This window comes from Molothrus aeneus, chromosome 1, assembly GCF_037042795.1.
Source record: "Molothrus aeneus isolate 106 chromosome 1, BPBGC_Maene_1.0, whole genome shotgun sequence".
Taxonomy (NCBI): domain Eukaryota; kingdom Metazoa; phylum Chordata; class Aves; order Passeriformes; family Icteridae; genus Molothrus; species Molothrus aeneus.
In genome coordinates this window covers 32,459,481-32,747,838 of record NC_089646.1, presented here as the reverse complement: position 1 = coordinate 32,747,838, position 288,358 = coordinate 32,459,481, and the positions used below count along the sequence as shown (strand labels likewise).

The window sequence follows — 288,358 nt, the reverse complement described above, 5'->3', positions numbered from 1 at the left end:
GCCCTGCCCCCAAAAAACCTTTTAATATTCATTTATTAATTTCCCACCCCAAATTCAGGTTCCAGCAGGCTGTTTTCTCCAAGGGGGCTGTAAAGGACACACTTTACTCACACCCCAGCAGCTGCTGCTCTGTACCAGCAGTTTCTCTGTGTGCCAGCCTGATACACAGGTAACCTGGACAAAAAGCATCTCCTGGGGTATTGCACATTTAATGAGCTGGGGACTCTTAACAAAACCAGGTTTGCAAATTTTATATTTAATAGAGCTTTCAGTATAAGTAACTAAATTGCACAGACCATTAATTAAGCTGCATGTTCTGGCTGACTGTATTTGCAGAACTCTCTGGTGGTCTGACTACATACACACTACCCTTTACTTAATGGCAGCAACTGTTGGTGTACCTGACTGACATTCATAGAGCTTTACAGTTCCTTTTCTAAGAATAAAACATCTCCAGAGAAAGTAATCCTGTGGTCCTTCCAATGAATGGTAAGACAAAGAGCATACTAAGCTCTTCTCAGCAACACCACTCTCCTCTGTTATTAACTTCCCACTCAGTCTACTTAATGCACACCCCACTGACACTGGACCCAGCAGCTTGTTTCTTGGAGGTGTTTAAACGAAGTCTTACCAATTCATTTCTGTTCCCATTGCTACTTTTTTTTTCCATTTCATTAACTGCTTAGGTCTGGGTTTTCCCCTCATTTATGTTATCACGGCAGCAGTTTCTATATACCTCAAGCCACCTTCTGTTCAATAATCACCAAATTCTCAGTGTTGCTCTCAGCTCTGTGCTGCCTCAGTCTTGCTGAGACAGCCCAAGATTAGCTGTGCTCACGCTGCAGCCTGCACACGTGTTTCCATCGACTCACAATGGGAAAAACATCCCTACAGAGGGCAAAAAACTTCAATCTCTATTTGGCACTTTTGAAATCAATAAGGGCTCTTGCTCAGATCTGACCTTCAATCAAGTACACAGGACAGCCACAAAAAAACCACCGAGCCTGAAGGCTACTAATGAACACTGCAAGTAAATCACAAACACCTAAGAGTCATCCTTTGGAAAACAGAAGAAAATGTGGAGGGCAGACCTAATCTGGGTGTTTGGCATTACTTGTGCCGCACATTCAGCAGAGCAGACTTTCTTATTTATGGATGATGTGTGAATCAGCTCCTTCTGCCATATAAGATTTACCCACTTCAAGAAACTGGCAAAAACATGAAAGCTAAAGGGCTCTTGGAAAAATATTTTTTATTTTCCTTGGAAAATAAAAATTATATTTGATTCTGTCTCAAAGTAGTTGCTTCTTCTGCACCTGGGAATAAATCCTGTTTTCCTGAATCATGCCAAGGCTTTTACTGACAAGCACCAAGATGGTGTTCACAGGTCTCTCTTCACACACATGCCTTATAGTCTGAGATTTCTCTTCCTCCTGTATTCTGCATTCAGTTCAGCTTCTTTTCACATGGAAAAAGTGACCACAACAGCTTCGACATCCCAGCAGTCTTGTGCTTGCACATGTAGTGTTCAGATGCAGTTCTCGTCAGATATTGTACAGGAATTATCTTGATTTCCCAAAGATTAACTTTCAAGCCTTTGTACCACTTCTCCCTTTGCCCACAGCACATCTCCACTCCTCTTTTACTCCTTCATATGATGTTAAGGAACTGCAGATCTTCAGCATCCTCTCTCTGCTGATTCTACCCATGCATGACCAGTGCCTGCTGCCCCCTCTTTCAGAACCTGGAGAAGTCATCCCGCTCAGAGAGTTTTCTTCAGCACCACAGTCCATCCAAACCTACCATCTCATGTTTGACCACCTGAATTCCTTCAAAACAACCTCTATACAGTTTTTTCTTACAGTCTACCATAAATGCTCTTCTTTCATTTAGCTCAGTTCCTTAAATACTTCCTACATGGGAATCCAAACAGATCTGCACTGGCCATCCAGCCTTTCTTACTGATTTAACTCACTCTCACTCTTCTGTGCATATCCTTCTTTCACAACTCATTTATCCCATTTCTCTGGTTTTGATCTCTCTTTCCAGCCATTATCAATCCCATTTTTTTTTCTCATCCTTTTAAAGATTTTAAGTATTCTTTGCTGATCAGTTCCACGTTGCTCAGTTGGTTTTGGCCAAAGACCCCAAATAACAGGTCAGAATCAGCACACTGTAACATCATAGCCTTCCCTCCATCCTCATTTGTTAACAGGACTTCTCACCAGCACTATTTCAGGGTACCAACTGCATTCCCCATGGTAATTAATGCCCATTTGTGAGGTTCCCCTGCTGCTTAAACTCCAAGAGGACTGTGTGTAAAATCAGTGCCTATGAGTTCTTAACTCCAACTGCACACAGCAGCCAGAAGGTGGATGGATAGTTGCATTAAATGCTCTCATAAGTGAACAGTTTTGACCTCTCTTTGTAAATCTCCCAGCTTCAGAAGAGATACCAAGCATACCTGTCACCTGGAAGAGGTAAACACATCATGACAATGGGTAACAGAAGGAGAAAACTAGCACAAGGGAGAAAACTGGCGAAGGGGAATAGAAGCAAAAATAAAACCCACTTTATCTGAAAGACTCTAAATCAAAAGCAAACCTTAATAGCAATGCCCAGAAATCACAATGTTCCTTCAATATAATGTCCATGGTGGCAATTAAACTGAAGGGGAAAACATGATACAACATTTGAGTTTGGAATTGTAACAAACCTTTGCCTTTAGGTCTATACTAAACCCCTTTGCCTGCATTCATACAGGAAAAGTAATCAAGGATTGGAATTACCTCTATTCATCTGTTTGGGTTATTCTTGCCTCACGGTGCTGTAAAGACACAGAACTCCCTCTTCATTTTTTCCCAACAAAACCAAATGATTGCCCATTTGTTTCCACGCTCAAATGTGAAATAAAAACAAGGATCCCACACACTCCTTGTGCAGCCTCTGCTAAGGGACTCTTTCTTGGAACAAATTACAGTAATATGGGTCTTCTAAGGCAGGGACTCAGCAAACAAAAAAAGCAAGGGTTATGATCTCCTTTTTTTTATGTACTGGAAAGGCAGAATAAATGGCTTGTTTTACTTGATATAAGTCTTCTTTTTGTTTAGCACTTTTGTTAAAAAAATTAGGTATGTCAAAAATGTTACATCTTTCCTCCAAAACAACCCAGAAATATCAGGTAGAAAATAGGGTTCTGCAAGTTTAGTATTGACAGCTTTTCTTCCACTTGCCAGGATTTTAAGATAAATCTATTTTATAGACAACCTACAAAAGAGAATTGTAAACAATCAAAACAATACAAAGAATCACCCTGCTTCAGTTAATCAAATTCATTTGTTTATAATGTATGAACCTTCTAGTACTCTATAGTTTTTCATAAAAATTGGGTAGGTAAGATAATCTCACACTGTGAAAAGAAACAAAGGCAAAAATTCTATATGTCATTTTAGCACATCTTAGAAGAGCAAAAAGAAGTCCTACTTTTTCGATTTTGCAAATAATTACATCAGTAATTTAGGAGCTGCACAATTCTTTCCAAATGCATTATCTACAACAGGAAGCCTCAATTAAATCAGTTATTAAACCTAATTAATTAAAGTTGGATGATTTCTAGGCAGGTGTACTTGTTTTTGTCCAGGGGAGTCTTACTTGCACTTTGTCCTTTTTCTAATCAGCCCAAACAAAATCAATACATGAGAGTTGATACTGCCTGTTGGTAGTAGTTGAAGGATGAATTCCAAGTCATTTAGTTACAATTAATTTGGAAACACTTTCTCTCCTACAGAAAGCCTACTAAAATTGCCTTTTTCTCTTATCTGAGAATCAATCATTCCACTTGGAGGGGCGGGGGGATACATCCCTTCACTCTGCAGTATTAAATGACTAATTAATATTTTCCAGGCAACATTTTAAGTTGAGAGGAAAAGGAGAACTTAGACGATAACAGCTTGTCAGAGCTTGAGGAAAAGCTCCTGTCACAGAAATGGCCATGGCTGTTTAGCCAACACCAAGAGCTCCCACGAGCTGCTCCACACAAGGCATAACACAGAGAGGTTTGCCGTAGTTTTGACTCATCTTCCCTCTCTTCCCACTCACATCCCACTAGCTTTTTTAAGTGTTTTTCATTTGGCTCTTCCATTCAACAGCTCCTTCAGGTTTTTCTCACGTCTCCTACATCACTCCTTGTCTCTTTCATATCCTCTCTTGTCCTGCTCTCCCTTTGTCTTCTGCCTTCTCCCACTTTTTCTTCTCCAAGACCATTCCCAGGCACTGTAAATGTGACTGCTCAGCAATCAAGCAGAAAGGGAAAACCCAGGCTCCAAGGGAACCTTACTGCCTAGGTCTAACTTGAAATAGACTGACATGGAAGCAATTAGAATGTAATTTTATGTAATAAAATGATTTATTCATTAGTACAAGGCAGGGATAAAAGCTTACAGCTGATGAGAGAAGCAGGTTTGTTACAGCTGTCAATTCCACCAGCAAAATGTATTAGTCATTTAATTTCCTTTTTTTTTTAAACTCCAAAAGCATCCTATAATTACATGTGTGTGCCCTTCCTTATAGCAGGAGATTTTTCACGGAGCTCTTTATTTTCATAATGAAAGGAGAACAATTAAAGTGTCATGAGATGATTGGTCTGTCAGTGAGTTTGATTGACCATCTACTACAAAAAAAACATGCTTTTTAAAATAAATAAAAATATATTGGAATCAAAATACCTATATACTTTGTCATAGAAGGAAGGTTAATAAGTATCAGGTACCTCAAGCATACTCTTAGCCAAGAGACTTACACGAAGATTCAGATGGTTTCTTTTCAAGGACAGCTGCTTTAGCAGGAGTCAGTTCTTATTCCTTTACAGCTTTCAGAGCAATTTCAGCCTAGAAGTCTGATTATCAACATCCAAAGCACTTCTAAAGCTGGCCTTCCAACCCATAATGATTAGCCCCAGTGCAAGATTGCCATGGAAAGCATCTCCAACACTGATGACATGTGGAAGAGAATGAGAACATGAAAGCTTTGATCACCTCACACACCAGCCACAAGGCCTAGGTAAAGAGCACTCTGTTTGCTGTATCCCTCAGTGGTCACAGCTGCAGAGCACACTTCCCACTTTGCATTACCTCCTCAGTAGAATTTATGATGGATAGGAGTACTCAAAGCTTGTCCCTTTCCTGTCTACTGGAGAACAGGAATACTTAATCCTCTTACCTCCAAGGTAAGACCTTGGCTGAATAAGGTTGGTTCAGTACTTAGTGGGACTTAGCTGGCAGCAGTACATGGCAGATAGGACCCTTGTCTAGTTCCAAGTTTCCCAGGTCCCAGGTCACTCCACCTCCCCCTACTTCCCATCTGCCCTCCAAGGACTTGGTATTCTTCAGAATATGAAATTACAGACTAGACACCAAAGCAAGGTGCTTATCACAGAAACGCTGGCGATGCTTCACTTTAGGCAAGATTCTCAACCTTTATTGGAAACTGCACACGAGCATCAATCAGACCCTGTTTCTGCTATTCCCCATCCAGCAGTGGAAAGCTGTCACGGGGGATTGGGTTGTTTTTAAGTGTCAGAATTCAGTGATTATATTAGCATGTATGGCTCTGTTAACATTTCAGACACCAAGATGAAAGTGCAAAGAGCCAGGGCTGTCCTTTCTGGAGTGGAGTGGTCATCCTTACTCCTGTTCCCCTTCATGACTTGCTAGCACAAGTTGCAAGCTCCTGGTGGGACCTTGAGCTTGCTTGGGGTTTTCCCAGTCCAGGAAACTGCCCCCCAATCACCATGATCCCCTAATTAGCTGCTGAATGTGCCTGCAACAGAGCTGATGACCTCAGCAGTCCTACATCATTCTAGTGAGAAAAGGTTTTCCTTCCAGTTAAACTACACCAAGTATTTTCAGATTCAAACTTTCCCCCATCAGCCACCAAGATCACAAACACATTCCAAGTACTTACACATCTGCTCAGCTCTGCAGGTACACAGCAATCCACCCAAACACCTCCTCCAAGAAATCTCAGGAGGGATCTTCCCTTTACTACAGCAGAGGAGAAGCACCTGCCTGTGCCAATCCCCAGCAGGTCAAGAGAGGTGATCCTTCCCTTTGACTCAGCACTGGTGACTTCTCTGGACCACAAGGTCCAGTTCTGGGCTCACAGCTACAAAAGGGACATGGACATACTGGAGAAAATGAAACAGAGATTCATGAAGATGCTACATGGATAGGGGGGATTTGCTACAGAGAGGTGGAGAGCTCACAGCCTGAAAACTGAAAATTGGAAGGTTCAGGGTGATCTTATCAAAGTGTATAAACATCAGATAAGGGTGTGTAAAACAAAGTAAAACAAACTCTTAATGAAAGGACACAGAAGGCACAAACTGAAATACAAGAACTTCCATTTAAATGTAAGAAAAATTGGTTTTTTTATTGTCAAGCTGATCAAATAATGGAACAAACAGCATGGAGATATTTGAAGTCTGCATCTTTGGAGATATTTACCTCTCAATTGATCATGGCCCAGGGCAGCCTGCTGTAGTTGATCCTGATTTTGACAGGAGATAGGACTAGACAATCTCTCTGCTGCCCCTTCCAACCTTGCAAAGAGTGACGTGGATTTCTTTACCTTCTCCTGGTTCAGGATTCCCCCTCAGCCTCTGATCTTCAGTTTTCCTGAGAAAGAGGCTGTTAGCAAAAATACAGTATGAGCTATTGGTCTGGAACACTTTGCTCCCTTTAAAAAACAAGTCTGCTTGCATCATACTTGAGTATTATTATTAATATTACTCCTACCAGGAACAGCTGAACAAAAGCAGGAGGTGTATTTCTCAGAAGTTCCACTCCTTCTGCTGCTTATTTCTCTGTCTGAAGGCAGCTGGGACTGGATCAACCTAAGTACTTCTGCAGCAGATATGCCAAACAAGCACAGTAAAGGGAAATCAACAGCAAATTATGGCGTGTAGAGAAAAATACATTATTTTTGTAGTCAGGTACTGTTTGTAAAAGAAGAAGAGGCATAAAAACAGCCTGTAAGATTCTGGTAAACTCTCTCAAGGGACAAAGTCAGTCCCATTTACAGCAGATATTTGGGAGGCAGTTGGGTCCCATACAAACACTGATGTAAATGCAGTTTCCTGCCTAGCCTGATGACAATTTACCAGAGGGCAGTGTGTTACCTGGCAGGTCTTCCCCTGTGAAAGACATATAGGCAGCATACTCTAAAGAGATTGTTGTCCAACAGGATGAGGCTCTTGTATCCAAACAAAGCTCAGTGTCTTGCTAATCATCTACCAGTAACATTCTGGCCACAAAAGAGTTGCTGCTTGCAGCAGTGGATTTCACTGGCAGCTACGGACAACAGGCCTTTGCATAAAATAGATTAAAAACTTTTAAAACTGATTTAGAGATGTACTGAACAAGACCTTATAATGGAGAAAGTCTTTGTTGAAGTCATCCTTGCAAGTAGAACCTATTAATTTGAGTGCTGCAGGTTTCTGCAAATGTCGTGTTGCCTTTGGTACAAAGCAACTCGTGTGCAGCTCCCAATAAAGGAAAAAATGTCAGTCACTTTTTAAGCTTCCTTGGGCTGACACATCTCAATTGCACGCAGTTATCCCAGGTGTCTGCTCCCTACTATCTGCATCAGAGAGTTTATGGCACAGGTTTCCTCTTTTTCATTTACCTACTTCAAGGTACTTCAAGTTCTCACAATTTTTCTTGCTGAAATCAACCTACCTGATAGCGATGGCTTAAGGCAAAGTGATACATTTAAAAAAAATTCAAAAGACAGAGCCAAGTAGAACAGAAAATAGTTCTCCAGCCCAGCCCCCATTCAATAGTAACTATATATATAGTTACCTAATAGTAACTATACATCTGTGACACTCTGCCAGACAGATACCCCATCTCATTGCAAAGCCATACATTCCAGAGTTTAATTATGGTGAATTAGAATGGGTTTTTTCCTGCTAATATCACAAAGTCATAGAGTGATTTGGGCTGGAAAGAACCTTAAAGATCATCTAGTTGAAACCCCAACCAGCTTTCACTAGATCAGGTTGCTCAGGGCCCCATCCAACCTGGCCTTGAACATTTCCAGGGATGGGACATCCACAATTTATCTGGGTAACCTCTTCCACCCTCAGAGTAAGGAATTTCTTCCTAATATCTGATCTAAACCCATTCTCAGTTTGAAACCACATCTAACTTAACTTCTTTTGCTGTAAAATTCAATCCATTTATCCCCAAAGGAAAGACATGGAAACAACTCTGTTTTGTTCAGCTCTGTTCTAGATTTCTGCCTCCTTGAAGAACTAAACCTTCTCTTTACCCAAGTCTTTTTTCTAGCCCATAGATCCAAGTTTGTAGACATCTGACTTTCTTATACTCCTCTCTAAACTGTCTCTGGTGAGTTTTTATTCTTCTTTAATGACTGATGTTGAAATCTGGAAAAGGTACCTTGGCCAAAAAGAGTTTCTCTGTTATTTTATTGAAATGAGAGAACATAGCATGGACATCATGAATGAATGAATATGAATCAAGTCATGAAGACAAGTTTTAAGTCTTAAAAAATTCTGTCTTCTCCAATTCTTTATGTTGAAGTTGTTGGCATTTAACTTGATAAAGCTAATTTAATCTAGTTTTTAGGCTACTAACATGACCGGTGCATGGTCAAAATACATGATTTTGCATATTCTTTAGAAGTGACATACCCTTGCACAGCAGCTTATGCAAATGAAAGTGAGTTATCATACTAAGATTTGTAAAAACAGTGAAAAAATTCAGAGGTATTATACAGTGGCAGATAATTCATGGACCATTCCAGAATTAACATATCTTTTCTAATGGCACAATTGAACTTGTTTTCATAGAGCCCCACAGAGCAAAGATGTAGGTGAATTAAATGAAAACCAGAAAGCAGCAGTCACAGAGGAATCTAAATACAGATACCAAAACGAGTACCTGTATGCCTGCCAGTGCAGGAGAGTTTCAGCTGCCCTAAACATGAACAGACACATGGCAGAAATGGACCCTGGCAAGCATTTTTAAAACCCAGGCTTTGGGTCAGTGAACAGTGCAGCCTCTTGGTGTCACACTATGATTGTGTCACACCATGATTGTGTCAGTAATTGGCCAAGACAGTGCCATGAGCCAATGTCCCAACACTTCCAGCTTGTGTAGCATTTACCTTAGCACAAGCTTATTTATACATCAATGTCTATCAGCATCTGAAAGGAGCATGGCAAGAAGATGGAGCCAGGCTCTTCTCAGTGTTACTGAAAACAGGACAAGAGGCAATGGGCAGAAACTAATGCACAGGAAGCTACACCTGAATATGAAGAACTTTTTTACTGTGCAGGTAATTGAGCACTGGAACAGGTTGCCCAGAGAGTTTCCCTCACTGGAGATATTCAAGAACAATCTGGACACAATCCTGTGCCCTGTGCTCTAGGAAGACCCTGCTTGAGCAGGGAGGTTGGACCAGATGTGGTCCCTTTCCAGCCTCATCAGTTCTGTGATTCTGTGAACTGAGGATACTGATTTTATAATGAATGACCATAGGTTCAAAGATGCTGGTAATATATACACATACTCACACACACACACACACATATATATATATATATAAATATATATATAAATATATACATATATAAAACACATTCATATGCCCATAATTTGTTTCTTCTCACCACTGGTTCCTAAAAAAGCAACATTACTAGAGCAAATTCACTCTCATGAAGTAAGGCAAGCTCTGATTTAATAATGTATCTCTACCTACCTATCTATCTAAAGATTGATCCTTTCTGTAGGGCTTTTCAAATTCAGGTTTAGTAGGTGGCAGGTACTGTGGCTGGCATGGCACCTAGAAAGAGGGGACATTCCAAAACACATCACACCACTTGAGGATTTTAAATTGTAAGTGAATCAACAGACAGTAACAGAAAAAGCACATTTTCTGTAATTAAATCAGAGCCATCAGCTATTTGAGGGCCTGACACTATTTCTGCAGCAGCACTGACTTAACATTAAGCAAATGCTGATGGCTTCCTGCTTAAGCCAGCCCAGGATCACTCTGCCAGTGTCTGTGCACTGATCCATAGTGGAAGGTCACCTTCAGCAAATGAACAAATGCATTTCTAAACAATTTGTACAAACTATAAATTTTAGGTAGAGGTAGTGGTCATTTGGTAATCTGAATGTCTTAATGAGCTAGTGCTGCACTCAAGCACAGGAAGCTGTTTTGCAGATTTAAGAGGTCAGAGGGACAGATTTACTATGCATACATAGGAGCAATCAGACCTGCCTTCTCTCCTGCAACTGGGGTGAGACAAGACAATTCTGCCACTTTACTGTTGAGCTGTTTATCTGATGACACACTAAAAAAAGAAATGAATAGATTTATGAATCATAAAATTATACTAACTGCAATAGATGATGAAACTCATGACTCAGGCTACTAAGATTACCATGTCCCAAATTATACTACTTGCATTTCTTCTATTTATTTCTTTGCAGTTAGTATAATTTGTAGTTATCATCAATTAAATGACAGTCATAAACTGAACTTTTAAAAGATAAAAAAATTGGTCGTGATGTTGAGCCAAAAAGCAAATAATAATGTCAAAAGATTAACTTTATAAATGCCCTGAGGTATTAAGATATTAACACAACTTGCCAGCCTGTCAGCATGCCCTGACTAGGAAATTTTCAATACACCAAGTATTCAGTAAATCAGATTCAGCATTTTGGCTCACCTAAGAGCACTAACAGGTTGTTTTCTGACACTGTGTTCTTGCACAGGACTAAAAGTGTAATTTCTGTTAGAGTTAGGAGCAGCAGGAGCTAATACTACCTACTACTTGTGTTTGAAATAGTGTATGGGTGGTATGTATAGGCACTATCAAGTACACCTCAGATGAACTATTTAGAGCAAGTTCCAGTGCATATTTATTAAGCTTCCCATCAAAACCTGACTTTTTTAAGAGAAACTTTCACTGTAACAAAAATAACAACCAAGGAAAAAGAGGCATTCAAAAACCAAGTCATTGGTATCCAGTATCTCCCCAAGCTCCCCACACCATTTCTGTCTGCAGTGTAGGAACAGAAGACTATAAATAAGAGTGAGATTTTTGATCCTGTCTTTAAAGAATAGCTCTTCCCTAGTGAAACAGTGGGAAAATCTGCAGCACACATGGCTGGAAGTCTATTATTAAGTTGGAGACTACAAAATACCCAAATGTTCAACCTCACAGTTTATGTACATTAGCAGTCATGCTACTTGCAAATGGCACCATGAAATAAATAACAGTTTCCAAGAGAACACTATCTACAATAGCAATGTTTGTAGAGGAAATGTAAGGAATTAATACTGAAATACAAAGTCTGTCAAGTCATGGTGACTGAACTATAAAGCCCCAACAGCAAAAGATGTCTCAAGAATGTAGCAGCTTTGAAGACATGTCACTGTAATATAATAAAGTCGGGCTCTGGCTAACAAAATGTTTCAAAAAAGTATTAGGAAAAAGGCATTAGTGTAAACATACTGTTGTGCAACCAGAACAACTTTGAAATATTTCTTTCTTTCATGTGATATGTTGGAAATTGGCCTTAACTGTGCCTGCCAGTCACAACCAGCCTTCAAGGAGAGCTAAGCTTGGCTTTTGTATAATCACCATTTTGACAAGTATCTTAAATAAGAAGGAAGAAAAGTTGCTGTGGAACAGAACTGCATTTCCCAACAGCAGATTTGAACTTTAAACAAAGCTCTATGAGGAAAAAAAAGGGTTTTCAAAATAACACAACTTCAACTTCCATCAGCTTTTACCTGCATCTCCTGAGCTAGAGGTCAGCAGGGGCTTTCCTTTGAACCCAGCCTTCATCCCAGTATTTGGACCAAACCAGGAGAAAAGAGTTCTCCTGGTTTCTCTCCTGAGGGAGTTTAATTGATCCTGGAAGCTGAAGCACTTGTACACAAAGAAACCCTCCGAGCTGTGCTGGCTATACAGATTCACGCTGCATGTGACTTTTACACTGCACGAGGCTTCTTGTGTGTTTATTCAGTGTTTCAGCTGGTAGGACTTGCACAGCTTGCAATTTACCACAGTTCATGCAAACACAGCATAAAAATTTGAAGTGTGTTAATTACCATTTAAAAATCCTTCTACAGAGCTTCAAAACACTGGAAACACTGTCTGCTTGGTACATAACTCTCATTCCCCTACAAGGATTGTCCTTGTGTCTACTCTACTGCTGCTTGGGCAGGGCAATAGCTTAACCCACTCCAGGGTACATCAGGCAGCACCACGAAGAACTTACATCTCACAGAACTTCAGATTCTGGTAACACCACAAGAGACTGTCTTTGAAAGCAGCAGAAAAACTTTATTGCCAAAGTAGGGAGGGAGAACAGAAGAGAAGTTCTCAAGAATCTGGTTAGAAAGAAAAGCTGCAGCAGTGCATGGAGGGCTCAGTAAGTGATGGAGAGGAGGATGTATGTGTCCCCTCAGCCCTTGCAACTAGCTGCATGCTCCCAGGGCTGTAACGTGGAACTTTTGCAGCACAGGCAGCCTGGGCCACATTTGGGAGAAGAGAAACCCAAGACACACCTGATAAGGACAAAACCTGCTGTTGAGGCATCCAAAGGAATATCATTTTGCATCTCAAAGCCTCAAGGCTCACATTCACCATCTTCTTTGACTTCCAGCAAGGACTCTCTCCAGAGCTGTCACGTCTGCCAGTATCCAGTGTAACAATGCCAGGTGGTACAGCTCCTGGCTTTGCTGAAACAGGCCATGGAGTTGGAAAAGGGGGTCAGAAAGAAGCCAGAGGGCTGCTAAGATGAAGATTAAACTTGCAGTACCATTTTAAGAATACCAGAAACTTCTGGTCCACACCAGGACTGCCAAGATGAGACAGAACAGATCCAGTCTGCTTGACTTGTACTAATGCTACCAATTGTTAAGGTTGCAGGGAAGCTGAACAGCTGAAAGTTCACAAGAGAAGAAAGGCATGTCAGGGAGTTCTGGCAAGCTTTCCCATCTCTGCACTGCAGGAAGTGCAAGGGGGTCTCACCCAGAGCCCTCAGGCAGCTGAATAGCTGCTGGCAACACAGCAGGTGACAAATACAAACCAGCATCACATCTTCACACAGCAGAGCAAACCCTGTTTCTCTCCACCTGTTGGTAACATAACTTACAGCATTAACACACAAATGCTAGGCATATATAACATACTAAAATATATCTACAAAAAGTCCAATTCAGCATTTAAACTCAGCCTTCTATGTGGTGTGGTCCTGGATGTATTGCAGTCCCTGAATCTAAAGCTGCCAAAACCTGACTCCAAGAGTAGATCCCATGTACCATCACTACATGTGCTAGCAGCAGATTTAGGATTATTTGAAAATTGTTTATCTAGCCATGGTGTGTCTGCTGTGAAAAACACACAGTCCAAGAGAACTGCTGCAGGAGCTGTGGCACAGCACATTGTCTTAGTGCCTGTCAGCACACACCCAGAAATCTGAGGAAAGTTTTCACCAGGGTTTTAAATTATGTGAATGAAGATCAGGCTCTCAAACATTCATCACAGTCTAGAAAGTCATCAACTTGCAAGCTATCAGACTCTTGATTTGAAATCAGGATAAATTCATGCCAGTTTCTTTGCAAATTGGGGAAATTAAGTGACTGCAGATGAAATCAATCTTTGCCCATTTAGGGGAAGTTCTTGAGGCAGTTACCTATGAAGCAATATAATTTAACCTGCAGGCTATACACACATGTAGGAAAAAACTGTTAAAATACCAGTGAGTGTTAGTTAGAAGGACCCTAATAAGCAGAAATCTATTTTGAAGTAGAAAATACTCACCCCATCCCTTCTCAAAACTACATAGGCACAAGTATTAAATACTGATGAAGTGAGCAGCAAACTGCCTGGCAAGATGTAGTAATGTTATTATGGATGTTAAGGTAGGCATGAAGAACAGGAGGTATTGAACAGGAGAGCAGGAGTCTCCAGAACTGAAATTGTTCCTCCTGCTTCACCTAAACCATGGAGATAAGAAATGCTGATGTTGTCCCAGTGTGCTGAAAGAACTCCTCTTCCCAAAGAAAAGCAGCCTCGTGGCAGGTCTGCAGGCTGGGTTGGGTAGAACCAGAGGAATTGGGTGCAGGCGCCTGAAGAGAGCATTTCCTCTGAGGTAATTTTGTCACCATTTCTACACCCTAGAAGGCAGCTGTAGTAGCAGACTTGGGTATGATGTACTGGGGAAAAGCCAAAACTGATTCCAAGGCACAGCTGGTGAGCATCAAGGTGAAGAGTGAGAAGAGAACACAACTCTGAACAAGTATTAAAGGTAACAGTGCTCTCCAAAGAAAGCTGTCAGTGCCAGGGCTGGCACTGCAGGGCTGGCACTGCAGGCTTACTGCTAAAGGCTGAACACCTTACTTCACAGCAAAGCAAAACCCAGCCCCTGACAGGCCCTCACCATCCTGGTCTGTGCAAGGACCCTGCTCAAAGCTGCAGATTGATGGCACCAAGGAAGAGTGATGCCAGTTTCCTTTGGGCTTCTTGGAAGAAGCAGCAAGTGAGCAAGGAGGCAGACAGATGGTTCCTGCAGGATCATTTCAGCCTCCCTTCCCTGTCCTGCAAGCACCCATTTCCAGCCAGAAGAGATGCAGCTGAAAGAGATGTCTCAGAGCACGCAGCCGGCAGTCCATTACCATACATTAGCATTCAGCTTTGGCAGGAGAGTTGTGCAACATCACCCTGAACCAACCATTTTCTTAAAGCCTCTGGCAAATAAGGAAGGAAAAGAAAGCCAGAGCTACAAAATTATCATAGAAAAATGTCAACATAGAAACAAACAGAACTGGTGACACTGAAACTTTAATCAGTGTTTAGCTCAAATAGAAAAGGCTCATGCATAACAAAAGGTTTCATAATACTTACAACTCCTAAAGAAATTTTGAATGATCTGCAATTCATTTTTCTTTACTCAAGCATAAATGATGACTTCTGGTTTCAGAAAAGCAAGAAGGTTAACAATTTGGGGATTTAAGTACACTTGAGTTTGCATGGACTCCAGAGCAGGCAAATATTTATTCTAACATTTGTTACACAGCATGATACAAACAATCAGGTTAGTCTAACCTCTCTTCAGTGTTTAACTTTCATTGAAATTAGAGTTAGAATTTTAATAATGAAATTATTAAGATGTTAGTTAATAGGGAAAGAGTGCAATCAGTATTTGGAAAGCATTCCACAAAACTTCTTAAATGTTAATTGACAAAATTGACAAGCTACTATTCTTCTGTGATTTCTGTAATGAAAATATTTATCACATTACCCAAAAATTCTACATAAAAATTCTTTGTATGTCATAAAAATACTTTCATATTTTACTGTCTTTGGTTAGGTACACTTTACAGAAATCAAAAAATCAACATCATATAATGAAAAGAGGATGAGCATCTTACACACTATTCCATATAAAAAAATCTAATTTTGGTTTAAGGATAAAAAACCTCTATTAAGAATAATGTCAAACATGAGTCTGCCAAGGGTATCTTCTACCCACTGTGGACTGTATTATTGTACCTGGGGGCTCCCCAATTCCCCTGGTGCTGCTGCTTGCCTGTTACATACTGCATTTTGACATTCTTCATCCAACAACAGCAGCTTCAGTAACTCTCCTGCAAAATAGCAGTCTGCCAACAGTGCTGTCCAAGAGCAACACCCAGAGGCTAAATATACTGCTACAGCAACACTGCACACTCTGACCCGCTCCTTCCTGAGAAGAAAGGAAAGCTTCATGAAGATAAACAACAATTTCCTGTACAGATAAAGGCCTGACAAAATTTTTCAATAGAAATACAACAGCCAAGTGTTGCAGCCAAACAAACCCATTCATGAAAATCACATCCTCATAGCTACTGCAAAAAAAAAATATTTTATAGCAGGTGATATACGCACACAGAGCAAGTAAACAGCAGGTTTTGCAAAGGTGTGTGTGTAGAATATTTTGGTTGGCAGTAGCACAGAAAGGAGCAAGTAGAAGAATGGCTGCTCTCTAGAAAACCAATTGCATTTTTCAAAGGCAAAAAGACAGAAAAGAGGAAGGGTGCTCACCGTTTTTTTACCAGTTTTCAAAGCAGAATATTGGGGAGTTTACTTAAATCCTGAAGGCAGTTACTGTAAGAACAACTGATCTGTGCAATAAAAACAAATTTTCAGCAAAAAATAATATCCTAGAACATCTTTAAGGGGAATATGTTATCTGGATTTAGAGCATGAAGAGGGATAGAAAATTCAATAAAAAAACAACTCACTAAAGTTTCATCTTAAAGATCTCTGGCATCTAACAGGACTGGTCTCAGTAAATGTAAAGCCTACAAATGGTAAAGAAAAAGGCTGACAAACCAAGAATACAACCAGTAAAATCACACTTATAACTCCAAATACTTAATCAAAATAAAACATACTGAAAAGAAAACACAGTAAAGACTGTACAATCTCAAAAACTCAATGCACCTACCAAACCTTTTATACTTTGATATTTGAGATCAGGTCAATGATTTCAAAACAGAAGTCTCAAACACCTGATGGCAAAGTTTTCATCTATTGAGTAGGGTTTGCTCCATTCTCCTTGGTTAATCACTTTTTTTTCAATCTGTTGTCTCAGAATTTTGTTTTTTGTGCAGCTCATACTCTTCACCTGGGTGCAGTGAAACTGGAATCACATCAACTGCGAGGAGGCAATCATTCCTCAGCACCTGCTCAGGCATCAGTCTGCTACAGCAGAGCCAATTTGGGAGAAGAGATTTAACTTTATCATCCTACAAACAGAAGGAGAAGGATTTCATCAGTAAGCAAAACAAACTCGATTAGAAATAACAACCAAGCATTTGATGAGCACATCTTGTAAGTTCTTAGAGCCTAAAGCCTTCAAAAGATGTGGTATAGCGTTCCCAATTAACAGCAACACTTAACATCATAGTGCTCATTAACAATGACATTCAAGCAAATGTTCAGCACCAGATCTGTGAACCCAGTGGCAGCCAGAAAAATGTGAGGTTTTGAAATTTTGAAATAAGAATTCGCTGAACTACTATAAATTACAGAAATACTCAAGTTGGTCTTTCTATTGAGAACAAATGAAACAGGTGCCATTCACCTTCTGTAACTTTTTCTGTTAACTTTTGTCATATTGTTTTATCTCTCTACAGGAGCAAAGGAGGAGAAGAACACAAAGTAATGGACTCTAAATCAACAGCAGCTATTTTGCCATCACTTACACTTGGGCTCTTTGGATTTATCAGAAGGGATTACATGCCTGAATACTTCACACATTAGCTGCACTAGACTCCATACACAAAACATAAATCCACAGCTCTACAAATATGCACAAATACCAGCTGTGAGCAGGAAGAGCACATGCTGGATTTGGGTAAGGGGACTACAAGAAAGACAATCTCAAATGCTGAACTAGAAATCTAGATTACCAAAACTCAACAAGGACAGAATTTTTACACAGGAAGGCTTGCTTGTTCACTGTCTCCAATCCAGGAATTCCTCTGACCTGGGTCAATATTAACAGCAAAATACAAGATAACTGTACATCTCTCACCTATCCCTATTTCACCCAGAGAGAAAGATATGGGATGTCAGGGATTGTACACAAGTAGTCAAAAACTTGAAGACAGAAACAAGACATTTCCAACTTTCACTAATTATCAGAGCAGCTCCAGAGGATTACTCACTTTCCAAGACACTTGAAATCTGGGTTAAAGGATGAGATCTGAAAACTGTGGATCTTGCAGGCATGAAGGATTGTTCAATATTTATAAAACATTGTAAATACTCAAAGGAAAATCTCTAGCTAAGAAGATCCAAATGCATGCAAAGAAATACAGGAGTGAACTATGATTACACACTTAAAATTAAAGTGAAGGAAATCTGAGCATTTGAAGAGCTTGAAAAGCTTCTTGAGTATTTGCATTTCAAGATGCTGTCAAATGTCTGTCAACAATAAATATCCCCTTCTCACACTAAGGAAACTGAAAATTGATTCTATGAGGAATATGGCTGTAGGACAACATTTCACCATGTTTACTCCATTTGCTTGTGTTTGATCTTACTTGCTTTTTTATTTTTTTAAATACACAAAACTGCATGTTGAGACAGACTGAACATTGAATCTTGGTGTGGCTAAATGAGTGGCTGCAAGATCTTTCTGCTAAACATTGCTCTTGCTACACAGTTACCTAACATTTATGTCCCTCTTTTAAAGCCTTACATTATTTTCCTGTGGCAATTTTACATTTGCTAAAAATAACAAAAATTTTACTGGTTACAAGTGTGCCATTCCTCTGGGCACGAGATTGAGATGGAAGGGAAATTACCAGTCTGTCAGGAGCCTGCAGATGGGCATGGAGATTAATTCTGACTAAGATGATTATAGATAAAGCACTTTGAAACAAAATAGATTTTCCCCAAGAACTGGGACAAGGATTAACAGCCAGAGGTCTAAAAGACTACCCAGGAAACAGCTGAAAGATATTTATTAGTATTACAGTTCTTAGTAAAACTCTCATCTGTATTTCTGTACTCTGCAGGCAGCACAGATTGCTTTCTGGTGAACTTCAGTGGTTGGGGTACATGTATGTGCACAAATCCAGAATGAATCTTTAAAAACTGCCAGCAGTGCTGTGTTGGTTTGGATTGTATCACTTACACAGTCAAAATCAAATGCTTCTTTTCATCACATAAAAGAAGTCAAAGAAATTTGCTCTTATTAATAGCTGTAAAACTTATTAATCCCTGCTAAAATCAATACCAGCTAAATTAATTAATTATGAGAATTAATTGGGAGATAAGAGCAGCTCTTTGCACTTCAGAGGGTACCTGTGACAGAGGAACACAGAAGCATAATACCTGGAAACTGGCCATTAAAATTTATATTTGTGTACTTCAGACCTTATTTAGAGAACATTATCACAGCAGAAATTTTATGGAAAGCAGAATGTGAAGCAACTAATATTAATGTCCCAAGTAATCTTTTCTACATCCTTCAAAGTAGAGTTCTCCTTGCACATGAGAGAAAGTTGGGGTATCTAAGGATTATTATGAGCAATCCTGAATGCTGCTCTGGGCAGATGTTCTGTACAAGTTTTGTGAAATACATTTAAAACCCCTAGCTGGCCCTAATGTTCAGTCATGAAGTACTGAATCTTCTTTCCTATAGTATTGTGTGTTCCATGAGATCCATTTAATTTTTAGTAAAAAAATAATCAACTACAATGAGCAATAAGATGCACTATTTACAGGATAACCTCCCTGCTCAAATGCTGCATGTTTTATTCTTCTATTTTCTGTGGTAGTGTCCCATTGGAAATAATTTTGCAGAAGGATTTGTTAGACAGTCCTGTGCATTATCAGTAATGTTTTCAGCACTGCAGAAAATGGTCAAAGTGAAACTATTAAAACATATACTGCACAAAAGTCATATACTGCACAAAAAGCTGGCAAATCATAAATACACAAGCATAACTCAGAAAGAGGGATTTATTATTTGGTCTTAACTCCTGGCCAGAAAACTGAAAGATTATAGAAAATAATGAAAAATGAACCGAAGAAAAGACAATTCAGGTAAAGAATGCACAGATATGAGGCTATAAAATTATGTGCTAATGATCGGCATCCAAGAGAAAGGTAAGTTAGTGAAGATTGACTTCAAAGTTGGAGAGCCAAATTGTGAAGCATGAAGGTACACAGATCTACTTCTTATCTCAAAGAGTCACTGAGACCCTGGGCAAGGATAAGCTTCAGAAAAGGGCCTGCAAATAGAGGTTATGGAGAACCAGTTGCTGTCCTAAGGCAGGCAGAGAATAACAGTTGAGAGTAGAAACAATGAAAACATCAACAATTTGTATCATGCAGGGTTCACTTATATCTGCAGATTTGTTTCAGAGGCACAGGAAAAATTGCTGCACAAAAAAGAAACACTAAACAAAGAATAAAAGGCACAGTACACATTTTCATCTGCATTTACATGATAAAAATTTAATTTGTCTGCTTTATTAATGCTCAAACACATTAGCGCAGTCATTGTGTAGTAAGAAGGATGAAAAAAGTCAACTTCCTGACTTCAGAAATAAATAGGTTTCTAATAAAAATACCTCCTTTGAGGCTGAATCTCCATGACTTATTCTCCAAATCTATAACACAATATCATACAATTATTAGTTGCTCCTTCTGAGATCTGAGTTAAATATTAAGAGAACTCTAGGGTTTCCTACCCTCTCAATTGTTATTTGTACAGGCTATCCAGAATTATGTAAATAGTCAATTAAGAACATTTTTTCAGCCCAGCACTTGAAATGAAATATTTCACTTTAAAATCCTACCAACAACCTCTATACAAGAACAGCCTTTCCTTCCTCATCTGACAACTGACATACCATGACAACCTCTACCTCATGTGTTCCATCTTCTTTTTATGCTAAATTCCTGGTTTTGAATGCAAAGCCGTAAATTAAAAGCTATATAATACATAACCCTGGTGGGTTATGTATTATATAGCTTTTAATTTACAGCTTTGTTTAACAAAACAACAAACATCAGTTTAGTTTAACAAAACCAAACATCAGCCAAGGCAATTCACCAGGTTCCAAATGAAAATGGATTGATATGAAAAATGGCAAGGAAAGATTTTATTTCTAATTTTACAGTAGGGTTAAACAGGCAAGGGCCTCAAGTTTCCCTTACACTGAAACAATTGGGAAAAAATAATGCCAGAAGAAACTCTAAGAGGTCAAAAGAAATAGACTTTTAAAAATATGACTGAAAAGTCCCTGCCCAAGTTTTCTATGCTAAAGGAATGTTGAGGGATAAGCACACTCTGTCTGACAAATGTGAACTTTGTACTCATAAACCAAGCAAAATCCCCCCAGTCCTCATTATTGCCTACAACCATGTATGAGTACAGCATTTTTCAGGCACTGCCTGCAGGTTAAGCTGAAAATGTCTCAGTCCTGAGAGATCACATAGACAGCAAAAGGAAACGTGTTTAGTCAGTGCTGGGTTCTTGGGACACAGATCAGCAGAGAACTTGAAAAATCACTGTCTGCATTTTTGAAGTGGCACTGCTATGAAATGAGAGAGAACAGAATCTCAGATGCCCAGTGTGAAACTGGGGAACTGCTAAATACAATACTAGGAATTTTCCATCAAATGCTCAATGCAACACCAAGTGTGAGCAGAACACTCGTTACAGGTGGAGCAATCTGAAATTCACCCAGCAAACTTGGATGAGGTTCCTGAATACCTATTGCAGATATTCCCTTCAAGAAGAATCAGACATTTGCAAAACTGTTTGGAACTCTTTGTTCCTTTTGGTTTTGGTGGGGGGTTTTTGTTGCTTTTTGGGGGAGTTTTTTTGTTTGGCTGGTTTCTTGTTTTGTTGAGTTTTTTTACATTTTCTTTTGTCCTCAATTCTATGTGAAAAACTCTCTAGAACAGAGCAAGATCTGAAAAATGGTAGCAAAAGTGTTCTAACTAAATTCTACCACATTAATAATTTATAAACATCTATGATATCAAGCTACACTTTAGCTAATCTATTCCATCACTCATTTATCCAAATAGAAAAATTACTTAATTTTAAGAAACTGCTCTCTAAATGGGGAATAAAACACAATGAAGAGTGACTTTTATATGAATCAGCATCATCTTCTAAGCCAATGGTGGTTACCCATCAACTTGCAGTTCACATCTCTGTTAGGAATTGTTCTTAAAATGCAGCAGCACAGGAGGCTTCGCTTAAGCCATCACTGTAGGGATGATGGAAGTGCCAGTCTTGCCCACAAAGACCTGCCCATATACCTGGGGCTCCAGCTGCTACTCAGAGAACCTGTTCAAATATATAAAATGCCCATGCAAAATCACTGCATGGGAACATGAGCACTTCCTGTGCAGCTTGTGGCTTTTCAAATTTGGGAGCTTTGCTGAGTTGGGGAGGCAGCAATTCAGTGCCAGAATACAACAAGGAGATGGAGGAGATGCTGTCCAACACATCACCTAATGCAGCAAAGTTGGCTGCTTTCTCCTTCCTGGCATACCATGCACTAAGAAACTATTAAAGCTCTCTAAATGGGGAATAAAACACAATGAAGAGTGACTTTTATATGAATCAGCATCATCTTCTAAGCCAATGGTGGTTACCCATCAACTTGCAGTTCACATCTCTGTTAGGAATTGTTCTTAAAATGCAGCAGCACAGGAGGCTTCGCTTAAGCCATCACTGTAGGGATGATGGAAGTGCCAGTCTTGCCCACAAAGACCTGCCCATATACCTGGGGCTCCAGCTGCTACTCAGAGAACCTGTTCAAATATATAAAATGCCCATGCAAAATCACTGCATGGGAACATGAGCACTTCCTGTGCAGCTTGTGGCTTTTCAAATTTGGGAGCTTTGCTGAGTTGGGGAGGCAGCAATTCAGTGCCAGAATACAACAAGGAGATGGAGGAGATGCTGTCCAACACATCACCTAATGCAGCAAAGTTGGCTGCTTTCTCCTTCCTGGCATACCATGCACTAAGAAACTATTAAAGCTCTCTAAATGGGGAATAAAACACAATGAAGAGTGACTTTTATATGAATCAGCATCATCTTCTAAGCCAATGGTGGTTACCCATCAACTTGCAGTTCACATCTCTGTTAGGAATTGTTCTTAAAATGCAGCAGCACAGGAGGCTTCGCTTAAGCCATCACTGTAGGGATGATGGAAGTGCCAGTCTTGCCCACAAAGACCTGCCCATATACCTGGGGCTCCAGCTGCTACTCAGAGAACCTGTTCAAATATATAAAATGCCCATGCAAAATCACTGCATGGGAACATGAGCACTTCCTGTGCAGCTTGTGGCTTTTCAAATTTGGGAGCTTTGCTGAGTTGGGGAGGCAGCAATTCAGTGCCAGAATACAACAAGGAGATGGAGGAGATGCTGTCCAACACATCACCTAATGCAGCAAAGTTGGCTGCTTTCTCCTTCCTGGCATACCATGCACTAAGAAACTATTAAAGCTCATAAGGTAGCAAAGAATACAAACTGCAAAATTTCTCAGAAAAAAAAAATACAAATACAAAAAGACATTCAGCACTATTTTGAAAAATTTCGTTCTGCCAGGTTGCCTATTTTTTCTTCTCTGCCTTCCTGTTACTGGTTGCCTTGCCCCTCCTTGTTTACAACATATTTGTGACTCTCTACTGTCAAAATAAAAGCCAGACCCTGAGTTTCTACCCCCTTCCATGATGGCAGCCAGTGGCAGCTCTGGCCAGACTGGAGGAGATTGGCAGGAGCCCTTGGTAACACGCCAGTTCCCAGCTCCATCCTTTTGTGACCACACTGAAAGCAGGAGCACTGAGCAGTACTGACACCCCTGCAGAGAAGGCACAAACCTGATCCAGGCTGTGAACCATGGGTGAAACTTTCCTGCTCTGTCCCATGAGCTGCTCATTTCAGCACAGCCCATACCTGTAAGTCTTCCTCAGCTCTTGCACTTTTCACTATTACACCATCTGTACCTAGAATGACCTTTCAGAAAACTCAGCTGTCAACAAGCAGTACAATTCCCTGGCTATGACAGTTGGAATTGATTTTTATGTTAAGTAAAAGAGAAATTTTATGATGCCATTTCAAAATCACTGTAATCATCAGACTGCATTAGGAATAACCAAGTCTGTGTATAATTCTCATTCTGCTATTATACCAAGCAACAGTAATCTGTAAACAGGATTTAAAAACAGCTTCCATGTAACAGTTCTGGAGTTGAAAGTATTCTCAAATGCATATTTTACTCAGTCTCCTTCCTGGAAACCCAAGAGAATCTCTGAAAACCTAATCACTGAGAAAGGTGTTCCCTTTATTTATGTGACAAGCCAAATATTCTAGCCTTTTTCCTACTTGTTTACTAAGACAAAGAGCTTTTTTTATTTATTTATTTTAATTAGCTGGTCACATATAAAAGTCACAGGAATGTCATTAATCTACCAGTAACACCAGGTTCCATAATTCATTCACTTTTTTCTCCACTAAGCAGGCATTTTCTTCATCTCACCTCATTACTCAAGAATCCTTTTCCCAATAGGTTTCCTTAGTGCATCTCATTTTAAAGCCCTCTGGGGAGCTTGCTGCCCCTTACAATGCTCAGAGGCAAAGTGCAGGTTCTTTTTCTCCTTAAGCATCATCATTAGAATAATTAATGTACAATCAAGCCAACAGCAGCAAAGCTGAAGTAGTATTTACCTTCTTTGAAGCTCTCTGGGGAATAATGGGAATCCTGAAAGCTGGAACACTGACTTCTGTCACCAAGGAGAAGATACACACATTATCAGCAAAGTTAAAAGTAACCAGCACTGTAAAAGGAGTTGGACAAAACAGCTCATGCAGTGAACAGCACCTGTCACCAGAGGGAATTAGTTAAAAGCACAGTGTCATGGCTAGAGACTGAAACAGAAAAGTCTATGTATTTTTTTTCCCTTGATGGTTGGTTAATGGAGTTTTTTTGGTTTTTAAACCATTCAAGCTTGGTCTCAGGGGCCTGTAAAGCTTCCACATTTAAAGGCAAAATTTAATTCAGAAGACACAAACTTTTTTACATAGTTACCTCTTGCTTGGAATAGACAAAATTAATGTTTCTTAAACCATCTGAACAACACGGACAAAAAATTCCAACACTATAAAATTTGCTCCTTTCAAACAGCTTCCACTTTAACTGGGCCTTTAGCTTTTCACAGTTTTCTTAACAGATAATAAGTAGTGAATAACATGTCTTCTCTTCAACAACTCCTCTGCATGGTTTTTTGAACTAGGAGGAAAAGAAAAAAATCAGAAATTGTTAAATCTTTCTATTTTAATGTTTTACTCAAATGCATGAAAGAAACAGCCTGGAGCCTCTTTGAATTCAGCTTTTCAGAGTCTATCCCCACCGAAGAGGGTTTTTATTGTGTTTAATTTTAATTACAATAAAAATCATCTGAAAAACCAGTGTTCTACTTAAAGCCCTTAAGCTACATACCACTGATTTTGTCACAAATCTAGAAATTCCAGCTTTCATTGCTTTATTTTTTAAGAAAGTATCTTTGTATTTAAATGTATGAAACTAAGTATTAACTAAGGCAATGTACCACTGGGATTCTGAAGCTTTAACCCAACTAACTAACCCATCACCAATATACTCCTAAAACTCTCTTCTGAAAAGATAAACGAACATTTACCAAAAAGAAATTGTATCAAAAAGGGTTAGAAATAAATAAGGCATAAACTCACCTCAACACTGGCCAAATATCTACTCTGTGGTTACACTTTGCTCATGTTGAACTTCATATATGGCTTTATTGTGAGTACTCGTAATTACTCCCTTCTGTGCTTCATCATGCTCCTGGACTGAGTTAGAGAGAGAATAAAGATGGAGAGTCATTCTTTATACACACCAACCTTTAAGATGTGAAATCTTGACTGAGAAATTCCATCGTTAACGGAAGAAATATTTTATCAGATTTTTCTCTCTCTTCTTATATTCAAAAAGGGAAGTTAGCAAGTCTAAGAGTTTGTCCAAGAGTTTCAACAGGATAAAACTGCCTGGTACTTCTATGCAGAAGTCCAATTTCATATTCCACATGCTACTGAAGAGTTTTTTAAGGCTAGCACAGTTAAATAGATGTGGAATATTAAAGTACACAAGGAGTGAGAGTTACTGTTTCTATCACCCAGCTAAACTCCTAGGTTTTTGTTAGTATGATGCCACATCAAAGGTCAGATGCAATATTTACTGAAATGGCCCCTTCTCTGGCACAGCAGGGACTCTCATTGCAGAGACAATGCAAGTACCTCAGAGTGAGCAAAGAGAATGGAGGAAATGCTTACTGGAAAATGTAAATAACTGAGAAAAAGGCTCACACCAGCACAGAAAAAGAGTACTGGTAAGCAAGAACACTTGTCCCATGCAAAATTAAAGTGATGAAAAGTTGTTAACCTCTTAGGACTGGAAAAAGTAAATCTATGCATACACATGGACCCAGAGAGGAAATCCCATTATTTCAAACAGAATTTTCATGTGTATTTTCAGCACATGCACAAAAACCTGGTAAAGCTCAAAGAAAGCTTCTCAGCACATAGAGGGAAGAACCAGCTTTCCCAATATTTCTTAGTTAAGCCAACTCAAGAATTTCATCCCCACTGAGAACCACTTCCCTTGAATCTGAAGATGCTTAAGGCGTCAGGTTACAACATTTCCAAGAGCAGAAAGGAAAAAAACTCCAAACCTACCCAGGCAATCATGCAATTGAAACCAACTCATGCAATTGAAAATAAGAAGTCAGCAATCAGACAGCAAAAACAAGCAAGAAATGCAGAGTTAGACCTCCTGGAAATATAACCAGGATTCGTGATCAGATCTCACCTCACACTTAAGTAATATAACAATTTCTAGAACTAACAGCTTTGAGATTCACCATGCAAAAATAAAGTTAATAATTCCCTTGATTGAGTTTTATTTTCCTAATCTCATTATGCTTTTTATCAAAATATGAAACAGTAGAAGAGTTAAAATCCCTCTCCTACTGAGTTTCATGTCAAAAATCAACATGTGCTGCCCTCACCGCGGTACACAAGATTTACATTCCTACATGGTACTGGCAGAGATGAAGACACATCCTGGGATCTATTTCACAGTTTATCACATGTGGCATGAGGTTAAAGATTTCACCAGGAAACCATAAGTATTTTCATAAAAGACAGAAATAACTTCAAGATATAAAATGCAGAAAGGAACAGAGAAAAATCGGTAGAGACCAGCTTATAATTACACTGAGCATTGTTTTTAGTAAAGTTTTGTTGCTCATATCTGCAGAAGAAAAGATATTAAACTGGCAACCAGAACTAAAATAGAAATATGGTGCTGTATTTAACAGGCAAGATACACATAAGAGAAACCTGCAAACCCCACCTTATTCATGTACCTTTCAAACTTGTGCATTCCACTAAATATTGTTAAAACCTTTTATTGTCTTAAGCTTAAAGGAACTAAAAAAAAAAAAGAAAACCCAAAAAACAAAACAAACAAACAAAAAACCCAAAACAAAACAATGAAAAAAAAAACCAACTTGAACAGTGAGTTAGAACAGTGAGTTCAAACAGTGTTGCTCCTGAAAGCCTGGAGATTCATACTGGAAGAGTCATACAGGCTCTGGAATTGTCCTTATCTGCCACTGACCCAAACCTATACATTACCTATTGCATAGATTCTCATAGATGTTACAGTAGATGACTTTCATTTCAGAAAAAGAGGGAGAGAAGTATGTATTTAAAATAAAGAGAAGAGAAACACTTCAAAGGAGCATGTCCTCTATACAATTGCTCACCCTTTTTTAAAGGAGGTAGAAGTTAAATTGCAACAGAAAAATTGCATAGCAAAAGTTGAAATGACACAGGAGGATAAATTAAAATTTCTTCCTTGATCTACCAACTGCTGCTATATCAATCCATACCAAATTTGTGTACATTTCCTGTACCTATGAAGGTTTTGCAGAAAAATTCAGATTTGAAATAAGTAAACCAAAGTTGTTACTATACTAACAAACTTCATCCATGCTTCTACATACAGAATACCCCTCAGAATTTCAATCACAGAAACCCACCTGTATGTTTGTTTGCCCTCTCTAATAACCAACATGATTATAAACAGCTGTAAGTAATTACATTCATTAACATTATACTCTACATGACATGCACCAAGTCTAAACTGCTGCATCAGGCTACAGTAAATGCTCTGGGTACAATGAAATGCAAGAGCAAAAAACTGATTCCCCATGAGAGGGCACAACCCTTGTGATTATGCACAACTCACACGGGCAGGAAGGCAGTGCAGACACAAATAGAATATTTATGGGTAATAGTGACAAGAAGGAGACTGAGGAATGGAGAAGGAAGGAATGGAGAAGGAATGGAGAAGGAGCAGCTGACAGTCTTTCCAGGAAGATTGAGTTCTAAACAGAGAAAAAACATAGATATTAAGCACAGGGGTGGGAAAGTCTCTAAGTTACCTCCCTACTTTATGCTTTCTTTACAAGCAGAACTCAATGAATGGTAATCCACTTGCACCATCCATCTCCTTTTAAGACAAACAACCTGCAGCCAATTTCATTGCTCCAAACCTCCTACAACTCAGACTGAGACAGAGCATCAGAATGCAGAATGGTGTGCACTTCATTTGTGGAAATTCTCCACGCTCAGTATTTCAATGAGAAAGAAAATCTATTATGTACTTGTCTGCAGCCTGTACCTACATCACTTCCAGTCAGACTGGCTGCTCTTTAAGTAATTCTTCATCAAGAAACATTTTTGAGCTAGAACCTTTTAAAATCTGAAATCTTCCTCTCCAAAGGCAGCTTGAAAGAACTAATTAAAGCATTTCAGTCACACAACCAAGGTGGAAGGGCACACGCAAAGTTATACATGCACAAAAACACTGGCATTTCTGTTTGCTTTTGAGAGGACGTATTTTTCATAAACTCCAGCTCACTGCACCAAGAATAAAGGAAAATTAACACTCTATTCCTCAATGCATTACCTTTCCCTCTGTATTGAGACACTGAGATTTAGAGCCATTGTTCATATGCACAATCTCCCTGCCACAAACAGTTGTCCCTACTAGTGCCTATGCCTCACAAGCGTGGATAGACAGTGTCACATTTCATCATTTTCACCAACAGGAAAGATTGATTGCTCTTCATACCTTTTAGATGTCACTGAACCAGTCAGCAAGAATTTGCAGAGTTGTGTCCATATTATTTCTGACACAAATTAATTTCTTTGTTTTAACACCCATCCACTCAAAGAACTGTTGAAATACCTCCTGAGTCATCTGCTTCAGAATCTTAACCATACATCATCTCCAGAGAAGCTGTCAGCTCCTGTGTGCCAAGTGAATCAAACAAAACCAGGTTTGCATACCTGATGAATTCTGTGACCACATATAACCTACTAAAATCAAGATTCATTTATCACAGAAAAAGTTAGCACTATCTACTGGTGTAAAACTGCTTTTACTACAAAAGTCTCTTCCTGTATCCAGCGAAGTATGTTTTACTTTATTTTACATTCCACTTTCTTATGTGATCAAGTGCCTGTATGTCTACTAGAAAATGCAATGCAGAAAAGAGTCTCACACAGAAAAGAATCTCACACAGATCATTGGCTCTAATTTTTAAACTGAAGGCATGGAAGAGAAATACACTACAAAAAGCTTGACAGTTCTTAAGAAGTTATTTGTATTCTTGTTACTTCTCCCCAGTGGACTTGATCCTGCTCATCAGGATAAAGAGCCAAATAGAGTTCAATTTATAATGAGTTTAAATAAACTACTCAAACTCAGTAAAAAAATCAGAAACAGAAAACAAAGTGAATTTGTATTAAGAGAGACAAGGTGAGCAGCCAAGGAATGCTTCTGAATGTAAAGCCTTTTGACCTTTGAAATGCAGAGGTAAGAGCAACCAGGTAGAACACCAAGTAAAATGGTTGACACCACCACCAGGGGCTGGAACAGCAGTGGCCTCCCCCTTTCTGAGGGCTGCAGGTATTGTGGAGGTGAGGAAGTGAATTTAACCAGTTCTGTAGAACCATGCATGATGATGCCACAACCTGAACTGGCACTACAGACACACCACAGCAAAAGTTCAGACTGGGGCCAAAATAATAAGAATTTCCTCACCTTGTGATTACTGAATACTGTGGCAAAAAACAAACAAACAAACAAACAAACAAAAACACCACCAAAAAAACCCAACCCAACAACACAGAACAAACAGCATTAACAGCATTTTATAAAAATTATAAACCTGCTTTCATAAGGAGAGCTGCTACAATGAGCAGTATTCATTCCATACAATCAGCTGTTTAAACAGCAATTTTCAACTGAGCCAAGTGGCATGAGCTTTGCACAAATATGCTTCCCTATAACTAAGTACCAGGAAGAGGTTTGTGCTGTATTTATGGAGAATATTTAAATAATTCCTTTGCACTTTCTTAATAGCTGGGATTCAATACACCAGGATACACATGGGTAGAAAATGGCAGGGCAAGGTAATAGCCAGGTTCAAATGGAACACTCTGAAGGAGAGAGAAAAAAATCAGCCCATTTAACAGCAGGCAAAGTGGGTAATAGAGCAGAGAAAAGTGATCAGTAACAGTTCAATATCCAATATCACACACTCTGTTTATAAAAATAATGTCACTAGTCATACCAGAGGAGTATCTGCATGTATTTCACCAGAATGTCCTTGAAGAAAGAATCCCGTAAGTCATGTCCTATTTCTTCCCATTTACTTTTCATACTATAAACACAGTTCTCTAAAACACTAGCAATTTCACCAGCAGGAAGAAAGAGCATGCAGAAGCAGGTTCCAGCTCCTAACAGAAGAGAGGACCATCAAACCCTATTAAGTCAAAATTCAATCAACAGACTTACTAGCAGTATTTCAGTACCCCTTCAAATATTTGCAAAACACAGTTAAAGTTTCTCTGCTGTACAATTAACTGGAAGATGCTTAATGCCTACCACCTAGTGGATTTGCACAGCATAACCTCTGAGCATTCACACAGAGAAAAATACCCAAACCAACTCCAAAACAAAAGAAAAAACTACAAAAAACACATCACAACTTTTCTCCATCTGAAGGAGCAGGATGCTCACAGAGCCTCCAGTAATAAAGAGCCATGGAATGCTACCTATCCACTATCTTTTCCAATTAGACACCAATCTGTATATCAGACCATTTAAAAAATATAAGTGTATCACACTTTTTTTTAATGGCATTGAAAAATGAATCCATTGGAAATTGAGTAATTCCATGAACATTTGAATGCTTCAATTCATTATTGCTGCTCCAACCTTACACAAACTTATGTGCAGACTGTAATCTTCGTGATTATTCATAGGAATGCAATCTCATATATGTGTGGATGAATAAATCTCTGGAATTTATACAGACAAGCTGCCCAACTACTGATAACATTTTCCCTCTCCACATACATTTGCACAGTCAAAATTAGGGGCAGTAATATTTCTGAAGTAAAAAAGAAGAAAATTCATTATTTCTAATAGTAAAGACCAGTAATTTTTTTATTGGCAAAGTCCACCGCAAAAGTTCTTAGTGCCACTATGGAGCCTACTTCCCTATCTATATCCCTACTTTCTGTTGTTGGGTTGGCTGGGAGGAAAAGAGACTCTTGGTAGGGAAGCATACAATCCAACAAACCAACCAACCCAGTGCCACAATTCACAGGATAACTGCATTGAATTTTTAATTGCATGTTCTGTCATTAACATTTGACTTAAAAATATTCTGCATTTGATGAAGTCTTGTCAGTCACCAAACACAGTACCATGAAAGAAAAGCTAATGCTCAAATCCAGGATCTAGATAATAATTCCCCTCTGGAAACAAAACATCTAGGAGACCAGGATCAAAAGTTCTGTTCAGAGCTACAGGTGCATAGCTTCACTTGGAAGTGTAACCTAGAGCTTCATCTGCTGCTGCCAGGTCTCCAACTATAAAATGTTCCACATTGAGCAAATACCCTCAACAGGTTCGCAGTGTTTCAAAATCAATACTGATCAGAGCAACTTCCCCACCTGTTTCTGAGCGCTCAGAGAGGGCCAGTTGATCCATGTCCAAAATTAATTCTGTCACTGCTGAATACAAATTCTGCTGCAGCTCATCTCACCTGATAATCAATTCATCTGTCCCTTCCTATGCAGAAGGAAAAGCAAGTCAGAAACTCTCACCCAAATAACCTAGAAACTGATACCAAAAAAGCATTAATCCTTGTGAATTACACATAACACAATACGCACCTGACGAGAAATTAGTGAAAAAGCAAATTTTTTTAACCTCTGCTCCTATGACTTGACTGCCTTGCTTCACAGAGTAAAAACATGACTACATGATCAGACAACTAAAGGAAGAGTTTCTGCATGACTGCTGATAGCAGTGTGAGTCTTAACTGCCACTGAAAGCTTAAAATGTCCTAGCTGTCCTCCAGTTTTTGATTCTATTACAGAATTTAGAATTTGGATTATTCACCTGTCCATACATCCAAAAAAACATCCACAAAGTCAGACTACAAAAGGTTTCTTGCTGAAAAAGAATTCTCTAGAATAAAAAGGAATTCTTGCCTTCTAGCAGGAAAAGCAGGTGACCTGTGAACTCCCTACTGATTGTCAGCAGAAAGGTCATTAAACTAAAGATAATTTTCTAGAAACAAAAACCAAAAAGCTTCCTTGAATGACTGGCAGGATTAGTTAGAAGAACCCCATATTTCATATCAGACAAGGTACCTATAAGACTCAGCAAAAATAAAACTTTTGAAAAGGATGAAGGAAGTTAAAAGTCTATACTCAGAAGCAGGCTTGCAACATTCTTCTCACTGTGACTTAACCCACCATGCCCACAGAAATAGGAAAATATATTTGAACATGGAAGACCTAGGTACAGCTTTACAGACTTGCTGTAAAGATTTGCTATTTCCTTCTACATTCATCTCCAAAAATAAAGAGTAAAATGATTGAAGTACCTCTAACAGTGTCCCGACACGTGTACTCTTCCCTGCCACACACACACACACACACACACACACACACTTGCCTCAAAATCTTGGAAAGTCTGGTGGGAAATTCTTGGAAAGTGGAGGGAAATTAGTGAGGCAAAAAGACACAACAGAGGAGTTACCAAGAGTTCCCAGTTCCACATGGAGCTGATGAGCAACCAAATTAACATCTCCTACCAACAAGCAATAGATAATATAAATACATCTGCAGATACATTTAAAATAAGTATGTTAAAACACAGGTTCAGAAGTGTTCTAAATTTAGTTTATCAAGTGAAATCTTAGGAATGGACTTCATCAGGAATTTTTAAGTATCCACAAAAGATTGACTAGAAATCTTTTACCTGTAACAAACCAGGGCAGAATGCGATCCAATGGTTGGAAATTGCAAGATGGACAAACTCCAACTAAAAGTAAATCCCCAAGTTGTAGCACATGCTGCTCTAAAAGCTTAGATTAGCAGTTGAACAGTTGCTCTAATACATCCAGACATTAATGGGCTGGATGAAAGCCACTGGATTAAGTTCTACTGTAGAAGGTGAACACAATTTATTCATTCAAGACTTAAAAATATGAAACAACAACAGAAAATATTTAATAGGCACTCCTGCACTTTTGGGCATCTCTGGTGACCAAAAACACACACTTTTGTTACAGGGTTCCTTCTGTTTTTCTTGTGTAAGACAAGAGCTACTTTGTAAAAAAATACTGTAGCACACTGCATAAAAAAGAATAAGGATCCCATCTCATGAAGAACACTTCCCAATGCAAGATTTCTGCAGGATATTACTTCAAAAACTAGAGGAATAGAAAGTTAATGTAGCAGAACATTCAACCAGGCAACCAAACTCCAGTTAATACCAGTTCAAGCACTAGAGAAAATTTAACAGTCTATACATGACTACATGAAAATCCAGGAGCTCAACAGATGGCTTGGGAGCCACAGGACAAATCTCCTTCCAACTTGTGTGCATGAGACCTTTAATGGCTGAGATAATGCCTATTAGATAACTTCACAGAGCATTAAGTACACAGGCATCATTTTAACAGTCTGCTTTACACTAGCAAACAGTAGAATTAAATTCCTTTAAAATCGCTAAAGGCTTTTCAAACTACAAAAATAAATTTATTTTTAAAAAAATAAACAAACATACAAAGCAAAAAAAAAAAAAAACCACCATGCAAACAACCTCACACAATCAACCACCAGACTCAGTCATATCACCTTCCAAGCCAGCTTCCCATCTTGTTTCTGATAACCATAGCAATGCTTATTAAAGTCCACAAGAGCAGGTCTTGGCTCCCTTCAGTGCAAGGGATACTTTGCAGTATATGGAATAGCTAAAGCTAGCTCTGGCATCAACTTGCATCCTTCAATGGTTCAAATTATCTCACCCTCCCCTACTTTTTTATTTTAATGAGCAACTGAATAGTTCCCCTTTTTTAAACATTAGCATGAATATTTTTTTATTCTTCCCACCACAAAAAAAAAAAATATATATATACACTACAATCTCCAATATGTTTCAAAATTAAAATCACAAATTAGCAGACACATCCACATTAAACAAGCCACAGTGTCTGAAAAGTCAGTATGTACATTACACTCTATTAGTATGAGTACCTACTGAGCTGCAATCAAGGGAACTTCTAATTACCCCTGTTATTTTATCTGTAAAGTTGCCATCCTCTCAGCAACATTTCCTAGGAGAGTTGGTAAATTGGTCAGCACCACTACATTCCTCTTTGGACACACTTTACATCAAGTTCTATTAGTTTTGAAATTATTTGTCAGCCCTTCCACTCGAGAAGAACTATCTTTGTTATTTTCATACACACCATGTCCGAGTGATATCCTAGCTCACTGATTATCTCCTTATGTTTCCAAGACATAAGTTTTACAAGTACTTGATTAAGAACAAATGTTCCAGTCACTCATCTTTGTTTTTGGGACAGTATCCAGGAGAGACACAATTAAACCACCATAAACTAACTAAGAAAGCACAGGCCGTGACAACTGAAATAATGCCATTTACTCTGCACTCCAACTTCATTTGGTTTACTCACACCTGTGATAGTTGTTTGACATGCACCAGGTTTCCCCAAGGCAAGACAAGATGTTCAGCTCCAAGAGCTTCCAAACAAGTGAGGCTTGTGGCAGTGAGAGAGGGCAGCAGCACCTCGGGGATCTTGAAGGAAGAGCACATTGCTCAGGCAACTGAACAGCAAGATCTAACTCAGTAAAGCCAATTTTGACAGTTAGGTTGACAGATTAGGCAGAATTAAACAGTCTGCTTCAGTTTAATAGCCAGCTATCTCATCCATCTGTTGGGGCTCACTGGGCTTCCTGTACAATGAATTTGCATGAACTTCATTTTAACTGAGCTGGAAACAGAATCAGTGACATCATCACACTTGGTTGCACTATCAAAAATATTAGCTCGCCTACCTACAGTCAGTATCATTTCAGTGGGTATGGCAGGCAGAGTACTTTTACTGTGTGCATCTTGGACATTTCTTCTGTTCTCTTCATTTCTTCATAGCCAAGATTCTGTGGAATGGTACAACACAGAAAATAGATCCTTAAAAATTAGTTTCAGCAAAATAAAAAGTTAAGTCACTACACTGTGCATTAAAACAGGACAACTCTATCATGATGCCAGCAAAACTTGTGTTCTGTATCCTTCACCTACCAAAGATTTCACAATACTTAGGACAAGTTCCACAAGAGCCTGAAGATGGGCTGCTTCCAGCTGCTGCTTAGTCATCTTGAAAACTGCATTAATTCTGCAGGGAGCTCTACACTTCCACACTCATTAGCACTTGCATGGCCTTTGCAGCACTCAGACCCTCTGGGGGATACCTGATTCAGCAGAACCCTACTCTTCTTCATTGTTCCCCATTTAGAATATTTGTGAGATTGCTATGATCACTTCCCCACTTCAGATAGCAGGATTTTTTCTTTTTTACAATGGCATGTTCTTGAAAAGTCATATTTCATATCATCATTCATTTGCACCTTAGCTTAGCTAACCAGGAATAATGTCAGAATGGATGAGGAGATGGGGTAGGGGCTGTGGTGTTCCTGAATAAAAAGAGTTTGCAAGCCACACATGAGGCCACACATTGTCAACATGAAACAAGAGGGCTACACAAATATATGTGGAGTTACCAGAAGCATTAAAGAGCTCTAAGCTCATTTCAGCAGCACTTCAAATATTCTGGCAGTGTAAGACATGATGCATCATGCAGACATGACTTCACTGTTATTCACAATTGAAACAGGTGTCAATGTCCAGACTGTCAAATATTTCAACAATTTAGTGCATCACTCAAATAGTCTTCAAGAACAAAAGCACTTTTCATTCTGTTTATCATGGAAGAATGCTACTTGTTGGGGTTGGGAACACAAAAAAAAAGAAAAACAAAAGAAAAATCCCAAAGCACCTCTCACACACTGTCATCAGAATGGCACCAAAGAAACATCTCCTCTGTGAAATGAATGCTTTTGGGACTCCCCAGTCACAACACTGAATCTGTTCCAACTCTGGTCCACATTAATAGTTTTCTTTCCCTTTATCTCCAACCCAAATCAAATCCAAACCAAACTGGAATCAAAACCAAACTGGACAATGGGGTGAAAACAAGTTCCAAGGCAGCTTTGCTTTGCTCAGGGACTGTTGTTGAACATGGCTTATGGACCCCACTGAGCTCATTCACCCCTGTGATCTCCAGAAAGCTGCAATTGCTGCTATTTCATGTGGGATGAGTAAAGTTTGTGAAAGTCAATCACTAAACAGCCCTGCCTCACAAGGCAGGTACTTCTGCACAATACTCCCCCACACAGGATGCAACACTAAAAATGCACCTGCTCATCAACACATACCTCAATGTTATCAAGTTAAACACTGAAATTGGGATTTAGCAAAAGAAATAATTTCTTTTCTCCAACAGCAATCAAATGTATGCCATGCTCTACATGTTTTCTGTGAAAAATGCATATTTTATGATTGGCTTTTCGCAAATATTAAAATGAATATTATATGTGTTATGTTAGAAAGTTGTGCTGTATTATTTTTTTTAAGTAGTGGTAAATATAGTTTAGGTTATAACATAATATTAAAATAGAAACTATGCATGTGAGATATTTTTTAAGAAAGGAATGAGGTACTCGCACCAGATAGCACCCACAGGACACCTAAATCTTTCAGAGAAAGAGAATTTATTGCTCTCTTATCAGGAGAAACAAACTTCTTCCAGCCTCACTCAGCCATGAAGATGCCGTCAGGATTATGAGGAAGAAGCTGACACTGCCCAGACAGAATCCTGTGTTTGAATGGAATTCATGCATCATGTATGAGCTGTATGAATATGCAACAGGCTGTTGCTTTTAAGGGTTAATCCTCTGTTAACGGGTGTCCTTTTTCAGGCTTATGTTGCCCAGAAAGAGGTACCCGGATATCCGTAACTCTTTGTTTCTATTGTCTCATATGTCTTAATTCAAATTGTTCAAATTATTATTACTCTAATTGTATTACTATTTTTATAACCATTTTATTACTATTAAACTTCTAAAATTTTAAAAACAAATGATAGGCGTTTTTCACATTTTCCCTTCACAAGCTGTTAAATTCGGTATAAAACAGCAAAGCTTCTTTAGCAAACACATTTAAAATGGTTTAGGCTATACTTGAAAACAGCCACAACGTATTTGCTGTCACTGTCCCAGATGCACAACTGCCATCCCATTCCTTTCCACGGCCCCTGCCGCACACCAGGGAATCAAAAGCTCCCAGAAACAGCGCAGCCCCATCCTTATCATAGCTTTATGGTGGCACAAAAGCGCAGGCGGGCTCCTTCAGTTCTGTGGCTCCAGAGAAGTTGCGCTAGGTGGCAGCTTCCCCCCATCCAAACCCATCCTCCCGCAGCTTCCCCCTGTGCAAACCCATCCTCCCGCAGCTTCCCCCATCCCAACCTGTTGTATTGCACTAAATAGTTTATTTAGTAGTTGTTCTGCCCTGGGTAACGGGAATTTTGTACTGAGTGTGGTATGTCATGTAGATTATTCCCCCTTCCTCACCACATGGTTTCTCCCCATGCTCTCCTTTCTACACCCCTGGTGGTCTGCCCCATGGATCCCCTCCCCTCGCCCCTCCCCAATGACATCCCATTGGCCACGGTCCTCTTTCCCTTTGGGGATAAAACCCCACTGCAGGTAAGGGTTTGGCCTCTTTTGCCACCTGGGCGGTCGCTGTGGCCGGCAGTGTCCCATCCCAGGCCAATAAACAGGATAAACTATCCCCACATGGCAGTGTCCCATCCCAGGCCAATAAACAGGATAAACTCGTCCCCACGCGGCAGTGTCCCATCCCAAGGCAATGAACAGGATACTCGTCCCCACATGGCAGTGTCCCATCACAAGCCAATAAACAGGATAAACTCGTCCCCACGTGGTGGAAGAGCGCTCCTCGTCTTTTATCTTCAGTCCATGCAGGTCCGTGTGGGCTTGGGTTCCTGTGGGATCTCAGCACATCATTCCCGATGTCCAGAGATGCCAGGAGAACCCTTGGAAGTCTCGGAAATCCTGGAATGTTGCCAAGAGTGTTTGGTGACTTGATTTTGATCCATCCACAGAAGTGACAGCAGTTTGAAGACATGAAAATCACTTTAGAGTGAAAGGTGTAAAAGAGAGTGAAATATAAACTTTAAAGTTTTTAGTACAGGGGGGTTATGGAGGCAAGATGGAGGGATCAGGTCGTGTCTCGTCCTTCTTCTTTCTTCTTCTTGTCTTCCATCTCCTGTGGTGATGTTGGCACTTAGAGGTTGGTTTATGGTGAAAGTGCACTTGCCAACATGGGTGAAAAGTATTGGAAAATAAAGGTAAATATCATGTACGTAGATTTTAGTATAAAAAGACATGACCACCTCGTGGGTGGTCAGAGTGCCCTTGGCTGCCTTGCAGATCAGACCTCTGTTGGGCAGACAGAAAATTTTGTAGATAAGAAACAATAAACAATCTGAAGACCGAAAAGCTGAAGAGTCCAGACTTGTCCTTTGAAACGCGTGCCACCCAAGAACCACCCTACCCGTGTCGGGACAGAGACAGACAGCCGGGCCCGACAGGTTCCAGCTAGCCGGATTGGACCCATACAAAGCCCAGAGAACCACGGATTATTGCACCAACCCATCCTCCCGCATCTTCCCCCCATCCCAACCCATCCTCCCGCATCTTCCCCTCATCCCAACCCATCCTCCCGCATCTTCCCCCCATCCCAACCCATCCTCCCGCATCTTCCCCCCATCCCAACCCATCCTCCCGCAGCAGCGCGCTCCCAGCCTGCCGGAGGGAGCGTGCACCGAGCGGTGACAATCCCGCTTTTGAAAACAGGGCACTGAAGCTGCACGGCTGAAGAGGTTTTTTACTATTTCAGGACAGAAACCTTTTAGCTACCGTGTTCTGATTTCCTTACATTTCTTTACAAAAGCAAAGGTGTCAAAAAGTTGAGATTTAACACGCACAAAAAGTAAAACTCCACAAATGCATCAATTGTGGTGAAAGTGGCAAAGCCTTTCATGCTATCCAGGGAAGGACAGATGTTTTCATGCAGTGCTGAAGCTGTCCAGCTACTCATATAAAACTAAAAAAGTATGTAAATAGCTGTTAAAGTCTGGTTTTTAAGACAAAAATAATTCCAATATACCACATTTTTGCATAATTGTATCCTTTTTTGAGTTAAGTCATTCTCTGTCCAATGTTTTAGAGTCAAGTCACTCTCTGTCCAATCTTTTTTTGAGTTAAGTCATTCTCTGTCCAAGTCTTCTGCAATTTTTCCAAGGAACACAGAACAGTGAGACAAACTCCTGCAACCACTTTTATGGCTTGTGAGACCTGCTCCCCAAAAGAACTGTACCTATGTGTGATGCCTAAGTTGTAAGGAGGAAACAACATTTTACCAGGATTTTTTTTTTCTACAACTCAAATAGTTTAAAAATTAACTTTATTCAGGCCCCTTGACCATACAGATTTTCAGATAACACCTGCTATGTTAATAATTTAGTTTCTCTCAAAAGGTGGCAGCAGCATTTTGTCTCATTCAGCTGTTAAATCATTTATTGGTTTTGTTTTCTTTTTTTTAAGGAATGTGGAAGGACCAGAAATACACTCATTACACCTCAGTATTGACCAGGCTGCACATGGCAATTCCCTCCTGCTCCTAATTTCCCTTTTGTCCTATTTCCTCTCTTGGTAGTTCTTTAACTCATCTTTCACACACACATATACCAATGTACACTTTCCTTCTTAAAGGAGCTGAAGCCACTTCTATATCAAATCTCTTCCCACTGCACTTTTGTCTTTTCTTTTAAAACTAGAGAAGTAATTTGGGCTACTCAAAGAGATACATCTCTTACAGCAGAACAAACACCCAAGGAACTACCCAGTTACCTCTAGCAGCTAGGTGCTTTTACTAATGGGCATCTTCCTTGGAGATGGAATTGAAATCTCTTCCAGTAAAGGGGCAGAAGGGAACCAAAGTCATCTGATAAGCACTGAGAGGCGGATAGTGCAAATTCCAAAAGGAGCTGCCAAAAGAAAACCGGGTTTCGGCCATGCTTTTGGGAAATACTCCCCTCTCCATACATGCAACACTGCATCTTTCTTAGAAAATTAAGAAAATGAAACTTTCGAGAAACAAAAAAGCAGGCATGGCTTCAAGAGATAAGCAAAGCAATGATTATAGTCCTATTTTAGAAAAAAAAATACCTGTTTTTTTTTTCAATGCTTTCACCCTAGTAGCCAGACTTCATATTTTTGTTTCAATATAAGTATGTAGAGTTTGTTCAAAGCTTTCAACAGTTTTCTTAGATGCTTCCTTCTCTATGAATTATTTATCATTTTTGGAACAGTGTTTCAACAAAGCCAGGGAAAGATACATCAAGAGTCACGACAGCCAGCTAGTGCTACTAACACACAGACCACAGTTTAGACTTCTGAAAACTTGAGATAAACACACACAGAGCTGGCCCTCTCAAAACACTAACAAAATGCCTAGAAAGACACACAAACCAATGAGAATAATTTTATTTTCTTTAATAGCTTTGAAAAGGTTAATGGTTAATTTCCTTCCTCTCATTTCAGTACTGCATTTCTCCAATTATTCCCCATTTGCTAGCAGGTCTCCAAAAAATATGGAATTTCTTCTTCCCTGGCTGAAAATTCCCTACCCATTAATTCAGGGAGACCAAGTCCAGGGTCTCATTAAACTCCTCACTCCCATCACTGCCCCACCTCAAAATGGTGCAGCAAAACTCTCACTCTATGTACAGCCAGCCTGATCTTCCTACTAGGAGTATTCTTAAGACAAAATAAGGAATATTCTTGACCCAAAAAAGCCCATACATCACATCAGGCTATATCCCTCAAGGGGCAACCTAAATTTTAAAACTCTTGCTCTCATTCCACAGAGATGTTTTTATAAAGTTCTCTTTAGGTATTGAAACAGTCTTTAAAAGTCATAGCCTTTCAGACTCACTTGTATGATAATAAGACAAAAAACCAAAACCAAGAATACCAACAGACAAACAAACAAAACAAAAAAATAGAAGTTTTTCAGTAACTCTGTATTTTCAGATGTGCACCTATAGTATTATGATGGTGCTTTTTTTAAGTACTCCTCAAAGCCACCACAAATCAGCCTTCTAAAATAAATCATTGCCTACCACAGTGTTTTTAGCAGTGAGCAAATAATTTCTCACTTTTAAGTGAATATCCACCTTTTCTTTCAAAGTCATTTACTTGCATTCAGCACAAAATAGTAACTAAAATTTGTAGAAAGCAGTCTTTTTAAAAAATCATCAGACTGCATGTTACATTTCCTTACTGCAAGTATTTTTTCTTAGCTGTGTTCTGTGGAAATTTCCTTTGCACAGAAGTGCACAAACATTGCATCTTCAGTGGATGGAGGATCCATGCAATGACAGTCTGGTTTATGTAGAAACAGATGTTCTAGGAAAAGCTAAGCAAGTAACTAAGCTGGTTATGACTAATTTTAGTCTGCAAGAAAAAGAAACAGCTGTATGCAAGTTCAGGTTTGGGGGTGTCAAAGGGATTTCCACACTGACAGATTTTCCTTCTGTATCTGTTGTTTGCACAACATTTTCCCGAATTCGTGCAAACATAACATGTTTTCACACAATCCCTTCATATTTCTACTGTTTATCACACTTAAAACCATTCACAGCCTTTTTATGCGTATCAGTAACTATTAATGGGTACTGTGTTTCTCAGATAATGCCAGAAAGAAACAAAAGCATCCTTTATATAAAGCAGCAGTTAAGGAAATACCCTAAAATTCCACAACTGCTGTGATTATGTGATGCTTAGGAGCTTTCAGCCAAACACACAGAAATCTGTTTTTTCCTCTGTGTAGGGGAAAAAAATTACAGAAAACTCCTTTTGTTTTCCCAGTCACTAACTCAAAACTCTTTTTCATTCAAAAACCATTTTACAATATCTTACAATGCAAGACCAATTCAATTGGTCTAATACAATTCAATGTCCATTGTAGCTCAGATCTCCCATCTACTAAATAAGCCAAAGCACGCTAGGGTTGGTGTTTGGGATCTCTACCCTAAAAGTTGTTTCTGTAACAAAAAGCAGTGATGTGAAGCAATCTGTCTCTGAGTACTGTGAAGATACTGCACACTACCAAAGCTGCACTACAGCCCACATCAACTCCATCCTCACCTGCATGGCTTTGGTGACATCCTAGCTTGTTTCCTTCCTGGGCATGCTACCCCAAAAATGCCTCTGATGTGCAAAACATACAGACATGGGACAGAAAATCTGCTGGCTGCTCCCTGCTCAGGCCAGTCAGGGCAGCTTTGTACATAAAAGTATCTCAACACTGTGTGCCAAAAACCCAAAAGCCCTCTTCCTTAAAAAAAAAACAGATTCACAACTCTAACTCAAAAAACGGGGCAGATCAAAGTATCAAAATAATCCAGTATGAGGCATTTTGCTATAAATTTAGACTGTTTTGAAGAGCACCTCGTTTCATATTAGTATTTGTTAAAAGCACAGACTTGCCTAAATGATCTGACTTCAAACCAGAACTGGATACTCTGCTGGTATGTGGAAGGCTGTGCCCTCAGGTGATTCATTAACATGTTGCAAAAGCTCAAATTATGGAACATTAGCAAATCCTAAACAAGTTTTTTTGGAGAACATTATACTCCTTACACCATCTCAACTTTCTGAATGCCAAGTACGGTTTTTTTCCCACCCACAAGCATTTTCCTCAGCAGCCTGTTGCCATGGCAATCCTAGCAACTGCAGGACAAGTCTCTTAAAAAAGATTTCTGTCAACAGCTGTATCTGCCAACTTAGCAGCACCTCTTGTCAATGTAATTCCAAGTTGCAGAGAAACCCGTTATCCCCTAACAGCTTGCTTCAAACTGTGATAGCTGGCTTTCTTTCATATAAGCACAACTACATCACCATAATATGTCTGTCCTGGTAGGCAAGTATGCTTTTGCAATCCATAGTTGTGTACAGTGAGTTTTTAATTGAGATAAATGAAGAGGGGATACCTACAAAAAGCCTCGAGGACAAGCCTATGGAAATTACATGGACGTTAAAGACACTGCGAAATCTGCTTAGAGGTCTCATGTCCTGCAACCTTCACTATCAACAAAGCTTTTTGGTATCTTCTCCTCTACTTACAAGCTGCTACCCCTTCCTTCTTTTCAAAATCTTGCACTAAGACACATAAGATCAATCTGTCCCTGGAAATCAAACAAGGAAGAGCAAGCTCTCCAAGCAGCAACACTACTAATGAACCATTTCCTATAGATTAATGTCCTAATTCCCACCACCACAGCTTGCACACATACCCACAAGTATTTTCTTTCCATTGAGTACCAGTACTGCCTGCTGCTGAAAACACAGGAATTAAAACTCATATTTTAGCTACTCACTCCCATCTTCTCATATACTCCCATCCCAGCAACTAAGCTGATCAGATCACTCATACCAAGTGTCCTATGACATTCCACTGCCTTACTTTGGGCCAAATACATGGTTTCCAGTAAAATTCTGAGCTGGCAGCTACTCACTCAGAGTGTTTACTGAAACTATTCATGTAGAAATTGAGAAAGGCCAGAATTGGCAGCTACCAGTTTCTTCATAATATCAAAGAAAAAAAAGTTTTGAAAGACTGAGGAATGCACCCAAGACCTTTGCAGGATATCTGTGAGAAATTATTCTTTTATTAACAGGCTCTTCTTCTTATTACCCTTCCACTTCTGAAAATGTAGCATTCACATTCTCTGAAAAAATCCCTTCGCCCAAGATTTTTCTCCTGGGAAGCTGAGAAGTCTCAGAAAAAAGGCAAAAAATTCTCATCTCATTTACTCCTCCTCTGTTTTGCTCATGTGGAATGTGTTTGGAGATTGTTTACCCAAAGGTGATTGTCTGATTGAATTCTGGTGTGAGTTGTTTTGACTCTTTGGCCAATCAGTGCCAAGCTGTGTCCAGACTCTTTCCAGAGTCACGAGCTTTCATTATTATCTTTTTAACATTGAGTAAGTAACCTTTATGTATTCCATAGTATAGTATAGTATTATAAAATAATAAATTAGCCTTCTGAAAACATGGAGTCAAATTCATCATTCCTACCTTCATCAGGACATTCCCAGCAAATACAATATGAAAACAAACTAGTTTTGCAGAAAACTAAGAGTGGAAGGTATCTGGTCTGGAAAGATACACAGGGAAAGCAAATAAAGATGTACCTCAAGCAATAAAAACTAATAAAGAATTCTTAAAATAAGTTTTAAAAAATAGAAAAAATAATCAAACACAACACTCCAGGAAACTGACAACAGATTTTCATCTGCTTCAAGTAATCACATTTAGCAATATCAATAGGACCACAGGGATGAGGCCTTGCACAAGGACTCTTGGAACCCCTTCTACATGATAGATGGATAGACAGAGCAACCTGGACAGAAGCTTCCTGCCTCCTCCTCTGGCAGCCTCTGCTCCCCAGCCACAGGCTAGTGCAGCATGGGCAGTGCCAGTGCCCATCCCTGAAGAGGCATTGAAAGGTGTCCCAGAAAGGGAGGGTGACACTAGCAGACCTTGTCCAAGTGTCACCAGTGTACCTCAGAAGGGCTCAAAGCTTTTTAAAGTCCCGTTGCCATCAGCTCCTGAGCCTTTCATGCTCAGTGCTGGCCAGGGGCAACAGGGCTCCTACTCCCACCTGCTATTCTCTCTTTGAAACCAAAAGTTTGCACAGCACCCAGGCATTCAAGAAGCTCACAGGTGCACCTGAATCTATCTCTTGGTTCTGTGACCAAGGGAGGTGTTTTTTCACTCAGAAGGGGAAGAAGTTGTTTCCTTGGCTGTTTCCTCAGCATCAGAAAGAACTTGGGTCAGACAGAAATAGACCTGAGGCAAATAATACTCTAAAAATCACTTCCCCAGCACAGCCTGAACCATTTTTGACAAAACAATTTAATTTCTAGAGTATGCCCATGGCAACAGATCAGACAGTCCTTCCCAGCCTGCCCTGCTTTCAGTTAAACAGACTCCTCTGGGGAACACTGTGCTGCTATTTGGAAGCATCTGTTACACATCCTATCATCTAAATGCTTTAAAATTTGTTACTCACCTGGTCACACATGTTTAAGTTCAGACCAGCTGAAATCTGCAGTGCCCAGAGCCTGTACTTCTCATCAACTCTTGGACATTGCAAGTTTGGTGGAATTTTAAACATGTTTGGTCTATTCAGAATTTGAAATTTTCCACAGTCACCTGATAGTGCTTAATGAGATAGCATAGAAATCAGTGGAGATGATGCAAACCTCCTGCAGAAATGTGCACTGACAATTAGTAGAATATAAGCATGCTGCAGAGGTCAGAATCTTCCATACTATGGCCAGATGCCCTTCAGAGAGAAATTTCTTACATAGGCATCTGTCTAAAAACTCAGTGACAAAACTTTAGGTAGCAGAATAGATCTCTGCTGGCAACTTTTTTTCTCTAAAGGCTGAAATTAAGAAGCAATATAGAAGGCTTTCTTCGTGACCAGCAATATAATCTAATGTTTCCATGCCAAAGGACCTCTCTAGACATTAACATTTTAAATAGGGACTACTAGCCCTGTGTATCAGTCTCCTAATGCTGATTAGCAGCTCTTTCAGGTCATTTCCATCAGTGCTGACATGTCACACAAAGCCTACCATTTTCATCAGACAGAAGTTTTGAAATTAAATTACATTTCTTACCAACATAAACTATCTCATGAATCTCTTTATCAAGAGATACAAACAGCACTTTGCAAATATGTCATGTTTGCCAGTCTTTTCACTACAATTTTTTCAAATTACAGGTCGCTTGAATGTGTGTCCCACATTATTCACTGTTTTAAAATGCATTCACGTTGCAGGTTTCAAAAAGAGAAAATTCATTTATGACTATCATTTTGTATGTAGAACTGACATACAATTAAAAACTTTAATAAAACAGTTCCTGCCTATTCACTGTTGATCTCTTGCTGTGCCAATATCTGTCTTCAGAAGAACAGCCACCATAAATTTGGAAATTAAGGAAATTAGGAATTTAGAAATTAGGAAATAAAAAGATAAAGAATGCCATTATGAAAATATAAGTATACCTCAAACTGGTTTTTGTGGAATGGAATACAGATCTTATTTCTACACTTTCCTGTAATTATCCTGACAGAATTATGGGAAAAAAAAAGAAAGTAATGCATTTGATATCTTATGTCTCATAAAATATATGCTAATGCTTCATAAACCTAATCCTCTAATCAAAAAACAATAGATCAAAGAAAGTTTTGTGACTAGAAAAACACCAGCACATTACACAGCAGCCTCACGTAGCTTTTCCCTTAATGTTTTGCTACAACATTTTATTGACAGTGACATCTTAATACACATGGCAAAGGAACAGGTCAGTCACAAAATAAATGTGCAGGTTTTGTTTCCTTCCTTTTCCAAGAAGAATGTAGAAAGTCCTTTACCCACACACACAAAAAGTTCAGACATATCTTTTGATTTTGACTTAGTTGCAATAGGCAAAACCACCAGTAGTTCACATACAAAACCAAAATCTGCCATCATCCTTTTTATGTTGTCATAGAACTATTAAATATGTCCTTGTTGTCTTCTCAAGAGTACTTTGTCCAGCACATTCAACATTACAGGTTTTTAAAAGATCTTTTTTTGCTTCTTGAGATGGAGCAAAGAACCAGTTTTCTTAAAAAAGCTTTGCTCTCTTGCTAAAGAAATCCCATCATGTATACTGGACGAAGAAAGAGAATTCAGCATTCTCTGTGTATATATATATATATATATATTCAGCATTATATATATTACTATATAAATCTTGTAATATTTCCTGAGTGTTAAAAAAACCCAAAACAGTGTTTCCATAATTTCAATGAAGTGTGAAGTGCAGCAAAACTGCTCACACAAAATAAGCATTTTCTTTAGGAGAGCCAACAGTTCTTAAAGAGAACTTAAGAGAATATAACCCACAATATATTCAAAGATCAAGCATCTTGAAAAGTGGTTGCATAGAATTAAAGCTTTTACATCCAGATAAAGAACAAACTCCACACATATACAAGCTACTCACCTTTCTAAAACCAGGTTTGCCAAAAATTGGTTTTAGTCTGCGTTAGTTTGAGGACAAGCTTTTGTCAACGCACAATTTGATTCCAAGAAGTCATTACATCTCCTGACATTCAAAATGTGGAGAGAGCATACAAGTTATTAGCTGCCATTTTTCATAGGTGTTTGATGGCTTATAACAGCCAAAAATTAAATCAAAACAGTCTCACTGCTGTTGAGACAAGTAATGCCCCACCTTAAGCTTTCAGTCTTCATAATTTAGGTGCATTTGCAAGCCGGCTCTCATTTTCTTCCAAGAGTTAATGAATCAGATCAGGTAATGTACTTCAGAGAAATAGTTTGCAATGAACATTTTTAACAGTTTAATTACCAGCTAGCATTACGCACATCTTACTTTTCAATCCTTCCTCACAAACGTTAGCATGTATCTGGCATCCTAAATTAGAGGAGACAGCAGTTTGGGCATACTCCTCATTCTCTTTACATGGAAGACTTGGGTTTTAGGTTGGCTGAGAGAAGCATAGTTTCCCCTCTTATAACTTAGTATCTGAACCATTGTAAAACAAGGTCAATTCCAGAAATATGGCTTTTGGTAGACAACATTCTACCTGTAATTCAAGGAAAAGATCCAGAGTTCGGAGCTGGAAAGAGAACACCCGTGCAACTGAATATTTTGTTAACCTTAGAAGCACACTCCTACGCTCTGTATCTTACAGTATTAAATAAAACACTCTGAGTGTCAATGCCAGAATAAGAACCCAAAGGAGAATTACTTATGATTATTAAATCTAAAACCCCCTTTATTAGAAAAAGTTATTCCATAAGCAGAATGAGTAAGGTTTGATCCACCTCCCCAAATTCCTACTGGGGACAAGACAAGCAGCATTGTCTCCTGCAGTTGGCTCAAAGCCACACAGATTCTGACCAACATGCACACACCAATTAGCCTGCAGAGCACAGAGGAAAGGCAGCCTGTGGTACTCCTTCTGGATTTTCCCCTCCCCCTGCTGCAACCCTCACATTAAAGAAAACTATTCATTGTTTGGGTATTTTTACTTTTTCTCACTCCCCTCTTTCAACATCCTCCTGCCCATCTACGTAAAAATGGATGCTTTTAGGGCAGGAGATACGCTCCCAGCAGGACTCCAGCTGCCTCCCACAGCATTCTTCAGTCAACAGCAAATATTTTAGCCCTCAATTTATTCATTTTTTGGCCTACCAAATATTCAGAAAAGCATAGCTATGAACTTATTTGTGCAACAGATTCTCACTCATCATGTATTCATTTGATGAACAATTCTTTTTGACATTACAGAAAAGAATAACTAATTTCAGTTTGAAGGGGAACAACAGTACTTGAAATTCTGAAATCTGAATTAGATTTTTTCTTTTTCCAAAACTAAATGCTATCTTTTGTTCTCACATATACAGAAACTTGCTGGGAGAGGGAGGATAAGATTAAGTATCTCAGGTAAAATCAAATAATTTTGAATGTGCTCAGCTGGTGTGTAACAGGACACTCTGCCTGGAATGGGGTAAACCAACTTGAACAACACCCTATTTGCAAAGCTATCTGTGCTGCTTTTGGTGTTGAATAATGCTGAAAGCAGACTGACTCATCAGCTCCAAAATTAAGCATCCTGAGAGTGAGGTGAAGATGTAGCTGGCCTGGTGAAGTGCCTGATAAAAGAAGGGAAAAGTGATACTGCTGATAACTTATCTAAAGCTGCTGAACTGACACAGCTGGCTGGAGACTTCTGACTGATCAGTCCCAATCTTTAATGGCAGGGTCTTCTGACATTCCCCTTCTTGGAGTGTGTGGAGATCCTCCCTTGGGTTGGGGATGCCCCTCAAGGTTATTCCTCAAGACTGAGCAAAAGAGATTTGCCTACAGTCATTGGTATGAGTCAGTAACATCAATCTCTACTTATTTAATGGTTTTTCCAGCTTCTTCATAATTGCTTCAATTTTGCTTAAAAATAGAGAATTAGACTATATTAATAATTATAGCTTCTGCCTGTGGAATAAATAATTCTGATTAAGATATTTTAGTCTAATTGTTACCATAATAAATATTTTATATATCTGTTTTGCCATCCTTAATTTCGCAGGACAAAGTTGTACAAAGGTTCAATTACACTTGGATAATCCTTTAGACCTAAAGTGTTGACTCAGTCTGGGGCTAAGATTGGATCCAACCACATCCAGGCTCCTCTGTGAGGAGTTCAGAAAGCAAGGGGGTCCTTTCTGCACTGCATGACTCAACTAATAAACTTTGTGTGAGGTTCCCATTCTGTTTGTCACACAGCATCACACAGGTGACAGGTTATGGCTGAGCCTGGGTCCTTCCCTAGGAGGTGACTAAAGCAGCCTGTGGGATCAGAGCCCAGCCATGCCAGACAGCATGGGTACAGTGAATGGAAAATCAGAGCTGAAATCAGTGTAAAGCAGCTCATGATTCCTTCTGCCAGAAGAGAGATTGCTAAAAGCTGCAAGGCAAGAGTAGGCTTCTAGACAAAAATAGTATATTTAGTTACAAAAAAAAAAAAACAAAACCATACACCTGTGGGGTCTTCCAAACTGGAAAACCTTTGTTGTTTTTTTCAATTATATTTGTGCTAAGAACAAATACTACCAGTACTTGCATGGCTATAAACTCCTTCTAGAGAGGCTCGGGGACATACAGCCATGAGACCTGCCAGTCATTTAATATGCACAACGTGCTACAAGGACACTGAAAACTTGACAAAGTCACTGCACGGATGCCATCCCTGTTGTGAATTCACACATTGCATTCCCCTTGCTCCCGGACCTCAGACAGACAGACGGGGTTTATATTTAGGATCAGAAACACAGGATCAGAATGGAGTGGAGCTCCTTTTTCTCCACGTAGGATCACTGACCACTGTCCACTATCCTAACAGCCAAGGAACATCTGAGCCTTTCCACAGGATGATCCAAACTAGGGGGAAAATGCTGTGGTGCACTCAAGGAATGTTATAATGCTGGCAAAATACTGATTTGAAAGCCAAGTATTTTAAAAATAAGACATACTTAAGCACTGCCCAGGGCCTATGCAATTATGCTTTAACAGCTTAGAGAGCTCATGTGCATGAGAAGAAACCCTTTTCCCTGTGCCTGACTCCTTGGATTAGGCTCAGAAACAGTTAATGCTTCCAGATGAACGACAGATATACAACCACCCAATAAATCACACAGATGAATTGGTAACTTATCTGTCCCATGATATTTTGTTCAAAGTTCATGGCTGCTCTCAGGAAAAGAAACCATCAGCAACTACCTCTTAAACCCAGCTCTTTATTTAATGAACACTGCTAATGGCACAGGTACTGGCATTTGCTCTCTGCTGCTATAATTTAAAAAAAAAACCTATTTTCTAACAGACATATAAAGAAATTTTTTTGAAAATAATTGGAGGTTGCAATATTGATCCTGCAAAACAATTCTTGGTTTTTTAGGATAAATTAAAATTTCACTTAAGATATGACATCAGTGTCCAGTTTTCACAGCCAGTAACGAGATATATTGTACCTGGTTTTTCATGTATAGATACCAATAAAGTTTCAGAAAAAAAAGTAGTATGCAAGTACTAAGAAGTCAAAAACATGCCTTCTAGTAAGGAAAGCAAGTTTCTTTTGCTTGGACATCATCAACATGAGTGAAAAGTGGTCAGAGCTCCTAAGCAGTATTTAATGGCATTGATATTTTTATGATCCAACCTCTTTTCCAACTAAAAAGAAATACCACTAAATAAATGTAGTAACTTTTTTATATCCTTAGAGTGGAAACAGTAAATAAGTTAAAGCACAGAATATTTTTTAAATTACTTTAATAAAACCAGTTTTTGATGATCAAAGTACAGTTTAGTAGATCTGAATTTGGCAGAGCTAACACTTAAAACAGACAAATATTGTCAACTCAAAATGTAAAACAGTAAATTATTTCTTAGAATGTATGCTCCCAGTATCAAAAGGAACACAAAATAAAAGTTTTTCTAACTATTTGTAACCTCTCTCTTGAACAATATTTTGCTGTGAGAAAGCTGACTTCTGCAACACACACAGACGTTTCCAGAACTGCATTCCCCAATGGGTACAGTAACAGGGATAAGTGGGAAACTAGAGTAAACTTCCACTATTGTTTGTAATAATGTCTTTGAAAAATGAAAAATTCTTTTTTTTTTTTTACTTTTCTTTATGAATGTTATTTGTATTTGTTGATTTCTTATGATTACATTTATTGAAAACCCCATTTATTTTCAAGACCAAGCAGAGGATGTGTAGAATGGATTGCTTGCCAGGGCCAGAAGAGGGAGCCCAAATTAGTACTTTCATTTATTAGGCTAAAGCAGCTTGTAACTGTAGAATTTAACAGCAAAGGTGTTTTTAAAACATTAATTAGAGACTTTGATGCATTACACATTTAAATTAAAATAACAGATTAGTCTCCCTGATTGGCATCTGTAGTAATGGCAGTATAGGTCAGAGTTAAAGGTAAAAAAGCACTCTTAAAACTGAACCTTCACACCACAGGTGATATCTGAACAAAACCCAAGTTGCCCTGCAGTAAATGCCTTCAAACTCACCTCTTTTCCTTTGCCCATCAGGCACATGGAGGCATTCTCTCCAATGGGAAAAAAAGCTTTGCAGGCTTTGTTCTTGCTGTAAAGTCTCAGTACACACACCTGTAAGGTCTCCTCTCCAGTCCAAGAGACACCTCCAGGTATTTTTAAGAACAAACTGACTTACACCTCTCTGTTCTCAAAGCACAATCTGTTAACTCAGGCTCTGCTTTTGCCTCCTAAGCTGCACTCTCTGCCAGTTACTCTGTACCAAGTTCTTGCTGTGCTGCTTTGCTGAATTAAACCACCACACATTCACTAAATTTTGTATTTTCCTGTGTACTACCTTTAATACAACATAAGTTGCCATAGCTGTGAATATGGACAAAGGAAACAAAAGCACATCTCCCTGAGGTGATTCAGTCTGTGCTGGATTAGACATGATGAATCTCTTGGATAAATAAGTTTGTACCAAACAGCATGCAATTATTGCTTTACATGCAATAAATAACATACCATTGCTACTTAAAGTTTTCAGGATTTTAGTGTAATAATTGTTATGGACAGCAACAGACAAATAGAATTGGGGGAATAGTACCAACAGAGAAATCTGGGATAAAGTATACAAGCAAGATCCCTTCAAGTAGCTCATAAGCATGGAAGTTGGTTTGCAAGTCTATAGAATATCATATTTAAAAAAAATATTTATATGATGGCAAGAACGGAGCCTACAGAAGTGTGAGAGAAGAAGGGTATGTTTCAATTTTATGTCAAGGAGATGAAATCAACAGAAAGGGGAAAAAGATTTAAAGAAAATATTAAAATGTCAATATTAACAGAACAAATCTCACCACATAAAATCCATAACCAAGATGAGTTTAAAGTACTCCACAAATAAAGAAAATGTATCATAAAAGTCTAAGATATATATTTTCTTTGCCCTCCTACAACCTAATACTTAAATACAAGGTTATTCTCTCAGAGCTTAAACCCTCTGACCTACAACTCTCTAAATATGCTTCTCCATTTTCAAAGAAATATCTTTGTAACAGTTCTGGAGATTAGAAACACATTGATTAAAGAACCAATTTTATTACAATGAGATAATTAAAAATTAATTTCAGCAAAGGAACAAAGCAACAGAATAAATAAATTAATAAATACAGATATGCAGGTAGGCACAGAGAAAAATAATCAATGCAATAATGACCAATGTACCAAATAATAAATATTTATTTATTAATCTCATTCCTTCTTTGATGGCACTGGATTCCTCTCTTTCCGTTTAGCAGCCTTCTCCATTTTCAGCTGTAACAAAAAAAGACACAAGCAGTGGTTCAAACACTGGTTTGCAAATCGGCTAACAATGCAGCATTAAATTCCTACATCCAGTCACAAATTTACCAGGGTGCTACATGCAGTGGAGAAAGGTACACAACATTATTATCCCAACCCAGCACTGCTCACGTTGCACCAGTAGACAAAGGAGCACTTCCATGGTGCTGCAGCTCCTCCCCTACTGAAAGCAGGCTGCCTTATCTCTGGTAATGGCAGCTCAGGTATTTGGGTATCCCTCAAGGCCAGTGTGTCTCAGGAACGTCCAGGGTTTATCTCCATGTCAATGAAAGGTGGAGCAGTTTTATTGCAGATGTCTAACAGACACAGTTAGATGAACCAGCACACATAACACCACACGGGAATGGCGCTGAACCTTCATCTCAGAGCCTCCCTGCTGACCCACAAGGCCATGACTTCCTCCTGTAAGATTTTTTCTACACAACAGGATCTTGCAGCATTGTAAAATTCATCAACACATACACATTTCACTCTGTCATTTCGTAGTAAGACTGTTTATCCAAACAAATACATCTGTTGGTTTTAGAAGCTACGATTTTTCTCAAATACTGCTACACTAGTGAATGAAATCATATTTAGAGCAATTATATAAAAGGGATATGGAGACTTTTGCATCCCATCTAACACATACACTGCTAGAAAGAAAGAATTAACATGTTTTTTCCCATCATAAAATAATACCAAAAGGAAACAAGACCTCATTGGGATGTCTACAAATTAACTTACTGCTAAGCAAATGTTGTTGGTCTACACAAAAATGCATTTTAAATCACCTTTCCCCCTTTGGAGGCTTGAGGTTTTTATCAAAAATTTCTACTAGTTTTTGCAAAGAAAATAAAATGTCGGGGGAAAAAAGAAACAAAGAAATTTGAATTCGATGTTTTCTATGAACCAATGTAATATTTGCAACATCTGTCCATATTTTCTGATGATTTCCAAAGCAATGAAAACTATTTTGGATTTCACAAGGCTAGAACAGCTTTCTCTCTAACAAAACCTTGTTGCAAGCCAGCAAGCAAAATAGCAAAACAGTTTCGATTTTACAAGTTAATTATGCAACATTGCTTTACAAAAGAATTCATAAACAGTCGAGACATACTTCAGCTGAGATGGTGGAGCAACAGGGCTAATGTGAATAACCTACACCACAGGGCATTTAAACTAAAAATAGTGTGGTGGAGGAGGCACCTCTAAGTGAGTGATACAGATCATCTAAGAAAGACAGACCAAATTTAGCCAAACTTACACAGACAGTCATTAAAAAAAACATATATATGAGCTTCTATAAGTGAGGTAGCAAACACCTAGTCCTAAATGTCAAAAGGAGTTTCTGTGACTCTGCGTTGTTGTTTCTTTCTGTCACATAGTAAAATGTTTTGGTTTTCTGTAATAGAGAGTTACCCTCAATTAAAATCTGCCTGGTTAAGGTAAATGCCATCCTACACATGACTGACCTCTGAAATCCTGTAGTAGCTCATAACTGTATTTTAAAATTTATGTTCAGAATTGAGAAGGAATTATATAACGCGTTTTTATGCCACCTAAATCCTACATTTATGGAGTTTAGATATCCTCTTGTGAAAGTGTATTTAAATTAAGCAATAAATGTAATAACTTGCCCGTTCTTGATAGCGTTTTTCAAAGTAAGCCATGTCATCAGCTTCTGATTGTTTTCCGTGAGAAACTTGCCCTGTGGCACTTGAACTACCTGAAAAACAAAACATAAACAGAAAACAAAACCCTTTTTTTATTAATGATACTTGCTGTTCCGTTAGTTATGTTTTACATTCGGCAAAACCAATTTAAAATGGGAACTCGCCTTTATAGGCAAGTACAAAACACAGCATTTGAGACCAAAGAGAAACTTTTTTAGTCTAGGCTTGCACCTACTATAAATTGTTTTAAAGGAGTTCAACTGTTATATTAATTGGTACATTTTTGTACTAAATAAGGGACATAAAATAAGTGTAAGTGATCCATAATCCCACATAAAAAAAGCTTTCTGGCACAAGGCAGTTTCACAGGATTGTGCTGAATATGTACAACACATTCAGATATGATGAGTTTCTAAGAGAAATTAAGAATTTTAAAAACTGATCCAATGAATACATGACACCATTGATGGGAAAGATAACAAGCACTAAGAAAAAAATAATTTCAGGTAAAACATACATCACAAGCAAAAATAACAAGTGTTAAATTATTCTAAGCATTTGAATAGTACATTGATATTATACTAACTTATCACACAACAAAGCTTCAATATTCATTTTAATGCCCTGAGCATCCTTCAATTAATTAATAAAATCAATTAATTATATATTAAGTTCTTTTTATATAACAGTATTATCCTATTTGTACATCACCTGCTATTTGTGGCATGGATTGAGCAGAACTCGAAGGTCCCTGAAATGCTTTTAGAAATGGATGATCCGTGCTAGTAATGGGGGCTTCTAAAAGTTCAGCAGAGGGAGCACCTGTCAGAAAATAAGGTGAATGGAAACAATAATTAACTCCAGGAGATACAGTCCTAATACACATGCTGGGGTCAGAACAAGGTTACAGATTCATATCTACAACTATCAGTGCAGACCCCATAAACTGGAGTTAACAAAAGCATTACAAGGATGGCTTCAAAGGCATTGAAAAGCTTTGTTTCTTCAATCACTACAGTAATGTTTTAGTTTCTAAACTTCAGAAAAATCCGGGAATCCAGTTCAGAATTTAAAAAATAAATAATGGGTACGTGGCAATAATAGATAAAACAGTATTTCAGGACAAAAGATGTGGATTACTAAATAACACAAAATTACAGAGCAGAAGTATCAAGACCGACTAACATGTCTGTTAAAAAGTTCTACCAATTCTACCTCTTATTTTTCATGCTGAACAGCTATTAACCTTTGAGTTTGGAAACAAAAATGTTGTGAATATATAACCAAAAAATACCTGGGCAGTATTAGGCTAAAGGACTAACATAAATAGAACATGGAAGTACTAGGTTACAGGAAGAATTAGAAGTTACAGGTTCTCTCTAAAGGATATGCTGCATTTCAAGAAGAAGCAACTGGATTGAACATCAGAATTGTTGAAAAAGAGTTTTTTTATCAACTCACTATAGTGAGTAGGACAATGTGATCCCTTAAAACCTTGAGGACAGCTGAAAGGAACAGTCTTTCTGCAGTTCTACTCCTATTCATCCAACTTGCCTTCAGACTTTGAAACTCTATTTTGATTTAGTACTTTTCAAAACTTAGGTGGAGAATTAAAATTTCAGCTGCACATACCTATTCCACTGTCATCAAGCCTCATGTAGCCTTCTGCTAGAGAGCTAAAACCAGTCAGTCCTCCCATGGCAGCGTAAGGAACATCCTGCCCCACGGGCTTTCCTTGGGCTAAGCGCTCCTCCTTGGTTTCCACAACTGTTTCGTGAGCGTATGCTGGCTGACCACAGGCACAGGTAAAGCAGCTATGAAAGCCTGAACACTTGGAACCTGAGAAACAAATAAATGAGTGAGATGGTGATGGGATTTAAGCATCCAGCTGTATGAAAAGGCGGTATAAAAGAGAAAGGATGACTCCTGGGATTAGATCATGAGGGCTATCCAGTCACAGGATCTTCCTGAGCCAAGTTTCAAGCACCTCTGAGGATGGAGATTCCAACTCTCTGAGCAGCCTGGACCAATACTGGATCAGAAATTTCTTTTCTGATATCTAACTGCATTTCCTATGTTGCAACTTGTGTTCATTGTCATTAGCAACATGCCTCTCCATCCACTTACAACAAATAAAAAGAAAAGTTCTGACACTGGGTAAAGCTGACAATCTGCCAGCATTTTGACAGCATTCCCTCCAAAGGTGTATAGCACATATCAATGTAGCAGGGTGAAGAAACTTTATATCACAATTTATTACACAAATCACAATTTAAATATCTTTTAAAATTAGCAAAATTTTCTCAGAGACTGTGGAATAGAGAAAATAGAGACTGTGGAAGCAACAAAATGGGTTCTACACAGGAGTATCATTAGACTGACTTTCAGGGTTTTTTTAAGCTTCCACAGCCACAGGATGGAATTGAAATAGTTATACAAATGTTATGTGACATTCTGAAACAGAGTAAAGTGACCTGTCTGCCCTAGCTACATCTAAAACTGTCATCAAAGCCCCTCTGGAGCAATGATGTGACCAAGAAAATGAGGAAGTGATGTTGCAAATGTTTCATTATACAAATCACCCTTGTCCCAGCTCACAGTTCATTCTGTGGAGCACCATGAAAAATTTCTTTAAGTCTTTCATAATATGTTGATCACATTCTTGAAAATGTTAAAGGTTTTTTAGTATTATTTTGGGCACTCCTCAGTAACAGAACTCTATGTTTAGACACAGAATACAGTATATGCAGCATATACAGAGCAACAAGCAGTTAAATTTTTCAATTATAACTTATCCTTCATCTTGGATTTATCAACACTGGACAAGACTAATACCATTACATTAAAACAAAAAAATTCCAAAATAGAAGCAATTCTTGGCATTTCACTGTGAAATCTGTGAAGCCCTCAGAAGTGTCTGGTATTTTTGAGAAACACTAAGCATAGGGCATTAGATATATTAATATGGAAAACACTGTGCTCTATGGATTCAGTCTGAATTATCCAGCTGCACATCTAAGATTTTCACATTACTTAGTGCAAATTCTTGAAAGGCTGTCATATAGACATTTTATGGTTTATTCTGTGGTATAGGATTCTCAACCAGCAAAATCTGTTTACACTTTTTTTCTGTACAAAATAGAGACATTCCATGAAAGAAATTTAATAACAGTGCACAACTCCAGCAAAAAAAAAAATCTTCATCTTACGTAATTTGAGGTTTCAAACTAAAAGATCTTTATGCATTATTTATTTCCTGTGGTTAATAATTACTGTTGTTTCAAAATATTAACCTCAAACAACTGCAGCAAAAAGCTTCTTCTTCATCCCTTCTCTAAGATCTTGCTGAAACTCCATTCCATTTGCATTTTTAGACCCACAATTTCTATGGCCATGAACCACTTCATTAGAGTGCTGGCAATAGAATTATTTGGGAACAGAATACTACTTCCTGTTGACTTGAGAAAAGACATAAAAATATATGAATGTTCTAGTCAGCTAGGCAATAGAGGAATAGAGACCAACACTTTTCTCTCCCAAACTACCAAGTTCAGGTAGAAAAGGCACGTGCATGCAGCTGGAAGTGACAAACTGCAAACAGGGTGCTTTCATACTGTCTAACTTCAGGCACCTGTCTCCATAAGGACCAGAAGCATTCAGAGATTTAAACTCCTTCACAGGACCTGGCAAAACTAAGGATGTTGTTCTAAACCCTCCTGTACAAAAGGGGATGTCTTCCTTCGCACTTTTCATCCTTTCTCGAGGATGAAAACACACATTGGTTATAAGAGGAATAGAGGATTTGTCTTTACAAACAAGCTGTGGATCTGCTGGTAGATAAAACTAGCACTGGGAGATAAAGAAACAATGGGAAGGATTCCACTGATTGATGAATGGAAAAAGATATTTGCTTTTACAAATAAACTTTATGTTTGCTGATAAAGGAAATTAGACATTGAAAGGTGAAAGAAACAATGGGGAAGAAAAACCTCTAAATTCCGTAAGAATTAAAAATTAAAAGGGAGGGGTTTACATTAGAGGGAAATCTTCGGTATCAGGTGTTCCAGGAAGTCTTTACCTCTCAAGTACCTCAGCCAATTGGGAAAGAGAGAAGGGAAATGCGGCCGGGAAATTAGGATTAAAAGGAGGTTGCGTCCTCCAAAAATCTGAGAGATCCCAGGGAAATGCCCCATGGCCTCTCCCTTTATTCGAATAAAGCCAAAAAAGGACTCCTCTGTCTCCTCTGTCTCCTTTTTGAACATAAACCTCTGGTGTTTGGATTAATTTTCCTAACAGAGACAAGGGCAGCGCACACCCAACACCCTGGGCAGAGCACAGGTCCCTCAGGCGCTGTTCCTGCTCAGTCTCCTGGCGAGGAATGCCGCAGCGGTGACTTACAGGAGTTGCAGGGAAAGCCGGGCGCTGCGCTGTGCTGGTCAGCGAAGTGTTTGCAGCGGCAGCGCACGGGCTGGGTGCCGTTCAGGGGCACAAACTGGTAGGACTGGCACGGGCAGCCCTTCACTCTGCAAGGCACACTGATGGGGGGCTCCTTGGGAAGCACCTCGTAGTCTGTTTTGTGTTGTTTATACCTAAAAAAGGAAAAGTAATTACTTTTATAGCTTTGTTAGTATTTATCAGAGAACAACCTGAAAAGCTTACTATTCACTTCACAAGTTTTGTTTTGAAGTAGCTTTAATTGTGCTTTTTACTCTTAATTGTGAGTATTTACTTTTTTTTTAATTTAAGAGTAATTTACTCTTAATTGTGAAAATTCAATTAAATGCATATTAGCAGGTGGTCTTACATCTATTCATTACATAAATATCACATATCCTTATGTTTCACTTTGAGAGCACTACCAGAATCAATCAGATCTACGTTAACTCATGCCTTGCAGCTGCATTTCTTGAGACTACAAAACCATTTTGGTCTCAAAAATATATTGACATTTGCATTTACAAACAGTTGTTACTATTTAAAACCTAGTTTTCTCAACCCTTAAACCCTAAATAAATTTGCCAATGTGTTACTTTAATGTGTCTGGGAATACTTCACATTTCCCTGATTTTTGAAAACACTAAAGTGTGAAAGGAGGGAAGCTACCCACCGGTGGGTGCAAAAGCACAGTGTCTCTGGTCCCACAAGCTTACAGTCCATGCCAGTTGGTGATCTCCAGCTCACATACAACCTGTTCTGCAGCCGAGCTGGTAATACTTTTCTTTTGTACTCTTCATATTGCTCAGGAGTAAAGAGCTTTCCTCCATCATCATCACCTACAAGTCTGTATACATGGCATAAAAAAAGCCATAAGAAAATGAAGACAATAAAAGTAGATTTCTCAATTTTTTTAAAGTATATAACAGAATTTTATCTGTAAATGCAAAACAAATCTTGTATTTCATATTACTCTTCTAATAATTTAAGAGAACTACAGCTGATTTTTAGAGAATATTTTTTGAATAATACTCTTTTCAAAAATTTGCTCTGATGGACTGAAAACCAGTTCTAAGAGAGAAGGAAAAAATTAACACAGCAAACTACCAGGGGTTCTTTTGGGAAAAAAAAATCAAGGGTCATGTAACCAGCCAGCTCTGCCTCACACTTCTTGACCTCTGGCAAGTCACTTCACCTATCTACACCTGACTGTACTGCAAATTTGTATCAGGAGATTAATCTTGGTCTAGTCTGAGTATTCAACTGCAAGCAGGTAACCCCACTGCCATCAAAGCAACAAACATCACATCCAAGTTGTCTTCTGATTTGCAAGAAGACTATGCCGTTTTCTGTAGCTGAAGTTAGTGGGGGCTGTAGCACTCAATTAAGCTATCACTATGGTCAAATTCAAGGTCACTGAATAGCTGGAACTCCTGAGCAGCATCCAAATTCTGCATTTATGGAATTAATTAAGGACAAAAAAATATGTAAAATATAATTGAGACTTAACTGCAGCACTTACCTATGCTAAAAGTGATTTTATTAATGTCTGTAAATATTTCAGTTATTATTTATTGGATATGCTAAAATATGCTAAACGAGTGATTCTTTGTCAAATATTCTGTGGATTTGTGCACTGCCAGCACTGTACAGCACCAGAATAATGTGCCAACACAACGCTATCATTCGCATGTCAACCCAGCCAACACCCACTGAATCACTGCACATCTTATGTAAGAAATACCACTGTGCCTTCCTCCGGTGTTTTACTCAAGGTTTTCCTAAACTAAATTAAGATCTCATCTCAGCACAACGACTGTGTTTATTTTTGTTCAGCCTTTCGAGAGAAGCCATGACAAGACTAGCAAAGACACGCAGCAGTGTAAGGGATTTATACAATGCAAAACTTGGAACTCACGATGCACAGAATTCCTTGTACTCTGAAAGAGCAGCACGGCTGGCAGATTATCAAATAATGGTTTGAATTGGACGGGACTTTAAAGACCACCTAATTCCAGCGCCCCTGCCGTGGGCAGGGATGCCACTGGTAGGCCAGATGGCCTCTCACAGCACATCTCACGCCGCCCTGGATGCGAGGGACGATGCGTGACTTCACCGCTGACAGCCACGGCTTGCAGCACGTCCTCACCGGGACACACCAGCCACGGCACCTCCGGCCGCGACAGCGAATGGCGGGCGGTGCATGCGGCTCCACGAAGCCGCCGCACACCCCGAAGCAGCCAATTCAGAGGCGGGCATGCCTCCGGGGGGAATGCCGGGCCGGCTGCAGGGGATGCGACACGGCTGGAAACGCCCGTCCCCCGCCCCAGCGACCCCAGCGCGCCGCCCCTGTGCGCTCACCGCCGGTACTCCGCGTATTCGTGCAGGGCCTGCGCATCCACCTGCAGCCGCTCCATGCCCGCCGGGCCGCCCGGGACACGGGGCTGGCAACGGGCAGGGCCCGGCCCGCGCACGGAGAGCGGCAGGCGGGAGGCAGCGGGGGCAGGCGGGGCAAAGGCGGGGTACACGCGGAGGAAAGGCGGGGGACAGGCAGGAGAGAGGTGGGGGACGGAAGGGGACAGGCGGGGGAAGGCGGGGGACAGGCGGGAGGCACCCGGAGGCAGCGGAGGGGAGGCGGGCGCAGGCGGGCGGCTGGCCGCAGCACGCTCCGCACGGGCGGCTGAGGAACGGGCGGATGCGGGAGGCGTGTGCGGGCCCGAGAGCACGGCCAGCCCCGAGGGCACGGCCAGCCCCACAGGCACAAGCCAGCCCCACAGGCACGGCCAGTCCAGAGAGCACGGCCAGCCCCACAGGCACGGCCAGTCCAGAGAGCACGGCCAGCCCCACAGGCACGGCCAGCCCCGAGGGCACGGCCAGCCCCGAGGACACGGCCAGCCCCACAGGCACGGCCAGCCCCACAGGCACGGCCAGCCCCGAGGACACGGCCAGCCCCACAGGCACGGCCAGCCCCACAGGCACGGCCAGCCCCGAGGACACGGCCAGCCCCACAGGCACGGCCAGCCCCACAGGCACGGCCAGCCCCGAGGACACGGCCAGCCCCACAGGTACGGCCAGTCCAGAGAGCACGGCCAGCCCCACAGGCACGGCCAGCCCCACAGGCACGGCCAGCCCCGCCCCGGGTGTTGTCCCGGCCGCGGTATTGTCCTTACCAGGCGCGCAGCGGGGCGAGGTGCGGCTTTGTTTCATGCGCAAAGCAGGTAGCTAGGTGGCAATCCACAAAAGGCTAGGCCATACAAAACTTTACACTGTTTATTACGTTTTTAACAAAGGCATCGGCATTCATTGGCTACAAATTGCGCAATTTTTCTACTAATTAGTATTCAGCCCCCTATTTGCTAGTCGTACCTCTCGCTTGTCATGCTAATTAGTACACGGGCACAGTTCTGCCCATTTGAGTCTGGGGTCTGTTTTGAGCTGGTGGTCGTGATTGCCCACAGCTGGAATTCCCTTTCCCGCAGTCACTGCTCAGTTCTGCTGGCTTCACTCCTGGTGGCTTTCATCCAGACAGTCCATTCATTTTGGAACTGTCTTCTCTTTTCCTTAAAACAAAAAATTAGCCAAGAAATTAGCCAAGCATACAACTTTCACAATGCAATTGCTCAACCATAACTGTCCAGCTATGGCTATTGATTAACAATGAAAAAAATTGCAAAGTTTGATTCAAATCTTGAGGCGCTCGATATCAAGCACAGGACACCGTGGTGTGCACAGACTCTCTGGGAAGGCAGTCGCTCCCTGTGCCCCTTGGGATAGACACACCCCCGGAGCAGCAGTGCCAGGGCACAGCTGCACACACCCACCAGTGCCGTGCCTCAGAAGGGCACCCACAGTCTTGGGTGCCACCCAGCACAGCACCCAAGCCCTCCCAGCACCTGCCCTGCACCCACGTTGCCTGCTGCCTCTGTTTAGACCCCACTTTTCTGGTGGGTAGGTGAGGGGTACTTTTGGCTGGTCACCAATTCCTCTTCCTTTACAAAATAAAATGTATGTTCCATTAGAAAATAAGTTTGGCTCGTAATTCAAGACTACAGGAGGCCAAATTTGGAAACATTCCTAACCAAAGATGGTTCTTAGACTGGCAACCTGCAAGTCCCAATTCCTCTCCATATGCCACAATCAATGTAACCATATTGGAACAACTCCTCCAATGTGTTTTTAGTGAATCCACCACAGGCTGCTATTTCTGACACTGCACTCTCTGTGTAAATTGACTGCTTCCCCTTGATACAAACAGACTGGCCACAAAGTGATCAAATATGTGAAAAAAAATATATAGTACGTTTTCCTTATCCAAGCTTTAGGAAATTGGTATTTAAATTGTGCTCTGCCTGCTAGCATAAGCTATGAGCCTTCAGACTGCCAAATTGAGATCCAAGAGGAAAGGCTTTTTCCATACCATACAATGATACTTCCCTGGAGGAAAAAAATTAAAAAAAAAAAAAAAGGAAAAAGAAAAGAAAAAAAAAGATACAGCAATTCAGGGATATCTCCACATAGTTTTGAACTGGGCAAGCCACCAGCAATGCAGCAGAAGGTGGTGAAGAGGAATGTCACAAGGACCACAAGGACCATGGCGATGTTTGGCTAAAACATCCCCCAGAAGGAGATGAAACAACAGGGACACTCTCAGTATCCAAATAAGGTGATAGGGCATATGGTCTGGGCATTTCTCCTGTGGCTATGCCACATGTATAAGAAATTTCAGCAGAGCAGGCAGCACTGCAACACAACATACACATTCTGTCCACTGAGATCTGAACACAAAGATCACCCTCAAAGGCAGGAAGATAAGGGAGCAAGTCCTCACTGCACTCAATATATCTTCAAGTAAGCTAGTGGAAGACAATAAAATCACACAAAAAAACCCTGTGTTGTCAGGGAAAATCAGGGAAGAGAAAATTTTTCCTGACCAAAACATCAAAAAAGAAACAGATGGGAGAAAGGGGACCTTGAAAGCAGGATTAGAAGCTCTGCAGACAGAGTTTGAACCTACTGAGGAACACATTGCTCCACAGGAGCTGCACAAAACAGAAGATCTCTGAGATACCTTATCTATATGCACATTTTGCTGGTGCCAGAGATCCCAGCACTGCCAATAAAGGGGGAGGTGTGGGGGTGGGGGCAAGAGCTCTGGCAAGCCTGGTTCACACAGAATGAGCAGAGCTCCTGTGTCATGGGTTGATGTGCCTCATCTGTGCAAGATCTTTGTTAAAAACAGTCCCCTGAAATACAGCTTGGGTTCAGAGAGAAGAACCAGGTTTCATACTAAGGCAGCTTTCAGTGAAGGGTACAAATGTTAGTCTATATGTCGCTCATGTCAGTGTTTATGCATGAACTGCCAGGGAGAACTTATTGAGAGTAGGAAATCAAGTCACTTTTTTGTGAGGCATCTGTCTTATGAACTACTTCCCATTAAAAAAATAGCAGATTTTGTCCCTGGATTTCATCACAGCAAGAGTTTTGCAATACAGACAGTGTTCAGTTTATTAGCACCCAGTGCTAATAAGACTCTCACAAGATCTGCTTGGATCCAAATCTAGATCAGTAGACTTATCAGTAGACTTGGGATATGAAAGGTACTTTGTAACCTTTTACAGATATAAAAGGTACTTTTGTAACCCAGAAATGGTGTTCTTAGCTAATAAAGGTATCTCAAACACTCTTTTTACTGTCATAGCATGAGTATTGGAATACATTTTGAATATAGAAAACCCATTCCTGTCTCTCATCCCTTTGGGAGATTGTTAATAGCCAAAATAAAATGCATTAAAGATTGCTCAAAACAGATTTTTTTTATTATTATTATTTTTTGGTAAACTACCAAATGATTTTGAATAGCAGGGAAAAAAAAAAAAGAAGAAGAAGGCTTTCTGCTACCATGAAGATGCCATGACACAAGGTAAGTAAAAGGACCAGGAATCCAGATGGCATGTTTTACCTCCTGGAGTTGTGATGTAGCATACGGATACTGCTGGCCCAAGATCTCTGAACACATCAAAGCGGGTTGAACATATGCACACATACTTACAGTACAGCTCTGTGAGACCTAAGGTGCTGCCTACACATCAAAGGCAACAGCTTAATGCTTCACAGGGTGTTCACAGTCTCTCTCAACACCCTCTGTTAACAATAAAACATGTGACCCTTTAAATTTTTTAAGCCCTTTCAAATTTGACAAGTGCTTAAAATTATTCTCAGTGAAACATCTATAAATTGAAGATAGCCACTTCACTAATGCAAAAATAATTAATTTAGGAAAAACCTGTTTTAATATTTTAAACCTCAAGTCATCATTCTGAAGTAGTAGTCAGTCATTCTATTTCTATGGATCTGGTCAATGACTATCTGACCAGCTCTTCTGAAAGCAAGAAGAATTTAAGAGGCATAAAGCATAACAGAAAGAGTTTCCATCAAATTGTTTCCTCCCTCCACATGTGTTATCAATATCCCAATATACTTAAAAGTAAATGCAAGCAGCACTCGCTTTTATAAACTTCTAACCATGACCATATACTATGCTACAATAAAAATTAGCTTGTGTATTATTAAACCTAGTTTACAGAACTTAAAAATGTTAACATATTTTCCTTCAGTTTTGCTTTTAGAAAACCAGAACGCAATTAGACACCAACTGACAATAAGTTGATGAATGCTACAGGGAATGTGGAAGCTCATGTGGAAACAAGGATCAATTAATAATGAAAGTTTTTGCTGGAGGTACTGACAAACACAGTTAGGAAAGTTGTAGTAATTAAGATCACTTAGAGATAAGATAATTCAGCAGCATGTGATGCCACTGGTGCTTAAGAGATGTGATTCCATGAATGTATGTAATGTGATTTTTTTTTTTAATTTGACTTCCTTTTAATAACCTAAAGGATATTTTCAAATGCCTGTGTGCATGATTCCTAACAAACTGAGATTTGTTAGTGAAATACCCATTCAGTACCAGTCACACATGAAAAACATAGCAGAAGTCCAATTCACTTTTTGGCTGCTGTAAAGGGAAGTCTCCCATTTTGTTCTTGCCTTTGAAGGTGGCATGCTATCAGATACACTAAATTGAACCCCAAAATAGCAGACTCTTTGTTTTGTAAAGTACAAAATTATAAAAGAGCACACTTGCTAGGTAAGGAGGATCATATTTGGATTAATTGTTAATTTACATATCACCTTTAAAAATACCACATGAATTTTACATAAGAATATTTTAGACATTCAGCTAATTCAATTAGTCAGTGTATTTTGGGGAACTAAAAGGTTTTCAAGAAAATATAATAAATTAGGATGTTAAATTTTATGCAATCATTTTTCTAAATAACTTCTTGATAGAGGTACCCAAACTTACTCTGCTTCTGCATTCCCATGAATAAAGGCTGAGAGCAGCAAACAGCCCCAAAACATGTACCTGCAAAGGAGGAGCTTGGTTGCTAAAGCAAGTTGCACACATCACAAACATGATGTGGTTTGGAAACCTCTGAATTAGCAAATATTTTAAATTAAAATTCAGATCTATCTAGTCAGCTTCTTTAAATGACTGTGTTATTAAAAAAGGATTTAGCAGTCACTTGGAAAAACAGACAACTGTGCAATATGTAATGCATAATACTGGCTGCCAAGGATACTGATGTTTCACAACACTAAACACAAGAACCTGTACATCCTCAGCCATGTTTCTGTATTTTTAAAATTATTTCATTTAAAACAGATCAGCAAACTTCTGTGATCTCAACAGTGCATAGGCAGCTTGTTAAGAGTTGTATCAGTGTGTTTCAGAGGAGTGTCTGTCCATCCATTCATCTCAAAAGTTCTTTAATGTGGAAATGCTCAGCACTTCTTCTTCTTCACATACAATTGTGAAAAAATGCTTGGATATCTTCATTACATTAAGATTACTATGCAGAGATTCAAAACTATTTATTTAGATGAGAAAAGCAACAGAAGCGAATAAGCAAGCGAATAAAGACAATTTCCCCAAGATTTTTGCCTGCCAGGTACTTAGTTATAGAACTCAAGGGCTGTATTGAGACCTGGGCTATTTCTGTCTATTTAGACAGCAATCAATATATTCCCTTCTCTTTCCATTTTTCTTCATTAGAACTTTTGTTTGGAAGTGAACCTTGTCATTTTTTGCTACCTACATTAAGCAATCACTTAGAGGCACAGAAGTACTGCCAATTACCTAGTGAAATCAGCTGATAAACACCCATGAGGCAAATTACAGCTGGGAAAATTCAAGTCCCCTAATTTACCAAAAGATTTCAAGAACAAAACAAAAACACCCACCTATCCCCAAATCAGCAGTTGTTTATATAAGAGAGGTTATATGTCCTCCTGCCTTCTAAAGAATAGAAGAAGAAAGAAAAGGAAATAATATCCCAAACCCCATCCAGCCTAAGAACCAACCATAAGGAGATTCCATACACACAAGACTTGAATGAGGTCACTTTGGGAGGTTTTGTGATGTCATCTGAAATGGGGAAATACACAGCTGCATCATAAAAAACTGCAGCAGAAATACAACTTAAATATTACTCAGAAAGAAAAAATATGCTTGGCAACACAACCAAAAACTGTGATACTATGAAGCATTTTGGACCTGGGGTAAGTTGTAGGCTTTCTGCAGGCTTTCTTCACAAGTCCTTGGGTTCTTTACAAGACCTCCCACCTTGGTAGGGCTGCCACACCTCTCACGTGTCCTATACAGGAGGCTGCAAGCTAGAACATGCAGATGTTTTCTTACTACTGTTAACAGGAAAGTCAGCTGAGACCCTCCCTTTATCCCTTCCTTACCCTTTTTTACCTAAGTCTGCACACCTGAAGTTTAGTTTTGCCACTCTGAAAAGAACTATGTGTTTATAGCACAAAGGTTTCAGTTTGTAACAAGCAAGTATCTAGGAAATAAACCAGAGAGATGGATATAAAAATCTGTCTGTCTATCTATCTATCTATCTATCTATCTATCTATCTATCTATCTATCTATCTATCTATCTATCTATCTTCACACTGTCAATCTGCAGGTTCAAAAGAAGTTCTGCACAGATCTTCTTTACTCTTAGGTTAAACAGTGAAGTCTTTGCCGTTAAAGATCTAAATCAGTTCTTTTATTTTCAATTCTTTCTCCCCTCACCTCTAACCTGAGGAAAGTTTCAGGGCATTAGAATTTCAAGAGCAGAAGAAGTCAGTGACTAAGAAGGAAGAATACCAGAAAGAACACTACTACAACTCAGAGATGTACAATTTTCCAATCCAGAAACTGATAGAGGACATGTAGCAAGAATGACAAGACCATTTAATTACAAACAAACAAACCCAGGAACATTTACAAGTACAATTAAAAATTTATTTTTCTCTTTCGGCATTGAAGTGAGTACATGTTTACACACAATGTGACAAAAAAAAATCACCTGGATACTAAGTACTAATTAAGATTGCAATTGTATTTTCCTTTATAACCATCAAGAATATAAGCAGGGAAACAGAAGAAAGGAAAAAAACACAACTTTGCTTGTATATCACCCAGTGCCTCTGGTTTTACTCATCCCCAAAACCTCACTTACAGGACACTTTTGGCAAAAGTCCCTGAACATTCTGTCCCCCCCACACATTCAGTACAGTTTAAAAAACAGGTTCAGTGGCACTTCAATATGATTTCAGTAACATTTGAGATACAGTGCACCCAACACTGCATGCAATTCACTTTGCTGTAAGGCTGACTTAGACGTAAGGCAAACATTACCTTGGCTCTCAACTATTCCATGATTAGACACCCTTAGTACACATACCCCTGTTAAATGCAGAGATGCCTTTATTCCCTTCATTGCTTTTCCTTCTGATCAAGAAAGCAATTCAGGGAGATGGTGTGCTATACTAAACACAAACTGCAAGGCATCAAAATGTTAAAACAAACAACAATGAATAAAAATAAACTATATTCACATATTCAAAACTTATTTCCATCACTTAAATAATTTTATCTGCAATTACAAAATACATACACTTAAATATCTTTTAAAGAAATAATCATCTAAGATATCACAGATGATGATTTGCTTTTCATAATCTAACTGCCCTATCCCTGGCATAAAGATAAACCTGGACAGTGTTACTACCTAGAATGTTTTCCTATTATAATAAATTTTCTTAAATATACAGTAACTTCTCTTTAACTATTCTGACAGATAGTGCAAATAAAGACATTCTTTGGGTCACAATTTTAAAATATTACCACCAACGCTATCCTCAATTTAATATTGTTTTAGTAAATAAGTAAGAAAATATTTTAAGTGTACACATCTTCTAACATCTGTTTAGCAACACATTTTCCTCAGTTACCTTGGCTTAATGCAGACCACAAAAAATGAATAAACTACAATATTGCTCACCTATCCAAAAGATATGTTATATTCATACTTAAATAAATATATTTAGAAATCTACCTATAAGTTTCCCATTGCTTTTCATGTATTGTTATTATCCAATGGCCTACTACATCAAATCATATCAAAATATCTTTAGAGACAACAAACATCACTTCAGAAGCACTGCTCAAAGGCAATGAAATAATGCTCTGAGAACCTAAGCACGTTAGGCTTACACAGATCCAAGCATGTTGTAGAATACAATAGTTTATGCTTGCTTTAGAGTCAACTACTGCTTTGCCCTAGCCAGAGACAAAAAGCTTATCTTAAATATTATCCATCAATGGTGCAGCAACACAAAGTGGGCCTGTTTGCTATCTGATGTTGCTTGCTGGCTTTGCATGTTTGTTTGCAGTCACTGGCACCTGGTGGTTAGTTCCATTAGTGGTGTTTGTTGCTGAGCCATTCACAACGATGTAATCAACCTTGTTTTCCAGTTTCACCAGACGTTGTAAGATGTCATCCAGAAGAACAGCAATTGTTCTCTTAAGATCAGCTGAAGATAATGGAAAAAACAAATTACAGCCTGTTATTTACTCTGTGTGGAAAAGAACTGCCATTTCAACACATTCACATCTTAAGACTTGCTATTCTCCCTAGCATACTTTTTGGAAAGGAGTGCAGATTGATTAAGAAGTACAGAATTAAACAGCTGCTTGAATTTTCTTTAATAACATTCCTTTGTTATTTTAGGAAAGGGAGATACCATTATAACAGGGAACTGTGAGGCAGCCAATTAATATTAGAGTATAAGCTAGTTGGAACATTAGAAGTGGCTATTCAAATGTATTATTTCAAATTTCATCCTGACAACAGCATTGGAATACTCAGCTATGTCATCTTTTAGCCTTGGATGCAAGAGAATATATCTAAATACTTTCCACCATAAAAAACATAGCTAATAGCTTTCCCATAAATGACAGATTTAGCCCACAGAAAAGCTGTTATTAAAAGGTATCTTACTGCTTCTTACATAAGCTATAATGCAAGGGTTAAAAAAACCTATTTACATCTTTATTGACTGAAAAATAAGAGAAAAGATGGTAAAAAAATTCTCATGATCTGGAACAAAAAAACAGTAACATCTTTCAATAAAAAAAAAAAATCTATTTCTGCTGTTGCCAATCGCCATCTTCCTTCAGATTTGAAAAACATTAACAAACTTACCAGGTTTTACAAGCTGTTAAGATTCCCCTTACACATGAAGAAATCTACAAACTCTGTCTCTATCCGCTGCCCTCTAATCAGTTAACTAAGCAGAAAGATTGGGGAGAAAGATCACAGGCATCAAAGTGAAAAAACAGGAGTAAAACAGATAAAAATTAGTAGTAAATTAAATTTCAAAAAAATAAGTACTTCCCTCTAAAATTAACTAGTTCTTATTTAGCAATGTTAACTTTGAAAAAAATTTTTTAAAAAATTGCTAAACAACTCAAGCCAGAGAGCCAGAGCAGGGTCTGCTGTCAATAACAGAGGGGGTGGGTCATGTACTTCGTAGTATCATTTTATGCTCAGCAATCTGAGGGAGGGAATTGTCAAGTTTTAATTCTGATGATCAGGAGGTAGATTAAGAGATGACTTAAGTTCATATTAAACTCCAGACAAAACCACAGAAGACAAGTCTCATCTGGAAATATGCTCTAAGACTTACAGAGCAGGAGAAAGCTGCAGTACATGATAAAGGAACAAAGTTCTTGATGACAAAAAAAAGATGGGAGGAGAAAACAGGGAAGAAAAGAGAAGGCAGTCTCTTACTGTGATAAAAATTAATTTTAAGAATGAAAGGATTAACGGTTTAAACACTTTTTAGTCTCCTATTCCTCTTGGGTTGTTCCTGCACTTCTTGTCATCACAGACTTTCTTCCTTCTTCCTTAGCAGCAGCAAAAAGACTTCAGACACATTTTTGCTGCTTGCACTCTTACCAAAGGCCTGCAAAGGGCATCCTACAAAAGGCAGAGCCATTTAAGCAAATCTTAAGGGGATCAAAGTTACTATACATCTTTTGAGATACTATTTTTAAAAATAAATAATTTTAGTTATCTTTTCAATATTTCAGAAGATAGTAAATACTGGCAACCTATTTACCAAGTTTGGTACAAATTCACAAGACAGGCAAATCAGAGATATGATGCACCAATTATTACAGCTCACAAGACGAGGGACGTTGTCTCTTATGGCTACTTCTAAAACAAGGAGAGATTCTGCCAAATTCATAATTGCCTTGCAGTCTCCAGACTGCACACTCAACTAGTATCTTGCTTTTTCATTGTTTTTTTAAGGAAAAGAAAATCCAAGAAATAAAAGCAGGAAGTTAGCAATGAGGTACTAGAAGAATCTCGAACGTTGAAGTGACTTAATATAAAACTTTGTCCCTTGTATCAAGCACCTGCTTATTTCTCAATAGCTGAAGATTCAGAAAAAGTCAAATGTGCTGTTACTTCTGTAAGTAACTGTATTCGTGTACCAGAAGAGATCTAAAAAATATCCTGGAAAGCAAAATTTCATGTATGAAGCTTGATTTTGCAACTCATCTTAATCTTCAACTTTGCTGAATAAACTAAAATCAAATCAGTTAATACAGAGAGGTTTTTTCCTCCTGAAGAGCATATAAATTTTCTTTTTTTTTTAAGTAGTATAACTTTACAGTTTTCAGAAAAAGAATACATTCAAGTAACTAGTACGGCTTTTTTCCTCTTACCATATCCTGACATAGAGGCTCCACCACCACCATTCATCAGGTTTTTATTTTCTTCTGCCAGTGCTTTGACATATCTTTTACTGAGATCTAGTATCTGTCCACGCAACTCAGCACTGCTTTGGCGTCTTGGATACTGAAAAGTGTAGCGCAGCAACATCAAACCCCAAATGATTCCAAAGACTAGTAAAAACATACTCAGTTTCTGGGACATATTTTTTCTTGAAAATGTTAGAAACATTTCTGATGAAGGCCACAGGCACGTCCTAATTTCGAGAAAAGTAACTGAATTTGGCTTAGTCTAAATTACATTACATATTAAACAAAAATAATATTTCTATGAAATGAAAGATCTTCTGGCTGGATCATCTTGAATATATCTTCTCATGTTTTAGCTGGTCTTGATTCCTGAAATTTGTAAAGTACCACTTGGTTATTCAAAACTGCTACAGTTGTTGAGATCAAGAACAAATATCAGCTTCAAAATATGGTATTATTGCATCATCTAGCAAACAAGTTTTTTTATCTGCTTAGAGGTTCAGTTATATTCCCTTCTCACCTGTTATTTACAGGGTTTCCTCTTCCTATTTTTACCGATTTTTATCCTCCAAAAATCAAAACTTCTGTGCTTCCACAAAGCACCACAAGTATTTTAAATATTGTAATTTAAACTGAAATTAAACTTAAATGCATTTGAAAGAAGATGCAGTATCTAGAAGAGACCTGTATAACATTTCTGTACAATACTGTTTGAGTTATACACATACATCTAGACACAAGATCTTGTGAAATGATTCACTTGATTCTTGTTCTTCACTTTCAAGTACAGCACAAGTGTGAACAGACAACATATGGAATGATGTTTTTTGGTTGGTTAGCTAGTTCAAAGCTTCCTCTCCTGGCTCTGTACACCATTAAGTTTTTTTTATTTGTTGTGGTGTCTATTTTTAAATAAAGAGATAAAACCAAAACAAATTGGCACATTGCACTTCAGCATTTTACTTCAACTTAAAAACATGTCTTACCATAGTACCCAATTCTGATCCTTCAATAGATGAAGGCTTCAGGAAGAAAGCAAATGGTAGGAAAGCTTCATCAGTTAAATAACAAATGTTCAGACAGTTTGAAGCAGTTTGAGCCACACATCTTCAGGGATATCTGTACTGGGAGAAAAAAAAAAGATTTAAACAAAAAGTGAAGATATCTTCATTTACTTTACCAGTCAAAGGCTTCAAGCTACATGCTTTTAAAACAGAACTACATTTTCAAACCTAACTTCAAGCAATTGTTAGGGAAGAACATAGAATTACTCTCCATTTTATTATGAATGCATGCACTTGAATGCCCAGTAACTGACTTAAAAATACTTTTAAAAGAAAGCTTGGTAAGAATCTCACTGAGCATCTCCATCTTCTTGTGTTATAAGACAGTCACAACAGATGTTCCAGATTCATTGCATATGTACATGCACATCATCCTCTTGCTAATTTTTACACCTCAAACAGATCCCACATTTTTAGACCCTTCCCATGTGCATACCTCATATTTCTCATCTTTCATCCATATCTGACACTACTCCAATTATTCAATACTTTCTTAAAAGAGGATTTCTATTATTTAACATCATCCAGATAAAGCTACTCATTTTACACAATAGTTACATTTCTCCTCACTATTCCCAGCTCTTCCCCATGTACTACTTGACACAAGTACTTTTTGGACTGAAATCACACATGTAATAGAGTTCCTCACCAGACTTTCTATAGTGGCACTTACACCTCGGTTTGTATCAGAATATTGAGACCAAGTTTCTCGTGCTGCTGAGCTCTCATCCAACCCTACCTCTTCCTCCATGGCACTTTTCATCCCCTGCACTGACCAGTTCCATCGGCCCTGTGCCAACACCCCTTGTCTGCTGCCAAGACAAGTGGCAGTGCCAGCAGGGCGCCAGCGCTGCTTCTCCCTTCCCTTCACTCTTCACATAATCCTCTCAGCAGGCCAGCCAGCATGCCTGATTCAAGTGGCAAAATTTTCAAGTGCTCTAAAATCAACATGCATATCTAAATTATTCTGAAAATTATTAACCCAAGGCAGAGGTGACATCGGGACTTGGACAACAAAGCTGCCGTGAAGTAACAACCAGTTGTGTGTGAAATGCCATATGGCAGCCACTGCCAGTACATAAACTGACTGCTGGGTGCACCAGTGCAAGTGGCAATCCCAAGTCACTGAATGAGGAACAGCTCACCCTCCCCCGTGGGGTCTGACTGTGCATAAGGACAGACAGCCAACACGCAGTAATTTGAACTCTCACTGTGTGGTATTTTCAGGGTCCCCCGTCGTGGGGAGGAAAGATGAATCTGACTCCATGTTCTTAGAAGGCTTATTTATTATGTTACTATATTATATTAAAGACTACTATACTAAAACTATACTAAGGAATAGAGAAAGGATATATACAGAAGGCTTAACAAGATACTAACTAAAAACTCATGACTGCTTCCAGAATCCCAACACAGCCAGACGGTGATTGGTCATTAAGTAAAAACAATTCACATGTTGGATAAACAATCTCCAACCACATTCCAAAGCAGCTAAACAGGGAGAAGCAAATGAGATACTATTCTTTTCCTTTTTCTCTGAGGTTTCTCAGCTTCCCAGGAGAAGAAATCCTGGTGAAGGGATTTTTCAGAAAATATGACAATGACACCACTGTAAATGCAGTGGGATGTACTTTGTTCAAGGAATGTGCTTAATCCCCCTAAAACTGGTTTTAAGATACTAATTTGTCTTAAGTACATAAAATAAGGGGGAAAACAATAAAAATTTACATTCCATAGCATGAATATCTGGAACTGTGTGGCTTAAGATTTCCTGAAACAGATCTTCCCTAACATGCACTAACCAAAATTTCTTTTCCCTAGCTCTTTGCCAAATCCATGGCTCTGCACTCAGACTTTAATTAATAACTGCACCCACATCATTATGTATCTATATAATCTCTGAACAGTATGAAAAATTATGGAAAACATTATGAGGTCGAGGAGAAGAGTCTTCATGTGATGGCTCAGAAGACCAAACAGTATCTCTCAAGAAGACACCGTAAGTTTCAAACCCCAGTCCCAACAGTCTCTACTTCTTCTATTAAAAAAAAAATAAAAAAACAAAACAAACAAAAAAAAAGTAACAGTGAAAAGAACAGATAGCTCTTGCAAAACGTAAATTGAGTTCACCTCTCCACAGATCTCCAGCCATATCTCATCCTGAAGCATTTAGACAGTATCACTACAGTCCTTTGGAGTAGAAATAACTCTGCCATCACACTGTAAATAAGACCACAAGCCAGGATAAGAGGTCTAGCCAAGAGGAACAGATTGAATAAACTCCTGCCAAGCAGCAGCAGGAACTGCAGACTGGGCCATCGCCATGCATATCTGATTCACAGTGCACACGCTGACTACCGAAACTAATGGAAATTAAGGACTTCACCTGCTGGGAAATTGCATAACAGTCATATACTGACACGAGGCAAAGGAACTCTGAGCAAGGTTTACCAAAATGAAGGGGACTATTTGTACTTGCCACTTTTCCTACACATTTTTTAAAGGCCATTCCCTCTTCATGAATTCCAGTGTAATCTCAAAGTTCTGGAGATCTGGTCTCCTCTTTCCCCCTGAAGTGCATGAACTTGTAGTGACTCATAAGACACTCCCTGCAACACTCTTGGGGTTAAAAAAAAAAATTTAAAAAGTAAGCTTATGCCCAAATGATTTGGAAGTAGGAAAAAAAAGAGTATCGGAGCACATATTAAGAAGGAAAAAGCACATTAAGATGGATGGGCTAGGATATTCTTGTACCTCTTGTTGCCCTGAAGGGTCAGCACTTCTGTACAAGAATATTATAGTTTCAACAAAACATGGGCTCAGAATGGACCTCTGTTTTCAGTAATTTAGAGGTAGTATCCCAAAAGATAACAGCACACATGAAAGAAAGTAAGTGTACTTTGTGATCTTTATTCTCCCTCATTCTCTCAAAGCACACAATATGCTGAGTTGGAAATCCTCCCTGAGCAGGAAAAAAAGGAAGCTGAGACTTCCTTTTTCACACTGATTTATCCTGGTTAGAAATGCTGGCATACCACTCTTCCAACCACAGCTGAGGGACTTTTGTGGCAAAGGCAATGCACTGCAGAGAGTAACAGGAAAAAGGATGCATGAGAGCCACACTTTGCTGCAATTCCTACCATCTCTAATCACAGAGACCGAGACAAGAGGCAGACAACCATGAAGATGAAGCAGTACAACCAGAACAAAATTTGAAAATCTGAGGAGGGAAAGAAAAGAAACAAAATCCCAAAACAAAACAGACCCAAATCAAATAAAACCCCTGAGTTAACTGCTGGCAAAGTGGAAATCCTAGAATCCATGAAGAAAAGAATGTCTTCCAGATAATCCTTTCCATTAGCAGCCTAAAGTAACCGATTCAAGTGCCAGTTTCCCAAAGTACTTTAATCAGCATAGCACTTTAAATCAGCATGCATATTTTAATTATTCTGAAAGTTGCAAGCCCAAACCAGGAGCAACATTAGAACTTGGAGCTACAACCAATTCCTGAATGAGGATCTGACACTGGGTCTGCCTTTCACAGACATATAAACAGCTTGGCTTTCTTCACTGTTGATTGTCTAAGAAAAGTACTGCCAAAAACCTACCAATGTGGATACAACTTTGTCCAGTGGTACCACAACACTGACATCCATCTGGCAACAAAACAATGAATTAAGGCACTCATCCACTCCACCATAAAATCATGTCTCTATCCTGTATACCTGTATTTCAAAATCAGTCATATATAAATTATATTATTGACTGCATAAAACAAAAGGAGCAAAGATAAAAAAAGAGCTACAGAAAATGCATTATATGTTCCATAATACAGCAAAGTTATACTTAACTACTACTTAACTAGCATCACACTCCAGTTTGAATGCTGACCCTTCTCCATGGAAACTAGCCCATACTTGCAAAACATCCTTCTTAAATTTGTTGCGAAGTCTTCCTCTTTCCCAGAAAAACCAGAAAAATTCATTCCCAGAAAAACCAAAAGATTATATTAACATACAACACAAAAATTAAACAGTCTATAATGCAAAGGAATGCCTTGTACATGCTCTGAAACAACCTCAGGTTATCAGGAAAACAAGGCATACCTAAATCCTTAAAATCTTATGTCACCTTACAGCACTGCCACTTCTGCCAGTCAATCGGCCCATGAAAGACTGGCACATATTCATCAGCATTTTTCTAGCCTGCCCAAGAGACTCCAGCCTTCCTAAACCACTAGAATGATTGCAGGGCAAATTTAAACCTATCCTGCAGAGATGATTTGTGTACCTTCTAGTTTTGAAAAATGTACAGGACAGATGATTATAATTATTTGTAAGAGGAAAAAGAAAGCAGCAAGTCCATCAGGTATTTTTGGTTGTTATTAATAAGCAGTTTGCAGATGCAAAGAATACAGAAAACCAAAGGCTGAGAGAAACCCACTTGATTCAAAGATGAAAAAATACTTTTAAGAATAAAGCCAAGAAAAATGCAATGAAAATAATATCGTTAAGATACAGTCCAATAAAGTCACCTCTTTGGTCATATATTTTGAAAGACAGAACCACAAATAATAAGGCAGTAGTTCCTCAGTGATACTCTAGAGACCTAGTCTCTAATGCATTCATATATTAGGAAGGTAGGTCTGATAAGTGGGAATTTTACTCCATCTATTACTTACTACCACAATATTTATCAGTTCCTCACTTTCAAATTATGATAAACAACAACATGACACTGTGCATTCAAGAGCAGGCCTGGTTTTGCAACCAGATAAACTGCATAAAAATAAGTGATTTATCAAGACAGAGCTTAAAAAAAAAAGCCATACGCAGTCCTTGAGGCATACATCCAATTAAAGAGTAAGTGGAAAAAATCTTGCAATAGAGCAGACAGCAGATAGAAATCAGGACAGTAAAAATAAAAGCTGACATTAATAACAACTATAAAATAATTATACAGTAAAAAATTGGAATTTATTACCATCTCAGTGGAAGTACAAAAGGTTTATGAAATTGTTAACAATTTTAAATGACCATAGTAAAATTACATCTGTACAAGAAATTACTATTAAATTCATGGCAACAAACGTCCCTCAGTACAGAGAGGGTACTGTATCAGTAAACAAAAAACTGCCTCTAAATATGCAGAGTGATACCTCATTGCAATAGCCAACAAACATTTCAGGAAGACAAGAATCACTGGGTATTACAGAATACCAGGCAAAAAATTTCCACAGTAGCATCAAACTCCATTCTATTATTTTCCCCTTTTTTGCATCTATTTACAGAGTGCACCTTTGGGCCCATTTACCTCTGTGACCTCCAAAGTATTTTGTTTTCTAATTTTCCAACAGAAAACTTTGAGCATCACTCAGCTGACAGGAATCAATTGTGCTGACCATTCTGAGAGCAGACAGGCTGGTTCTATGTTATTTGGAAAACCCTCAGTCATTTCTGTGAAGCAATGCAAATGGGAAGTCTAAAGAATGACTGACATACAGCGGAACAGTACAGAAAATACACAATTAATTGTAAAAGACTGAGACAATGAAATAAGCACCTAGAAGCCCAGGAGCTCACGTGCTGAGACTTTTTGGAATGCCAAAAACGATGTTTGTATTCTGGTAATTTGCAGTCTTAGATGGTTGTTGCTCTGGCAGCAGATGAAAAATCTACGTGAGGTGCAGCTGGCAAAGAGGTGCCCAGAGAAGTGAAGTGTTTACACAGAGCTCTGATTACAACTGGTACGTAAGGAAGAACCACATTGCTCATATTTTCATGGGTACAGGAGTTCTCAAGAAGAGGCCAGTGAGACTACTGTCCTGTACTGGCACACCCATACTGGTGACTGTCCTTTGGTTCCCAGGTTCATTAATCAGGTTCACTCAGACAGATGCACAGTGCCATAAAAGAGCAGGATATTCCACTTGGAACCAACCATTAACAGCAATGCCAGTTCCCAGACAAGTGAAACCACATTTAGCTGTCTTTTGATAAAATTTACTCTCCGCACTTCAAGTATTCCTATTATTGCTGCTGTAAAATTTGGTCAACAGAAAAATATCACAGCAGAGAGGGAAAAGAGGATCTGTACTGACAAAACATCAGCAGTGCCTGACATAACACAGCCCACCAAAACTGATGAAACTCAAGGGTTTTTCCAGACTGCATCACAGATGAGTAGATAGAAGCAACCATTTATATTAATTGCTGCTAGACACACGCGAAAATATCAATACTATAGAACATGCTGCTATCTTAAGGACAGGTAAGAAGGCATAGTTCTGAGCAAAAAAAGGCTGCCCTATCACTATGAAGGCTGCTGGGCTGTAGGTTTTAGCAGTTCTATACCACATTCAGAGCATGCTGCCAAAGGAGTCTGCCTTTGTGTCTTTTCCAGGACATCTATCTTTATAGCTTCTCCTACAGCATGTGTTCTTCCATTCCCTGCTTCTACATGCCCAAGACTTGCAAGTACCTTGGCACACTGAAAAAAAAAAAAAAAACAAAAACCCAAAACAAAAAAAAAACCCTTTTGCCTTATTGCTAGCTGCCTCTTGGAGAACATCTTTAATGGATATTCCAAGTGAAAGAAACATGAAGTTTAAGGGAATAGCAAAAATGGGTAACTACCTAAAATACCTACTCTTCTACAAAGAAAGAAGAAAAATCTTGTGTGCTCCTAACAGTTCCTGTCTCTCAACACAGCCAAAGGAAATATGGGCCAACAAAAGTCACAGCTCATCAAGCAGAGACAGTGCTGCTGCTGACGAGCTGCTGGGACTACCTTAAACACATCTTACACCAGGAAAGTTTTACCTCCTACAGGCTTCTAAGAACAGCATCAATCTGTCTCGTAGATGAACTTTGAGTTGAGAGCACAAACATACTGCTTTCGACTTGAAAACCCACACAGCAAGCTTACATGGTTCTGGTATAAAATTATCTGAGAGCCCAAACATTAGACCACCTTTTGTCAGTATTTTAGAAATACTGGAAAGCTGTTTCTATTTAAATGTATGCATTCCTATTTTAATTGCTTTTGTTTCACACTTTCTACCAATAATTATTTTCATTTTGCATTGTGTCTAAGAAGTCTTTTTAAGTACCTTAAGTATCTTTTTTTTTCAACACCTTCCCCCTTTATTTTGCCTAATACTGCAACTGAATGCTTCTAAAATAAACCAACTATTTAAAAACAGAAATTCTTTGTTCCTTGCCTGTGGGCAGTCAGCCAACATTCAAGATTTTGAGAGGGGAAATGGCTTGGCAAGAAAATTAAAGCAAGCAGATATCAATAGGGACAGTACATCAATAGGGACAGTATGCTACACTTGCTAAACTTGCCCTCCTCCCACTGGGCCCATCTGGGCCCAAAAACATTTCTACATCTCTGTATCAGATTTTTAAAAATAAGAATAGTGAAAAAAAAATTTAAAAAAAAAATCTCACCTTAATTTTCCCTGGCATACTTTTCTCTATTTTCTCTTCATGTTTTTCTGCCACCATTCAGGTCACTGTAGGACCCTTGCTCCTTGAGAAGAGTCACTTATGACAGAGCACAAGGCACTTCCTTGGCTTCTCTCTTCCCAGTAACACTGCCACGATTTATTAATTGCAGGCTACCACAAGTACCCCATAGTACTCCCTTGTGGAATTTCACAGCTGTCCTTGTATCACTCTTTCCAAAGCCCCTGAGACTCCAAAACTTCCTCCTGAGATGTTTAGCTAATTTTGACCAGTTTTACAGAGAGCCAAGCCTACAAGATGATGCATGTACGTTGCTGGTAAGAGAGGGATTCTCACTGAACGTTTTAAAGAGACCTGAAAGGAAGGCAGGTGTCATTAAAAAAAACAAAGAGGGGAGGGGGGAGACAGCTAACAAAGTGACAGCTGCAATGGGGGAGAGATTGCCACTGCTCACACATGCACACACAGGGCACCACACAAACACTATTCCTGTAGAACGGCAACAAAAAAAGCACTTGTTCCACGGGGGAGAATTTAACTTGCCTGATTTTCTTTCAAGGAACCTGCGCAATTCAAACTGCCTATGAATTTGTCCACCAAAATTATGTTTCTATGACAAAGCTGCAATACAGACAAGGTTTTGGATTCATGCTCCTTCCCAGAAGACTGACCCAGGTGAAGATTTCAGAAAAATAACACTGGAGGAAATATTAAAGACAAGTGATTTCTTCTATATCTTTTCTTCTACAGTCTTACTTCTGGATTGACTTGCAGCTCAATGTAGCATAGCAATGAATTATGACAGACATTAGTTAACTGTAACACCTCAGTGGTGTGCACTGCAAAATACTTTATTCTTAACATTAAGGTACCTAGAAATTTAACTGGATTATTTATAGCATGGTAGCCTCCTATTTCTTTAGTATTACTGAAGAAACCAATTTCTGGGAATAAGTTTTACATTCCCTTGTCTATGCCTCTAGTTCAGGCCCTATTTCACATGGGCAAAGTACCCATTCAGTTCTGAGCAATCCAAAATTAATCTTCTAAATTACAAACGCAAATGCTAATATACCTATTTTCTGTAAAGTTCATAAAGTTTTTTTAGTAAACCATAGAAGAAAATATAAGAGGCTGTTATTAATAATGTTCAGTAGAGAAAACTCAGCTCATAAAATGGCACAAATTATAAATCACAGGTGAAAGAGGTTGTTAATAAACAAATAGCATGTGAAGTACATTTTATCAGTAAACTTGTACCAGGAAAAACAGATTCATTTGAGTGACTGAGCCTCACAGATTTTTGACAGTTACTGGAAAATGGCTATTTTTTACACTTACTAGTCTTCAGATACGTTGACTACACAGCTGACAATTTTAGCTGACAGCATGCATTTATCCTACTTACAGTTTAGGCAAGATACAAGAACTACTCCCCTTTACTATTCTCAGAAAAGGTACAAGTGATCATGAACTCCAGGGGAAATATCTTACTTTTAGCAGCTAAATGACATCCAGTCCCCCAGGATACATCACAATTTGTGATTAGCTGATACCAATGCCTCCTTCAAGGAGGTAACAGCCAAAAGGAGTCTCTAAAAGCAGATACTACAAAAGCTTTAAAAAGAAAAAGCTGTGGGGGGTGAAGAGGAGGAGGAGGAAAGGAAGTACCTTTATTTCCAACTGTAAAAATCTTTAGGAAAAGGACCAAAGGAATTCCAGCATAATTGCTTAGTACTCTGGAGCTCTCAAGTACCTATTAAACAGCTACAGATTTTAACACCTAAAATACCAAAAAGAGGTCAGAATAACTTAGGCTTTATACACATGGGTATCTGCAGTCAAAACAGGAACAAAGATAACAATAAATTTCTACATTTGGTCTAAAACTGCAATCACACTGCTTGTGGCACTACTCTACTCACAGTCTAGTATCATCTTCATATTGTCTCCTTTCTGTGATAGTCTCATGAGAGAAAAGCAGGGATTCATTACATTTATTCCAAAATTAATACTATGTTACAGTCAGGACAAAACACATGCACACAAGGATGTACATCATGTTCACATTCTCAGGGCTCTCTTAAAATAAAAAGTTGCAATTCTTACAAAGATCACTTTTCACAGTGAAAAAACACATTCATCTGCCCCCAGTTCACCCACTTGGGGAACTACAAAAAAAGCCCCCAAAACAGCAACCAAAAAGAACTAGTTAACCCAATCTGAACTGTTCTAAGGAAACCCCACATCATGTCATCGCATAAACAGAAATTATCTATGCTTGTTTTGTGGCACACAAACACAGAAATTACACTGCACTCTAGTTGTCAGTATCTTTTAGATGACAAGAGACATGAAAGAAAATTTACAGGATGCTACCATGTTAGGTTAGGGAACCGAAAAGAGAGTTTATTAATAATGAATGATGAACAGAGCTACCGAAATAAGGTAGAGATAATAGTACGTTATACATGTTTACCAAAATCGAAGGTAAGTGCAGTCAAAACATCATCAGATATCACAAATAAAACCAATTTTCTTATATTGTAAGAAGGAAGCGCTGTTCTGCAACTCTTACCGTCAAAAAATTCCATATATTATAATCTCCTAAAACTGAATGTTTCAAATTTTGCAGCCTTCATTCAGTATTACTTTTTCCTATTTCTTCAATAGTACCAACGAGAGCAATTTCAGTGGAATATTTACCCGTTTGTTTTGGGGTTTTTTACGCAGACTTGCTAGTGCCGGAAGATCACTTAACCTGACATTGGAAAGGATCCTGCCTTTGCCTGAATATGACTTTTTTTTTCCTTCCCGTGAGTTCCATCACATCACTCTAACCACGCTTTACCTCTCTGGAAGTTATGTCCTTACAGCAGAAGGCATCGATCTTGCAGAGTCACTGCAGCCACAGCTTAAGCCTGGAAGACCGCTGCTAAGGGCGGCGAAGGAAACCAGCAAACCCTCGTGTGCTCCGCCGCTTCCTGCCCACCCAAGGACACTGCATCACAGCCCTGGGACACGGAGCGCCCAGGCACAGCTCACCGCCCCGAGAGCCGCGCAGGAAGCCCGAAGGAAGCCGAGCCCGTCCCGCAGCTCCCGAAGGAGGGGCGGACCGAGGCGGCCGCTCAGGCGCGGTGCGCACCCGCGAGTGCGGGAGAGCCGCAGCCGCCCTGCGCCATCCTGGTCCCGCCCGAGCCTGCAGCCACCCCCAGCCCTTCCCCCGGGAAAACACAAAACACACACGGGCGGGTGGGCCTCCCCCACACACACAGTCCCGCCGCCCCAGCCCAGTGCGCGGCTCTGGGTCTCTGCCGGGGCCGGGGCGCCCCCTCCGCACCACCCCCCGCGCAGCGCCCCCCGCCGGCCGCCCCGCGCTACCTCCGCTCGCTGCCTCCGCCTCAGCCGCCTCCTCCCGGCCCGCGCCCGCGCGCCGCTTCCGCCCGCGCCGCGGGCCCCAAGCCCCGCCCCCGCCGCAGCACGCGCGCCCCCGCCCGCCCGCCCGCCCGCCCGGCACCGCGGGCGCCCCCCAGCGGCGGGAGGGAGCGGCGGCAGAGGCGTGAGGGGGCGGGCTCCGCGCCCCGCGGCTCTGCGGGGAGTTTGTGCCCGTCCGTGCCCTGGGCTGCGGAACGGGGGCTGAGCATGTTTAGTCTGGAGAAAACTGAGACGGGGCTCATCAGTGCTTTTAAATATCTCAACTGTTGGCGAGTTAGTGGCCAGGAGGGTGGTGCCCCGCGACAGGACGGCGAGCAAAGGCCGTGAACTAAAACAACAAGTTCCTCCTCAACATGAGGGTGGTAAAGCACTGGAACAGGCTGCACAGGGAGGTCATGGAGTCTCCGGCCCTGGAGACATTCAAAACGCACCTGAACACACTCCTGTGTCACCTGTTCTAGGTGACCCTGCCCATGGCAGCGGCCTGGACTAGGGCATCTCCAGAGGTCTATTCCAACCCTAAAGGTTCTGTGATTGTTCGTGGCTGGCGTGGTACATAAACCTCTCCCCTGCCTCCCGCCCTCACCGTGATAATCATCTAAATAAAATTCATTGTGACTGAAGGACTGTGCTAGAGAGTCACCCCAGGCTCTTCCTGCAAGGTGCTGTTCAAAGGAAGCTGGTAAGCAGTTAAGGAAAGGTGAACATAAGGGCAAAGTAAAGAACACGTTGGACAGCTGCGGAGTTGATAGCATTCAGAAACACCTGTTGGTCACCTTTATCTCCATCCCTTCACCGTTCGTCAGAGGCCACATGGCTTCTCCCTGCTTTTTAACCTGCATATTCTGCACGGGTTAAATGCAGGAAAAATCAGCGTTTAAATGCGATACAGTTCTAGAAAAAGGGATAATGATACATCAGAGGGGCCTAGACCTAAGTATACAGACAAAACTCTTGGCAGGTGCTATGTCAGCTGATGAATCTGAGATATGTGATAAAAACTACAGTATCAAGCACAGTGTTTCTTTTCAGTGGCATATGAAAATCAAACCTTAAAAGTGTTTATATAGTTCTCATATTTGTGGGTAATAACACCTCTTGGTATCATTTCAAGGGGTAGATAAAAGCCCAGGATTGCAGGTATGTTACAGTGTCCTGTATTATTTGTCAAAATAATAATAAATAAAAAAACCCCACCAGAATTAGGTTGCTGCTGCAATGTTATTTCATTCCTCTCCTGCCAATCATTATCTGTAGACGGTCCTTTTGAATTTAATTTGCATAGCTATTGCTCTGTCCTTTTCAAATATGAGTTAAGAATTTTCTCTCCTAATATGTTTAAACTGCTAAATGGTAATGGCTAGAGAACAGCACACTAATCAATATGCTCTGAGATTAGCATAGTTTCTGCCTTCTGGCTTAACTAGTTAATCCTATAATCTGTATATGCAGATAAGAACACATGCAACTTTATACTTGCTTTACTGCAACTATTTTTCCCTCTTCCTGACCCCTTACCAGTTGTTTTTACCCTTTCCCTTTAGGGAATGGGCCTGATCTGGGTCTATCTTTCCCCCCAAAGTGTATTTTTTTCCAAAATCATGAATACTCTATATTTACTACTGCATTAAAGGTAACACTGTATTAAACCAGTGTATTAATATTTTTTGAAAACCTCTATAAGGCATGCTTGAAGAACATGTAATTATGTCATGTTAGAGTATCCTTTAGGCCATCTCTAGATGCTTTCTGTGTTCAAACCATCTTCCATATAGGAGAGACGTTCCCAAAGACCCAGACCAACCTTGGAGTCTTACTAATAAATAGTGAAAGCTGAAATATAATATAAAATAATAATTGTCTCTATGGTCCAGGAAACTACAGGTGAAGTAATTGTAGAGTGAAATCACTGTAAAGAACAATGAAGGCAGATAAGTTACAGGAAAAAAATGTGAAGGCAGCATGTAGTTTTTAATTCAAAATATAAAATTTATTAGACTTTTGAAAAAGAGGTATTTGTATCAGCAACTGCAATTTTTATTTTAGGTTTAATTGCCAGAACATTTTAGGATAACAGGAATGAAAAAATTCTGCTGGAATAATGCAAATGTCTTGAATGTGTGCATCAGGTCTAGTCTAACCCTCAGGAACTGAAATCACAATGTGGATTGTAGCTAGATCTCATACATGTATATGTTAACGAAAGTTGTATTCCTGTCCTCTATTCTCCTGACATTTTCCTCTCTCCCCTGCTTGGTTTTGGTTTTGTTTTTTTTTTTTAGTGTAACCATTATGTATTTTCAGTGTGTCCTTCATATTCCATTTTTTTGTGATCCATTCCATGGCAGAAAACCAATTAGTATTTTCACCTCACAATTTAGGCATGTCCTTCACGCTCATTCCTTTTTGTCCCTGTAGTTAGAATACAGGCAACATCAGACAGGATCAGAATATGCCAGAACAGTATGTGATCTTGCAGTAGAATAAGTACTTTACTAATGAAGTTACAGTTGAAAAGGGAGATGAACAAATCTATGTACCAGAGCTGAACAGAGTAGAGCTGCTATAAAAAGACAGATTATGACATGGATTCAGATCTGGTTTTACATCAGCAGAGGCTAAAACTCAGGCCAACCTCCTAGGAATGAAAATTTATTTGTAATTGAACAGGAACTAACTAAGGAATTGACTGAAACTTTTTAAGTAAGCGACGTGCAAGAAACTTTTACCCAAAATTAAATATTTTGCAGACCTAGATGACAAGGAAGACTTTTCTTCAATATTGCCTTCTTTTCCATTGTGAGATAATTTACTCTTCAGTCAATTATTTGCTTCAGAATCACCAAGGAAAAAGAGCAAGGGTTGGCATATACAGTTCCAGCCTTCCATTTACAACAGAAGCACAAAACAACCAACACCATTTATGGTCCAGGCAGGAAGAAGCAGAACCATTCCTGTAAAGAAGAGTGCATGTCAAGGCTCTGTTAAAGCCTCAAGCTGTGGTGACCACTGGCTACCAATGTTCATGTGATGTCTCCACTGGGACAAAGCACCTGTTGGGAACCCAGTGCTTTCCTGCACTGACAGAGCAAGTTTAGCTGTGTCATCATCTTGGGACATTTTCTACTTAAAGAACTGCATACCTGGTCTCAAATGCCTACAAGGTATCAGCTGCTGTAGCTATTGGTGCATGCTGGAGGAGGAAGCACCAAAACTGTACAGGATACAGGATCAGGGAAACCTTTCTGAGGTGACTGAGCAGAAAGGATATCGCTTTTAATAAAACCATGGTTAAAATACAATTCTCAGGATTGCAAGTCAAAATTTAGGCCTTTGTTTCGTAGAAGCACGCAAGACTGGATCCTGTGACTTTACCTCCATGTGTGTACAACAAAAGTAGCCCCCCAGCCTTGCATATTAAATATCCTCTTGCCATAACACAACATCCCTGATGACACAGACCCACACAAATTCATACGGTCGCATAAACACATTCAAGTAAATGTTCTTCCTTGCACCGTGGGAGCAGAACCCCGGAGAACGTGCTGGGGGAGGTGGAAGATAAGGGGACACAGGAGCAGGGTGATCATTTTCATGGCGTGAAGGAGCAGTCCTCGTAGCAGAGAGGAGGAGGCCTTTGTGCGTGGAGTGGCAGGAGGGGTGGGGGGCTGCCCCGCGTTGTCCCAAAATAAGTTCCTTTCAGCCGGTGTGCAAGAGGCCAGTCCACACACAGAGTCGAGGTATTTGATTTATTGACAGCTCTGTGCAGAGAGCGGTGCTGGGTGAGAAATCCACAAAGCCTTCACGAAGACTCCCAAAACTTCTCTCTGTCATACATTTTAACAACAAAAGCGCTAATGTTCATCGACTACAAGTTACCTCCTCCTCTTACTAATTAGCATTCTATCTTCTATTGGTTAATTATTCTTTCGCTTCTCATGCTAATGAGCCCGCATGCTCAGTCCTTCTCTTCTCTTGAGTCGGTGGTCCGTGAGTCGGTCCCACATCTCCCCCTGCCGGAATTACGTTCTACCCAGTCACAGCTGCTTCCGCACAGTCGCCAAGTTGTCTTGAGCAGTTTCTTCCTTATCTCGGGAGTTCTGCCGTATATTCTTGTGGCCCGTGAATTCTGCGTTCTTTGTGTCCACTATCAGTGGTAACTCCTTCTTCCCAGGCTTTGTTAGCCTCCTCCTAGGTCGGATATCACTGAAACATATCCAGCCCTGAACCTTGACAAGGCAATTCTACCGACAGCTAATTTGTCTTTTTAACGCCGGGACATCACTCAGTGCTTGCTTGACAGCTGCCTGTTTCAGGGATTAAATCCCCCTTCTTACTCATTAGGCTTGAAAGCTCACAAATATCAGGCATCAAAGAACATCCTTTCTTAAGAACATTTTTTTACAAATTCCACATTTCTGCAGCAACACCCGCGCACCTGGCGGGCCGGGGCGGGGCTGCGGGACACCGCGCTCGCTCCCGCGCCGGCGGAGCGCGCATGCGCGGCGGGTCTCCCCGCAGCGCCCGTCTCCTCCTTTGTGAGGGGCGGGCGCGGCCCCGCCCCGAGCGCGGTGCCGGGCGCAGACGGAGCGGCCGCGGCGGCGCCATTTTGCGGCGGTGCGGGAGGCGCGGGCGGGAGGTGGCTGTGGTGGTAGTGCTGGCAATAGCGGTAACGGTGGTGATAACAGCGGCCGTGGGTGTTGTTGCTAATCGGGACTAGCGTCCCCCTTTCGCCCCAGTCCCTTGGCCAGGACTCTGCCGACATGAGCGACGTGGAGGAGAACAACTTCGAGGGGAGGGTGAGTGGCCTCCCCTGCGCGGGCCGTGTCGCGGGGGGGATCGGACTCGGGGGCGGTGGGTGGCGGCACTCGGCGTCCTCGGGCCTAGCGGGGGTGGGGGCAGTGCAGCTTGGCTCTAAAATGGCTCCTTCGGGCGCCCGAGGCTTGCCTGGGCCGTGGGTGACGGCCCGCGTCCCTCTCTGCTGCCCGCGTCTCTCCTCACACGCTCCCTGCTCCCATCGCCCCGGCGGGCTGCGGGCGCCGGTTCCCGGTGCTGCGGGCCGGCCCCTGCCCAGCCAGCGCAGGCTGATCCTGCGCTGCTGGAGCCCCGGGATTCCTCCACGCTGCTCTGTTCCCATCCCGCGGTCCCGAGCCGCCTGGTTGCCGCCGGGCCTGGGGGTCGCTGTCCTGCCCGTTCCCGCGCCCCCGGCCGGGCCGCCGAGGCCTCCTCCCGCCCGAAAGAGGAGGGACCCCGCGCGCGTCCTTTTGTGCGAGGTGAGCGGTATCTCCTGGCTCGGGAGCTGCCTCGGGCCGGGCCCCCTCCCGCCACTGGGGAGGTCCGGCCGGTCGTTATTAAACCATTGAAAGACATCGATCGTGAAGCTGAAGGCTTCGAACGAGCTGCTGTGGCTTTGTAACCTTGTTAGGCCTATGTCTCTCCCTCTGATGGCTGCGGGTTTTCATGTACACGTGTGACAGGTCCCTACCATTTTCAGTGTTTTTGTGGTTTTGTTTTTTGGGTTTTTTTTAAGTGATGATCGAGGCAAGCAGGAATTAGAAGCTTCTTGAAACAGGAAAGAAATGTCTGCTCCTCCATCACAATTTACTTTTTTTTTAATTTTGCAGAGGTTTTCTTTTTGTTTGTTCTTTTAAGAGATTCTTTAGAAGAACACCTGAGTATCCTCTTGGTGACTCTCTCTGATGATCCAGTGACAGCAGCCTTGCAGTTACATATATAGCTACTGTCTGGGGAAACAAGCAATAAAATCTTGAAAGAACGGCATTACCTTCCACAAATTATTTTTGCATTACTATTGTTGCCATTTTTGTGGTAATTAAAAAAAAAATCTATAGGCTGCAAGTTCTTTACCTAGCTATGCAATAACTGCTGCTGCTTCCTCGCGTGAGGTAAACAAAACCTTGCCTTGTGTTGATTGCTTGGACAAAAGGTGGCCGTGTAGCTAAGCAGTATTGGGGTAAATAAACAGATCTTTGAAGGGGTAACAGCTATGTTTCAGAAACTTGAGCAGTGAGCGTGCTTGGTTATTTTTTTTCTCTTTTTCAAGATGACGGTAATCGCCCATTTTACAGTCAAGATTTGTATCTTTAAGGATTATTTTCTTCTCTGTATTCCCAGTGTGGGTTATTGTTAGGAAAGAAATTGTGTTAGGTTAGTTGTCAGAACATCGGTATTGGGCTCTTTGATGGGTCTGTTGTTTTTGTTACAAAGCTGTTACAGCTCTGTACTTTCAGCATTTCTGCACACCACCTCCTCCCAGATGTAGAATTAAAATGTTTTGAGAGAACATGAAGTCTGAAAAGTCCTATAGTAGCAGTTTCTGTGACTTCTGCTTATCAGTTTTTGGGTTTTTTGGGTTTTTTTTTTGTGATGGAAAATTTACCTGTTGGAAAGAACTGCTGACTGTGTTGAGTCTTCATTTGGAAAACTTCGTTTGTTTTTGCTCCCTACACTGAAAATTCTCAATCAATAAGGCATAACTGAGCATAATGGCAGGTACTTGATTGATTTCTAGTTGGGAGTTTTGTAGTTCTACTGAAGAACATTTGTAAGCCTTTTTATTTTTTTTTCTTCAGTAATACTGCTTTGTTGTGATGGTACTAACATTCTTGAAGTAAGGAATTCTATTTCAGAGTAATGCTTTATTTTTCGTTTCCATTGGAAGTGCTCACAGGCATAAAATTAAGCACATATAACTTTGAGGCTGTAATGTTTAGTCTGCTATTCCCAATTGGATAGGACTCTGTCAGACACTGAATGTCCTGATGCTTCAGTTTGCTACATCCAGGCACTGAGCACTGAGAACAAAGCAGAAGTTTTCATTGAGAGAAAGAACTGCAGAAACTGGAAGAAAGTTTGTAAAGAACCTGTTTTCATGGAATTTGGCACGAATAAGAATTCTGAGTACCCTTTCAATTCTTCCACCCCCTGTCAGTTTAAGTGCTAATTAGTGTGATGTGCTTTTAAAAACTGAATGCCGAAAGAGTAAGGCTGTTTTAAGTTTAGTTTAAGATATTTTATATTTCATCTGTGTATATGGATGTTGTCCCAAAAGCACTTCAGTGAAAGTTGAGTATTAGCAGAATTGTTTTAAATGCTAGTTTTATCGACAGTAAGATACTGTATGTGCTTTGCCTCTAATTTATGATTTTAAATTCATATTAACTTATCTGAATAGGCTATTAATAGTTATGGAAATAACTTTCAATGAAATTGCTTAGTTTGCACTCTTTAAAACTTCCATTTCTGAAGTATTGTGTGTGAAATCATTGTAGAGCTTTTCCTTCTTGAACTCACTCCTTTATTGACTTTTTTTTTAAGCGCATATTTATCAAATATGCTCAGACTAATCAACATCTGCTCTGCTTTTGTGTCATTTTGTTTCAACTTGTTTCAAGCAAGTTCTTTATTAAGAATGTGGCTGGTTGAACAGAAGAAAGCCCCCTCCTCAAGCAAGGTGATTTAATAGAAAGAAATTTACAGAGGAATTAAAAATACAGTGGATGTGCTAGAGCTAAGTTTGTGGACATTAAGAATTAAAAAAAATTTAAATTGTGTTTCTTATCCAGTGACTTGGCTTTGGAAACATCAAAGTATTTTATCACCATTGAATGTTTTTTGTGAACAGATTAGACAAATGAGGCTTTTTTTATCTTTTATTTCTGTCAGATGGCAGGCAACTCTTACTTCCTTTCATATTTTTTTGTTATTTTTCATTATTTTTTATTAATTTTTGTTATTTTATTATTTTTTATTTGGTGTTCAATCCTTGATGCAACTTTAGATGTTTCCCAGAGCAATGAACAGAAGGGAGTCTGAACAAACCTGCACTTCAGTAGCACCACTTGAAACTTTGATCAGTTGTTTCTGTTGAGCTTCTGGTAACATTTAATTTCTGTAATCTTAACAGTTTAGTAGTTTTCTACCAGTATATTCTACCAGTGTTGTTTGTCTAAATAGGCAAAACCTTTTATCAGAACAAAGGTAAAATTCCATTTTACAACTCTGTATTGATTGTCTTCATTCTAATGGTCCTGCTGTATGCAGGATCTTATAGTAGAATAAATAGTATAATCTAATAAAACACTTCAAGAAATGCAGGATTTTGCACGTGGCCCATCCTGTTGAAGGGAATATGCAAATTTCATAGGTACACAAGTGGCTTTTAGGTTAGTTTAGCTGTGAAAGTGCCTTATGTTTGCTTCATAAAGTTTGGATGCAAAATACTTAGATACCTATGGAATTACGGAGCTGATCAATTTTGAGATTATTTCTTTGGCAAAAAAAGCCCCAAGGGCTTGCTTAGCTATTGTATTACACCTCTCCTGCAGTGGCAGTCTGCCACCTCTATGGAAAGGCAGGAATGTTGCTTCCCACACCTTTTCAAACACAAGCACAATGGACTGCTAATGCTCAGGGGTTCTGCATTCCCTTGGAGAGTGCTGTGATCACCCTGCAGTGTCTAATGACAATGTGTGAGAGTTTTTCTTCTGGAAGTCTGATTTTTAATTTTTATTGTTTTAATCAAGCTTAATAAATTTTGCATTGTTCTGGACCTTGCCAGCTGGGAAAACCGCTCCTTTTGAACACGTTCTTTTTGCTGTCTTCCGTGTCTGGTAGAGGAATGACTACAGAACCCTCCCTGAAGAGGTGATTTTCAAGCCTCAGTGAGAAGATGAGCTTGTAATTTCAAAAAGTTTATTGCTGAAGCCTTTTCTTTCTTTTCATAAGTGGGATCATTGCGAAATACATAAAGTTTGCTTATGTTAGTAACTTTTAAAATATCCATGTCTTCTAGGTAACAACTTAAAAGATGGTTTTTATACAGAAGCTTATTATGTGTACTATTGTCATAGTCATAGAAGATCAGCTAATTAAGGGATCCTTTTTTTTTTTTAGTATAGTGACAGATCACAGTATGAAGCAAAAAGGATTTAACTTCTCTTTTGAGTTTCAAGGAAGGTTGGTAGATTCCTGCCAAAATATAATCTTGTCCTCATAAATGAGATGTCAATAGCTTAACAGTTTTATCCGGTGTATGTGGGCTGCTGCTAAATTCATGTTTCTTTTTTGACTGCTTATATTTTTCTGTCCTCTTTTAATAGAGTTTGACTGCATTTATTTTTTTAGTTTGGGTAGGAGTTTTTAACAAGATTTTTTGGAAATGGTATTGCTCAACCACTTGTCCTGTCCTTTTTTTTTCACTCCAGGTCAAATGAATTTCACCTGATATTTCTGTGGGATTTAATATTTTGGGTTTGTTTTTTTTTTCATTTCCCATGCTTTGCTATGGAAAGCTTATGGACCTAGTTTATAAACTATGGACCTAGTTTAAACTTAGGTAATTATTTTTGGTTAGCATCTCACTTTAAATTTTGATAGCCTTTCAGTCATACTCTGAAATTGTAAGGTGAGTGTTAGGGTAAGGCATGACAAGTTCAGGACAGAAGAATAGTGTGAAAGAACATGAGATTGTTTTGTTTGGTTGGTTTGATAAAGGTGTTGGTTGGTTGGTCACTTGTTTGTTTTGTTTGTTGTGGATCCCCCCCCATGTTCTTTACCATACCTTCTTTTGATGGGTGGAAAATGGAAAGAATACTTCTTCAAGACTTCTGTAATTCTCCTCTGCATAAAAGCGTTTAAATGCTTTTAAAACAGTAATTACATTGGAAAGTAGGATTTCTTTTGAAAAATGCAAGGGATTTAAGTGGTAGATAGAACTTTTTGATCAGTTAAACAGTTTTATCAGTATGGATGAAATACGAGGACTGACTGATGCCTGGCTCGGATCATCTAAAGCTGTTGGTAGTTGCTCAGTGTCTGGGTTTGTATGATCATGGAGTAGTGGGGGTGGAGGAGAAATCCTTTCTATATCACTTTGGTTTGTTACTTCTGGGAATGAAGGAAGGTAACAAGGATTAAAAATACTCCTCAGTACTTTCTTTAAATGCTTCTAGCTGTGTATTTTATCCAGAGAATCAGTAACTGAATCTGCAAATTTTTTTTTATTTTTGTGTTTGTCTACAATTTTGGCTCCAAGTTCCAATTCTTGGTGAATCATTAGTCCCATTTCCTGGTGTGTATTTGAGGAAACCACTACATCTTACTCTGAAGAAGCACACTGTTACAACTGAGTTCGGTTTTTTGTAATTACTTTTTGCAGGGGGGGAGGGTGTTTGGGTTTTTTTGTGTGGGTGGGTTTTTTGGTGTTTTGGGGAGAGATGTTTCCTGGAAAAGTGTTATTGGCAGATGCAGGGTTTATTTTGAAAGGGAAGTCTGATCTGAAGAATATGATGAAGTTCTGTTTCTTTTCCTGCAGACTCTAGCAGCAGCAAATTTAGATAGTTTGACATGGGGATAGTGAATTATCTGCCTACAAGTTTGCAAGGGTGAAAGTAGTGACTGGACAGCTGCATAACGAAGCCCAAGGCATTAAGATAGGTACTGTCTGTAGGAAGCTGGTGGGATGAGGAGCTGAGTTTACACTGAGTCTCATCTGTGGCCCTTGAATGACTAAGGATCTTTAGAACAGAAAGATAAGAAAGTGGTGCTGACAATCCAAAGTGCAATTTTAGTCTTTTCTCTCCTACACAATATTTAGTTTCTGTGGTAATAACAGATCTAAGATGAGAATGCATAGGTTGCTTTAAGACTGGTACAAAATTGAGGTATTTTAGTGCATTGGGGTAATAGAGTTGTCTGCTTTCTTATGTTAAAGATGACATACTAAGAGCGTTGAGTACTTTTGTCATATGTATTGCAGAATGGATATAAGTGGTTCATGAAGAACAATTGGGTTGGTCTGTGGTGTAGACTAATATACAGCTTACTAATTGTTTAATTATAGTGGTAAGTAGAGAAGAAAAATTCTTTAAAATCTCTCTTTGTGATTCCTCGAAGCTCTGAATCCTTTAATCCCTACCTGTAGTTTTGCTGATATAAATATTACTAGGCACTTTCTCAGCATCATCCTTAAGTCCTTAAACTTTTGCAGGTTATTGTGATTCTCTTAGTCTCCTTTAGAAGCATTGTAGGAGTTGTAACTAGGTGAACTATGTTGCATTAGAAGATGAGATGTAATTGCTTCCCAGTGACAGTGTGCAACTGCAATCAGGTAATCTCTATTCAGCTGCAGCTTATATCCACAGTTACTTGGTTGAGGAAGTTCAAAATCTCTGAGAATTTACATGGTTCCCTCTGTCATTGTGGATTTCAAGTTGTATATTTGTGAATAGAGCCCATAAGGGTTTTAAACAGATACTTCCAAAAGGCCTTAACCTATATGAAATTATGTAATATTTGCTTTTGTCAACTTTATATAGATTTGGTGTCATAGCTGATATTATTAAAGACTCTGTGGGTGCTGTTGTAAGATGCTTCAGTTGAATAGCTAAGAACACTAAGCTGACTTGAGCAATTGTGTCCATGGTACTTTTGGCACCTCCCAGCACTTCTAGATTGTGCAGGAGCCAGGGATGGGATGGGGGTTGCCTTTGTTCAAGTTTCCAGAGTTCTCGTTCAAGAATTGATCTTTCAGATGTAAAAAGTATGGAAAATGCAGTATCCTTATGAAGGAGTGTCTGAGGAGGGTGAATTCTTTGTCTTTTTTATTGAAGGGTGTTTTCTAAATCTGATGTAACTTTGAATGTTTTTCCTTATTACTGATCATTTTTACTAGGGAGAAAAATACAAATAGTTCCCAGAGAAATTGGCAGTTGTTGCAAGTGATGAGTTATAAAGAGAAGAATTTAAGAGGCTGTCAGACATTGAAGAGTACAAAGAGGCGAGGTGATAAAAAAATAATATTAGTGGTTATAAGAGAAATTTTTGTTTATTGCAGACAGTGAATTCCAAATGTTAAGCCACCAAATTTGGTAATATTTAAAGGCATGTACATAATTTATTTCAGTGAAGTCCTGTAGTTAGCTCAGTACATAGCCATCTTCATAAGGGTTATATGGTCCACTGTTCACAGCCAAGCTTTGAATTTGGCCTTCATTATTAAAGTTTGGCAGGCCTATCATCCTAGTAGGTGACATTCTCCATGAGTCCTTTGTCCTTTTTATTGAGGTAAAGGGGAGTGGTAGTGTGGCTGCAATAGTTGTTAGTAAGGAGCTTCTCAGGTTCTCTTTCTGGTGAATTTACTTTCTGGAAATATGAAGACAGCATCTTTGAAAAAGAACTCCAGCCCAAGGTAGTGAAGAATTTTAACTGCAAAAGAAACTGCAAATCTGGACATAGGTAGAGTAAGAAAGAGAAAAAATTGTGAAGACAGTCAGATGGAGAAATCATGCAAATAAACATGAAATGTAACACCTGTGGGAGGGGAACTTGGTATGCATTTTTCATTAAGTTTTTTGTGGAGTTACAAATGTATATAGCATACTGTTCTGTAGGGGTTTTTATAGCTAAGCTCCCTAGAAATGCTGTGCACTATAAAATGTGAGGAAATCCTAACCTGCTCTTTGTTTGCTTGTTTTCCTAGTTTTTCTCTTGTGTGCCTTACCATGCAAGAAAAAAACCCCTCCTGTTTTTACTTCTATTGCATTGCTTTAACTATACGGTTCTACATCTTAGTTTATATGGATTATATAAGGAAAACAGGATAACAATGAGGAAGAAAAAGTAGGAAGAATAATAATTTATGTTGCTTATACCTATATGCATGTATTTTGTGAGTAAGTATGTGCATAGATAGGTTTTGACTGGAAATCTTTGGCCATTCTGTTGAATTGAATGTCTTAGTAATCTGTAGGAGTAAAATTTTGGATATTTAATACTGAGAAGCACATAGTTATTATTTTAGGGGGGGGAATCACTGATATCAACACTTCAATATATTTGTGCTAATTAGTTTTTAGTGTATCTATGTATCTTACAAAAAAAAAATCTCAGAGGGGAGGAGGGTAGCTTTGCAAATACAGTAAAACACTGAGAACTCAGTAAGCTTATTGTTAGAACATAGACACTTATACAGTTTTAAAGATAATTTTTTTAAAAAGTTGTTTTATAAAATAGTTTCTTGCACTTTACCTGCTGGCTTTTCAATTTGGTAGATAACATCTGAACTCCAGCAGAGTTTTATAATCCCCACGTGCTTAAATATACTAAATGTTCTTTTTCCATTAAGGTTAATGTTCGTGAAGAAATTGAAGAGTTTTTTCCAAGAATGTGGAAGATAAATCAAGATAAAAGAAGGCTAATGAAAAGTATTAAAGATCAGAAAATTAAAATTGAATGGGGGAAAAAATTGAACAGAAGATTGGTCAGATAGAAGCACTTGAATATTTTTTTAAGGCTATAATGAATTGTTTGAATTGGGGAAGAATACACGAAGTATGAAAAATGAAAAACTCAATGAAGAATGAAGAAAAGTAGAAAGCAAGAGTGAAGTAGAATTAAAAGAATCTGGAAGAATGAATGGGTCCTAGGTTAAGTAAATGTATGGTTTATGTTCCAGTGTCTGTATGATCAAGTTGTAGATGAATTTGCATGATTACTTAGTTAATAGAGAATTGGTGATCTGGTTCAAGCAGGGACCTATTTGAGGCAAGCATACAATATTAACAGTGGGTTAGCAAAACGAAATTTGTTTTGGAGGGTATTGCCTAACCATTTGTTTTTCAGGAGCAATCAATATAATAGAATTACTGTACTGTAAATGTTAGGAGTTAGGCATTTACACAACCAATACCATTTTTAATACTGTCTTTTTTGTTAGGAGTCTCGCTCCCAGTCAAAATCTCCAGCTGGGAGTCCTGCTCGTGTAAAATCAGAGAGCAGGTCAGGATCTCGCAGTCCATCGAGGGCTTCCAAACATTCTGAATCGCACTCTAGGTCAAGATCAAAATCAAGGTATGTTCACAAAGTTACTCATGTCAGCTCAGTGTTACTGCTGTTATTTTAGTAGGTTGGTGAAGTTTCTTTTCCCCTGTTGTAGAAAATACAAACTCTTTGGGATGTATTAACAGGGATATGTTAATTTGCCTGTTTGTGCTCGTACAAGTGGATAAAGTTGGAAATTGATTTCATGGGTACGAATAGAGAAAATACTATAATTATAAGTAATCATGTAGAAATCACAGCTGAAATATGTAGGTTTCTCTCTTCCAGAAGGTAGAGAATGGATTGCATTTCAATTTTGTGAAGCTGCTTCCTTCTCCTGAAATTTTTTATGGGGGAGTTCTTGTGTAGACCTCTCCTTTAGGGGGCAAAAAAAAAAGTGAAGTGACACCTGACACCTACTCTTTTTACTCTTACATAAAAAGAGTAAGCTGTCTAACTGTTGGAAATACTGGAAAACAGTGTTTGTGAAAGTTCTTGACATTCTTTCATTGGAGGCTTTAAAAATATAATCAAAAACTTTGTCTTAATTTGTGTGTGGTCTTAATTTATGAGAGTTTTAAGATTTAAATTCATTTTTCAATGCTGCACGTGTCTTCTCTGTCCTTCTCTGCCCCAAGTATGGATGTGTGGAGGTAAAGCTTTATAGCTTTCAGGTCTGATGGAGCTTGCATGGATCAGAAGAGAAATGTCTTAGGCTTTTTTCTCTAAATATGCCATAAATATTACCTGGTTTATACTACCTATCTTCTCTATTCCCTTTTAGCAACATATTGATGAAAATGGGGAGAGCTACTGAATCTTTCTTTAACAACCTCGAGAGAAACCAGAAAACAGCATTTGTAGCACTAGAGGGGAAAGAGGAATAGTCTTACGTTGTCTCTCCTTCCCAGTTCTTGGGAGAGATCAGTAATACATCTTCTCTATTTATACACTTTATGCCAGAGCAACTGAAAGAGTTGATGTGCTCTGAATTGCCAAAGTTCAACTAATGTTACAGTTTCTCTTCTTGCAGTGTTTAGCCAGGTGATTACCTACCTTATTATCAGCAAGACATTTGCAAAGAAGTGTTTGAGGATTAGAGCAGGTGTTTGGGGTTTGCTTTTTTTTTGGTCTGGAATAATTTTCATGCCTAGACAAACTTTACTTGTAGATATTGCAGCACTGTAGTCCTGCCAGGTGTTTCAATTTTTCAGTCAAAACAATACTTTACAGTGTGGCATATCTAATTTCTGTGCCACTGTGCAGTTGTTAGTTAGATAAGCAGCCAAGCTGATGTAAGTTTAAACTCTGAAATTCCTGAAAGCTGTTGTGAATATAATCCTCAGTGTATGCCAGAAATACTCTCAAAGAGTTAAAAATGGTGCTACTGAGCAAGCAGGTTATTAGAGATCCATGCGATCTTTAGGTGTGCAAGGTAGAAAAAGCTTAATGGGTTTAATATTGTAGACACCATCTAAAAAAGATTTTTCTCTAGAAAATGTACTGTTTAGAGTTCAATAAATGATGGCCACATGCATTTGCCCTGACTGAAGGCTTTCTCTTTGTCGAAGATCCAGGTCCAGAAGACATTCGCACAGACGTTACACTCGTTCCAGATCCCATTCTCATTCCCATAGGAGACGCTCTCGAAGCAGATCATACACGCCAGAATACCGTCGGCGCAGGAGCCGCAGTCATTCACCAATGTCCAACAGGAGAAGGCACACTGGCAGCAGAGTATGTCATGTTCAAAAAGGCTGAGTATCGACAAAACAATTGCTGCTTGTATCAGTGTAGTGCACGTTACCTGCAGACTGAGTTTGACCTGCTGGTTTGTCACTGGAGGATGCAGGGATTGGATGGGAGTGGGGGTTATGTGTGGAGCAATCTCTGTCCTTACAGCTGAGCGCTTACTTCTTGGGCCTGCAACTAACTGGCAGGGAAGTTGTAGAATTTAATTGAAAAACATTCTATTGCAAGTCAGTATGTGCAGGTAGGGTGACATTTGGCTTCAGTCAGCTCTAGAAGTTGAGCTGTTCTGTTCTGATTCTTTTTTTTTTTTTTTTTTGTTCTTAAAAAAGTATATAACCTTTACAAAAATGAGACCACATCTGTGTATGCTGGCAACCTGAAAGTATTGATAAGATTGACATAGGGATCCATAGAAGGAAATTCCCAAGTGTTTATTTGCTTATAGAGCATATGTTGAAGATTGCTTGTGATTTTAGGCTTCTGATTGTTTCATTTGATTTACCTTGAAGTAATGCCTTGTGTTATTAGGTAATAAGTAAATCTTTATAGTAGACTAGAAAAAATTACATTTGTGGAAAGGAGGCGCAGTAAGTCTTTCAAAATATAGATGAGACGTGTTTCTGTATGAGCAGGAGGAAGTATAGCTACACCAACCAAAATCTAAAATACTAATCCTGTCATTCTGAGATTTCTCCTTGTGTCCTTCTTTGTAACAGCAGAATGGTTGGGGTTGAAAATTGGAAAGCAATTTTGCCACTTCTTCTCTTGTAGAGAGAGCTTGCATACTGGGTTGATGGGAGGCGGTACAGAAACCTAATACAGAAGTTGCCCTTTAGTCCTCCACAATCAGTTTAGGCCTTCCAGTGGTGATGTAGTTGTCACTTGGCACTTAGGGTCTGCAGACTGATCTCAGTATTCTCTTGCCTTGGAAAAACTCATGGGGTTTAAGTCTAAGAGGGGTGTTAAAAACATGCAAGAGGTATGGATGTGGGGAGGAATTTACCTGAACAATTATTTAAATGACGGATTTCATTATACTTATAGGATTTTAGTAATAAAATTAGTCTAGTTGCCAGTGCCATTGAAATATGGAGTAAAAAATACACATCTTGATGTGCATAATTAAAACTTTTGAGTTACAAACTGCCAGGTCTTGTGCTCTTTAGCTATAGTGTGGAATTGCAGAATATTCATGTCTTAAAACAGAAGTTTGAACTTTGACAAATGGAAAGAAAGGAACTTCACATATGTGAATAGTGCAGGCATCTTATTTTCACAATAGGTTCCTGAGCAAATGTGCTGAAAAAAATATGACAGAAGATCTAAACCTTTTCAGTCTTTGAATCAGGCTGAAAAGCAGGCACTGAGGCATAAATTATAATTCATAGATGACTTACTGAAACTGAAATACAACTTTCAGTTGTGTCAGCTTCCAGTTGTTATTTTGGCAGAAACAATAAATCTCTGTGCTTGTTGCTGGTGTTTTAAATTGCTGCATCTAGTAGTACAGGTGCCAGACACCTAACTGAAAAACATGAAAAACTGAAAAAGATTTTGATCAAAATAATCTTACAGAGGATTTGTTAGATACAAATTCTCTGGCATGTAAAGAAATTTTGAACCTAAAAGAGGACTTGTACCTTGTACTAGTACATATTTGACTTTGTCTAGATGTGAAATTTTTTAAGTATCCCACATCATGATAGAGAGTGAAGAGTTTTGTGCTACAGAAATATGCATGCTTTTGGATTACAGTTTCACAGAACTGGCCTTCAACACTTGTTGCTCTCTAGATGAAAGAATCAGGTGCCTTTCATCCAGTTTACAAGTGGAAAGATTAACTTACAAGTGTAAATATTGACTTTCAGTATATTGGGTAGGAAATGCTGAGGTGGAGGAAGTTTCAGTAGGAGCTAGATTATAGTTCAGTTGCCTGTGCTTAGGAGCTCAAGTGCTCACATGGATTGTGGGCAGCTGGAGGCAGCGTGCACTCATAGTGCCTGTGATCACCATGCAAAAGGGCTGAAGGTGGGAGTTCAGGCTGGTCGACCTGTCTGCAGCACAGATTTGTGTGTGGTGTCTGCCCCTTGGTAGTTTAAATATTAAATACTAATAACATGGGTTCCTCTTGTTCTGTAGCTTTTCTGTATATCAGAATGATAAATTTTATTAACTGTTTTTTACCAAGATGAGAAACTTGTCTTGGTCTTTTTTCTAAAATTAAAACCATTGAAAGTAGTTGCTTTTTGATACAATCTTACAATTAGAATGATAATGATATAAGAATATTCAAATTTTAATAATTTTTTAGAAACAAAAACTAATTGGAGTTGAACATTTGTGTTACCAGGCTAATCCAGATCCTAATACCTGTCTTGGAGTGTTCGGTCTCAGTTTGTACACTACTGAGAGAGATTTACGTGAAGTCTTCTCCCGTTACGGACCTCTGACTGGTGTCAATGTGGTTTATGATCAGCGAACTGGACGATCAAGAGGATTTGCTTTCGTTTATTTTGAGAGAATTGATGACTCTAAAGAGGTAAATGCATGCTTTGCTACTTTTTTCAGGTGTGCTCTTTATGCATTATCTTCATTAACTGTCTGTAAAAAAAGACAACGAGTTTTTGAGTGTGTATTCACTAGCAGATTCTCACACTGAGATTAATTTTAAATGCTTTGTTCAAGCAATGTGGCAGTTCTAAACAAATGAAGCATTTGAGTTCAGGTGCATGGGCAGATATTGAGCATAAGCTGTCTGTATTAAATCACCAATGAGCTCTGGACTTTGATTTTAGTCCGTTACTTCAAAATGCAAATAAATCTTTAAGGCTTCTATATCTAAAGTATTTTTGAGATACTTTTGGAAATCAAAGTTTTAAGTTGTTTTCTAAATGAAAATTCTGGTGATTCCTTGTGTATTTTCTCCTTTTAGGCATGTCATTGTACATTTGAAAAACAGTGGGGTTTGTCTTGATTTGTGCCTTGGTCAATTGCTTTCCTTGTTGTTTAACAGATAGCTGTTAATAGCTAGACTGAGTTGGTAGTATAATAGATCTGTAAGGAAAGAATCAAAGAATATGAACAGCAGCCTGTGTTATGATCCACCACAATTTACATTAAGCAATAGTTCTTTTTACCCCTATAATGATACCGTGAAGTTTACCACGTTTACTGAAATTCGTAGATAAAGTTGCTATTAAAAGTAAAGACACCCTCTAAAAACTACTTTAAGTCTGCGTTGTGTGCATCTCTTTCTTTGGGACAGACTTCATCTTGTTTATGGATTAATAGGTTTGGGCAGATGTGCTGTTTGATTCTGTGTGCATTTGCCAGGTTTTATTTATAAGGAGATACTAAATATGACTCCTCTCTTTATAGATCATTTAGTATTGAAGGCAGGGAGGATGACTGCTCTGGAACCTATCAGAAGCTGAAAAATAAGAATGCTGCTGCTACTTGATGATATTTAAATGAAAAAAAAACTTGTATTTGGATTACTTGATTGAACTAAGTTCTTGTGTTTGACTTCTGGTATGATCTAGAATCAGTTTATGGGAAGAGTAGTCTGTAGATGTATATATGTGTGCTTGTTGCAAGTTATAGAGGTAAGTAAAAGGACACAAAACTTCCTTTAGTGTCCCTTCTATATTCTCCTGCAGTCTCAGTTGGAGAGGTTGGTGGAGACATTAATGGGATGGATAGCTCTATATCCATCTGTCTTTAATGGCCTGCTCTGTTCTAACTTCTAGACTTGTATTTCTTTGCACACTGAATTTGTTGGGATTTTGAAAAAGTGGCTGTTTTGTAAAACATTTTGCATCTGAAATATTTGCACAGTATTCCTTGGCACATCCATGTACCAGTCTTGTCTGCTGGTACAGCTTTTTTTCTTTTTCTTTTTTTTTTTTTTAAAGCTTCATATGTCCTTAGAGGTAGGGTTTTTTCCCTGGTTGCCACGGGCAATGGTCATGCGTGATACCATGCATTTCTTAAAATGTTCCGTGTAAATAGCATGAAGTAATTTGTTTAGCACAAAGCTGTTTTGGCAGATGCTATGAAGCTGGAATGCAAAGGAAAACAAAAAGAGATGTTACTTCCATTCAGTAATACAGAAGTAAAGATTAGGGCCTTAAGCAGGTACCAAAATAATTTGGAATGTAATTAAACCCATTTTTCTTTTCTCCAGCGGGTTGGTGCCTAAAAAGGGGGAAAGGATGCAAACTCTCCCAACACTTGGAATTTAAATAACTGAAATATTTTGGCAAGAAGGACAGAAGCAAAACTTGTTTATTTGACTTATTTCATGAGCCTTGAGGACAGATTTGAAGATGGCAATGAGTGGCAGCTGGTGTAGAAAAAGGGGAGATATATAAATGTAGGTACATACAGACATATAGCTAGATGGCTGTACGTGTGAAATTTTGCAGCAGGCCCTGTAAAAGAACACTGAAAGAAACGTAGCATTCTGTGTTTGGAAGGTATGCATACTCAACTTTCCAGACTAAAAGCAATGACACTTGAATTACTTCTGTTCTGAATAACTAACTCCTCTTAAAAATAATAATAATTTTAAAAACTCCAACCAACCAAAAACCATAACCAGAATCCCAAACCTTCAACATCCAAAACATCTAAATAAAGAGATGATATATTGAACTAAATTACAACCCCATATAAAGATAGATGGATTAAATGAGAGTAGAACTCTAGGGGAAAAGTTGGATTTTTCATAGTCTCTACTATTGCCCTTCAGGAAGGCTAGCATAGGGAAGCTTCTCAGCAGACCTGCTCTGAAATACAGGTAATACTAAAATTTTACATCAAATTAATTGTGAGTAGTTATGTTTAAGCTTTCATAACTTAATTACTGTCAGTTGTGCATGGATTCTCGTGCAGCTAAAAATCCCTCAGGATCTTTGTCATCCTACCACGTTTACAAACTGGATCAGTTATAGAACTAGTTAAAGTGTTGCTGTGAGTCATGATTCTGAAACCAAGTTGTGCAGTGGCCATATGGTGGTAAAGACATTTTAAGTTGTCAACTAGATCAATGTTTTGGAACTCCAAAGACAATGTAAAATAGCGTTTCTTAAAGGTGATACTTCTCAGTGTCCTAAAAATACAGAAGGGACAGTTTTAAAGTGTATTTTTACCTAACAGTTTTAAATTTTCAGAATTTCAGATTATCAGGCCATAACAGCCTTGTTGTTAGCTGTTCATGAGCATCTTGGTTATAAAGAGGAACAGAAGCTTAGCTTTTGATAACTACTACACAGAGAAGCTGCCAAAGCATCACAGTAGCTTCAGACATTCCACTACAACAGGACTGAGAAAGAAGTTTTCAAAGCATGTGTCCAGTCCAGGAGATTTCTTGTAGAATATGTTCTATTCTGTTTGAAACTGCCAAGGTTAAGATGAAACTTCATGATCAGACAGAAGGTTCCTTTTCCATCAGATGTCTTTTATTGCAGTGGTATGGTGTTTGCAAAATAACACTCAACTGGATTCTTAGGTTTTGATCCATATTGAAGGTGCTCGTGGACACTGTCTTTAGTTCAAAGTGTGATAGCAGACAGTAAATGTCAAGGACTGATGGGTGTCTGGGAAACAACTGATGAATGTCTAATGATTGTATGGGAACCTGAGGATTTGCTGTGCCAATGTTCTTGTCTGTCAGCTTGTTCAAAGCCTGTTTGAAAAGCTTCTGTCATTATATGCCTGTTTTTAGAATGGGTATATAGTGGGTTTAATTTATTGTAAAGTTATTTTATTTCAAGAAGTTTTTGGTTTTATAAAAATATTAGGTATTGCTTTTTTGCCTTAGGTGGTGCAGCGTCTTGTCTTGGCCACCCTTTTCCAAGTCCTCAGAATGTGCAAGTCCTTTGCGTGTGCAACATGCAAAGGGCAATATCTGTAAACATCTGTTCAAGACTTGTTTCTCACACTCTCTTACGTAGTCGTCAGTATTGGCAACACTGGCATGCAGCCAGTGTTGTAATATTGTTTTGCAATGTTTTCACTAAATTATAGAGGATATTCATCTGCCCATCACATAAGGACTTTTCTCCTGTGTTTAAGAGGATTACTAACTTCTGTGTACTAGGATGAGAAAAAAATTAGGTTGATGGAGGAGGAATTGTGTCAGGGTCTTACTTAACAGTAAGTTGAGAAAATGATGAGTGAAAAGTGCTGGCTGTTCTAGGGACGTGGTTCTTACTACAGTTACCAGGGATGTCATATGCTGCTAAACCAGCTTTTCAGTAGCTCAGACTGTGAAGTGTTAGTTGTTCAAACTGAGGCTACTATGAATGTACTGTCTGTAGGAGGAACTCATCTAAGAAGCATCAGCTACAGCAGCTGTTGGCAATATGGAATTTTCTAATGCTAGTTAGATGTTCTTCAAAAAGTTTTGAGCATCTTTCCAGAACCATTTTCTGAAGTGCTGTTCATTAACAATCAACACAAATCAGTAACATCATTCAGTTGCCAAAAACCAGAATAATAATGGAGTTTATCAGTTCAACTTGAAAAACATAAAATGTGTGATGCAAGCAGACCAGCTTAGAACCAATGTTATTGAACAGAACTCCCATGGCTTGTTGAAGAAATGGTTTAAGTATTGTTCGTGGTATCAAAAACAACCCTTCATATACCAGAAAAGAGCACTAGAAGGTCTCAGATGTTTGGAATTACAAGTTACAGACTTCTGGAGACTGAAATACCATGAAGTTGAATCTCTAAAGTATGCTTTAAAGATAATACATTGAATCTATCAATGCTGAAGCTCATAATTGTGTATGTTTAAAAGTTATCATTGAAATCTCAAACTAGAGAATGTAAATTGAATGTTGTTTGAAAGTGAAATGGACACTTGAATTGAACTTGGTGGACTGCAGCAAGTGTAAAAAGATAAGTTTCGTTGTTAATTCCATCAGGTTTTTTTTTCCAGAATTTTTTTCAGTTGTTCTCAGTAAATCCAGAACTGAATGAGTAATCAATTACTGGAGGGGGGAATCTAATCCATTGTGTCTTTCATCCCTTGCTGTACCTGTGATGGAGTGGAGATGATTTTTTTTCAGTGTCATTAAATGCAGTAGACAAGAACTTCGAGTAAAAAACAGACAAAGAAACCCCCAGAACAACAGCGAGGAAAAGAAAAGGCAATACCTTGTGTAGTTATTTTTAAGTTGTGAGAACATATTTTCAAAATAAGTCACAATAAAAACTGCTTGTGTTTGACTATTTAAGCATATTCAGTCTGTATGTTGTTAACTTTTTAGTGATTGAAAGTTATTTGAAATAGTTATCCAGACTGGAAGTCTTTAATTTTTTTTAGTGAATTCTTGATTAACTAATACCAGCCACCCATGTAAGTTTGCACATTTAATTAAAAGTTGTGTTTCCAAACTTGTTTTACTCTATCTACCTAATTGGTCATACATGTAGAAAACATTATATATTGCATTAAATATCAAATGACCTTGAAATCTTTCTTAAATTTATTGCTTTCTGACTTTTTTGAGCCACTGGAGATGATACTGTAGTTCTGGAACTGCTCATTTGCTCAAACTAACACCTTATAGATAATCAGTTTTCTTATTATGGATAGTCTGCTGAAGGTTTAAAATTCCAAAACTTTAAAAATGTGATCCAAGATTGAACCTATGCCATTCCCAGTCCTAGTTCTGTGTTCTGACTGCAGACATATAGATGTATATTCTAGCCTACAAAAATCAAGTTTTTCATAGAATTTGCTACTAGAATTTTTATTATATGTTTATAGGAATGCTGTGTTCTTGCTTACTGTCCTCTTGCAAAAGCCATGCAAGTCTTTTAACGACATACAGATATTTGGAAAATAATCTAGGTTGTAATAAAAATAGATTGTTGACTGTTTAAAGACTCCTAAGAGGGTACTGTGTGTCTAAAAAACCAATATTATTTGATTTTTTTCTTTTTAAAGTTTCATTTCATTATCTTAAACAGTATTTGAGAATTTATTAAACAGCATTTGAGAATCTGGCATTTTTAGAGAGAATATGCAATTTTTTCTCTTTGATACTGAAATATTCTTAACATGGCAGTCATGCACACCCAAAACCATTGAGAAGAGGAAAGTGAAATTTGTTTTGAATATGACCGGCAGTAAGAAAATTTTGTGAAACCCAAAACTTTTTTGTACACTACTTTAACTTTCAGTAAAGCACAGAAGTGGCAGTGATTAGGATCACTTAGATATTTTTGCAGCCTTCATACAAAATAAATACTGTTGTATCAGTTACATGAACACAGGTTTTCAGAGAGGGTTTTTTGTCATCCTCCAGTAGTCCTTACCTAATAATGCCAGCGTAAGCACTTCAGAGACCTGAGGTGTGCAGTTAAGAGTGGTGCAGAGAATCTTCTCTTTAGAAGCAATTTCCAGTTGCTAATTACTGAATATGAGTGATCCATACTATTAATTGTAGGTTTTGGCTTTCCTGTTTGAGGATGCAGTCAGCACTATAAGAGGCTTTATTGTTTTTGTCTATCTATTAAAGATTTTCTCTATTTAAAAAAATTTTAATTGGCAATTATTGCTGAGAGCTGTAAAAGGAAAATGTTTTAATATTTGGTAGGACATTAGAAATTATGGCCAGGGTGTTGGGAGTTCTGTGCAGTCTGGTAACCATGATCTTTATACACTGAAATGTAACACATTTCCTGGTATTTCTAAAACAAACAGCCAGCTCTCAAAATTAATTCTTCATTTCTCTTGCTGGTATTTTGGTCTTCTTTATACTGCTCCCTCTTTCACAGAATTCTTCCTCTGGAAGAGGTGTTTGTTGGCTTAACTAAATAAGACAAATATGCCAGATGTTCTGGATTTGAGGTGGCTTCTTGTCAGCTAAGCTTATTATTCTGGAAGTTGTTAACTGGGCTTGAAAATGCCATGCTGCAGAAAATTTCTTACAATTTAACTTGCTGCATTTCCAGAAAGATGTGTTTCATCACGAAGGTAATTTTTCAGCCAGATATTTGCAGCCTTCATTGTTAGGCTTGTGCGCACATACTCTCCTAGGATGTGCACACAGATTTATTTTCATTTATATCATCCTTGTGGGAAAAAAAAAAAGGTGTTAAGGCTAGAAGACTAAAGCTGAGGAATGTGTTTTAGTCACAAAATATACCTGAGTGTATATTGAAAGACTTGAAATGCTCTTTGCTGTGCCTTGCAGTTGGCTAAATGTAGTTAGTTTTGTACAGGAACTCAAATCACTAGGTGGCGATATAGTATGGACACAAACAGCATTACTAAAATACAAACTCTCTCTCAATAAATACATCACTGATCATCAGTCACCTCCAGTTTGGACACAGCAGTTAAATCATATGGATATCAGATTTCTGTATCTCCTTTACAATTTGTATGTAAGTTCAGTGAGGCTCTTGTTAGAGTTGAGATTTTTGAATAAATGTTTCATTATTAAAAAGAAGAAAAAAAGTTCTCTGTTTAGAGCCACCTTCATGTTTTGAGGTTGTGTCTTGTTTTTTGTAGATAAAAAATAGCAAAGTGGTTATGTTCTTTAACTCAAGATTGTAACAGTGTCTCTTCTCCAGACGTGAAAAATTAAAATAACGTGTATTGGACTAAGTGCTATGCTTAGTGTTGAGAAGTAAGTGGTGTGTATTGGTATTTCAGGGATTCTATAGCAGATAACAAAAGCTATTAAAATTCAAAAAGCAAATTAAAAAAAAATCCTTTCAAGTCCATTATTAGCTTTTAAAATTAATTGTTGTGGATTTGTTGGGGTTTTGGTTTTTAGGTTATTTTTGCATGGATATAAGTCTCAAAAGTTCACTGTGCCCCTTTGAATAACTTACTTTGATGGTTTGAGTTTGTGAAAGGCCATTGTATTGATTCTCAGAGTGGAGGAGCTGGGGCTGGAACACCCAGCGAGTGCGTGCAGGGGCTGCGGGCAGTTCTGAAGGCACGGGCGTCTGAGCGCAGAGCCTTGTGTGTATCACTTAAGCGAGCTGCTATTGTGAGAGGGAGTGGGGAGGAAGGTTGTAATTAGGTATCCATGTAGGCTGAACCCGCCATTTTACTAAGCTCTGCTGAAGTAGGTCCTTGTAAGGGAGATGGCAGGAGGCTGGGAGAGCATGAAATGGCAGCCGACGAGCAGTAATCCGGCCATATGCACCCTACAGGAAGCCACTGTTTTGCACAGCTTTTGAATCCGCCCGTCCCCTCTGGGGCAGAGACGGCGGTAGGAAAGATGCAGCTTTCAGAAAAAAGCTGGTTTGACTTTCAGTTTGCCTTTCACATGGGTAGAAGATAAAGTCTAGGGAGAGTGGCTGTGTTAGTGGTTAGCCTGTGCTCCCTTAAGAAGGATTGAGAGTCGCATTAGTTCGGCCCCCCAGTGTAGCCCTGTAACACCACCAGCACACAGGCATGGGGACAAGAGATGAGCCAGTCGCCACAGTGGGGCACTAGTAACCAGTCTAAACAAGACAAGTTCCGGGCTTGTTTTTCTGGTGGAAAATAATGTGTTTGTACATAGCCTTCCATAGTTACCAGTAGGTTGCAGATGTCACATCCCTGTTCCTTGTCTCTCCTGCAGGCAATGGAGCATGCAAATGGAATGGAACTGGATGGCAGGAGGATTCGAGTGGATTATTCAATCACCAAAAGAGCACATACACCCACCCCAGGCATCTACATGGGCAGGCCAACACAGTGAGTTCAGTGGATTTAAACTGAATGCTAGATTCTGGTTGAAGAAATTACTAACATACACTCTCAAATCCTACTGTTGTTTATTGTATCTTGATTTGTAGAAATATTGAAGGACCTGTTAATAAAAAATAATATCCAGCATGATCAATTAATGTATCCTTAGCCTGCTGAAATTCTAAAGTGCCCATTTGCCTTTGATTTTGATGGGAATTAGCATCAAATCCTTCGTTTTTCTGGGAGATTAGGAACGTGTTTTTATTTAACTACTTTGTCTGTATATTTTTGTGATACAGTCTTAAGTGTCTTGATTTACTACAAGACCACTTAAAAAATATTTTAAATAATTTATATTTATCTCTCTAATAATTTAACTCAAGATGAAGACTAGATATATGAAGGGGGTTTTGTTTTTGTTTTTTCTTTTCCCCTAATAGCAGTGGAGGAGGTGGTGGCGGTGGAGCGGGTCGTCGCCGGGACTCATACTATGATAGGGGGTATGACAGAGGGTACGACAGATATGAAGAATATGACTACAGATACAGGTACCTTATCTTTATTTCATTTCTATAACAGTGGATTTGTTGGAAAGTTAGATGACAAAACATACTCAGTTTGTAGCAATATTCTGCATGCATGTCTGTTATGTGTTAGAGCCTCATTCCCTTAGGTTTTATGGGACTGAAGTAGTCAGAATCTTCAGTGTTTATGTAATTTGGTTTTACTGTTGGGCAAGGGGTTAATTTTGCTGTGCTAAGGAGGTGTAGAGCATGTATCCCAGGAATCGAGTGGACAGATAAAAAGGGAACTGATTTTTCTATGCTGTATATAGAACCAGGGACAGCTGATACACACTGCTGTTTAAAAAGGGATTATTTGTAGATGGGATTTTTAATGCTTGACATTTCATAACCATCTTGCTGTTTTGAAAGTTATCTGGTTTCAGAGAATGTTGTTCAACAAGAATTGTAGGCATCTGGAAAAGCACTTTATGTGTTTGTAATGCTAGCGAGAGTTTATTAAATTCTTTGTCTGGGAATATCCTAGAGTTTAAACACATCAAATAGAGAAATATAAAAGCATTTGTTAAATAACCATAAGTCACAGCCAAATAAAGCAGAAATCATTCATGCAGGCCAAGTCTTTCAGTGCTAAGGAAGTGGTTCTGTTCTGTAGAAGTGATGTGAATAAGGCTCCTTTCATAATGGATGTTGTTTGGTTTCTTTTTTAATTTCCTTTAAAGGAGACGATCACCATCGCCTTATTATAGTCGATACCGATCGCGATCAAGATCCCGTTCCTATAGTCCAAGTAAGTAAATACAAGTGAATAAACAGGATCTGGCTGTTTTTTGTTATATGAATTGATCAATGGGAATTCTGAATGTGAAAGCAAAAAAAGTTGGGCACAGTTAAGTTGAGATAATGTGTACAGTTAGTTTATGATTGTGTAATTAGTAATTGTGTCATCTTTTGTTTTTTCCAGGGCGCTACTGAAGATCAGAAGAGTTACAGTTGAGGACTTGATTTTTAAATACAAAGTTCAGATCTTTAGCTTCCCTACTGCTTTCCCTTCCATCTTCCCTTTCTTGTCCTCCTTCCAGCTCTTTCACAAGTCTTTGGTTCATTTAGAATATATATATTTTCAGTTGAAGTATTCCTGTTTTCCACCCCTTCTTATTGTAATACTCTTAAATATTGTAATTGTTGTAGTTTTTGTGTAGTAAAACATCTTGAGCAAAAAAATAGAAAACCCCAAAGTGCTGATACATTTTGGAAGTCATTCCTATTTTATTTCTAAAACAGTTGGACTCCTGACTAATCAGAAGAGAGCATTGATATTTTTAAAGCTTGCATGTCATATGTAGTATACACACTCAGATACTTTAACATAAACCTGCATTTCCAAGTAACTTGTTAATCTTTCTGTTAAAATGTTTACCTATTACTTTGATAAACAAGTAATGACTTTGAGTCTTTTCTGTAATGATAAATTTGCTTAGATAGTCATGAACCAGAGGATTTTTAATTTTTTTTTGTCAAGTAGTTGCTTTGAAAGTAGACTATTTGAGCTAGATCAGAGTTTGGTGTTTGACTGACTGGGAGAATAGATCCTTGTACACTCAAAATTAAGGCTGTGTGTTTTATAGAAAAAAGTTTCTGGATTGCTACACAGTGGATAACAGTTGAAATTAAAATTGTTAAATTCCTGGGGTCTTTGTGGTACTTCATTGAATATTTCCTTTTAATTGGTGCAAGAGAAAAATATTTATTGAACATAGCAATTAGTTATATAATTTGCTGTTCATGAAAGAAAAAATGGCCAACTTTTTGGTATTGAAATAATGATGGAGCAAGTTTTGTTTCCAGTCCTTTTTGAACTTTTGGAAGTATGGATGGAAAAACCTACAGCTATGTGTAAACCTTTTTTTTCCCCCCAATAAAAGTTAAGTCCACTGATAATGTGGTTTCTTGTCTTTCATTCTGTGTCTTGTGTCACTTTGGAAGGTAGATTAAACAGTACTTGATACTGGGGTATAGTTGATAAAGTCAGCTTTTACCTGTCTTTTCAGGAGCCTTGTCTTCCCTGAGAATCAGTATGTGGTTATTTGGGATGGCTAACCTGGGTGGGTAGTCCAGCTTTCTCTTGTGCCATCCTTGTCACTTGCTGGAGTTGTGGTGAGATGGTGGAATAAAAGAAACCCTGTTGACTTTGTTGAGTTTTCTGGCAAGTGGCTGGTTGAATGTTGATATTGCCACAGCAAAAGGAATACAACCACAAAGCCCTTGCAGCAAATTTTCATCCTGATTGTCAGGGAAGGCCACCAAAGAGTTTATCATGATTCTAAGAGGGTAAGTGTATGAAATGTAATTGCATTAGCTGTTTCTGTGTTGGTGCCAGGAACTATTAACAAGTAGTTAAAAGAAACACCAGCACACATCTTTAAAGTTTGTTAGAATATGCCAGAAAAATTGGTGACAAAACAAGTTCTAACTGGTTATTGCTCAATACCTTTGAATCCATGATGTCTTACCATAAATTTCAGTTGGAAATTCTTAGTAAATTGAAAGCAGAGTAGCTGAAACACTGAAGCCAAATCTTCCAACTCTGATGAATTTACCTGTATTAATTAGTGATCCAGGCAAATTAGGAAATGTTAAGAAAATTTTTCTTTGTAAACCAAAGTCCCAACATCTCAAGAACTATTGGTATATTTAATTTTGGTTTTGTTCTTCCAAAACATGGAAAGCAGTGTGCAGAAACAGTGAGTTGGCCAGTGTGACACCCAGGCACAAGGACTGCAAGGAGGATCCAGGGAGCTTAGAAGCCTATTGGTCTGACCTTGGTGCCCAGGATGGTTGTGGAGCAGCTATCTTGAGTGCCATCACACATACAGGACAACTGAGGGATCAGGCCCTGCAGGCATGGGTTTAGGAAAGGCAAGTCCCACCTGACTAACCTGATCTCATCCCATGACCCAGTGACCCGCTGAGTGGGAGAGGGAAAGGCTGTGGATCTTGTCTACCTGGACTGCAGCAAGGCCTTTGGTAGATACTGTCTCCCATAGCATATGGCATTCTCCTGGAAAAGCTGGTAATCCTGTGGTTTGGACTGGTGCACTCTTCACTGAGTAAAAAAATAGTCTGGGTATCTTGCCCCAGAGGGTGGAGGGGAATGGTGCCACATCCAGCTGTTGGCCAGTCTCAAGAGGTTCTCCAGGGCCAGTCCTTTCCATATCTTCATCAGTGATTTGGATGAGGGGATTGAGTGCACCCTCAGCAAGCTCACAGATGATGGCAAAATCGGTGGGAGCACTGATCTGCAGGAGGAGCCTGAAGGTTCTGCAGGGGGATCTGGACAGGCTGGATCAATGGGCTGAGGTTCAGTAAGCTTAAGTGTCAAGTCCTGCAGTTGGGTCACAGCAGCCCCAGACAGTGCTACAGGCTGGGGGCAGAGTGGCTGGAAAGCTGCCTGGCAGAAAAGGACCTGGGGATGCTGGTCCACAAGCTGGCTGAGAGTGAGCCAGGAGTGAGCCCAGGTGGCCAAGAAGGCCAGCAGCAGCCTGGCTTGGATCAAGGACAGTGTGGCCAGCAAGATTTACCAGTGATTGATCTGCTCTACTCAGCACTGGAGAGCCACACCTCAAATCTTGTGTCCAGTTTTGGGCTTGTGACTTCAAGAAAGACATTGAGGTGCTGGAGTGTGTTCAGAGAAGGGCAACAGAGCAGGGGAGGGGTCTGGAGCACAAATCCCTGTGTGGAGTGTCAGAGGGAGCTGAGGGGGTTTAGCCTGGAGAAAAGAAGGCTCAGGGGTGACTGCATCACTCTACAAGTGCCTTAATGAGGCTGTAGAGAACTGGGGGTTGGTCTCCTGTTCCAGGCTATAAGTGATACATCAAGAGGACCATGGCCTCAAGCTGTGCCTCTGGAGATTCAGGTCAGGCATTCTGATCTCTTGACAGAAAGGGTTATACATTGGAATGGATTCCCTGCCCAGGGAGGTGATGGAGTCACCATCCCTGAAGGTGTTGTGTTCCAATGTGGCACTCAGTGCCAAGGTGGTGATTGGTCAAATGTTGGACTTGATCTCAGAGGTCTTTTCCAGTCTGGACCATTCTGTGTGGATTATGGAAAGCAGTGTGCAGAAGCAGTGAGGAAGCTTGACGCAAAAGCATGGGTAGTAGCTACAGTGTGGGTTGAGGGAGGCATTTGGGCTCAGGGAATTAGGATAACAGGAAGTGAGAGTGAGAGGTGACTACTTTCTGCAGTGTATGGCATTTGTGGCCTGTAATTGTCCAGGCTTGAGAAGTTTTGCCAGCCAGGGAGCAGCTCAGCACATATGTTGCCTGGAAGCTGAAGGAGGGTTGCAATACTGAGCTTGGAGATTGTTGCTTCCAACAGATAGATCTGTCGACTTAACATCCTACTTAGCACAAATCCATATAAAGTTATCAGTGGGAGCAGCATTGTATTACATGGTTCATTTTGTGCTTCATGTTCAGTGATGTAAGGCAGTCCACTTGAAGAACAGGTGAAAGCGGTAATTCCTGCTGTCCTGGACATACTTGTAGATGTCTGAAATGTATGAATAATTGCTGGACTTAATTGGCCATCTCTAAAACTGGCAGTCCTGAAAAGGAAAGGGTCATTTGCAGCTGTTTCCTCATTTGTGGGTGGGGCTTTTTTGGTTGGTTGGTTTGTTGGTTGGTTGGGGTTTTTTAACTGAGATCACTTGGGCAGAGATCTCTGGGTTAGCAGGGTTTTTTTTTAACTTTTGTGGCTTGCACTCTCCCCAGGAATGGGAGTCTCATCTCTGCTTTGTTGTGAATGGATTTAGGAACATTGTTTCTTTATGCTCCAGGTTCTGTGTATGAAATTAATTAGCCAAAGTAATTTTAACTGTTTCTGCAAACACAGCTACTGAAACATACACAGTTTTCTCTAGACATTTTTGTACTTCTAGGTGAATTGTTTGTGTAGTCAGAACTCTGAACAAATACTACACTTTTACAACAGAGTGACAAGAAGTCAACCTAAGTAAAAAAACTTGATGTTACAGTGTGCTCGGACACAAGAAGCTGAAGTTCAGAATGAGCTGCAGGGAATATTTAAATACTGACTTTAGAAAAACCTGACGTTTATCTAGGTTTATGTATAGCTTCAATTCTAGGCGTAGTCTAGAGAATGCAAGATAACACTTGCTCTTAAATATGTCCTGTTCCCAAATGCTTCCAGGAAGTGGCCACAAGAAGTTCACAACAGCTGCTACCCAGGCTAGTCTGAGGCTGTGCATGTAATGGAAAATTTGCACCCGATGGCAACAGTTAGGAGACATACTGGTTTACATGTGGAGACAGAATACCTTCCAAGAGGGGGTGTGTGCATAAAGACAATGCACATGAGAGGAAGTTTATTAAGACTGTTGGTTAGCCATTTGTCCTGTGTAACTATACTTCAAATCTGTAATGACATCAAGACATGGTATTGCAGTACTCAGCAAAGCATTTGACTGTGGTGCTGCATGATGTGGAAATGGTGAGGCCCAGGCAGCTTGAGCATGCTTTTTGGGAAAGCACCTTCTTCTGCATGGCTTCACAAAGTAACAACTGGTCAGGCAGACTTTGCACCACTGCCACCCTTTCCTGTCAGTCCACTTAGCTGCTGCAGTCCTCTACAGCTAATGTGAATAGCCAGAGAAGAAAAACAATCTGGGATAAACATTTTCTATTGCTTTCTACCAAAAGCAATTTGGTTTTTTGGCTGGGCAAATGATGTGAATGAATTTCCCTCATTCTCACAGTCACTGCCCTTGCCTTTAAACAGCAGCATAAAGGAGAACAAAAATGCACCTAAGCCACCTCACCTTCAGTGTCTGTAGACAATTTCTTATTTGCTGACGTTTTACTTCTGCATCAAATCTTTCAGGTAGCACTTCATCCATACACAGACAGGTAGGGACTGTTAGGTTCAGCAGAGGAATGTTTTTCTGTCTTTCATACACTTGTATTTGTAAATACAACACTTTGATCAAGTAAGGGTAGAAAACAGTTTGCCTTAAGTAGGTCAGTATGTCCAGAGAGCACAAAAAAATGCCACCATCACACTATCTCAGTTTGAAGTATTAAACTGGAACAAATAAAGCCTAATACTTTTCCTTCTCTTGTTTTAGATACAGAAGTTAAAACATTCATTAAAACTGGAAGATACACTAAGGCCTTGGAAAGGCTACAAGCCACTTCAGTGGGTCTGTTGTTGAATTTCCTGAGGAAGTGAGAGACCACCTTATACAGAATGATTTCTTAACCTTTGTGGTAGCAACTGAGGCTACATTTTTGATATCTAATGGTAGATCTCTTTCACATTCAAATAGCAACTAAATTGTTTTGGCAAAACATGAAAGAAGATCTTTGTCAACAAAGGTCTGCAAACCTTTCTTTAAGTCTATGTGCAAATACTATGATGCAAATAATTGTCCCACTGTGCAAAAGGCCAGTGGTGCTTCCTGTGTAAGATTATTTTTTGAGCTTAAAATGTAGTTGTTTCTCTGTACCCCCTTTTTCTCTTTTTTTCCTTTGTTTTAGGTGGAGCCTTCCAACTGTGAAGGTATCTGATATGTTAGGGATCGAGAATGGAGAGCTGTGGTTACCAAGAGCCAATATTGATGTAACAGTTCCACCAGTTCTGATCTGTGATCCATCCTCATTCTTCTTCCAGTACTGCATTAGGACAAGGATGCAGTCTGTGCACAGCATCTCAAGTTCAGTAATTTAGAATCTGCCAAAACTTCCAGGCTCAATTTTCTCATGCTGAACCAGTCCCATAATACTTGGATTATAGCAGCAGTGGTAAGCAGCACAAGCACAATGTAATCTTCCACTATGCTTCTTTGTCTTTCAGGATTTACCCCAAAGGAAAGTACAGACAGAGAACTCCTCAAGTAGCTTTCAGGTGTACCATAGAGGCTTGTATAGACCTTTATATTTGCTTTAAAACAAATAAATAAAATCTATAAACTAACTGGGGTAGAACAGTGAATCAGTTCTGTGTGGAGTGCAGTGTTGCAGCTCTCTAGATGGAGGAACCATGGGCTGCCCGGACCCCTTTTACTCACTGTTCCATTTTTGCTCCTGTTCTCAGCATGTTAAGTAGCCAGCCTTTTGCCAGTTTGGTTTGTGGATCCAAGGGTATGAGGGAGATGTGTATTTGCAGCACTACCTCAACAATTTTAAGATGGCCCTCTTTGTCTCATGGTAGAAATTCTGTAAAAGTCATGGAGATAAAGAGAACCTGATGGATGGCTAAAGGTAGCTGATGGGTAGGGTATCATATCCTATATGACATTGGGATTTAACAATTTGCAGTGGCTCTACTGTTTTTTACAGGTTCTGTGGAAGCAGATGCCTAACTCCCACAGCAGTGCAGGAGAGAGGAGCCATGGAGCATTGATTACTAAATCACTGTTGATGATACATGATTCCACTACACTAACAACACACATCCTTACAAATATTGTCTAGCATCTAATCTCACAATAAACACACAGACTGCCTTCACCAGGGAACATTCGACTGGTTGATGACTCTCACGTGCACTGCTGGGATATTTTGGTGTGATCTGAACTGTGGTAGGATGGCAACAGAATGGAGGACTTTGCCAGCCAGCAGCTGTCTACTGCTTCTCACCTTTCACAGTCTAACATGCTTTCCTAGGGCTCCTATTTCTTGTCTCCTCCTTGATCTAGATGTCAGCTTTCCCCTTTCTCCAGACCACTGGATTCAGTGCAGGATTGGGCAGAGAGGAGTATCATCTAGGGAACAAAAAGGTGATCTCTTTCAAACTGAAAAATCCCAGATGTCAAATTTGTAGTTATTTTACAGCTGAATTCTATCTGGTTGATGATCATCACTTCCAGGCAGAGCTGCTAATTTGGATTTCTCTGTTGTATCTTTAACAGTTTTGTGTGGTAGATGGTCAGGAACTGTTTTCTTATAAAAAACAAAACAAAACAAAACAAAAAAACAACAACAAAAAACCAAAAACCAACCAACTAAATGAAAAAAAAAACCCTCCAAAACCCCACAAACACACAAAAAACCCCAAAACCCAAACTCAAAAATCCTCCAAAACAATTATCCCCACCCCCACAACAAAAAACCACCCCAAGCCCCAAAGATTTTAACAGTGCATCAAATACAACTTCAGTCTGACAATTTATAGTTCTAGGAGACATGAATATTTTTCTGCCTTCAGAGCAATGAATTAACTTTAGAGGAAGGCTAATTTCAAGCAGTCGAGTTTCCCATTAGACAAACACTGACTTCCCCAGCTGCTGCCCCCAGCCAGGTGCGGGGTTGCTGCTCAGCACCTCTTGCTCTCGCTGGCTCTCTTCTCCCCCCACTGCAAGGTGTGGAGCATAGGAAAGTGTGCTGAATGCTCTGTTCTCCTTGGCAGAGAGGGGAAAAAAAGCAGAGATAACAGGTCCTAACCTGCATTTCACATTCCAAAGCCTTTCTTCTTCGTGTGTCAGCAGACATCTAATCAGGGAAGATGCCAGCTTCATCCCACTGGGCCATGTCCAAAGGAACATCTAGCAGACCTGCTGCCTCTTTAGAGCAGGTAGAGCAGGGTTATTTGCCAAGCTGAAGACCAGATTCTTGCTTGTGTCCAAGTGTCTTTAGGTGTTTACAACAAATATAAGTAATATTTAAAGTGGTTGATGCCAAATCTTCTGCTTGAGCAGTGACAGTAGCACAAATGATCACGGCTGTTGCTGTGCAGCCTGAATGCCCCTCCAGTGCAGCTGGCTCTGCCAAGGGTCTGTGTGATACCACCACAACCAGTGCTGACACTCAAGAGAAAAGGTAGCAAGGGCAAAACTTCACAAAAAACCCCAAAAATCCCCAGTGCTGGGCTCACACCCAGAGTAGAACATAAAGAGCAGGGGTTTTAATGTTTTAAAGTTAAACATTCTATTGAAGTCTAGATTTCCAGACTGTTTTATATACAGTGTGTTTAATTTCTATCTACTGGAGGCTAGAAGGGAACCCATGCAGCAACTCACCCTGTTGAATTTCATAGAAAGGAGTTAGGAACAACAAATCTTCAAAATATAAAAAGACAAAACCTTATGGAAGTTAACAGCTGGACTAAATATTAACGTAGCTGAAAATATTCCCTGGAAAGGAGAATTCATACTGGGATTGAGTCACGTGATGTGGTGGGAATGTAGGAGAACTGGATGGGTACATGGGTAACCTTGGAGAGATTTGCTCTCAGTTCTCCATATATGAAGTTAATAAATGCTCTTCTTCTAATGTTTTTTATTTTGTCTGTTCCAGCTTTGGAAGATGGTGGGCGATTTGCAAGAGGATCTGTGAAAGATGATTAAACAACGTGATATAATCGAAAAATAAGTTTATAAAGTCTAAGCTGGTACTGACAGATGCAGAACATGTAAGAGTGGCCTCAGGCACAGGGACAGCCTTAATGAGTGGCCTCATGCACAGGACTGGGCTGTCTGATCCCAAGTAGGTGTCACAGGAGATGAGTTTTCAGAGGATCCAGTTCTGGAAGTAAAAAACCAAGAGGTTTCTTTCTCATGTGGATTCAGATGATGAAGGAACAGAGAGCTTTTCTCAGTTTGAGGAAGGGGTTGAGCTCCATGTCTCAGTCTATGCTTATCCCACCCCACCCATGATGTCCCCAGCCCAGTGTTGTGGGGAGGCCCCTCCTTGCTGAGCGCCCATGCAGTGCCTGCAAGCTGCACATTGCAGAGCAGCTGGAAACACAGCCTCAAACACCAAGACATTTTAAAAATATTACAGAATCGACGTTTTAATATTCCCCTAAACTTCTGCAGTTTAGCACATCTTTGATTGTACCACAGAGTTAATTTAGGTCTTCAAAGCCAGAGAAACCTGAGATATTAACCACAGAAATCAGAGTCACTCAGGACAGTGGTTATCCCTGGTTTAATCAAAAAGCAGTTGTACAGCCCAGTCCAGAGGCTGACCACATAGCCTAAACCTCCCACCAGTAGCAGCCAAGTGGATTTTGGCTCACTCTCCTCTACTGACAAGCCCCCAGCTCCCCACTGTCAAACAGGGGTCCCTGGGCTGCAGCTGTTCCCCACTCTGAAATCTGGGGGACTGCTGTGGGCAAAACCTGGGGGCTCCTCTACCCACCCCCAGCCCTAGGAAAGACAAAACATTTCTCTGCTGCCAAAATATTCTCCCATTTCACTTCTGCCAAAACTGGGGATTGAAGCTGGAAGACCTCCTGCAGCTGAGCACTGACTGATGCCAGCCAGGAGCACCTTGGGGATTCCCCATCCTTTGCCCTGCCAGTCCCAGGTGAAGAGGGAGAGAAATGTACTTAATCAGAGACTCAGCAGCTCCATCACCTGCTCCAGGGCAGCTTCCAAATCCACCAACCATACTGTGCTGCAAGCCAGCTGCTCCAGTGGCTGTCTGAGCAGGTAGGATTGGAAGTAACTGGTATTGTGTTTGGGCTGTGGAAGCAGAAGTATTTAGAAAGTTGGAATTGTGGCCCCCTGTTGTTTGAATCCTTTGGGAAGAAGGTGCTACTGGTGTTCCACATTTTGATTTCTTTTTAAATGGCCAGAGGAGTCCAGAAATTAATGAATAAAAAAGTTAATTTTGTCCTCATGAGGGTCCCTGGTGCCCATCTCTGTCAGGGGAGTACAGAGAAAGAGAATCTATGTCTGCTTCTGCCCCCTTCCATCTGTGCTTAACCCCTGCCTTGCCATGCCTCCAACCTTGTGTTTTCAGTTTGAGAAAGATATTTCTGTCTTGCACCAGTGAGGAAGCCTCAGCGGAGCCTTCATCCACGCCCCAGCCAGGCTACAGCACAGCAGTGGCTCCAGGAAAGCCTGCACAGTGCTCAGCCAGAACGGGGGCTTGGACCCCCCAGCTGGGCACTTCCCCTCTGAGCTGTGTCCAGGTGAAACCCTGGGTGAGAGTTTGGCACCCAGTGTACCTCGAGGTGAGCAAGGTGCTGCTGGCTCTCCGTGCCTGTGTGCATCTCAGCTGTGCCCAAAAGCACAACCGCAGAGGTGTCCGCTCCAACCCTGTGTGCTAACACGGCCAGCTGAAATACTGCTCCAACCCTGTGTGCTAACACAGCCCGCTTAAATACTGCTCCAACCCTGTGTGCTAACACAGCCCGCTTAAATACTGCTCCAACCCTGTGTGCTAACACGGCCAGCTTAAATACTGCTCCAACCCTGTGTGCTAACACGGCCAGCTTAAATACTGCTCCAACCCTGTGTGCTAACACAGCCCGCTTAAATACTGCTCCAACCCTGTGTGCTAACACAGCCCGCTTAAATACTGCTCCAACGCTGTGTGCTAACACAGCCCGCTTAAATACTGCTCCAACCCTGTGTGCTAACACGGCCAGCTTAAATACTGCTCCAACCCTGTGTGCTAACACGGCCCGCTTAAATACTGCTCACACAGCACTCCTGAAATCCTGAGGGGAGAGACAAGAAGAGTCAAGAGTCTGATACCTGGCTGGAATCTATGCTAGAATCTATTAAAGCCTTAAACTGGAAAAACTTTGTATGAAATTGTTTTACCTGAGTTCCCAAACTGTGAAAAGAAACAACTTCTCTGGGGAATAGTGGATTTCCAGCTACTCACTGAGAGGAAATCTTCATTGTCTGTTGGAACTGCATAACCAGAGATGCAAAAGCAACATCTGCTTGCTTCTTTGTCTTTTCTTTTTTGGGACTGTTGCTATTCTTCTTTGACTAAGAATAGCATTAATCAGTTTAATTAACTAGTAGAAGCAGGTAGCTGGGAAATTGCTAGACCTATAAAGTATATATCTGTTTTTTAAATTAACTCCCCACAGTGGGCAGATTGCTTATTTCTTCCTTTAGCATCTTCAAAATATTTTTTCACAAGTGAACATTTTACAGTTCTCAGTTTTTCTCATTCTTGTGGCCACTAGTGTCTGACTTTCTGGGGTATTGCAAGCTGCATAGGAAAGGAGAAAGTGGGCAAGAGATGTCTAATGCATAAGAAGGGCAAGTAAGCAAATATAATGAGAATTAAGTAGATAATAGGGCTGGAGTATTCACAGTGGGGGAAGTGTGGGGGAACCAGTCAAATGAAAACTTAGCTAAAATTTGCAGCAAAATGAGCAAACCAAAACTTACCTAAAAGCAAAACCTTTGTTTTCTAAGCATGGACCTATCCCTCTGCAAGGGATCTTGAGCTCAAACTCCATGGAGGAATGAGTAGAAGAGATGATGGTTTTGCACTAACCTGCCTCAGAACATTGGGGTTCCCATGCAGAAATGTATCTTTGAGGAGGTGGAGAGATTTAACATCTAAGCTTTGGAGCTTAGCAGGGGAAGAAAGCCACTGTCAGAGAAAGGTGTTGTTTAATGAGATAGGCACCACAGAGATCTGAAGGGGGCAGATCTGCAGGCAATGCCATGAAGAAGACTCCTGCAGTAAGGCTGGAGGTGAGAGCTAGGTTATTGACAGAAATACATGAACTCTCATGTCCTACCCTTGGGGATATAAGTCACTCAAATTTTTTTCTTATTGCTCCACTTTGGGACAAGGAGAAAAACAGTTACTCCTTTCCCCTTCCCTGTGGTCAGAAACCCACTCACAATCTATAGAAATCAGGAGTCCTCCTTCCTGCCAGGAGACAGCAAAAGTGAGTGGGGGAGCAGCTCCTTGTGTCACCAGGCGCAAGACCTCAGCTTTTGCTTCTCTGAATAGGACCAAAATCTGCTTCAGCCTGGATCCAACCTCTCTGATCTTTTAAAACACATCCTCATCTCTTTTTCTTGACCAGAACTTCTGGTAATAGCTGGCTTTTAAGGACGTTTTAATGGCAAGTCCCTTTGTCCTGGAATAGGTGCAGATTCTTCAATTCCTGTGGCAACTGTTAGTCTGCTGAAACAGAGGAGATATAATGAGAAAGCAGGAGGAAGAGCAGGATGGGGAAGAGGAGGATGGGAGCAGGAATGTATCCACTCCACCACTTGTTTCCTGGAGAAAACTGCAGCTTCTTCTGACTCGCCAGAGCAATACACTCGGAACAATGGCAAAACATTGTCATGTTTATTTATGTTCTTATTTTTAAACAGAACAAGTGAATTTTAGTCATCCTCAACAGACAGATTTTATTTATATAGAGTGTAGTAACCTTCCAAATGAAAATGCTTGGTTCCACGTCCACACTGCCTGGACTAATCACTCGTAGAGACTCATCTGCTTTTCCCTCCTCTGCCCTGAAAAAGCACTGAATACCATTTTTAAACTGCAAGCTTGCAAGGTCTCACAGGTGCTACCCTCTAAAGTAAGCAACCCAAATGACCAAATATCCCCTTTGAGAGAGTGTCACTCTGTCTCTCCATGCAGATGGTCTGTGCTGCCCTGAGGATGAGCTGGGCTGCATTAGCAGAGAATAAACAGAGCAGGTCTGGTGGCTTCCCACCTCTGCACTGTCTCCTGAGTTGGGACAGTTTTGCCTCAGCTTCTGCACCTGGTTCAGCCACTGGGTATGTGAAGTTAAGCAAAACCTCCAACACTCCAAGCATTTGAGGTCATTCATTTGGGTAGCCATGTATTTTTACATTAACAAAACCATTCCCTGTGTTAATCTTTAGGCAGAAGGCTGAAGAAGTAGAAAAGTGCCTCAGGAGTGCTCTAGCTGTTGAGTGCTGTGAAGGTGCCCTTGCAACCTTCACAAGTTTGGAAACACTTGTTGCTTGAAGGTGATTTGAATACAGGATGCACCCTTTAGCCCATGCACTCTGACAGGAACAGTGGTTCCAGAGGTGGAACTGGGATGTCTCACAAGCACCAAGTTATTAAGGTGTTTGATGGGCAGCAAAGCTGTGCTTATCACAGGGACACTATAAAAACCTCTTGAGCTTCTAGAAGAGCTGGCTCTCTTTTGGGGATTTGTCTGGATGAATTTTTCTGCATCACCTGATTTCTTACCCCTTCCCTACTTGTCCTGTAAAGCACACAGAGGAGAGAGCATGGGGAAAAACATCCCTGGAAGCGCAGCAGAAAGCTCATGGTTCCTGATGGGCTTCCTGTTTGCCTGGGACAGACCTACAGTCACAACCCCCCAGCACCTGTGGTGTGTGTCACAGTGATCCCTGTCTCACCCAGGAGGAGCATCTGCCTTCCCCCCTGCCCTCCCAGCTTGCCCAGCCTCACAGTGCCAAGGGAGGAGCCGTGTTCCCCACCAGCACGAGCCTCTGAGCCAGCCCAGCGTGTCATCCTGAGGCTGCGGTGATAAATTATGGCTGTCTCTGGCAAAGTCCATGTCCCAAAGATGAAATTCATTCCTTCTACAACTTCTCAAGGAAAAAGTAAATTGCAGCTGCTGCCTCTGTTGCAGCACACCCATAGGGAAGCTTAGCAAATCCAAGGAAGGGAGTTGCTATCGTCTCTGGTTGAACCACGAGCAGCTGTCGATGTATTCAGCTCTGGGATTCAGCACCCATTTACCCCATTGGGACTGGTGAAATGGATATGGGGAGGTAACCAGGGTCTAAGAGCAGCATCTCTGCTCATCTCTTGCTGAGCCTGGCTAGCAGCAGAGAGGATTTCCACTTGAATACCTACCCAGATAGCTAAAACCATCCTCTGCGGCATGTGGAAATATAAACCTTCCTTTTCCCGCCTGCTAAAGCCACCTGCTCTTGTCCCCTCCTGCTTTCTACTTTTAGCTCATTAGTTCCACTGTGACTACACTGTGCTGTCTCACTGCCTTTACTGAAGGCACGTCACAGGCAACTGAATGTATCTGAGCAGCTGCTTGACCCGCTTGCTGCTGAAAATCAGCACGGACCAGTGTTGAGTCCCTAATTAATAACAGCCCCAGGGAAGAAGCAGCCCCAAAAACTCTGACAGCTCCAAACACTGTCAAGGTCTTTTTGTCACACTCTCCTTTCTAAAAGTTGGATTTGTTGATCCTTGTGGGTCCCTTCCAACTCAGGATATTTTATGATTCTCTGATTCTATGATTTCTAACTTGTTTGGAGTAAGAAAGATGAGCCTCCATGGCAATAGTGATAATTTTATGAGTTAGCTTCTTAAATATCAGCATGACAACGGCTCATTGAAACGTGCTGCCAGCTTACTTTCTTGATGGTGATATTCATGCAAAAACTTCCCATAATCTTCTACTAATCAGGAGGAATGTGAGTAGAACTCTGACGAGGTACCCAAGAATTTCCAAAATTCACCAGGTGCGTTGGATCAGGCTTAATCAGGAAAGGCTCAGCTTTGATTCTCTTCCTGTGCTGGGAAGGTGGTCTTCCCCTCTAACAAGACAAAGTGTTACCTAAATCAGCATCACTTTTATAATCAAAGTACAGTTCCCCCTTGGCAAAGATGGAAGGAGAAAACTGTCGTGTGTAAGAGAGAGATAGGAAGGATTTGCCACTCATTTGGGTTTGTGGCAAAAGCTAAATGGCATTTGTGATCTTCAGCAACAGGAATAATGAATGCACCAGAAGTGAAGAGAGAAAGGAGGTATAAGGAAGGAATTTCCTGTTGCTTTGCTAAACCACACTGGAATGTGGGTAAGGAGAGGGGGAAACAAGGTACAAGGCTGAGGACAGAAGTGCAAACTGGAAAATTCAGAAATTGCTCAGGAAGTTACAGAGGGAAGGGAAGGGAAGGGAAGGGAAGGGAAGGGAAGGGAAGGGAAGGGAAGGGAAGGGAAGGGAAGGGAAGGGAAGGGAAGGGAAGGGAATCAAGAATTTGGAGAGAAACAATTTGTGGAAAGAGGACATTCTGGGACACACCATGGGACAAACACACTTTGGAGCAGGTGGCTGCGGAAATTTTGTGATTTCTGCCTGTGGAGAAGAGTGGGACTGAGCAAGATGAAGATGAAAATGAAGAAGAAATTATGCTTGTCCAAGAAGTCACTTCTGGCAGTGGATGACACTACCTGGAGCTTAGTGTTTTATCCACTTTCTGCAACCAGTGCTAAGATTTTCCCTCCTGCCAATCCCTCTCTGTTACCTCATCTCTCTGCAACACTGTCGCCTCCTCACTTCCAGCTGCAGTGAAGGTTCTTATTACAGAAAGTTGATTTGTGATGAATCCATTTGTATGGTATATTGCTGAGTACAAACTATTAACATTTAAATCAATAACCATGGAACTTGTACAGTTACATAAACAGCAGAGAGATTTGCAGGAAGGAGAAGGTGAATGTCTTAAAAGTCATTAATAAAGAAGCAAAACTTCAGTCTCAGAATGAGCTACTAAAAGAGTTTTATTTCTCTTCTTGGAGCTAATACACTGTTTTTCTTCTAGAGTTAGACAAGTCTTTAGTCACTGAGTGAACAATATGGATTTTTGACTACCACTCTGATCCTTTTTTTGCTTTCCTTTATGCTGGCATGAGTTTGCTCTTCCTGTCAGACATCGGTTACTGCAAACCCACAAAGATCTCATCTGCTTTTAACTTCCTCCTCTCAGCTCAGGGTCTGCACTGCTTCTTCTCCAGCACAGTGCCAATTTCTTGGCAGAAACTGCCTCTACTGTAGCCAGTGTCTGCCTGAGCTTCAGAGCATGCTGACCCCAGCATTTCCACCAGCAGCAGCTTCCCGAGGCCACAGCTGCCCCACCCATATGTCTGGTGAGATACTTCCACCACCAAAGTCCTACTCGTGGGAGATCACTCACCAAAATAGAGTTGTCAGATACAAAACCCAGCTGGAACTCACAGGGATTCCCTAAAGCAGCAGTAAAGCTCCAGCAAACCTGACACTCACCAAATCTGTTCTCAGAGGCAAGTGGGAACCCTGCAAATGGGGAAACCTACAAGAGGAGTACATCATTCCATAGCTCATTGCCTAAATGGGCTTCCAGAGGCATAGAGGCACCAAATACTGTTCAATAAGGAGAACAGGGGAGGGAGGCAGGTAGAGAGACAGGGAGACAGAGAATAACAGCTGAGGAAAGAAAATTGGGTGGAATATTAAGGTCAAGAGTTGTAAAGGGAAGGAAGAGGTGGAAAAGAAACACAGACAAATCAGAAAAGGCATGGCTACAGGTCGGGCAATGAAGAGTAGAGACCGAGTCGGAAAATAAGCAGCACCAGAGGTTTGTCATGCTTTTCCTGTGTAAATACACATCCAACTTCACAACTAGCTGCCTCTGTTGAACAGCAAGGATCCTGTTGCCCTGAAAATGAGAATGTGAAGGCACCAGGAAGGATAGGGCTGTATTACATTAAAATAAGAGATTCTGAACAGGTCTGCAGGGAGTGTGCTGGTACCCTGGTAGGGCTGAATCGCATCTGCTTGTGGGATACAGCTCCCACAGGGTGACTTGCTCTCTGGCTTAGAGCTTGCTACCCTTTTCCCTTTGGCTTTTGCTGGCAGAAGGGGAAACATTCTGAAAATCATTGCCTAGGACATCAGTCTTTCTGAGATCAGAATGGTGTGTTTTATCTATGTAGGGATGTGAAATCCACTTTCTTGGGAACCACACATGTACACACTCTTCTTCTGTCTCCACTATCTTCAACACCACAAAGAAAATGTGAGGAGCCAGCATCCCTGCTAGGGGCATATGTCTGAATAGGCGAAAGCTTAATAATGTCCCCATTTAAATATGTATAGAGCCAAGTGTGAATTGTTAATGTAAAAGCCCGCACATGCTCAAACATTTTGGGGTGGTTTGGCTTTTCCTTGGCAGTGAGGTTGGGGCATCTTTCTCGAGGTCAGCGCAAAGGAAAATATTGGCGTCTTCCCTTTTCCCACTGCTTGGAAACCGGGATCTCTGTTGTCTTTATCCCTGGTCTTTTGTGGCTACTGCAAAGGAGCATCTTCCAGAAGGCACCGCGTGCTTGTCCTCCAGTGGCTGCTGCCCTCCCGGCCCTTTTCCAGCCGGGGGCCCCCCGCCGCAATCTGCCGGCACTCCGCGACCCCGGCGCGGGCAGGGGCTGGGGGCGGGGGCGGACGGGGCTGGGGAGGGATTTCTGCGGGTGTGAAGGAACACGGGCCGGGCGAGGGGGGCTGGGAGAGCGGCGGCCGGCAGCGGGCAAGGAGAGGCGGCGGGGGCCGCGCCGGCGCCTCCCGGGGGGCTCCCGGTGCCGCCGCTCCCGCCGCTGCCCCTCGGGCGGAGGCGGCCCCGGGCCGCCCGCGGCCGCACCGCCCGGGTTTGAAGCGGGGCTCCCGGTTCGGTGCGGGCGCGCCCCGCGCTCCCCGGCCGAGCGGGGCCGGGCTGCGGGCGGCGGGGGCGGCCGGGGCTTCCCCAGCGCATCCATCCCGCGGGCCGAGCCTCCCGCGTCCCTGCGGTGCGCGAACCCCACCCAAAGCAGCGAGCAGCCGACGGAAGCGGCTGTCGGAGGGAAGGGAGCCGGGAGGTGAGCCCGACGGCCCGAAGCCATCACCCGCTCTCCGCTGGTGCCCACCCACCGCTCCCGCATTCCCGAGGAGCGCAGAGCGGCGTCAAGCCCCGGCACCGGCTGCCTCAGCCCTGCCTCCTCCGTGCCTCAGCCCTGCCCCAGCCCCAGCCCCTTGCTCAGGCAGATGTCCGCCCTCCCTGCTCCACTCCCAGATGAGCCTGTCCTCCGCGCCTTGACAGGCTCCTCATTTAATCGTTAGGCAGCAACTCTTGCAAAGGAAAAAAAACAGAGGGGAGGGCATCTTTAATTTTTTGAGCCTCCCCATTCGTGTTTTGGGTACATCACAGTGTCCTTGCTGTCTGTGCTCCACTGGACGTAGGTGAACTCGATGCACCCCAGAGTTTTCTATTCAAGCACTCAGCTGTAAGGGGACAGTGTCCATGTAACCCCAACTTCTGCTGCTGTCCTTACATTATCTCTTTGTTTGGCCATGTGTTTGCAGAACCTATTTTCTGATCCTGTTAATGACACTAAATCTGTTGGGTTTCAGCAAGTAGTGCATGTTTCTACCTAGCATCCAATCAGGGAATTCCTAAGTAAACCAGGAATAGAAAAAAAATTACATTTTGAAATGAAAATGGCGTATCTGGAGGCACCTAGTACCCACAACACCAGTGTGGATTTGACTCCTTTGGTGGGGCATGGGCGTCCTGTTGGAAGAAACACTACATGATGAGTGGAAAAATTATAATTTCCCCCATTCCCAAAGGGCAGTTCTCTATGCCCTCATGCAAGTGTGTTAGGATGTGTCAAAGAAAAGGCAGCATTTTATCTGTGATGCAAATGAGCTCCACTGGCCACTATTGCTCTGCTTTTCCTTTAGGACTTGATGGCTGCAGTCAAGGCAGCCCCACCACTTCCCTCCAGGGTATTTCTCACCACACTACCCTGTTGAGTTTTTTCCTTGAGAACTGTTGAGCTTCTTCAAAGAAGAATTTTGCTAGAAAGGAACCCATTCTTATTTTAGGACAACTCCTTACTGTTAGGAGACAACATTGGCTAGAGCTGAAATGAGTTTTAAAAATTGTGTTAAAATATTCTCTCTCGGTGTTGTTTTCTGTTTAGTTCAGTTACACCTAGATCAGAGTTTAAAATAGCAACTAACCATAGTGCAGGTCCCCATTCCAAGACAAGGAAAGGATTTCATCTGTTACTTGGTTAGTCATTGACAGGGATTTCTAATGCAGTCAGGGGTGTAGTGTTTTCACATATCTAAAGATTATTCCCAATTTATTTCAGGGATCATGTACAAAAAGAGTTATGGAAAATAATAGATACCCTGGATAGACTAAGTGTTGTGTTCAGTATTTAACTGCAAGGAAGACTTCGCCTCTCACACCAAAACAACAAAACACTGTTTTTATTTTAATATGTTTTTGGTATTTCTTGATTTTTTAAAAATGTTATTTCCTAATCTAGGATATACCTTTTCAGGACTTTAAATTGTTTTTATCCCCAAAGTGTATAAAAAGCAAATAATTAAAAATAATAAAGATATAATCAATTAAGTTGGTTTGGGCATTACAAAATCTTAAAAAAAACTTATTAGAAAATGCATTTGTTAAAAAAATTAGAAAATTAACATTTTAGCAAGAACATTAGTACAGAAGAAAAATTATATCCTTCTGCAGCATAATGCAGATACAAAACAAAATTATACTATTATTAGCTTAGAAATTCAGCAGTTTTGAAAAAAAGCTTCTTGATTGTGTGTATGTTTTTAAAATTTTAATATGAGTTTTTCAAGCATGATGTTTACAACCAGAAATAGTCATTTGATAACCAGAACTCAAAGGTGTTCAGAGCTTTCTGCTGCTTGACCTACAACTTCAGAACTGCAAAGCATGTCCTGGCTTGTTTTCCCCAGGCTCCACAGAGGCTTTAGGATGAGACTATGCCTGCACAGATACGTCTCATGCTATAGGTTTGCAACAAGATGTCCAACGTGAAAGAAAAAAACCCAAACCAACAAAAAAACACCCAACATTTTGTACAAGACTAAAACTAAATCAATTGCAACTTTATCTGCAGCAGATGGAAACAGTGGCTGTCTGTACAATAGGGTTCTTGTAGGGGTTTCAGGTATGAAAATCTCATATCTTTTTCACTCATTTTTTTTCAGTCATAATTTATAGATAAAACAAAATATTCTCTCAGGCTACAGTTTGCCAAGGTTTTGGGGTTTTTTTTTTCTTCTTTTTGCTCAAATGAGTTTCTAAGCTGTCTGGAAATATGTATGGGGTAAACTTTATTTTTCTGTGGGAAAAGAAAGGGTTGTTCTCTCTTTTCTAATTATTAAGACAACTGAACTTTGAAACTTCACATTTTGCTGCTTCTCATTGGAATACACCCATGAACTACTTTGAAGTTTGTTTTGAACCTCTGAAAGTTATTTACAGGACACAGGGAAAACCATTAATTAGGTTGACAGCTTTTGCATCCAGAAAGCTGATCTGGTTTGTTCTTTTTCTTCAAAAGCCAGCAACTGAAAATCCCCTTTGCAGCTCAGGAGTGTAACCTTTAGCCAGGTCAGGGAGAGATTTCCCAAGGAGCTGAGGGGGCACCTGTTGGCCTTTGCCTTGGTGGAGCCAGGAAACACTCTTGTCTCCTTACTCCCACTGCTCAACTCCCCCTGCCCACACTTTTCCTCTAAGTAAATAACCACAACTTGCTAAAAACCTGAGCTTCCAAAACTAGCAGTTCCTGGGTGAGTTTTAGACTCTTAAATCTTAAGGCAGAGTTAAAGGGGTGTAATTAAAATTAAAAAGTTATATTTAATCGAATAATTAGATTATATGACTGATATGAAACATCCCCATGTATTATTATCTTTTTACAAACAATGATTTAATTATTTTGATTATTTTTATTTCAACTCCAGGAGAGAAAGCTCTAGTTTTACGAATTTTTCAAAGCTGCAGGAAATTTAAATAAAATTGTGTAAATTTCAGGGTTTACTTAAGCAATTTGAACACCAAATTCAATTAATTTACTTTATATCTATGTTTCATCGATAATAAAACAGATATTTGAAATTTTTTGTTTTGAAAGAAATTAAGATCATATTTTGACTAGAACCATATTTCAGCTCAAAATTAGCATTTCAGCATTGAATATTAGCATTAGAAATCCACACATGACTAAAACAAAGGGGCACAAACACTTTTGAATTTTCCTGCAGCCATCATTCAATGTAAGAAAGTAGATTGAAGCATGCAATTGACATTTTTTTCCACCCAAAGAAAGAAAAGAAACACATTTTGTCATTTCTTTGGTAATGCAGCTTTGACTATATTTTTTTACATTGTTAACTTAAGGCAAATAAGGCAGGTATTAGCCTTGCCCCTAGCTGTTGCCTGTGAGAATGTTTCAGTGTTTACATACAGGCTGGGGCTTTATCACAGGTCTGATGCAAGAAAGCTGAATTTTTTCTCTGGCCTCTGTGACCCCATTACGGTACTTTGTTAGTGTGCATTCTGTGAGCTCAGCCCCACTCCTACAGCATGACTATACGTTCAAACAATGGACTCAAAACAGGCTTGCAAAAAACAGCCTCAAACTAGCCTTGCAGGCTTGGGTTTACCTAAATAAATCACTTTTTTCATGTTTTCCTACTTGATTTTCTAACTTTGGTTTGAGTAGTATTTTAGGAGCATTTAATAGCTCAGATAAACTGTTTACTGTTGCAAAATTTTAAAGAAACCAAAAACATTTCTAGAAGAAAAACTTGAATCTGAAATTTGTAGAAACAACTACTTAGTCTAAGATATGTTTGTGTGCCTTCAGTTGTATCAAGGATTGCTCAATTGAGATGTAAATTGAGCTTTAAAACAGGAATTAATTAGCATGAAACTAATGCTATATGTATGCACTTTAATTTTATCAGACTAAGGCTTCTATTTATTTTCACAGCTTTTGCCTTATGGGGTTGCAGGGCATTTTTGTTTTACAGGTCTCTCTTCCACTACTTAAATACTTTTCTTGGTGGAACTTTTAGTTACTTCACCTTACTCTGGGAAATGACTAGACTCTACACAAAATGTTTTAGAAATAATACAGTCAAGCTTCATTGACCATTTAGCTGTAGAAAACCACAACTTGGGGGGGGGGGGGGGGGGAATATGGAGATTTCCTTACATAAAAAGATTGTGCCAGCCATTTTATTATAGTGACAATACCTACCCAAACAGATCTCTTGCAATCCAAGTTCCCTAGCATTTAATACCAAAACCATGTACAATATATTAAGGTAATCCATTGCAAAGGAAATCATTCTATGGTGTAGCTTTCATGAGAAACACAAAAGACTGAACCTAATTTATTTTAGACCAGATAAACAATTGCTGAAATGACCTAACGAAATCATTCATATCTAAGCACTAATGTCTGCAGGAGGGGCCAACAATCCCACAAGCTCAGCCTTCAGTTTCACAGGTACTTTTAAATTGCCATATAATCCATAATTCACAGAACCAAATATTCAGTCTTCTTAAGAAACAGACCGGAAACAAAAACATGACTATAATTAACATTAGGATGGTTTCTGATCTTGAGAAAAATAACACATAGCAAATGACAGAACAGATATTGTAGTGGGAAAACACACTTTAAATACAAACATTCATGACCACATTCTTCAAAGGATATACATATTAATGGCCAATTTAAACAGCTCTTTTCATGAATGTTACATTGAAATTGGAATGCTTATTCCTGACAAAATTTGTAAAAGACCAAACGATTGCCTGAACTGGATCCAGCAACAGAACAAAGGTATTTTAAGTTATTAAAACAAATTAGAACAAAACAAAAAAAAAGTAAAGTATGAAACTTCAGCAGCTACCTTATTAAATTTTCGCCTAAATATAACAAATAACTAATTTGTATCAAAATTAAGTTATTTTAAAATATTAAAAGCAAATTGTTGCAGAGTGTCTTCAAAGGCCAACACTACACTAGCGTTTTTTAGAGAAAGGGAGGGATATATCCTTATTAAAAAATAATGGCTACTTGGAAGGAAATCTGGCCATCAAAATCTAACCAATACCAGGTATTAAAAAGCAAATTTAACACTCTTTCTCTATAATTTTAAGATATGGAAGGTCCTGGGGCTGAATTCACAACAGATCTATGAAAATGTTAGCTGAAAACACCGTTATCATACCAGTAAGGCAAAACAGATTCTGGAGAGGAGGGTCTCATTGTTCTCGCCAAAGGGATTTCATGCTTGGGTTGCTGCCCCATTTTACTCCCTTACTTGATATTTTTTTCCTCTTGGCAAAAGATCTCCTTGATGAAAGGAGGAGCAAACAAGAAATATATTCTGATTTCTCTAAATTGTAAGAAAACAAAACCAGAACAAAACCCCATCTGAAACAAGTTAAAACACACTTCACTCGTGAGAAACACTTTTACTTCTTAAATAGTGTCTTCATTTTCAGTTCTTCACTCCTTGTAAAAGCCACACAAAATATTCTTTAGCTAGAGCAAGCCATTTTGGCAATTATTCCTGTCACTTGATCAAATAAAGTTCTGATTTTGTCTGGCTGTAATATATATGATATATTTATATTTTTTCTACGTGCTCCTTCCAACACAATTGCAAAGATCTCAGATTTCAGATATCGACCCGAAATATAGTTAAGCTCTCCTTTGAAAATCCCATTTTAAATCCAGCTGTGCCAAGTGAAGTGAACACTGATGAAAAGTTTATGTATTATATATAATATATATGTAAAGACTCTTAATTATTTTCAGGTAATCAAAATGTAGGTGGTCAGATTTTTATTTTACAAGATCTGTTTGCAAAGATCTGTTTGAAAGATGAAAACAAGATACATCGAGCATTCAGTACTTGAATAAAGAGATCCCTGGACAAAATGGGAAAAAAAATTACTTACTTTCAAATCAGCATGTAGAGATTCGTTCTAAGCCACAGTCACCACCTTTCACATACCGGACTACTTATTTAGAAATTGTTTGTATTATTTTACTGCAGTAACACCGTGATCACTTTGCATTACAAAATCAAGAACTCCTGCAACTTTCCGGTCAGCAAAAGAGCACAGACAGCTAACCTCTTTGTAATTCTTTTTTATTGGAAAGAAACTCGAACAGAGCTGGCTACATTGTTTTATCTCAAGCTCTAAAACTTCCGATGCATCGTGCGGTTTATTTGTTTCATTCCACGCCGGCACCGCCGCGCTCTCCGTTGCCGATTCATCGAGTTTTGTAGCATTTTATGATCAAAACTTCCAAGCCGGAGCGGAGCGGGACGGACCCCGGTGCTCCCGCAGGCGCTGCGCCGAGCCCCGGCCCGCCCCAGCCGCCTCCCCGCTGTCGGGGGAGCCGAGCCGAACCGAACCGAACTGCTACCAGCCCCGGCAGCGGAGCCAGCCACCGGCACCGAGCCGTCGCCGCCTCCACGAGCCGCCCGGGCGGGCTGGCGGTGCGCGCCTCGGGAAGGGCGGCGGGACCCCGGGAGCGGCGTTCCACGCCCGGCAGCGCGGATCGCTCCGGGACCGCCGCGGATCGCTCCGGGGCCGCCGCCCCAGGCCGGGGCCGCCGCGCCGCTCCCGGAGCGAGCGTCCCGCGGCTCCCGGAGCGAGCATCCCGCGGCGCCGGCCGCGCTGCCCGTGCCCGTGCGAAGCCGCGCGCCGCCGCTCCTTTGTTCGCCGGCCCTCCCGGCGCGGCGGTGGCGGGGCGGCCCCCGGAACCGGCACCTCTGCGGCGTGGCACCCACTTACCGCCTTACAAAGCCGCGGGCCGCCGCCGGGAGGGAAGGAGGGCGGGAGCGGGCTGGCTCTCCCGTCCCCTCCCGGCCCTGCCCTGCCCCGGCCGGTGGCGCCGCGCCCCCCGCCCGTCTCGTCTGCTCCGCTCCGCGCTCCCCACCCCGCCCCCGCCGCCCCCGCCGCCGCTTTCGCGCCACGCGCCCCGGGGGCCGGCGCGGGAGCCAATGGGCGGCCGCGCCGCGGCGGCGGGCGGCGCTGGTAGGCGCAGGGCGCAGCCAATGGGAGGCGGCGCCGCCGCGCCGCTTTACTACGAGCGGCTATGGCCGCCCGCGGGGGCTGCGCGCCCCCGGGATGGCGGCGAGGCGAGGGCGGGCAGGGGGCCGGACGGACGGATGGACGGAGGAGGCAGGGGGTGCGGCAGGGCCGGGCCGGGGGCCGGGCGGGTCAGCGCGGTTGTCCCATCTCGTCCCGTCGGCGCGGGTGTCCGCCCCGCGAGGACCGGCGGCTCCGCGCCCGCGCCGCCGTGGCGGAGGCAGGGGCGCGGCGTCCCCGCCGTCGTGGCGGCGGCCGCCCGGAGCCCGCGGGGAGCGCCCGCCGCCGCCGCGCCCCGCGCCGCCCGCCCGGCCCCCGCTGCCCATCGCGCCCCGGCCCACGCGGAGCCTTCCGCGGGCGGCCGCAGTCCAAAAAATCCCCACGAAACCAAAACCCAGCCCAGCCCAAAAAAAGAAATTTAATGGGAAATATTTGGGCTGCGGGCGGTCCGACGTGCTACCCACCCACCGTGCGCCGAGCCCGGCGGAGCGGGGGGGCTCGGGCCTCGGGAGGGGGCAGAGAGGGAGCGCCCTGCCCGCCCCTGGCCGTGCGAGAAGGGGGGGACGGACACGGCGGAGGCCCTTGGATTCTCACCCGGAGGTGGGGAGAAGCACATGGTTGAGTTTTAATTCTAAACGGCAGAATGTCGTAAAAGCCCTTGCTAATTAAAGATTGGCTGTGCTTCCTTGTGTGCAATATTTATGTAAGTATTTCAACTTCTTCTTGGCTTCTGTGGGAAATAAACACAAACAAATGAAATATAGAAAAAAATTAATTTTTTAATAATGCCTTTTCTTACAGAAGTAAATAAAAAAATACATTAGGATGCGGGAATGCTCTGTTGTGTGCTCACACATTTGATTTGTGACTGCCAAAATAAAATATATCTCAAATTTTAAAGCTATGTTCTCAATAACGTTAACATTTGAGGGTGCCCAACTGGTCTGAACCATATTTATTTGTGCAGGGAAGTGGAGATTTGTCAGGCAACAAGAACCAATTTTTGTTGTTGAATTGCCTTTTTTGGCATTCAAGATTTGGAATTACTCTTGAAACCACTAACCAGCCCACACTTCTTAACAAACAAAGCTATACATTATTTAGATGTACAGAAAATATTTCAGCTTATTAGCAAGAGGTTTTCAGAATATTAAAAAAAATTTTTAAAAAAAGAGGGGGGATTGCTAATAAGTAAGGGGATTTTTTCCCCCCAACCATCTGATTACAAAGCGGTTTATGGTGTTTTTGGACAACTGATGCATAGTGTTATCATGAACATTCAATCTTCATTTCTTGAAGAAATCTCCTAACTAAACAGATTTTCAGACCAGAATATTAAAAGAAATATATGCACCCTGTTTAGCAATTTAAGAGGAAATACCAGATAATGCTATACACCAACCATGTAGAAATGAGCACATGCAGCCTGCCTTATAGATGCAGTACAAATCAAATTTATAAAGAATGCAATTAATCTGCAGGAACAGTGACTAATTCCTTTCACAAGTTTAACTAAGAATTCAGCTGTTTGGAGGGGGCTGTTTTTAACTTAGATAAGCAATTATTTATTTTAAGCAGACTATAGAGAGTGGGGTTATGAAATACAAATTCATTTAGGAAAGAATTCTACATGCAACATCAAAAAGTCATAAACAGTTTAAATCCTTAGGAAAAAAAAAAATTCTCTCTATCCCCAAGATAATTATTTGCTAATTTCCTACAAAATGGAAGTTGTGATTAAATTCTGATTAGTGAAACACAAAACACTCGATTTCCTCAATCACAACCTGACAATTAAAAGTTCATTAAAATAACCCTGAGATTAAACAATGGGTTGAAATTACAAATATTAGGGTTTTGGTCAACCAACTGCTTGGATGCGCACAACAAAAGGGCCGTGTTTCCAACTTACTGCAGCATTCCCCCAGCCCCTGACGATTTCACAATGGTCTGGGGCTCCAGCCTCATGGTGAGCCATGTCTCCTTGCATCATCATACCCCACAAGAGAAATCTTCAGCGGCTGACTCACCCCCTGAGCGCTGGGTACCACCACCACCATCGCCGAGCTGCGGCGGCCGCAGCGTGCGTAACAAAAGCCTGACCCCTGCGCGGCTTCCAAGGAGATTTAAACCACCCCTCTTTAATTGTGTACTTATTAGAAGTTAGGCACAAAGCTAGGAAGCGTTCCTCTTTACCAGAGATTTCCAGACATGCTACAGGACATGTGGAAATCCAGTCACTGCTTGCTAATAAAAGTATTTAACCATTTTCCATGGATATACCTATTAAAACGTACCACAAGAAGCCTACCACGGAATAAATGAAACCTTCGGCTAAAGTGCGTTGAATTATTAAACAAAACCTACTAGATCGCTATATTAAACACAGTGCTGGCTTTCATTTCCGTATCCTTTCTTCATCTTCAGGCAACGTTTTGTTTGCACTGGAAAGGCTCCACACCCCCAAACCCCTCCCCCACAAGCCCACCATTGTATCTGTACGAATGTGGAGAATTATGAATGGTTCCTTAGACCGGGCAGGGGGAGGGGGGGAGGAAAAGGGGGGGGGGGGGGGTCGCCAAATCCCTTTGTGTGCCGTTACCAGCCGAGGGCAACGGTGCCTTCGCGTTTCCCCCCACGCCGTCCACCATTGCCCAGATGGGAAGGGAGCGCGGCCCCCCCGCCCCTCCCCGGGCTGGGCAGCTCCCTCGCCCCAGGACTCTCTTCTTCATCATCCCCCAACTCTCCTCCACCCCTTTGTCTTTTTTTTTTTTTTTTTTTCTTTTCCCTCTCCCCCTCTTTCTCCTTTCCGTAAGGCTCAGCAGCGCAAGGGGCACCGCGAGTAATGCGGGATCATTACCATATGGGGCTCCTCCGGGGCTGGAGGGACCCCCCGCCCCCGCCCGCAGCCCCCCAGCACGCAGCCGCGGCGGCGCTGCGCGGGAGCGGATCCCGCTCTCTCGTCGGCCGCCTCCCCCCGCCATCGCACCCCCTCTTTTTCCTCGCCCTTTTCCTCCTCCCCCCAGCCCATACTGCCGGGGAGCGGGATCGCCCAGGCACGACCCCGATGAATAATCCCCACCGCCTGGCACGGCGGGGGAGGAGCGGGACGGGGGGGCGGGCATTGCGGTGCCTTTTCCCCTCCCTCCCCGGGATCACACCCCGCTCACACGGGGGGAGGTGCGGCCGCCCAGCCGTTTTTGGGCGGAGGGGGCGCGCAGAGCGAACTCCCCCCGCGGAAGGGCAGAGGCGGCGCAGACCGGAGCCCACCCAACTCCGGTTTCCATTTCCCCCGCCCTCCGGCCCTCTCTAAACTTGTCCTGTCCTGTCCAGCCTCCCCCCACCCCTCTCCCCGTCCTTCACCCCAGCCATCCTCCTCCTCCTCCTCCTCCGTGAGTGTGTGTGCGCCCCATCCACTCGCTAATTGAAGAGCTGGGATTCCTCACGTGAGAAGTTGATTTGTAGTTTGAACACGTGGCTCATTCAAAAAGCCGGAATATTCAAGTAATTTTTTTCTCTCTCTCCGTCCTTCCCTCCCCCCTCCCCTTCTCTCTCTCTCTCTCTCTTTTTTTTTTTTTTTTTTTTTTTTTTTTTTAATACGGAGAGGCGGCGCCTGCATGCACGTAGTGTGACATTTTCATAGTCCGCCTGCTGCTGCCAAAGGGGCTTGGGGGCAAGACAAAAAAAGTAGTTTTTTTTTCCCCTCCCCTCCTCCTTTTCCTCTTCTCAGCCCGCCATCCGCGGCCCCGGCGCTGGGTGTTTCCCCCGTGCCCCCCATGCGCCCGGGTAGCACGGCAGGCACTTAGGACTCCCGTTTGGCCACGCTTTTTTTTTCTTTTTTTTTTTTTTCTCCTTTTTTTTTTTTTTCTACCCCTCGAGAGAGAGAGGGAGGGACACAAGCTGCAGATCTGATTTTTTTTTTCCCTCTCCCTGTCTCTCTCTCTCGCTCTCTCCTTCCTCCATCGCATTTTGTTTTATTTCCCCCTTCCTCCCCACCTCCTCTCGCAAGACGAGGGTTGCAGCCCGCGGTGCGCGCCTCCCCGAGCCGCCAGGAAGATGAACAAGCTCTACATCGGCAACCTCGGCGAGAACGTCAGCCCTCTCGACCTGGAAAGTCTCTTTAAGGACTCCAAGATACCCTTCTCGGGCCAGTTCCTGGTGAAGACGGGGTACGCCTTCGTGGACTGCCCCGACGAGAGCTGGGCCATGAAGGCCATCGAGGCACTTTCAGGTGAGCGGCCCCTTCCACCACCCCCGCCCTCTCTCCGCAGCCCCGACGGCTCCCGCCTCTCGAGCTCTTCCGCGGCCGCGGAGCGGCTGCAGCGCCGGCCTGGGCCGCGCCGCTGCTCTGGGGGAGGGGGGGGGGCGGCGGGGGGGGGTTCCCGTTCCCTCCGCCCTCAGGTGAGATGGGAACTGTTTTTTCCGAGCGCGGCCGGAGCCGCCCGGCCTTCCCCTGGAGCCTTTGCGCGGGGCTTACGCGGCGGCGGCCCCCCGGGAGTGGCCGGGGAGGGGCGGGAGCCTGGGCCCAGGGACCCGCGGCGCGGCGGTTCCCATGTTTTTCCAAGCCCCACGGCCAGCCCTGCCCGCCCGGGGGCCCCCGCTGCATTGGGGGGGTGGGGGGCGGTGAGTGCAGTGAGGCGGAGGCGGGCTGCGGGCGCGGAGCCCTGCGCGGGGCAGCGCTGCACACACCCCCCGGGCACAGCTGGACTCCCCCGCAGCCCCTCGCTGGGGCCGCCTCCCCCCGGAGCGGGCTGAGGCTCCTTTCGGCTTGCCTTAGGCCGCGGGGCTGGGGGCGAGCCGCCGAATTGCTCCAAACTTGGGAGGGGGCAGCCCTGCCCGCCCCCCCGCCCCGCACTGCCCTGCTCTGCTATGCTATTTATTTCGGTTTCTCTTCGCTGCTCTCACGCACCCATCACCGCCTCCAGCAGCGCCGGCTCCCGGCCCGACATCCTGTTTTTGTGTGCTTAAAAAAAAAAAATAAATTATTTTCGCGTGAAGCGGCTTTGCGGAGGTCTGCCGAGAGAGGCTGCCTCGGAGGAGATGGGCTCAGGTCTGCCGGGAGAGGCTGCTTCGGAGGCGACGGGTTCGGGCTGCGCTCCTCGCCTCTCTTCCCGCCCGCTTCCGCGCAGAAAATCGCCCGAAGTTGGCGGCGCGGGGGGTGGCGGAGCCCCCGCTCCCCCTCCCCGAGACGGGGCCGAGCCCGGCTCCCGCACACGACGCTTCGCGGGCTGTTCGCAGCGCGGGGCGGGGAAGGGGCCCCGCCGAGGGCAGCGCGGCTCCCCCGCGGCAGCGGCCCCGGGCGCCGGGAGTGCCGCCTTGGCGGGCGCCGCGGCCGCGCTCCGCCGCCGCTGCCCGGGCTGCCGATGAATGGGCTAACGTGTTGCGCTCCTGTTTCCTGCTTCGCACCCCTGCGAGCCCGCTCCTGGAGACGGGGACGCACAGCCGCGCTCGAATATTTTCCCCTTTCTGTTTATCTCGGCAGGTAAAGTGGAGCTGCATGGGAAACTCATAGAAGTTGAACATTCGGTCCCGAAAAGACAAAGGTAATTTATTTTTATCCACACCCCCCAGCCCCCCCCCCCACCCCCCCTCCCCGCACCGCCCCTTGCCCTTAGTTATCCAGTGAGAAGCAATTTGAAAAATGCTTAGGTTTGTGTTTCTCTTCCCTGTAGATAAATGGACCGCTTTCTTAAACCCACAGGCGTGCACTCAGTGCAGTCCGAGAGGTTTTCTAGAATCACCCCATGTATTTATAATATAGTGTCTTGGCCAGGCAGCAGTGGTACAATTTTTTTTTTTTTGAAAAAGCACCTTTCTATGGGAGAAGCAAATTATTGTGGTCTGATGGCAAATGATCGTGTAGATTTTTAAAATTTAAAGTTCCGTGAGAGGAGTTAAAATCTGTGTGCTAGCAGGAAATGAAATGTGGTGTTGTGCACTGTATAACGGGCAAGCACGTGAGCTCTGCTTCAGCAACAAAAAGCACCTTGTAAATATACTGGTGGTTATATTTTTTTGATCCTGCCATGTTGGAATCTGCAGCATTTTACAGGCCCATAGTAGAAGTCTCATCTGTATTTGAGAGGATTTTATCATCGCTATTTTGAGCTGGACTATAGAAGCAGCAGGAGGAGGACTCCTTCCCAGTAAGGACAGGATTTATGCATCCTTAATTTCTAAACATACGTTTAATTTTTGCAAGGCAGTAATTTTGTTGGGCCTCATGTAAAGAAGCAATATTTGGAATAAAGCAGTAGTATTTTTATGCTGCCTATAGCAATTCAGCTTGCTTCTTTCACAAATATTTATATCATAGAAAACCTGGCATGCACTAGAGAGTAAAAAAAAAAAAAAATAGATCAAACTTTCCACGTGCTTGTTCCTGAACTCCATTATTCAATCTGGGAAGTATGTCTGTGAAACTTTATTACAAGGGACTTCTACTATTTCAGGATTATTTTTAAAATTGCAGTCTTTTTAAGGTAGTTGATTGGAGAAGATGGTTTATCTGTCTCGATAGGCACTGTATCATGGTATTTTGAGTATCAGAAGTTTGATCATCTGTTTAGTGTTAGAAGAAAGCTTCACTTTGAGAAAGTATGGAGGTTTTTTGCTCTAGTTAAGGGAAGGGGGAACCCCTCTCTGGACAAATTCATTGCATGTGACTCTTTATGGTTGTATTTATTTGATACTTTTCACTGAAAATTAATACGGTGTATGTGCTTTTTCTCCTTTAATATGCAATGCATATAGTATTGAATTACAGTAGCCTGCATTTAATAGATTTTGTATAGAAAAATAGTGTTGTAGATGGAATATACTTTTCGATTTAAGAAGAAAATTCCATGGGACATCTAAAAATTGATGATTTCCTATTAGTCTAATAAATCTACTGTTTGCTCTTTGTGCAAGCTTAAGATTAACAAGCATTTCTATTTATGCTTTTGAAAATAATTTCATTACACTCATATAACAGTAAATATAAAATCACTGGTGCTTCCCCAACTTTTTTTTTTTTGTTTTTAAATCATTGTTTAATGCGTTTAAAAGTATTTTTCAGTTCTTTCAGCTGCCAGCTGAGATGGTGTAAAAGTCCATTCTTTGTATTGGGTACCGTGTCCTATTTGTGAATTAGCAATTATCAGAAACATTTATCTGTCTGTAACTTGTTGAAAAGAATTCTGCACTGAGCTTCAAGCACTTTTCTAGGCATGTGTTGCCTGCATATAGGCATATTGAAAAAATTGCCGATGTAATTGTATCAGCATACCCACGTTGCTTCACCCAAAGCCCTTATTTGTTAAAACACTGTTTCACCGTGCATTATCTTGTTGGAATGCATTAGATATAGTTCAGATTTATACTACTGTTTAACAGAAAATTAAATTGTATTTCTCATGACTGTACTTCCTTCCCCTTTGTTTCTGCTCCCCCTCTCCCCAAATCTAATATAGAGAGCCACTTAAAATTCATTCAGTGGCCTCCATATGTAATAGTGACTCTCTTGTTCCTTTTATAAATGTCTAATTTTTTTTTTGGGGGGGGGGGAAGGAGGATGTCAGAAAATTGGAGGCTTTTTTTCCTTGTTTTCCTAAACATTGCTTACTGGGCGCATATTTGGAGTTGGTAGTTACATGTAAAAGTGCAGTTTCAAATGTTGAGTATTGCTGGTGAAAAAGGTTAAGGTGGTTTCAAAGTAACTTATATGAAGTCCTTGTATCTTTTTGCAGCAGGGCAAGGTGTAGGAGCAGCTGGGGTGTGGTGGGGGGTGTTGCTGGCCAGGCCCACCCAGTGTGTTTGCACGCTGGAAGGCCGGGAAGTGCTTTCCAAAGGGCCCTGTGCTCTCCAGCGGGCTGGAGAGATATGGCTGGAGAAGTGACGCCATTTAAAAAAAACCAAAAACGTGGATGGGTCAAGTCTGTCTTTCAGCATGAGAGTACAATTAATAGTTTGGTCAAATGACTGCTTCGCAAGAGCAAAAGTTGTTTTGTAGTGCAACAAAATTATTCAATACATTGTATTGACCTCTGCTGCTTTGAGGCTGCCTCATGGAGACTCCTAGCTCCCCTCCTCACAGCCTCCTTAAACACGATTTTTATAGGGGTTTCTGTTGTTTTGTTTTTAAATTTTTTTTTTTTTTACCAGGGTGTGTAGATTATCACTCACAAAGATAGTTTGTGGGTATCTTTCTCCAGAGACAGTTGAGGTGCACAGGAGGAAAGGGTAAGGGTTTGGTAATCCATATCCTTGTCACATAAAGGAAGGTCAAGAGGTGGTGTCAGCTAGGGCTGCCATAAAGTTGAGTTGAATCTGGAAGACATGGAGTGTGCCTGGCTTGCTATTCAGGGCGAAATTCTTGGGCCCAGTAGTCACTGCATTCCAGCCTTTGCTGGATCTTCTGATTTGAAGTGGGCACACCCAGGTTTGCAAAATTGCCTTCCTACCTGCTGTGGAAGGAAGCAAGGAGAGAGCCGGTGTGTGGCTTTCCTCCTCCCTCACCACTTCCCTGGAAGTATTTAAAAAACAGACCAGGAGATATGTTGTGGTTGAAAAAAGAGCCCTGGTCAAGGTTTTCTTGATGGAAGGGTGGGGAATTACTTTGGGGGAGGTGCAAAGCATTTAATAAGCTCAGGAGTAGATTCCTGACTTACTCCTGAAATCTCGAGAGAATGCCAAAGGAATGCAGCATTTCTGCATTCAGACCCCTTGGTGTGGAAGAAGGCTATTGCAATATTTAAGGGTTTAGGTCACTTTATGCAAAAGTTAGAGGAGGCATTGTAATGATTTTGACTGCGAGGGAAGGCAGGGCACCGTTAGTCACATCCACGCTCAGCTGAGTTTTCTCCCGAGGAAGCGGCAGGAGGGTGGTGGCTGCCCATGGCCTACGTGGAACTTGTGGTGCGAGGCTTTGGGCACTGCCTCGGCGCAGCCCAGGAGCAGCTGGTATCTCACAAGGCGATGTAGGCTGCAATCTGATTATTCAAATGGCCCTGATGTCACTTGTGCGTAATGAGGGGGGAGGGCAGGCGCTGACTCTGGGCACCTGGGGATGTGCTTGGCGCAGCCTCCCGGCCTGGCTTCCATGTCCAGGTGGGCTTTCCACCCAGACTTGACCCGCTCTGCCTGCTCCTGGGGCCCTCAGGTACCTCAAATGCCCACAAACACCTCAGTTGTGCTAATGATGATGTGTTTTTCCAGTTGGAAGGTTTATTTTTTTTCCCCACCTCGAGGGCTCATTGTTGAGAAAATAAATTCCCTGTGTCTCTTCTGGGGGATTTGTTTGGGAAGGGAGCAGGAGAAGTGGGTAACAGAGCTGCACCCTACAGGTAATGCTGCTCTTTGAGGGGAGCAATGGCCTGCCAGCTGGGCTTCACCTCTGATGCTGAGGTGTCCAAAGGCTGATTTGAGGAAAACAGGCCCCAAGTTCCCCCAGCAGCCACCTGTGTTCCAGGAGTGACCATTAGATGGGAACTGGATTGTGTTGCTTAGTTTCAGTGTAATGAGGGTTTGTGTTCCATGTGCACAAGAAGGTGGGAAATGGTTTTGTGAGGCTAAAGTATGCATGGTGCCTGCAATGGTCATAGTTATTAAAAAAATAATTAGTGGCATTGGTTTTTAGTTTTGTTTCTGTAAATATCAAGTAGGTAGAAATACGCTCAAAGAAGACATGTTAGAAAATACGCCATTTCTTAGCTGTATCTGTTCTCTTTTCTGTGTGCAAACTTAGTGTTTTTGAAAGTGCAGGGCCAAAACTTCACATAGTGACTTAAAGTTTTTATTCTGTTTCCAAATTTTTTTTTGCAGATGTGAAGAGATTTTTTTTTTGGTTTTAATCTTTGAAATTTTACAACTAGAGTGGAAACACCAGTTGTGACTATTCCTATACAGACAATGAGTTCTTATGAAAAAACTAGATAATCTTCACCAACCGTGTTAACTCTTACATTGTGGGAAATTTAATTTTAATAGTTCCTCATGCTGTTTGATCATTAATTAAGAAAAAATCCCTTCTTGCTGTAGTTTTTAAAAATCAGCTGTAACACATGAAACACAGCTGTAAATGTGTGTCCTGAAAGGTTGGTCCTGTTCTTGTTTTGCTAACTTCCCTTTACAGAAGGTACCCTGAGAAATATACTTGTAGTGGACTTTAAATTGTGCATAGATATGGTAAATTTTAAAGGAGTGGAATAAAAAATAACATTTTGGGAGTGTAATGCAAGGGTAGTAAAAATATGATCAGGAAATGTTTAAGATTTTTTTTTATTATTTCTCCCTTTTTTTCACTTTAAGCATGGGGTAATAACATTTTCCACATTTTTGAGACCTTGAAGGTGGCATTTTTATAAAATGGGGCTGTGTTCATTTCAGTCACTCTTTTAAGTGCAGAGCATAGGACTCTACAGTGCTGGAGTCCTTTTATGGCTTCTGGCTAGCTACTGGGTGGACTTCAAATGCTTAGTTTTGACCTGAACATTTTTAAATGGCCTAAGATTTACCTACCTAACAGAAACTGTGATGCTCCCATAACGCCTGTGAGAGAGGGACCCAGACAGAATTAAAATACACCTAATACTTAGCCATGGACAGGGCTAGTCCTTCAGGGAACCTCACAAAAAAGATTCTTCACTCCTTAAACTTGTTCCTCTCCTTAGTGTCATCTAATCTTTTAGTATTTTATTGTCCTGGGATTTTGGTAAAAAATACATAGTGGCATGGACCACAGCTAAACACTTTTTCTTCTGATGAGTTCATCCTTACATGAGCCCAGTGAGATAGGCACAAGACAACATTGATCTAGAACCTTTTTTCTTGTCATTAAAGAGTAAAATTTATTATTGGAATTTGGTTATTCAGAATCAGTAAATGGATAGAGAGCACCTGCAAAAACGGAATGCTCTAAAATCTAAGTATGGATGACAACTTCATGCTTTGTATATAGAGGGGGATGGATTAGAAAGTTTGAATGGGTTTGATACATTTAGCCATATCAAGGTGCTTTATGTAGTTCTAGAGTGTTTCAAGACCATTGTATTTAATGTACTTTTATTTTCCTATGCAAAATGTTTATCTCCGCATGAGTCCATTCTTCATCTCTAATGATGGAGAATATTGAATTATGTAAAGTTATATGCTAATTACTGTTGAAAGCTAAGATAAAACCATAACTTTCCCTTATTTTGTCTAGAATCATGATGGAATCAAATACTTGAGCATTATTTTATAGTTTTAGTCTCAGGCTTCCATACTTTTTCCTTTATTTTTTTTCCTGGGCATGTCAAATGTAGGCACTTGAATTCCTTTTCACCCTGCATCTTTGCTGGGTGAGTGTTACCTCTGCTGTACAAATGAAGAAAATATCTTGGATGTGCCATCCAAAAACCTCCCTGTGTTTCTGTGTTGGGGGTATGCTGGGGAGACCAGTTAGCCCAGTGCTTGCTGGTGCTACCCAGCCTCTCTGAGCATGTCTGTCCATCTGGATACTTCAGTGATGGTTGTTTCTTGTCATCAACTGGAATATGTGATTTGGTTTTGAAAAATTTCTCTGTGGGAGCAAGAGCTCCCGTGTTTTTGTGGTAGGTATCAAAAAATTGTAATTCTGTATTATCTCCTGGTTTTGCTTCTTTCCAGATCTGCAATATTGGTTTGTGAGTGTGTTTTCAAAGATGGATATATTTAACAGAGAAGAAAATCTTGATATATGCCATGGGATACTTAGCAAATGAAGTGCATATTAGTCAATATTAATTGACCCTAGTAAACCTTAAAATACTGTATGTGTAAAGGCAGTAAAAGAGTGGTGCCAAAAAAGATGGTTTTCCAATTTTTTTTCTGCCAGTGCATTGAAATTTCAAAATGAAAAATTATAATATTAATTGTTATTTTGCTGACTTGTATTACTGTGACAGCTGGCACGAGAGGAACCTATAGTATAAAATGTCTCCTGTTCAGCACAGCCCCAGCAGCCATGTGCTTCCCCTATAGCCTGCCTCTTCATGGTGCAGGGGAATCAGCATCTGCTCAAACTGTCCTTTTGCGGGGCTGAATGAATGGAAAACTGCCACTCACATGCAAAATGAAGTGTTCTGTGCTTTTAATTAAGTTAAAATTTGGGTAAGATCTTAAATAATGAGTCAAAGAGGGATCTGACTCTTCTTGGGTATGGGACTAAGTACAGAAATGAAACCGCCTTGAAATAGAGGACCTTCAGCTGGGAAAGGCTTTACTCCATTTTAAATTTTTTGGTGTCTTGATTATCTTGTGGCTGTAGCCTCTGCATTATTTCTCACCAATCAGTAGTTTCTAAGAGAATGTGTATGTATATGTGTGTCTCTTGTGTGTGTGTATATATATAGCCACATATGCATTTTAAAAGATTGGATTACCATAAAATAATTTGCAGTTTAAGAAGGGACCAGCTAAAAATATCTAGAGAATTTATAAAAATAGTAAGGTTGGGAGTTTTTTTGGTTTTCTTTTTTTTTTTTTCCTAGTACCAATATCCTTGAACACAACTGGAGCTGAATGTTCACTTTTGAAAGATTAACTTTCATGCTCAGCTGAACTTTAGGAATGTTATTTTAAAATATGTAGTCTACACCATGTGTCTAATACATTTTTCCTCTTTGAAAGTAGAAGTGTTTTATTGTTTTGGTAAACTGTTTTCTAATTTTTAAATGTTAAATGTACATGCTCTATATGTTTTCCCTCAAAAATGGAGCTCACTTCACCTTAATGGAGCATTAAAAATTGTAGTGCGAAAATCAGAATTCCCAATAAAGGGAACTCTAGTGTGTGTGAACAAAAATTTCTGTTGGGAAAAATAATAAGCTTAAGTTATTAGTTGGATTTGCAGTTACTTATTTTCCTGAAATTTCATATAAAAGAGCAGTCAGAGATGGAGTAAAAACCTTGTTGGGCTTGGATTTGGAATTATTCATTAAATATCTAGCACGCATTGATCAAGGTCGGGTTCTAATTTTCTAGGAACCATCAGGGCAGGCTGTGAGCAAGGGCAGGGTTGGGGGAATCCCTGCCTTGGGTGAGTTGTGCTGTGCAGGTGCTCCACACAACTTTTACCCTAGATCCTGCTCCTGCACGCTCTCTGCCCCCTCTCCCCTGCCATCAGAGGGAATCCTGAACCCCCAGTGTGCAGCAGGGAGACTCCTGGGAAACAGAGGTGACAAAATGTCTCTAGCTTTGATAGGGAAAATGCATATATCTAGCAAAGGCAAAAGACACCAGTTGTTTGTTTGGGTTTTTTTTTAAACAGTAGTTTTAAAGCAGTTACAGAACAGATAATCCAGAAATTTAATTCTGGTGATAGAGTGGATTATTTGGTTTATAAGCATTGGGGAAATTCTCTACTATGGTGGCTTCCTGGTTATCATGGAAGAATAGTTCAATTTTTCCTCCTACATCTAAAATAGAAATTCCAAAGAAGAGTCTCTTTAGGACAGTGCTTGGAAAACATAATTTATGGGATGCTTGAGGAATTAAGGTAGTAGTTTAATCTATGACAATAGATTTTATTTATAATGTAAATATTATCCTTTTTTAATATTAATTCTGATATACCTGCTTCAAATGATTGTCTGGTGAAAGTTTTGTGGCAAACTTATGCAGGTAATGGCTAGGGAAAAAATTGTCTATCTTGGACTATTGCAGCTAATTTAGAAGTAATTTTTCAAATGCCTTTGCTAACTGCACACCAGCTTACACAGGCTCCCCTTGCCACTGAGCTGCTAGTTGGTTAGAGTTATGTACTTCTGTGCTGTAGAGAGCACAGGGGTTTTTCCTACCAAGGCAACAGGATTCCTGAATGAAGCACATCTTTCTTCATGGCAAACCATTGCTCTGGTGTACAGAGGGAGCTGTTCACCAGGGTCAAGCCAGAGGGATTGGATGCTGAGTGTCTTTTAGCAGTATTGATCTCAGTGGGTGCTGGGGCTGATCAGCAGCAGGAGCCCTCACACGGTGAGGTTTGTGTTAATAGGAGCTTGATTATTTAAAGGAGTTCTAGGTGGTGGTGGGCAGCAGCCTAACTTGGTGTTATGCTAACCAAAAGTGTTAAAAAATGCCATTGCTGATCAGGAGGCACTACTACTGACCTGAGAGAAGCGCTGCAGTATCTCAGTACTTGTTTGTTACCTGCTTGTATGAATTTTCTACATGCACAGAAACTTCTAACATAAGATGAGAATTAATTGAGAAATGGACAGCTCTTACTGTTGTTTTTTTTAAAAAAATACTGTGTAGTCATTACTTTTCAGAGTTTAATTTCTTTTCAGAGTTTAATTCTGGAACTCAGTAGTAGTGGTGTAAAATTGTTCTTGTCCTGCTAATACTAGTTCATTTGAAGATCCATCAGAATGCTTATTCTGCTAAAATACTTTAAAAAATCCACTCCCTAAAGCAACCAAACACACCTCATTGCTGTAATTGTCAAAAAGTAGAAGATTTTTTTTTTTATTAAATACTAGGATTTTTTTCCTCAGTGGTGGTCTGAGTCCTAATAGCAAATGGTGAGTTCCTGTTCTATTTGATGCCTTGCTCAGGGTTGCTGCTTATTGTATTTATTTAGAATGTATTTTTTATACACCTCTATTCAGAAATTTTTATATTTTTTTTCCTGTCATGCACTTGAGAGAAGATTTTTATAAATCATGTGATTTCTACCCATTCTTTTGCACTGGCTAGTTTTAACAAGAAGTGATTGTTGACATGTAAATATGTCCCAAATTCTGCATTTAACATAGTATGATAAGCTCTAGATAAAAGTGGTGTACATGCCCTTTGTACAACTGGGCTTTAGGATAGTTGTTCAATTGAACTCAAAGCATGAGCAGAATTGTGTTTAACCTATTTATAGTTGAAGCTACCAATTTTTTCTTGAAAGTAGTCTTGGGAAAACAGTTTGAAGACTTGTCATTAACTGAAGTCTTGAAATGGTAAGGATTGCTCTACCTTTGTGTTTGACTAGCTTTGCTAAAATCACAGAATTTCATTCAGTGGTTGGGTTTTGCCTGCCTCTGTGGCAAATAATGAGCTTATGCATATTGCTTTTCTTCCTGGCCCTTGGGCTCACGTCACCTGATCCACAGAGTTCACCCAGAATGACTGTTACTGGTTTTGCACACGCTAAGCTCAGCATCTTAACGTGAAACTGAGACTTCTGTTCAGATCCAGCACTGCGCGCGTGGTTATTTCAGCCTCCCGCTGTATAGCAGTGCTGTGTTTTGTGCTGGAACACTTCAAAAAATGGTTTTTCAAATCAAAGTTGAAGTTAAGATTAACTTTTTAAGCTAGATTTCCACTGCTGGTGGAAATCACATGTGATTTTGTATTTCAGAAAGCCTCTCTTTAACAGAGTTCTCACTTGTGTCACTGGATGTATCACTTTGGGTGGTACTTTTGGGAGAAAAGGGCAGAAAAAGGAAAAAAAAGGGCAAAGCATGGAAAAGTCTGTCCAAAACTTAACCATGTTTTACCACGATGGAAGCCTGCAAATTCTAGGGGAACAAATGGCATTAGAGCAGTGATAGTTTTCTGGAGGTGGCTGTGGTGTGTCACTTATCTGTTGAGACTGGGGCAAGATAAGGAGAGGTTGGCCTGGTTTGGGGGGCTGATGAGGTGCCCTGATCTCTTTTCCCTCTACCGTTCATCCCTGTGAGCTTCCCTTGCTCTCTGTGTATAATGTGTATGTGGCTGTGAAGTATTAAAGCATGTCTTTGGGGTTTGGAGGGGGAGGCAGTGATTGCTTTGTTTTGGGGTTTTTGATATTCGGTTCTGGTTGGTACTGGTAATTTTGTCTCATTGCATAGTCCAGCTCTAGGCACGAAGCTGGTGCCAGCATCATTTGAAATAAGCTGAATTTTGGGGGGATGATGGTGGGGAGTAAAGAAGATGCACAAGCAGTAGTGTTAGCAAAAAATGGTTAGTAACCTCCAAAGAAGGATGACTTATATCTGTGGTTAAATACCTTACAACACCACAGTCTTCCTTAAGCTTTTTTTTTTTTTTTTTTTTTTTTTTTTTTGCTATTTTAACTTTCTCCAGGTCTTTAAAAAAATGTTCTTAAATCCTCAGTTGCTGGGTATATCTACATCCAGGTAGAAAGGCTGAATTTAGAAGCTTTGAGAGATGTATTTAAACTATGATAAACTGTGCTCTCAGGTAAAAGCAACACAATCTGTTTGTGGGGGCAAGTACCACCTAATTTGGGTATCTCTGTTTATGAATCAGTGCCATGTGATTGTAAAAATAAGATAGTAATTACTGTCTTGTGTGATAATAAGCTTGCACATCTGTATACAAACTAAAGTCAAACTAATTATCTGCTAAATAATTTATTAAATGTGGTCAAAATTATCATCTTTGTTCATATGAACTTTGTTCATAATCTTAATTTAAATACCCAGCAAAATGCCATGTCTTTGAAAACTGCAGCTTACTAAATGTAAATAATCTTAACGTTAATGATGATTAACTTATAAATTATGATTTAACTGGTTAGCTGTAGCATGATATAAGCCTTTTCTCTTCTTTAAGAGTAACTAATCAAAAATTACAATTTTGCTTAGTTTATTGTGAAGTGAACTAAAACAATGTCAATGTTAAATGCTATGTAAAGAGTGTACTTTCCAGTGCAGAAATGTAAATTCTATTTTTTTGTTCTCTGGTCATGGCAGTGTATTCAAATCTACAATGACTGTGAAAAAGTCAGTGCTGTCTGTGAAATTCATCCTCAAAACCTGATGCTATATCCTGTTTTCTGTGAAAAAGAAATTAAAAAAAAAAAGAAATTATTTATAACGTGATAGTATTATCCTATATTTGCTCTATATACCACTACCTAAAGTCAGCGTAGATTTTTTAATAGCATTACTAATGTGGAGGAAATGATTATATATTAATTGTAAAGGTTGCTAAAGAAAATACACTCACACCTCTTATATACAAACAATTTTTCAGAATAACTTCCCTTTGAAAGAAATTGTAGAATTGAAATGTTGCATAATTTAAAGTCAGTGAACAATTGAATTTTAGTTGTTGACTTTTCCAGTTGAACAGAATGAAATGATACTCTAAGGCTTTAATCAAGCCCTGGTATGAAAGCTCAGGGATTACTTTCATATATTATACTATGTAAGCCTGTGTGCACTAATCAAAGCTGCTATGACAAAAGCACAGAAGATTGTTTTGGTAATTCTTAAAAATGAAGTTTAATGCAAGATATAATTAACAGCATTTCTATTAAGTCAATATAAAATATTGCAAACGACTCTTTACACACAATCTGTGATGCTTTAACTATGGCAGTACAAATTATTTACTGTGCCTGAGGATTTACTAGTGTAGATATATGTACCCTGACCAAACCTATTGCTCAAAAAAAAAAAAAAAAAATTGCATGGTTATTACTATATAAATTCACTTAAAATATGTCAGCTAGAGAGCTAAGTTTTTTTCAGTAACCAGTCTTTAGATCACACCTTAATGTATAAAATATTGCTTATGTGTGCAAGGTGTGTCTCTTTAGTTCTATGTACCAGCTGAAGGATGGCACATTCTATTCTTCAAGGGTATAAAAAGGGTATAAAATTCTTCTATGGGAGACTGTGCAGGTCTTCTAAATAACATGTTACATTTTTCTGGAAGTACAGCTATGAAATAATTTCATTTGGTGCTCTTCTCTCCACAAATTTTTTGTGCAAGTGAATAGCATTGAATTTGTAGAGGAGAATTCTTCAGAGAAAATTACTAAAAAAGTGAAAATAGTGTTTGAAAACAATACACCAAATTTGTTTGTCTTTGCAAGTAACAAATAAGAGAATTAAGAAGTAACAGAAATATAGAGGAAACAATGGCATTTAGGAAAGAAATTTCTGCATCTTTTGATAGTCAGCATAAAAATGATGAGTCAAACAGCAGAGTGGTCACTTTTGATGACTTTAGGGTTTTGCCAGGGCAAGCGAAAAGAAGGGAAGTTGTTTGGTGGTGATAGTGCAAACCCTAAGGGTTCTAGCTCTCCTCTGGTGAAGGTGTTATATCTCATCTGATTTAGGTCACTTAATCAGTTTAAGGCCACGTGGAATTGCCATTAGTAAGGGACAGCACTTGAGTGCTCTTCTTGCTGCTATTCCATTAGTTCAACAAGGTGTACTAGGGAAATGAGGGCTAGAGCGTCAAAGTGAGAATTGGTGTCTGTGCACTCTTGGCTACAGCATGCATCAATTTATACTTTAAAAGTTTGTCCTAAATTTGTGTTAATAAGGCTTATTGTACTGAAGCTGTTGAGATAGAAGAACTTAACTTATTTTAAAGATAATGGGAAATGTACAGTAAGCTAGATGTTTCTGATGTAAAACTGGTGGAGTATTCTACTTTTTTTCCTGTTAGTGTCGTCTAGAAGATTTAAAAGAAACAGTTTGTCTTTCCAGCAATTTTAAAATTTTCTTGATTTGCCTTGAGATTGAAAGGTAGAAATTATTTTTAATTTAACAAAAAAAAAAAAAGAAGTTTTGTCATGTGAGCAAATTACCTGCAGGTCATTTTTAGGCTTTGCTGGAACATCAGATGATGAGCATAGTATCTTTCAAATGCTCAATTATCGCATCAGTCTAAGCTGTCCTCTTGTGATGTTGATTAATATATGTATTTCTGAAAAACAGTAGTAAAAATGGAAGCTTCAGTCAGTGCGGATGCAGAGGGAAAGCCATGTGTGCATGTGCACACACACCTCTAGATACTTTGAGTGGCTCTAAACACTGGAAAGAGCCTGAGATCTGTGGCTGTACATTTGGAAGTGTTGATTTGCTCTATGCATTTGTTCATTTTACTTTTGGTGTATTTTGTTCTTTTAAGCAACTAGGACTATTAATATTTTTAGATATTATCATACATACAGTTGCCTAAATGAAGTAGTTTGCCCTTGTTTCTATCCTTTTTTATTGTGGAAGAGACTTGAAAATGTCAGGGAGCCAGTAGGGTAGCTGAAGTTCACATATACACTTAAGAGAAATATTTTCTTAGTCTGGTTTTATTCTAGATATAGCTGGTAAGCTTTTTGAAATGAGATGATGTTTTCAGCAACATGAGTGTTTGTGCTTCCATTTTCTAGACCCGGCAGAAATCTTTGTTTACTGAGATCCTTTTTTAGGAATTGGACATTAATTTGTGTCAGTTTTTGTGGAGTAGCCTGAGAGAGGCAGCGAAGAGGCTTTTCTTTAAAAACTGCATGTGTAGGGTGAAACAGCGAGGTGGTGGTGAAGTGGGATGAGTCCCTCAACTACCCTAATGTCTTGCTCAGTTTAAGTTCTGAGAAATAGCTTGTTCTCATCCTGAGTGTTTTAAATCTGATATTTGATAGCAAAAAAAAAAAAAAAAAGAAAAAGTAGCAAATGCTGAGACTGTGTAAAAGAGGTCTTGCAATTAAATGTTATAAGTGCATAGGAGAGCAACTCTTGCTATTTTGTTTCCCCTCCACTCCCTCCCCTCCCACAACTGAATTTGTTTAATCTGGAGCGTACAGTGAACTCAAATTGAGTACGAACAACTGTAGTTTCACTGGAGTGTGACCTGAAGGAGACCAAAATAGGTTGTGCTCCCTGTCTATCGCTGTGGTGTCAGGAATCTGGGAAGCATTTCCGATGTTCTCTGCACACACAGGCTCGTGGTTGAGCAGTTGGTCTCAGCAGCATGGTGGCTACTGAATTTGTCTACGAGTGCTGCTAATTTTATTTGGATATTTCAGTCTGAGAAGGGTGAATCACTGAGTTATTGTTAGATGAGATCTAATCTGGTGCCATACCTCCCGTACCAAAAAAAAGTTGCCAAAATTTTACATAGTATGTGCTACGTGTTACTTATTTCCATTGGATTTCTTACTGGTTTGCAAACTCTTGCCGAGTAAGAGATGGTAGTAGGGAAGAGGTGCAAAATAAAAACACTGCAAGGCTTTATCCAGCAGCTACTTAGAACAAAGTATCTTGTTGGTGTTTTGATTATTGCAGTCTGGTACCTTTTTTTGCTTCAGAAATGACTCTGAAGTATCCTTCACCCTTCCTTTTTGCTGCTTGGGTTCTTTAAAGGGAGCTGAATTCACTGGAAATTACAAAAAAAAAAGAGAAATAAAAGAATTTTTTTTTTGTAACCTACTGCTCCCTAGCCCCTTGTGTGGCCACATACTGCAGGGGAACATGATACAAATTTCGGTCTGGGGCTGCTTCTTACAGCTGATGTTGATTTTCTTAGCTGGTTCATAATGGAACTAGTGACTGCTCCAAGTGGCAGGGCCCTGTGGGCACTAGGAAAACAGGTGATGGGAGAGAAGAGGCCTTTGGCTATTTTGGTGGCTGAAGAAAACAAGGGGTGGGGAGAAGAAAAGAAAAAGCTGAGTGCAGTGTTCCATTAAGGATATTAAGTAAGCAAAATATTTGTGCATGCTTAGAAATCCTTTTGCTTTTAAAGGTGATTATTTTCAATCCTTTGTGCACCTCATGAGTGTTTTCACTTTTATCTACATCCCAGTTATAGCTGCAAGTTAGTTGTGTGGTGAGAGAATAAATGACAAGTGACCATAACTTGAAAAAGTTTGGTCATCAAAATCAGCTCCATAGTAGAGTTGTTTAAGGAATAGAGACCCCTGCTCAGAGGAAGAGGGAAAGAGAGAATGTGGCATTTAGAAAAAACAACATACACCCTGCCCCACCCCAAAAAGAGGGGGAGGGACCAAAGAAAACTGACCCAACCATAAACGTCACAAGCCACAAAGATGAAAAAAAGCCATTTTTCTGAAGGGCACTAAAACTTCCCGTTAGATTTAAAGCAGTGTTTAATTCTTTACTAAAAAAAAAAAAAATCTTAACAGCCTTTTCTGTTAACAACACTTGAAAAATGAAAGTTTTTTTCTTTTTAATGAGAAATTGCATTAATATGGCAATGGCAGAATCTTCAGAATTTTCTTTTTAAAATGCCTTTATGGTCTGCTCAAGGGCATTCACAAATAATGAATATAAGCTTTTAGTTTAATTAGTGATGTGAAGAATTGTTGGGCTAAAATCCAAAAGCAGATGATAACAGGTGAGAGCTTACTCTCCAGGTAATCCACACAAACACAAGAACTGCAACTGGGCTTACACTGCTTGACGTGCCTGCTTTGCACGATGTGACTTGGATGTGCCCACATAAATCTTCTGGCTGCACTTGTGGAGCTAACAGCTCATTCACAAAGCTGCAGGTTCTTGCAGAGCGTCCAAGTTACTCGTGCAAGGAGAGGGCAGCTGGGTGGGCTGGTGGCTTTGGGTGCTGGCCCCGTGCGCGGCTTTCTGACGGCTGGCCCCAGGCAGAGGTAGTAAACAAACCCCGTGTTTTGCAGGCAGTGGTAGGAAATTTGATCATCAGCACAGAGGGATCTGTGAGGTAATCCAAGAGTCATATTTTCATTCTGAAGGCTGAGATAATGCACCTCTCCGAAGCGGCCGCTTTGCTGGGCTGTACGTGCAAGATGAAAAGGGAAAAGTGTAGTTAGAAGCCAACTATTATGTCTTGCATGAGCTTTGGGAAAAAATTTTCTTTGTCTAAATTTTATGGAAAATCCTTATTCTGTGCAGTAGTATAGACTGCTTTTAAATCTGGGTCTGGGATTAAATAAGTCAACACAAAGAGAAGTATTGCTGCAGTTTCCCTGTGGCTTAGCCAAGTTTTGTCCGCTTGAATTGCTGAATTGGGTCTGAAACTGGAGCAATAACATTTCCTCTTCAAGTATTGTGCTGACCAGATCAGTGTTTAGAAATGAAAAGTGGTGATGTTTCTTAACAAGTCAGTATTTGAAACACTTCTCCTTTCTTCTGCTAGGTAAGTTGAAGATGAGCTGGCTGTTTCACAAGCTAACAGCTTGATTTGAAAAAATGTAGTAATAGTGCCATCAGGGTGCCTTGTAATATATACTAGAAATTAGATACCTTTTAATATAAGTGATATAAACACCTCTGTTTATCAGTTAACTGAACCTGAGTTTGTTTTTGAAAGAAATTCAGAGTACCTTCATTTTAGGTGGGAAGTGTGATCATTTGGTTTTGTATTAGTCAGAACTACTTTTTAGGAAAAAGCACGTTGAGATATCTAACTGCATGAGTATATGCATACAAAATTTTATAGATAAAGATGGCTTAGAATGTCCATTCAATAAGCTTTATTTGAATGGACTTACTGCTGTTTGTGAGGTACTTTCAGGAATGAAATGTGAACAATTTAGAGTGAAAAGATTGCTTAAGTCCAAGAAATTTCAGTGTGAAGAGTGGAGCAGGCAGAGACTGCAGCACTTCTTGCAGGACAAGCCACTCCAGTGGCTCAGTCTGTGTCATTACTTCCATTTACCATAAAGAAAATAATGACAATTCCCCCTCCCACACCCTGTAACTAGAAAACTACTGCTTTTTCCCCCAGCCACACTGATCTGAATTGAGAGTTAAGGATTATTTATTTTGTCCTGTAAACTTGGCTGCTTTTTTTTTTCCTTTCATCCCACTAGAAGAGTGTTAAAAACACTGATTCACTCTGTTGTGCCCAAGCATCAGCTACTTGAAGCAACCTGAGGGGGAGAAACTAATGTACTCTGTGTGGGGGTAGCTTTTGTGTGGGATTTTCCCTGCCTGTTTTTATTTTGCTGGCTGCAGAGTAAACAGTAAGACACCTCTTTCCCTTTCCCTATAAATCCAGTTGATTATCAGCAGTTTTCCATTTGGCTAGAAGAGTTGCTAACTTTGTTTCTGTGGCTGTTCCTGTCAGGACTTTTCATACAGAACTCATTTCTTACCGTATGGCGTTACCCACACTCCATAGAAGGTCTTTTGCTGTGTGGTGTTTTTTTAACATTTCATCTCCAGCTGTCTATGTTCAGTTCGGGTTGTCAGTGAAGTAAGGCTGAGAACTGACAATTTTTGTCTTCCTGCCATTCTTTGGAGCTCAGGGACAAGAGGGGTTGTTTTGGTGAGTGGGTTTGCAGTGGCATCACGTGTAGCTGTCAGAGCTGGGGCACCACAACCTGGGAGGCAGCACTGGGGGTGCCAGCACTTGGTGCTGTGGGTATTGGCACGCTCTGCACCTGTGCCAAGACTTGTTCCAGGTAACCAGCATGGTTACAGACCTAGAACACAGGAAATGAACAAGCATTTGCTCTTCGCATGCTCTTAAGAGTGGCAAAGGTAGACCATTTGCTTTCTATCCCATAGGTATTGAGTTCAAACAGTTGAATGGACTAAGATTGTCAATGTTCACTTGATCTGCTTTCAAACATGTTTAAGTCTTTTTCCATAGGCTCTTGTTTAAAAGGAGTATATTTGTGCTCTGTGGGTCTAAGGCATTAATGTTGTGTGTAGTTCGTATGGCTGCTGAAATAAGAGACTATTAAGTGGTGTTATTGTCAAGAAATGGGAATCAAGGAGTAGGAGGCAGCATGTCTCTGGGGGGAGGGAGGATGGTGAGAATGGGTCTGGTGAGAGTGTAGGTACAACCATGTGGAAGTGCAGTCACTTTGATACTTGCATTTGTTTCCCTATGAAATTTGTTTCCCTCTGTAAAATTTTCACACATCTATGAGATACAAAAAAAAAATGGACTGTGAGCAAAAGCATGATACTTTATTGTTTTTTGCTTTATAATTGTTTATCTTCTCTTATTTAAAATTATTTTCCCCTGTATGGAGGTGCAATCTGATGTGATTTGCCTTTGCTAAGTGTCCTATAAAATATAGAGTGAGATTGTATTAGTGAAAGTGTACAGTGAGACTTAATACAGGGATGCAAAAATAGACAATTTTGTTACCCTTTTAACTTAAGGGGAACTTGATCTATTGAAGGAAAAAATCCTGGTGTATATATTGAGGGCAGAGAGAGAATGAAAGGGTATATGTAAAAGTGAAGAAGAAAAGCCACAATTTCAACATTTTCTTTCTCCCACCACCCTCTTCCTAAGACATATTTAGTATTGTTTCATATGTATGGAGGATTCTTGTGGGCTGGGAGCACTGAGTGTCCCTGTGCATGTTTGTTCTGAGTATTGATGTAAGAGAGGTGACCCCTTCAGAGATCACTAAAATGGCTTTTAGTAAATTATCCATCTTTATGGCACTTTGCCCTTTCCGTCTCTGTGCACACGTGTAGCACAAATATGCTGATTTTGCCTGGTGAAGGGGCACAGTGGTGGCTGCCTGTTTCACTTGCTTTCACTATTGCAGAGATATTTGTGTCCCCCAAATACAAAGCTCCAGAAGAAATATGTTGGCAAATGGTTGTCAGCAGTGGCTTAAAGTAACTGAATTCTCTTACCTGGATAGTATCTGAAAAGAAGAATCAGAATGTTTGCAATCCTCTTAAGGGAAGTAAATTATTGCCAAACAATTGCTTATGGAGTAACCTTGTACAGAAACCAGAGAAGTCTCTTCTTACCCAAAACACTTTTTATTTAGGTATCTTTGAAAAAGAGAAATGAGTGGGAATACCTGTTCACATGCTGTGAACATAAGTAGCTTTCCAAAACCTTAGTATTATACAGAGCATAAACCTAATTTGCCCAGACTTTTTTTTTTCAGTTGACATCTATTTGCAATGCCTGTTTAGAATGGGAGAAATGAATTAAGAAATCTGCTTAAACTGGAAAAAGTGCATACACAAGGCTTACGTGAGTTACATTGATGAGAGGTGCTGGCAGGGTTTTACTAAGAATTTCAGACTAGATGGGCAAAATATTAAATGAAACTAGTGTAATAAAATAGCTTCATGGGATGAGAAAGGACTGGTTTTTGTTTTACCCACTTGGTGTGAGTGCAAGTAGTCATAAAGTAACAAAACTTGAGATGATTTCAAAGCAGAATATAACAAAACCCTCTGCAGAGTTCTGCTGCCTGGGATAAAAAAAGCTATAGGATCTTTGCATATTTCTACTTTGCTGAAGAAAACAGGGTCATGCAGAAGATGGAAAGCATCCTGGAAGAGCTAACTGCCTGAGATGGGAGTGTTTTTCCAGGAAGATACTCTATACTTTTTCCTTTCCCCACCTATTGTGTGGGCTTCTGACCCCGTGCAAAAGAGTGCTTGCAGAAGTCAGAACGCTTCCTCGCATCCTCGTGGAAGCTGCTGCTGCTGCTTCCGTAAAATTCAGTCAGGATTTGCCAGCTGCGCCCCTTACCCTCTGCTACGCTTTTGCATTCCGTTTGGGATTTTTCCCGAGGAGTTTGAGAGCCGGTTTGTCTGCGGGCTCGCAGGCGAGCAGCAGAGCGAGTGCCTGCGGAATCTCTCGCATCCCTCGTGCTGCCGTGCCCGGGAGAAAGCGGGAGGAGCGATCTCCGGGCGGGAGCTGCGTCCGCACCTCCTGGCTCCACGTGGGAGATGGGAGCTCTCTGCTCGCTGCTTCTTCTGCTCCTGCGAGCACAAAGACTGCTCGGTCCTTTCTAGCTCTCCTTCCTGTGTATAGAGGTACAAGCTTGGTGGACTTGTAGGCACTCTTAAGGAATATATTAGGACTTCTTAGAGAGGGGCTAATAGCAAATGAAATGACAAAATCTCAAGTGTGACCATAATCTCTTATGATGCTTCTGTGTGATTCCTCTCTCAGCCATGCAGAGCTTTATTCAATTATATTTTTTCTCCATGGCTAATTGTGATACAGAAATAATGAAAAAAAAATTCACATGCATCAGTAAACACCAGATTTCAAACTTGTGCACTAGGTGACAAGTTAAAATTACTTGCAGCCAAGAAACTGATGAAGGTACAAATAGCTACAAATTAAATGGTGTGTTTATAGCTATTCCTGTACTTTTGAAGTGACCTTTCAGTTTTGTACAATAGGTGTCTCACTATTGCCATAAATTGAGGTGCACAACAGGACTGTACCTGTTTTGTACTTAGCTTGCCATTTTCTTTTGCTGTTTGTGAATGTGGCAGGGGAACTAGTAATTTTAAGGTGGCATTTCTTCCTTGCTTGTCTCCTTTCTTTCTCCTTTTCAGAATGTTCAAGTTATTTCTGTGCTACAAATGTTGGCTGGCTAGTTTTAAATTGTATCAAACTTTTTCAGTCCCTTGAAACCACAAGGGGAAGGAAAAAGCCCAGTGCCAAACCTTGTGCTAGTCCTCAGCATTAGATGATTAAAAGCACAGATTGCATTTTTTGGGCCCATCTTTCGGGTGTTGAGCAGTAGAAAATATTTTCAGAAGGATTTCCTTCTGAAATGAGATGTGAGGTGGTAGTTTTGTTAAACTTGTATAAGTATTTCTGGAAAGGATTTCCTCCCCTCCAGCCCCCTTCTCACCAGTGGATGTTCCCTGTTCAGTGGGAGCATTGGTGGCCAAACTTGGGTGGTGGGGCTGGGGTGAGCCCTGCCATTGGTATGGGGGCTGTTGGGCTTGGATCCTTCTGTGAATGGTGCTCCTTGCTATGGAACTCATGAATTTTAATTTGAATCTACCAGTCTGAGAGTAATGGCACAACAAGGTTTGAAGCACATTGGATAGTGTATTGGCTGCCAATTTTGTGGTTTGGGGTTTTGCTGTATTAAAATTGCCCAGTATTTTTAATGTTGTATGAACATCCCCTTTTATGTTCTACCTCAGGACCCAACTTCCAAGTTCCAGGTTGCCCTGTGAGATAATTTTGTTGTTTCAGAGCAGTGTACCACTACTTTAGGGTGACTGTATTGCAGCAGTATCACTAGCTGAGATGGTGGTCTGAGGGAAACTTTGCAGGCTTCAAGGAAATTTTCTGCTCTCTCTATTACAGTGAAGCAGTTCCTGACTTTCCCTGCTTTACTGAAAATGAAACCTTAACAGGGTTGTGTGTGGTTTGGGTTTTTGTTCTCCCTTCCTTGCCTATTTATATGATCAAATGCTGAAATCTGCTCCTACTTGCTTGAGAGGGAGTGAAAACAGCTGAGAAATGCTACAAAACTAAGGCCTGATTCTGTTTTCTGGCCAAATCATGTTTGTTGCTTGATCCATGGTCGCTGTAGTGTTGGGGATGACACCTCCACAGGAGGAGCAGTTTGGGCAAGTGGCTTTGTGCTGTAACCTCTGCTTGTGCCTTGAACAAACGCTGTAGGGAAGAGCATTTTAAGATGTAAAACACTCACTGCAGGCCTGGGTAGGTGGTGGTGTTAGGGAAAGGAGTGTATTTTAAAAGGATTTGGGGGCGAAAAGGAAAGCTTTTGATTTTATTGCTAGACAGGAACATCTCTAAAACTTGTTTTGCTTGAAGACTTCACTGACTTGTATAAATTTAACTGTTATTAAAAAATCCTTAAAATGTTAATCATTTTTTTTCTGAGAGAGGCCCTTATTAAAAGCAATTAATTTGTGAGGTAGAACTTAATGTTTGAACACAAGACACTTATTTTAGCTGCTTTGGTGTACCAAAATGCAGTTGAGACCTTTGAAGTCTTGACTGCTCTCTCTTGTCCCTTCCCCAGAGCTCCCCAGGATGGTCAGTCTGACCCTACTCGCTCAACATACCTGAGCCTAGCCGAAACTGTGTTAATCTACACATTCTTGTAAATCCCAAGGGGTTTGTGGCATCTCTGGCATTTATTTGTTCTCTCACTTTGGGGGAAGGGAGAAGACAAAGGACTTGGCTGTGAAGGCAGCCAGCACACTGGCTTTGCAGCAGCACTTCAAAGTGAATGTTTTGTTTAGTAGATAAGTGAAAACTGATGTAAATTTGGGGTGAAGATACAATAAATTTACTGATTCTTGCCCTTTCTTCCTAATAAGGGATGAAGAGTGTTAATCATGTAAATATTAGAAAATAGTCCATCATTAATATTAAACCAATGTATTTATTCAAATTTATATTTCTTACCTTGAAGGATTGTAACATTGTGATGTATTGTCTTGTTGAATTATAAAAAACAAAATAATAACAAAAAACTCTTAAAGTCTGTAAAGGAGAACCCAGTACAAATACATGGGATCATAGCACCCATTTATAACAGAGAATTAGATACTGAAGGCCTTAAAGCTAAAATAGAAATACTCTTCAGGAAAAGTGGAGGCTTCATGAAATGTAACAGCTGTCAAATGTGTAACAAGTATTTCTGTAACAGTTCTTTGGACTTGAAATGGTTTTGACCTGACATTCCCCCCTCGGCGATCTGTTGGTTTTTTTGAATTCTGCATTTGGTTTTGCCCCTTTTAGTATGACAGATGCTAAAATGTATGACACTGCTATGTATAATCTATCTTGCAATAATGTTTTCTCTGGGTTTTTTTTAAAACTATTTTCTTTAATTTATCTGCAGGAGTCGGAAGCTTCAGATCAGGAATATCCCGCCTCACTTGCAGTGGGAGGTAGGAAGTTACTTAAAAAAAAAATTTATTTTTGCTTAAAAACTATGCTTCTGTTTCTCTCTTTATCCACAGGACTTTTCCCCTTCCCCCACCTTTCACTTGCTTTGCACACACCACCCATTCTGTTCTGGGGAAAAATCCTTTGGAAGAGGGAACAATAGAGCCTTCTAAGCAATTCAGATAACTGCCTTCATTTCTGTTTTCCAAGTTAACCATAAAAAATGTTGAAATGGATTCCTTGGTGAATGCTGACTTCCTGATGCAGTCACTCTCTTAGACTGAAAGCTCGTCCATTTTGGACCTTGCTGGTGTTTGGTGTATGAGTTCAGCAAACTTAATAAAAGTTCTTATTTAAATACTTGGTCAAAAACTTTTACAGAAGCAGAAATTTAGGTCTGGTCCTTCTTTGGGTGTGGGTTTTTTGGGGGGCTTTTATTTTCCTTGCTCCTCTGTATTGGTGGCATTATGGCAAATTTTTTGTTCACAGTATTCTGATTATTGGCTCTCACCAGTATAATATGTACTTGCTATTTACACTCCACAAATAGTGTTCTAATTTTTGCAGTAGATTGCCAACTGTGAGAACAGATAAATAAGTTTTCTTTACTGTTTTTCTGCCTTGTATATGTCTAAAATATTTTTTCATGTTTTGTTAGTGTTAAGTCATCCTCCTGCCTGAGGGAATTGAGAGGGGTGGTGGTTTTTGGGGATAAAGCTCTGGTAGCATTGTTCTCCAGCGGGCTTGGTCTGTTGCCTTCATCTGACTTTCCATCTGCAGCTACTTCTTTGTTTGCACTGCCTGATTGCCTCCTAGCTTTGAAGGGAAATGGAGGCACTGGTCTGTTGAACCAAGGCTGTCACCCACAGGGTCTCTGTCAGGTATCACACCCCCTCTCACTGCTCCCGCCTGCCTTTCTGGTGCCAGCTGTCCATTGAGCTTTTCCTCTGCACCTCCCAAGCCTTGCATACTCCTCAGCTTAACAGTATCCACTTGATATCTCTTATTCCAATTTCATAACTGTTTTTTTATGTCAAACTTCTGGGAAGCATAGTAATAGAGATGGTTGAGGCTGACTAATTTGAAAATTAACTTATTTTTTGGTACAAAATTCCTCTGAGGATTTTGTGTAGGAATAGTAAGTATCAGAGCAGAGGCATACAACTCAGAGATGTGAATAAACAGATGTTTAACAGAAGTGCTGTTGAGCAGAGTACTTAAAAATGCTTCTACCTGCTCATGACTCCTTACACATGTAGCTGATACTGCTTGTATATTATGGGTATCTACCTTGTTTCCCATTTGATTTCTGACTTAAATGATCCCTCTTCTCTGTTGTTGCAGTTTCTGTAGTGACATCTGGTCTCAGACAGGTATTTTCTCTGCCCATCTTTTTAAAAACACTTTGTCTTCCTAAAGTTCCTAAGGAAGAGTCAAAATTGTCCCTGTTAAAATCATCTCAGCATTGCCTACATGCTCTAAAGTTATTTTTACAGACCTGACCCTTTGAGCACAGAATTTATAGACCTAAAAGTTTCTACAATACTTTTTTGCATTCTCCTGCAACACCAGAGTTGCCTGGCAAGTCCAGTTTGTCCAGTAACTTCCTAAAGCTTTTCTTTGTAAGTGCTGGTGGTCTGGCACCTCTGCACTCAAGCAGGTAAGCTTTGTCTGTCCTTAAAACAGTGCTGATAAAGTACAGTGACTGGTGATTTAATTCATCAGAGAATTGTCTTATGTCAGTTTACCCTGGGTTCTGGTATCTTTTTTTTGGTGTTCAAATCCTTGAAAAAACTTCCCTTGAACTCTGTAAGAAGGTTTTTGATGATTCCCCCTTAAAACAAGTCTTTCTTAGTGGGGAGAGTAGAAATGTGTGTGTTCAGAGAGGTATTTATATTGAAGCAATGTTCTTGCAGAATACTTTCTGAGTGGATGGTATGTGAGTGTGCATGTGTAGCAGCTGGAGTGATTTTACTTAGATTGTGTTTTATAGTCCCTCTGTGCCAATTCGCTTGCCTCATCACTCCTTTGTTAATTGCTTGAATCAAGACTGATTTCTAATAGGTGTGAAATCCTAAAACCAGAGCAAAACAACTGATGAAAGAGGTCTTTAGGTTAGTTAGTCCAGCCCTCATGTATGTTCCAGATTGAAATACAAAACACACTTTGTACTCTGCAACACCTTTCCTTTTACTGTGACACAGGATATGTGAAAAGAACAGCAGATTAATGTTCCTGTGAACTGTTTTACCCCTGGTATAGCCATTATTCCAAAGGTTCTGGTGCCATTCTTTGCAAAAGCTGTAGTAACTATCTTGTTTTCATTTTTTTTTCTTTATTAAAACAAGCTCTTTATAAAAAGCCCATGGGAGTGTCCCTACAAGTCAGTGTGCTTGCCTCTGGTTCAGTGATTCATGTTCTTGCTGCCAAGGTGTCACACAGTGGTCCCTGTATGCCTTGGGCCATGTGGGACTGGGACCAGTGAGGACCTCTGTGCACAGAGATGGCTCTTGGCTCGTAACAAAACACCCACAGGGCCCTCTTGTAAGGAAGGCATCTATAACATTCTTAAATACAGCTCATCTGGAACAGAGTTTGGTAGCAGCTCCCACTTCTGAGCACCACAAATGAGTTTTGCCTCCTGGTTTCCAAGACCAGAAAATTTTTCAGGGAATATTGAAGGTTAATTTGAACTGAGAAGGTTTTGAGATCCATCACCTGAAGAAGGTGCCTCACTGTTGATATAGGTCCTTTGTTCTCCATGTAGGTAGAAGCTGGCTTTTGAGATTAGTGAAATGTTGAAGTAAATCTGTTTCTAGTGAAAACCTAGAAACCATTCCACTGGTGTACCCTCTTATCTTTCTAAGAGATATGCATGTCTATCTAGTAAAATTTAATGCCATTAGTAGAAGAGAAGAGAGAAATCATTTAGTGATAAGGAAATTTTGACTTCCCCCTGGATGTAACTGTGTGCCCTGAAAACTCATGGTAAGACACTTGTTCCGCAGTTATTCCATATAGATTGGGAAACAGTGAGTATAAATGGCCACAGAGTAACAGGCATTTATTAGCAGGATTTGTCAGGAATGAAGTCTTGAAATTCAGAGTAGCTATTTGCTTTTCTGAGTGTCCCTTTTGACAAAAGTATTCCAACTAGTGTTCTCCTTCATGTAGGTTGCCATTACTGATTAAAATATGACTCTTAAAGCAGCCATAGCAATTGGGCTTGTTTCCTCTGTGTTATGTAAGACCTCACTATGCACTTATCAGACCATCATGGTATAAGCAAAAAAGGTAAGATAACCCTTTTAGACCATATTCAGAGCTAAGTGGTGGAGAAAAGGGCAGATAATGAACTGCTATAATCTGCTGAGTTACTACTTTGAAGCAAAACTGTAAGGTTGCTATCCTGAAGAGCTCACTTGAAAAGTGCAGCTGTAAAAGATAAAATTCTAATTTATTCCAAGTCATTCAAGGTTAAGTTTTTACAAAACGTGTCTGGTAATTAATTTGAACTTCACAAGATTTTTGGCAAGGTTCTGTAGGTTTCTGAATGTGTGGGTTGGGTACTCCTTGCCCAGATAGGAGAAACTGGAGGTGGAGGGAAGACAGCATCTCTGTATGAGCTAAGAAAATGTAGAAATTGCCTTAGACTGTAGTTGGGGTCTGGATTGATAAAGGATTAGCCAGGGTCAAGTTTCTACTCATCCATGAATTCACTTGCATCTTGCCCCTACCCTCACTGGGCTGTCTCTGAGGATTCTGGATCAGTGACTGGTTCCATAGAAGCATCATGACTTCTGCATGCATAATCTTCCTTTTCTGCTGCTTACATATAATTTGCCTATAGAGGTTATTGTATCCATAATTTGTAATTTGGAGAACTCATGCATGATCAGATCTTATTGTTTAAATAAGTCCTTTTATCTTGTTGCAAAGTCTGTTTTGTGAAGCAAACTGTCAAACAGTTAGTGCATCACTTTTAGTGGTAATATGTGGGTAGTAGCAGTGTAATATGTAGTAGTAGTACTCTTCCCCTTTTTTGTCCTCATTTTTGAAATACAGAGCCCAGACTGATGCTAAGAATCATGACCAGTGAAGGATTTGGAAAACCCTTGTTTCCTATTCTCCACATATACCAGTCTTATCTCTTACTCACTGGAAACAAGTACCCTGGCTCTGTTGTTGCTGCAGAAAAGTAAATAGATCTCTTTTTAGTCTTTCCTGAACTGCAGTCTGTAGCTGATTTGACTCCTAATTTGTAATGGTGAGTACTCTCTCTCTTAGCTTGTATGTGTTCGGCACTGGAGGTGTATTTGCAAGACAAAATTATAGGCCCTCTGGAAGGGGAAATATAGAGGTATGGTGATTTAAAACTGAAGTACCTAGAGTTTGTTTCTGGTGTAATGCAATGGGGATTCAAGCAGAGTTCTGAGAAGGAGCTGCACAATGCCAACCCCTTTTATCTCTCTTTTAAAACATTTTAAAACTAACATCTATGGGTGTAGAAGATGCTTCGAGAGATTTTCTCTCCAAATATTTTTTCCATGTTTAGTGAATAAAACACTAGAGAACAGACTTTCAGGACACAGATGGTGCCAGAAATGGCACTTGCTGGCTCAGCAGGAAGGTAGCTGTTGAAGAGTTCCCACTTATCTTCTGTGGGCTTATTTCCTTATCGGTTTGGATGAAGCAGATAAACAGATAGTGTTGATGAACTTGGTAACAAAAAAGGTAGACTAAAAGCCGAGCCTGTGAAGTGTGAACCTGTTGAGTGAGCAAAGAAAGCAGGAAAAATGCTGTGGATGTGTATTCCTAGCTTTGCTGTGAGACTTGCAGGTTGCTTTCGGGGACAGAAATGTGTGGGAAGGAAGGTCTGATTTAGCTCTTCTGAAAGCAAAAGAATGTTACTAAAGAGGATTTGCTTTTCCTCACTTTTTCATGGAAATGAAAAATGAAGTCTCATAGTTATGTTGAGACCTCCAATGTTTCAGATTCCCCAAGCAGAAGTAGTAATGGAGAAGAATTTCTAGAGCTGCAAAGTGAGTCCGGGTTCCACTTCGAGATTTCCGACCGTGCGAGGAAGGTGGAGATGTCTCAAACCTATCTGCATATTTTGTAAGACGACTTTGAGTATCACTAAAAGAATAGAGACTGATTCTCACTGGGCAAATGTTTGTAAGCCTTACAGTGCACTGAGTAACTGTCCTGAGGATCTGTAGTAGCTTGTATTGCTGCTTTGAATAAAGCAGCTAAGCTCTGTGGGGTCACTGCATCTCTTCAGAGTTGCAGTGTAGAAACTAATCGTCATGAGCTGTGCCTTAAGATGCAGGGTATGAAGAGGACAGGTGGGGATCTTGTGGATTTAAGGAAAAGAAAACCAATGAAATTATAGCAATTAAGAATAAGTTATGATTATACAAAGCAGATATTTCTCATAAAACCAAGATGTAAATGGGAGATGCAGGAATGAGCTGTAAGTAAAATGAAAAGAACTCTAGAAGCAGGGTGACTCAACACTAAAGATGTATACAATATATCGAAGTAGGGTCTCACCTCAAGCTTCCTCTAAGAATCCTGACTTGATGTAGTGCTATAAAAATAATGTTTAGCTATAAAAACGCTAGTAGAAAGCTAAGCATGCACAAATCTGCTGCTGCCTGCTAGGTCTGGGAATCCCTGGTAGGGATCTTTGAGAAGGAAACAGAAAACAGTGTGCTACAGCATGCACTAAGCTGTATTTCTTGTCAATTGCTACTTGTCCTACTCAGCAGGTGAATGGAGAACATGTTATTCTGCTCTCTGCAGCAGTCTTTTGCATATTGGAAAATCTATGATGCTTTGGGAGGGTTAAGGAGGGAGTTTAAGTTATTTCAACTTCTTCTCAAGACTCTTATTTCTAGACTATTGATTGTTGTGAAGTCTCTTACCTGGGAATGTCCCATGAAGCTTCTCCAGAGTAATTTCTGTAGTTTAGGATTGCTTTGAGCTCTTGGCACCAGGTATATTGTCACTCCATTTCAGCTTTGTGCCATCTTCAAATTTAGTGAGCAGAAACCTGGTATAACACTGGATGGTGTATTCCCTGCAAACCCTGTGAAATTGAGCCTTTTAGTTTGACAGTGGGCTGGTAATGACTGTTACCTGACAGGGATCCCAAGGTCAGCCTCTCACCTGCTGTTGTACTGTTGTCAGTGCTTGCCTTATGAGCTTGTTGTACAGGGGAGTGTCAAAAGCCTTTGGAAGGGAGATTCCCTTCCTTTCCCTGATGAATTCTCTTAGAATGAGAAACTGGAGGTATTTATCAAGAATTATGTACATCAAACAAAATTTGAATCTCGATCACATGCTTCATTTGATTCCTGACTATAGGATAGAGGACAGAGTAGCTTCTGGGGCAGTGCAGATCCTCAGAAAGGCACTGCTTCCTCCTGGGCTTGGATCTATACCCAAGGGAGCATGGGGCGCAGTCTTTGCTTCTCCTCTGACAAGAAGAAAAGAGAGGGTGATCATCTTTTCTTTCTTATCTGACCTGGGACACACACTCTGAATTAACTGCTTTTTCTGATCCACATATATTTCCCATTATCTGGCTGGACTTGGCTGCAGGTGAGGCAATCTGATACATGAAAGTGACCATGGCAGACCACCCAGTTTTCACTTCAGATGACATACTGGCTTATGTTGGGATTTTAATTGCCTGGCTTAATTGTAGAAGGTGATATTTACAGGTATATGTGAGGTAATCAACACCACTTGCAGGTGTTTAAAATACAGTGAGGGAGTGGAGGTCCTGGGATAAATATGCAATTAGCATACTTCTCACTTAGGTTGATTTATTCATACGGATGTGTTGGTTACAGCACTGCTGATAATTGTCATACAATTGTTATTAACAAGGGGAAAAATCCAGTGAGGAAAGCTAATTTTCTTTGAGATTTGGGCTACAGCATTTTTTTATTTAAATCAGAGTCCTACTAAAAACAGCTGATAGTGATACTTTCCTCAAACATATGCCCCTCTGTAAGACTTACTGTCCTAGAAGTCCCTAATGAAGGTATTTTGTTGTTCTTCTATTATAGTTGTAGGCTTAGAAAAGTCACGTTGCATTAGTTAACACAAAGGTTTCTCTAGGAAACTTGTATTTTAGTAGCTTAAGTAGTGAGTAAAGAAGTTAAAGGTGAGGTCAGGGCTCTGTTGCACTAAGCACCTAGAAGACATGGAAGGTGATCTTCCAACCAGAGGAACTAGACATAATGTTAAAACCCTGCTTCAGAGAAATCAGAAGACTCATGGGCTCAGAGCTGGTTGACTGACCTAATTCAGAGGGTGTGCAAGTTGCTCTTCTTACTCCAGGTGGCCCAGGTAATTAAGCCAAAAGAAGAGGAAGTAGAAGATTTTGGGCTGTGCTGCAGGAAATGTGGTGTTGGGTGGATGTTCAGGAAGCCATAGGACTCATATGGCAGACACAAGCTGATTTGGCTGAGCAAGTTTTAAACTGTGCCTTGAGGTGTCTCAGCTTTTTGACCATGATCTTCAGCCAGATGAATAGTAAGTTGCAGTGACTTTGGAGCAAGGTTTGTGAGATGCTGTGGAGAGGACAAGGACTGGAGAAAAGCTTCCACTTGGACCTGAGACTTTTAAGCTGGGCCACACAACTTTGTGACTCAGTGAGTTGTCTACGTATCTGTTTTAGGAGTGTAAACTGCTTTTGGTTGTGATGGGCTCTAATTGTCAAAACACAGCAAACTGGTGAGTTTTAAGTGTTAAATTCCAGCTAATATGTGCATAATATTTGTCTTTTGAGACTGCTTTTGTAGCCTGTTCTTACTAGTCTTACTTCCCTTTCAGAATTCAATGCTAGAAATAGCCAAGTGAAGGGTATAGAAAAAGGAAGAAATGTTTCAGTGCAACTGTTTGACCAAAAACTCTCCCCCCATCAGAATTTGCTCCATTGTCCTGTGACTCAGATGAGAAAGTCTGCTCTCATTACTGGTTTTTAGTCTTTTGTGATAAAGGAAATGGCAACTTGTAATCTTTTAACTTTTCAGAAGTGTTCTAATACCTAAAACAGCTCTTAGTGTGCAAGAATTTTGGCATTGTCACCGTAGGGTTGCTTGGCACTGTTAAAACAATGTGTCGCTCACAAGCCTAAAATAATAGTTACTTGTTTACCCTGTCACTAACAGTGATCCCAAAACTTGAGAAATCTTAACAGACATACAAAATTTTCTTGGTTCAAAACTTTTTGGGAAAGCAGCCACCAATCCTTCCTTTTTGTTTGCAGTTCTAGAAAGGTGTCAGTGAAGACCTTTGTTCAAGGACTCAGTTGTAAAGGTGTTGCACTCCTTAGCAATAATTTCTGCTTGGGGAGTCACTTTAATCATGATGCAACCCTATTATCCAGCATTGTGACATGTTTGTTCTGAGAATTACAAAGCCATTCAGGTTGAAAGGGGTCTCAGGAGGTCTACAGCCAAACTTTCTGCTCAAATCAGCACTCTGTATTGAATTCAAGCCACGTTGCTTAAGGATTTGTCCCCTCTAGGAGATCTCTAGGAATGCACTTCCTGTAACCTCTCTGGGTGACCAGTTCAAAGGATTAATTATCCTATTGGTGAGAATTATTTTCCTTGTACCTGGTGAGGACATCTGTTGTGCTAGCTTGAACCTGGTGTCTCCTGCTCTCCCACCCTCCACTGCTGTGGAGAGCTTGGGTCTGTCTTCTCAGTGACCTCTGGGGCAGGCTGCTGCTATGCTGTCCCCAAAGCTGTCCATTTTTGGGCTCAACATGCCCATTTTCCTCAGCTTTTCCTTGACTGGAGAGGTGTTCCAGTCTCCAGTCACCTTGGTGGCCCTTCACTAAATTCTTTCCAGGTTCTCAATGGGTTTCTTGTACTGGAGGTCCCAAAACTGGATGAAGTTTTTTCCTGTGAGTGGTTATCCCCTTTTACTCAGTATTCATTAAGTTTACTCCATCCATTGCCTGTGTTCTTGTTAATGCAGGATGTTTTTGACCTCCTCTGCTGCCAGGTCACAGACACTTGTTTCTCCCCTCCAGGTAGGAAGTGGCCAGGTAGGGTGCCATCCTCTGAGCCCTAATGTTACTTAGTACAGCATCATTAATGGAATTTGGGCTGGATGTAGAACCTCTGCAAGCCTGTCACCTGTATATAGAGCAGGGAAACCTGTCTGGGAATGGTGTTGCATCTCTGCAGATAGATCTTGGATGTTGTATGCCATTGTTGGATAAATTTCCTTAAACACAATGATAAATTAAGCCATTGTTCAAACTACCCTTAAGTGAGGCAGCCTGGAAATCAAGTGAGTAGGACCACCACAGTGCTGGGAAGAGCTGCATTTCACAGGTAATCACATGATCTTTGCCACTGGTACTCCAACAGCATAAACCCCAAACTGCCAAGGAACTGCTTGGTGAAAATTGTAGCTTGCAACCTCATAGCAAAAGTCTCAAAGTATGTTTTTGGTCCACAAAGTAATATACTTTTTTAATAAGAAAAATGTACTTATCCCTGTCAAAGCTATTGACATAGTTTTCTTTGTCTTTCTCATGGAAATGTACTGTCTCCTAATTAATTATTCATGCTGCCTTATATTCAAGTCTTACTCACTTAGTTCTCTCTCTGTCAAATAAGGAACCAGTAGTTCCTACTGGTGCTAAGTCTTCTGCTGAGGTGCTGGTTTTAGATGCTGAAAGCGCAGCCCAAAAACTTCTGAGGAAATTAGACATCCATACCTTTTCTGTTGGCATGTGTGAAGCTGCTGGTAAAGCTACATGCTTTTATAAACCAAAAGACCCTTCAAATGTTGAAAAATTGATGTGATTAAGAAAATAGTTATTTCTGCCCCCCTCTTAGGTAAGTTCTGAACTAATTTCAGTTACCTGCCTTGAAAGAAGAGGCCGCTAGCAGGGATTGTTGCTTCAGACTTACCTATTGTATAATTTGAAAGAGAATTGGAGGAAATGTATAGAAGAGTTGTTCCTCAGGCAATAGTACAAGAAACTTTGAGCTCTTGTTCACAGAGGAAGCCAAAGGAATAGAAAAATGTTAATTTCAAGTGGCCTCAATGATTCTTAATCCATTCTACTCAGTTTATGTATAAAGACCAGGAAATCAGCAACACTGGGTCAGAAGGGAGGTTAATGTACAGTCATGTAACCCATGTTTGCTGTGCCATTGGAGGGGTACAGCAATAAGGGCAAGGACGTAGAGATAGTTCACCAGAGCTTTCTACTGGCTTTTGGCATTTTGCAGCCCTGAAACCTACTGACCTAAAACCAGTGAGTTTGTATTTGAGAAATTAACCTAGAGTTTCTGGCAAGCATGTTGTTGAACCATGCAAACTTCTGACATCCACAATACCCTGCAGTGAAGTGGATTCTTAGGGCACGTTGAAGGAAGAACCATCCCATTTCACATGCTTTGAACTTCCACCTATTTCCCAGCTCCTGTATTGGAAGGAAGAGTGAATAGAAATACCTCTGTTAACTTTTTCTCCTTTTCTATTTTCCTTACTGTTTTAACGGCCTTTATTCCTCAGCCCTTTTTTTCATGATGAAGAGGTAGAGCCTGCTTAGCTGTTTTTGGAAGCTGTTTCACATTCTTTGATTATCTTTGTCCATTCTTGGAATTTTTTATTGATTTGGAATTGGGAAATGAAATCTGTGTATTATTCATTTTAGGTTGTTTCACTTTATGAAGGTAGTTGCTGTCAGACACCTCTGTGTATGTGTTAGGCTTTGCTCCTTTAAATAACAACAAACCCCTTCCCCCCCAAACTAACCAACAGATAAAAGCCTGCAGTAAAACCTGTGGAAAGCTAATAAGTGGAATGAGGCTTGCTTCTTATATCTCAAGAGATTAGCAGACTTTTCTTTTTTATGATGGCCATGGCAAAAATTGACATTATCAGTCAGTAGTGCAGATCCTCCTCTGGGTACGCTGCTGGTTGCCAGGAAATGTTATATTTGAATCATATGTGTGCCACATGGTGACCTAACTTTATGCAACTGACTCTTTTGTGGGGGGAGGGAAACAAAATGTGATTATTTCCGAGGGTCTGGCTAGTTCCAGTCCTATTGATGCTATAATGCAACGGTAGTCAGAACATTTCTGCTCATAGTTATGCTTAGGCATGTGGGATTTTTGTCTCGTTTGCTATCCAAGTAAAACTGGATCTTGGGCTATCTCTCCAATGACCAAATCTGTTGTGGGGCTGCTCCTGCCACAAACCTACTTCGTTGCTGCTTGTACAAGTACACTGCTGGATTGCCTCTATGCTCCCTCCCACAGTCAGTTTTGGTTGTAGCCTTGAACTTGACCATTCAAGACTGAGGCCCCATCTTTGTCCCTTCTTGCAGCTCCTATTTGCTTTCATCCAGTGCTACAGGAAAATCTTGAGTTAATTCTTGGATGAGGGGGATAGGGGAAGAAAGTGAGCTCAGCTGCAGAATCTCCTGCAGAAAAGCAGGGAAACCTACAACTGAGGCAAGCAGTGAAGCTGTTGTATCAAGCACAGGAAAATGTCACAGTCTTACAGGAAGGCAAGAGACACCAACCCAACCTGCAGCTGCACGATGCCATTTCATCCAGCAGCTAGTGCTCACTCCAGGAGCTGGGTGGTTTGGGTACTGCCTGCTGGGCTGAGGCCTTCAAAACTTGCAGTGAGGACATGAAGAATAGATAGGAGGTCCCTAAGATGTAGGTGAACACCAACAGAGACAAATCTGCTGAGCAGGGGGAAGAGAGGTAAAGGTCTGTTAATTTTGTGTTATTCTAAAACCCAAAGCTCCCTGTGATCCTGTGCCCCAAATTGGTAGCCAAGAACATGTGGGCAGGGAGGGAAGGGAATGTAACTTGAAATAGCTCCCTTATTTTCAGACATTGAGTGCTGTGGCAATCAAAAAGGGGGGATGTGACTAAAAGCCATCAAAACCACTTCCAAGCACATGCCTTTTAGTGAAGCAAATGAGCAGGATTTTTAGAATATAATGCAAACAGGAAATCACTCTGAAAACTGTAGCCCACCATTAACTTGCTGGGGGAAGGGAAGGCAGATTAAAACTATCCTTGCAAACAGCTGCTTTGTTATAAAACCTAATAGGGGATTGAATGCATGTATAAAAAATGAATCCAAATCAACACCTTTTATTGGGTGCTGTGTTTTTTTTGTTGCTCTTAGTAATAAAATCAGGCTGCTGTTATGTGAGTAGTAGATAGCTGTTCATGCAACAATTTCACTTATTTGCTCACAAAGTTCCTTTACTGAACTTATAGTTACCCAGTATGAGCAGCAGCTAGGAGGCCAACCTCAGCTATGTACTTTGAAGTGGAGGGTTTATAATGATGTGCCAGTGGTTCTAGGAAGGTGTTGCTCAGCCCTTTGCATTGGATTTATAATGAACCCTGTAGCCTTCATGATTGCATATAGCAGCTGTTGCCCTTTTGGATGTGGTAGTTAATCTCTGCCCATTAGTGTGTGCTAGTGTCATTGTGGAGATTCAGCAAAGTTTTGGCCTGGGCAAATCTTACATCCTACCTTCTCAGCACTTTTTTAGTTTTCTTGGCACGTTGTTTTCTTTTATCTCTGCTTTTCTGTCCAAATCCATAGAAATTTACAGGAATCACCATGCAAGCTTACAGTTAAGGGATGTGTATTACATCCCAACTACAGGAATAGTTTTGTTTCTTCTTTTGGGGTACAGGACTCATGTGGACCTGCAGCATTCTCACAGGCAGTGTGGGATCAGCTCATTATCCCTAACTTTGATTTGTAGGTATTGGTTATTGCAACTCTAATGGTCACTGTTTTAGGTTGCTGTCCCAAGCAACCTAAAACAGGGATAACTTAAGTACTTTAGTGACTGCAACCTTATAGACTTACTTGGTGGCATTTAATTTCGGCCTCTTGATAATGTTCTGTAATTAGCATGTGTGTAATCCATCAGCAGTTTGGGTTTCATACCAAAACAGGAGGTAATCTGTTCCTGGTGACATCCCATTTTTTTCAAACATGTAGTAGAAGAATTAGCACAGTGGTGGGAATACTTGAAAACTTGGCTTTGTGTCTGGGACTGCAGTGGGAGTGTGCAGAGGGGATTCATGATAGATCAGTGATTGGGACTCTCCCAGCTGTGAAATCTTCTGTGAATTGTGATGGACTCTGAACACCTTTAGCAGATGCAGGTGGCTGTACAAAAGGTATGAACACTTTGGATCTGTAGTATACACTCTAAAGCCAGCCTTCAGGTATCTGAGCTCACTGGCTGTGGAATTCATTCTGGGATCTAGGAGGAGGGTGGAAGGACTATGAAATATATCAGAAGATATCATAAGCTTTTGCCAGCTCAGCAGCTGTGAGGAAGAAAAAAATCAGGTGATGCTTACTGATGCTAGAGACAAGTGCCCATGACTTCCACCACTTTGCTACATGTCAGCTTCCAGTCTAAGCCAATGTCTCGTGGTGCCTCTGGACCCTATGGAAATGCACGTGCTGCTGACTCTTTTGGGTGGCCATATGTTCTAAAAGTAACTTCTGCCTTTGCAAAACAAATAGGAGAACTCTCAAAGTGGCGTCCTCACCTAACTAATGAAATATCTTAACTTGCTTCAACGTGGAAGTATGGGTTTGTTTCCAAAATAGATATAAGGTATGCAATACTTTGTTTCAGCTTGTCAAAGTGATCTTGCAGCTTCCCTAGGATGCATGAGGCATTGATGTGCTTGCAACTGCCCTGTGTGCCTTCCTGTTTAAAGTCTGCAGGCAATCACCTCCTCCATCCTTTTGGAACATTACTGTCTGCAAAGCAAAGACAGGAACAACTTATTTTGTTCTTGCAGTAGGAATACTTGATTTTCTGAGACTGTGCATGTCAACAGTTCCAACTAATTTGCCATAACCAACCTGTTTTGTGGCCACCCTTGTGTTCCATTGTTCATGTTTCCATGGAGTGGCTGTTAATTTCTCCATGGTTTTGACAGCGAAGAAATGCACCTCACAGAGGTGAGCAAGGCATGGGTCTTTGAGACTGCAATGTGTAAGGGGTGTTAGAGTTGCAGCCTCCAGCATCCTGGGATTACATTGACCTGCATTGCTCCCAATTCTTCTGCTGGCATTATCTTCTGAGCTTTGTGGGATTAAAAGCATTGCCTCCTACATGTAACTTGTAGGATGTCTTTCTGCTTGGCAAGGAAGGTACAATGCTGTCTTTAGCTTGCATTTTTGATGCAATGAGACCAGCTGTTTTAGTAGCTGATGGGAGCTTCCCAAATGCAGGGGAGACCTGCTGACCTTGAGATTAAAGAGCAAACTCATCGGGTCTGTTTGGTCTTATGGCATTTGCTGTGCTGGGGTGATGGCAAACTTGAAAATCTGTCCCTGGCAATGCCAGGCTGCTGATGCAAAGCTGCTTGGAGCTGACCCCAGGATTCTGCAGGGCGGGAGGTGCTAGTGCTGGGCTGAGGGGCTGCAGGTTTGTGGTGGCGGAGCACAGGAGTGTGTGTTGGAGATCCCTGCTGCTGCTCCTGAAGCCCATCCCATGCAGTGCTTGGCACCAGGAAGGGTCCCCACATGCACTACCCTGCTCATGCAGTCACAGACATGGAACTCTGCAGGGTTTAAGGCCTTCAGAAGTATTTTTAATAAACATGAACACCACTGGATCAAATACGTAAGTGAAAAGACAAGAGAGCTTCTGACTTGCAGCAGAGTTTCCCCCTTTCAGAGAAGCAGGTGGTACAAGTTGTGTGAAAAGGTGGAGTGGACCCTCTCAGAGAAGCAGGTGGTACAGGTTGTGTGAAAAGGTGGAGTGGAAGTCAAGTAATCTGCTGTTTTCTGTATTGACTCAAAAAAAAGGTCATATTTGAGAAGTAAGCAGGTTGTAGACTGCCCTGTAACTAGTGGAATGAAAAATCTTCATGGTAAAGTGGTGTTTGACAGATTTTCTCTTTAGATTTCTAGTTTTAGTGGAAGTAAGTACAACCAGAAATGATCAACAGCTGTTCCAGCAGAACTTCGACTATTTTCTACTCTGTATGTGGTAGAAAATATGATCTCTCCTGCCTTCTTATATCTAACCAAGTTCATGTGATTGGGTTTGGGACAGAAGAAATTTCCATTTTGCAAGTAAGAGAAAAAGTTGCCTTCAGTCTGAATGGGAAATTTTCAATGAATAATGACAAAGCTAATGTCTAAAGCATAAGAGTGGGTACTGCTGACCTTTTCTGCTAGAGAGATCTGTGTGTGGGGGGAAGCCCCTGAAAAACCCTACTGACTTCTGCAGCATGTTGGCTTGGTTCACTGTCACTTCTTTGGATCATGGCAAAAGCTTATTTGTTGTAGAAGTTAAGAGTTTGAAGATGGTTTTTTTTTGAAAATGTGGAAAAAGAAATACTTCTGAAGAGTGTTTATCTTTTGTCATCTAATTAGGGTAGATAAAGGTACACACTTCCTTTCACTAGAGTTTTCTCTCATTCAGGCAATGGTAAATTTATAATCAAGTGAGGGATCATTTGAATACTAGGTTTCAGGACACTGATATCATCACATTCAATTTGTGTCTAGGAAGTTAATTATAGATATTGAATATTAGTTCTGCTTTTCTTTTTGACATCTTATACTTGGCAAAAGAAAAATGTAGATTATAAAAAGGTTGAAAATTAAAGTCTCTAGCTGAGTTCTAACATCTCATGCACAGTTACTTAAACTTTAAAAAATGCTTTTAAATAGATCTTCCCAGACTGTTAGGCTGATGCCAGATGAACATTTATGGGGTATTTCTATAAATCAGCAAAGGAAAATTTTACCATGAGCTGAATCCCAATTTTTGTCTGTGAAGAAGAAAAGTTAAAAAACAAACCCCCAATAATCCAACAACAACCCCAAACCCAACCCTTTCTCTGTTTGTATTTAAAACCTAAATGCTACTAAGCATTTTCATAATGTCACCAGAAAAAAAACCCACTGTGGTTCTCCATGAATTATTCTCTCATTTGAAGTCCCCATCTTCCTCCTTGTAAAGTATTTGCTTTTCACCAGTTTGGTTTCTTTCTCTGGGTTGAGCAGAAAGTGAGCTAAAAAATAAGCTTCTGTTATCTTACCTGCTTGGTAACCTTAGCAGAGAAGTGTAGGTGCTGTGAGCCATCCTGGTGCACACTGGGGTGTGTTTTTTCAGCAGGCAGTTTACCCAATGGCTTTCTAGCCTTGCAAACTATTGGGTGAGGCTTCATACCTGGAGACTTACTGCCCCAAAAGGAGACTCCTAGCCTGTGAGCCAAGAGTTCTGTCCTGTTTGGCAGATAAGAGTGCTCTGCAATTCCCTTTTTCTTTCATTTCAACAAACTGTTGGAGGAAGCTGTTTTTATTTTCTTGTCTCCCACCACCTGGTCCTCCATGCTCTCTAACCACAGCAGCTGCATGGTAACATCCTTTTGCTGTATTCCATGGGTGCTAGAGGGCCTCCTGGGATTTGCAGGTCACACAGCTTTCCTGGGCCTTTTGCTTCCCTCAAAGATCAGAACAGGGTGGGGACAGAGGGCATCTTATCCTCCTTGCAGGGGACCAGTGCCTGGTTACCTTGGTATGGAGAAGGTCTTTCATGAGCTTGAACTCTTGAGTGTGTGGATTTTTTCCCAGTTTTTGTGTTGTCCTGGTGCTGAAGATGTCGTTCTTTCCAAATAATTTGATAGCCAAAATTTGGAAGATACAGAGATTATTAGCATTCCAGCAGTGCTTGAAGATGCCCAAAGTGAAGGGGTGGCAAATCTTAAACCTATTATTTTTGGGGAGTATGAGGAATAAGTAGTTGGAATTATAGAATTCTGAGTATTTCTTTCACCAAAATAAGTAGGTTTTCAGATTCCTTTTTTTTTTTCTTGTTCTAGTGAGAAAATTAAAATTGTAGAAACACTATAGTTGTTTGTAGGCATAAGAAATACCTGGTGGGTGATGTGGCAAACATTACTTTAGAACTAATAGATTACTTCACCACTTGCAGCTTCATGGATGCTTTCTATGAATACTGTCTAAAATGTCTGCTTCTATTTAATTTTAAGGAAAACTGGAATTATTTTTCTAAGTTAAAAAAAATCTGTATAACAAGAACTGCAAGGAAGTTTTATATTGTGCTAGCTGAAGGAGGTATTCTTAATATAAAGCCTTCATATTCTGTGGTAGCCCATAACAGGAATCTTTGCACCTTTGATCTTGTGTATCAGATGCACACAAGATCCTAAGGTAGAGACTTTATGTTGTGGCTATCTTGTGTATAAAGCTACAACCCATAGAATACTCAGCTTCCTTCAGTTGTTCATAGTCATTATGAATGCAAAAATCTGCCAAATGAAGAAGAGGAGAGAAATGACCATAAGTGAGCTTAGACCTTCTAATAGCTTCCCTATCCATTGGCTGTCAAGTCATAGTCTGCTAGGGGCTTAGAAGAATATTCATTGAATTTGGGAAAGAAAAATATTATCAGCACAGCAAATGTTTCATACAGAACTGATTGTGGATTATGCTGTTCTGCAAACCACTTGTGGAACCAAGCTCTAAAGGTATTAGTTAGCTGTTCTGCACACTGATCATCTGTTCAAAAATGTCTGAATAACACTTGGCTTGTTCACACTTTTTAAGATCTCCCATATCTTGTTGAGTTGATGAAACTGCTTTTTTCACCTCACTGCTTGTGTTGCTTAACTACCTATCATCTGATTGTATCAATTTCTAGTGATCATTCTTATGTGATATTTGTGTCTTTCCTTGCCAAGGTATGATGGTCACCTGAAACGGAGGTAACTATTGTGCCAGGGTGCATTAACTTCTCCTTTATTTTTGCTATCATTTCAATTCATATCATTATTGCCTCTTGCAAGCTTTTGTAGCTTTGGCATACCTGGCAGAATATCTTGTAGAAGCGTTGCTTTTCATTTCGCTTGGAGAGCGATCCAGATGTGTCAATGCTGTCTAAGGAAATCCTGCTGCTTGACTCCAGCTGCAGTCATAAGGGGGTCATTAACATGGTCTTTGCTCTTTCCTGCAGTCCCATGCTATTGTAGCTGTTGTCTCCTCTGTTGTGTATCTGTCAAATTTATTAATCAGCCTAGCCTTTCACAATCTATCAGTGAGAAGGTCTTTACTCCAGGAAGCAAGAAAACGGAAGATTAGAGAGAAATGTGGAAAACTAAAAGGCATAGCTTCTTCCATTCTGTTTTCTTGTGACATAAGATATACAGAATAACTTTGGAATATATCTGAATGTTAAATTTGTTTCTTATTTCTAAGAGCTACTTCATCAAACTCTTCACTGAGTAATGTGAGAACACTGAACATGTGCTATCACCCAAAATACAAAACCCACAGGGTGATACCGACTCTGTTGGATGCAGGTACCATGATGCATATCACTTGCACTGGAAGTGGTGTGCTCCACATTAAAGTCTGTTTTGGGATCATCAGAGGCATGTGAGTGAGCAGGGCACTTGCTCTTTAACATGCATCCTGAGTATTTCACTGATTTAGTGAAATCGGGGTTTGTGTGGATGGAAGTCCACCATAAGTAAAGGTATTTGTCGTTTTGATTTTCTAGTTTGGTTTAGGGGAGGAATAAAGATTTTTTTAAATATTCCTGAAGTGCGTTGTACGCTGTTCCCTCTTGTTCGTGATGAGTCCACTTTGTGTTGCACAGGTTGCTTCTTACAGTACTTGGGGGACATCTGAGCTCCTCACTTGGTAACCTGTGACAAAGTTTGTCCCCACCACCCACCCCTCCTGCTTTCTCTGGGCTGTGCTCCAGCTGGTGGGGCTTGCCAGGGTGTGGAGAGGCAGTTTCTATCTCGCAGGAGTCCCCTGGGTGGGTCCTGTGGAGCGCAGCCCTTCCCGGCACAGACGGGCTCCTGGGTTTGGCTGAGGCTGAGATGTTCCTCGAGTGCGAGAGCCGGGTTCTGTGTGATCTGGCTTGGGACAGTGCCTGTTTGGCTGCACCCCTCCCTCAGTGACGGCCCAAAATAAACATTGCGCAAATTGCTGGTCCCTCCAACAAGCAATCAGAGAAAACTGCTGAGCTTCCACTAAGATTAAGACTAATCAAAGTGGGCAGTGATTGCAGGAGTCAGTCTTTGCTTGGAGTGTGTTCTAACGAAGCCTTCGCTGCCCCATGAAGGCACGGAAAGAATATGAAATGACACAACCTACAAAGACTTTACCACTAATTGCATTTTATGTTGTTCAGCTACACCACAATCTTTCTTGGTCTCATTTTTGGTGGAAAACCCTTCTGGTAAAGAGGAAAATTTTGTGTAGGCTAAGTAAGTAGGAGACATTGAGCTTTTGCCATGAGGTGAAACACAACTTCTGTGGTAAATGCACTTCAAAATGCTAATCTAAAAAAAAAAAAATCAACACCCCCTCCTGCAAATCAGTGAATTCCTGTGTCTCTAATTAGTTTAATGGAGAAAAAAAAGATGTTATATGAAATGTATACAGTTTCATTTTATGAATTCTAGTTTACTGTGTGAATAGTTCTATAAACATAGCTAGTGATTTAAGTGATGACTCATTAATGGTTTAAAAGTATAGTAAAAATGAAACATGGTTGTTTGTGTGAGAGCTATTTTTATGTGTGTGTGTGGTTTGGTTTTCTTTTTAGAGTTATTTTGGGAGTTACTTTCAGTGGAATCCTAAGAGTTCTCTACAGTGCAACTGTGATTGCCCACCTCGCTGATTTTGGTTTTTCCTTTAATACAGTGGCAACAAACTGGGAAATGTTGCTGCCAGGAAAGCTAACTAAAGGTATAGCTTTAAAGAAGGGCTACAATGAAGGTGACGTTAAAAATGATGGTAAATTTTGATACTTGTTACAGTACCAGATCATATCCTCCTACTGTATTGAAGTTATGATGAAAACCCAGTGTAATTCTAACTTTTTTTGAAATGTGCCACCTCAGTGATTCTGGCTAGCCAATTCCATTATATGCAAGAAAATTCCTCTTCTTGAACACTGGTAGTAATCTTAAGAAAAAAATTCACAGTCATTAAGTTTTAGAAGACTTAAGGCTCTGTATCTTTTCTTATATTCTAGTTCTTCAGAGCAAGGCTTATTTTTATGATTCATTATATAAATCACTCTGTTTTATTTAGCACTTTACTGAGAGTATTGGACTTAAGAACAGTATGCATGCCTCCTAAAATGTGCATAAATATAGGAACTAAGTTACACTGATAAAAAAGTAATATATTTAAATTTCAAAGAAGTGTCATTTCCTGTCTGTTTTACTACAAAAACTTGTCTATGCATGGAGTTGCAGCAAAAACAACTCATCGAGGTGTGTTCTGCACTTGAGCAATGTGTCTCTTAGTAATATTGTTGCTTTTACATCTTCCAATTAGCAGAACTTAATTCTAAAGATAGTCTGGGCTTAAAGTAATGGGAACTCCAAATTCAGTGACTCGTGGGAGGTTCTAAACCAGTCTGCTTTTCTCAGCCTTGCCTCTTCATGTGTGTATAATCAGGTCTTGAAATCCATAGTTCTTTTCCATTATCTAAAAGATGTACATGATTTTGGATGAACCTTCTGTCAGACCCTCTGCTCATCTGAAAGAAAAAAAAAAAGGCAACCACACTTTCAGAACACTTCCAATGAAGAGTTAGAATTATTAACTGAAGTTTTAAAATAGAACAGTTGCCTTGAATAACACTGTAGTATGTTACTGCTGTTAGATTAGAAACACTGACCTATGATTTTTAAGCAAGCTATTGACTTGGTGGACACTTGGTGTGATACAGTTTTAACAGATGCCAGTGAATGGTTGTTGCATTTTGTATTAAGACAGTGTTTTTAAAGCAGTATTTGCTTTCATTTAAGGCAAATTATTTCAGAATGGAGAATTTTACTTGATAGTTTGAGACAAAGTGGTAAAAACCAACCCTGAGCATACCTAGATGCCTTTAGATTTATGTGGTTATATACCTATTTCCCCTCTCTTTCCTTTTTTTTTTTTTCTTTTACTTTTCTGATGCTTTTCTACTTTGCTGCTGCTTCTCTTCCCTGAGTCTCACCTGTTCTCCCTGGTCCCCTTCCCAACAGAGTGCTGCACTGACTGACCAGTTTGGATCCCAAACCCTATCTGGATGAGGCAGTCCCAGAGGGTCAAAGCTCTGGAGGGCTGGTGGTGCAGGCAGACTTTGGTTGGAACTGAGGGTTAAAGGTGGCCTGGAGTGACACAATTTGTGCTTTGCATGACAGGGAGAGTGGGGGCAGGACAAAGGTAGCCACATGCCATACCTGAGATCAAGGTTTTGAGGTCAACATGCAGCAACCCAGTTAGTAATTGCTTGGGCTTGGAGGGCAGATTATCTGCACCCTTCAGCCCTGGGCTGTAGGGTTTAGCTGGGTGATTTTTCAGCAGTAAACAATCCAAAAATCTTTAGAGCTGAGCTCTCTAAACTTCAGCAATGTGGATGCTCACAAAGCACTGGTGCTGGGCTAGTTTGTGAAAATGTCACTTGTGGTTTACATAGATCACCTGAGTATAGCACAGGAGTATGATCATATTTAGGAGAGAAGCTGCAATATGGGGATTAGGTCCAAGTCCTACTTTGCTTATCCCAACGCAGTAACTTGGAACTGTCTTTTGTTTAATTCAGTTTTCCCTTATTTTTTTAGCAGCATGTTTTGTGTGATGTATTCTCTATGAGCAAGTGTTGAAAGTGAGGTAGTGTTAACCAAACATCTGTTCCTATGGAAAATTAGTGGAATCTCTGTTTCTCAACACCTTATTTACTAATGCAGCCAAAAAGAGATGCAAATATCTCTCCACTCTGTTCCTCCCCCTCATTCCCCCCAGTCCCAAGTTGTATTTGTTTTCTTGCTTTGCTGGCAACAGGAACTTTACAGTGGTCCCATGCTGTCCTTATTTACTGTCCTAAGAACAGCACAGTTTGCACATCAGTCACAGCAGCCAAGGCCAAAGCAACACTGCCATTCTGTTAACCCTTCAGAGCAATGTCTGACCACATCTTGTGCCATCTGCTCCTGCCTTTGACCTGTTTGCTAGTTGACCTTGTCTTCTGTCCTGAACTCTGTATGGATAGCACTGGGCATAGCTGTCACGTGTGCTTGCTGTTGAAGTGTCTGTAGTCTGTGGACCATGCTGGTCAGCACACAGCACTTAAGTGTTTCATTGTCAATGAGAGTTTGAAAAGAAGATACTCGTGAAAGTTCTGCTAACTTTTCTTAAACAGAACTTAAGGTAGTTTCTCAAGCTAGTGAAAATGGGTGTTGAAGTCAGCATAGCTGTGGAGATTTTTCTACGCAATTACAAAACTCAAGTAAACTGACCTAGGTTGTTTTTCTTCCAGTTTCTGACTTCAGTCCTGTAACAGCTGAATGGCTTCTTCCACTAGAACTCTGGAGAGCATGTGGCAGCTAATTTTCATGTTTGTATTCAGAATGAGCAGAGCATACCATGGGCTGTTAATTAGAACTTGCTCTAGTATTTCTGGTTTTTGCAAACCTGTTGAGGATGCTGCGGACCACGTACCAAGTTGTAAGGTTTTTTGGTGGCATAGGCATGCACATAACTTGGGATAAAACTCTTGGGTACAGAAACCCTTCTGTAACCTTAGGTAGAATGCTGCTTGTCTTGCATATACATTTGTCCTATTAATATCTTATTTTATTTGGATATTGCCATGTTTTCAGGCAATGCAGTGCTTCATAGTTGTTCTGTTCATTTACACATGGCTGTGCTAGCATTCTGACGCAGCTGGTGAAGATTTGGAGATCTGACTCTGCTGCTGACCAAAAACTTGTTTAATTGCTTGTAGATGACCTAAGCTCAGCTCTTGTGGTGCCCCCATGCCACCACAGTGGAGAAAGAAGGAGTTTATATTCAGTTTTCTGGAATTGTGCATATTTTAGTCCCTGTTGTCTTCCTCACTGCAAAGCTTATTAGCTAAGTGTAAAGGTGCTCAGTGAGTCTGCCAGGGCCTCACAGTAAAGAATTTGCTTAAAATGACCCAGCTGAGATTTCAGATAAAGGACACTTGATAGTGGAAAATGCAGCACACTTGTCTGTGACAGTGGCTAGAGACAGTAGCGGGTATATAAGTGTTAATTGAAAGCACAGGGTCAAGTGTTATATGTATTGGCAAAACCTTTGTTGTTTGATAATTTTTCCTATTAAAAAATGAGAGCTACCTGGTAAAGCATGACTTTATGGTGTTACACACTGTGTTAGAGTTTTGGAAGTATTGAATAACAGTAGAAATGGTGATCAGGGTTAAGGCTTCTTGCTTCCTTTAGATGACTGTACAAGCTTTCATCCAGCGGTGAAACATTTTTCTGGGGTTTTTTTTGAACAGCTGATGCTAGAGGTACTGAAAAGTTTGAAAATTAGTCATATGTAGAACCTAAAATAGAAAACCAGTGGGTAATGTAAGGTCTTAAACAACAGTTCACTTTTTTTTTTTTTGGCAGACCCTTTATCATTCTTGCCTATCTGAAAAACTTTCTTTTCACTTGAAAGACATTAATGTAGTCCATTAGCTTTCAGTTTACTGCCCAGCCCCTCTGCTGCTTCAGGATTTTTGAGTGCTGTGCAGCCATTTCCTTCTGCTAGCGCTGAGAGCTCTGGGGCTGTGTCAGGAGCCCTGATGCTGCCCTGGTGAGTCACCCTGTAAAACTGAAGCAGTCCCATGTGATTATTCACACACAAGATTTGGGCTCATCTGTCTGTAAATAAGCATGTGCCGGTCTACCTTGTTTTTCCTGTAAACTGCTGAAGCAGTGAAAGTGCTTTCTAGGCATGTGCCCTTGACACACAATGCTAAAAATAGGGCAGTTTGACATTGCTACAAACTCGCAGGCTTCCTAGCTGTCTAAAGAGTCACTCCCTTATTTAAGCAATCATTTGAACAGGCACATTTTCACTCAAGAGGTGTTCTGGGGTTGGTTTTTTTGTGTCCTAATCTAATACATAGAACTTCCGATTTTATTTCTTCTGTGCACGAAGCAAGGTTGGGCAGCATATCTGTAATGCTTTCAGTAACTTTTTATAATGTCACTGAAAGAGAGAAGTGGGTTTTGGCTTGTTTAAGGAATCTGTGCCCTTTATGATATTTGTGCTTTATTGAGTATTTTAAGTACTTGTTTCACTTGTGAAGTCATATTGCTGTCTTTTGTCCTGGTTGTTGTCACCGTTACTGAAACCACTTCAGATGTGGTTGAGACCTTGTTAAAAGAATAATCAGTTATATTAGCCAAAGCTGGTCTATTTTTGACTGTGCTTTTGTTACACTTTTCTTCCAAAAAAGCTGAACTAGTTAAGCTCCTGAAAGCACTTCATGCTGTTTTACTGGCATGACACTGGGTGCACCATGTGAAGGTTGCTGTACTTCCCTCAGATGTGTTCCACAAAACTTGTGCTTTGGACCTGTGAGCTGTGACACCATGTGGTGTTTCCCTCTGGTCATTCAGGAAGCAATTCCTCAGAGCACAGCCTGGTTGAAGCACAAAGCCTGCATTTGGAGCCTGATCCTGAGAGACAGCTCTCTGTGCTGGGAGTGGGAAGGGGGATGTTTAGAGCTGGATATGTGAGGCCAGGGGGAAGGGGAGGGGAAGAGAGATTTATTTTAACTAACTGAAAGCTTAATGTAGCTTCCTTCCTTCCCTGCTTCCTTTGCCCCCTGCTTTACCTTTACAGTAAGAGCATACAATAGTCTGTCTTTATCTGCTGCCCAAAAGAAATGGGTGGGTTTGCCCCAGACCGTCCTCCCAGTGTGCCTGTGCCATGTGGTGTGGCAGTGGTGTGAGGAGGCACAGGCAAAGCAGGCTCTGAGCAGGGGACAGCACTGGGGGTGGTTGCTGTGTGAGCAAGGACTCTGTTCACGCCCCAGCCCTTCAGTGGAAATATGTTGGTCTGGCAGCCCTGAAAATTCTGCAGCAGCGGAAATGTGGGGAGCGGGGCTGCCTGAGCAAGCGGCATCTGTGGGCCAGGGACAGGCTGTGGAAGTGTAGGAGATGTAAGCAAGCACTGATTTTGGTAGGGCAGGATTTTGCTTTGCTAGGTTGGTGCTGATGAGACAGCAGAGGTCTATCTCATGGCTTCCTCACATGGCCTTGCTAACCAGCCTCCTATTCTCTTGGTGTGGTTGTAGCCAGCTTACAACTCAGCAGATCTGCTGCTCTAGGTGGAGCAATTCCCTGTGTCCCCTCTCTCCACTTCCTCACATACATCCACAGGCTCAAGACTTCCCTCAGGCCTTTCTCTTGTAGCTGGTATGACTGCAAGCCTTTCAGCTGTTCATTGGAGGTCATGTTTTGTGGGCTTTGGAAGGCTCTGTGCTGCAGATGCCTTCAGAGCAGTTTGTGTGTTTTTTCAAGAGGTGGCACATGGAGAGTGACCAGTGCTGTGGGGAAAAACCTGATGACTAGCCAGGTAGAGGTTCAGTGCTGGAAGCAGCATTTGCAGGGAGCCTTGGCTCTGCAAACATAATTTGGCTTATGCCAAAATGATTGCCCTTTCAAACAGAATAGCTCTTAGGGCTTGCACCATATCCTGCCTTATAGCAACACTTAGTATTGCATGGAATTCCTTGGCACTTATACCCATGAAACTCTTGAGTGACTTTCACTTTAAAATAATCTGAGATCCTTGAGAAAATGAATGTTTAGTCTCTGTACTTCATCATTCTCTATTGCTTTAGAAGCAGAACTGAGGAGTTTGCAAGCTGCGCTTAGTTTCTTTCCCAGCTTGAGCCACTATAAAGAACAAGTTACACGGCATTAAAAGACACAGACCAGGCTGTAAAGCAGTACAAATTAAGCTGTGCATTTCTAAATCATGAATAATTCTGAAAACCCTGTTGTATGAGAGAAATGCATGTCCCTGCATTTTTGAATCAGTCGCAGAAATGGCGTAGGGTTGGGACAAAGAAAAGGGGTGGAACGTGACTCATGATGCATGAAAATATATAATTCACTGAAGTCTTTCACAGCTTATAAGCAACAATCTAAAAGGAGAAGAAACACAGCATAAAAAAAATTCTAAGCATGAAGGGACTTCCTCTGTTGGCATCCAACAGGTTGACACCCTTGGTGGAGTGGTTGCACAGCTTTGTAAGCAGTGCCCGGTCTCAGTTTGTGAGATTTGTGACCAGCCACCCTCTCCAGCCTCTCACCCTATTGTCGCCATCTGCAATGGCTCTTGGTGCTGCAGGAGAGCATGGGCTGTTGCTGGTGAAGCTGCAGGTGCACATCTGGCTCCTCTCTCTTGGTTACAAGTCAGGCTCTCTGTTCTTGCTGCTCACATGCTTGGAGGTGCAGTGCAAAGGGCAGCTCTGCCTGCTGCAGCCACTCCCAGGCGTTCCTGCATGGAAGCCCCGGGCTCTGGATGTGCTCATGTGTGCTGGGAGCGCAGCCTCCTCGACAGGAAGGAGCACTGCAGGCCGTGAGCTCATTTCCACGATACCTCACACAGCTGCGAGGGGCTGAACTGCACGGTCGTGTCGCCGGCTCTGCAGTCTTTTGAGCTTGTCTTGGGAGGTTATTGTTGTAAGCAGGCATGTGCTTGACACGCATGGTTTTGTGCCGGTGTTTGTGACGAGGGAGGAACAGGACACGCCTCAGCAGTGCCTGCCGTGCCTCGCAGTCCTTACACAGATGGCCCTATCCTCGCGGGGTCTGCTTCCTGCCAGATTTACAACTGCCTGCTCGTTATTAGATTTGGAGCTGTGTGTGAGTGCTTGTAGTGTTTGTAGAGTTGCCTGCATGTTTAAAGTTTGCACAGATACAATTCTTCTTGGTGATGCCCGGTAGAGAACTGTGCTGCTTTCTTTACTTAGCAGCTGACACTGGGAAAAAAATAAACCCCAATATACTTGTTGTGAGGGTCTGATTTTTCTAAAGCTAAATAAGTAAGATTGGACACACTTTTGAGGGTCTAGAATATTTGCTGTCTCTGCTGGGAAGGGCAGGGGTGCTGGGCTCTTCTGCTAGTTGGCTTGTTCTGGATTATGGAATTTAAGTTTTGACATCCAAGTTAGAAAACTGAGCATTTTTTTGGAGCTGATTGGTGGTTTGGAACCACTGCAACAGCACAACATATACTTGCATGGGGTAGTTTAGAGGTATATACAATGGAGCATTTATTCAGTTTTTATTATTATTGGCCAGTGCAAAGAGGTGATTGTATTTTACACAAAAACCCAGAATATTTCAGCCTCTCCATACATAATTTACCACTTGGAATTTTGTAATTATGGTTCTAGTTGAGCTTGCAGTTGGTAACTCCAGAACTTGAACCATTTGCCTTCTCTTTAATGGTTAGAAAATGAGCTTTTATTGAAAGGTTTAGGGTGACCCATGGCTGCTCTTTCTTTGTGGTGTAACAAATGAAGGACAGGCATACAGATGGTTTCCTGCCTGGTATGCTCACAGCACTTCTTGGGGCTCATGTGCTGCTGATGTGTACTTACATATTGCACTTAAACCTTTTCAGAGCTTTGAAGCTGGAATTGCAAGTGTTTCCTCAAACCTCTTAGAGGAAATTTATTAAGAATTTTATTTTCCAAAGCTGATGATGGCTAAGAATTAAGAGATTTTGTAGTTTGTGCTATTGCATCTTGATGCACCTCTGTTACAAACTCAGGTTGTGGCCTGTTGGGTTCATGGCACTGCTGTGATTGGTAAGGAGTTCTTGTGTTGTCACTTGTTCTGCACTCCTCTGACTGCTTTTCATGGTTGGCTTCCACTGCCATATTTAGAGGCTTTTTTTTAAGGCAAAGATCATATGTAAAAAATATCAGCCTTCAAATCCCTAAACCAAACCTTTGCTGTCTTTTCTATTTACAGCTGCAATCAGCTTGATGTACCCTTAGCATCCACCAGCTCTAGAGCTTTGTTTTCCCTTTTTCTTCAAATCACTGCACACCTATTTGATACTTGTACCATGCTTTTAATTTCCATTTAAGAACACAATATAAAGTAGATTATGAAAAACTAAAGGGAAGAAAAAACAAATCCTTGTAATACCGCTTTTTTCCTTATATATTTTGTATTTAAAGGGCAAATGTGTTTACACAGGTGTACTTATTTGCTCCCCCAGTATGTGAACTGTATGAAAGATGGATGATAATGTTTAGTGCCTATGCGCTCATGTACAGATTTATATTAACAAATGATGTTTTGCTTTATGATCCCATTTCTGTCTTTTAATGCTGCATAACTTGCACTTCATAGTTGGCTCAAACTGAGAACAAAACTAAGGAGCTTGCAAACACCTTGGTACTGTTTCTGAAGCAATAGAGAATGATGAAGTGCAGAATCTAAGCATTCATTTTCTAGAGTATCTTGGATGATTTAAAAATGAAATTTATTCAAGGATTTGATGAATACAGGCTTAGTCTATGCCAGTTACTGATGTATCAAATTATATTTGTAGAGACAAGAGTTTTAACAGATGACATTTTCCCACTGTGAGTGGAATGGCTGTAGATATTTCCCTTTACTTCACACTGCCACCTCCTTTGAGATGAACATCCTCCTCTCTGCTACTTCTGTCTTGTTAGTCTCTTTACCCAAGTGTCTCTCTGGGGTTTGCTCTGTGTATGTCATTGTAAGATGTATGTGGACAACTCAGGGTACCTCCAGCAGGAGAAGTAAAACCTGACCAAAAAAGACCTAAGGGCATTAAGTCTTTCTACTGCCTTTCATGAAGATAAAAGTGTTCGAGTGCATGAAATGTTTCAGTACCTGTTGTGAAATGGTAGAAGTCTTAAGTCTTGATATGGGAAGGATATCTGGAGTAGTGAGAGTCTAAAATTCATCCATACTCCAACTGTACAAATTCAGAGGTTGACTTGAAGTCACTGAGGTGTAGATGATTGTGCCTTATGCTGGGTGAAATGACCTGGTGTTTAGACCTTGAATAGCTCTAGTGATGGTGTTTCATATAGCTGTTTACAGAATTTGGGAGCCCCACCAAAAGCCAAAACCAACTTCAGCCTAATGTATCACACTGGTCTTGGTTCTGACACCAGGTAGCTGCAGTTGTCATAGGGCAAAGTCTAGATTTGGTCCTCAGCTGCAGTCCTACTGTGACATGAGCACCGGTGCTTGGGTTGACTGGACTTCAGCAGATACTGAAGGCCAGTGAAAGCATTTGACTTGAAGCCAATGTTCTGTGCATGCAGCTTTGTATGTGTCCATGTTGGCATTGTCCTCTTCTAAATGGTGTGTGTGGGGAAAACATCACAATATTGAGATAAGGGATCACAAGTAGAGGGTGTGTACATGTCCAGTGTACAGTATTCAGGTCTCAGAGTACAGGGTTTCTGTCTTACAAAAAGATGTGCATGAAGTGTACAGTGTACCGTACAGCTGCTGTGCAGCTTTTCCTAAATTAGTAATTTTTGCTGTTCTAAAACTGTCCCTGGTAGGCCTGCTCTCAGCTGCTGATGTGAGTTCTAGTCATGTTTTTTATGTTTTCCCTGAGGAATATTTAGCTATGAATACCTTTAGGAGGCCACTTGAACTGTGTTTATAATAATAAACACAATGCTATGACAAGATGCTGAATCCAGTAAACAGTATTCTATATGTCCTACCAGACTTTGAGATGTCACTTTTTAAAATGAACCAGTTGTGAGTGAAGTGACCAATATTCATGCTATGCTAATGCTGTGCAGAGTTCTTTGAGATGTGTGTGCTGTGAGCACATCCCACAACCTGTGTTTTTATGCCTGAAGTCAGCTTGCTTTTCCATGCTGAGTCCTGCTACCCTGCAAGTGGGAGGGGTATGAATGAATATGTACAGCATGTTGTGTGTGTGGATATGCATTTGTACATAGTAGAAGGACACTACTTCAACTTCTAGAAAATATATAGTCAGCTGCATGCATTGAAGCACAAGCAGCTGCCATCCACATCTGTAGCAGTGGCAGTGAAGACCTGAGCAGGAGTGTGGAGAGAAATGGGGGGCTGGGCCACTTCTGTGAACAAATTTAAGTTATCCCAAGGATGGATTTGCTTAGACTTACATCTGCCAACTGCCAAAACTCATTTGAATGTTTTTCTAAGAGGTTTCTAGGAGAACAATATTACAATATTACTTAGGAGAATGTACTAACATGGTTAATATGACAAGTATCTTTACTAGCTTCATGTTTTTCTTGTTAAAGCTTGCTTTTAGCATTTCTCCTGTGATGAAAAGCCAGCTGAAGGTGTTACCTGTACCATAACAAGAAACAGATGAGAGGAAGTGGGTAATGGTTATTTGTTAGCTTTTTAAAAAATTATACCAAGTATTTATGTAACATGTAGTCACAGATGTAGTCAAGAGTGTAGATAAATCAGGCTTCCTTTTCCCAGAATTTGGACAGAGATCTCTTGAGTTATTTCCTCATTTCTTGTCTGAAGATATAAAAATACCACAAGCACTGAAGATTTTAAGAGGAGTTTTAATGCAGCCAAAAGAGTAAGAAACATCTCATACAGGCATTGTTGTTCAGAGACTTAGGTTCTGTATCACCGTCACATCAGAATTTCTCTGTTAGCTAGATATTGGGAAGAAAATGACTTACAGAGGCAATGTTTCTGCTTTAAAAAACCAAAATAGATAGGGGTGAGATGGAGGAAAAGAGGAGTAAGTGATTTTTGATTTCCCCTGGAAAGCCCACTGCCTGGTTGTCTCATGTTAGATCCCCTCACATACAATGCCCTGTTCTTATAAATGTACTGAGGGGAAATTTTGTCCTCTAGTTTTAGTCAAGAGTCCTGGAAGGAAAAACCCATTAAAAAAGGCACTATAAGTTAGCATTGAGATGACTTCAAGGAGAAGATTGAGTGGAGCAGTTGGTCCATCAGTCCAGAAGGCCTGGTCATTTTCTCATCTAGAAGCAGGTTTCACATTTTTGTGAATGTCCATTCTTGTGAGGATTCTTCTGAAAAGGTCAAGGAAAAAATATCAAGTAAACTGAAAGTGAAATGTGTCTTGTCTCTCTGAGCATGCAGAAATGAACATTAAATGAACCAAAATTTAACCTTAGAAGACACCAGTTGACTGAAATTGGATACCTAAGACTGAGTATTGAAATGGCTGCCAGAAAAAGGAGGATCCAAGGTGATTTCTCAGAGTTAAGTCTGTCTGTGATAGCGCCTGGTGTGTGCTTTAGGAGCTGTTCTGTGATGGCCACTGCTGATAGAGGTTAAGGAGTGCCCTGCATTGTCCTGGTGGGAGACAATGCAGGGAATGAAGCTTGCATGGCTCTTTGTCACCATCTATTCATATTTCCAGAGCGTTAACCCTGAGGTGATTCCTTTATCATATTGGAAGGCATGAGAGCCTTCATTAACCACAAAGAGGGCACACCCTGTGCATGTTGTAGTGTGCAGAGGCAAAGTGTGTCTGCCTTAATTATGCTTTTTGTTCCTGAACACCCCAGAACTGGGCTGGAGGGTGACAAGGGGAAAGTCTGGTTTGGGTTTTCCCTCACTTCTTCAAGGAAAAACGAATATGGTTATCAACATGTATTGAACTATCTGCCTTTTTCTTGTGAAAGTTCACTATTGCAGATAAGGTTGCATGCAGAAATTTTCCTGCATGCTAGTTGGGAATACCAGCAGATAAGTTGGAGCCTGCAGCAAAGATGAGCATGTTGGAGTGTCTGTTTACAAATCAAATATCTGCCTGGCATGGCCTGCCCTGGCAGCAGAGCTATGTGTGCACTAAAATTAAAGAGGAGGCTGGAAAGGGAGACATTCCTTGTGTTCTGGGCTGGTCTCATTGGTTCAGCAGCATGTACCACTACTGTGCTGCTGGCATGGTAGCCAGAACAACTACAGTAGCACATTGTGCACTGGTGGGTAAGAGCTCAACAATAAGGGACTGGAAAAGACCACTTTCCATGGAGAGGTTTTTAGAAGGCTGAATATTACTGAAATAATTTCACAAAGCTATATGGTCTGAAAAGTAACTGAAGTGACTGCTCTTGATCTGCTGCCAGACCTCATGGGGTATTGCTTTCCACAGGCTGCTGCAGCACATTCGGCCATGTTACCCCATCCCATAATTTTTTTCTGCCATAACTGAGCTTACTATTTGTGCTGATTTGAAAGTTAACCATGCTCCCAAATAAGCAGAGGGAAAAGTGATTTTACTGTTGCTATGTGGCAGAATGGCCAAATGCTTGCATGTATTTTTGGGGTGGTACAGAGTGTTTAGACTTTAAATTCTAGCCAAGGGTGTTCAGGTTTCTAAGCTTGCCTCTGTGCCTGGCAGCAGCTCCTGAAGTGTTGTCAGCCCTGCTGCCAGGGATGTTGTGATGTCCTGGAGGGGACAATATGGCAGCCTGTTAGCCTGAAACTCTCATATTCATTTAAAGTCGAAGATATTAAATGTCAGTAAAGGGTCTCCAATGCATGGAGCATTTTCTCTTTTTAAAGTAAAGAAACCCTGTGATGTCCTCAGCTTCTCCTGCAGTGCAGTTTGGAGCAGTAAGTCAGCAGAAAGGCACTGCTTGTAGTGCTTCCAGGAGCTGTGCTGGTGCAGAAGCCTGTTCTCCACATTCAATGTCCATGACTTTTTTTAGAGTTTGACACATTCTCGTTGCTTATTGGGAAGTTTGCTTCTAGTTTCACAGGGGAAGAGGGTGGTTTGGGCTTTTGCATTTATTTTCTTGGCATTTAAATATTTCTCATCTCCTCTGGGATGCTGTGCTCTGCGTCTTGTGGTCTTTGCTCATAATTTAAGAACCTTTCTTTATAGCAGAATATGTGCAACCAGGCCCACCTTTATTCAGTTGACTCATGTATGAAGACCATCTCAGAGTACCTTGGTGCTGAGCACAGCTCTGCTGTGTTTATTACAGGGTCTTGTCTGTCATGCTTCTGATTCTCCATCCTGCTCCCTTGCTTTCAAGTATCTGGGTGATGAAAATTGTGTTGTCACTGTTGTCTTGTGTCTTCTAGCTTCATGGCTTCTGATATAAGACTGTTTAAGCGTGCTGAGCTATTTCTATCTCCCTGAAACCAAGCATCAGGGGATGTGGTATGTGTAAGGATATGTGGTTGTAAGGGAGTGTGTATTAGGTGACTTCTAAGGCTTCTGCTACTGTGTTTCTCCATCCTTCTTGTTTTTGTTCATCCTATGTTCCCTTGCACTGGTAAGCTGCTCTTGTGTGGCCTCTGACCTGGGATCCTGATCTCCCTATTTGCTCTCTTCCCTGACCTGGTTATGATGCAGCTTGTCCCTAAATGCTGCTGTTGAGATTTTTTTGGATGGCTTTCATTATGCTCCTCATTTTGCAAGCACCTCTAGAACTTACTGCTTCCACAATAGCTGGAGACTTCATTGATGTCCTTTCCTACAAGGCACAGATCAAGTTCCCTCAGAAGTCCCTCCCCACCACTGCTGCCTCACTGTTCACCTCCATCCCCTGGAGACTTGGCAATGGCTGGCCACTGGTCCTGGTGTCCATCCAGCCTCCCAGCTAGGCTACACTTCCTTCAGCTGCCTGCTCTGCATTTTGCTGTCCAGGCAGCCCTTGGCTACACCTGCAGGCTCTCTGGACTACCCTGGTTTGGTGCTGCTTGTCATGCACAGCTGCTGAGCTCATGCATGCCTCTAATGCTTCAAAATAAAGCTTTCCCCTGTTCTAGCAGTCTTCTACTACTGCTCTCTGCATCTTCTTGCTATCCTTAGCTCTGAATAGAATGTTCATTCTTATCCAGATGCCATGAGCAAGGATTTCAAGATCTGTGGCTCCCTAAATATTCAACAGGCGAATAACCAAGATTTCTTAGTTCCTCTTACACCGCCTCCTCTTTCTTTCCATGTCAAGAGCAAAGCACTGAAGTACTCTTTCCCTCAGTGCCTAAAAATCTTATTCCCCTTCTGTTGAGTTGAGTATTTAGCTATGAATCAGTGAAAAATCAGAATGAAGTGTGCATTCATACAGGCGTATACTGGGATTTACACTCCTACTTCCCTTATTTTAAACAGTGCTGGCTTTTTAAATGTCAAAAAATTTAAATTTAAAGTTTTTTTAAGGAGAAGGAGTTGTTTTGACAAGGGAACATAGTTTGTTGTACAGTAAATGTGAAAGTGGTAAATGGCATACAACTTCTCCATGCTGTGCAGTATTCTTCACCTTTACTCTTAAATTTTACTGCTACAGATTGTTTTTATTAATGTTCAGGGAAACATTGCTGTAGAGAGTTACAGTACTTTGAGCAGAGGATGGCTTGTGCAGCTACTTATGGAGCAGCAATGAAACACAACTTGGGCCACTTATTCAAATATTTGCAGTGCCTGTTCAGAGCATAAGAAGGAGCTTGCATCAAAACTGAGTCCAGGCTTCTGGAAAACAGCAGGTTTGTGTTGATGGGTTTTTCTTAAGACCAAGTGTATCAGTCTAGTCTGGTGTAACCAAACTGCTCAGATCCTCGCTCAAGGATGACTTTTGCAAAGGACAATTCTGCTGAATAAAAGAACAGCAAACACCTCAAAACCTTATATCATCCACATTATTTAATATTCCCCTTTTCCTCTATGAATCCCAATGCTTGTAAGGAGTGAGGGTAGGTTTTTTCAGATCTGTACAACTACAGAGTAATAATTACTGCAGAGTGAGTGCAACAGTGTAAACTTGCCTCATTGTGATTGCATTTCTTTTGTTTTCCCTTTAAAATTAGAGAAAACATTCTAATTCTATTAATAATGTGGTTGAACAATAAGCTTCAACATTTGAGAGCTTGCTGGGGACTGAATACATTCTGCAAATGGAAAGCTCACTACTTTGTAGAAGGCCCTGAATGCAAGGAGATGGAAGTGAAGATCACTCTTACACCCTAGCTATAATTAACTCATTTGATTGTGGCCCTTTCACTTGAATTGTTCCAGTGATCTTACTTTTCATTTGACTGCTCCTTCAAAACTGACTCTTAAAAGTAATTCACAGTTCATAAGCTGTCAGCTAATATTCAGCATTCACACTCTGAATTGTTTTGTTTTACTACATATAGGTCAAATGATATTAACATAGAGCATCTCTTGAAATCTTAATTTCTAGTTTAGATAATTGCATTCAAAAATTTGTGGCTATTTGTAAACATCCTCTTAAACCTTACCTGTCAGATTAGTGCATGAGTTTGCCTTAATTCCAGGATTCTTTAAGGTAGACTGGAAAATCTCACAGATTTTGGTAAATTTGTGTTCAACAGAATTTCATTATAATATTTCTTTAACTTTAAGGGGGATTTAGTAACTTGGTTTTGAGTGTTTAAAATATGAACACTTTAATTTTGATGACTGAGTGATTAGGTAGCCACTAGATTGCATGTTTTATTAGAGAAATTTTCTGCACTCAAAAAACCCATGTTTCCCCTTTGCTCCAAGGTTCATGTTTTTGGAGTCTGAAGGCTTTGGCGGCATGTAATTGTTGTTGTTTGCAAAGCTTTCATCTCTGTGCTAGCACTGTGGAAACCTTTACTGTGGATTTTATTTCCATTCAGTTTTGCAGCTCAGTAACTCAAGCACTTGAAGGTGGTGTACTTGTTCCACCAGGATCACTCCACGTTATAAAGTGTATATAATTTTTGCTTCTGTTTGATCCCAGGCTTCAGTTCTTGAGTCTTGCCTGCAACTCCTATCCACTTTTTTTTCAGTGCCCAGCCCTCACAGTGGGGACTAGGTCAGGTTGCCCTCTTTCCTCCCCTTTCCCTGGAAACAGCCACACAAACTAGGAGAGGTGGGTTAAAAAAAAAAAGGGGAAAAGTCTTCTCTAGCTGTGGGGATTGGGGGATTGACTTGTGTAATTTCAGGTATAACTGTTACAACTGTTTGGGTAACTGGGCTGCCCTGTGAGTTATAGGACAGCTACTGATGGTCTGCACTCAGGGGCAGGAGTTTGGTCATGCCAGCCTGTCTAGGGAAGTGAAGTACATGGTGTGCACTGATGGCTTCAGGGAAAGTTTTGGATGAGGATATCCAGCACCCATGTGCCTGGAAGCTTCTGTAAATGCAAATAACAGCTCCCTCCCTTCAGCAGTCCCTTGTCTGTCAGAGCCTCATTGCTTAGAGGCCAAACCTACACCTCTGGTCCACAGCAGCGCTGTCCTCAGTAGATCTGCTGGGAAGCCGAAGGCACGGCATGCATCCTATGGATGACCATTTCAAAAAGGGAGAAGGGCAATCTTATAGCTCCAGAAAAATGCTTCAATCTTTTTATAGTTTTTCCTGGTTATAAAGAGATTCAAGATATTCATGAAGTGGTTGTTAAGGACTTATCTTTTTCCTGAAAGCTTGTCATTTTGCATCTTGTGCACAATAGAGGGAATGTCTCAGACGTGATTTCCATCTGAGTTATAATATACTGCCTTTTTATCTGCATTAATCTGTGAACTAAATCCATTTATAGGATTTTCCTCCGTGATTCCCTCTATAATTTTTGGATAGTTGCAAGCAGACCTTAGCAAAAATTCTTAAAATATAGGACAACCTTCCCAGGAAAGACTTCCCTGGTATCAAGCTCTGGCTTGGCTCTGTTTCTACAAAGCACAGTCATATCTGTACCAGAGGGAACACTTTTCGTACATGTGGCCTCTTCTTGAAATTATGCCTGTGCCCTTGTGGAGAGATTTCTTGGAATTTGTAATTGTTGATAGGTTCCAAAAGATTATTTGAAAATTGATTTTTTTTTTTTAGTCTGACAGATATTTGTTATAATTGCAGGATTCCAGCTTTACAGAAGGCATTTTTTGAATGCACAAACTATTATTGTGCTGAAACTAAAAATATCAGGCTAGCACCAGCCTTGTAGAGCAGTAATGAAGTGGCATCAAGACTTTTAAATAGATACAGAAAATAGCTTTTAAAAATGCTATTTTTGCACACACAGACAAAAGAGAATAAAGTGTATAGGAGAAATACAATTTTCCTTGCTAAAGCTCGCTATTAAAAAGAACACATTTTCTGTAATGACATGGAGGTAGCAAAATTGAGAGGACTGAAAGGTTGAAGGGGACAGGAAAAAACATAGGTGTTTCTGTTCTAGTTTTCATGGCCTAGAGCAGGACATGGCAGCTTGCACTGCCAGGCTGAGCCACAGCCCTCCTGATGGAGACCAGTGCTTGGTGCCTTCACAGGAAAGTGTCAAAACTGCCAATAAGGCACCGACTGTATCTTGGTATAGCCCTGTGAGTAAAGCAGAAAAATCATCCTTTATCCCAGTGTCTTTTCCAAACATTCCTTTAAGATTTGCTGGTTCCCTTGCTTTTGTGTAGTCTATCATTTAATCAGAGTTGGGCAATGAGTGTTCAGTGGATAGTAATGCTTTTAAAACTTTTTTTCCTTTCCCTTTGGCAAACTACAAATGACATCGTAGAAGTAGTGGAGAGTGTTTCTACTTAAGCTGGCCTCCCCAGTTGGAGAGGAGGCAGATGAACATGAGCTAGCATTGCTGCTGCATCCTACTACGTTTCACAACACCCATCTGCCAGCCCGGCATGTGATCCCTCCCTCACGCCGAGCCGCAGAAATGTCCTGGTAGCCCGTCTGCCCGAGGAGGAGGGGGCCCCAACAGTGCCCACAAGGAGCTACTGGGAATGGGGATTAGCTCCATAAAACAGCAGCTCCTGCCTTTAAGGACCAATCAGTGTGACAGTGCTTTTTAATTTTCTGGAAAGAAGGATGGGTCCTGAATCAAGAGCATTAGCATTAGTGTTAACCTGGTTCATAAACTCCAGCGTTATCTGAAACTGCTCTTGAAGTTACACCTTTAGTGTGAAGAGAGGGGAGATTAATTAAGTATTGTAGCAGATATTGTGAGGTGCTTAATTGTATTCAGATAATATTGCATAAATACTTATTCTCTGTGTTTTCAAACTTGTTTTCATTTAATTTAGATGAAGGGTGAATACAAGCTGCCAATTTGGCCATCTCTACATGATTCGTTATTTCATAATACCTGTATCATTTTCCCTCTCACTCCTTTCCAAACTGAGTTATCCTGCTCCCTTTAATCTCTTTGTGAAGGAGGCCACCCATGCATCTAATAAGTGAGTTTTTTGCTTTTCTCTTAAACATGTCTCAAGTACTTTTTTTAGCCTTGCAGACCATTTAATGCCATTTGTCAGCCTTGATACTAAGATTTTTCTTTCTCCATCTCATGCATCTTTAGCATAATGCACACTAACCTTTCTTCCTTATCAGATATTAAAGAGACTATTTCCAGCTTAGGGTGTAATGTGGGAACATGAAAGCACATGAGAATTTTTGTGTGTTGTGTTCAGCACCTGGGCTAATCTTGTAGCCTGAAAATTTCTTTTGAAATTTCTTCTATTTTCAGAGCTTTATTAGAATAGTCTCTCAGTGAATTTTCCTATTGTATGAGTTATTTTTTTAGAAAAAAGGAGAGGGAGGGAGTTTTGATACTGATGTTATCTGTAATGATTTATCATGTTGCTTATACTTGTTGGATTCCTATTTTTTTTTAGAAACCAACCTTCTATTGGTAAATCATAGTAATTATACTTTAAGCAATTTCTGACTTAGCAGATTCAAGGCAGGTACTTTTAAATGTTATTTCATATTAGTGTGGTTTTAAAGCACCCAGCCCTCTCTTTCCTTTACCTTTTTAATATACAGGGGTTGTGTGTGTATATATATAACAATTTAAATGGCCCAGCAGTATTATCTGGAAATGCTTAAACACATGTGGTATGTGGAGTTAGGTATAATAGTTGTACTCACAGTTGCACATGATGCTCTACCTGAGACCTATTTTCAGTTGCCTTCTATGTTTTGCTTAATTCAAAACACTGAAATTGAAATAGTCCACAACATCCCTTACCTCCTTATTCCTTTTAATTGAGCATTTCAGAAGTCCTACAGTGACAGCAAGGTAAATGGGGACCTGGTGTTTGCTCTTAGCCCTGTAGGGAGGGCCATTGGCTGGGGCCAGAGGGTGGCTCTGCTGTCACCAACAAGTCCAGCCTGTGCAGTGGAGATGAGCAGTCCATGAGAGCTGTGACCCAGTTATTCACCACACACTTTCTTAATTTGGTAGCAAGTCGAGGGCTTTGAGGAAGACAAACCCTTTTGGTTAGGGGGAATTGAATTTGTTGCCATGGCAAACTGAATCCTGCACGTTCTGGTCTCTGGTGCTGGGCTACCCTCCCTAAGCAGAAGTTGCTATTAGTTGCTAACAGTGCCTCCAGCTTGTCTTGTGATGAGCCTGAGGTCCTTCCTGCAGAAGTGCTGTGTTCCCCTTACTACCAGAAGTGGCATTGAAGCTGCCCTTTGAACACACAGACGTGCTGAGCACTATGGAAAATCAAGCCCTTGGTGTCCAAATTGGTCACTCAATTAGTAATTCCTTTGACAATTTTGTCTTTGTTCTCTGTGGTTCAGCATTACATTCTTAAAACCCTGGTAATGCCACCTAAACAGAATTGTATTATAGGGTAAACTTATTATTAGTTTTGAACATTTGGATGTAACTGTAAGTTCCCAGGAGAAGAATTCACTCCAGGGTTTGTATGGGATGTGGTAAATAAGCCAGAGTTATTGTTTTCAGGCACTGCCTTTCTGGTGTGTGCAAACAATGACTTCAGCAGCTTCCAGGCTTATTTTTCTGATTCTTCCAGACTATGGTCATGGTTTCATGAGACAGTAAACTGGGTTTTGGAGGGCCTACAAGATGAAAAACACCATCACCACACGCTGCAGCGCATTGAGCCATTGCAGACTGGCTTTGCCTATTCAAATGCCTTCACGAGGCTTTGGAAAAATAACTGTGTCCTGGCAGACTGAATTGGGTATTCCATGTCCATGCTCTTTGCATGGAACAGGAAGCAGCATCCTCTGACCTTTTTGGTGAAAGTGGGCAAAGTCACTATGTGTGGGGTGTGGAGGGGTGGCAGTGATGCAGAGAGGCTGCCCAGGCTGGGAGATGCACTGGGTGACCTGGAGCTGAGTTCACCTGTCCACCAGAGTCTCCATTCAGGCAATGCAGTGTTATCCAAGTTACACCTTTCAAAAATAACCCTCAGGAATTTATTAGGGTCTTCTTCAGTTTAATTTTCCTTCTAAAGCCATGCTAGCTGGGATCCTTGTTGGCAATATTGATTTTTTTCTACCAACCAAAAATAATGCCAAACTGAAGGTGCTTTGAGAAGCCTTTTTGCCATGGTCTGTTGTTGGCAGCTGATGTGGCTGTGAGAGGAGCAGCACCTCTGCCAAGGTAATATCACACCTCCAAGTCACAAAATGCCAGGTCTGCTCCTGCTGTACTGCAAATTTTAGTACACCAGGGCCTGGTGGGGACCACATCAGACCAGTTAGGCTCAATTAATATAATTAATGGAAAATGGCATTATGGTGATTTTTTTGTTGTTGTTTTGTGGTTTTTTGTTTGTGCTTTTTTTTTGTTTGTTTGTTTTTATGAGGGTTTTTTTGTGATTTTTTTTTTTTGTGTGTGGGTTTTTTTTTTTTTTTTTTGGCCTTAGGTGTATCAAGAAAGTATGCAGCTGGCATTCTTGGTTCAGCCAGGCTCAGTATCTCAGTATCTGTGATATCAGCACTGCTCTTTACCCACCCACATCCTCCTTTCCTTACCTGGCTCTTTTGTTTTCCTTCACACCCCCCCTCCATTAAATCAAAATTGTTTATTTGTTAAATCACATTGTACATTCAAAGTCTTTGCAGCCAAACATTTCTATGTGGTTTTTCAACTGAATTGCCCTAATACTTCTGTCTCTTTTAGCCTCTGCTATTTATGATTTTGGTTGTGTTGTCTAATTTTAATTCCTTGTCAACATGACGCAGGAGTCATGGAAACAAGGGGGTGGTGGTGGTCTAATGGATTTGGTCTACATGAGAGGAGAAAATAACTTCAGGTTCTCCAGCACCACTGTGACGTTCCTGTCGCAAAGTGCATGTGTGAAAGAGAAACTGTATGGATAACTGTGCTTACAGACCAGATGTCTTCAGACTAATTTCCTTACAGTGTGCAGCAGAAGTCCTACAGCACTATGAGATGATGTGTATAAAATAGTCTGTTCTGAAAGTGCAGAAAACTGCTCTGATTTGTTCAAAAGTGCTACTTCTAAACCTGTGAAATCTGTACAAGAGCTGCGGTATTTTAACGTGTGCATCAAGCTCTCGGTTTCACTGAAGAGTAATGTTTCCTTCCTTTTTTTTCCCATGCAAAGCAGCCTTGATTTGTGGGGCTTGGTGTAGGGTAAGGCTGTTTATAATGAAGTCAGAATTGGCTTTTAGAGCCTGATGAATGAAAGTCCACAGTATAAGACTGCAGCTTTTTGTGAGAGAGACATCTGTGCTATAACAAGAGCAGGAGACCCAATTTAGACAACTGCTAGAAGGAGAGCTCAAGAAAAGGAAAGACCTTTTTTTTTCTAGCTTAGATTAAATATTTGTACAAATAAACTTTTCAGCTGCTCATCAGAATTGCTGCTGCACCACCAACTTGGCTTTGAATTTTGTTCTGATTGCCCAACAAGGCTGTACACGAAGAGTGTTACGGAAGAGCAGTTCAAACAAAACATGTTTGTTTTGCAGCAGAACTATGGGCTTTGGGCTAGAGAGAAAAATTTGGGGAGAGGGAAAAGATAGTGAGAGACATATGAAGAAATGAAAGATGTGAATAGAAACTGACTGCTGCAGTAAAGCAAGAAACACGTGCAGGAATTGAGTTCTGTGTTTTGAAAGTGAGTTACAAGAGAGGATCTGGCTTTGAATATGACTGCAATGACTTTTCCCAATTGGATCAGCTGGTTCAGTTAAAAGTGTTCTCACCCATGAAGCTTGCTCCTCACACTCACTCACACATACCCCAACTGCTGCTGAAACTTTTGTACTAGTGCATTTTTAGTTAAAAGGCTACCTCTGCAGTGTTGATCACACCTAAAGTCCTGCTGCATGAGGCTGATGGTGATGAAAATTCAAGTTTCTCCTGAAGACAGTGCCATAGAGAATAAGTGTCTTTGACCAAAGAGGATTGTTTCTCAATTTGGTTAAAGCAAGCTTCAATCCTTTGAGGAAACTTCTCATAAATCTGTTCAGTAAAGCAACTCTTTTAAAAACATGGGAACCCAAATCACTTGGATTAAAGCCCAGATGGACACTGTCTCTGACTGAAATGGATCAGAAGAGGATTAAGGAGCAGCATAAGTGGAGAACTCTTGCTGGAGAGGGGGTGTGATGCTGTATGTGCCATTCTAGGCTGCTCCTCAGCATTAACAGCAAAGCAGCCTTTGGGTTCTTAGGCTCCTGGGAGCAAATGCAAGGGACAGTGTGGTCAGAAGTTTCTGATGACTGATCACAAACATGATGAAAGTACTTTTTAGAGAAAATGTGTCTTTTAAAAGTTGTGTGGATTCAGCTTTAAAGCATTTATTAGTGAAGATGGTGGGTGACTTTAATATGTGGCTTGCAATATAAGGGTATACCTAGCCCAGAATATAAATTTAATATAGAAATACCTTACAAAACATTGATTAATTATTACCAAGCAAACTGTTGTGGTACATACGGTATTCTAGCACTGCTCTTTGCCTGTATGAATAAGGATGAAAATGAAATTCTGTTTTGAAATGATGCAGCTTTGGGGGCAGAGTGGCCATGAGTGGTGGTCTGCACAGTTCAAACATAATCACAGCTAAGCACACTTGCTCATGTTGTGGCACGGTCTGCGGTGTAGAGCAGCACAGGTGTTGGCATACTGTAGGGACAAAGGAATTGCTTTATCAGACTAATGAACTCTTTGGTATCTTATTTCAGCTGAACATCTCAGAAAGGATCTCTAAGCCAGGAAAAGCTTTGCTTTTCTTGTTTTAAATCCCCAACCCCACCTGGGATTCTGTTCACCCACTGGTTTCAGTGGATCCCTTAAGCAGTCTGTGGAAGGTGGTTTTCCTCTAATCTCATGCTGTGGCTCTCTTGGCTTCTGTGAGGTACAGCTGCAGACCTGCAAGACCTCACAGCTCTCCCACTCATCTGTGCCAGTGTTTTAATTGTCTTAAAAGGATCTTCCAGAGACTTTTAATTTATTTTAATCCCCTGGAGCATCTCTGCTTCAGTAATATTTAGCAAATTTCAGCGCAAACATTCACTTAGATTCTAATTGTCAGATCCGAGGAGCCGCAGAAAAATTATTTTTTAGGGGATTGAAAAGGGAAACTCTCAGACTAGGCTAATCTCTACTTGTAGAATGAGAGGACAATTAACAACTTGTCTATGAAAACAAAACTCTTGCCAAGAAAACTTACTAGAGTTTCTACAAGAAGGATGGGGAAATTCTGCAGTTAGAAGCAGTAATGCATTTCTCAAACTTGGTGAGCACTGAATTGCCTTTTAAATACCTGGTTTGAAATGTTACCTTTGAAACATCTCTGTGCAGTTTAAACTTTAGTAGGTGGTAAAGAGTGGAAATTGCGCTGATATAATTTGTCTTTGGGTTTGGCATATAAAATACAGCTGTAGTAAAAGTATGTGGTAGATTGATAGATTATAATTTAGGAATTGTAATCTCATGAAGATGTAGTCTGAATTTTACAGTTTTACATTTTCAGGGACTGGGGGTTTGTGCACACTGGATTTCTGGTTATAGCAAAGGGAAGTGGCACAGATGCTTTTTTATGCCTACTGCTTTCCTTTATCTTTTCTTCCTTGTTTTCATCCTTTCCCTAAGGGGTTTCCTCCCTTTCTTACTTACATTTCCCCTTAAGAGATTAGCTGAAGAAATGTCATTTTGGTTACAGAAGGGAGTGCAAGCTTACTTTTTCACTACTTGGTGTAAATTGTGAACTTTTCCAGCATCAATTAAAATTGAGACAAAATGTTAGGATGCAATACACCACAATGCTGCTGCACTTATGTCTGTGCTAGTTACTGCCAGAGTCACCATTTTCTGCAACATTATTTCTCACCAGGAAGAAAATAAACTCTATACCATGTGAATTTTAGATGTGGTACAACTGTGGGTGTGTTAATGCTTTTACTGGAATACTCTGACACCCTGATTTTTCCCCAAAGCTTGTGTATTTTCCCCTTCTTCATCCTCCATTTGACAAGAATAAAACTATGCAAAATACAACTACTTAATTTAGATTTCTTTTGCCCCTTGTCACATACATTTATCTGTTTCTCCCCAGCTTTCTACTGAAGGAAAAATTAATTGTGACTTTCAAATAATGGTGAAGATACTGTTGTGCGTGGTTCCTCTGGCATGGTGATCTTTGAGAAATCTGTCAAAATAATTGTGAAACAGCTCTTTATGTGCTGGTTATTCTTGTTACCTTCTCCATACAGACAATTCCCCACTAAGGAGGAGAACAACACTTTTATGTACAACCTAAGTGTGTTGGGAGGAAAAACCCCAATAACTCCAAAGAGGGACAAAGTTAGATATATATGTGCTCTAATTCTTTCAGCCTCTGCTTTAACCCACTCTGAGAACAGGTGACTTGAAGGTTTATTTTCAAGGTTTGGAATATACAGTGCAGTGTGCCTTCCTGAAGTTATACTTTGTATTTTCACATTAATGAAATTTTAAATGCTGATTTTCTGACATGAGAGAGAAAAAAAGCAATATATGCTTGTTCTTCCTAGAATAATAATTTCTTCTTTATTGGAATGGCTGTCTTAAATTATCTATATTCTCCTACAATAATTTAAAAGATTCTGGTGGTTTTTAGAGTCGTTTTTGTTTTGTTAATCTGCTTTGAAATTTAAATCTGTAATTTCTTTTGCCTCTTGTAGGTGCTGGATAGTTTGTTAGCTCAGTATGGAACTGTGGAGAACTGTGAGCAAGGTACTGTTTCTACTCTCAATTTGCTTTTAAATTTGCAGTGGGAAGTGAATGCACACTGAACTTACCCTCCTTTTGTTGCATTTTCCTTTCTAGTGAACACTGACACGGAGACTGCAGTTGTAAATGTAACATATGGCAATAAGGACCAGGCTAGACAGTAAGTATCTTTTTTAGTTGTTTCTGTCACCTAACTTACATTTTGGAGTTCATGTTGTTGTGACTTTACATGTGACTTTGCTTCTGATCATGTCACCATTTTAACAATAAATTAAGACTTGAATTTTAAGAAAGTCTAGTGTAATTCACCTTAATTAACGTTTTTTTAATCAGCTTTTCTTTCATTTTTATAAAAAGTAAATTAATTTTAAAAAATGGGAAAATTGAAGAAATTTACTTCATTGGGGAGAGCAGAAAGTCAATTTGCCAGTTGGAGAGGATAGGAGTTACTGTTTAATGATTTTTTTTTTAGTCATGTTTTAGTAATGCCCTATTGCAGTGTTCATTGTTTTGTGTCTGTTTCTTAACAAACAATCATAGCAAAAATAACAAGGGAAAAAATGTAGCTGCTAACCAGAATACAGGACTTTTTTGTTAGAAAATTTAATGCTGCTTCCAACACACAAAAGGCATAATATGCATACCTAAAATAATTTATTTGGTATTTTTGAAATTTAGGCCACCTACTTTATGCTTGCCTATATCTTCAGTGATTGACAACTTTTAATCTAGACATTAAAATTTTTTTAATGTTTTGCTTAATCATTGTTTGTGCATCTTTTCCTTTTAAAATCTGTATGATGTACCACTCTGAAGATTTAATTTTGCTTCTCTACCACAAAAAAAGGACTTGTGTGGTTCTTAAGTTTTAACCTGGTGACATAAACTTACTTCCTCTCTTTCTAGTCATAGCGGGTCAAACAAAACCAAACTCATGGAATAGCCTACCACAATCTATTTTAACTTTGAAATTTCTGCCACCTTGTGGCAAACTAAAACCAGCAGTTAAGATGCAGAGTGTGCTTATGGTATGCATTAATATAAAATTACAAATGAAATAATATTTGTACATATAATTAAGTAATTATCATCTGTGCGTAACTTGAATGCAACACATGTATTTAATCTTTCAAAGCATTAGGTTACTTGTAAATGTATTATAAACAAATGTGATGGGAAACTTGTGTCAGTGGTATCTCCTGTGTATGCTGGTGCCAAAGGAAACGATGTTTTCCTTAAATTCACTGTTTAACTTTTCCCAAAACCTGAATTGTTCTAACAAGTTCTTCAGGTTCTTCTGTTGCTTTTGATTCTGCTGCATAGCAATTAAGAAAGGCTGTATTTCTTGTTCTGAAGAAACTCGTGGTGCAGTGTTACAGATTGATACTACGTGTGCCAGTTTCTCCTTTGAAAATATAAGGAAGTACTAAAAATACCATGGAAAGAAGTATAATATATTTTTTTGAGCTGTCATCTGTGATGTGGGTTCCTGGACTTGTGCACTCCCTTCTGAAGATGAAAACAACAGTTTCTTCCCCAACTTTAGGTGCTAAATTTTAGGGTCAATCCCAAGGAAAGGCTGGGATAAGCAAAGACTCTGAAGAAGTGTCTAAGATGATAATTTTTTCTTTTTCATAAGAAACCATGTGACACTAACTGAGAACCTGTTGAGTTTGAAGCAGGCAAATGGGTGTTGTAGGGGAGCTGAAGCAATGCAGGTTGAATGATGGCAGTTTGGTTCCTTGGAACAGGTAGGGAAAGTGGAAGAGCATTGATTTGCATTTGTGAATGGTTTCACATGACACAGATTTTCTAAGCAGATGAGTCCATATTATGTACAAAAAATATTAGCTCAGATTGTCTGAGTTTGGGAGGTGACCTTGCAACTGTTCAGAAACCCCTAGGAGAAGTCTCTAGATCAAGGTAATTTTAGGGAAAAAAACCTGTGAGGGATTGGAATGAAGGCTCACTACAGGACCTTCATGTCTGGGGGTTTTCCACAGTGACTATTTCAGTGAAATGGTTTTCCCAGACCTGACCTAGCTCTGCTGCTTGGAACTGGCTGTGGGGGATGGCAGTGTCAGTGGAGAAGGGAGCATTGTGCAAGTGCTGATAGCTGATAAAGGCAGTGCTGGTCATCCTATGAAGGACATGCAGTAACAAGAACTGACTTTATCAAAAGCTGTTTAGGGCTGCAAAGAGTCAGCAGCTGGTAACAAGCTTTGTAGTTTGGAATTCAGCTCTTTAGGGTAAATGGTACTTTGCCATGGTTTTTGGATCAAACACCATGACATGAAGATTTCAGTGCTGCCACATACAGTGGGTCCCTAGTTCTAACTGCACCTCAACTGTACTTTTGCAATGCACACACTAACCTCACAGTAGTGTTGGCTAACAGAACATGCAAAGTTGGCTAATTCCCTGCTGGATATCTGTATGGCATTGCCATGACTCTTGGAGTGTGTACTGGCAGTGTGAGGTGAGGGTGCTGTAACACAATCTGGAGATACTTTTGATAAGCAATTCTAAGCAAGTGTGGTATGCATTGCTTGGAGGACAGTACTTTTGAATAAAACTTGTGGTTCCACCCAGCTGGGAAACTAAGCTGCCTTCTGTCTTGCAAATCTAAGTAGTTGGGACAGAGGTTTTTTTCCCTCTAGGCTGGTACTACAGTTGTGGCATGTTCAATTCAGGTCTGCATCCAAAATTAACTTGGAAAATGAAAACACTGAAGACTGCTGCAGTCTTTTTGAGAAAAAAATCTTAGAACAGACAGCACCCAAAATCTGAGATGTGCACAGTTCCTGACTTCTAGTTGGGACAGAGGTGGTCTGTGTCTTTGACATGTTGTGGTGGTGCCTCTTTCCTAGCTGGAGAGGCACAGCCTGTCTTGTCAGAAAAAGCAGGATGCTGCTTCTGTGACTCCAGAGCAAGGGAGCCAGCATGGCAGATCAGGTACTTTTTGGCAGCCCAGGAGCATTGTGGAGGGATGTGCAGAGCAATGTGTGGGCCTTGCAGAGCCACCTTTTGCTCTCTAGCACTGAGAGTAGCAAAGAGAAGGCTGGCACTACCAGGTCTGACACCACATCCCTCCTCTTCTCTCCTCTCCTGCAAACACTTGGGAGTAGGAGAGATTTGTTTGAGCTCTCAAACTTCCTCTGCTGCTCTCCTTCCCAGAAACTGAAGAGGGATTCACAAAGCATGTGTACTGCTTTGTTAGTGGCATAGGTAATGATTGAATGTTGTAGTGGGTTGTGGAATATTTGAAAGAAAGGAGAGGGTGAGGGACAGGGCCTGGAGCCTGTGGTTCACCCTGCACAACCCAAGCAGTTGCATGCAGGTGCTGAGGCAGCCTGGGACATGCTTGCCAAAAGACAATCCCCCCTATTCCCAATATCAATCCCTGGCTGCAGCCAGCAGGACATGCTGACTGTGTCCTTGTGACATGCTGCCACCTAAATTATGGCTGCTGTCTTCAAAAGTTATACCATCCTCCCTTTTCTTCCCCCAAAGATTCTAGTGTGTAGGAGTCTAGTACATGCCACAAGATTTAGTTCTACCCAGGATTTTGAGAGTCCACTTGTGATCACCTCTTAATCAGAATAATTACAGAAAAAATTTTATTACCCTTTCAATGAAAAACACATCTGTGTGTGTGTGCACAATACGTATCCTTGAATAAATGAGGGTTTGCATAACTAATACTTTCACATGCTATTGTGGGTCAGGGCTGATGTTGCCATAGGAATGATAAAACTGAAAATTCAGTGGTGTATTAAAAGCTTAGGTTTCATTTTGGCCTTGTTTTCAGAAGTATTGGTGAAACCCATATTTTTATTTAATGAAAAAACAATTATGCTAAAGAAAATTTGCCCTATATGTCTTTTCATATGCAATTGTATCTGTTCAGGGATGACAAAAGAAAAGTGGTGTATGTAAAAGCCTCATGTGGGAGTGACATATGTTCTCCTTCTATTGCTTAGTGTCATCATGCTATCAGTGGAAGAATGATTTCCAGCACAAGACTTGATGCTTTTACTGTAATAATTTATCTAGGATGTTTAAATTCCACTAGCATCAAAAGGGAGAAGGCTGGGCAAGCACCCTCTTGTAGGGAACTCATGAGAGGACAGTGGTGAGATGGCATTTTGATGGGAAAAATTCAGGTGACTAATTTACAGAATACTTGTTTAAAGGTTTCATTTTTGTGTATGAACTCTTGGTTCTGAGCAGGTGCCACATGAACATGAGCCAGGCTGCTATCCATCTTATCAGTGCATAAACAGTAGTTGCTGCAGTCTTTTAATGAATTCATTTTATTAAAAAATTCAGAGCTGTGCTAAGAGATTTCTGTCTACCAGCTCTTGCTGGTAGGTGAAATGGAAACATTTTCTGTTTCTACTAAATATAAATTTTAAACAATGACTTCAGGGAGGAGGGCACCTCCTAATGGGGCAGATAACTGAATTCTTTCTCCATCTTTGTCCTCATTGGGTGACTGTTTAGGCTTTTAGCCTCTGTGTAAAAGCTGGTTTGTGGGTTGTTTCAGCAGTGCTCCCTGACAGAGGTAGTCTGCATGGCCTTTATTAACTTGTGCTTGTGGAAGGAGAGCCCTCAGCACCTGGGAAGGCAGAGGTCTCTGTGGGAGGACAGAGGTGGTGTTGCTGTGTTCTGGAGCTCTCCAGGCGGTCAGTTAGTGAGAGGAGCATGTGCTTTACAGAAGGAGCTTGGTGTAACCTGTGTTTGGTGGAGTGCAGCAATGAAAATAGCTTTGCCTGAAACAGATGCCCCTAGTGCTGTGAAGAGCTGGTCACCTGCTTTTAGCTGAGGCTCAGACTTCCCCTGAGAGCAAGACTGGCTCTCCTGATAGCAAGTGCTGTCCTAGATGCTGTTCTACAGCAATTTTGCATCCATCTAGAAGACAGTTCTTAACCACTTGTCTCCTCCTGGGTCTTCTTCCATATCTGTCTCTCCAGCCCCCAAAGCAGTGCCTAAATGCCTCTAAAACTGAGCTTGTTATGGTGCTGAAGAGCTGCTGAATCATGACATTGCCTAATTCTAGCCCTATGTTTAGTGCCACAAAATTGATAAATATTAGTCCAGAAGAGCTGAAGAAAAGTGTACGACAGTACTTTAAAAGTCTAGTGAAAATTGTCAAATATTGCAATGTGAAGGCCAGAATCAACAACCCAAAGGGATCTCTCAAAAGCTGGGTTTTTTTCTCTGTAAGAAATGCACTAGGACAGTGTGTGTGCTACATTCACTGCAAATCAGTTATCTTGGCATTCCAGTGTGTGTACCCAAATCAATATAGAGTATGGAACCATGTACCCAGGAAATATCAGTTCCACAAAAGGCTTGAGAGATCAGTATTTAATTACTGATTCTTCTTCTGACTTCCCATAATTTGAACAAGTCAAATTATAAAACAAGTCAGGCTGTAAAATATGGAGAACTCAGTGACTCACAGGGTTGAATAAGTGTGTTGTTTTTCCATGTCATCATATGGCTTTGGTGGCCAGAGATTGTTCACTGCTGACATAATTAATTTTCCACAATGGCAAACGAACTTTTCTCAGTTTCCTTTGAATTTAAGGTACTTATAGACATATGGAACCATTTAGCAATTTATAAATTGTTATTAAGAAGAAAAATTCCAACCTTCTTTCTAGGAAAAGTATGGTGCACACATATGTGTATATGAATGTGTGTGTGTATATATACACAGTTGTTGCTGTAAAGTGTTTTTTGTGAAAGCATGATAGGTATGAAGCCTGGTTGCAAACAATAAGCCTAGGCTTTCCTTTCCCAACCACTTCTAAGGACGAGTGAGAAGCCTGTTGTACTGATTTACTGTCAGGTTTTGGGTTAATGTTGGGATTCTGGTCAAAGATGTTTTAAAGCCAGAGGAGGCTGACGCATTTTGGGAAAGAAGCAATGCCTGAACTTGTCAAATAAATGTGTGGAGGGAAATGAGCTGGGATGGACGTTAATCTGGAGCCTATCAGCACATTTGCAAAATTGTTGGTGTTCATCTCTCCAACATCTTGATGTTTGATTCCAAAAGAAACAGGGCTTGTGCAACTGGATGGTCTGGCAGTGCACTTTCCCTTCATGGTAGAAATTCAGGTTTCTGGTTGATTTCAGTGAAACTCAACCTAGAAACAGAGGTCATACATATTTGCAACCAACAAGAAATTAGCGTGTTCAGGGTGTATGAAAGGGAAAGATCTCAGACCCCTTTTCCAAGTAGGATGTCCAGAAAGAGGGAGAGACTTCAGTGGAATGTCTTTTGGACATTGGAAATCTCTGCAGAAATTAAAAATTGAGACAAATCCATAGAAACACAAGTTCACTAGTCTGCTCACTGCTCTTCCCATTTTCTAAACGTGTTTTATTGTGTAGTAAAATGCTCTTCAAAGTCCATGGAGTAAAAGATTAAAAATGTCCGCTTTGAAATAACCTCACCAAATTTTAATCCAGCTTGTTTGCCACTTGCTCTAAAGGATTCCTCTATTATGGGAGTAATTACACTCCTGGCAATTCCCAAAGGACCTGTGTCTCATTTGGTTAACGGAAGTATTTAATGAACAGTGATCAGTTATTCAATATTTTGCTTTCTTTGTTCATTGGCATTGCCTTGGGCCTTATTTATTATCAGCCCTTATTAAACATTGTTCCAAAGACACAAATTACTTATTTTTCATAAGCTCTTTACTGCCAGACTGAAGTATTTTGAGGATGCTGGCTCAACCCCTGGGAGATGAGGGACCTGTTATCCTTGGTATCCAAGTACCACTTCTTAACTGGGCTTCAACATCTGCTTGTGACCCAGACTGTGAAATGGGACACCCAGGAGACAAATAGTTTTTTTCACTTGCTGGCCTTGAAAATGTAGGCAATTGGCTATCATCATCTTTTATCTCTGTAGTTGAGGCAGACATAAAAGTGTTGCTAAAGCTAATGTTTGGTAAACTAGCAGTAGTGTCCTGCAAATGTGCATGAATGGAGGGGCTGGGTTAAGTTTCTGAATTCAGAGGCCTTCCTCCAGAGCATACAGTTGTTGGAGCTTTATAACGAAAATATTGGTGAGCTCTTTAATAAAAGATGGAGACTCCCTCCCTCCCACTACAGCCTTTAATTTAAATTTTGGTTTTAAGGAAAATCTGTCAGTAATCTTTGGTGCAATATTATAGTTAAGCATTTAGAAACTACCCCATATCAGTGCATATTTCAGTGATCAGTATATTACTGATAATCTGAATAGTAATGTTTGCTGTAGTAAAACTTGAAATGCGTTTTTTGGGGCAAATGTGTTTATTTTATTCCACTGGTTTACCAATGTGTTGCATGTAGCTTAGTTATTCCTACTGTTTGCTAGATATTTAGTCTTATTGACGCTAATCTGTTTGTGAGCGGAACGTATTCTACCTTCTGTAAATCTGTCATTTTTGAGTTGAACTGTGTTCCTCCTGTGAAGAGGAGACCCAAGAGCACCTGCAGACTTGTCCTTGGTTAGGAAGAGGGACAGAGCAGAGGGAATGCTGAGTGACCAGGAGGTTTTCAGCATGAGGGACCACAGTGAGAGAGGGTTGGGTACATTTGGGCAGTATCCCTCTGCAATGCTTTACTAAAAGAAGAGAAATTGAAACAACATTTTAAATGCCTTCTAACAACTTTGCTTTCATGGGGGAGTTTAACATAGACATGGGGCTTTAATTTCCTTGTTAACTTTACACCTACCAACAATATGACTAATTAGGAAGTTGCAAGATGTTGTTGTGTCTAAGGGGCATTTCAGATGCCATTGACTGGCTTTGAGTGCTTCCTTTCCTGCTGATGTGAAGGTGCTCTCTTCTTTCATAAAAACTTGTTTTTTCATTCCTGTCACAGCTATATCAGTTATTGTGAAAGTTCCAGCCAAATAGCTGTGCTGGCAAAAACCCTAATGAAGGTGCTGTGATAGCAGCTAAAAAGTTTTCCCTCTGGTGCAGCTTTAATTCTATTTGGGAAATTGATTTAAATTAAATCAGGCAAAAGAATGCTTTTGAATGTATAAGCTCTGTCTCCTGTGAGGTTTTGCTGATAGGGTTGGACCAGCAAAATCTTTAAAGTGCAAAGAAGCCCAGGACAAGCAAGAGCTAACTTGTAGTTCTTAATACGGTGGCTTTGTGTAATCAAAATCTTGGCTGAAGAATTTCAAATGTAACTTTTCATCTTGGAATGTGTTTTTAGTTTCACCACATGAGTTAGAAAGGACAGAAGTCTACATCAGGATAATTTGTCATTTCATAAGGCCCTGCGTGTGCTTGTGGGGCTTTTTTTAATCTCCTCTCTCCTCCCCTTTCCAAATAAACAGAGCAATAGAAAAACTGAACGGATTTCAGCTTGAAAACTATTCCTTGAAAGTTGCATACATCCCTGATGAGATGGCAGCCCAGCAACCTCCTCAACAACACCCCCAGGGAAGACGTGGATTTGGCCAGAGGGGTCCTCCCAGGCAAGGGTCACCCGGCGCAACCACTCGGCAGAAACCACAGTCGGACGTTCCGCTACGGATGCTGGTTCCCACACAGTTTGTAGGAGCCATTATTGGGAAAGAAGGAGCAACAATCAGAAACATTACCAAGCAGACACAGTCCAAGTAAGTCATTTTACGAAACTGATTAATAGCTTTAATGTTGCGTCATCGTTGTTTGTGTAAAGAGGAGTTTGTAAAACTTCATTACTAACCTGCATGGTCAGAGAGCAAACGAAGATAACAGAGAACAGGAAATATTTTGCAATATTTATTTAAGGACTGGATTCTGTCCTTGATACGTCTTCAAATGCTATCTGACTTTTTTATCCCTCTTTAAAAGAGAAATGCTAGCAGGATGGTACTCTGTTGGAGAGTTTTGCTTACAGATGTACTAATATGGTTCTGGCACAAAAAGTGAAACTGAAAGAGCTGTAATATGTTGTTCTGGAGGACATATAGTCAGTGTAGTGATGTACCCAAGTGTACTTCAAGTGTTTATTCTAGTTTTAGTTTGATTATGGCATTTTTAGGATTTGTAAATATTGTCAAAAGATGTGGGGGAAAAAGCCCTAAACAAAGAAACTTTTTATCTCCCTTCACTGCTTCCCCCTCTGTTTCTAGAAAATACATTTGTTGCTATCAAGTTGCAGACCACACCAAAATACAGATTAAGGAAATGCACAGGAGGCAAAAAGCAAGCTGCTAAGTGACCTAAGAAGCTTAGAGCACTGGGGTCTAGAGACGCTGGAAGAAGAGATTGTTTCCAGTGTGTGTTAAATCCTACCCACAAGGAAGAGCTCAGCACAGATGCAGAGGGAGGTGGGGTTCTTATTCCAAGAATTTTTCCAGGATGCCCCTAAAAGCAGAGAATTGAAATGCTGCCTTCAGCAGCCCACTGGAGGAGCCCCTAGTTCTGTAGTTGCAGCAGGCAGGACCTGGGAATGAGCTGTGTGTGAGGGGAATGAGGATGGGCAGGAGCCTCAGTTTTGAGAGTAGTTAATGAGGATAAGGGACTCCTCTCTAATTGCACCCCAACCCCCTACAAACAGGCTTACCCCCCTCCCCAAACCCAGGATTATCATGATGCTCCCTCCAACCTCTCATTAGCACAATGTAGCCCGGGAGACTATTTAGCATGTTTAACAACACAAGTGTAAGAGATTTGTGGTGTCCTGACAAGACTTGGTTGTAGTTTTTCTCTGGGTAACCAACTTTTCAGGTGATATATAAAACATCTAATTCTTGGACTATAAAAATCCTGGAAGATTGGCATAAGGAAAGTTTTATGTCTAGAAAAAGGGTGGGTAGAATAGAAATAATTGCAGGTTGCTAACTTTACAGATACGTGACTTTGAGAATGATGTTTTCACTGGTTTGGGGATTAAAAAAAAGAAAATTTCATCTACTTTCATTTCCACCAAGGACTGCCAAGATGGGTTTCTTGGAAAATGCTGCATTGTGAAACCAAATGAATTTTCAACACTTGAAAGAATTGCAAAAATAAAGGGGCTTCTTGAAAAGCAGCATGGTTGTTTTAGTTAGAAAGCAGCTGTTACATGTGAAAGAGGGGCAAAAACAAAAAGCAGAGGTGGAAAGAATATGTGAACTGCAGTTATTGGCAGGGAAAAGTAATATCCAAGGCATTGTCTTTATGCAGGTCATAACTAATTTTTGTTACATTCTTAGAGCTACATAAACCTGTTGTAGAACAAGGCTAATAGTTTCAGGGTGGTAGAGGGTAAAGGTAATATCAGGACAAAATCAGGCCGGAAAAGTGTAAGAAATTCATCTTGTGGATGGATGCAAAGTACTACCATGCTACTTGCTAGCAGAGGAGTGCTGGGAAACTCTGCTGCTGAGGTATTTAAAATGAGATGGGACAAAGCCTGACTGTCCTGAAGCTGCACAGTCATTGTAAGTGGAGCAGTGGGGCTGGAGATGGGGCAGTGGGAAAGCTCGATGAGATGTTGTTGTCTTCAGGGGTTTGCCACATTGTCTGTCAATCAACTCCCCTGAACATCTTGATGGGAGTTTACCAAAAACAGGAGATCCCAGTGTCCACAAAGGTGGGGTTTTAGCTGGTAAAATCAGGATAGGAGAGGCTCTTCATAACACATAAATTTGTATTTAGGATATGCTTAAGTAGTCGTATGCTTTTCAAAGTTAAACTACCAATATATATAGTCACTGTTAGCTCAAAATAAGTTAGTTTTACAACAGTTGGAAATACACAAGGCTTACCATAGAGTGTGTGGTTACAGTTAGTGTTTTTCTTTCTTTCAAGAATTGATATTCATCGTAAAGAGAATGCAGGTGCTGCTGAGAAACCAATTACCATCCACTCAACTCCTGAAGGCTGCTCAACAGCTTGTAAAATTATTATGGAGATCATGCAAAAGGAAGCTCAAGATACTAAATTGTGAGTAAAAAGCATTTCATTGTGGAAGCATTAAAAGTTTTGAATTCTCACTAGCTCCATTTAAAGACATAGTCTTTAAAGCTGTTAACAAGTGAATATTTGCTGTTATCCATATCTAAGTAGGTAAAGGTACTGAGATATTTTACCTTACAGGACAGTTTACTTGCTTAATTAGCCCCAGCATGCTTCTGTGATTTCAGTTGTTGTCTGGCTGTGATTTTGAGGTGAATTGGAGCAAATATGGAAGTTTCTTGAGCAACTGACAGCTTTTAGTTTGAGCAAGCACAGCAAGTTGTGAGCCCTCACTAAAAGCTTTAAGATCTATTTCTTCCCTCCCAACAGCTCTGGTTACTTCAGTCTGAGCTTTATTTAGTTGAAGGCACGTTGCAATTGCAATTAAGCTATAGATGATGGTGCTGGAAAGCCCATTGCACCTGGACTTATTCTGCACCCAGTGAAAACATGTGAATGGGATATTTCTATGAAAATTAAATTAATCCATAACATGTATAAAAGCTTGTACTTTGGTCTCCAAAAGTCTCACTTAGGTATAACTTCCATTACAGTACAGAAGAAATTCCCTTGAAGATACTGGCACACAACAACTTCGTCGGCCGACTTATTGGCAAAGAAGGAAGAAACCTGAAGAAAATTGAGCAGGACACAGATACTAAAATCACAATATCACCGTAAGTTATTGGTGACATGTCAAATGGCAGCAGTGCTGCTGTGGGCCATTCAGGTACAGAGTTCTTGGAAAAATATTCTGTGTGCTGAAGGCTGAGATAACAGCCCTTCAGAGGCCTTTCCATCATATGGATTAAACACTTACTTAAGCTCAGTTAAATTTTATGTAAACAGTGAGTCTTCATTGTAAACTCAGTCAAGAGCAAGCCTAAAAATAACATAGGCTATGTGGAGCCTGTGTTAGACTATATTTTAAGTGTCAGTTGTTTTTAACATATTATACCATATGTAATGATGAGTGTTTGAAACTATAAGTCTAGATCAGTTCTGAGCTATGTGTGAAAATGAGTGAAATTAGTGATGTTTTAGTTTCCACGCTATATTAAATTTTTGGACTAGAAGGAAAGAAAATAGAGCAAATGAATTCTGAAAAGGGTATCTTTAGTAGCAATTCTGTCCCTCTTGTCCACTAACAGCCAAATTACAATACATTGGCTAGTCTGCTACAAAGTAATGGCTTTTGGTCTGAGTTTGTGAGGGTAACCAAGGCCTGTTCAAATTTAGCTGAGATTAAACAGGAGTTTTCACCTTTACTGGAAATCTGTAAATCACTGATTAGATTAACATCTCTGTAGAAGCTTGGCAGTCAATAGTAGTTTTACCCTGGAGTAATATCTTCAGAGAACCTCCTGTTCTGAATAATGAATGCCCTGGCATGAACTTCCAAGCATTTGAAGGCATCCTGGATTTGGTTTTAGCCAGGAAGGGTGAGAATTAGGCTTACAGGCTGTAGGAAAGGGAAAAGGTTTGGAAGACACATGAAGATGTATGAAGGGGTGTGAATACATGCAGGAGACAAAAAAGTAGTGCAGGAAATAAATGAGGACAAGGAAGCTGCGAGTAAACATGGCTCTTCAAAAAGAGGAAAGCAAATTTAGATGAAAGCACCTGAGGCCTTCCTTAGAGGTGTGTGAGTGTTTATGGAATTAGTCTGAGGAAAATAAACAAATAGAGAAAAAGCACCTAAATAAGTGTGCTTCAAGAATAGATTTTGTAAGGCTAGCATGCTCTCTTGAATGTGTTTGCATAAACATTTTGTCTGCAAACAGTACACAGACTATTAATGCTAAAAGGAGAAAAAATGTGTACAGACTACATGAAAAAATGGTCTTCATTCCATGGAATCCACTTGTCTTTATTGATGATGACACAAATAACACATTGTCTATAAATAGCTACAGAGTATTTTTTAATTTAGTGAGTTAAAGGTTTATTTGCATTAAAATCTTGCTCTCAAGATTATATTTGTCATACTATGCCTAAAATAGCCCTCTGAAGTCATCTGGTGTAATCAATACAAAAATGAAAGCATATATGCCCATTGATTTTGCTATTTCTAATTAGTCTTTCTCATGATCTCTTCATTCAGGCTTTTTGGTAAGCTTGTCCATAAATTTAAAGGCAGCTGGTTTGGGAAAGTGCTTCCTCTCTTCTCTGGCATGTTTCCCAACATTTTCCTTCCTGGGGCAGTACTTCAGTGCTCATGCACTGGAGAGTCAAGGACTGCTGAGTGGATGTGTTCTGTGCCTGCCACTGCTTGGGGAGCAGTGCAGGCTGCCATGCTGCCTGCTGTGCAGGAAGGCAAGGCCTGTGCTGCTTCCTCTCTCCTTCCTGCCGTGGGCGTCCTCACTCTGCATCCTGCTCTGGACTTTGTCTGCACCCCTCTACCTTTTCTCAGTGCATGGCCATGCCATGGCTTCCCAGTGTGTTTAATCCATGTTACCACAGTAGGTTTGCATCTGTTGCCAAATAAAACACTGGTTTAATGCTGTTGCCCCTTCATTTTCCCTGAGGAGTTACTAGTGTTGAGCAGCAAATGCTGACTTGCACACAGCTTTTCTTTTCCTCATTTTGAGAGTTTGGAGGCTCTCTTGCAGTTTTACTGAGGCTGGGCTTTTCTCCAGTTTCCTTAAGGAATACAGTGTAGTTTTCAAGGAAAGAATGTTTTCATGGTGTGTTTCTGGGGTGTCTAAAATGAGTGTCTGAAGCCCTGTCCCTGTTGGTAGTGCTGGTGTGAGGTGGGACACGGCTGCACTGCCCTGCAGCAGCTCTGTGTGCTCGTGCACAGTGTGCTGGCTCTGTTTTGTGCAGCACCCAAGTATGTCCCAGCCACCCCGTGCCAAACCTCGCTGTGAGGGTTTTGTTGTGTTTCCCATGAGGACACAGTTTCCCCAGATTATCTGAGGACTGTGTTTGAACCCTGTTATGAATTGATACTACAGTCTTTGGAGGGCAAACTCAACATGCTTGGATGTTGTTGCACTCAAATGATAAATCTGGATTATCTTCTCTGTTTGCTAATTAACTGTGCTTCTGTGTCATTTGCAGATTGCAGGACTTGACACTCTATAATCCGGAAAGGACCATTACAGTTAAAGGCAGTATTGAAACTTGTGCCAAGGCTGAGGAAGAAATCATGAAGAAAATCAGGGAGTCCTATGAAAATGATATTGCTGCTATGAATGTGAGTTTCCTTAGGGTGTGGGTTCTTTCTGGGACTAAAACCACAGAAGGATTTTGGGTGTGAGGGACCCCTGGAGGCTGCCTGGCCCAGCAGTGGGTTTGCTCAATGCAGGCCACACTTCAAAGTTAAACCAGGTTGTGTAGGGACTTTTCTCCTTAACATTTCCATGGATAGAAAACCCAGAGTGTCTCTGGGCAGCCTCTGCCCTGTCTCACTGCTCTCATGATGATTTTTTTTCCCTAATATCACATCAGAATTTTCTGTTGCAGCCTCTCTGTTGCCTCATTTATTTGTAGGGGTGTGGGCAAGCATTTTTGTTATTTATGTGTGCTATTTTAATGGAAGCTTTTTCTAGTTTATTTTTGAGTGGGGGAACTGAGAACTTTGTTTAGATTGAGGAAATGAATGAGCATTTAACTTTTTTCTTGTTGCAAGAACCTGAAGCAGGGTGTGTTTGTGCTGTTGTAGCTTATGTGCTCTGGCTTGCATGTTTTTTATAGAAGTGATTCAGTCTCATCACATAAATAGCATAATAATGTGCGGAAGAAAGATCCCTCCTGTTTTTAATTATTTCTTTTAAGAAGATCTTATTAAGGCTTTTTTCTTGATATAGATGATAAAGGCATTTAGCAATTTGAAGATGATTGGTGATTATATAATGAAAACAACATACCTCATTAGTTTGCCAAAGTATTACTTATGCATATTGAGAAATTATTGAGATTTTTGATAGTTAGGAAATGCGTTGTGTCTGCATGTGTATCCAAATCTTATGGTCTAGAGTTAGAAAGGAAATATTTTTTCAGTTTACAGTAGTCCTGACTTTCTAGAAATGTCCGTTATTCATGCTTGTCCTACCAAGTGAATATTCTCCCCACTTTTCCCCGTGTCCCCCACACGAAGCAAATTGCAATGCATGAGGTACTCATGAGGAACAAAGTATTCAATAGTGGTGCACTTTTGTTTCATATAACAAGCAGGAACATGGGGTGAGTTCTAACTGTATTGCTATTTGACAAAGGTATGGAAAGTCAAAAAACTACCTCTGTTACTGTATAGGTTTTGAGTTTAGTTTGTAGTGATTATTCAGGTAGTTTCTGAGGTGGTGAAGTTTTGAGGTTTTTTGGTGTCTTGTGATTGACTTATCTTAATGGCCTGAGATAGCATCTGTCTCTCTAGCTGAAATACTTCTAAAGCATGTTCATGTTTTCGAGTAATAATCTGGAAAAGTGAAAGGGGTGCTGACAAGTTTTGTATCAGACAACAAATGCTTCCTACCACGTGATGATGTCACTTTTTCTCAGATGTGGTCAAGCAAGGGACATGCAACTTTATAGTTGATCCTTTGCCAGCAATTGCTGGAGGTATCTCACTTCATCTTTTGCAAGGGAGAGAGGATGGGGTGATAGTGTCACATACATGTTCCTCCAGTGTAAGAAAAGCAGGGCTTTGTTCATGGTCTTTCTCTGTTTCTACAGGGCTGTCTTTTTTGTATAAGGACAAAACTATTGTTTTTCTGATAAATTTGTTAACTCTGAAAGTAAATAGTACTATTATCTGAACATCTTGCTGTAAAATTTGAAATGTGTTTTGATGACTAAGTTGTAGCAAGTGATCCCCATCTGCCTTTCCTACTATGTGTTTTTGATGTTATTGGTCTGTACATGTGTCTGGGAAACAGGTTTGAATGAGAGTCCTTTGGGTAATGGAAATGACTTTCTTTTAAAATAACATCCCAAAACGTGAATAGCATATGCCAACTAGGATTTTATTAGAGTTAATAACCAGGACTCTAAATCTTAACTCTTCTGCCATTGCAGCTTCAAGCACATTTAATTCCTGGATTAAATCTGAATGCCTTGGGTCTGTTCCCACCTTCTTCTTCAGGAATACCACCTCCCGCAGTGAGTGTTGCCTCTGCTGCTGCTGCTGCTTCATATCCACCTTTTGGGGTAAGGGAAGCTCTGATTTTGGATGGTTAGTGGATGGTGATACTAATCTCTGCAATGCTGCATTTTTTTGCCTTTTTCCCCAGAAAATCTGGAAGGGTGTTTTGCTAGCTGTGTTCTGTCATTTTTCTAAATGTTTTCTGTCTTCCTGCTTGCACACTGAAAAGTATTTCATGTGGCTGCAGTTGGGAGCAGGCATTAGTTGCTTTTCTAGTGAAATGCTCAGTGAAACTGGAAAATAGTGCTGCTTAGAAAAGTGTTAGATTTTATTTTATATAGAATTTTAATTATTGCAGAAATAACTTTCACATAAAATAGCATTTCAAAATTGCTGGAATTGGCAATTAATAATGCTAGTATGCAATTTTATTCCTTGTGTTATGGAAGGAAAAGAAATTATCTCATGTCATGAAGTGGGGATCTATGTGTAGCTAAAGTGTTTGTTTGAATGTAGCAGTTTTATAAATGCCATGTTGAAATGCAGTACTGCTAAATATCTAGTATGTAAATTGCATGGATCAATCTCCAGAAAGCTGTGATTTACTTGCCATTTTGCTCTCTAAAAAAAATATGAAAAAGTTTAATAGAATCTTACTCAAATTCTGTGATGATTAGTAAGCATAAATGAAGAATTTTGCTATGGAGCAGAAGGTGATTCGTTGCACCAGAAACCTCCAGAGTCTGTCTGGAGCTGAGATGGTGTTTTGCTTTCAAGAAAAGACAACCTCATTACAAGGAGAAGGTGGTGTTTTTCAACTCTTTTCTGTTTCTGTGCTGGTGGTTGTTAGCCACTAAATGCAAGGTGAATTTTCTAAACAATTCTAACAAGTCTCTTAAGAAGTTGATGGCAGAATTTTACAAACTCTGCTGTTTGACTTGGTCCCCTTCTTTGCCCAACAGTGACATCTAGAGAGCTAAGTCTGAGACTCTTCATGAACTAGAAAAGTGAAAATGCAGCACAACACTAAACTTCATCAAATAACTCAAGCTCTGTTGTTCTAAAGGGTAGTTGTGGTCTAAATATTTTTCCCAGAGGAAGAAACCAAGAGAGAGTCAGTGTAAGGAGCAGGAAAAATTCCTCTCTTGTAACATTGTTTGTAAGAATGAACAAGTTTGGTGTTATGAATGTATTATAAAGTATATTGAGTATAATAGTGGCTTTATCAGAAAAATGTGCTTCAATGAAAGCTACAATAGAAATATGCTTATACTCAGGTATTTTACTGTCAATAGCAGAGCCTCCATTTATGACAAACACGTTCTCTCGCTCACAGTCATTCTGCACTTCAATTAGATTGGCAGACTAAACTAAACAATACAGGTTTCTGCTTCACTGTATTATAGAAAATGCCATCTCTGGTAATGAATTGCCTCAGTTTTTTTCTTAAGAGATACTAGATGTGGTTTGTTAAAAGTATATAACTTTCTATATTGGTAATTAAAAGTGTGGCTTTTCCTATCTTTTTACTCCAGATTTGCAGACTACTTTGCTATTCTTGAGATTCATATTGTAAGCCCACAGTTCTGTTCATCACTTGGTGTATTTTCATTTCTTTCCCACTTTCCCCCCCATTGTGGTTCCTTTTGCTTTAAATATGCACCTAAACAGTGCTGAATTTGGTGGTTACTCCTGTCTGTCCCTCTGTTGCTAGTGCACCTTTACCCCCCAAATGCACCTTTTTTGGCCTGCTAAGATCTCTGGCAGTATCCAGGTTTTTGGAAACAGGATAATGGCAACATCTGGAAAAAAGCATCAAGAAACAAATGTCATTGTGTAGAAACTGTGCAGCTGGAAGTTCAGACCACTGTCTGAACTCTCTTGCTTCTGTTGGTGCTCATTCCTCTGAAATGGCTCTCATTCCATGCAGTCTAGGTGTGTGACAAGCTAACATGCAGAAAGAAGGGATAAACTTGCAGACTGGGAGATGAACTCAGATTTTGTGGAGGTTGGGGGTGGTACTGATACAGCTCCTGAGACAGATACTAAGGGCTTCTAAAGCAAATGTACGAACAAAGGGAATTATCTCACCTGTTTGTACTTAAATGTGTTGGTATTTGGAAAAGAGCAGGTGGTTCTATGGGCTTCAGGTGAGTCAGCCCCTCTAATTACTAGGAGTGCTTGTTGCTCTCTGAGGAGAGAAAATGAGAAAAAGCATGAGTCTATTCCTTTAATGGATGCATTAGTTTCCATTTTGAAGACTTTTAAGTCTTACTTGTGTATGAATTAATTTTCTGTAACTTTTGAGCTTTACTCTCCTCTAATTTTTCCCCTAGCAGAACAGTTTTCACACACTGATTAAATTGGTTATTAGGGCATTCACAAGTAGAAAGAGAAAAAAGTCTGGCTATATTTTGAAGGAGAAATTGATATATTTTGAAAGGCTGAAGGTAACCACAGGGGGAGATCTAGGAGAACTCATGAGGGATTTAAAAAGTAAAATGAAATCTGTCTAACAGATTTCATTTTAGATCAACAGATCTAAAATGAAATCTATCTAACAGAGGCTTTGGGGAAAGAAGGTCCTGAAAGAAAAATTAATTAAGAACTCCCAGGGAAACTTAATGTCCATTTACCTATGAGCTATTTGTTACCAAGTTCCTTATTTTGACAAAAGCATTTGGACAACCGAAGAACCTTTACCTCATTTTCAGTGCATGTCCTTTTATGCTTGGGAGCAGGGATTAGTGGATATTGAGGATATCCCTTTCAGGCAAGTGGAAATCCTTTCTGAAAACACTGTTGCCATCAGGGTGTAAAGAAGTATATCCTGCTGCTGCCCTGCTTATTTGTGTGTAGTGCAAGTTTTGCCTTCTGCTCAGGGCTGGCTCTTCCCTGTCTCCTGTAAGGTGTGCTCCCCAGCAGTTGCAGCTGCACCATCACAGAGGCCTCTTGGCATCCAAGTGTCTGAAGTCTGTGCTTAAAGCCATATAGTGAGCCTTGGGACACCCCTGTGATGTGTCTGAGGGTGGGTTTGAAGCTCTTTTTGTAATATCTGTGTATGGACCTTTTCTTCACCTTATTGTGGGGATGGACTTGGCTGGGGCGCTGCCTTGGGTCAGAAGAATTAGGTGGGTGAGTTTGGGCATTTGCAGCACGGTTTCCATATGGAGCTGATGGTTCATACAAACTACTTTCAAGTGACAAGGTGCAGCTGTGACCTTATGTAGGACTTGTTCCCAAAGAAACTGAAGTGTCATCTTAATTATTGAAACAATTATCTGTCACATTCCTCCTGCTGCTTTTTTAACATGGGTATAAAGAGGAAAACCTGCATAGACACATCTAGGATTTTGTAACAGTGCCAGGGCTTAGCAACAGTTCTGAGTGCTCATACACAACATCTGGAGCCAAGTGTTCCTAAAACATTCTGTACTTGGAATCTACAACTTCAGGAGCTTGGGGCTGAATAGTTAAATAGATTTGGCTGTGCTAACATGTGTGTGATGCTTCATCCTATCCCTCTTCATGCAAACCTTTAAGACATTTGACAAGAGCATAAACATTGATCTCCAGCTGCTTCAGGCACACTCTGGTATTACAAACTTAGGAAATGGTGATGTTATCAAACACTAGTTTGCATTTAGTTCCCTGGACTGGGTCACATTCAGGAGAATGATTTCCATGTGACCCAGAGACCTTATTCCATGATGGTTAACTGTGATGTACAGCACCAAAGCCTCAGCTAAGTTAATCTAACAAGATGCAGATTGTGTCTCAGTAACAATCTGGGTGCTGCTTTTACTCTTTGTCCTAGCAGTGGAGCCTCCTCAGGAAGGCCGATACAAACACACACATGGGCACATGGCCTTTGCATGTGGCTAACAGTGTCTGATTACCACAAAAGTGCAGGCTAACCATCCATTTTCTTGTATTTTTACCTATTGCTAGCAACAATCCTTGATATTGAAATTGTATAGTTTATTTGCAGAGTTCAAGTTCTGTTTGCCTGTTCAAAGCACTCGTTTTGTGCAGTTGCTGAAAAGGGATGCAATGGAATTGCATATTGTGCTTCAATTCTTGAATGTTCTTTTCTCTTCTTGCAAAAATCCAAGATCTGTTTGGTTTTTTCCTGGACTCCTAAAATACAAACAAATCAGAACATGAGAGAATCGTTGAAATTTTTTATAGTTTGAGGAAAAAGCAGGACTTAATTGTCTCAGTTAAAAGTATTAAGAGCTAAAAATTCTTTTTGCTGTCAAATGGGTATGATTTTCCTCTTATTATCCTGGTGATATGATCAAGCTAATGGTCTTTTTTTGACTGATCTGTGCCCTTGTGTGACCATATTAAGGACCATTAGCCTTTCTGTGCCTATTTGTACTCAATGTCCTGTCCAGCTGCTTTTGGACCTGGAAAAACCACCACTTTCTGTTTATCCTTAAATCTTTCTCCTTAGCTGTGCACTTAAATGCTTGTGCGTGTTGCAGCTCTGACATGATTGCCAAGAGCTTTGTTGGTCTGCCCACTGTCACTTGTAACAAATGTTGTGACCTGAGCACCTGCACAAAATGCTGGGATTTCTATGAGGAGGAGAGTCAGGTTCTGCAAAAGGGAATATCACCCATGCTTAAGTTTTCCAGAAGATATGTTGCCACCAAAAAAAAAAAGTACTTTTAACAAGTATCCCAGCCAAACTGCTTCAGATGTAGTGTTGTACTGCTCAAAGCTGTTTTGATGGAGTTGTTGCTTCTGTCTTCTGAACTGTGGGGAGAATATGCACATACTTGTCTCTCAAGAATAGAATTTTGTTCTCATGCAACGCTGAAGGTTTTAAAGCTCCAAACAAACAAGAAATTCTTATCTTAAAATCCAACTGTGTACAGTCATGCAATTAATACACCTGGCCCACCTACTTGGGTTAAGTGGGTTGCGCCCTTCCTTTTATAATTGGAACTTTGCATGTTTAATTTTACATCCAACTGCATTTCTTTTGCAGCCTCTGGATCTGAAATTTGGCATCCCAAGGGCATGGGGGAAGAAGGGATAACCTGTGGAGACCTCATCCTGCCCTTGAATGCCCTGAAACAGGGTAGTAGAATTAATTCTGTCTCATGGCAGGTAAACTCAAACATAAAGTAAGGTGAGAAGTAGAGAGCTTTTCTCCATAAGAGAAGTTCACACCAGCTGTTCCTCTTCTTCTGTAAGGTCATGGAAGAGATACATGAACTTCTGTCCTGTGAAACTTGGCTAGAGTGAAGAGATGCTCCTCTGCTTGCAGTGGGACTGCTTTCTCTGCTGGCCTTTTTGGACACCTGTTGTGGCTTCTTGAAGCTCTGCCTTCAAACAAAAAGCACTCTTTCAAACCTTTTCTTTAGCCTCACAGTGAACTTTTATGTGATATGCATGTGGGCTTCTAGGAAGAGACAGGGAGGAACAGGAAAATTTTAAAAAAACCCAACAAAACAACAAAACCAAAGAAGATGTTGTTTCATACAGTAAACAAAACCAAGAAACCAAACCACCTTTTCTGATTACAAAAAAAGAAAGTCTTGTACAGTTAGGCTGATAGGTTGCTTTCCTTTATTCTCTTTTGCCATCTCTTGAAGTTTTTGTTGCAGGTGAGGAACATGCCAATGGAAAACTTTCTCCTTAGAAGATGTTGTGGTCAAGAGAAAGATTCCTTCTTTATTCTCCAGTCATTTTCTTAAATAATAATAGTAAAGAAGACATCTTCTATATTGAATAGAAGTAAGAGAAAAAATAACTGTATTGTGCTTTTGGCAGGAAAGAAAAGTAATTTAAAATGAAAAATTGCTTCATTGAGGGCCTTCATTTGATGCCCTGAGCATAGATGAGAAAAACAAGGAAGAGGAAAAACTGTCCTATGTTTCCAGGTACTTTGACTCTTACTTGGTGAAGTTGGGCTCCTTTGGATGTCTGGGTTTGATAGGATTAGCTTGTGCAAGTGTTATGTCTGATCTACCCAGAGGCAGCAATGTCTGTACATCTATGATGTGTGTAGTTGCAAGTTGCTTTGCCCTAATTTGCCCAGCTTGTTAAGCAGTAGATGACTTTTGAGAAGCTGTCCTGCAGCCAAAAGAGGATGTGGTTTTGGGGGATGAAGAAGCATTTGCCAGTGTTTTTACAAAATGATTTTACATTGGTGAAATTAGAACCATACATGTGCAGCACATGCAATCTTGAGGAGGGCACTGTAGGACAACAGCACTGTCTGAAAAAATCTACCTGCTAATTAGAGTCCTTTTGAAGATTGCAGCCTCAGTGCCTTGAAATACATCTTTACTGATGCTTAATTTCTTACATTCATTAATGAGGCATATTTTGACAACTAAAAAATTTACTTCTTGGTGTCTAACATTGTGGGCTTGTTTTGCTCTGCGGAGAAAATTGTTGGTCTTCCCACTGTGTTGAAAGTCTTCTGCTTCTGCCATGCTGTGCTGTCAGGGATATGTGTCCAGAGCAGTCAGACTATTCTGCCTCTGGAGATGGACCAACCCCTCAATGAGGGAAGGAAAATGCAATTGGCACCAGATGATGTACAAAGATCTGGCAGGTCAGTAGGTAGGTTTTTGAGGTGTTGAAGCCTCCAGTTATTCTTAATAGCTTCTTTTACAGTTCTCAGGTTGTCATAATGCAAATAGCATCACTAGTCAACGATGCTTTTTAAAATAAAAATGGTTTCTTCTTTGCTGCAGGTTTGAGTACTTGTAGAGATATTTGTAGTTTCTTGGAACACAAGAATTAGAATTTGTGTTGGTTCCCTGCTTTTAGATTCTTATGGGAAGATTTAATTGGGGTTCCTCTTGAGCATCTCGGACTCTCAAGCCCTAAGTACCAGGCTCCAAACCTTCTGAATGTTAAACTGAATGGGTAATTTAATTCCTTAAGGTGCCAAATATTTTGTTACTAGGGTGTGCTGAGCTCCTTCAGGCCAGAAACAAAAGTAGGTCAAGTCCTCATTCTGTTGTATCTGGCTCCATCTCTGGTTTGTTTGTTAAACATGATGGAGAAATAAGTGATCTTTGTGTTTACACAACCTGTTTTTCTGGCAGCTGCCAGGGAATCTGAGAGCAGTGCCTTTATAAACCAGAGCTGATGAGTACCTGCTTCTTCCAAAGCCATTGATTTCATGGGCAACTTCTATGGATTTTGAGTACCCATGTGACTGCTGTGTCACAGCTATGATTTTTGAAGTGGAAGTGTTTTTATATATATACTTTTTGGTGGTCATATTCAGTGTTGCAACACTGAATACCTATGCTTCCTGCTTGTGAATGACCAGCAAAATTCCTCTTACATAGTTTCACAATCTGTTCCTTATGTTGATTTCTGATTTTGGCTGTCTGTTCCGAATAAAAGGTGGCAGATTGCTTTTTTTGGCATTGTGGCCAGTCAGATTTTGCAAAAACAAAAAGTTCATGCCATGTTCAGAAATATGTCAAACCAGTTCCTGCTTGTAAAATGCCTTATAACCAGCCTGCCAGAAAATGTTCCTTCTCTGCTTCTGTGATTTGTACTCCTTTGTTGCTAGCTAGGCTGTCATGTTGGAAAAACTTCTATGTGTGGTTCTTTTAGTGACTTCTAGTAGTCCAAGAAGATTCCCTGTTCAGAGATGATTGTGATGAAAAGTACTAAATTTGAGAGCCAAGAAGTGGAATGAGTAGTACTAAGTGAAATTATTCCAGTGGCATCTCACTTAAGGTACTGACCACCGTGTAAGAACCACTGTGGTAGTCCCCAAAATGGGAATGCAGACAGGGTGGGTCATACTTAGATTTTCAACCAAGAGGAGAGGACCAGCTCAGCTAGATGGACAGAGGACACTCACACATAATTTCTGGGGCTGATTGTAGGGGGAAAGAGGTAGAGCTGCATGGCCTTTCCATGGGCTGCATGTCCTAGAAAGGGTCATGCCCTTGGTTCATCTAGGGACATGAGTGTTTCTCACACAATGCAGCATTTACACTAAAGGGGAGCATCTTGGATTCACCTGGAGTTCATGGGAAGGCAAAACCCTGGCTGGATGGTGGCTGGGCAGTTCATGCATGGCAATATGAGCAATGCTTTAATGTGCAAATCAAAGTGAAAAATACACATTGCTTCTTTTGAATTGTTTCGCTACTGCTCAACTGACTGAATTCATCAGTGCAGAATTCTTCTGAGGGTGATCCTGGCTTTTCAGGCAGTGAATATGGCAGAAAGCTTTAGACTTTCAGCATGGACCTAAATCTGTTTGAAGTAGACCTAAAGAGCTTGGAGGGTGCAGGGAGTTCAGGCTGCAGTTTGTTGATTTGTGTTGGCAGCTCTTGTACTTCAGCTCAGTGATTGTACAAGATGGTACCACAAGGTATCTGCAAGGATGTTGTGAAACTGTGGATCATGTTAGACCTATCTGCTAAAACTTTGTTTTCCTTAATGAGTCCCTGTTTCCAATGAAGGCTTAAAGTTTTAGCACTAGTATTGCAAAATGAATACTCTAGGATTTCTTTCACCATCATCTCAAGCTTATTTCTTATCATTGCATTGAATCCAACTAGAATGTCTTCAAGGATACTTGGATAAATGTTCATTTCCCCTTGCTGCAAGTTTTCATTACTGAATAAATAAGAGCATTCAATATAGCTGTGGGCCAGGATAATTCTTCACAGTAAATTGCAAAAACGTGGTTTAAATTTTGGCTTTGGATCTGGTACAGGGTTTGAATAATATGATACCTCACTTCCTGACAAACTCAGGGTATTCTGAAGACTGAATGATCTGTCTGCAAATCTGCCTTGTCTTGGTAATCATGGTTTTTGGGAAGGGGGTAGAAAGGCAAAAAAGGAACTTTTTAATGCAGTCACTTACTGTCTGTATTAATTTACTTCTGCCAAGTGGGTTTGTTTACTATGTAAAAAAAAAACCAAACCAAAACCAGTATCTCACTAGGCTAAATAGTAGCTCCATGCAGTCCTAAACCAGTTCTTAATTATTTCCTTCATAACTAAAAATCCTGATGCTGACTTAAAATGGATAACATGACTCTGTGACTTAAATGTCTCGTGCTAAGGTAATTAATTTGCAACATGAAACATAACTAGCTTAGAACCCAGGAAAAATCTGATTTTTCTCCCATTCATGTCTGGCTTAAAAACCTATTTACTTCAGTGGGTACAATATTTTAAAAGATTTACAGCCTTATCCCAAATGTTGCCAAGGATTTACCAACCACATGCATTTGATGGAGCAAGGGGTCTATGGAGACACTTACGCGCATGACTGGAAAAAATTTTGTACTGTTGGCAGGCTTGCAGAAAAAGACTGAGATTAATGCTCAAATTAACTTGAGGGACATAAATAACAAACATACCCCCTTATGAGCCCTGACTCATGCTGACTGAGGGAGCTGTGGACTGACCTAGCAGCATCATCAGCCAAAATCATGAGAGGAGGGGTCGTCTTGGGGAAGAAGTGAGGAGACAAACCTCTGTTGGCTTTTCTGTGTATTATTTGTTGTTCTCTGTTGTTCTTTGTTTTGTTTTTCAAATGCCATTTTTTCAAATAGGATGTCCATTCCCCCAGCTGTAGTGGCTTGGGACCTGCTTTTTACCTACCAACCTCTACTCTGGAGGGTCATAGCTTACTTTTTCTGAGTTTTCGTTCTTGCCTGGCTGTGCTATGGCTCTGTTACCCAAGTGTGAGATGAGGAGCAATGTTTTTCCTTCTGACAATCTAACAGGTAAGGGAAAAGCTCTCCTCCCTGTGGCTTTCTGCAGTTTGTAGGATTGATGCACCAGGAGTTGGCAGAGAAAAGTTATAGCAACCTTATCCTAAGGGCAGATGGTCTCTACAAATCTTTCTAACCCTGCAGGCAAGAATTGCAGAAAGAGGAGTGAATCTGCAAATTTTCTTGGCTGGGACTCCTCAGCTTCTAGCTCTGGTGTGCAGCAGTAGCCCTCATGCTGAAGGACTAGTGGCAATATCCCAAGGAGAGGAAGAACCTCACTCCTGCTGAAACTCTGGAAACCAGGAAATGATGGCTGTGCTAAGCCAGTTTCCTAAGAGTTAATGTGGTAGGGTTGGCAGCAGAAGGAAAAATCTCCTGTGGAGCTGCAGGGTCTGGCTGGAGTGAATGGGATAATCCTGAAGCTACATGCAGTGCAGGGGCTCCAGGTGAGCCCAGTGTAGTGGGGAAGCAGCCAGGGGTTACATGATTTACCAACAGATGAGTTTGTCTTGGATGGTGATGGTGGGAATTTGAAAGGGAAATATTAAAAGAAGATGATAAATAGTTGGTATGGACTGTTGGGCTAGGGACAGATGGCTGGAGCTCAGGGACTTGCAGGAGGTATGGAAGGAGGTGTATCCAAGCTGCTCCAGGAAAGAGCTCTGTTAGTGTAAAAAGTCAGTGCTAATAGTGAGCTGCAGCAGTTGCTTAGTGTCATCCAGTGGGGTAGATTAATTTCCATCTCTGTGTTAGATCACCATTTTCAATCATGGATTAAATGAGCAAGCAGGAAATCTGATTTAAGTTGACTTATCAAATTTTATATGTGTACTTTAGTTACCTTTCTGAAAGCCTTAGAGTAGTCTGTGCCTTTGCTTACACTGAATATCTCTTTCTATTTATACAAGTATGCAATTTGCCATTTGCTTTGGGTATATTTTCCTTTTTCTGTTAAAAAATGATGAATGGTGCTTTTCTTATTTGCTTGATTAATTTTAACTTCTGATTTTCATCAGGCAACATTTGGATGGAAATTGGAATCCAATTAATGAACAAAACCAGCATTTAAAATTGTTTTCGTTAGTTCAGTGTGCTGGATATAGACAAAAATTCCTTATCAACCCTGTTTTGTGACTAAAGCAGACTGATTTTTGCAGAAACAAAGCAAGTATTCCCAGCTGTTTATGAACTGAACTAATTGTTTCTGGTCACCATGCTTTTGAAGAATCTGTTTCTTGTATCTTGGTTTCCAGAGCTCTTCTCTTAAAACACAAAACCCCTGGAAAAAAAACACAGAACCCCAAAACAACCTAGATTCTCCATTGAAGTGAATATCTCGGTGGTCTGTGTGCCACAGCTACACAAGACAAACTTCTCTTATTTGGGTGGACTAGCCATGAGCCCATACTACAAATATTGCTGAGGCAGAAGAGGTGGTCTGTGCATCACAGACACTGCAGATGGCTACTTGCAAATTAGGGTGGATGGATGGACTATAAATCTTGGTGAACCTAGTTGCTACTCTGAAATATTTTCTTCCTGCATTCCTGTCAGTTCCCAGGGCTGGGCTGACTTTGAATAAAATATTTTCCTATGTAGGGGGAGAAAATAAACTGAATGGGGAAGAAGAGAAAATTGTCCAGGAGACCTTACTCTTGTCAAAAAATATATACACATACATATTTTGGCTTTTAAATTTTAAGTATATATTTAAGCAGACTTGGCTATAAGGGAGTGAACGTTGAAGCTCAGATTTCACAGAGTGGGAAATCAGTTCCCTAAATTTAGTGCTTCTAACATATGTTTAAGGTCTAGGAATCTATTTCTGATATAACTCATGTTAGGAGTTCCTGGAAAGCTCTGTGACTTATGTGGCATGGCATGGGTAAGATTAAATTATAGCTGATTTTCTTCCATCCTGAGATCCCCAGAAGCATCTGTAAGATTGATGGGTGGTGTAGTCATTGCATTATGTTTGATGTGTTTCTTTTGCAGGCTAGGTTTCCAGTAAATACAAAAGGATTTAAAAATTATTGTGGGTAAGGAGATGGACAGATAGCAATTTGAACTTGGTGTTGTGATACTCTCAAAAGCCTTATAGTTAGACTTGATTTCTGCCAGAAGAAAAAAAAGAAAGAGGAGTATGGTTTTTGAGTAGTTAAAAATCAGTGTGTATAACATAATTTCTCTAAGTCTTGTGTGATGTTATACTGGAGATGAATTTGGTTATATGTATATGCCAGTGTGGTACCCCAGAAAAGAATTTTAAAAAATTCCAATGCATGAACAACTGAATACTAACAGATTCTCCACTATTCCTTAAACAAGTATCACTATTACACCAAAATGCAAGTTTAGTATTAAAGAACATCAGTAACTCACTTTTAAAAAATCCTTTGGGAAAAAATGAGTTGAAATGTATCAAAAACTATGAGGAAGGTGCTACAGTGAGGTGATTGTACAGTTAGAAAGGCACATGTACATCTTCTGTCTTCTGTTGCCTTTGCTGCCCATGTTTTGTGTTTGAGGGTGAGGCAGCAAAAAGGAATTTCAGTGGTGGATTGAATCCAGCCAAGAAAGTGGCTTGAAATCAAGCTTTGGGAAGGAGAGGGGAAAACTGCTCAGCAGGCAGATGGGCAACAGAGGGAAGGCAGGAAATATATGCAAACAAAAATAATGAAGTTTGATTTGTTTCTATGGTACAGAAATGTGTCTGGAGGTGGGTTTAGGTAGAAGCTGTGTAAATTCTTGAAAACCAAGTGAAGTTACACGTTTGCTTTGCTGCAGTGTTGTAGTAATTAGCTGAAGAGGCTGGCTGGAGAAGCATGTGAAAGGAAAACTTCAGCAGTGGATTTTTGCGGGAGCTGGAGCACATGTGGACAATTGAATGTAGGGGTCAAGAAGAGAGGAGCAAGCAAGGGGGTGGATAAGCTGTCAGGATTGGAAGGAGGGGCTGCCTCTACACCCAGGGTAGTGGGTCATTGCAACAAAACTGGAAAAACCCAAATGCTTCATGAACTTGCAACCATTTAGAAATAGTTTTTTGCAGTGCTAAGATCAAGTGAGTACCTACAGTAGCATTTCCAAATTGCTGGAAATCTTGCTGGATTCACAGTGAACATGTAAAAGAACTTACTATGACAACACTCAGGATGTTTGTAATAATAGGAGGAGAATATGAGTAATCTTCTGGAAACTGGTTTAACATATATACTGAAGTGACTGTATCTTTCATTACAAATATGTAGTTTTAGGGTGTAGTGTTGAGATCATTTTAAATTGATCTGTAGGCAGATTAAAAGAGGTGCTCCCACTTTTTCCCATTCTCTCACTCTCTTGTTGTTACTTCATCCCGTGGTCACAGACTGCCACTTGTGTGTTGCTCTGGTTATTTGGGTCAGGGACTTACTGCCTGCCTTAAAAACCAGCCGGATCTGCAAAGCTGTTGGCCTCAAAGCATGCAAGGCAGTGGGGAGGCTGGGAGTGGAGGGCTGCATCCATGTGGATTCAAACCAGCATGAAATGCCTCTGAATCCTAACACCTTGTATGTGTGAAAACACAGGGTAAACTGGGCAACTGCTACAATTGCCTCAAGTGTTTCTGTTCCCAATATCCTGTTTTGGGGTTTCTTCACCTGGTACGTGGAGCTGTGCCTGGAATTTGTATCCCCTGAGGTTACAGTTGACTTGTGTTTACTGAAAATGAAGTGGTAAAACTTGGAAATGAGCATTTTGTTCAGATTTGTTTATGGCTAATGCAGCGGGACTTTGCCTCGAAAGACTTAACCTTGAAAGGAGTAACTGAAATTTAAAAATAAGCTGGGGGTGTTGTTTTTAGGATTGCATCTGCTTTTTGCTTTGTGTTGCATATAGCAGTGTGGGGCTTTTTCTGAAAATATCATAGAAAAAGCTGTTTAGGTGAGCTTCTCTATGTGCCTGTACCCCTATTAAAATATACAGCTGAGCAAAGCTCAATGAGCTTGGTTGGTCCCATGTGCTCTGCTTGCTGGTGCTCAGTGCATGGTGGGCACTGAAAAAGCAAGGACAAAGATTGTCTTCATTGTCTCAAAATACCTCTGCACAAAAAGGGCATGTTGGCTCGTCTGAGTGAGGATGAGAAAAAAAAAGTCAAAAATATGAGAGGGGTACACAGAGGAAGAAAAACTTTAGGAGGAGAGGTGTGTAGTGTCTTAAATACCTCCTAGTTCAAAGAGAGGCTCGTGTGAAATGCTTTTTAGGGTTTTTTAGCCCTGATGGAAGTGGATGGATCAATGGTCCAGTAGCATGGACCATTGATCCATTACTTGAGGGTGCTCCCTTCCTCTGAGACAGGCTCTTCTGGGGCTGCTAACAGAGCTGTGAGTTACTGTGGCAGACGCACCCCTGCAGTTTGATCATTGCTGCACAGCACGTAGAGAGGATCTCGAGCATTGTGTCATGCTCTCCAGCTGGGGTGTCTGCTTGGGAGCAATAGGAAGATGCAGTGATGCCTGATATCCAGTGGGTGCAATGCTGGGGTCCTCTCACTTTTCAGAAACACGGTGTTTAATTTACTAGCCTGTGTGAGGAATGCTGCCAGGGCTCCAACTGTTGCATAATGTTACACAGGAGGAATCACTGGCAGATTTCAAGCTGGCTATCATTCCAGATCACTCCCACACAAAGGAAATTGTAGCATATATGTAACTCTGAGGCTTTTTGTACTGCTCTCAGCACAATCTAAAATTAAAAATATAACTGGGAAACTAGAAAGAGTTTGCCTGCTCAGATTGTAGTAGCCTCCTTCTGCTTGTAGTAGCCTCATCTGCAGGGTCTTGCACGTGGAAGAGAATCCAGACAGCTACAGGTAAGAGTGAAAGCCTCACAAAGAAGCAGCTTCCTCAATTGCTTTTTAAAATTCTATGCATTAAAATTGTGAGTATTTTATACAAGATGAAAGAATCCTCTTTTGGCTCAAACTGGTTTTCTTGTTCTGTGGATTTTGTGATTCCCAAAAAAAGCCAGACCCTTAATACTCAGACATCACAGGGGGAAATCTTATTTCCCCCTCATTTCCATGCATGCCTGTTCTGTACCCATTTTCCTGTCAGTCTGATTCATAATGTTCAAAAACATTCACTGCATTTTTCCTTCTTCCCCACAGCAACAGCCCGAGTCTGAAACTGTTCATCTGTTCATCCCAGCCTTGGCAGTTGGAGCTATTATTGGCAAGCAGGGACAGCACATCAAACAACTTTCTCGTTTTGCAGGCGCATCTATTAAGGTATTATTACACCAGCTATAACTTTCTGCCTATTCTACGTGACACTTTCAGCAAGTTTGCACAAGCCGTGCTTTCCTGAACATCCTCCCCCACTCCATGCTTAGAATATGATGTGATAAATAGTACATTTGTTTATAAATCATCTTTTAATCTTCCCTGAGACAAGATAATTAGAAGCATGTTTTCAGACGTCTCCTGAGGTGTGAAATATAAGCTGCAAAGAAAACTACTTTGGTGGTCTTAGAAACAGACTTGTGCCTTGATGATGCAGTGCTTAAAGGTTTTCTCCTTGCTTTAGGTAAAGTGAAAATTGGTGGGGTAAATTCCCCTTCTAAACACAGCAGCCCAGTTGAAGTCCCTGCTCTCGTAGCTGCCCCTGGTCTGTGCCAGATGGATTGGTCTGGGCTGTCAAGCTCAAATGGCTCCGTGCTGAATTGGTGGTGTTGTAACTTCACCCATGTGCTGCTCCAAGCTCCTGGGGCCAGTCAGTCCTCAAACAGCACATTTACCTTCTTGTTATAAGGTTTAACATCCAGCTGTTTGTGTATTGACCACCTCAGTGTAGCTAAGAACAGGATGGTCTGCAGAGGCTGACCTCTAACAGAAGCTTGAATTTCAGTCAATTTGGTGAAATCTTTCTTGGCTGTCTACAGGAGTTAGTACCAGTTGCAGTCATAGGAAGGCCCTGGCTTTTGGCCACTAATGCCCTTTTAACCACGTATCTTTTCTAAATGCTTGAGCACATTTTTCTTACAAATAATATTTTCTGCTGTTTTATGCTGTAAAGAAAATGTTTTGGCCTAAATTTAAAAAAAAAATCTTAGAGTACAGTGCATTTAAAGTACAGTGTGTAGCTTTAGTATGCTGTTAGATGGACATTTTACTGCACAGATAAAACAAATGTTTTTTTCTCAGCTCTCTTTATTTTTGTTTCAATGGAGTGATGTGTTTAGTGAGTGCTATGGCAGGGATCTGCCAAAAGTCTGGGGCACAGGGCAGGAGCTGGCTATGCTGAGTTGAATTTGGTGAAGCTGAGCTTAGCTTGGAAGGTGTTCATCTAAGTATAGAGAGCAAAATAATTGGGGAACCCTGATGAATGAGTCTTGTGTGTGGTTTGCCTAGTGCTGATCTGTTTACTGGCCAGTCAGCCAATGACACATTCCCAACTCCATCCTTTTTTGAGCAGTATGTTAAATAGTTATACTACCAAGATAGTTTATATCATTTGAGCACTAATAACCATATTTTTAGGGGAAAAATTAAACAGGAGAAAGTGAGAGGTGTCAATATTTCTTTATCAAATCTGTCCTGCATGGGGCTGTGATGCATCACATGTATTTCCTCTTCCCCTCTCCATTCCTGCAGCTTGTATCTAAAGTTTAAGCAGTGGTTTAAGAAGGTACTGCTAGGTGGAGAGAGAAATGTGAAACAACCTGGACCTCCAAGAACCCGTCCAAACTAGTTGTCCAGTTGGTCCTTGGAAGAGACTTTAGTGGAAAGGGAATTTCCAGTATTTCTCATGCATCTGGCTAACAGCGGCCTCAGGCTTCCTCTACTGGCTGGCACCCCTCTACCCCATGCATTTAACATTTCTGTCTTAATTTAAATTCAGATAAAAGTTTTCTCAAGCTCTGGTCTTTTGTTCCTTCAGTAGGAATAAAGTAAAGATGGTTTTTTGTGAAAACATGATCAAATCTTAACAAAAGTACACAGATTTGGGGTATGCTTGCAAAATTGGGATGCTGCATGTGTACTTATCTATTAAAATAATGCAACTTAACCTGTAATCTGGCAGATCAATGGCAGAACAAACATCAGGCTTGCTTCTGTGTGGAAGTATTAAATATGGCAACTGGTAAATTATTCAAAACTTCTAAACTTCCCTCATGTTGAAATGGGACCACTTTAACTTGCCCTCTGTCATAACTTTGGAACAAAATAATAAATTGTGAATCAAGGAATCTGTGCTTTTAGCTAAGAGTTGGAAGAAGTGCTGCCTGAGTAACTTCTAACTTGCCAAACTGCAGTAACCATACTTTGTGGAGGAAGTAAGTCTGTGCATAATGCTTGTTTTGAGTTGAGCTGTAGCTTTTACAAAAAGCTGAAAGCCTTTTACATCCTCCTGCATCTCCTCTGTGCTCATGCTGAGCTTTGTAGATCTGGTGAAACTCATAACCCACGATGTAAGACTAAACTGCAGATGCACTGGGGTTCTGTACAAGGCTGCAGTGTCCAGGCTGTCACCTCAGAGGTGAACATGGCTCTTGCTGAGCTCAGGTGGTGTCCCAGTGCTGGGGGTCACTGCTTGGCAATGCGGGCTCAGTGTGGGACTCCAGACTCAATTAGTCAGCAAAAGAGCCAGCAAAACAGATTTGAGGTGTCTGTTGCCCACCCTGTGCTGCTGGGACCTGCTGTGAACAATTGTCATCTCCTTGGTTATAAATTCCTTGCAGAGCAGCCCTTCCTGAGGAAAGCTGGGTTTGGGTGTACAAAGTTGTCAGTTTGTGGCTTTTGGCATATAAAAGATTGTTTTCTGGTTAGGAATGAAAAGTTGTTTAATCTCAGAAGTTACATTCTCCACTTGTATACTATTTGTATGTATATAACTACTTTTTCCAAAGGCAGACAGACAAAATTAACACAGAATTGTCTTAGATTACCCCTTCAGACATTGAAATGTTAGTTGGTATATGTTTCTTTTGCAGCGCTCAGCCATGTTTTACCCCAGCTTCTGAGAACAGAATATTCTAGGATAAAATCAAAGCAAGATATGTTCCAGAACATTTAGACACACATAGGATGTAATGAAGGCTTGATGGAAAATATTTTTCCTAAAATTTTAATGAAGGTGCTGGTGTTTGTTAAGAAAACTAGAGGTGACTGAGAGACAAACCTGTCCACTTTACACAAATGACAATTGTCAGGCTGAGCTCTGTTCAGTCAGCTGTCTCTAAATGTGCCCTGAAATTTTGCTCCTCTAAAATACTTTTTCCAAAGAATGAATGGATTTAGTCTGTGCTTGTTCTTACAGCGTCATGCCATATAAATGTACTGCTGTAAAATTAATGTGTATTTTTAGATCTATCCAATTGGAATTCATAAATAATGAAAAATAGATATGCAAACCAGATAACTAGTATGTAATGCCTTCTCCATCTTAGGGTACAATATGAATAATGTTACAAACTTTCCTTAGCAAAATTCTTTAGTGAAAATGATGCCTGGTGACTGGTAATTTGTCTGAAATAAACTACAGCTGTTAAATATGAATAACATCCCTATGCCAACAGCTGAGATGAAATTCTGTAGTGTTTAATATATTGCTCATTCAACAGCAGCTATGTAATACTAGATGCAACAATGGAAATGTCAGTTGTGATAAACAAAAGATTCATTCGGAATGTCAGAGGCTAGCTTGAATTATTCAATGCCACTGGAGTCTGAGAAAAACACCCACAGAAATCTTACTGTTGTGGTGACATGAACTGCTAAAGACCCTACAGGCATCTCTGTCTCAGCTCTGGTGGAGCTTAATTTTTATTTGGGTCACACATTGTCCGGTATAGAGGAATGTTTTGGATCTGATTAGTTACAACACTAAAGTGATCTTCTGTTCTCAGGGGAATGGATGAGAGCTTTTGCTAATGAGCAAAACTTGTTAGAAAGACTATTCAAGCTAGTGGGTAGGGATGAGAATCTCAGTTTATTAACCAGATTTGTCTTTTTGAAGGCTACATGTCTTACATCATTCATAGCCACATGAAAACGCCGTGTGGGATTCTGTCATGTGTGGATGAGTAGCTGTGTCTTTAATTTTCAGAAGTAAATTTGCTCATGGTGGTTTAGCCAGTTTCTCCATATTTCATTACAGCTAATTAATGCACTTTAAAGAGAACAAACCCATCATGACTGAAGTGTGATGCTGCTGCTGCTGTAACGAATAATTTTTCACTCCTGAACAGAATGTGAGACTGAAATGGGGAGGAGGTGGCTTTAAACTATTCCTTCAAAAGACAGCTACCAATAGCTATGTTTATCCATTCCAGATTGCCCCTGCTGAAGGACCAGATGCTAAGCTGAGAATGGTTATCATCACTGGACCTCCAGAAGCTCAGTTCAAGGTACAACATATAAAAACTTGTCAGTATGCAGTGGCCTTTGGAGCCTAAGGGACAATATTGAAAAACTAAGCTCTTGGTTCCAAGCACACTTTATTCAGAATTTTAGTAAATACTTGAGTTTTGCTTTCCTTCTGCTGGAAGGTGTCATAGGAATATGAGTAATACAGTACTATTAGAGGCCACATTCTGGTCACCTGAAAACTCATGTGTGTTTCATGTAAATAAGAATCAAGTCTAGCATAAAAATATAGCCATATTACATTCCTAAATGTCTCTTCTACCTACAAGCACCTTTGAGTTGAGTCTTTTAATCTGTCTTGGTATATGCAACAGTTTTGTGTGCTTAATTGAAATAACAAAGCTGACAAGATGAAATTCAGTCTTCCCAGGTTGCTGTTTTGTGCTAAATGGAAAATGCTTTTTGGGTAGCTCTACAGATAAATGCAAGATTTCTAATTGTATTTCCACTGCAACTACAAGGAGATACTCAACCTGATTATCCCATCTGTGTTCAAATTAAGTTCCAGAGTGGCCTTTTGCCTTAAATGTCAAGGGATAAATCTAGTTACCCCAAAAGGAGTTGACTGTGCTAGGAGTGGTGCAGGCAGCTCAGTGCAGCAGCCTGGCATCATCACAGATGTGGCCTGGAGCATGTAGAAAGTCACTTGAGAATTTGTATCCTGGCATAGTTTTCTTGCCTGTTCTCAATTTTGACTTTGTATTTTTGCTTCAGGACATCTTGCAAGAAGGAGGTGCACAAACTTCAGGGATATCAGTTTCGTTAATGCCTTTAGGATTTTTGGAAAATTATCAGGGCAGGTATTTTGCAGTGGTAATTACAAACTTAGATGCATTTGGGATTGTTGCTCAGTTACCATATGCACTTGAGATGCCATTGAAGGCAAAGCATGACTAGGAAGCTCTGTGTCCTTGATATTTTCTGTGTGCTTGTGGGCTTGGCCACATGTACTCTTATGGTCTGGGATCAGGAAAAGGTCAGATACTGATCAGATATCAGTGGATTTACCCTCAAGGAGTAGCATGCCAAAGGAAATTTGGGCATCCCTTATCCTGACTTTTCATGTAGGCAAAGGCTTTTCCTCAGGTTTCCTCCCCAAGATAAACTGGGAGTCCCACAGGTTTCTTCTGGAAGCTCTTCTCTCCGACCTGACTCCTGCAAGGAGGAAAGTGTCCCTTTTCTGTCCCTCATATGTAGTTTAACATCACATCAATCAGTCCCTACTTTACACTTAAGCTCTGCTTGCAAAGGTGCATCAGTGTAGTAGCACAGTCAATGCTCCTGGGCAGTGCTGGTCTTATGAAGGAAAGGGATTATCCCTTGGGGCTTTATTCAGTTCCAGACCTTGTAGTCTTTTAGCTTCTGTGTGAGCAATGCCCTCTTGGCTGGGATGGGCAGAGGCAGAGCTCAGTCCTTCCTTTGATCACTACTGTTAACCTGAAGCTGGCCTTAGGGCCAGGTCCACACTTCATTAGTGCTCTCCTTAAGCTCTGATTAAGAAGGGTCTCCTCTCCTGGGACAGTGGTTGTTGGGGCACCAAGAATGTAAACTGGTGCTCAGCAACTCAGAGAGGGAATAGCTGCTGCTCAGATGAGTAATGAGCTCTGGGAGAGGTTGTGTTATCCCAGAGCCTGTGACTTAGGCATCCTGTCCTTGCTCCACTGTGCTCTGCTCTCTGTGATTCCTGTCCCTGGTAGCTGCAGAGGCTGCATCCCTTTCCTCCTGTGCTGCTGCAGCCTGGGGATGTTGCAGTGTGCAGGGCCAGCTGTTAGCAAGGCAATGGGAAGGGAGCAGGGCACTGTTCAGAGCCTCTGCTGCAGTGCTCCCTAGAGCTCTGGCATCCCTGCAACACCACTGTTCATGCATGGCTGTCCTGCCTTGGATCTGGGATATATGAAAGTGAAGGGGAATCTAGGGTAGACAACACATTTCAGCCACCATTTTACTGTGCAGGGGCTTGCAGCCCAGTTAGGATGTTTCCTTTCCTAAAGACCTTCTCAAGAACTGAAAGACTGGAGATGTTGGAAGACCATCTACATTCTTTTTTTTAAAGAAGTCCACATCCCGTCTTTCTTTATAATTCAGCAGTAATGTATGTTCATTTGAAGCATCCAGGAGCCAAAGAGTAGAAGATTTGGTTACCATTTCCCACAAATTCACTGAAAATGTCTCTGAATAAGGAAATAAATGTGTTTAAAAATCAGCAAATCTACAACCTTACTCTCAGTGGACATTCTTCTTGCTATCTGGTACTTGTGTGCTTCCCAGAAAAAGGAACTGTGTGTTGGTTGGAATAATACTGTTCCCATGGAACTATTTGGATTTGGGCAGTTTGTTTCTTTACTTTGGAAATTTGAGCAAGTGCAAATTTATTTACTTTTAAACAATATGTTGTAATGGATTGTAAAAGCAAGCTCTTTGCTTCAATTGGAGTCTTTAGACCATGACTTGTTGGGGGTGTTGTGGCTTTTTTAGTTTAGCATCTTAAAAGAATGGGTTTCTGAATCAATTAGTTGCATTTTGTGCTTCTGGGTGTAATAAAAAATTTGGGATTGTTGTTCTGCCTTACAGTTCTTCTCTCCACCACTCTTTACCTCTACAGAAATGTGGTAGTTTCTTTTAAAAGCAATATTTCTACTGAAAAGCATAATAATAATAATGATCTCTTGTTAAATTGCTGTGTGGTTCCCTGGTTTGTCAAGCAATCTAAGAAGTTGGACACTGGTACTTCCTAGCTTGGTACAAAGACTTCTTTTAGAAAAGCAGTGTATTTATTAGGGAAAACACTTTATCAGGATTATGTACTAAGAATTCACCTTTCTGTGGAATGTCTTGATGTTAACTAGATTGCAAGAAGAACATTCTCTAACTAAAAGCAATTTTGCAGGCTCAAGGGAGAATCTATGGAAAACTTAAAGAAGAAAATTTCTTTGGACCTAAAGAAGAAGTGAAACTTGAGGCTCATATAAAAGTGCCATCCTATGCTGCTGGTAGAGTTATTGGTAAAGGAGGCAAAACAGTAAGTAGCTGCAATAAAACCCTTAATATTGCTCAGTTATGTTTCATATTCAGTGTGTATATACACAAAAAGCTTAAACTTTTAGCTAAACTAATTCTTTGATGTTACATTAAAGCAGGAGCTGTTTTCTTAGCTGTACTTGTTACATTTTTCCTTTCTTCTGCTGTGGAGTTGAAGCCAATCTTAGAATGATTTATTTAATTTCTAAATAAGTGGTAGGAATTTAAAACATGTTCAGACCTCAATATTACCAAAAAAAAGTGTACCTATCTTTGTTTCAATTAAATTGATGGCATTTCTTAGGCTCAGTTTGTTGTATAAAATAACATCACTGAGATTTTTCAATCCTAAAAAGGCGCTGGTGCTCTGCTGGTGCTCAGGTATTTTCTTATGGTGTTAAGTTAGGAGCTAGATGATATTTGCAAAGACTTGGTTTAGTCTTGGGTGTCCATCCTGAGTGCAACAGGGTCTTTAGGTCAAGTGTCAAGAGGCAGTGTGGCCTCTTCCATTACTTGCAGTGGCAAGAGGTTTAAGGACAAACATGTCTGAGAAGCTGCTCATCTAAAACTTTAATTACACAATGATAAGCATTTCTGAAATAAAATTAGTTTTAATGAGACAAAGACTCTAACCTTCCCTCTACTTAACATGATGGAAGCCTCACAAGCTGCTGAAAATAATTTCAACAAATAAAATTTCCCACCTGCTCAGTCTGAAGTTCTCTATATTGTATAGGTTTTTGAAGGAAAAATGTGTAAATACTCTGGCATTTTTCTTCCCTATATTGTATGATTTTTCTGACCTTACACTTTTAAACTCAACTGTAAATACTGTGGCATCTATTTGCTTTTTTAAAGTCATGTATTTAACACCTTCTGTGTGTTGTATTTAGTCTTTAAAACACTTCTACAAACCCAGAGGACTTGGTGCTAATTTATGTTAAGAGACACAAGAGGCTCAGCTTGCAGAGTGCACACTGCTGCATAAAGATGCTTTCTGTTAGTGAGGGGTTTAAAAAAATGTAGCTTAGAGGATGATGTTTCAATGGTTGGTGTCTTTGAGGCTTGGTGGTTGTATAATAAACCATATAATTTGTTAGTTTAAAGTTTTCTGACTTCTACTATTTGTTTATAGGTAAATGAGCTTCAAAACTTGACAAGTGCAGAAGTTGTAGTCCCTCGTGACCAGACACCTGATGAAAATGATCAGGTGGTTGTGAAAATAACTGGTCACTTCTATGCATGCCAGGTAGGAGGACTGCAATGATTTTCTGTATTTGCCTTGATGTTTCCATGGTCTTTCTTTTATAGCCATGTGCAGGAGCCAAGGGATGGAAGTCTTTTGCTCAGGATACAGAAAGCAGTGCTTGCCAGGTTCCTCTGCTTGTCTTGCTGCAATAAACTTTCCTTGTGCCTGTGAGAGAGATTTATAACAATACTGCACGTTCACATATGCAAAACAGTCTCCTTAAATTCTTCTGTCAATTTATGCAGGCTCTGGCGCTGCTAAAACTTTGCTGAAAGCAAAAGAAAACCCAAGTTGTGATTGGGCTGAAATTCAGAAGGAACAGAGACACAAGCCATACCATAGTATCTGGAAAGAACACATCCAGATATGTAATTCATCCACGTTGCCCAATCTGTTGATATAATATCATAAAGAAAAGAATCACAAGATTCCTTCCTTCACTTAACTCAGACTCATTCCTTTTGATACTTTGCTGCAGGTGACTTGTAGTTTAGAAAGGAGATGAGGGGGCTGGGAAGTCCTGTAAGTCTGACCTTCTGGTTACCCTAGTGTATAAAAAAATTGTACCTTCTTTATTACAACAGTGGTTCTTATAAAGCATTTGTATTTCCAGAGAAGTAAAATTAAGGCTGTAGCTTCAATAATCTCAACATTGGTAGTCATCTACCTATTCTCATGCTCTATATACTACAGATGAGAAAAATGACCATGCAAGTAGTTGTGGTAGGTCAAAAAGAGAAGAGAAAATAAATTTAGGCTGTACATCATGATTAATCTCAAGTGTATTTTAATTAACAAGTAATCTAGTCAGTACTAGAAATCTAGTCATTCCAGATTTTCCTAATCCCAGTAGCATCTCTTGTTGGTTGTAAACAGCAGTCACTGCAGCATGGCATCATGATGGGTTGTTTCTTCTTCTTTGTGTCCTTCAGCTTGCTCAGAGAAAAATTCAGGAAATACTGGCTCAGGTAAGAAGGCAGCAGCAACAGCAAAAAACATTGCAAAGCGGACAGCCTCAGCCAAGACGGAAATAAAGGTTTAGGAAATGGCCCATCAGAGACAGATGCCAGACCAAAGACAGACTGTGTGACAGAGAGACAGGTGGTGAGCACCTGTTGAAGTTTTATGCAGAAGATCCACCAAGCCAATCACCTGTTCGAGGACCAGGCAACCGTTGAACGCTGTCTCTGAGAATGTATTCTTTAGGCTCTCTCAAACTTTTGAAACCCAGCTTTAAAATAAGGACCCCTTCACTTCCCTTTTGTTCTATTCTCACAATTTAACATAAACTCGTTAGTCTTTTTTATTGTTCTTATTATTCCCCAACAACTTTAGAACTTGGTTTAATGAAGCTTTCTCTTCTGAGTTCACTGGTTAAAAAAAAAAAAGAAAAGAAAAAACCAACAAAAAAAAAGAAAAGGCATTGCTCTTATAGGTCCAGTTGTAAAAGAATAAACACATTTGGAGGGTGGGATTGCGGGTGGGCTAGGGTTAGAGCAAGGGTATTGACAAGAGTTTAAGTGTTAGTCCCAATGTTGAAACAAGTGGCATTTTTTAAAAATAATTTGGTTGCATTTTTACATAACACTGCCATGAATAACCTAAGGGAAGTGTTGAATGGTGTTGGCCAGGGCATAAAAAGATAAATATGCATTTTACTAAACTACCTCAGGCATTTAGTACCTCAATGAGAAATTGTTCCTTTTTTGCTTTTTTTTTTTGGTATTTTGTATACTTTATAAAGCTAATAGTTCTTGAGCATTTTATTTTTTTAAAAAAAATTAAAATTTGATCAGCCACCAGCCAGGAGTACTACAGACTTATCGGGGAAAAATATAGTAGAGCACTTCTAGCTGCTGGCTGATGGGAGTAAGGTGGGTAAAAAAAACACAGCCTCAGATTTCCTGAGGGCTTCAACACCATCATTTGTTTAAAAAAAATTCAATGAATGTTCAAAAGATAGTGAATGATGCCAACATTCTGATAGCAGCAATGCCGTTTAGTTTTCTTTTAAGATGGGATGAAAAAGTTTGTGACGGTACTTTTTTGGGAACAGGACAAGGAAGTGATGGCAAGAGGCTGGGGTTGGGGGAAAAATTTAGAAGGCTGCAAGAGGCTGAATTTTTTTTTTGTGCTACTTGATTGAATGCATGAACCCTTTGTGCCTTTGACCATCACTACCTAATAATGCTACATTTAACCATTTGCAGCCCATTTGGACTTTGCCATTTTGTTCAAAGAGCAAGCTTCATCTTCAGTTTGATAGAACACTTGATCTGCTGGAGCATTTTTTTGAGGCCAGGAGGGTCTCTGCTGTCTGCAGATCACATCATACTGCTTTCAGTTACCACGATGGGGGAAGGTCAAACAGTGTTTGATCACATTGAAAGATAATGAAAGGCTAAGTTTACATATCCAGCCGCTGTTATGGGCCACACTAAGCCACTTTGAAGGTTTTGAAAATGATTACAAGAAAAAAAAAAAAAACAAACAAAACAACAACCTCTCTAGCCTGGCTTATAATAGATGCAGCAGGATTTATGCACGTTCTGCAACCAACCATTAGAGGAGAACAAAAAAAAAATGTCAAAAGGCAGGGATAACAGGAAAGTTACCAAATTCTTAAATTTCCAAATGTAATTTGAATGATGATTGTGGTAATAGTGACACATTCAAGTTTCTACAATAAACTTCAGTCTACCTCAGTTTAAGAAAAAAAAATGTGGCAACACATGGTGCATAAAGACTGCTGTGTGTGTGTGTGCGCGTGCGCGCCTGTGTGTGTGTGGTCGACAGAGCCATGCTATTACCTCTGAACCTTTTTTTGTGATGTTTTTGTGCATGAGATGATCAGAATCACCATGCTGCACTGATTTGAGGGGCACAGCGAGCAAAAACATTTGTTTCATCATTTTGTTATCTACCTCTTAGGTTCATGTTGAAATAGAGGCATTACTACATAGACTAGATAATTTTCCCAAAGATCATTGTTGTACAGATTAGATAATTTTGAAAATGGTCTGAAGTGTTTTTCCTGCATCTCTTCTTTACTAATTGGTTTAAAAACCACAAACTTATGTTGTAGTTTTAGCAAAGAAAAATGAGTTTCTTTTCCTTTTTTGACAGTGACCTTCATCTAGCCTTTAGGATAATTTTTTTTCTTACAATGAATTTAAAATTACTGAAGTATGGAAAGTACATAGCATTTTAATTTTTGTTGAGGCTTAAGTCAGTCGGATGTTCCTTTCTTAACATTTGAGAAGGATTTGACTTCATTATTTTCCATTAAAAATTACTTTACAGATAGGCGCTGCATTTACATCTGCTGATTTAAATACTGTCATCTCTCTTAAATTTCTAGACTTAATATGGTATCTCATGTTTTTCTTTTCAATTGAGACTTGGTAATTTGGAGTATTTGGGAATAGCTAGAAAGTAAATACTGTAAATGATTTCAATATCCAGAAAGTATGGATCATTTTTCATCTGTAATGTGCCCCCCAATGCAGCTCTACTTGCCAGATGCCTCTGAATGGAATAAAGAGTTTAACTCCTATCATCAGATAAAGTTGTGTGGTGTTTTTTTAAATTATTGAGGCATAGGGACAGACCATCCTGAGTACTTGCGGTGCTTTGATCAAGTTGGTTTTCTTTCCATAATAACTGGATAAGGATGAGCAGTAACCTACAGGTATTCATTCCACAGCTGCTAGGACAGCCAGGTTACAATGTCTGCACTTCCCAAAAGAAGCTTTGACTTCTGTGGCTTGTAATGAATCTCCCCCCTCCCATCTAACAATGCCAAAAAGTCTGTAGGACAACCCATGCTTCATGGTTTGCCTTGCACCATTCACTTGGGCTCATTTGCTGTGGAAGGAATGTGGACTTGACACTCCTGACTGTCAGGACAAACATGAGATTAGAAATGCAGTAATTTTTTTTGGGAGGGGGTGGTGGGGGAGAGGGGAGGCAGTTTTTACCCAGTCTTTACTGTGGTGGTCTTGGAGTGATGAAGCTTTGTCATCAATGTGGCCCTAGAAGCTTGGACAGGCAGAACCAGTCACACAGCCAGCAAACAAGTGACCACCCAAACACACCACTTGCCAGTGAGGTGTATCGCCTCTCCATTTAGATCCTTGTTAACATTATTTGGAGTAAAAGGAGACCAGATGTTCACCTGAATGCTTACATGAGAGGGATGAATTGGGGAATGAAAGAGCATCATGAATTACACAATACCGTATCTTTTCAAAGAGAACTGGGAAGCCCAACATGTTGTCCCAATTCATTCACCTTCCTACTTCACAGCTCATTTCCTGGGACCAACCAGCAGAAAGAGGGAATTGTGGAAATTATGTCTGTAGAAGGCACTGCATAGAGTATTGCATTTCACAGGGCACCCTAAGCTCATTTCTCCATGTCAATATCAAGCTTCTCAGAAACAGCACTCTGTCACTTGAGCAGCATAAAAAGTCAAGCCTTGCTTTGTACTGCTGGTGCATTTGTGACAGCTCAACCCCTGACTGTTTTAAGCATTTGCTTTATCATAACATTCTTAGTTGCTTCTAACCTTCCAGAGCTTTTATTCTTAAGCTGCAATTTCCAAGGCATGCGCTCTTTTCCATTAAACAGAGCATGTGTGCTGTGCAAGACAGCCTGAGCTTGATATGGGTGATGTGGAGGATTCTTAGACCAACATGAGAAACTGTTGAGAAAGAGCCCAGCTTGATTGCTAACAGACATGTTAGCTCAAGTGATGGACACAAACACTGCTTGAAAATGAAGTTACTCAGATGCAGTGCAAGAAATCAGAGAAATTATGACAAAAGTTTCACTTAATGGTTTCTCCTGTTCATCTCGTCAAGGGATCCTTCACAGAGCCAAACCTACATGTACCTATCCAGAAGGACTAAATGCTAAATCTACACACTCTTTGCACAAACTGTTTGGTATTTTTATTTTACCCAGAAATCACCTGATTTATCCACATGAAATAACTCCCAAATGTCTTTTTTCCAAAAGGGCTTTAGTGTTGCACAGTACTGATCACACAGACTGGGTCAATTCCTACCTCCCAGCCTCTGGGACTATCAGGCCATAGTCTCACCAAGGATGGCAGGTAACGTGGTTGGAGCAGCAGCTCACCAGAGATTAGAAATGCTTCTTTTAAATGGATGAGGACCAAGTTCTTTCCCTAGGCTGGCAGTTCTGATTGTTTAATAGCAACGAGTAGATGTTCACAGAACTCCTTTTCACATTACCCTTTGCCAGTTAAGTCAGCTATATTTGTTTATTTTACTGAGTTCTCTTGTTTTTTTTTTTTTGTCTTGTCTTTTAGACTAGTAACCTGTTTCACCTCTAAGAGTCCTAGCCTGTTCACACAGCTGTTCTTTTCTGGGTACTCCTTTTGTTACTGCTCTTTCAGACAGGATACTGTACCTGGTTCTGGGGTCATATGATGGTGTAATGTTTGCTGCACCTACCTCTATTCAGCAGATATAACTTATCCACAATAGCAGTAAAAGGGAAATGTTTCAGGGAATGACTGAGTTGAAGTTACTCCTACACATCCCTCCTAGGAGGAAATGCCTGATTTAGAGCCCATCAGGCTGTAAGACAGCCAAGGTTATCTTTCTCCCATGTGATTACTTTCAAAAAGTGTCACAAAGCATTTTAAAAACCTTTCTCTGCAGTTATATTTCCCAACAACATATTCGTTTGTGGGCAAAGATGTTTTACCTGCATGGTTTAACTACACTTAACAAATACCCTTCATTGCAGACCCATCTGCTGCCTTGTATCAAAGAGCAGGTGAACTTGGAGGCAATCATTCATTAAAAACGGAGGTTAGACACAGCAAGAAAACATGACCTGAAATAGAGGGAGAAGTGGGTTTTGGTTTGTTTGGATTCTTTTAAACAAACACACTTCCTCCTGAACAACACAGCTACACAAAGTGAGCACAAAGACCAGGCTCACTTTGAGCCTTATGAACAGAAGCTGCTGTGCAGGGCAGAGATACACAGGGCTTGCAGTAATCTGTGGGCTATGAGGAGAAAAAGGTCATTACCCTGAAGATCTCCTGTTTCTGCTTTCTGAGACATGGCAGAGCAAACTCCCCCAAGAGAAAGAGATCCTAATCCAGTGGTAACACTCCTGCCCTGTAGTACAGAAAAGCATGTTGTCTTATACAGACAAATTGGTTACCACCTTGAAGTTCTTTAACTGGTTATCAGACCATGCATCAGTCATGCTAAGAACACTGAACAGTGACTTCTGAAAGTGCTGAACAGTCCATTCCCACTTCAAAGAGCTGAAGGTTTTCACTGCCATAGTGTATTGTCTCAGTGCCCCTTTTCAGAAAGCAGGTGAGAGGAAAGCTAAGAGAGGAGTCAACTGCACATGAAGGATGAGCTGAATCCTCTCACATGAAAACAAATAATTGAAGCATTTCAGTTTGGGGCTTTTTTATTATTAAAACCAGGTTTGCCTTGGCTGGAAAACTTATTTACTGTTCTGATAACTCAAAGCACATTTATTTGTCACTGTTGCTCTTGGCTTTTATGTTCTCAGTAACACCAATCTGTTTTCTGTCCCCCCCTTCAGACCACGACTTGCTTTATTGTGACCAGAAGCAAATGGCTTAACACAAGAAGTGTCATCTCAACTGTAGTATTTCAGTTTTTCCTTGCAGCACTCCAGTCTGTTTTGCACTGCCACTACAGGGTGTCTTTCAAAGATATTAGAAAAACAATTACTCTAGAGGCTGAGCATAAGTTCCAGCTTAAGCAGCTGTCTTTGCCCTGCTCCTCTCACTGCAAACTCCACTAAGCCAATGGCTCCCCTGGGAAGCTCTGATAGGATTCCTTTGACATTTCATGGTTGGGACTCTTATCTTGAGGGTTTTTTGCAATCTTAATGATTCTATGATTCTGCTCACTTTAGCTTGCTCAGAAGTCTACCTGGGCACACCCAGTAAAACCACTGTTTTGTACTGATCAACTGTACTGACTACTCAGCTCTCAAGACTGTATGACTCAGGCACACTTGTCCTCCTTCCACGCAGTAGCTGCTTTAAGTTCTTGTCTCAAGATGATCACTGCTGTTGGGAGTCAGTCCAAACACGAAGTCCTTTGGCAGGGACTGTGGAATCATCTGTGCTAACTGGTCATCATAGGGACCAAGAGTCCACAGCTTCTCCAGTTCATAAACTTCTCGTGTCTCTGGCAGCATGAAATGAACCACTATGTTACCTGCACAGAACAGAAATTCATAATGAATTAAAGAGAACAGTAAAGCACTGCTACACCTTCAGCTGAGCAGAGTTCAAGCCCTCCAGCGCCTTTCTGGCTAGATACAACATGGCAGCTGATAAAAGTCCTTTCCTAAGCTGCTGCTTCCAGTTTCTCAGTGTTAGAAATTTGTCAGTCTTTCAAAAAACTCCAAGGCTACAGTAACAAGATATGAGACACAATACTTTAAAATAAGACACTATCACAAGACTCCAAACCAAAGAAATTATGACTTCTATGGGACAGAAGAAATACAAAAGGAATTTCAGGCAAAGAGTCCCCCAAGGTGATAGACGGATTTTAAGCTTTCTTGTATTGTCAGCATTCTGCTAAAGCCAAAGTAATTTTTCCTAGGTGTGTTGCTCACACTTTTCAGGTGGTTTTTACAATGAAATAGGTTCAGACTTTGATGTACTAAGTTTTTCTGGTTTCATTAATTCTGTGTGAACAGCAGAGAATGTTAATTCGAGTGTTTGTCTAATGTACTCTTCTGCAGTTATTCCCCTGAATTCCAATTGAGTTTCAGTTATTACCAATTATTATCATAAGGTAGCCAAGGCTTAACATCAGCGGCTGCAGTGCTCCTCACTCATCTGTAAGTGAAGTTTTAATCTTTTAGGTCAAAACACCAAGCCAGGGGGTGAGATTCTAAAAGTAGCAGTGAAGGAGAACTGCTTTTTGAATGTAGTCTTTTGTATTTGTGAAGAGTTTCACACTTGTAGAATAAAGAATTAAACTCAGTGTCTTAGGACTGAGGTTTTACCCCATGTGATGGTATGATCTGGACAGTGAAAAAGTCTGTTCAATAGTTCACTAGTAAGGCACTGTACAATGAGTTCCCATTTACCCAAACATGGATTACAGAAACCTCAGGAAACTGACTGAAGTAGCTTTTTTTTTCCCACTATTATTACCTTCAATTTATTAGGACCTGTTTTAGCCACTGAAGAATAGTTACTGTTTTTTCCTCAATGCCAAAGATATTTAATGGAAAATCCTTTATTATCTCAGTGAGTTCAACCAACAATTGGAATTCCCAAACAGCAGAGAACTGTGAACTTTCCACAGCAACCAGGGTTCATGGTGAGATGCTTCTGTCAACAAAGAGCTCATGCAGAACTTTGTTTTTCTCAGATTCACAAATATTTACCAAAATCAATGCACAGCCAGTCATCTGTCTCTTTTCCTTCAATCTGAGTATGAGGACCACCTTCTTCTTTGAGATGCTTGTACTGAGGAAAAAAAAGGAATGGCAGAAAACTAAGTCTTACATTTATTTAAAAAGCACTCAAACTTAACAGAGAAGCTTGATTTTGCTGAGTTGTTTTAAAGCTTAAATGGGTTAGATGGCTTCATGCTGGTCCTGGGGTCTGCACAAAAGAAAAAGGCTAATATACATTTGCACTACTGGAAAATACATACAGATTTCTCAAATCTGAAATCCTAATGCTCTGGATTCCCATACCATTGTCCAAGGCTTTTGTAGGTATCTTTTATCAAGATGAATACTAAATACTACTGTCTTTCCATTACTGGGTCAGGGGAGGGGGCAGCTCAAAGCAGGGCTGCACAAGGTCAGTCAGGGAAAGCAGGCAGCTCTCTGTGGGGCCTTTTGTAGGTGCCAGCTTGAGAGGCTCAGCTCTCCCCAGGCAGTACATGAAGAGCCCAAACACCCACCAGAGCTGGAGAAATTTGACAGTTCAAGGCTGAAGTATGGTTACTTTCAGATCTGGCCATAACCTACTTGCTCCGCTACTAGGAGTATCGATAGAAATGGCTCCAGAAGTCCATTCTGCCATGGAAGACAGAACACAAACCAAGATGTACCAGCATGGCTGGCTGGCAAATGAGCCTCACTTGACTGGGAATGCAATTAGCACAAAATGCAGCTGTTCATTGTTGTTCCACACAATGTTAGCTGCTGGGTAATGATGCTAGTTTGCAAACCAGCATGGAAAACTTTCAAAATGTCAATTCAGAACCATTTCTACCTTCCTTTCTTTAAGATGGCTTGTGAGGTATCTTCAAAAGACTCCAACAGTCTGCTCAAAATGCTAAAAAGCCCAGTGTGAACTGCCATCAGCTATCATCAGGTTGCAAAAGGTGATCCCTGCTACAAGTTTCCAAGCCTTATCTTTAGAGCTGTGTAGGGTGTACAGTTACAATACAGCCAAGCCTTAGCTTCTTCCTCTGACATGCAACCAGATGGGGATGTGGGCCTTTGCCATTCACAAGCTTCTGGAAGCAGAACAGGAAGATCTCATGCTACACCTGAGCACCTCTTTGCTTTACTGTGAGTAAATCATAAGGGTTTAGGAATGGTAGTAAAGCTCGCCAAATGCCTGGCAGCACTCTGGAGCACTTGCTCTGCTTTACCTCTTAAGCTTCAGCTACTTTTTACCTATAAAATTTCCAGTGTGAGACGAACTCAGCCACCCCCAAGTACTTGACCAGGCTTCCCAGTTTCTCAGGATGCCCAGGAGGACACGATGCCTCCCAAGAGGCTCTGCCCTTGCAAAATTGCTGCTTTTACAGCCACCAGAGGGTGCAGCCATGAAGCCCAGCCAAGTTTTTGCTGGGCAGGTGGTACCCACTGATCTCTCCCAGTCTGGGGGAAATGAAAAACTGCTAAGACTAGCAAGTTATACAAGCAATAGAGTACATACTAAGCACTCCGATTTTGCATACTCAAATCACATTAATGCAACTTCCAGCTTAAGGCAAAATTTTGGTTTGCAAAGATGAGCCAGTTCCTGCAGAGAACACAAGAAACTCCCCATACCTGCTCAGAAAGGCCCTGAAAAGCTAAACCATCTCTCCCACTCTCCTTTCCCCCATGAGTCTCACAGCTGCAACCAGTGGGATTGGAAGGAAGAGAGTAAAACCAAGAGTGAAAGGAAAAACAGGGTCAGGAAGGGAAATAGAGTGGGTGCTGAGAAGGCAAACTCCAGGCTGAGTACAGACAGCTGACTGATGGGGCTGGTCATATTCCTCATGCTGTGCTTTCTAACAGCTGTATGGCTCTTCTCAGGCAAGAAAGTTTCTCCCTCCTGAGTTTCACCCTTGTCTCTAAGCTTGACCAGTAATTTTATTCTGACCTCCATTCCCTTGCTGCAAAGTTCTCTATCTTCCAAAGGCAAACAGCAGAGGATTTCTGAGCAAGGATGGCTGCTGCTGCCTCTCCTCTCCTGCAGCACATGCACAGCAGGGGGACCATTAACTACCAGTTTGCTTAAAGCTCATGAGCGGATCCTGCGCCTCTTATAAGAGGCCAACTTTTTTTTTGGCCTTACAATACATCTGAGAAAGTGGAAATTTTAAGGATTGAGGTTTGAGAACAGCTCTTTTGAATGACTGGGAATAGGAATGGTGCTTGCTGGACAAAAATAAAGGCAGACACAGGTCACCATCACCATCTCACATCATTCATGTTCTAGCCACCCAACTGTGATGTCCTCAGCATTCCACATACAGAGAGGTCTGTTTCTAAAACATAACACCTATATTTTATGTAGTACTGCTAAAGGAAAAAACCCAGTTACTTCCTAGATGTATTCAGGACTAAATTACATAATGCCATCAGTTTTATCTTACCTGGTACACCCCTACACATACAATCCTGGGGAAATTCCCTTCACAACACTTAAACCCATTCCCAAAACTCAGAGAGAGCAGCAGGAACTATGGTCTTACCATTTTCAGCATGTAATTTGCCATTGCATGAAGATGCCGTGTTGAAAATCCGCTCACAATTATAAAATAATCACAGTATTTTAGTTCTGGAGATAGCTGGATGACACAGATGTCTTTAGCATTTTCCTGCCTCAGCAGTGCTACAGCCAAGTCAATGTTGAACTTTGGAAGAACAGTATCTGGAGCAAATACAAAAATAGTACAGTGGCAAATTTTTTTTTTAATTGCAAAAATAAACCATTTAGAGCCATAAAATAACAATTACCTGAATTTTAGCCTAAGCTAGCCACTCACTATGAGTTTGGTTTGATACTGACAATGCAACATGAACTGCAGATTTTTTAAAATCACTTTTATAGCCATCAAAGCAGAGAAGGAAGCACTCTTCCAGTAAACAACACTATCACTAGATGTAACAGTTACCCAAATGAAACTTTGGTTTTTGCTAACTTACTTATTTCTTCTTGTTGCTATTTAAAAGCCAATACTATCATTCACTTGTCAATACAGATGAATTAAACCTAAGGACTCAGACATTATTAAAACAACAGATAAAACTGAAAATATTTCAGAACAATGGTTTTCAACAATCTGTGATAATACATTGTGATTAAACTGTTCTAGAATCTTAAGCAGAAGAAACCAGTATTTCAAAAATGGAGCTGACAGGATGCAGAGGGAAGACATTTTTTTATCTGCAGGCAGAGTAAGGCCACTTTTTTTTCTTTTTCCCTAGCCTGATCTGGTGCAGAGCAGTATGATATTGTAGAGGAAGCTTTAGTCCTTCAACAGGTTAAGGAAGCCAGCTTACAAAACAGTAAATCAGTGAAACTATGTTCTGTTCACACCATGAAGAGTTTATTTCTAATTTGTCCTAATTACGTAGATGCAACTTGTATGCACACGTTAGGCATAATTTGAATCTGTCAGCAGTGCTAGTCTGCCACTATAAAATGAACATTAGTGCAGACTGAGCACCAGCACAAAGCCAAGCTTTATATTTTCCAATATGAAGAAAAAGCCAAACAAAGGAACAATAGCTACAATTATATGCATGAATGGGGATAAGTAGTTGGATCAGATCTCTGTAAATATAAGGCTTTCACCTCAGGGCACTCTTTCAACTTTTTGCTGTTGTCACACATGTTGAAAACCAGTAGTGACCACAGATCCTCCAGACACAGCGGTTACAGAAGTCAAATATTTGCCTGGTAGCCACCTGAGAAGCCTCCAGAGCCTGCCTGGAGAAAGGATGGATGAAAAATCACCGGGCACTGCTCGTCTCGGTCAGATCCAGGCTAGAGGAGCTGTGCGGAACAGCCGCAGCCCAGCCCCGCGCACACCAGGCCTGTCCCTGTCCCGAGGCTGTTACCGAAGGGCACGGCACGGATCCCTCACACACACCCGGACCGGCACCCGGGCTCCCTGCACACGGCCGGCTCCTCGCTTCCCAGCAGCGCTGCGGAGGCCGTGCCGGCCCGGTGCCAGTGCCGTGACCCCGAGCCCGCGGCCCCGGCCGGTCCCACGGCACTGGGCACGGCGAGGCTCCTCCGCAGCTGCAGGCGCGATTCCACGTGTGCCCCTTCTCCAAGAGGCGGCACACTCCGCTCAAGGTCCCGCTGGGCACCTCCGCAGCGCGGCCCCGGGCTGGGCCCTACCTGCCGGCTGGCGCTGCTCCGCCGCCCCCAGCGCACCGGGCCCGGCCCCGGCTCCGGCTCCGCCTCCCGCCGCCGCGCAGCCCCGACCCGGCGGGGACCGGGGTGGCGGCGGCTCCACCCGCAGGGCGCCCCCGGCCGCAGTCCCGAGCGGCCACAGGAGCCGCCGCACTCCCGCCAGCGCCCGCCACATGCCGGCCCGCGCCCCGCCCCTACCGGCACGGCGCTTCGCCATTGGCCGGCGCCGGGGCCGCCCCCTCTTCTGATTGGTGCAGCCGGCTGCCGGTCGGCTGCGGCGCGCGCGCGGCGCCGGCCCCTGGGCGGTGCTGGGAGGCCCCGCTGGGCCTGCGGCTCCTCCGCCCGGAGCAGCCGCTGGCTCCGGGGACGGGCGGTGGGGCGGGCTCGCACAGGGTCACAGAGCCATAGAAAGGCTTGCGTTGGAAAGGTCCTTAAAGGTCGTCCAGTTCCAACCTGCCTGCTGTAAGCAAGGACACCTTGGTGGCTCAGAGCATCATCCAACCCGGCCTTGAGCACTTCCCAGGGATGAGGCATCCGCAACTTCTCTGAGCAACCTGTTTCAGTGCCTCACCACCCACACAGAAATTTTTCCTGATATCTAAACCTACTATGGTTCAATTTGAAGCCATTCCGGCTCGTTCTGTTGCTCCTCAGCCTTGTGGTCTCCCTTGTCCTCCCAGCCAGGTGCAGCTGACCTGTTGGGTTTCCAGCTGCATCTGGGCTGTGGCATTGTGGAGCCAGAACACAGATGCAGGTTAACCTGGGGATACGTCCTGAGGGTGCTGATTGGTACCACGGCTTGGGAACGTGGGCCAGAGGGCAGTGGAAGAAGCGTCAGTTTTAAAGATGGTTTGGCATGTCTGGATTTGAGAGGAAAGATCATTCCTGCTCAGTAAACACCACTCTGCTGGGTTGTTGGGCAGCTGGAAAGGGCAGGTACAGTACATGGGCACTTCCATATACGCCTAAACCGCGTATGCCAGCTCAAGCCTTTTGCCCCCTTTTATAGGCTACAGTTTTGCCTAAAAAACTGCACCTTGTTTGAAACGAACATGATTTTCCTGTAGAATATGTTTTCTGTTTGTGTAATACTGCATGGTGTTAATGGGCACAGGCTGGTAGTCTTGCTATGCTTGGTTTGCTATGGAGAAAGTTGTCAAGGGGCTGAGAAATTATGGACTTTGGCATTTGTATTTAATGTGGGTGAAACATATCCCTCCACCTCCTTCCCCTGGAAATCCTGGAGTTTAAAGGGACACTAAAATAAGAGAATTGCCATTCAGAATGTTTTTCCCACTCTCACCAAGTATGCTGATCAAATATTAAGGTTTAAAAGACATAGTCATGGATGGTGCCAGACTCCTTCTGGTGGTGCCCAGCAAGTGGGCAAGGAGCAGTGGCCATAAAATAAAAATTTCAAGAAGTTTCACCTAAACATGAGGAAGAACTTCTTTACATTGAGGGTGGCAGAGCCCTGGAACAGGGTGGGCAGGGAGGTTGTGGAGTCTCCCTCTCTGGACACACTCCCGTGTCATTTGCTGTAGGTCACCCTGCCTTGGCTGGACTAGATGATCTCCAGAGGTCCCTTCCAATCTGACAAATCTGGGATTATGGAATTCAGTGTGAATTATAAAGACCTGTAGTGATAAAAGCTTTATCATTAAAGAAAATTTGACTATGCTGCATGAAGCTGGAAGTGATTGTACTAATAAGGCACAGTGGCTGGATGGCTCTTGCAAAGTTTTCTTCATTCTTCTACAATTCCTTCAGAGACTGGTGTTTTTTAGCGTTGGTTTCATCTTAGGAATACTTTTGGTAAGAAAAAAATGCTACAAGTGATGAGCCTTAATTGTGTGCCATAAAAAATATTCAAGAAAAAAAGGAGGGGAGGAACAAAATAAGTGGTTTGAAATAACAGCTCAATTTTTAAAGTCATTCTTAACAAACTTGCTACCCAACTGATGTTTCTGTTTCTCTTGAAGACATGTTTGAAAGGATGTTCTTTCTATGAAGACAATGTACATTTATCTTTGATGTCATTCTTGATGTTATTTCTCCAAAGGGAATGCCTGAAACCTGTCTTGTAACATTTGCTGACATTCATAAATCTGTTGTTTGTCAGCTGTTCTTGCCTTTGCAGGACATGAAGCTCATTTGTATCCTGATCTGTTCTGAAATTGTGTCATCTGGGTGTTAAAGTCTCCTTGCTTCTCAGGTTTGTGGGGCCATTTCTCTGAGAACACTTGAAGGGAGACTGCAAAATCAGCTTGATAACCCATGGTAGAGCCAGGTGTGGGCTGAGGGTAAGGCAGATCCCGTGTTTTATGGAGGTAGACACTCTTTTGATCAATAATTGGGCAACTCTGATGGGTTGTTTATCTTGCAGTTTGTCGTTCTGAGACAAAGCAGCGAACTCTTTAAAATCATTACATGGTTTATTTATCAGTGCAGCAGTTAAATTCCATTGTATAAAAGTAAAGATGTAAGAAATAGAAGTTACAGCTGAAAAGGCAAAATGGTAATATAAAAATGTAGTATTCTGACATGGCACTTAAAGGGAGACAGTGCAAGATATTCCTAATACTTGGGTTAAAGTATAAAAAAGTTCTTAACAAATGCCTGAAAGCAGTTTTCTATGCAAAAGCTTAACATGTCTTAAGATGTCTTAAGATGTCCTCTAAGATGCAGCATTTTGCAGAAACAAGAAGTTTTCTGCATGTAGCCCAGGTGGTAGCCTGCATCTTCACTGATCCTGAGCTGTGACAGATTTTATGTTTTCATGCTTCATTACAGGTCATCTTAAGCTTTCCACTAAACCCCTGTCCTGCCTCAAGCTAGAGCAACAAATACAAATTACAGTCCTGCCTGACTGATAACAGAGCACACACCTAAACAGTAATTTTTTGCAGAAAATGTGTTTCCTGTTTAAGTGAGAAAATAATTTGAGATGCTAGTTCTTAGACAATAGGATGTTACATATGAGGAAGATGGAACAATAGCAAATACACTGCTTTTAATAATATAACTGAAATAGCCACAAAAGAATTAAAATAATGGGAGAACCTGGAAACAAAAGAAGAAAAGGGGCTGTTGAATTTTAGAGCTAAAGAATTAATCTCACAGGTATGTTGGAATCCGCATTTTTTTAAAATGTCCTTAAGTCATTGAAAAGTGTCTGTGCACACTGGGAAAGGGCAGTGAAGACTAGATTCAGATTACAAATGATAAGCATTTTGAAGATCTGCTAAAACACTAGGAAAGTTTATAATTATGGGTTTTTTTTATAATTATGTTTATAATTATATTTATAATTATGTATTGCCACAGGAACAGAAAACAGTATGTATCAGAGATATTTCAAGACATGTTAAATAAGCTAATTATATTGAAATACAGATCTTCAAAGAATTCAGTGTTTAGAAATGGATTATGTAAGGTCATTTGCCCAGCCTCCATTTTGCCTATAACCTTTGCTAACAACAAAGGCGGTTTTTGAAACATGAGCTATAAAGAATTTTTGGTCTGTTTGCTCATCTTCATGAACCTTTTTAGCAACCTCTTCCCTTTCTGCAAATAAGATGCTCTCCTTTTCTCATCCTGCAGTGAGCCAGCCTTCAGCAGTTTGTGAAATGCCATGATGCTGAGTGATGAGCATGTGTGGCTGTGAGGCCAGATCACTTGTGGAAGGCCTCAGAACGAGTTCTTTTAACAGAATTGCAGCTAGAGTGAACAAGTGAAGGCACATTGATTTTGCGTAAATTTACATTTTCTAAGGTGCATCACGTAAAAGCAGAAACTGGTGCAGAGTGTTTTAGTTATCTTGGGGTTTTCATTTATTTGATTTAGTGGTCAGAGAGATGGAGGAGCAAGCAGAAATTAATGTCTCTCTACAGCAGGAAAGACAGAAAGGAAAAGAGAAGAGGAAAAGGCAGTTGAATTCTGCCACTTCCTGCTAGATCCCTTCTTCTGCTGACCCTTCATTGGCCATAGATCATATCTGCCCCCTTGGGAGCAGTGGTGCCAGTCCAGTGTCTCAAGACCAGTGGAAGCAAAGGAGACAAAGGAAACATCAGCAGTTGCAACTCAGAATTTTACATGGAACTCAAAGTTTGAACAGAGAGATCCAAGCCAACGGGCCTCATCTTGTTCCCTGGCTGTCTGTGGTCTAGTTTATAGCGAGGCTCATGCACTGGTAGCCATGTCCAGTGGGAAGCTAAGTGTGTCCAGCCCTGTTTTCTGGCCCTGAGGCCAGCTGGCATTTAATGAGCTGCACCCATGCTATTGAACCCTGGAAAACAGGGTGGCTGCTGCCAAGCTCACAGTGGGAGCTGTGCCTCTGGTGGTTCCCAGAATCTGGGGTTTGCTTGGTGGGGAGCTGGCTGGCCTGGGGCCAGTCTGTGCTAGGACCTCCTGAGCAGTGCAACAGTGGCAGCAGCTCAGTGCCAAAGCCTGGGAATGCCTGGGAATAGGCCATGGCACGTCTCATTCCACAGACATAACACGTGCCTGCCCCCCATGTCTCTCTTTACAGCAAAGACATGAATCCTGCTAAGGCTCTGAGCAGCAATAAAAGCTAAGTGTTTACAAGTTCGTTGGTTGGTGGGGGGTTTTGTCTTTTTTTTTTTTTTAATTAACCTTTTCTCCCTCCCCCCCTTTCAGATTATGGATGTGATTAATTTTGCACGTTGTTAACCTAGAAATAAGAAAAGCCAGATACGTGTGTGGGGATGGGGGGTATTAGTAATTCAGAAGAGTGTATCCTACATCACAAGCAAGAACAGCAAGTGCTTAAAACTACTTCGTTTTTCTACAAAAGACTACTTTAATGTTGCTAATTGCACCAAGCCCCAAAAGTTACCAGCCTGTCTACATGTGCTTTCACCTTACTCCCTGGGGTTTTTTTACAACAAGAAGAAAACCCCATTAAAGTACAGTTCAGATACAAGGGCTGTACTTAATCTAATAGTCAGTGTTACACTAAAGGTTTAAACAATGCCGGGTTTACTCTTCAGCAGAGGATTTCTCTCAGTGCTATTAGGGAAGAAAATGGCTTTGAAAGTGCTGAAGTAAGCAGTAAATCCTTCCTGCTTCTGTGTTTGTTCTGCACTCCTCTCAATAGGCTTGTATTGCTTGTATCTCCTGCAAGGAATGTGAACAGTTAGTTACTGGAAGACTTCTAAAGGAGGGTGCACATTTAGCATGTGACCAGTGCATAAAAGCACTGATCATGTGCTCATCACGCATTCCCTCTCCTCCTCCCCTGTTCAATTGCATCCGTTGTCTGGCAGCCATAGGTCAGTAGTGGTGACAGGGCCTGGTTAGGCAGAAGGAGAGCTGGAGAACTGCTGCTCCATGGAAGTGTGTGTTTCTCACCACTCACTGGGAAGGGTGAGCACACACTTGACTCAGGAGTGTTCTGGCAGTCTCAAAAGAGAAACTTCCAAAGTCTCATGAGAAACTTCCTAACTAATAATGCAGCAACATGTTCTTCTCTTAACTACTGGCCTGCATGCTCAGAACCTTTTCCCCCAAAGAATTTATTAATCAATTATTTAATGAAGAATTTGTTTCGTTTCACTGCATATATAAATCACATCATGCAGTTTGAGTTTGCTTTCTGCTTAGATGAAGTTCCCAGGCCTGCTAGTATTACTGTTTGTGCTAATGGGCACAGAATGTGCCTATTTTTTTTTCTGAAAGTCCTTAACATCTGCATAATTGCCAATGGTTTTGTGGCCTAAACCAGTAATCTTGTTTTCTTGAATATTTGCCAGAATAATTGTGAGCTGCAATAGTAAGTAAAAAAAATGTAGCTAAAGCAAATTTAAATTGTTCAGTTAGTTAATTTAAATAATATTTTGACAGTTCTTTGAACTGTTTTTAATCACAGAAACTAGCAACTTACTTGTAAAGGACAAATGCCCCAATGGTAGCAAACACTGCCAACAAGCCAAGGAAGATGAAGACACCTTCTGTTGTTCCAGATGATGCTCCTGTAGTTCAGAAAGTAGATTGATTAAAAGTTAGCCTCTATTTTACAGTGAGATAGACTTTCCAAAGAAGATGCCATTTTTACTTATTGCTGTATGAATTGAAGCACAGTTAGTAATTCTAAAATGCTAAGCATTGGAGGTCAGTGACTGGCAGGAGGTGGTGCTTTCACATCCTAATCCATGTAATTCTTCATTCCACCAGAGTGTGAGTTGTGCTTTGCCAGTTTCCTCATATGAGCTCTGCTCCTCAGACACATTGATACCCTTGCAGCATGGAGAGGAATGAAAGGCCTGTTGGCACCCCACAAGGTGAAGCTAATTTGATCCTTGCCATATGCTGGAGGAATGTTTACACTGACTATAGGATAACTTTGGCAAAACTAGATGGACTCATCCAGAAGGTGACTTAAAGCAGCAACCTCTCTTAGATCCTAATTCTGCTTTGAATATGGCAGAAGCCCCAAAGTTTAAGTCAGCTTTGCCCTCAGGAGGAAACTTAGACAGACCAATCTTACTGGGCTAAAGCTAGTGTCTGTGAATACAGTTGAGAAGAACCCTTCTGCATGCTTAGTTTCACCTTTAGGAACCAGAATGCACTCAGAGGTCAGGCATTGTGCCTTATTCATAATGAACTGATTTCAGTACAGATAAACTTACACCTAGATTAAATCAAACCATCAAAAAATGCTATGGAAAATGACTGCAAAGGCTCAGTTGTTTGGATGATAGTAATTAGAGAGTTCAGAAGAGTCACTAGGACACTGTAATAGGAAGTCAGGAGGGCAATGAAGTGGGAGCAGAGAGGCAGCACTATCCTTTAGACTTCTGACTGAGGCTGAGTTTAATAGCTGGTTCTGTCAAGTCTGCTTTGATAGCTATGAGCTAGACACAGTGATACTTATCCAACCAAAGGTAAAGCTCCTTTTTGGAAATAGTTTGGAAACGGTTTGGAAATCTGGGCAGACTCTGTAGTCACTGGATGTAACACAGATCATTCCAGAACATAGTTCATCTTATCCTCATGTACAAATAGAAACCATGTTGAGGCCCGTGGCCAGTAAAGAGGTCCCAGGGCAGCCAACTGTGCTGCAGACTTTGATTTCTTGAGCTGAATTCCCCTCTATTTCTGCTATCTCTCCATGTGTGGAGTGGATTGGCTGGCATGTTCCCCACCTGCTTTTTTGCCCAACATTTTTCTGTGGAAAATTACATTTTGACTTAAGAACTGTTCATATTCTGTGATACTGAATAGTTTGTGTAATTACTGTACTCATTGGACTGTAAACAGAAGTCAGACTAAGGTCTAACAGCTAAAATTCCCCCAGGGAAATAATCATCATTTTATCTTTGCATGGACTCTTAGACAAACTGGTGCAGTCTCAGCTGAGGCTTCCAGGCATAACGAGAACTTCTCTATGTATTCCTGTGTTCTCTCCCCCTGCAGGGAAATGACCACAGGGAGAAGCTTTTCACCAACAACCCACGTCTGCTCTTTGTGGACTCACCTCCATTTACAGAGATCAAGGCACTGGCAAGGGCTTGGCTTGTGTCATCAGCCAGGGTGATGTTTATGCAGTAGGTCCCGGGTTCCTCAAAAGCTCTCCTGATGGTGAGTAAACACTCATCCGTGACGACGATGGGGTCACACACCACGCTCTTGGACACCTGGCACGTGGGGTCAGAAACCACAGTGCAGACATCTGTGGGGAGACTGGCATGGGAAGAGAGAGCTCATTGCACCTGTGGAGTCCTGCCAGCCCACTTAGCCCAGTTCACAGGCACATTGCACTGGTGCACCAGTTTAATGCTGGTGCCCGTTGAAATCAGTGGCACCGTAGTGATTTAAGTGTATTTTATTAATACTATATGTATTTTTTGCATACCTATACATTTATATATGTACATGTGGATTTTATATAGAATGCTGGTATACAATGTGTATAATTATCTGCTTTTTTTCTTATCATTTAACATTTTATGGTGATCACAGGATTAGCTGCATCAAATCAACTTATAAAGTCCCTGACGTTAAATACACTTAATACACATCTTTAAGAAAGGAATGCAAATTCTTTTCAGTAGTATCATATGCTGGAAAAGAAAATACTCCCTTAAGAGAGGTTAATTGTATTCCAATTGTATTACCACGGTGTTTCTTGTACTTCTTAATCCACCTCTTAGTCCTTCTAAGACCTAGGAATTTTAGTCCAATGTTTTTGCATCCAAGAAGTTTCTTGGACTCACCCATTTACTCCAAAAATCAAAAACTCATCGCCAAAAAGAAAGGGTTTCCTTACAATTTCAGTAAACTGTTTCCTGCTTTACTGTAAGTGCTGAAAACTTGTCTTGGCCAAGAGACTGTAAATTGTTTTTTTCCCCACAATCAGTTCCTTATTTTTACTGAGACTGGATTTTGCTCTGAATCCTAAGTCCCTGGCAGTAGCCTCTGTTGGCATAGTTTAAAAATGAGACTTGCATTATCTTTAGTTCCCATCAAGACATAGAAACACTGCAGTTCCCAAATTTTGTTCATACATCTGCATCTAAGTGCATATAGCATTCCAGCACCTAATTAATTTTAAACAGGGAAGACTGACAGCTTCATTCACACACTTACCTCCCTTGGCAGGTAACAACAAAGTCAACCAGTGAGTTTTCAGCTTGACTTTCTGTCATCTGGATGCTTGTCATCTGAATAATATTTACCTCGAGGATTCCCTCTGGGAGAGGAAACACACATCAACTGTAGGACACATGACAAGCTTTGAAGTCTATGTGTACTGAACCTCGAGTGTTTGGCTGATGCTCAGTTCAGGTCTTGTTTTTCATAACCTCCTCCCTCCCTTAGCACTCCTCTTGAAGGCTTTGAAAGCTGAGAAGTTTTCCAGTGCTTTCCCTGTGAGGCTGCTCCTTTCTGGTCTCCCTTTTTCCCCCTCATTATTGTTATTTACTTCCTTATTTTGCCAAATCACTTCCGAGTACATGAGATTTCTCTGCATTCAAAGGCCAGTTCAGGCTTAGGTAAACCTCCTCCCCAGCCCATGGGCTCCTGCTGTGGCATGTTCAGAAGCTGGTGACAGAGAAAGGAGTGACACAATGCATGTCCCCACCAGCACGTGGGGTCAGCCATCGGCAGGGATCCAGACCAAGGTCCAGCCTCACGTGTCTGAAAGCAAGGGGTAACAACCTCTGCAACTAGCCCCTGGCAGAGTGCAGGCAGAAACCAAAGTCAGCCAGTTACATGTCTGCATATTAATCCCTAAAACTCTCAGCTATGTCCATGAGAAGGATCTTTTTGTGGATCTCATGTAATTGAAAAAAACGTGTCTAAATAAACATTATTTCTACCGTGCATTGTTGTTCATTGTTAAGATCATTCCTCTGTTCAGGTGTTGACACACATCCTTACCCACAACAGCAATACTACTTCTATAGTATCCATTTCTGTAAATATGGCAGCCTCCATCAGGATTGTCCTCCACTGACTCCACAGTGGGAGGAGAGTCAGAATCAGAAGATGCTCCGGTTGTAGCTGTTCGAGGCAGAAGAGATAGAGATGCAACAACTTTAGACCAAGCTCTGCTTTGGGGTGTTCTGCACACAGCCACATGTTCCAGCTGTTCCTGCATTCCCTAGGTGTCAGTGGCTTTGGCTTGCAGCTGTGCAGTATGTATGTATCTGTGTAATGAGCTCATGGCTAAAGAAAGCACATGTGCCCAGCTTTAGAACCCCAGAGTGGCCTGGGGAGCCTCACTCACTCCAAAAGCCACCTGGCTAGTCACCCATCACTGTGAAATAAAAGGGAGACTACAAGGTGTAACACAATTAAATACTTCTTTAAAATCCCCAAATCAATTATATAAGAAATCCAAAGGCCAATAAAACATTTAAAATGCTTTTTTAAAAGCTGGTATTTTCCCACTGCTCTACATTACAGCTAGTGGAAAAATGAAGAGGGGAAGTGGTGAAAATTATATCTTTCCTTTCATTTTTCATTCTCACTCCATATTTTGGTAAAAGCACATATTAAAAATATGAAATCTGAAAAATATAGCCACATTTACAGTTTCACAGTAGTATTATTATGGCTGAAACTGCAGGCCCTCTTAAAACCCTCTGAGATGATAAACCAATGCTGAACATAGTGAAAGTTATTCTGAAATATGTTAGTCAATAAATTTAAAGTGGAAAAGCTGTTCTGGGTTAATGCCATGTGGAAATCCCATATTTTTGAATATGACTAGGTTTTTCTAGTTCAATCCAATCTCATTTAATTTTGGATGGAAGTTAATGCAATCCAGGAAGTAGCTTGCTGTAAGAGTGTTCTGAAATTCCTTTTTCTCACTTGAAATTTACAGAAGATGACCCTGAGTAGACAAGGCTAGAATCTCCTGACCAAGTGTAGCAAAGATAATACAAACTTATTTATGTTCATCTGAAGACCTTTGTATGCTGTAAGTGTGGTGGTAGAACTGGATGCATAAGGAGTTAAATGTGTAAGTGATCCCTACCACAGAATCCTAGAAGAGTTAATGCTTATTGATTCTGTCTCTAAGCCAGTTTTATAGAGGGTTTCCAGAGGCTCACAGCTCTTTCATGATGACAGTAAAACTACTAAAGATATTAACTTAAAACATCAGAATATAAAGTTTTATCATAGCTCCTAATGCCAGTGCTGTTTGATAAGTGCTTACCTACTGAGGTGGGCGGTGGTGCAGTGGGTGTTACTGGCTTGCAAGGTACAGGTATAATGGCTTGGACAGTTAAATTCAGAGTGAAGTTTCCTTGCAGAGTGTAGGTGTGAGATGTACTAGAACCAGTGGCTACAAATAAGCCACTTCCATCTCCAAAGTTCCACTTGTAGGAGATGGCAGAATTATTCAGATAGTAGCTGGGATCATGGATCTTCACATCAAATGTAATTGGTGAGTCTTTGATGAAAATGGAGTCTGAGATGTTGCGGTCATGTTTTTGGAACATACTCACAATTACTGGAATTTTGTCTGGAGGGGGAAAAAAGAGGTAAATAAATAAAGCAGAAATACCTGGCTGCAAACAATAAACAGTTCCAAAGCCCTTGAACAGTAACAACCAGAATGTGGGATGCAAACATGGTATCTTTAACACAGGTGTGTACTTTAATTTGATTTATGACCTAAGGAATGAATGTCAGTAGGAAACAGCCAGAAAAATATGGGAACAAGTGAGGAATCACAGACATCTGTGGAAGATTGCATTATCTCTTGTAAATCGTTTTCCATTGAAAAGTGGAGGGGTCACTACTGAGCTAGGCAAAAAGGTTACTTAAGCTACTCAAGGCAATTTACCAGCGATTCCACTTTCTTGCTAAAAACCTTTCTCAGGCCAATGTCTTCTTTCCATGCCAGATGATACTTGTGCTGAATTTTTTAACAGCTAAGCAAAGAACACCCTCAGCATATCACCACAGCCAGTTCCAGCACACTCACCTGTCACTGAGTAGGTGGTTTTTGCTCTTGCAACCGGAACAAATCCCGAGTGCCCTCTCCTGTAAATGGACACTGCCATCCCGTGTTCACCAAGGGTGATATTTGCTGTGTTCACTGAAAACTTCGCTGAAGATCGTCCCGTTGTTTGGTAATACTGACCTGAAACAGAACGTGAACTTAACATTTTTCCCCTCAGCCTCGCCACAAGTTGGTTTATGAGAGGCAAAGTCTCTGAGAATCTTAGATTGTCAAAATCAAAATTAATAGTCTAGAAATGTCTTCCAATAATCTGACAGGTGATTTCGAAGGACTGGATACTTTTACAGTGTGTTTACTCATGTAAATTCTGGTTTTTCAGAGCTGTCAAAAAGATGTCCCCAGTTTTACTAATCCAAGAAAAAATTGCCACGACATCTACATCTTTCCAAAGCAGTTACATTACATTAAGTAATTAGGATTATGTAGTGGGTGGTATGAGGCATTTTAAGTGATTTTGTGTTTGCTTTCAGTGTAGCCAGAAGATACAATACCTCTTGCTTCATACTCTAGAACCATTTTTATATATTCAATTATTTGTCTTTTTAACAGCTGACTGAGGTACATAAATAATATCACCTCTGCATAAAATTTGGATTATTATTATTAGTGTTACTCATACTGATACTGACAATAGTACTGATTTAGCCAGGAGAACTGAAGGTACTAAGATTTAGTATGCAGTCAATGGCAGGAATAGCCCAACCATTACACACTCAGGAGCAGGAAACATTGAAAATCAGCATCTGTGACCAGAGCAGCAGAACAGCCAGTGGCAGTTCTCGCCTCCCTAGGGACAAGAAGTGCTGCACTGTTAAACTGGTGATACACAGCACTGTGTTCTCTCTTAAATCTAAAAGTCTTAAGTGGCAGTGAGCTGTCAATAAATTGTCTGACTGACCTGCTCAGACTCTCTGTTTTCCTAGAAAAAGATCTTGAGTAGTACTGAAAAGAAATTAATTTTCTTCAGTGGTACCATTGTGAATGCAGATTTAAAGAGAATCTTCTAGTAATCCACGATTTCTAAACCAAACAACTGATGGCCTCTCTGGAAAAGTGGGGAATTAATTCAGTATTTCCACTCAAGAGTGTGAAATCATTTTAAAAGCGCTTTTAGTAAAACATGCTTGATAAATGAGTTGTGTACAAAGGGAATATAAGGTTTGCAGCATCACCCCAGCCAAGGCATGTGTTGCAGTACTAACCAAAAGTGTGAAACACATAGACAAAGTTCCTTCTCCTCCAGCCTGGGTGATGAGGGAAAGGACGTCCATCTGGGAATACGCTGTGGCTGTGGTTGCTTGTGCAGTTTTCCCAGCCACAGCTGTCAGTCCATTCAGTCCAGTTGTAGACATAGACTTGCTGATCCATGGAAGCTGGAGGATCTAAGGATAGAAGTAGGACATGTTCTGGTCAACTGAGAGGTGTGCAGAGAGTCAGAAACAGGAGGCAAGCACTGCAGGTTATAGCAGTGGTTGCATTTAAACAACAGGTGAAGTGGGGTATTTTTAGACTGACCTTAATTCTTTTTTCCTGAAATTGTGCTTTGTTTGGTTTTTAATGCAAACACAAAATAGTTCTGTCTTGGTGCTATTTTACTAAGAAGTTTAAAAAAAACTTTACCGTCTCATGGGCCAGACAGTCTAGAAGTGCTTGCCCAAAAACCTGCTGTTGACAGGATGCTACTGTCGAGGGTAACGGAGCTACCTAAATACTTGGCAGGCAGAATCTAAAATTGTAAGTACAAAGAGTGGCTGTGAAAGGTCTGTGAGGAAGTGATTTTGTTTTGTCAGAAAAGTTTTCTATGGCACCTTGGAATAACTTAGACATGAATTTCTGTCATTTTCTGAATAGTAAATGGGAAGTCTCCTCCCCCAAACAGCACAGCAGATATTAAGTAGAATATGGATATAAGCTGCTAACGAAATATTAGATAGTTAACTGCAACCTAGGCTGACAAAAAACTTGCTGATATGAAATAAAAATTACTTTGATCAGTAAAATAATTTGTTGAACACTTATGCATTCAGAGAATGAAAGGTACTACAACATGTGTTGCTCTAGATCCAGCAGCTTAAAACACTGGAATTATGATAGGCTTTTTTCTCCATGTAGTAGTTAATAAGATGAAAAAGGGTGATTTTCTGAGGAACATATTGCTTGATTTTTAGATATTTATTTATTAATTTTTTAATTATGTGGAAGTGTGAGATTTACTTTTTTGTGTAGATATGGTAACTGAATTCTACAATTCATAATTGAAAAAAAAAAACAACCTCAATTTTACAATTTGACAGCTTTATAAATTTAAAAGAAAACAGTGTAACTGTGCAACATAGTGCCTGAGCTGAAAAGAAGTAACAGCTCTGTTGGGAAGTCAGATTATGTGACTGCTTTGGGAAGGCAAGTTTATAACTATGGTCAGTCTCAAATTACCTGGTCAGTGTATCTGGAGTAGGGCAGAGCACGAAAAATGGCACAGCGATCTTCTTAGGAAAAAACTGGTGTGGCACAGGCTGGGCATGCACAGGTAAGTGTTATCAGTTATCAGTTAAATCAGCACGGCTGCTGTTCATTGGGTGTGCCTGTGGTGCTTTCAGAGCTCAGTGATGCACTCACAGCAGCACAAGCAGGTGTGAGCCTGGTGCAGGGAAATTGCCATTACCTACCCCGGGTACAGTTTCTCCTGTATACAATGTTGCCATCATTATCTTCTGTCTGGCACTTGGGAAACTGGAGAGTCACCACAAAGCTCACGTTGGATCCTACCAGTGCTGGGCTGTCACTGTCCAGTTTGGCTGTCACCCTTCCACCTGAAAAAAAGAAAATTAGTCTTGCTGCAGTGAAAGATGCATTGCAGCAGAAGCTGCCATCAACTTGCACCATTTACAGCAGAAATGCTTTCTTGGTTACTCTGTTTCTAAGGGCTTTCGTGCTCCTAAGTCACTTGTGCTCTTACCAAAACCCCAACTTCAAACAATCAGAGTGAGTCAGCATATCCCCCCAGATCACTTACTCATCTGCCATTAATTTTCTTCCTAGAATTAAGAAGAAAATTTTCTGCCTGTGGGAGGTCAATGTATCTCAAAAGAGAAAATTTGTGTTTCTCCCCAGGGATAGTCATTGGTCCTCATCTCCGACCAGGTGACAACAGACACGGTGTTTGCTGAAGCTGTCGGTCTGAAGCCCACGTGCCCTACTGAGGTAAGAGTTGAAGCTGCCTGTCCTCCAGAGCATGTTTCTCATAATGGATTGTGCTGGAGCCCTGACCATCAGTACTTCTTGGTAAGTATTAATGTCTGTCTGAGATTAGTCATAATGGGAAAGCATTTTATGAAATAACTCACTGTTCTGTTTCCTCAGACAACCCACTGGGGATGGTATCAAGCCCAATCCTCTCTAACTCGCCATTCTGTGCAGCAGTGGATATTGCCCCTATGAAAATGCACTATAGCACCTGCACTCTGCACTGTGGTGGATTTTGTGGCCACTACAGTTTTTCAAGTGTCTTTGAAATGTGTATGTGCTATCACCTTTCCAGCAGTCCTTCCATCTGGGATCTCCTTCTTCCCAGAAAGGATAAAGTTTTTCATCCCATTTATTTTGATCACTAGACCAGCCTTGTATCTTCTTGTAGGATGTCACAGGAGAAGTGTTTCCATGGTTCAACACATCTTGAAACCCTAGAGAGAAAATCAAACATCAGTGTTAATGTAATGCAATTTTCCCTACTACTCTATAAAAACATTACTCTTGTGCTGAACTTTAATCATGTACTGGTAGAAAACTTTCCACCAGTAGAAATGATGGAATTTTATCATTGCAGCTATAAACACTTATCAACTATAATCAACACAAAGACAATTCCACCATTGTCAGACTGACATATTTTTCTACTTGCAGTATTGCAAACCTCCCAGACAAAGAATAAAAATGTTTACAATGTTTTGACCATATCAGAGCAATGGTTTGCAAGAGTTTACATAACCCTGCAACAGTCAGGCTCCCTGCACAGAGGTTGCTTGATTTCTGACTGCTTTGCCTGGTAATAAATCTACAAGTAAAAGGCTAATGGGATAAATTCATCCTGTGTCTGAGTTGTGCTCTAGTGGAAGTTGTGCCAGGAATTAGTTTTGACCCAGTGCAGCTCCTTTGGTGAGTTGGCTGGTGGTTTGGGTGGGAGGGGTGGAATCAATTATAACAGAAGCTGGTATTTCCAGAAAAGGAAATTTAGAGCTGAATAGTAAATTCAATGTGTTTATAATATAACAACAATAACATATTAGCTTCATGCCTTTTATTTAGAAATGGCTCCAATATTAAATAACTTCAATAACCTCTTTCTTCTCATATTACTACAAATGATGGGCTCAAACTTTTCCCAGGCTTCTAGGATCCCTCTTTCTGTCACAAAGGACACATAGTGGAAAGCAACGTAAATATCCAAGTAACCTGTAGGAACACGTTGGCCACTGTAGGATGCCATAAAAATATGTTAATAAGAGGGCTCATGGGCATAGTTCCATGGAAGCCTGGAGGCTTTAAAGAGCTCTGCCATGTTAATCAGGTAAGGTAACTGCTGGGTGTGCCATTCTGTCACTATATTAAGGGAGTTAGAATTTGTGCTTTCCATGGCTTTATTGTAAAGGTACAGCTGATGCAGATCTATACTTAGATTTATACTCAAGTGCAACAAAGTTCTGGATGACTTCAAAGAAAATGCAGAGACCTGTAAGAAGGGTAAGAATTGCCCTGTATGCTGTAACCTAACTGGTTGTATTGGAATTTTTCCAAGCTTCGGAAAAGACACAGAGCAGGTGTAGCCAGTTCAAGCACGGTCTTTACAGGTGGGTGGCTCCTAATTTTACTGCAAGAGAGAATCAGAGAAACAGCTCAGAAGAAGAGCCAGGAGCTGCTTTCTCTTGGTGTTTTATTGCCCAGTGATATTTCTGCTGGGCAGGAAGAACATCCCCTGGCCAGTCCCATCCCCACTCTGAGCTGATGCTGGAAGCTCTCTCCCCACTCTTGAGGACTGAAGGGTTTGAGGAAAATAACAGATTTTGCACTCAGAGACACAATCTCCCACAGACTTTTGCCCTCCAGGAACTCCCTGCAGTCTCACTTAAATCACTTGAATCAAGTCTTTCCTGCAGATTTAATATTTTTTGATGTGAGCAAGCATAACATTATGACTGGTATTTACTTAATGACCTGTATCACATGCTGTATTGTTTTGAGTCTTGGTCAGAAGGAGAGTTTGGTAATATTGTTGTTCAGAAACTTTGCTCAGGAAAAAAACAAATTAGCAACTATAAAAGTACTTCACAAAGGCTTAGCAAGTTCAATTACAATTTGGGTATCATTAAATTAATGTATCATTCAAAAGTAAATGGCTAATAATTCTTGTAATTTATTTTTCCCATTCTCCTTGATTTTCTGTAGAAATTATTTCATGAATAAAAATGTTTTGATTTTGTCAGATCAAGACTTTTCAATCGTTGTTTTTTTCCCAAATGTTCAATTTATCAAAAACAGCTGGAGCACTTATAATTTTATAAATGCTTTTAATTTTGTGTTTTCATTTACAATCCTTGAATTCAGAATTCGTTTTCTAGTCCAGTAATAGCTGTTTTTACTGCTTCTAAATCACAAGCTGCTTAGGTATTTCTTTGCCTTTCTGAGTGCTTTGTTTATTTCAGTCAAATATAAAACATTTCACAAGCTTCAGGACAAGAAAAAGATGGTTTTTCAGATGAGGAAAGACTTCTGCACTGGTTTCTCTAACACATGGAACTGAAGATTTTCAGTTGGTGAATTTAAAGGAACAAAAAGCTTTAATGTATTTCTTTTTTAACAATGAAAACCACTCAAGAACAGATGTTGGTCATAACCAAAATTAGAGCAATTCAGTTCAAAATAGACAGAGTAATGTTATGCTCCAAGGAACAGATTCCTGTAATAGTTTTGGTGAGGTGATCGTAGGGGAAGAGATCTTATACTTTGATTGACTTTCTTCTTTCTCATTCTGGCTTTCATTTTGGTGAAAAACATAGCAGAGACAAGTTCAGTATTTCCTGTGAAAGTGTATTGGCCATGAAAGAGAGAATGAGAGCCAATGTTAGGACAGCAGAAATAGAAAGATGACCCGGCTAAAGAGGATAAAAGTGTATTAGAAGTCAAAAGGTGATGGAATGGCACCAGACTGTAACATAAACTTTCTAAAGTTATGTATAAAAACATAATAAAGCAGGACAAAAAAGAATTTGAGGAGCAACTTGAAAAAACATAAAAACTACAAATTAATCTTTTTTTCACCAGATATAAAATAATTTGGAAAGTTTGCCAGGATGTATGGGGCCAAAAGATGATGCAGATGCAAAAAAACCATTCAGGGAAGGTAAAGGAGTAGCACAAAAGTCAAATAGGTCAGCTGGTTTATATTTTCATTCACAAAGGAAGAACATAGGGAGTTTCTGTGATAGATTTTTTTTTAAATGACAGAGAACATCTCTCAAAATGAAGTGTTGGCACATAAAACCCAATTATAGAACAAATCAACAAAATGACAAAGTTGTCTAGATAGGATGGCCCAAGTATGGAAGTTATTCAAGAGTGAAATAAATGAGCTATTAACCATAGCATGTAACATCTTGCTTAACGCTGCTTCAGTGACTGAGAAACAAAAATTGGCAAATGTGATGACAGTTTTTAAAAACACTTCCAGGGAAGATTTAGAGGATTAAAAAAACCCTTTGGGGCTCAAGTTGGAGAAGCTGGTAGGAACAGCAGTGAAGAACAGAGCAAGTAGGTACAGTGCATTAATATGATTTGCCATAAAAGGAGTGCATTGCTCACAAACATATTCTGAGTTTTGCAAGGGAGACAGAGAGCATGGGAACAAGGCTGACCTGCTTGTTACAGTCTGCCTGAGTTCCAGACAGCACTTGATGAGGTCCCTTGCTAAAGGAACATAAAGCAATTAAGTTACCGTGGGATAAGAATGAAGGATTGATTTCACATGAGTAAATGATTGGTTAGGATATTTTAAAAAAAAGTTATGAATAAGTGCCCAGTTTTCTCCATTGTAAAAATAATTTAAATGTTCATAATCTGGAAAACAGGTAACAGCAAAGTTCTTTAATCTGCTGAGAACTGTGCATTAAAGTAATAGAGGGAAGGACTGTATGAAATTAGATGACTCAAGAATAAAACTGTATGAAATTCAACAGCATTAAATGTAACCTTACATTGAGAATAAGGGGCTCTAAACTAGCTCTAAACTCAGAAATGGGATCTTTCAGCTTTGCACTTTTGAATGCAGTACTCATTGGTAGTTGAAAACCTGGGAAAAGGCTAGATAGAGAACAAAGATGGGAACATCATTACAGCATTTTATAATGCCATGTCTTGAGTACTGTGTGCTCTGTTCTCTGCAGCTCAATCACTATAAAAGAACGGAAAAAATACAGGGAGAGGTGGTGAGGACGCTACAAAGGGATAGAATTGTTTCCATATGAGGAACAGCTGTATAGACTGTGTCTTGAAGCCTGGGGAAGAGGTGACAGGGGAGAATATAAAAACAGAACCATGAACAGCATGGAGGAAGAAGCTGAAGGAACAAAAGGGGAATCAAACGAAACCAGCAGGTTACAGGTTCTAAGAACATGAAAGGTACTACTTCACATAAGGTACAATTAAGGTGTGAAGTTTTTTGCTGGCAGGACGTAGTTTGTCCCAAAAATTTACACGTGTTGCAATGAAAACCCAAAATGCATGAACAGATGGAAAAAGTCTAGTAAAAACTGTTAAATACAATGACTCTGCATCTGACAGAGGCAATTCTATAAATGCTATAAATCATCAAAAACTGAGAAAGTGTCCTGACTTGCACATTATACATCCAGTACTATTCTCCATTGGAGGCAGGTACAAGGCTAGATGAATGCTCAGATGGACTTCAGCATTTAAGGTTTTCAATTTCCATACTGTACATTCTGGAATTTGAGCTTAAAATCCCATTTCTACATTCCCAGCCCTGAGCTCAGTCATCCTAAGACTTGAGTCAAACTGGGAGCCCGGAAAGAAGCGGATCAGCCCACTCCCTTCCCACTGTGGCTTGCAGTTCTAATTCCTTGGCTGGGCTCCTTGAGGTTTGTGGTCCACAGGTCCAAGTGTCCCAGTGGGGAGCATAGTTTCTAACCTGGCCTCTCCCAGGCACAGCTGAGCCAAGCCAACTGTGCAAAGGCCATTCTGCATCTGCCGTTTTAGCCATGCTCGAACTGGGGAAGCATCGCTAAGAACTTGCTGCCAGGAGCCGAGCTTTAGCTCCAGCCAGCTCCATGTACCTGTGGAGCACAGGGAACAGATTACCGAGCAGTTCTCAGCACCTTCTCCAGCTCAGGCAGCTCTCGTATCCCGAGCCAGGCCACCCTGCAGTGGGACCGGCTGTCGCCTCCTGGGCGCCGGGCAGGGCTCCAGCAGCCCCCCAGCGCAGGTGCTGGGAGCAGCCGCTTTTCCCGGGCTGGCTGGGCACATGGAGCACTCCGGGCCGGGGATGCGGGGCAGGGCAAGCACTCACGTGTGGCGGCAGCGCAGAGCAGCCCCTGGGCCAGCAGCAGCAGCAGCAGCAGCGTTCCGAGGGGGCGAGCAGCGCCCATGGCTCCAGAGCCGGGGTCGGGTCCTGCCGAGAGCTGCGCACCGAGACTGCCCGGGCCCAGCGGGAGGTGCGAGTGAAGCTGCCCCGCCGCTCCGCTCTCCGGTTAAATGAAGGGCCCCGGGACTCATCATGTGATGGAATTAAGCAGAGATGCATGATTTTGTCTTCAGCTTCTTTCGGCTCATGTGCTTATGACTCACTCCGTTTGCTTTCAGCGTTCCCTGGGATTACTGAGAGACCTGTTTGGAGCCACACCATTCACCTCAGAGGCATTTTTATACTAGTTTTGCGCTGTGATCAATTTTTGTACTTAATTTGTTTTTAAATTAGGAATCCAAATTAACTCTTGCCCCAGCCTGACTTGCAAGTGTTACTGCCACAGCTCACTGCATTTGATGAACCCATGGCTCATCTCCTATGCTGGGCAAAAACTCTAAACTGAGTGGAAAATGGCCAATTCCAACACATCTCTTGACTGGGCTCCTGAGCAGAGTTGATTGTTAAGGAAAATATTATTTAAACATTTAGTGGGTACATGCCCATCCAATGGCTAGAGGTGCCATCACAGCCCCTGTGTGCTGATGGCCACAATATCCGGATCCCAAGGTGCCGTGACCCTCACACAGACAACTGATTGTATAAACTTCTGCATTGTAGCAATAAACAAAAAATAGACTTTGCTGCCAGCCTAACAATGAGGTATAACCCAGTGGCTCAAGAGGGGCAGTGTGGATTGGCAAACACTGCACCTGGTGGTTCAAATTCAGGTTCAATGGGCCTGCCCAGCCCAGGTGTTCTTCTACAGGCAGTGCAGCAGCTGATTTTCACTGAAGCCCTGGCAGCCTTGTGAAGTTTCTTGCTGTTGTTTGCACAAAGAACAAGCTTTGGTAAGATGGCAAGGCATTAGAGCCAAGTATGGTCCTCAAGAGAGAATTGAGTAGTAGTTTCAGTGGTCCCAAAGAACAGCACTTGTAAGTGTGACACCAGCTGGCCAGAAACCAGTGAGCGGGGCAGCAGTAAACCATTTTTATTTTGGGCAGGGCAGGTGGAAGTCCATCACTCCAAGGCACTGTCAACAGAAGGAAGACATTGCCCAATGGAAAGGGATTTTAGAACTCTGACAACGTTTTTTTTGTCATTTCTTCTATTTTTCTAGGGTTTTCTGTTAACTGTGTAAGTTATTACCACTACCCAGAGCACCCTAGCCAGCATTCCTCTCAGTAGTGCAGGCTCTGATGTCCAGTCCTGTGGATGTTGCATATTTAGAATCCATGCTTCAGCATCCTCCTGGCTGGAGCTAACCCTCCCTGCTGCTGCCATCCAAGGAGAAGGGTGACAGCAACAGCCTTAGGGCTACAGGCTTGTTTAAACTGAGCCTTCATTATCTGACAGAAACAAGGGGGAGCATAAATCCAAGTCAAAGCTGTGACTGACTGTGCAAAAAAAAATCATATGACTGCAGCGTCCTCATGTGATTGTTGCTTTTTTTGTTGTTATTCAATCAGCTCCATTCCCAATTGAAATGTCAGGTTTCGAAGGCATTCACAATTATTTTTTAAACCATGTGGGACATTAACTTTATTTGCACTCCTCCTTTGTTTCCAGGTTGTTGATCCTAGAAGTGAAAAGTGACCTTCAAACACTGTGGTTCAGCACTGGGAGCCTGATCCAAAGTCTGCCGGGGAGAAAGGAAGTTTGAATGCTCATTCCCAAGAGGGTTTTGAGAACCTCCAGAGGAAAACTGCTGACAACAAATGCCTGTTAATTAAAACCAAAAATTTATCAGCCTAAAAACAATAAAGTTGGTTACGATGGAGTTTTTTGCCATGTTATTTGATACATGAAATTGTTACATAAATTTTGAGTGACAGTCTGAATAAGAACCAGCTGGTAGAAATTATTAAACATGTTGTAAATAGACTTCAGAGGCACTGAGGATCAGGCCTGTGGTTAGAGGAATCCAAACCCACCAGGGTGGGGTAATAACTAAAAGGTGGCTTTACTGTGACATTCCAGTCCTTCACATTCTTCCTCCTCTGCTCTTGGGCCTTAGATTACACATTCCTGCAGGGCTGACACAGAAAATATTTGGGTCCATTTCTGGTGTGGTTGCAGCCAACATTCACAAGGGGAGAGGAGAAGGGAAGAAAGAGCTAGGGGGAACAGAAGTGTAAAGGAAGTGAAAAGAAAAAAAGCTAAGAAAAATGGGATAAGTCAAGACTGAAGGGACCATCTGAAAACTGAGCTGACTTCTCTGAGTGTTCTAGCCATAGCTGACTGTGTCTGAAAATGAGTGTCTGGAACACTGAAGGATTGCTTGAAACCTGTGGATCATCATCAGATCTTAAATTACCTTTATAATTTCTACATTATTATTGTTGTTCTCTGAGAAACAGCTTTGCAATTTAAACAAGTGAATTGAATCAGGCAGCTATAAAGAAGAAAAGGTTTGAAATATATCCTAAACATTCTCCCAGCAGAGAAACACACATTCAGGGAGATTTAGGGCTTCATCTGACAAAGAAGTGCGTGGGCAGGAAGTGCTTGGTACTTCACAGCTTTAGCAGCTCAGTTATTAAATCTCATTGAGGAGATACACATCTCTGCTACCTGAAGGCTGTCAGATGACAGGGTGTGAACACATCATGTGTACCTGCATGTCTAGACTGACAGAGCTGGCATGCTCACCCTGCTATCACACCGCCATCAACGCAGCACCAACACAGGAACTGTTTATTGCTGCTCACAGGAACTTAACCAAAAAAAAAAAAAAAAAAGAAGTGCAAAGGAAAAAAAAAAGGGATTTGAAGTATGAACTTGGCTTTTGGCCAAGAAAGTAAAGGAAAACAGGACAATCTTAGTTTGGCAGCCTGGTACATTTAGGTAAATGTTGTCTGCCATTACCAGTGATCTCTCAAGGGAACTCTGCTTAGGGCTTGACAAATTCTTTTCCTGGGAAGAAATGATCTGTGCCTTGCTTCACACGGGACAGTGGGCATCAGCTGATTGAACCAAACATGTAAACAAAGCTGCCTTAGCAGGCTGCAGTTCTTCTTGTACCGGGAAGGGGAAAAAAAAACTCCTGATCAGTTTCTAGTATCAACTATCTCAGTTTATCACTGAAAAATTATTTAACCCTTGCAACTGATCAAACAGGCTTTTAGTAATTCCAGCAGCTTTATTTTTTGTCTTTGTAGTAGCTAAGCTGTGCATTTTGCCATTCTTTTATGGGAAGGTGTTTCCTGCAGTCATACATTTCTCAAATTCCTGTGTTGGGGTTGGTCATGGTATCACAAAATGGTTTAGGTTGGAGAAAACCTTTAAGATCATTGAGTCCAAGTGTTAACCCAGCCCTGCCACTAAACCACTCCCTAAGAGACACATCTACACATCTATTAAACACCTCCAGTGATGGGACTCCATCCCTTCCTGGGCAGCCTGTTCCAATGCTTGACAACCCATTCTGTGGAGAAATTTTTCCTAATATCCAATCTAAAATTGTTTCCAATTTTAGAGACTTTTTTAAAGACAATTTTCCAAAGTTGGCATTTGACTACAGCATGAGATAAGGCCCAGGTGTGACCTTATCTCTCTCTACAACCACTTGAGAGGAGGTTGTAGCAGGGGCTGTTCAGTCTCTTCTTCCAGGTGACAGCCAACAGGATAATGAGAAATGGCCTCAAGTTGCACCATGAAAGATGTAGCACTTTTTTTGTGATACAAATAATTTTTGGCCAGATTTGCTCTTGAGGGAAGGCTCGAATGAGCCTGCCACTCTCTGCTTTTTTTGGTCCCTCCCTACAAATGCTAAACTCCCCGCTCAGTCATAGCCATGTGTGTGACAGTGGCCCAAAATGCCTCATGAAAGCAGCTTGTGGGGAAGGTAGGGGAGCCCAAAAAATCAACTGCAGCACTTGCAAATCCTCACAAGAGCTCAGCTTCGAGACACAGACCCACAGAATGCCCTGGCCCATTCATCCTCACAGGTGGACTTGTCTTCCCTGCCCATGGCAGGGCTGCAGGTGACCAGCAGATGAAGACAAAGCACAGTAACAGATACTGACCATACTTGCAGCACACACCTTTTTTAAAGGTATGTAAAGGAAGTAAGTTTATTTATTACCTCTGGATAGGTTTGTTGTGGGGCTTTTTTTCCCTATGATGACAGTGCAAGGTGGAGGTGCAGCTATCCTGGCAGTGCCAGGGCTCTGCTGTGCTAGCCCATGGTCTTCCAAAGTCTCTGTAAGCTTCTGGCCTGTTGTACGGGCACTTCAGCTGACCCACTTCCAGTTTTGCAGCTGCCAGAGTTAATTTACAATCTGGACATTGGTTTTACTCTGCTACTTTTCTCATATTGATTTAATGAATTGTTAATGATGTATTTTATAGTCACCATGGTTCATGGAGGCACAGACCTCTTCCAATCAGGAGAGTGGATAATTGCAGTGAAAGCACATGATCATGGCTGCACAAGACCCATATTTTTTCATCATATTTTAATGAAATTGATTCAGGCTTCCCTGTTGCACAGAGGGGTGTTAAAAGATTGATTTTGTATCATTCAGCTCAAAAGAGCAAATTTTTGCTGAAAAGTTCTGTTTTCTCTAAAAACATTAATTGATACTTTGGCTAGGAAGAAGATAAAAATTTCTTAAAAAAAAAAAGTTATCTAGAAACAATCAAATCAGCAAACCCCAGCCAAAAAAGTGACCTATCAAAGAGAATATACTTAACAAGAATATCCACTCTGTAGACTCCTTGGTGGGAGGACACTGAAGGAGAAGTAGTCTCACAGCAAAAGCTCCTTTAAAGCTTTTCTAAGAAATAAAGTAAACTGAACATACTCAGTTGCACCTTGCTCCCTGTATATGCTGTTTCATATATTATGGGTGAGGGATAAGAGTTCACCACAGAAGCTCAGTTGTTTTATGGCCCAGTGAAATTGCCTGGACTGCTTAAGAAATAACCTCAGCACTTCCCTGAAATAGAAGTCAGAAGTAATGAGAATGCTGGCAGCTGAACTTTAGTGTAACATACTCTTTAATGTGTTAACATCAGAAAAATGGGCAAAATGCTGCATTTTTTGGACTGTATTCCCACTGACTCATAGCAGTAATTCAGAGAGTAACCTCTTCCTTGGAGGCTAGAGCAAGCAGTGAATATACAGGCAATGGAGAGAGGAGAAAAAAATATATTACAAAGCAACCAGCCTATATCTAAATGCCCCACTTAGACACTGATATTTATGGCATAAAAGGAAGGCAAACTGAGCAAGTGGAGCTGTTGTACTCCCAGTGAGGAGTTGCCGTCACCTTAGAACTTAAATCCACCTGGATCCACCTTCTGTAGCTGACAGCACTGAGGAGGACCCATTGGGGGTCTGGGGGGAAATAGAAGGAAAGAGCTCATGCAGGCTTTGGTTTGGGTTGGGTTTCCCAAGTCTGCCTGCTGCCATTTGCACAGCGTGGCCACAGCTTGCCAGGCCATGGGTTAACCAGGGAGCACAGGAGGAGCTGTGCCATTATTTGCCCCTTGCCACTCCTCCATCACCACCTCCACTCATCTTCAGCTGCTGCAGAGTAACAGGTGGCAGGGTCAGGCCCTGATGTTCTGCTGGCAGGGCAGGGAGGACACTCAGGCTCCTGCAGCCCCAAATCAGGGGTTACCACCCTGCCCCACAGCTGGAGGGGCTCCTGCTTGCAGAAATGTCAGCAGGAACTGCTGCTTGACTGGGACAAAGGTGTATTTTTAATGCCCTGCTCCCAAATGCATTACATAATAACCTTTAAAAGTTCTGATCACATGTGGGCAGGGTTATATATTAAATGTGTAGGAGTTAGTCTTCTGAGTTCATCTTAAATGAACACCCATGTCCTTTACTCGTATTCTCTGCAATAGGAGCAGTAAATTTGCACTGGTTCTGTTTTAAATCTGCATTGTAATATGGTTATTTTATTTCAGCTTTCTTTGCCAATACTGGAAAATCTAACATTGCTTTACTGTGTTCCCCTGTGAGAACCAAAAAATTGATTTAATACAGCAGCCTACTTGCAATCCCTGGCTTAAGTGAAATAGTGAGGGTAAAATCTGTCTAGCATGTAGACTGCACTGGTGACCAGAGCTAAGAGCCCAGCATGGGAAA

General features: G+C 40.8%; 6 protein-coding genes across 11 annotated transcripts; 2 read left to right on the top strand and 4 right to left on the bottom strand.

Moving 5' to 3' along the window:
• Nucleotides 1-52,979: 52,979 nt before the first annotated feature.
• On the bottom strand, nucleotides 52,980-61,854 carry FAM221A (family with sequence similarity 221 member A). The gene is made up of 7 exons (XM_066566971.1): nucleotides 61,714-61,854; nucleotides 60,026-60,199; nucleotides 59,317-59,507; nucleotides 56,551-56,757; nucleotides 55,630-55,740; nucleotides 54,883-54,971; nucleotides 52,980-53,215 (listed from the first exon to the last, which is right to left on the bottom strand). The coding sequence occupies exons 1-7, from the start codon at nucleotides 61,767-61,769 to the stop codon at nucleotides 53,153-53,155; spliced, it is 891 nt and encodes a 296-aa protein (XP_066423068.1). The 5' UTR covers nucleotides 61,770-61,854; the 3' UTR covers nucleotides 52,980-53,152.
• Nucleotides 61,855-68,695: 6,841 nt separating this feature from the next.
• CCDC126 (coiled-coil domain containing 126) lies at nucleotides 68,696-84,529 on the bottom strand. Of its 4 annotated transcripts, none has more exons than XM_066554597.1 (4): nucleotides 84,448-84,529; nucleotides 73,517-73,649; nucleotides 72,495-72,899; nucleotides 68,696-70,291 (listed from the first exon to the last, which is right to left on the bottom strand). In XM_066554597.1, the coding sequence occupies exons 3-4, from the start codon at nucleotides 72,730-72,732 to the stop codon at nucleotides 70,110-70,112; spliced, it is 420 nt and encodes a 139-aa protein (XP_066410694.1). In that variant the 5' UTR covers nucleotides 72,733-72,899; nucleotides 73,517-73,649; nucleotides 84,448-84,529; the 3' UTR covers nucleotides 68,696-70,109. The 4 variants fall into 4 exon arrangements, with proteins under 4 accessions (XP_066410694.1, XP_066410702.1, XP_066410720.1 ...); XM_066554605.1 differs by having other exon boundaries at nucleotides 73,517-73,654; nucleotides 84,448-84,525; XM_066554623.1 differs by lacking the exon at nucleotides 84,448-84,529 and adding an exon at nucleotides 83,918-84,172 and having other exon boundaries at nucleotides 73,517-73,654.
• A 4,551-nt stretch (nucleotides 84,530-89,080) lies between these two features.
• Nucleotides 89,081-113,271, top strand: TRA2A (transformer 2 alpha homolog). Of its 3 annotated transcripts, none has more exons than XM_066554585.1 (8): nucleotides 89,081-89,300; nucleotides 98,240-98,373; nucleotides 99,921-100,080; nucleotides 102,446-102,634; nucleotides 110,697-110,812; nucleotides 111,247-111,354; nucleotides 112,053-112,120; nucleotides 112,295-113,271. In XM_066554585.1, the coding sequence occupies exons 1-8, from the start codon at nucleotides 89,265-89,267 to the stop codon at nucleotides 112,303-112,305; spliced, it is 822 nt and encodes a 273-aa protein (XP_066410682.1). In that variant the 5' UTR covers nucleotides 89,081-89,264; the 3' UTR covers nucleotides 112,306-113,271. The 3 variants fall into 3 exon arrangements, with proteins under 3 accessions (XP_066410682.1, XP_066410664.1, XP_066410673.1); XM_066554567.1 differs by having other exon boundaries at nucleotides 89,086-89,300; nucleotides 99,915-100,080; XM_066554576.1 differs by having other exon boundaries at nucleotides 89,088-89,300; nucleotides 99,915-100,080; nucleotides 111,250-111,354.
• Nucleotides 113,272-140,675: 27,404 nt separating this feature from the next.
• On the top strand, nucleotides 140,676-252,964 carry IGF2BP3 (insulin like growth factor 2 mRNA binding protein 3). Its single transcript, XM_066554555.1, has 15 exons — nucleotides 140,676-141,018; nucleotides 142,270-142,330; nucleotides 165,076-165,124; nucleotides 209,919-209,970; nucleotides 210,064-210,127; nucleotides 218,327-218,611; nucleotides 220,773-220,907; nucleotides 221,474-221,596; nucleotides 223,983-224,118; nucleotides 225,939-226,070; nucleotides 240,879-240,998; nucleotides 245,045-245,119; nucleotides 248,026-248,157; nucleotides 249,292-249,405; nucleotides 250,338-252,964. Exons 1-15 carry the CDS (start codon nucleotides 140,844-140,846, stop codon nucleotides 250,437-250,439), a joined length of 1,755 nt encoding a protein of 584 aa, XP_066410652.1. The 5' UTR covers nucleotides 140,676-140,843; the 3' UTR covers nucleotides 250,440-252,964.
• A 2,891-nt stretch (nucleotides 252,965-255,855) lies between these two features.
• On the bottom strand, nucleotides 255,856-262,238 carry MALSU1 (mitochondrial assembly of ribosomal large subunit 1). Its single transcript, XM_066566858.1, has 4 exons — nucleotides 262,049-262,238; nucleotides 260,391-260,569; nucleotides 257,848-257,929; nucleotides 255,856-256,658 (listed from the first exon to the last, which is right to left on the bottom strand). The coding sequence occupies exons 1-4, from the start codon at nucleotides 262,236-262,238 to the stop codon at nucleotides 256,480-256,482; spliced, it is 630 nt and encodes a 209-aa protein (XP_066422955.1). The 3' UTR covers nucleotides 255,856-256,479.
• A 2,241-nt stretch (nucleotides 262,239-264,479) lies between these two features.
• On the bottom strand, nucleotides 264,480-282,245 carry GPNMB (glycoprotein nmb). Its single transcript, XM_066566735.1, has 11 exons — nucleotides 282,139-282,245; nucleotides 277,094-277,243; nucleotides 276,230-276,373; nucleotides 274,766-274,945; nucleotides 273,525-273,683; nucleotides 272,751-273,059; nucleotides 271,466-271,588; nucleotides 270,674-270,776; nucleotides 269,562-269,767; nucleotides 267,969-268,056; nucleotides 264,480-267,202 (listed from the first exon to the last, which is right to left on the bottom strand). Exons 1-11 carry the CDS (start codon nucleotides 282,215-282,217, stop codon nucleotides 267,049-267,051), a joined length of 1,695 nt encoding a protein of 564 aa, XP_066422832.1. The 5' UTR covers nucleotides 282,218-282,245; the 3' UTR covers nucleotides 264,480-267,048.
• Nucleotides 282,246-288,358: the final 6,113 nt, after the last annotated feature.

Excerpts from the sequence above, each read along its gene's own strand:
- FAM221A (XM_066566971.1), bottom strand. The coding sequence starts at position 61,769 with ATGGAGCGGCTGCAGGTGGATGCGCAGGCCCTGCACGAATACGCGGAG. Across the intron at positions 60,200-61,713 it reads GAATACGCGGAGTACCGGCG|ACTTGTAGGTGATGATGATG; the intron begins GTGAGCGCACAG and ends CCATGTATACAG. Across the intron at positions 53,216-54,882 it reads AAAAACGCTATCAAGAACGG|CTGAAAATGGAGAAGGCTGC; the intron begins GCAAGTTATTAC and ends TTTTTGTTACAG.
- CCDC126 (XM_066554597.1), bottom strand. The coding sequence starts at position 72,732 with ATGTTTCTAACATTTTCAAGAAAAAATATGTCCCAGAAACTGAGTATG. Across the intron at positions 70,292-72,494 it reads AGCCTCTATGTCAGGATATG|CTGATCTTAAGAGAACAATT; the intron begins GTAAGAGGAAAA and ends CATTATCTTCAG.
- TRA2A (XM_066554567.1), top strand. The coding sequence starts at position 89,265 with ATGAGCGACGTGGAGGAGAACAACTTCGAGGGGAGG. Across the intron at positions 110,813-111,246 it reads TACATGGGCAGGCCAACACA|CAGTGGAGGAGGTGGTGGCG; the intron begins GTGAGTTCAGTG and ends TTCCCCTAATAG. Across the intron at positions 111,355-112,052 it reads GAATATGACTACAGATACAG|GAGACGATCACCATCGCCTT; the intron begins GTACCTTATCTT and ends TTTCCTTTAAAG.
- IGF2BP3 (XM_066554555.1), top strand. The coding sequence starts at position 140,844 with ATGAACAAGCTCTACATCGGCAACCTCGGCGAGAACGTCAGCCCTCTC. Across the intron at positions 142,331-165,075 it reads TCGGTCCCGAAAAGACAAAG|GAGTCGGAAGCTTCAGATCA; the intron begins GTAATTTATTTT and ends ATTTATCTGCAG. Across the intron at positions 249,406-250,337 it reads GTCACTTCTATGCATGCCAG|CTTGCTCAGAGAAAAATTCA; the intron begins GTAGGAGGACTG and ends TGTGTCCTTCAG.
- MALSU1 (XM_066566858.1), bottom strand. The coding sequence starts at position 262,238 with ATGTGGCGGGCGCTGGCGGGAGTGCGGCGGCTCCTGTGGCCGCTCGGG. Across the intron at positions 260,570-262,048 it reads GGAGCAGCGCCAGCCGGCAG|ATACTGTTCTTCCAAAGTTC; the intron begins GTAGGGCCCAGC and ends TATTTGCTCCAG. Across the intron at positions 257,930-260,390 it reads CAAATTACATGCTGAAAATG|TACAAGCATCTCAAAGAAGA; the intron begins GTAAGACCATAG and ends TTTTTTCCTCAG.
- GPNMB (XM_066566735.1), bottom strand. The coding sequence starts at position 282,217 with ATGGGCGCTGCTCGCCCCCTCGGAACGCTGCTGCTGCTGCTGCTGCTG. Across the intron at positions 273,684-274,765 it reads CTATGTGTTTCACACTTTTG|GTCAGTATTACCAAACAACG; the intron begins GTTAGTACTGCA and ends GTTCTGTTTCAG. Across the intron at positions 273,060-273,524 it reads AACCACCTACTCAGTGACAG|ACAAAATTCCAGTAATTGTG; the intron begins GTGAGTGTGCTG and ends TTCCCCCTCCAG.